We start from the raw sequence: 208,654 nt of genomic DNA, 5'->3' as shown, positions 1-208,654 counted from the left end.
TTCTAAGAATCTAAAGGGAAACAATGGACAAAGCAGCATCTGTTTTTATTTGGTTCTGCCTCAGAACCCCATAAAATTTCATGGTTGATTTCTTGTCAGGATTTATAGATGATTATAGTGTAGTTAACAACACCCCAAAATATTAATAGCTAAACACAAAAGAAGGGTTATTTCTTGCTCGCACTGCAGTCTAATGTAAGTAGGGTGGGAATATCATGGCTCCATGCGGTTACTCAGGACCCCAAGTTCCTTGCATGTGGTGACTACCATCTCCTGTAGCCGTGGAGTCCTCTGCTGGATTCTCTACATTCAGGCAGCTCACAGGAGGAGAGAGAGACAGAGACAGAGAAAGAAAACATTAAGTAGTGTGAAAGAATCAAGGGCTAGAAATGGCAAACAATTCTAACCCAGTTACACTAACCCAAAATGAGTCATGTTGTCAGGCGATCCAACACGGGACGCACCTGCACGCTAGATGCATCTCCCTGGTAAAGGGTTCTTGGCTATGATCAAGAAAGAATTCACAAGCAGACTGAGCAGGCACAAAGAGTAGTTTAATAAAGCGAAAGTGCGCACTCAAGGAGGGAGTGTGGGTGTGCTCCAGAGATGGGCAGCACTGTGGGGTTCAGGCAGGGTGGTTTTATAGCTGGAGTTTAAGCTGGGGTGGGGGTGGGGGTGCTGGGAGGGTGGGACAGTCATTGGATAGGTGGGGTTTTCTTGGAATTGGGAGATTTCCAGGAAATAGGGTGATACCATCTTTTTGTCCTTAGATGGTCTGCCTCAGAACTGTTATGGCAATAAGAGGTATGATTTTTAGTGTGCTGATGAGCATACACTGTATTTTGGGTTGAAGTCAAGGTCAACTTCTTCTCCATGTTGGAAGCAGTTTTTTAGCAGGTCTGTTATCTATATTCTCACTCCCCATATCCCTTGAGAACAGTTTACACAGAATGCTTAGAATATAAACAAGCACCTAACCAATAGTAAACACTGGCCAAAGTCCCAAAGCCCTTCCTGCTCATCTCTGGCTGTCTACCTACTGTAACCATATGGCCCCACCCAAAACTGTAAGGGAGGCTGAGAAACCAGCCCAGCTGTGTGCCCAGAAAGAAAAGAAATTGCCTGTCAAAATGAGGAAAACAGGAAACAGAAACATATGCAGTTTGGCCAGGGTCAGGTAGGGAATATCATGGCAGAAATGAGAACTTAAAAATCAGTGTGCTTTTTTTTTTCCTGGAGGCATTCGGGGTATGCTAGTAACTAACATCTCACCAACTTTCCTAATGGAGGCAGACGGGCTCAGTCTTTTGCCTGGTTTACCTTCCTGGGTTGGTATAGAGTAAGGTGGTCTTTTTTGGGGCATACATAGGGGCTGGGAACTTCATAGATCTCCACATGAAGATGATCTGTGCATTTTTTAAATGGCCGAGAGAACTACCATTTATTGTGTCCTTACAAAAAGATTCATATTAGGGGAATAAACCTCTCAAAGATAGGAGACCATTTCTCAAGTTATAACTCACAATATCACAGTCCTGATACATGAATTATCTTTATCAGCATGATATAGAAACCATAAACCATACATCTGACAACATAAAACATTTTAATTTCTCTTAAGGAAAAAAAATCTTAGAGTCAAAAGACGGGAAAATACATATAATGGAAATTGATGTTTTCTCTAATATGCAAAGCTCTCTTACAAATTAGTAGAGATGACAAACCAATAGAAAATGGGCTAAAGATAATAACAGACAATTCCCAGAAGACCTGTAAAGAGAGGACACACAGAAAATGCTGACTACCACAAATTAAAGAATTTGAATTTAAAGTACCATTGTTCATTCGTCAGACTATCAAAGATTTGAGATTGATTATACCCAGTGTGTATTGTGGTTTATAATAAGAAATGTATATTCGGCCTTCATCCAGTTTCTAGCACTGAGCTTCTAAAACCCTTGGAATGTAATAAGTGGTGAAAAAGATAAAGTTTTCTTTTGTTATGCTAATGAGGTGACTTTTGGCATGCCCCTGGGTTACGTAAGGATGGGGGTGGTATTTCCAGGGCAATGAACCAGGTGATTGGCAGAGTCAGAGATTTCAGTCCCACCCGTCCACCTGCTGGGAGCGGAAGGGGCTTGAGGTTGAACCTCTCACCAGGCTGATGATTTAATCAACTGTGTATGTAATGAATCCTACATGGAAGTCCAGAAGGACAGAGTTCAGAGAACTTGTGGGCTGGCAAGCAAGTAGGATTCAGAGAGACCGCTGCACTTGGCATCTCCGTGCGCACTCTCCGTACCTAATTCTGCGCATCTCTTCCATCTGTTTGTTCCTGATTTACATCCTTTTATGATAAGGTGACAATCTTAACTAGAGAAATGTTTCTCCGAGTTCTGTGAGCCTCTCTAGCATAGCAAATGAATCAGACCCAAGGAAGGGGCTGTGGGAACTTCTGCTTCAAAGCCAGCTGGTCAGAAGCAGAGGTCACAACCTGGACTTGGGATCGGCACCCTAAGTTGGAGGGAGTCAGAAGCCCAGGTGCTAACCTGGGCTCACAGTTGGTGCCAGTGGAGGGCAATGGTCCCGTGGAACTGAGGCCTTAACCTGTTGAAGCTGAGGCTATTTCTGGGTAGCTGGTATCAGAATAAAAGTTGAACTGTAGGACACCCAGCTGGTACCCTGAGTGTTGCTTCGTGGTGTTGGGTCCAGAACTTACTGAGGGGCCCAACAGAACGGAGGTCAGTCCATATCCAAAACAAAATGAGACAAAAACCTCCGTTGGCCCACACCCACGGGAACAAAAACTAATTATAACCCTTCCATTTAGGCTTAGCTCACCTTACCCTATAATAGGACTCGATAGCCTTATAAGGAAATACCTGACCCCCTAGCCTATCCTGAGCTGTTTCCACATTGCTTCTTTTCCTATTCTTTAAAACTGGTTCTTACTTCAAATCCCTTGGGATTGTTGCAAGAGATTGGGTCCTGGGTCTCACTGCAAGAAAGAATTCAAGAATGGATGCAGAAAAGTCATTGAGCATTAAGAGTTTCTTAGGAAAATAAAGTTCAGAAAAAGACAAGAGTATATGCCCCAGGGTTGGGGCGCAACGAACACTAGGGAACCTTTTTTTTTAATATGAAGGGAGATGAATATTCACCAAGAGAGATTAGGTTTCAAAGGGAACAGGTGGGGCATTTTCACAGTACAGGCTTGCTCCACTCGCACATGGGTGAAGGGATTTTTTTACTATATTTGGTCCCCATTGAAACTGTTCAAGGCCCAGGGAGGTTTTTAGTATGCTAATGAAAGAGGACAGTGATTTTTACTATGTTAATGGTTTGGGGGTGAAGTTTCGGTCAATTTCTCCTCCATGTTGGAACCAGCTGGTTTGGGCCAGTCATCTAGATTCTTACCCCAAGCCCGCATCCTCAGGAACAGCTTGCACAGAATGTACAGAAGGTAAGCAAGCGTTCAACTAAAGTCCCCCTCCTTCTCCCTGCTTATGTCTGGCTATCTACCTACTATAACAGGTACAGAATTGTGCGGACTCCCCCAAATCGGGGATTGTTTTTCCTTCAGTAAAGGACATCAAATGTGTTAAATTATTTAAATTTCTGTCATTTGACAATGCTTAGAAAGACTCTTCCCTCCAGAGTGTAAATATATTCACTCATCTCCACCTCCTCCCACCCAAGAAAGGGACGGTGAGTTGACAAGAGCAATTGTCTTGCTAATGGATTTCAGCTCCGGCAAGTTCGCTGTGGATTCAGTGTGTCCAAAGAAATTGACAGCAAAACGTTCTTGGGGTGAAAGGGTTATACCCAACTTTATTTCCAGGTGGCAGGTCAATCACTAGAATCCCATTCACTCAGAGCGAGTCTGTATGCAGCAAGCGAGTCTCTTCTTCTGGACCCCTGTGTCCGCCCAGCCGTCCTCTGCCCTCAGCGCTGCCACCACTCCATCCTCTGATCTGCTCTCCTGCAGCCTTGCAGCCCTGCCACTGTGTCGTGCCCAGAGCACTGGGCAGAGCTCTTTTTATAGAGTCAACAGCCATGTATTGCCCACAGGTGTGCAGTGAGCTAGTCAACCAGGGCCAGATGAGAATCCTGGCCATAGGAACTCTCATTTTATCCACAGCAATCAAGTCTGTTTGCTAATCCTGTATGGTTATAAGGGCTCATTGGGGATGGGGCGCATTTATGGTCTTTCATCTGCGGTAGTGTGTGGCATTCGCCAGCTGCACTGAGCTCCCATAATTAGAGCAGACTGATTGCTGGTTAGAGTTAGCCAGATGCAGGGTTTTGGCAGATGGGGGACATAAAGAGTGAAGGGCAAACAAGCTTCAGATGAGTCTGCGTATGAGCTGGATAAGAAAGAAAATGAGGAAAGGAGAGGGCTGGTGGGTTGGGAAAAGTAGGAATGTCAACCAACTGGAAATCTTGATAAGATCATGAAATAGGTGTGGTGGGTATATTTAAACACTGAAGCTTGAAGAATACAGTATGTTGTAGTTTGAAACAGGATGGATTAAGTATTTTGAAAGCAAAGCTGCTACAACTGACAGCATTGCCGAGGGGGTCTGCCGCTGAGAGTAGAAAAGTAGAAAGATCAAGGAACAAAGAGGTAAGCCCCACTGCTGGTCTTCATTTTCAGAATTTTCTTGGTGTTCTCATGTGTTTCTTCTACTAAATGAACTTTAGAGTAATTTTGTGGGGTTGTTAAAGATCTATCAGAATTTTCAAAATGTCATTAATGAAACTCTAAATGTCAGGTAAAAAAGGTAACCCTCCCTCTACTCTCTAGTTATATGGACCCTCCTGCATCCGTTTTTTTGCAGGAAAACCTGTGCTAAGGACACTGATGGGTTCTTTTCATCTCCATCTTCTTTGATCTGTTTGCAGTGTTCACATGTCAGACCACATTATTCTTGGGACGGTTTGACATCCATGACATGTTATTTCCTGGATCCTGTCTTCTCAGTTTTTTTCTTAGGCTTTTCCTACTCTGTCCACCCCTAAAACACCTTTTTTCTAACATTATTACCTCTCATTCATTCATTCAATAAGTTGAGTGAATCCAATCTGGGAATATAGCAGTGAATAAGACTTACCCCACCTTTGCTTTCCTGGTGCTCAAATGCGACTTTTCTTATATTGTGTAAACATACTTCCCAAGAGATCTCATCCATTTCCAGGGCTTCAACTATCACCTATAATCAAGAGAGCTAGTCATCATATGTTAACAACTGCTATCACCGAAGCCCCAGATAAATCGGAACAGGCACCAGCCAGTCAGACAACCAGTTGGGCTGCATTCTGTTGTACTGGCTGAATATCAGCCAATCCTACAATATGTAAATGTTCCATGATGTCTGGTATTTATGAGAACAGACTGGAACCTCTAGACTGCTCAAATTCTAGCTCTGTTACTCTGCGGCGTGATTAGGGCAGGGTACCTCCCCTGTTCTGCTTCAGTCCCCTCCTCTAATTGGGAGAAGAAAGTACCTGCATCATAAGGTCATTATGAGATGCAAATTAGGCAACACATGCAGAGCATTTAGCATGGTTTAGAATATAGTGAGCTCAGTAAGTGACAGCTATTATGGTTTATTATTCACAACTGTGTCTCTACTCCTGACTTTTTCCCCCTAGGCTCCAAAGTTATAGATGGTTTTCCCTCCAAATATACCACGGCTGCTTGGGAAACCTAGCAGAGGCAGCACTGTAAACAGATAGGGGCAAAGTTTTTTATGTACTTGATTATATGTATTGGGTTGAATGGGGAGAAATAATAAAAACAGTCTCTCTCTCTCTCTCTCCATCTTCCTCTCTCTCTCTGTGTATGTATATATATATATATGTATATACATATATATATAGTGCTCACCATGCACCGGGTACTACTATAAGTGGTTCATTCAAAAACCCTGAGGCACAGAAGATTCAAATGGTTTTACCCAGCTCACAGAGCTACTGAGTTTGAAACCACACTGCCTCACTAAAGAGGAAGTAGTTGTTTGTGACAAAAAGAACATTCCTTACAACTTTCTTTATATGTCAGATCTATGTCCTTCCAGATTTTACAATTCAAAAATATCCCCTGGTGGACACAAGCCATGGACTCTTGTTCTGTGAGTTAATATAACAGTATGTCCTTTCATTATACTTGGAATCAGCAGCCTTAGGGAACCCTTTCTGTGTGCTTGGGCAGCCCAGCTTCGCTGTGTAATTACTAAAGAGCAAATAAACCCCATAAAGTCACAGACAAAACTGGAGACAGAGGACTCACCAAACTGAATCATTTCCTTCATAAGTACCTCCTTGACCCAGAATTCAGAGCAGGTGAACCTATAGGTATCTGTACTTGTGTACAGACTTGGAAGGTGAATTTTGACCTACCCACAAAAAAGTACATAGTTTTTACACAACATAAGAAGGATTCTATGCACGTTTCTAGTGCTACTGATTATCAGTTAGCTTCACGGAGACCCTCTGCTTGCCGAGAACTAGCATCCTCTGCAACTGAAAAAACAAGGCAGTTTCTCAAACTGAGCTTCTTAAATTAGCAGACATAAATTATAACCCTTCATACAAATACACTGGATTATTTAGAATAACTGTTTTACAGCAGGATTGCCAATGTCAAGAGAAGCCTGTGAGCAGACACCACATACTGGGCCAAAGAAAGGTTTTGGCAACTTGAATACATTAAAATTATGGGACAACTGAGCTATCCTGGGTCACAGGATGGAATTCTGAGCTCCTGTTTCCATTGCTGTCTACTGCCTTATTTATTTTGTAGTACACATTTATGAAATCTCCTCTGTATGTGAACTAACACAAAAACATTTCATTAGGAATAAATAGTCATTGAAATCTTAGGGGAAAAAAGTGTGGGAGTTTGTACTCCAAGGAGATGATCACCACAGGTTCCTTCTAATTTTATCATTCTGTGCTTGCCTGATTCTGTGTTTTTAAGACCTAGTTCAACTTCACCAATCTTTTATTTTTTTCCAAACTTTTTTTATTAAGGTATCATTGATACACAATCTTATGAAGGTTTCACATGAGCAACATTGTGGTTACTTCATTCACCCATATTATCAAGTCCAGCCCACATCCCACTGCAGTCATGTCCATCAGTGAGTAAGATGCCACAGAGTCAATACTTGTCTTCTCTGTGCTACACCGTCTTCCCCATGACTCCTGCCACACCATGTGTGCCAATCATAATGCCCTTCTCCCTCCCCAACCCCTCCCCTTTGGTAACCACTAGTCCCTTCTTGGAGTCTATGAGTCTGCTGCTGTTTTGTTCCTTCAGTTTTGCTTCATTATACTCCACAAATGAGGGAAATTATTTGGTGCTTGTCTTTCTCCACCTGGCTCATTTCACTGACTATAATATCCTCTAGCTCCATCCTTGTTGTTGCAAATGGTAGAATTTATTTTCTTCTTATGGCTGAATAATATTCCATTCTGTTTATGTGCCACCTGTTTATCCATTCATCTACTAATGGACACTTAGATTGCTTCCATATCTTGGCTATTGTAAATAGTGCTGCAATAAACATAGGGGTGCATATGTCTTTTTGAATCTGGGATCTTGTTTACTTTGGGTAAATTCCTAGGAGTGGAATTCCTGGGTCAAATGGTATTTCTATTTTTAGTTTTTGAGGAACCTCCATATTGCTTTCCGCAATGGTTGAACTAGCTTACATTCCCACCAGCAGTGTAGGAGGGTTCCCCTTTCTCCTCATCCTCTCCAGCATTTGTTGTTCTTAGACTTTTTGATGCTGGCCATCCTTACTGGTGTGAGGTGATATCTTATTATGGTTTTAATTTGCATTTCCCTGATGATTAGTGATGTGGAGCATCTTTTCATGTGCCTAGTGGCCATCTGAATTTCTTCTTTGGAGAAGTGTCTGTTCATATCCTCTGCCTGTTTTTTAATCAGGTTATTTGCTTTTTGGGTGTTGAGGCATGTGAGTGCTTTATATATTTTGGATGTTAACCCCTTGTCAGATATGTCATTTACAAATATATTCTCCCATACTGTAGGATGCCTATTTGTTCTACTGATGGTGTCCTTTGTTGTATAGAAGCTTTTTAGTTTGATGTAGTCCCAACTTCACCAGCCTTCATGAAGTCCTTTGCTATCATCTGTGGCTCACTGGTTTCACTATTTTGTTATCCTTCTTGGCTTGATTTTGGATTCAGATCTTATCTATGATCAAGGGTACATGAAATCCCCTGGGGATTTAAAATAGAAGGAAAAAGAAACAAAAGTTTCCTGGAGCGTAACAGCTCTAAGCCCCGAGGGGCAGATTTTATTTGATTAGTACTCAGAGGTTGTTATTTGTGCTCTGCAGATGTCATGGTCCAAAGGCTGGAACAGTTGGCTATGCATCAAGCCAGTCGGCCTTTGTGCCAGCCCCTCTGGTGGTGACTTCAGACAAATTCTGTCCTGAGCTGGCTGTCTTGCTACAGCCAGCCCCTCTGGGTCCTGCTGACCGCACCACCCCCTGGCCTCTCAGCCGAGAGATGGGCCAGCTCGGGAGCTGTCACTGGCTCCAGGACACGTCATGGTCTTTTTGGCTCCCTTAAGCCCTGTCCTCAGTGTAAATACTTAAGGTGTGTTTCTCTGTGTTCCTGCCAGGATTCTGACTGTTTTTATGAAATCAACAGAAAAAACGTTCTTGCTTTTAATTTTGTAGGATTGTATAGGCATGGCTTTGTGAACCAGTGTGTGGATGCATGTATTTGTTTGTTCTTATGGCTGACAGAGCCGGGAATAAAGCAGATACCACCCTCCACTTGGACACCTATTGGAGCGGGACCTAGCTACCTTGTATACCCACCTATGGAGAGAACAAGTCTCCAGATTCTGTCTTTGGGTCACAAACCTTTCCTATTGCATCATATATTAGAAGTGGCCAAGGAGTCAGAGGAAGGCCAGGGCTTCCTGGAGCATCTGTGTATGACCTGGGTGAGGGATGAAGGCGCTCTCAGTTTCATCAACTAGATGCACCCATGGTCTCAGGAAAGAGGCATGCATAAGATAGACTCATGAGTGATGGATCAAGGAGACAACTAGGAACTATTTTACGACCTAAAGGCCAGAGGCAGTCCTTCTCTGAGGGGGTGTTTTATGTTCTCTTTTGAGATCATTAGTCAAGGGCATCCACAAGAGGAGACAGAGAGATTTAGGAAAGGTTCTACTCACAGGTCCTAGAAACAGGAGCACAGAATGCCACAGAGGACCACATGGAAGAACACCAGGATGGTCAGGAGGCAGAAGACAGGAGGGAGGAGGTTTGGCCCGGAGCCTTTATTGGGTTTTCCAAAGGGAAAAACAAGGCCGGACAAGGTAAACACGTCAGGATTGGCTTGTTTGAGAAATTTTAGGGGGCTTTAACCCTTAGGGATGACTCCTAGTTGCTTGGTAGCTGGCCCTGGGATGATTAAGGGGGAGGAATATTGCCTCCTCGGTGTGGGGCCAGATAGAGGAGGTCTGGCTCTGGATTGGGTAGTTTGCATACCAAGAGCCGGCTGAGTCCCTGCAATCACTAAGAATTGGCCCCCTTATGAAGGGGCAGCCACTCCTCAGCCAGCAAGGTTTGTTAAGGTGTCAAAGCATCATGATAAATAGAAAAGTTATTTTTAAATATATACAATATGGGGGATGCTACTGTTCATCAACTGCCTATACTTATATGTAACATTAAGTTTATATATGAGCTGAGTTATAGTTGGCTACTTGGTATGTTGTACTTTGATGACATTGAAACATTCATGTACTTTGTTTTTGCAGGAGTTTGGCAAAGGGGAGCTGGGTATTTTAGAGGCATCTGTTTACTTTTAAGTCTCTATAAATAGTCTTTAGACCCATGAACAACTCGTAAGCTCTAGGAGAGCTCACACTCCAGGCTATAAACTAGTCTATCACATTGCCTGATGTTCTTACTCTCCCCACATTTCTCAGGAGTGATAGATTGTTGTAATTCTCAACTTTTGATGGGTATAGTACCTCCCCTCCAGTCACTAAGACCAGACAGATTTGCTCTTGACTAGTGGACTGAGTTATCCCCTGGCCCACTGTGAACCTGCTCCACCACGTAACAGAGAAAGCTGCCTTGCTTTCCGTGGAACCAGCACATATTTATTTACTATTTGTGGCCTCCCAGGTAAGGGAGTTACAGCCTGGTTGCCAACAATCTCTGCAGAATTAAGGATCTGTTGATGAGTTTGACCTGCAGCCCCATGAAGAAGCTCAATCAATCAGAACAAGATATGCATAAGGGGCCTAATATGTTTCAGATAATCTTCTAAGAAAATAATGGACAAAACAAAACAATACAGACCCTATAATTCTCTCTCATACACAAATGTCATGAAAGAACAGTTTCTGATCGTTGCTAGTGATCCCCAATTCTTTGCTGCCCATTCATTCTTCAACCCAGTCTGTCCACCAATCCACTGAAGTCCTTCTTATTTACCCGCATATGGTTAAAACCAATCAGGAATTATTCAGAAAGACACTCCATCTTTCTGAAAACTCCCTACTTCTTTTCCTCCACCTACATCATCCTTTGGTTGTCTTTTTTTCTCCTGGATATCTCTTCTGAGACTCATTCTAGATTCTTCTCTCCCTTCCTGCATTTTCCATGTCTGTGCTCTTCAGTTCTCTATCATTCTCACTGTACACACATTCCTCCTTAGGGATCTCATATGTGTGCAAGGATTCATTTAATTTATATAAGGCTGAATGGCTACCAAATGTATTTTTTTCCAGCCCTCTCTATCCAGAGGGGATAGATAGACCTCTCTATCCAGCCATTTATTTGCTTTTGCAAGTCTCAACATAAGCTCATGGTCTTTACCACCCTGTTCTTTATTTCCTCTTCTTTTTTCTCTCTTGGTGATGGGATTACCATCGAGTCATTCTTCAAACTGGAAACCTAGGAGTTATTTTCAACTACAGCCTCTGCCACATCTAATTATCTGAAGGGAGCTGCTACTCCCTTGTATTCACCAGCCCCTTCCCTTCCCAGGACTCCAGCCCTGCCTTTTATCCAGGCCCCCCTGCAATAAGTAAGAAACTTCCCAGTGTCCTGTTGATAGTCTGAACCTCATCCTCTGTACTGCTGCCAGAATGTGCCTAGATGGCAAATTGGATCAAGTTATTCTCCCTTTAAAAAAATTCTTTCAGATATTCTATAGCCTTTTATTTAAAGATTAAATACCTCCCCTGTCAACTTCACTTAAAAACAATAATAAATAAAAATTAAACTCCTCAACTTAACGCAGGGTTTTTCACAATCAGTCCTGTGGGTAGAAGAGATCAGATTATCTCCAACCAGCCTCTTCTTCCACCATTTAGTTACATATCCTTAAACCTTCTGTGCTACTCTGAACCTCTCCAGAGTCAAACAGGCTGTTTTCTCTGCCACATGTATCTAACCACGTTTCACTACTAACTTTTAATTTAAGCAGGAGGGCTGGGAGGAGGCAGGAGGGGAGTGTGATGTTCTGTTTCTTGATCTTGGTGTCTGTCATGTGTGTATGAACATTCTCAAACTCTCACTTATGAGTCATGCACTTTCCTCTATGTACATAATACTTAAGTTAGAAAATTATGTAAAACTGGAAACAAAGTTAAGTTCAAGGGTATCCCGCTCTAGAAAGCCTTCTTTGAATCTTCAGGCTAACTAAAATGACCTCCTCCATGCATATGTCTGAATATGTCTGTGTACTTCTTTCAGATTGTGTGTAATGATTGGTCTTTCCCTTTTTTAAAGGGAAAGACACTTTCTCATTAACTTGTTAGTGCCAGCACCTATCACAAAGTTCAGCAAAAAAACACTTGGGTATTTTTTGGGTGGGTGCTCAAAAAATACTTGGCACAGAAACAAACGACTCCTCCCTCTCTCTGCTAGAGGGAAATAGGACCAGTTGGCCGGTCAGAGTCACCAGAAAGTGGAGTTCGATTTCACAGTTTTGACGTAGAGTTCTGTTCCTACCAAGACCAACAACTTTTGCCCAAACCTGAAGGGCTGAGCTAAGCCTGGGTAGGGGAGAACCAAGATGTAAATTTCAGCAATAGACACACAGATTCAAATCTTAGAACAACAGAGATTAGAACTAAGGCAATTTAATGAGACTAGAGTTTAGAGCACAGACAGGAAAGAAATAAGCCAAAGGGGTTCCAGGGAGACCATGAGAAGCTGGTGCTCAGGCTTTGAGTTTGGTGGTTAAGTGCTATTAGGTATGGGCACGAGTCACATGGTCTTATGGGACAAGGGATGGGATAGACAGCCAGTTAGGCAAGGACTGGGCCTACCAGGTGGGACCCACGGGTTCAGGTGTGATATATTTCTCTCAAGCACAGCTATCATGAAGGAGCAAAGTTCTGGTCTGCATAGAAACCTGCAGTTTGCATTTTATTCACTCTCCCCTTGGAACCTTCATCCCTAGTCATTCACCATTTCAAATCAAGTCTTTATAAACTGTTCTATGCTTCTCATTTCTAATTCCCACTGATATACAACCTTACTAGTAACATATTTTGAATGAGCAAATGATTCTTTGGGGCAATTAAATTGTCCCTCTTTGAGTAACTTGAAAAAAAATCACCAATTAGCTATAAGAATTAAGAATGAAAAATAGAGAAAATAAGAGCATCTATGCTGCAAGTTAAGGTATCATGGGGCAGATGCTGAGGAAGCCGAGAAAGTCAGTTACTAAGGGGGTGTCAACACAGGAACCCTTAGGGGAAAAAAGGGGACATTAGAGACCAACACAGAGGCCATGTGGTCCCTAAAAAAGAGATGAAAAGGTAGCCTGTCATTGGACCATCTCACTTTTCCTGTCACTTGAATACATGTGGCTACAAAATAACAAGTAAATTGAATCAGTCTCTGTTCTGAAACTAAGTGATTTACACTACAAGTAGACTTCAGAGTCCCAGTTACGTTTAAAGCCCCCTGCGTGAAGCCAGCCTTGGGTTACATCAATGTGACGGGGTGAGGCAAGGTATGCCAAGTGATCACACCAGGACGAGCATGAGGTCGGCTGGCAAAAATGTTAATTCTCTGTGACATGTGTGCTTTTGTTTTTCGTTTTTCATGTGTGGATATGAATATGTATTTTATGCCTCAACTGTGGCTGGGCCCCCAGTTATTTAATCAAACACTGATCTAGGTGTTGCTCTGTAATGTTTGGCAGATATGTCTAAAGTCCACAGTTAGTTGACTGGAAGTATCTAGATAATCTGGGTGGGCCTGATCCAATCAGCTTCAAGTATTTAAGGACAGAACAGTGCAGAGAAATTCCACCTATGGACAGAAGCATCTGCTCCTGCCCCTGAGTTCCTGCCATCCCTTCCTGAGGGCCTGTGCTGCTGATTCCAGACTTGCCTGGCTGGCTCCCACGCTCATGTAAGCCAGTTCTTGGTATGTGTCTTCCACTGGTTCTCTTTCCCTGGTGGATGTTTGACTGATAGGCTCTCTCTCCAGCAGATTGCGTAGCCTTTACAATTGTCTAGTGTTTCATAATTCATTGGTAGTAGGAGGAAAGTTTTTAGACATTCAAAGAAAGACGCTTGCCAACCCCTCTGCTAGATTCATTTTACTGGAATTTTCTCAATTCCTTAAAGTGGCAGAATATCTATACACTAGTAAGTGAACACTGGAGATTATAAAATACGGATTCCTATCAAATCCTAAGTTTTAAATGGTAATTTAAACATTTTTAATTATCAAAAATGTACAAGTTACGCTTTTCTGCAGAAATCTATGGAGTAAATAGTGAAAGTTGCCTTTCCTCTACCTTCTTCCTCTCATCCAATTTTCTCTCTGGAGGTAACCACAGCAAATCGTTTGGGTTTTATCTTTTCAGCCCTTTTGGTAAACATATATGTATATGCATGTATTTTAAAAAGTCTATTTACCTATCTATACACATTAGAGCATAATGAGATCAAGCTATAGAAAATGTTTTAAAATGATTTTTTTTCAGCTAGCAGTATGGCTTGGTTATTTTTCTATGTCTCTCTTTTTATGCAGCTTTATATCATTCTTCTAATTTGCCACACATACTTTCTAATGTACAGCTGTTAAATGATATATTTACCATTCCATTAGTGACTTTCAGTTACTTTAAGCTTCTCCCTACTACAGTGTGGGAATGAATATCCTTGGGTACCTATATGAGAGATATTTCTTCAGACTGGATTCCTAGAAATGGAATTGCTGAGTTAAAGGTCATATGCATTTAAAATACTGTTTTAGTTGTCTCTCCCTCCGAAAGTATACGGAATTGATTATTTCATCATAATGGTATCAATTTTAAAAGTATTTTACCTAATTCATAAAAGTCACAATTGAGCTGTTTATTACATTATCCACAAGGACTTTTTTTTTTTTTGAAACATATTGAAGTATTTCTTTAATATGTCCAAGGTCTGGGTAAACTTCAACCTCATTATAGATTGTTTCTTGCTTTATTCAACCCACAATAATCTATTCCTTCTAGAAATCCAAAGCATTACCGTTAACACGTAATTGTCATTAAGTCATGTGGTGACTGGCAAGCTAGTCAGGCTGCATTGTAGTTATTCAACTTCCCAGCTTGAGGATGACTATGAGAATTGTCAAGACTGGAAAGAATCCTCAGTCAAATCGATCAGTGAGATTCATTGGATCCAGTCAAGTAGTGAAGGAAGTTAGCTGCAACGGGGTAGGGGGTCCAAATTCCATCTGTCCAAGTCAAGTAACTACCATCAGGTTACTAAGAATACTTGGGGATCTCCTGGTGACAAATCAACCCTACAAAAGGGCTCATCATTCCCTTGTTACCCTAACAGAATAAGCCCTGGAACAGCGTATGGAGTTCTCAGATTCCATGCTGGTCTGGAATCTAATCCTCTGGTGGATAAGCAACTACATCATTGTCCTGAAGTAGACCAAACCAATCATATTAATGCCATTGATTTTAGTTCAGGATAATATGCATGCAAATGCAATCTAAAGACTTGACATATTAGATCTTGGCACTTTAACCTGAAAAGTTTAGGAGAATTTGATGAAGGCTATAAACAGTACGGAGATGTTTGGAATATATGAATTTGTTTTGCCATTTTATAGGTTTACTTTGTCAGATTTGTCTGTAGATCTGCCCTCTGGAGCAGAACATTTAAGGTGATTAAAAGCAGCTATCTTACTATAGATAATATAACTTAAAATATCAAAAGCAGTGTAATCACATTTGTAAATAGCACTGTTTTTAAAAGTTTAATCAGTATGTTGAGTTGCTCTAATATTAAAGAACAAGTGAAAGTGGTTGCTCTTATTTAATAGAAAATCAAATTTGTAAATCATATGAGACTGAAGTTTAAAAGCTTAAAAATTAGATACTTAAATTTGTATCTTTAAAAATTGAACATTACTTGAATTCTAAAATAACACTTTCTGTACAAAAAGGCTTCCAATTCCCATTTGGAAACTTACATAGTATTTTTTCCATGTACCTGGATTGTCTTTCTCGCTGGAATGTAAGTTTCTGGAAGAGAGGGACTTGTGCTTTTAAAAAAAATATCTGTTATTTTGATTATAATGCTATGCACCAATCATTGGTCAATAAATAGTAGGAAGAATGAATGCATGATTAACTGATTCAGAATTTATTTCTCATGAAATTTTCTTAAAAACAACCTTATCATTTAATATGGATGAATGTAGTAACCACAATGTTGCTCATGTGAAACCTTCATAAGATTATATATCAACGGTACCTTAATAATAATAATTAAAAAAACAGAAAACAACCTTATCACTACTGCTATGGCATAATTATCAGTAAAATGTAGTAGGAATTAGTGAATACTGTAACTATTGCAATAGACTGGGATGCTGATAGCACCAACTAAGGTGGGTCAATGGCCTCGAGCTAAAGACTGCAAGGAACACCACTGTACTTGAACCAGTGGGTTTTACTTATGCAGTGAGAACATGCATCACAGGGGCCCAAGAGCCACAAGTGTCTCAGGAAGAGGGTGTCTCTTTTACCAAGACACTTCATGGTTGTAAATTCAGTTATAGAATTTGGACTTTGGTGATTTGGAGATGGTCCAGAAAATGGGGATTTACTTTAGACTGGTTGTTGTGAAGGAGTGGGGTCAATTCTATGAATGGGTGTTATGATATTATGAGTTATAAGAAGTACATATTTGGTCAAATATTTCCCAGGTATATTTGGTCTTTTGTCCACAGTCCCAGAAAGTACTCCAGAGCCTTAAAGGTAAACTGGAGTCTTGTCATGTTAATGAAGGCTTTCGGACCCACCCAAGGGCAGAGGTTCGGGAGATGGGGGTGGGGCTGGAAGTTGAATCAGCCAACAACCTACGGCTTAGTCAATCATGACTGTGCAGTGAAGCCCACAAAAGAACCCCTGGGAGGAGCTTATCTCTCTCTCTCTCCCACAGAGAAGCACCCGCCCTTGGGTGGGGTGTTTCTTAGTGCACATCATCATTAACATAACAAGACACCCATTTCATTTTCAGAACTGTGAATGGAGACCACATATAACTGGGAAATACATATTTGGTCATCTGAATGACCAAATATGTATTTCTTACAACTCATTATATTGCAGGTGTCTCTAAGTCCTTAGGGAAGGCTGACTAGAACAAGGACAAATCCATAACTGGTGAAGAGGCAGCAGTCATTCCTTTCAGCCAGTAGAGTGGATGGCTGGTATTTTGTGCGGGCCTCAGACAAATTATGAAGTGGCTTTGCTTTCTCTCTTGATCAGGTCCTAGACTAAAGCTGGTATAATATGAGATTTTATATCCAACAGGAAAATAATATGGCCTGGTTGTGAGTGCCAGGTCAGTTTTGTTTTTTGCTGTTGTCTTCTTTCAGGAGCTAGTAGAGGAGATGCATGAAAGTAAAGGAATTCAAGAGATTTTTAGCACACAAAGTCTATAGGACTGAATTTGTGGGCAGAGGGGGTTGTCAGGAGTGATTTCTAGATTTTGTCTTTCAAACAGAAAAGATGGCAATGATCGATGATGTGCACTAAGAAATACCAGTTTTGTGTTATCTTCTAATTTAACACTTACCAAAATATGTGAAAAGTTAACATTATCATATCTATTTTACAGATTGGAAATTAAGGCTGAGGTTAAATACCTTGCCCACTGTCACATGGAACCAGAACTCAGATTCAGTTTTGCCTCCAAAGTCACATGGACTTTTTAAAAAACTGAGACAAAACTCACATAACATAAAATTCATATTCATAAATTCATTGATAAATTTACACATAAATGAAAATTTTAACCATTTTAAAGTATACAGTGTTTTTTTTTTAGTAGTCACAATGTTTTGCAACCATCACCGCTACTAAATTTCCAGTTTTCATTACCTCAGAAAGAAACTTCATACCCACTAAGTTACTTACATTTCCCTTCTCCCTCTAGCCCCTACAATCATTAATCTTTTTGTATGTATGGATTTACCTAATCTGGACATTTCATATAAATGGAATCATATCTTACATGGTATCTTGTGTCTGGCTTCTTTGATTTAGCACAATATTTTCAAGGTTCATTCATTTGTAGTAGGTATTAATACTTCATTCCTCTTTATGATAGAATAAAATACCACTGCATGGATATATATCCATTAATATTTCATTCCTCTTTATGACAGAATAAAATACCACTGCATGGATATATATCCATTTATCAATTGATGGGGGTTTCCATTTTGGGGCTATTATGAATATCTGCATACATGTTTTTGTTTTAATGTGTTTTTAATTCTCGTGGGTATAGACCTAAGTGTGGAATTGCTAGATGATAGTTATCCTGGGTTGAACTTTTGAGGAACCACCAAATTTTTTCATAGCAGCTGCACAATTTTATATTTCCACCAACCAGTATATGAAAGTTACAACTTCTCCACATCCTTACCAGTAATTGTTAACTATTTTTTTTAGTTTAGAGTCATCCTAGTAGGTATGAGTGATACCTCACTGGGGTTTTGATTTGCTTTCCCTAATGACTAAGGATGTTGAGCATCTTGCCATGCGCTTATTAGCCATTTGTAAACCTTCTTTGGAGAAATGTCTATTCAAGTTTTTTGGCCATTTTTAGATTAGGTTGTCTTTTGTGATGAGTTATAAGAGTTCTTTGTATATTCTGGATATTAGCCTCTTATCAGATATATTATTTGTAAATATTGTCTCCCATTCTGTGAGCTGTCTTTTCATTTTATTACTGTTGTCCTTTAATGCACAAAAGTTTCCAGTTTTGAATTCTAATTTCTTGATTTGTTTTTTCTTTTGTTGCTTGTGCTTTTGGTGTTATATTTAAGAGACTGTTGTCATATCCAAGGTCATGAAGGTTTCCACCTGTTTCCTTCTATGGGTTTTATAGTTTAAGTTCTTACACTTAGTCATTTGATAAAATTTGAGTTCACATTTGCCTATTGTATGTGGTAGAGGCCCAAATTTGTTCTTTTGTATATGTATGTCCAGTCATCCAGCACAATTTGTTGAAAGACTATTCTTCTATTCACTGGTCCCAGCACCCATACTTAACTCATTCACAAACTTATGTACAGTAAGGTTAAAACAGTACAATTGTGCATGGCATTCAACTTGTCCCAAGGGATCTGTTTATCCGCATTGCAAGGGTTGCTAAGTAACAGCTGCGCAGTGATAGGATTATTCTGAATATTCTCACAGTCGAGGACAGTTGTAGGGACAAATAAATGCTCTTCTGCCATGTTGACTCCTTACATCTTGCTGGATAAAAAATACTATTTCCTTGCAATGCTCTGCCATCCTTTCCTCCCAAATATTATTCTCTTCTGTCACACTCTTATACAGTGAACATTTACTGAGAGGGGTGTCACATATATACAAAAGGTAGAAAGTCTTGACCTGTTCCACACTGTTGAGGTTAAAAGACCCTCTGAGAAAATAGATTTTTTTTTTTCTCTTCTCAACATCCAAGCATCTCCCTTCTAAGCCTTTACTAATATAGGACATCTGAGGCTGTGGTTTCTAAATCAAGGACTTTAAAAAGAATGTTTCCAGATTTTAGTCTAGGAGTCAACTCACTTTTTGAGTGTCTAATTCACAGTCCTCATATTCATTTTAAGATCCTGTTCTAAAATAGCCTGAAGGTGACCACACATATTTCGTATCCAGAAGAAATCCTCTTATATACAAACATGAAAACATGCCGCAGACAATTAAAACATACAGCATATGCTTGGATTAATGCTTTGAAGAGATAGTTGGGGGTTACAATCACCCAGATTCTCTCATTAGGTTCTGTCGATCATGGCCGGGTGGAAGTTTGTTCACTTGGAAGGGAACCCCAAAGGAAAAGAGTAGAAAAGTCTATCAGTAATACCACTGATAACTCAGAGTGAATAAAATGATAAAGGATACTGGTTATAAACACATTCGGACCTCAGCATGCTTTTAAGGGTTTACGTCTGCGTTCCCCGCGGCCTAGAAGTCCTATGGATGCTCTCGCTCCCAGGCCCCGCAGTCCTGTCGTTGCCCAGCAGGGGACGCTGTTGCGTTAAAAACTGCACCTATTGCATCATCCCCTCGGTGGGCCCCGTTCCTTCTCCATTTTCAAGACGTTTTTTTTGTAAGTCATACATATGAGTATTTTTCTCTAAACTCTAAGAAAGTGAGAGTTGAAGAAAAACAGAATTCTTGAAGGACTGGCCTTGTACCCACTATCTTCAGAGGTATTTCATTGTATGTGACATTCTTGGAAGTTGGTATCAAAGTCCCAACGTACGAAATGCATCTCGTAAGTCATCAACCTCATACAGGGGCTGCGGGGAAAGAGAAATAAACGGAGTGGATGACTTTGTAACATTTTTGGAAGAAAGTGGGTTGGGAGGGAGTAGGAAGCAGAGGGGAAACAATCCTGAGGGGCAGGTAACAGAAAGAAGACCCCAGTGACCGGGGGAAGGGGGAGAAGTCTGAGCAGAGTGCTCCAAACTGTGAAACAAAGGGAAAGCACTCCAGTAGGAGAGATGTCAACATCTGTGGAGAGAGGAAGAAAATGAAAAGCAGAGAAAGTCTTTTACCAAAAGGATGCGTCGAAGCTGTCTGGACAGACGGATGGAATTTTCATGCAGCCCCTCCCAGGCTTTGAAAGTTCTTTCCCGATTTTCCACAAAAGTATTCCAGCAATAAAAATAATCTTTAAAAAGAGAGGGGGAAGGGGTAGAAGATAATTCATTTCCCAAATCAAGAGGACAGAAAGAAAACTACAGTCCCCTTTCATTCCCATTTTGCCCCAATGCCCGGTGCCCGAGTCATTGCTTCTTTCTCTTCAGTTCTAGCTGGTAACTTGGGCTCCAGTGTCCCCCCTGCGCTTGTCCCCAACTGTTCTCAGCCTGAGCTGCCCTCCCGAATGAGAGCGGCCCCAAGGCGGTGCAGAAAGCCCCCCTGGGCACCTTTGAAGGTCATGATGGCGATCTGGACCCCCGCGCGGTGCAGCCGCCGCAGCCCCTCGGGCTCAGCCTTGTGGTCCTCGCAGAAGTAGAGGCGCGCGGTGAAGATCCTCAGACTGAGGTTGGGGTTCCCTTTCAGAAAATTGGCCACGTGCCGGGCACAGTCATAGCAGGGGCTCCAAGAGGTGAACCAAGTGACGCGGTAGCACCGGCCAGGGTCCAGGTCCCAGTTGGAGATGTAGCGCAGGAAGAGCAATTCCACGTGGCACCCGGACTGCGGAGAGAGCAGAGCACCCTGCTGAGGTTCCCCGACTTCCGCTGCGGAGCTCTTCTTCCTCCCCCAGTGATATTTGTAGGGTGTCTGCAGTTTTGTCCTTAGGCTACAGAAAGGTTAAGCAGTCGCCCCAAAGAGCACAGAGTAGGTGTGAGCCAGGACCCTCTGAACCCTGGGCCCTGCGGGGTGGAGTGGATTTTCTGTGGAATGGAGAGGATGAAAGGGGCTGGGTGTGCACCAGGTAGGAGAACACTAAGAAGAGGTTAAGCTGTGGTTGTGAAGTGACTTCTTGTGCCTTTGAGAAGGCAAAGGGCTTGGAAGTGCTTGTCACATAACATTGTGGAAATACACTGCACCACTAGGTGGAGGTGGGGAAATTTATAGTTGGAAGGACTGGAAGCGGCAAGAGAGATGGTGAGGCCAGCAGGTGGGTGTGGTGGGACAGGTAATAGCGCAGCCAAAAGCAATTAAATAATGTGTCTGCTCATGTATCATCTCTGTGATTGTAAAGATCGCAACATGAGAGACATAGCAAGTCCTTAGAACTGCAGAACAGTCATTAGTCCCAGCATCTGAAGACCTCAGTTTCTTTTTCTGGCATCATTACCCTATGGTCGTGACTCATATGACTTAGACAAGTTACCCAACTCTTGGATCTTCTAATTCCTCCTCAGTAAAAAGGGTTGGTGTTGTGAGGATTGAAGGAGAGAAGTAAAGGGCTGGCAGCAGCAAAGCCTTCCAGAGCTAGAAGGTGTCATCTCACCAAACAGGTAAGAGGTTAGAAAATGAAACAATTGCAGTGAGGTAATTAACACAATACAAATGAAGGCAAAGATAGTTGAATAGTAAAACACTTAAGCAAGGAGCCAGACAATGTCATTCCACCCATGGGTTCGTGGGTGGAATGTCAAATGTGAAGACCAGATGTCATCCCATGTTATGAGAGAAGAAATATTCCTTGGTGGAAGCTTATGTACAGTCATCTCTTTTTTTTTTTTTTTGAGAGGGCATTTCTCATTTATTGATCAAATGGTTGTTAACAACAATAAAATTCTGTATAGGGGACTCAATGCACCAGTTATCTCTTGAGAATGTAATTCTCTGATCTTCTACTGCTGAGAGGTTGATTTAATTAGTCAACTAATTGAGGCTCCCCCCAGTTTTCTAGGCTTCACCATACTGACTGTACCCACTGGTCTATGATTTATGGAGGGAATAGAAAGCATTTGTTAAACAGAATTGGGTCATATTAATTCTTCCCAAATTTTTCTTAATTTTCAAAAATTCTGAAGACATAGTTTGTTTTTCACATTTAAAATTTAGCTTGCATGCACTGCTAATATTCCTCCAAATCAAAAGGCTCTTACCATTTATTTCTTCCTTAGTCTCAAAGGTAATTTGGACACTGGGGAAAGGGGAGGAGAGTTTGAGGGCAGCTGTTCCCGGCATTGAAGCAGAGTGTGGCATTAATATGCCCAGCATGACCTGGGAAGGTGTGGAGTGACATTCTTTAGGACATACCTATTACGGTTTCATGGACATGTGAAAAAGAAATAAAAGACTTGAGGAACCTAGTGAAGACATAAATTCAAAACAGGCTGAATGCAATACCATCATTAAGTGGCTATAAAAGTGCCTGCAGTTTAGCTTTTAACTGCCTGGGAAGCAAATATTAATTGATACCTTGTTTCGAAGGTGACCGAAGTCCAGTGAGAAGGAGGTGGCGCTATCTCTCCGCTTCACTACGTAGCACAGGTAGGTCTCATGGCGACCCTTAGCCCAGCGGACGTTTTTGAAATGGTAAAGAAACTTCCTCTGCTTCATCAGGAGGCTGTGGATGAGAGGAGGGAGAAATGAGTTGGAAGACAGCTCATTGATTGGTCACCCCTGGCTTTCCTTCAGCTTTAAAAAATCTGTAATTAGTTGGACCAAACCAGAGAAGATGCTCTTACTTCCTTTGCTGGATACCTTTGCTGTGGCTTGGAATCCATTATAAATCCCCTTTCATGCTTACATGAAACTGGGTAACTGGGACACAGCAAGAACCCCAAAGCTGTACAGGCTCCTTCCCAGCTGTCATCTGGATGCTGATCACTTGGAATTGCAAACTTGTTCCTCAGCCCCATCATTATGTTTTCTGGTTTCCCCTCTGGACTCGACCTAAGTGTCCAATATGTACTTCTGACTCAACATGGCCCAGTCTTCCTAAACAGCCCTGTCTGCCTGTCCTGCCTCCCCTCTCGTTCCCATTTCAGGAAACCAGGCTAAAAGCTTGGGATTGTCTTTAATTCTTCTCCTTCACTGCTCATATTTAATTAATGATCAAATTTATTGATTCAGACCTCCAAATAGTTCTTGAATTTCTACCTGCTCTATTCTCTGTGCTCCGCTTCAGTCCAGGCCCTCATCTTTCACCTGATCTGTTCTGGTCTCAGCCTTCAGGCCCTCTGACATGACATTTCTCTGGACTGCACCTGCACGATCTCACAGAAACCCAGGTGTGCTCTGTCATTCCCATGCTGGAGAAACTCCTACCAAGTCTCTTCTGTCCACTAGATAAACTCCAAACTCTTGACTGTGGTACTTAGGCTAGCTTTTCCATTTGGACATCTGTATACATTTCAGCCTCATTTCCCACCACTTCAGGCCCCCCAAGCCGCAGAGCCCTGACACTTGTCTCCTTTCCTTCAGCCTTCTCTTCAGCCACCCTGCTGATGATGCACTTCCTCCCACCGAATTCTCCCCTGCCTTTTTCCACAGGGCAAAACTTGCACATCTTTCAAAGCCTAAACACAGTTTCAACTCTTCTTGTGAGACCTTTCTTGCCAGCATGATCCCAAAATTTCTAAGCAAAATCGAACAATTACTGCAGCAAAAGCCCCTCCTGTACTTTCCTATTCGCCAGCATATCCCTAGCAAAGCGCTCATCCTTTGTTGCTGGTTGATTGTTGACATCTTTCTCCCCAATTAGACTTTCTGTGTTATGAGGCAGAAAGTGTTACTTTATGAGTAATATTTTTTAACGTATAAGAGCACTACTTGACTATTGCCAACTTGAATACTACAAAAATGTAGAAAGTTTAAAATTTTTTAATGTTCATTAATGTTAAAAATTAGAATATCAGTGCCTAGTAATTAGACATAGTGTCTAATGACAATTACTGTTAAGATTCTTAGGATTTTCCTTCTAGTCTTTCTATAGGCATATATTGACAAGATTTTGATTATGATCTTTTCATCTGTAATTTTGTGTTCAGCTGCTTTTTATCCCAGTAGTATAATCTAAATATTATGCTATGTTGTTCACATGCAGAAACTGCTCTTTTTTTCCAAACCCCAGCAGTGTCTTGCATGTCATGAATTGGGTTGTGGAAATAGTCTCTTCTAACCCAAGTTTCTTTGCAGTTGTGAACGTTATCACAAGCTATACAGTGTGGTTGATACCAAAGCACTGATAGTGTCCCTGGTCTTGTCTAGAAATGTATTCACCCAATATAGAGATAATGCTGCCACCTAATGATATTGCGCAGAATTGCAAGGAACGTGCTTTTGTCCCTCTTTCAACAGAAATGGATTCAATCCGATTTGTGGAGACAATGCTGCCTCCTAGTGGCATTGAGCAGAAGTGCAAAGAAACTGGAAAAGTAAAGACCTAGTCAAGGATTTGAATATGGTTTTGCTAAGAAGAGAATTGAAACTTCTTCACCTTTTTTTTTTTAACATTTAGGTATAATTTACATACTTCGCTCACTTAAAATTGTACAATTCTATGAATACTGGCAGATGTAAACATCCAAAACTACTACCATTGTCAGGATACAGAACATTCCCAGGGTATACCCTCTCCCAAGGTTTCCTCATCCACATTTTCAATTTTTCCCCTCTCTCCAACCACTGATCTGCCTTCTGTAACTAGAAATTACTATTCACTTTATAGAATTTCATGCAAATCATACATTATCATTTCCTTTGTGTCTGATTTTCACTTAGGATAATGACTTTGAAATTCATTCATGGTGTTGTATGAAAGTAACATTCTGTTGCATGAACACAGCACATTTCATGTATTCATTCACCTGTTGATGGGCATTTGGATTGCTTCCCCTTTGGGGCTATCATGAAAAGCTTCTACGAATGTTTATGTCCCAGCTGTGTGTGGACTTAATGATGCAAATTTATATTTTAATAATTTTATATATGTGATAGGTCCTGAATTTAAGAGTTAAGTATCCAAATGTCAATCTTCTTAGGTAGATAAGTAAGGACAAGAGCTTTTTATAGCTTTCTCACTTCAAATGTCTCACTTCACACACAGGAAGCTTAAACACTTTAAATCCTGAGACAGAGAACTAGATTTATCACTCATATACACACTGTATCAAACAATATAAAAGTTAACAGTCATTATTTTAGAATTTAAAATGGATATTTATTTGGCAGGAATTCAAAATGGGTGCTAATAAAGATTTAGTAATAATTAGCTTTAAGATGATAACTTATGGTAATAATCACCATAGCAACACCACCATTGCTATTATTACTGTTACATAATTAGCATATACTAGTCTTTCGCATGTATAAGTTGAATACTTAACAGGTGCTTAATAAATACTGAAGAAAAAATTCTCTTCGGGACTCATCAGCTTTAACCGGATTAAGCATCATCTCTTACCAATATATTCTTTAATATTTAACCTACCCTCCTGGACTGTATGCATGAGAAAGGGTGCGGAGATGGGGGAAATATAAGAACTATATTAATATATATGAATAAATATATAATATAAAATATATTAACTATATCATGCACCACAGCGGGTATGGCAGGAACCTCTTTCAAGGAGAAAGAAAACGTATTCTGGAAGTATAGAAAAAGAGATGACATAGGGGAAGGAATTCAAACAGACTTTCACCTCCTGCCTTACATGAAAAGCCAGCAGTCCTTTCCTATTTCTGTCAGATGTTAGCAATCATGGGGAAGTGAATTGCCTGATTGTGACCTGTTAACTAACTTGATCCATTACTTCCTTTCAACTCAGTTCCCAGTACCCTGTTCTCGTGGTTTCTCTTCTTAATGAAGGACTTTGCAGAGGCAGTTTTTCAGCCGGCAGGCTGCCTGCCAGCTGCTGTGCCAGCTGTGCTCCCTGACGCAGAACCCTTGCTGTGTCCCCAGCAATGCAAACCAGAGACAAATGGGTTAAAAATAATTGTGACAAAGTCCTCTCCTGCCTTATGCTTTATCACTAAAGTGCTCTGCAGGTATTATTTTCCTTAACAATAATATTTCTCTTCCTCTCCTGTTGAATTTCATCTCTCTTTCTTGTCTTTCTCTGAATTGCAGCTACTGGTTTTACCACTGATTTGCATTTCATTAAACACATATATCCCACTGGACCCTTAACCTGTGACTTAACACTTCAGATTAGTTTTCAAAATCTTATTGTAAGCTGAGCAGACATTTGACATTTTTGCCGTCATAAAAACTTTCTTAAGAACACTTAATATACCACTAAAATCTTAACGTAAATTCTTTGCAAAAGAATTGAGATAAAGCATATGGATTGAGTATGATTGTCTTATATTTGTAGTGATCATAAAAATAGAAATAGGATAAGTTCTAGATTGTCATAAACACATGTGAAGACATTGTGAAAATCTTAAAGAATCACATGTGAGGAGTAAATTAAGCCATGTCTGAAGAAATGAAGAGACTAGATAAATAGTAAAAAATGCCATTAACTGCTTAACAGTTGGATTTGTAACATTGAAAAACTTCCTTGACTGAATTTTTCTCCTTATAGCAGACATAATCATAGTGAATTTTCCACAGTTAATTTTAAATATTAGCATTAAAGAATATAATTTCTTTACTATTAACTAAATTATTTTCAAGAGCATTTATAGTTGAGTATTTACATTATTACAGTTACCACTACTCTTTTTAATACAGTATAGTATTGCTGTTATATTTCATGATTTAAGTCTCTAAACATTTGCTGTGTTAATATTACCAAAAACTAGTTCTCCCTGCAGGACATGTCTCAGGACAAGGTGCATGCAAGTCCTTTTGACTGTGGGAAAGAAAGAAAGAGAAAATTAGGCAGAGATGGTGTAAGATCTGAACAGAAGATGAGACAGGTTCAGTAAAATAAGTATGCATATTGAGCAAGCAGATCTCATGAGTCAGAGAGTGCTAAGAAAGAGAGTGTCACCAATCTCATTACTCAGACTTGTTCTGAAAGAAAAGTGAGTGCAGCCAGCCCTGAGGAGCCAGCTTTACCTGTCCATGGTGGAATCCAGAGTGTCTTTCTTAGCTCCCTGAAAGTCTTAGGTCAAGGAAAGGTGCCTGCCTTGAGCACAGCTGCCTCACTGTCTGGCAATGCATCGGCACCACACATTCAAATTTGAGCTTTTACCCTTTTGGGCTCCTCCCCTCACTGCATCACCACCACCAGGTACCCCAACAGCCTTCCTCCTGTTTGGGTCCAGTGAAGATGGGCGGGGTTGTCATAGGCAGAGTCACATGGGTAAGATGACTGGGGGCCACTCTGCTTAATGTTATAGGTTCCTCTTGGGCTGCATCTCTGGAGGTTCAGTTCATGCTCCACAGGTACCAGAAATCAGGAGGCTGTAGCAGTAGACACTTTGTAAACTGCCATCAGGGTGACAAATAACATCTGTAATTTAAGAAGCAACATCATAATGTTATGTTCATTTAAATAGCATCTTCTGTTCCATGAGCTGAAAGCATCTATTCCTTTATTTAATTACACTATCTCAATCTCAGTGGAGACCAGGACTAACTGCTCTTGCTTTGTGGCTGAGTATGTAAACTCAGTCATATAGACTTAGGACATAGAACTTCTGCCTCTTAAACCACTGATTTTTAGTTGTTTTTTTTTTATCTTCCTGATTGCATTATAAGATTGCTAGAAGACTAGATGATGACTAAGCCAAAGAGTAATTTTTGTGATAGTAATTTGAAGTCAGAAGCAGTGTCATCCCAAACAATAAAATGTTCATTTCATGAGAAAGAATCAGCATAAAAATGACTGCTTTGAACTTGGAAAACAGGTTGAGCTTTTCAAATAGGAGGCTCAAGTTCCTGTCCTCATACAACATGGTCTGTTAAGGACTTTGCTTCTCCCTCCTACCTCAGTCCATATGCATTCTATTTATTCATTCAACAGAAACCTAATACCTATTGCATGGTAGAAACTGTGCTGGGTGCTGGGGGTACAATGGTGAGCAAAGCAGCTAAGGTCCCTGTTCTCTCCCCACCTCAAGGCTTACTGTCAATGATTCCCAAATCTACTGTTCCAGCTTGGAACTCTCCCTTGAATTCAAGGCAAATGTGTCAAACTTCTGCCTCAGCATCTCCACCGGATGTCTGATGGGCATCTCAAAAATGGCTAAAATGGAGCACATGCTTTCTCTCCCAACACATGACCAGCCTTCTTCCATGCCATCTGCCCTGTCAGAACCGATATGGGCAGTCTTCCTTGAGTGCTCTCTTCCTTTTTTAATCCCATGCCCAGTCCCTTAGTAAATCCTGTTAATTCTGCTTACTGACTACAACCAGGAACCAATCACTGGCCAGCACCTCCAGGCCCGGGCCGCCTGGATCACTGCGTCCAGCTTCCCGGCTGGCCCTCCTGCCTCCATCCTTCTTCAGTCAGTCTGCTCCCCACTCTGCTGTCACAGCAACCCTCTCCAAGCATTTTAGGCCGTGTCACTCCTCTGTCAAAGCTCCACGGCTCTTCTTCCTCTCACCAATAGCCAACACCCTTACAAGGCTCACAAGACCCTCTACCACCTGCCCCTGCTTCACCTCTCTGACCTCGTCACCTTCGACCCTTCCCCTTGCCTACGCAAAGAACACTCGCACCTGCCTCTGCCTGGAATGCTTGTTCCTGTGTAATGTTATGGCTTGGATCCTTATTTATTTTGTCTTTTACTCAAGCACTCCCTGGTAGCTGGGGCCTTTCCCAGTAACCATATCTAAAATTTCCACTACATCCACCATTCTGACATTTCCTTTCCCCTTTCCCTAATTTATATGTCTCTTTAATATTATCACTTAAAATACGCTGCTATGTTCCTCACTGAGTGTTAGGTCTATGAGAGGAGGGATTTTTGTCTTCTTCCCCCGGTGATATCCCTTGTACAATGTTGGAGTCCGTAACAGAGTGAACATTGTTGGATGAATCAATAAGACCTTCATGTAACTTAAACTCACATGGGAAAGACATGAATCAAGTAACAGAGCATGTTAACATATAGGTAAGACAGTGATGTTTGCTATGAAAGAAAAGTGCACATCGCATAGAGAGACCTGTCTGGCCTATGCATCAGCCAAAGCATTCCTGTTGGGCGATGGTAATAGACAACCTCTTAGCTCCCTCCTCCATCTAAGATTCCTTGGTTAGGTTATGGAAGAAAGGACGGATTTTCTGCTTCCTCTTAACGTTCCATATCCTGACTCAAACTCTCTAATCACACCCTTTATAAACTGTAGGAGTTTTAACATCCCTACTTTTCTTATCCTTTCTTTCCTCACCCCATCAATTCTAGGACATGAAGGGCAATTTCTGAAGTGGTTTTATTCAAATAACAGCTAATAGTTTTGAGTGCTTATGTGGCTAGGATTGTGTGAAGCACTTTGAATACACAGGAATCATATCTAGGAAAGCTGCCGGTGGGGACCGCGTCTCTGGTGTGCCCTGGGATTTTGCTCACAGTCACTGATTCTCTGGACTGCAAATTCTTTGCCCCACTTAGGTCCCCAGACCAGGAGGGTATGATGCCAGCTCACTCTGCAGGACTCTGGGAGGAAGTGAACTTAGGGGGGCGCAAACCCCACGCCTCTTTACAATGGTGTTTGCACTCTCCTCCAGTACAGCCACACTACATTGTAATGGTACAGAACATTTTACTGAAGTGTTGGGGAAACTAAGGGGAATACTTCCTGTGAGAGAAGTCATATAAATTAATAGGTTAATTATGGCTTTTTTGTAGTTTAAGAAAAAAATTTCCCAAGAATTGAACACTTCACAGGAGCTCTTCTCATAACCACGTCCTGTTCCTACTCCTCCAGTCCAGTCCTGTTTGTTATAGACTTTCTTCTTTTAGCTTCTCTCCATAAGACACTCTACTTTGGGTTGCCGGGTTATTTTTACCCAAGAATCCATGCTTCCTCTTTAGTTATTCAGAGCTCTAAGACTTGAGAAAAGATTCCTCAGGGCACCAGAGAGTCAGTAGAGGGTGGTCACCATTGACGCTGTGAATTCCACAGGACAGATGGGTCAGGGAAGGAGGGAGGCTCCAAGATCTCTGCAGAGGCCTCCATGGGTGTGGACACATGCAATCCCGTCTCTTTAAGTTGTGTGCTTGGATGTGAGCTGGGCCTTCACCATATTTTCATCTAGCTGTCCAGAGAATAACACACACACACACACAAATATACACATATACACACCCTCACACACATCCTTCCAAAAGATAAATATTAATTTGTAGAGATGGTAACCTCTCTACATGCAAAAAATAGAAATTTCCCAGCTGCATCAGCAAGAAGGCCCCTCACTGACACTACAGCTTGTACGTCACATGATTCTGCAAAACTGTATTCGTTCCTTTTGTAGCTTCCCGTTTTCAAATGAGGCCTCTTTATTCCAGCCAGAAATAAATAAGCCGGTCCATTGCTGACCCACATGCTTCTTTGTTTGGTTTTAGTTTCTTTTTTTTCTCTTTTTTGTATTCTAACCATTTTTAAGTGTATGAATTAGTGGCATTAATTACATTCACGATGTTGTGCAACCATCACTATTGTCTGTTTCCAAAACCTTTTCCTCGCCCCTTCCAAAGAAGCCTTGTATCCATTAAGCAATAATTCACCATTTCCCCTCCTCCCAGGCCCTGGTGACCTCTAACGCCTTTCTGTTTGTATGAATTTGCCTTTTCTTGATATTTCATATAAGTGGAAACATTTGTCCTTTTGTGTCTGGCTTGTATCATTTTATATAATGTTTTCGAGATTCATCCATGTTCTGACATACATCATTCATTCCTTTTTATGGTTGGATAATGATCCATTGTACGTATATACCACATTTTATTTATCCATTGCTCTGTGGATTGACATGTGGTTTGCTTCCACCTTTGGTTATTGTGAATGACATTGCAATAAAGATGTGTGTACAAGTATCTGAGTCTCTGTTTTCAAAACTAGAAGTGGAATCATGTGCTTCTTAGTGGCAGACTCCTTTAAACACACACATACATGTATACAGTCTGGTTGAAACTATGAAATTATGGCTTTAAATTATGGCTCAGTAGCTTCTCAGATAAGGGCCCTCCTTTCTGTTCAGCTCTGGCTAAGGAGAGATTCCGTTTTTTTCTATTCACAAATGTATCATCTAACGAGCCCAGACAATAACTGGGAAGTAGAGAAGTTGGGATTGAGATTTGAAATGAAGTCAACCTTACTTCACAGCCCACAAAATAACTGTCATGCTGTTAAAAGCAATCCTGTAGATCTTAATCAGGTTGGCCACGCCAATTTAGAAATATTCATCAGAGCTATAGAGGATTTTTTTTCCCCATATCATTTAGTATTGGGTTTGGCTTCATATGTCAGGCAAACTCAGTAAATTATGTATGTGACATATAAAAAATATAGACAGTTGGCCTAGTAAGTAATTAAATCTAAATCTGATTGAAACATGGACCCTGGAACTCTATTTTGTCAAAAGAGTATGTGTTTGGGAACCCTCTACACTGTTGGTGGGAATGTAAATTGGTGCAGCTACCAATTTACTACTGTGGAAAGCAGTATGGAGGTTCCTCAAAAAGCTAAATATAGAAATATCATGCAATCCAGTAATTCCACTTCTAGGAATTTACCTAAAGAAAACAAAGTCCTTGATTCTAAAAGATACATGCACCCCTGTGTTTATTACCACATTATTTTTAATAGCCAAGATATGGAAGCAACAAAAGTGTCAGTCAATAGATGAATGGATAAAGTAGAGGTGGTACATATTTACAATGGAATATTATTCAGCCATAAAAAAGAAAGAAATCCTGCCATTTGTGACAACATGGATGGACCTAGAGGACAATATGTGAAGTGAAGTAAGCCAGGTGGAGAAAGACAAATACCATATGATTTCACTTATTTGTGGAATATAAATGCAAAGCAAAACAGAATGAACAAAACAGCAGTAGACTCACAGACACTGAGAACTGACTGGTGGATACCATGCGGGAGGGGTTAGGGTGGTCAGTGGTGGAGAGGGTTGGGGGGATAAAGGGGCACAAAAGTTCTCAATCATAATAAAAGTTGTTCATATGGACGGTAGTACAGCATGGAGGATATAGCCAATGATTCTGTAACGCCTTCCTATGTTGACAGATAGTAGCTGCATTTGTCAGGTGAGGATTTAATAATATGGGTAACTGTTGAATCACTGTGTTGTATATTTGAAACTAATGTAAGATTGCATGTCAATGATATTTCAGTTAAAAAAAAGGAGAGAGTATGTGTTCATCACATTTTTAGCCAGAATGTGTTTCTCACCTCTCAGTCCAGTGATGGGACATTAGTCTCAGCCAAGCACCAAAGAAAAATCAAATGCATGCTGGGAAACACATAAGACCAGGTGGTATGAGATTCTAGAAAGGTGGCTATTGAGTCAATTCCTCCAAACTGGTTTCTAAAGAAGAATTATCTGTGCATATTTTATAAGTACTTCATTTTATAAAGTACATTTGATAAGATGCTGGCAAAATCTAATAAATACAACACAAAATACTCAATGAATATTCCTGTAAAATATCATTTTCTGTGTGAAAATCTTCCTTTTTTAGTACATATATTATGTATTATAAAGAAGATTCTCATCAACATATATAAATGTTTTAGATATTTGGTACTTGAAAATGAAGGATATGGAGGGAAAAAAATTTGGTGTCTGTTTTGGTGTTCTCTCCCTGTGGGGGCAATTCAAAAAATGCTTCTATAAGTAATTTATGAACACCATCTTTGAAAACTGAAATTCATTTCTTTAGTTTTTTTATCTAAGGCTTTAAAAATAGACAATACCTAAATGACAATGTAAAATAACTAAATATCAATAAAAGACAAGGCTAAAAATTACAGAGTCATAGCATCTCAAAGTTGAAGGAATCTTAGTGTTCATCTAGCCTATGCTTGCCAGAATGGGATATGCATATGTAGAGATATCCCTAAATCTGGGTGCATAACCATATATCAGGGAGTAGTTAAGATAAACATATCATGCTATCCTAGAACATGAAGATTTTTCAAAGATTAGGGGGAAACAGTATTTTTACTTAAAAAGTTAAAGTAGAATATAATACGCTCATTCACTTTCCTTATGTTTACTATTTTTCTCTGCTATCCTCCCTCACCCTTGTGTAAAACTTCTTGTAAAAGACTTCATGACATGCAAGATTTCAATGACTTAATGCTCCCTTGTATGTAGAGTTAGCCCACATCTGGCAGGCCCACAAGTATGTTTGCAAATATAGCATCATGTAAGTGTTAAAGATGAAATATCAATTCCAGGGAAATTTCGGCCTAACATGGATTGTTGGGAATTACATCCTCAGATGCACAGCATTTCTTATTTTAGTCTTTTATAGGACAGTTTAATGGGGGAAAAACATTTGAGAAAATGATTCTGTAATTCTCTGTAGAAAGCATGAATCCTTGCTAAAGCATACCAAATAGTAGTCTCGACCACCTTTTGTCATCTCAGCAATGGGACATATGTCACTCACTTATGCCATGAATTCAGATAGCTACTGTGTGAACTTGAAAGCATGGTATTTAGAATATGTAGAACATGCTTGATGAAATTTTGCATCCTCTTTCCAGGGAACGGAGACAACCTGAGCGAAGGGAGTAATGTGGTTGTACTTCATACATTTTGGCAACAATGAGCAGCTTAGGTTGGTTTGAGTGATGGCTCATAACAGAACAATGATGATGGATGGCATTGAGATGTTATTATTCATATTTCATAGAAGTTTCTTAAGGAAAACTTTCTAAGTCCAGAGTAAAATAACTTGTAATGGCGATTAAAAAACGTTATTAAAAACCCATGATTTGTCTAACATAAGAAAATAACATTATTTCAAAGAATGCCATGTTCCCTGTTCACTTGTCTTCTTTTAAAGGGAAGTTACATTTCTTATATATTACAATAGAGTTTTTCATTCCTAGGGAGCTAGAGTTAGTGAGATGTAAAAAACAATCTTTGTTGAGTTCCATTCATCTATTTTTAAAAGTTATTTTTCCCTACTAAATATCCTCTCCCCTCATCAGCTTCTCTTGAAAAACCGCAGGACAACCTGGTTAGCTTATTTTTCACAAGAACAACGTGACTTGGAAACAGCGCCTCGGTTGGCTGAGCTGGGTCTTGGACATCTGGGCTTCACCACTGTTAGTCTTTATCATGAGAAGTGCAAAGTGAGGTCTCATTATGGCCAGGCCGCGAGGACAGCATGCCCCCCGGGAACTCTCCAGGGCATGCGTTCCTGCATCTGAGAGCCAAGGTGCTCAGATAATAATTCTCCAGGCTGCTATTTTTGGGCACCAGGTAGATTGTTCAATATGATACTTGTTGTTTTTGAAAGAGCCCAAAAAAGGGTCCGCGTGGGTGAAAGTGTGGTTTTTGGAGTGCTTCAACTTCTGCATTTCCCGATTTTTGTTTTTCTCAGTTTGCTACCAGACATATTACTGAATTTCTCTGGGGATATGAAGAAGTTGAGGGACAGAACTTTCAACATATACAGGAATTACTCACTCATCTGCTGCTGTGCAGCTGCCTCATTGAGGTTGAGAGAACAAATAAACAAGTATTCATCAAAAGCCCAGGGCTGGGCAAAGGGCTAAAGGGTGCTTTTTGTGGGAAGATTAACTAAAGAAGCTTCATCGATCATGCGCATAGTGAGAAATAGTATACAGCAGTGAGAAGGGTTCGGGTTTGTAATCAAGCATATAAAGATTTCAATTCTGTCTCCACATTTCCTAGCAGTCTTTGAGTGTATTGCCTCATATGTTTCAGTTTCCCCATGTGCAAAACCTGAACAAATATTAGTAAAAAAAATCTAACCTTTATTGTGCATGCTCTTACTTTATGTCAGGTTCTGGGCTCAGCATGTTGTATATATTATCTCATTGAAATCCAAGAGGTTGGGACTATTATCCCAATTTCAGAAATGAACACTGAGGCTCAGAGTTTGGAAACAGCTATCTTGCAGGATTGTTAAAGATTAATGTCAACAAGTGACTGAGCATGATACCTAGTACATGGAAGAAACCCCATAAAGAATGATGGTTTTTATAAACTAGTATCACAATAGCTGATATAGTTAGAAGACCAGATATTTCAAAAATAGAAATTGTGATTATCAAGTTATCTAATCTCATGGTTCACAAGTTTTCTGATTAGTAATACAATGTGTGTGAGCAGTTTTGATGTTCTCACACTTCAGTGTGAGTGAGTATATGAAATTGAAGATTATAGTGTTTAATCCCTTCAGATTTTGATTCAGCAAGTCTGTTGTGCATCCCAAGATTCTACCTTTTTGACAAACTCCCATTAATTCCAAAGCAGGTGGTCAGTTTGGAACCTAAATTTGATAAATAGTGGACTAGAAGACTTCAAGAATCTTTCCCAGCTCTAAAATGATGTGTTTGTATGACTTCATATACTTTTGAAAAATTGATGTGTATGTTAATTGCTTAGTTGCTTTTTAACCAGCTGAAATGCCAGGGAAAATTAAAGATGCTCCAAATAACATGGAGATCTGTTTTCTTTTGTGGGTAGCTGCATTCTGAAGACCAAATTCCACATGTGTTTGTGCAGTGATCTAATAAGAGAAATGATATGATTCCCATGAGTGGTAGGGATAATCTCTTTTTAAAAAAAAATTAAAACAGCAAGATACTCTTATATTATATCATGTAAGCAAAGATTTAAAAGACTGTGAGTACCTAGCATTGATGATGTTGTGAAGAAACAGGCATTCTTACAAACTGTTGATGGAAATACAAATAGGTACAACTTAACTAGCAGATAATTTATCATCACATATATACCAATCCCTTAAAATATGCCCTTTGCCCCAGCAACTGTACTCCCGGGAATTTACTCTAGGAAATAATTAGACAAATATACAAATATATATCCAAACATGTTTATAAAGTCTCATTTATAAAAATAAAAAATTACAAACTTCTCTTTAATGGCCAATTTTATTTTTTAAAATGGTTATACTGGAGGTTGTTAGACATCAACCTTGGACCTATTATTTTCACATTAGCTCTTTTCAATGTGGTTATAAGTATGCAAAAAATGTTTAGACTAATTTATTTAAGCATATGCCTACTCTTATACATAATTTTTATAATAATAATATGATAGCACATATGCTTTAAAATTTAATGCATTGCTTTTTTCCTTTACTTTTGAATTTTCTTCCCTCAATCCATTTTCCTCCTTTTTCCACCCATTGCAGTATCCTCTCTATATATCTGAGTTCTAGTATATATCCCAGATATATCCTTGAATTACATCTTGCTGTATTTTTCTCCACACTTATTTTTTTTCTACACTGACACAAATATACACACATGGAGTGTTATTTTATGGCTTTACTATCATGGAATCATAAATACATTCTTGCATCTTGCTTTTTTTTATTAAGGTATCACTGATATACACTCTTATCAAGATTTCACATGAAAAACATTATGGTTATTACACTCAACCATGTTACCAAGTCCACCCCACACCCCACTGAAGTCAGTGTCCATCAGTGTAGTAAGATGCCACAGAATCCCTACTTGTCTTCTCTGAGCTACACTGTTCCCCGAGATCCACACACACCATGTGCACCAATCATAATGCCCCACAATCCTCTTCTCCCTCCCTCCCCACCTGCCCTCCCCAACCCCTCCCCTTTGGTAACCACTAGTCCCTTCTTTGAGTCTGTGAGTCTGCTGCTGTTTTGTTCCTGCAGTTTTTTACTTCGTTGTTATACTCCACAAATGAGGGAAATCATCTGGTACTTGTCTTTCTCTGCCTGGTTTATTTCACCAAGCATAATACTCTCTAGCTCCGTCTATGTTGTTGCAAATGGTAGGATTTGTTTTCTTCTTATGGCGGAATAATATTCCATTGTGTATATGTACCACCTCTTCTTCATCCATTCATCTACTGATGGACTCTTAGGTTGCTTCCATATCTTGGCTATTGTAAACAGTGCTGTGATAAACATAGGAGTGCATATGTCTTTTTGAGTCTGGGATCTTGTTTTCTTTGGATAAATTCCTAGGAGTGGAATTCCTGGGTCAAATGGTATTTCTAATTTTAGTTTTATGAGGAGCCTCCATATTGCTTTCCACATTGGTTGAACTAGTTTACATTCCCACCAGCAGTGTGGTAGGGTTCCTCTTTCTCTGCATCCTTGCCAGCATTTGTTGTTACTTGTCTTTTGGTTGTTGGCCATCCTAAGTGGTGTGAGGTGATATCTCATTGTGGTTTTAAAGTGCATTTCCCTGATGGTTAGCAACGTGGAGCATCTTTTTATAGGCCTGTTGGCCATCTGAATTTCTTCTTTGGAGAATTGTCTCTTCATATCCTCCATGCATTTTTTAATTGGGTTATTTGCTTTTTGGATGTTGAGGTTTGTGAGTTCTTTATGTATTTTGGATGTTAACCCCTTATTGGATATGTCATTTATGAATATATTCTCCTATACTGTAGGATGCCTTTTTGTTCTACTGATGGTGTCCATGGCTGTACAAGAGCTTTTTAGTTTGATGTAATCCCATTTGTAAATTTTTGCTTCTTTTTCCCTTTCCCAAGGAGATGTATTCAGGAAGAAGTTGCTCATGTTTATATTCAAGAGATTTTTGCCTGTGTTTTCTTCTAAGAGTTTTATGGTTTCATGACCTTACATTCAGGTCTTTGATCCATTTTGAGTTTACTTTTGTGTATGGAATTAGACAATGATCCAGTTTCATTCTCTTACATGTAGCTGTCCAGGTTTGCCTACACGTTTTTGAAGAGGCTGTCATTTCCCTATTGTGTATCCATGGCTGCTTTATCATATATGAATTGACCGTATATGCTTGGGTTTATATCTGAGCCCTCTGAGCTCTCTAGTCTGTTCCATTGATCTATGGGTCTGTTCTTGTGCCAGTACCAAAATGTCTTGATTACTTGGCTTTGTAGTAGAGCTTGAAGTCGGGGACCATAATCCCCCCAGCTTTTTTCTTCCTTCTCACAATTGCTTTGGCTCTTTGGGGTCTTTTGTGGCTCTGTCTGAATTTTAGAACTATTTTCTCTAGTTTGTTGAAGAATGCTGTTGGTATTTTGATAGGGATTGCATTGAATCTGTAGATTGCTTTACATAGGATGGCCATTTTGACAATATTAATTATTTCTATCCATTAGCATAGGATGTATTTCCATTTACTGGTGTCTTCTTTAATTTCTCTCATGAGTGTCTTGTAGTTTTCAGGGTATAGGTCTTTCACCTCCTTGTAGGTTTACTCCTAGGTATTTTATTCTTTTTCATGCAATTGCAAATGGAATTGTTTTCCTGATTTCTCTTTCTGCTAGTTCATTGTTAGTGTATAGGAAAGCCACAGATTTCTGTGTATTAACTTTGTATCCTGCAACTTTGCTAAATTCAGCTATAGTTCTAGTAGTTTTAGGGTGGATTCCTTAGGGTTTTTTATGTACAATTTCATGTCATCTGCAAACAAGGACAGTTTAACTTCTTCCTTACCAATCTGGATGCCTTTTATTTCTTTGTGTTGTCTGATTGTCATGGCTAGGACCTACTGGTAGGGATAATCTTCACAAAAAATAACTCAAAGTGGACAAGGGACAGTTGCTAAAGAAAGCATGGCATAATTAGAAACATTTTATCTGTATAATTGGCATTCTTCACACTATTTCTGTCTGAATAGTCCTGAACAGTTATTGGAATCAGCTCACCCTCTGCTCGAGTAAGATCTGGCACCATATTAGCAAATTCTTTCTTTTTGTTGTTTTTATTTAGGGTCTGTACTAATCATTGCCTTTCTCAACCATCAGTGAAACAACTATTTGCTATCAGCCCCTCCAAATTCTTTAGTACACACTTGAACCTGGTGTCTTTCTCTCCCCTGGTCCCTACGTCTTTCCTCCTTCCCCACCCACCCATTCATTGGCTGGAAGTACCAACAAGGAGCCTGTCACTTTGTTACCAGAGGGGGACAGAGAATCAACTACCTTAGCACAATCAGAAAAAAACACCACTAACCATTCAGTACACTCAACACTTCGCTTAATTATTTGGCATGGCCCTGCTTCCCACACATTCTGGTTACTTTAGACCCCATCCACCAGTACCTTAAAGAGGTACAGCATAAGAAGTAATATCAAAGTTCTCCCTATTGAGACAATTATCCTGGATATACTCCATAATTGATAATTATGCCCCTTCAGATAATCTTAAAAATCATGATTATAGCAGACACAAGGCCACATACTGGATAATCTCATGTGTATGAAAAACCCAGAATAGGAAAATCCAGGGAGGCAGAAAGCAGACTGCTGGCTGGTTGGTAGCTGGGGAGAGAGGGATTGGAAATGACTGCTTAATGGACATGATAAAAAAGCTTTGAAAGTAGATTAAGTGTCTGCACTGAATGTTGCTGGATTGTCCACGTTACAGTGGTTCTTGTATGTTATATGCATTTCGCCTCAAGAAAAAACATTACTGGTTAATTCAAAGACTTCAAGGAATTGAACAGCTGGAAGGCTGAGAGTGATAAGTGAGTATTCCCTCCCCATGCAAGCTGTTGGCTATCACTGTGTAAGCAGAGGAGAAAGTTTGTAGGCAAGGCAAGCAAAGGTCGTGTATGCCCTGGGGCAGAGGAGAAGACAGAATAGAAATAGGGATGGGAGGAAAGAACTCAGATATAAATGGGAAGCTCACCTGACCAAAACTTAGGGAGCAGGGGCTAAGGAGCGTGTGGGCAGGACTGTATGAAATTAAAGGCCTCTCTGTCCCTAACAGGAGGAAACACAATAAATTTGTGGTATAAATTAAAGCATTACTTTATCAAAAAGAAAACAAGAAAATATATGCCACTGTAGGAGGCAAGAGTGTCCTTTAAAATAGAAAGAAATGAGTTGAGGAATAAAGAAGAGCCTCTAATCTCCTTGAGGGAAGAGCCCATGCCTTACCCAACTCCGTATGCACAGCACCGTGCCAGGTACAGGGACACAGTCAATGGGGTCTTCTCTCACCTTCTAATTCATTTACTGTTACAAGGGTCCTAAGAGTTCGTTATCCTTGAACTGTCCTTTTACCCTTGAAGAAACTGAAGCCCAGAAAGGTTAAGATCACAGTGGTGGAGTCAGGGTTTGTACACGTGTAGTCTAGCTCCATGCTTTGAAACATTTGCTATATTTCCTAAAGGAATCAAAGAACCATTGATTAAACGACTGAGTAGACAGCAAACACTAATTCTCTATCCTGAGAAGAGGAAAACTGAGCATCTCTGGCATTTCCCATGTACTTCATTCTGGCCAGATTCATAGCTCCCAGTGTCTGGCTGTCCCCACAGAATTTGGAAGGAGCAGAGTTCCTGGGTAGTCCATGCAGTGTGTGAAAGCAGAAGAGATGCCAGCAGTCAGCCCCAGCTTTGAATAAGGGAGCATGTACCACATCCCTCAGCTGGTGGGCAGAAAGCATTCTGCATCCTGTGATAAATGAGAAAACAAGCAGGATGGCACCCTCTAGTTCTAGTCTCCAAAACAAATGAACCTTCAGTTGTTCCTGTCAATCACAGTGAACAGGATGATGTAAACGCATATCATTATACCTAGAACCAGTTTGATTCGGGGTGTAGATGCTCTGTGCATAGAGGCTAAAATATTTCTCAGTTGCTATGTGGCAAAAGAAATTATTTAAGCTAGTTTCTCTTAATAACCAATGAAGAAGCTGTAATTTTTTGAAGTATTTTTTGTTTTCCCCACCTATTGATTTTGATATTAATATTAAACATTTTCCATAAACCTAGTTGTATTAATATTATTTTATTGCCTTTCCCTCCCAAATCTCATCCATTTTCAAGAATGAATGGGTATGTGGAAGTCTTTTGAACAAATGGAAGAAATGTGTGTTTCTGTACAGTTCTCATTACCTTTTATCATAACACCTTGTGTTTGACCATTGAGGCAGAACAACCCATTAGGAAATAGTATATAATGATGCAGTTGCTACCTCAACACCTGTCAATCCATTAGGGATCACTCAGTTATTTTCCATTAAATTATTTCTTTATACTAGCTCAAGGCTCGTCTGTTATCTTTTTTTAGGGGCTTAGGAGAGGAGGTGAATCTCATACAAATTGCTGAGATCATCCTCAGTTGTGTCCTTATGGATTGTTGGGTAAATCTAATGTACCTCATGAAGCTGCATGGTACAGATGTATGACTAGGTAAACACACAGAAGAAAGGAAAAGGAAGAGGGAAGAGAAAAGTACCAGAGAGAGAGAGAAAAAAAAACTGCAGGACCCCCGGGTAAGAAAAAAGTAGAGCTTTAACTAAAAGTGATTGGACAAATTGAAAAAAAAAAAACACCCCAAACCATTATCAGGTATTTTTTTTAAATTGAGGGTTTGAGGTGAAGTGAGGCTCAATTTGTCAACAGGAAGCTATGGGCTTTGCACCTCTATTTATATAAACAACATTTGCTTTTTCCATCTCAGGCTCTGCCCAGAAGTTGTCTGACTGCTGCTTCTGGCTTTGCTTGACTGGTTTTTAGAAAAAAAAAAACTGTGGCCACCTGTTCCTCTCACCACCATAGAAAAGCTCAACTCGTCACTTTCCCTTAGGTTTGGTGCCTGAGAAGGCTACAAGTAAAAGATTTCAATTTTTATTGCACTGTTGTATGTTTCACCAAATCTTTGCCTCCCTGAGTTGACAAAACAGTAGGAACAGCCCTGCCTCTCCTCCACTACACCCCTGATGTCCTTCCAGTCCACCCTGTAAGGTTCCAGGTCCCTCAGGACCTCTTTACCACACTTTGAAAATCCCCTTCAGGCTCCCAGACTTGTGGGGCCTCATCTTCCAGCCTCCTGGTTTGCCCTGAGGTCACCCTGTCCTCACTTTTCCCATGTCTTTATCCATCCTGTCTGGTGTTCTTCTCTTTTCTTTTCTATTTCTTCTCAGATTTCTTTCTTCTGTGTGTTACGGCTGCTTCAGAACAGAAGGGAGGGCAACATTAGAAGTTGCAAGTTGCTTGTACCTTCTGACCAGGTGTAAAGTGTTTGGTTAAACACTCAACTTTGGCCACAAACACCCTGAAGCCGAGGAAGGAGGTGCCTGTGGCTGGCAACATAGATGGCTTGATGTCATCACAAGTAAGGCCCAGAAGTGGGGAGACCAGCTGGGGTTTGCACCATTTGCTGATGACTCAAAAGAATACTCAGAGAAAGTGTGCAGGAAACTATATTTAGAGTATAGTGCACACTTGAATTTTCAGAACTTATTTGATCAAGGAGAAAGACTCTTCTTCAATCAAATATGAAATATGGAAAAAGTGAGGATCTCAGCATGATAAACTTAATTTTGGAAGGGTAAACCTCATGGGTACACAGATGAATCTGCGATCTCTTCAAAGTACCAGAAAGGCATGGATCTCAAAAGCTAGCCAACAATACTTTTGCCAGATCCTTTCATCCTGACATTAATAGAGAGTCATTGTTTTGGTTCAAATAATTCTTTTTTCATCAAAATATAAGTTGCATGCTTAAGAAGGTAGTCATTTGTGTTCACCAAGAAATGGGTAATATTAATACCATGAAGAGTTAAAGGCTTTCAAATCCTTTCATGGGAGGAACAAGGAAAGAAAACTAGAACATCAGGGACCTGAAATGGGATAAGGTGCATGGGGTCCTGCCAACAGAGAGGAGAAGGCAGGGGGAGAGACCTGCGGCAAGAACAAACTGTGACATGGAACCATTCTGAGGGGGAAGTTAGGAGGAAAAATGAGACTGCAGGGATGAGGAAAGGATGGAAAGCAAGTTAGAAATGTTACACATCAAGAACTATGTTACATATAGACATGTAGTAAGTGTTACCTATCAAGCTAGAAATGTTACACATCAAGACATATCAAAATGTTTACATATCAATAACTATTTAAAAAAATGTACAGAGCAGAACAATGGGAAGTAGCAAAACAAGGGAACTGGATCATGCAAAAGAGAAGTGAGCGTAAGGCATGAAACTGCGCCTAGCCACACAGTTGGGCCTGAAGAGGCACAAAAGGAATTCTCTGGTGAACCAAGGAATTTTCTGGAAGAGAGCAAATAAATTTGGGATGTTAGAGAACCAATGATATCATTGTGGAGTGAAAAAGGGTACAAGAAGGGATAACAGAATAGAGAAATTTGAACAATACTGGTACTCTGTTTTCAAAGTGGAATAAAAACATAAATTCAGATCTTTTTTCTAAATAAAGAAGAGAAAAAGCAATAACCGGACCAAAGACCACTCTCCTCTGAGAAGGAAATTGGCAAAAAATTATTTTAAAATGTTTAATTAATCTGCAATATATCCAATAATGGCATTGAGGTACTTTTTGGTGGGAAGGCCACCTCTCGCTCAATTTGCAGTAGGAGGCATCCTTAAGTGAAGATATCCTTAAATGATTTTTGGAAATTCTGTGCCTAGGAGATTTCTCTATGGTGGCTATAATAGCCATTTAAATATGTCTGTCTGTAGATGAGTACATTTACTTCTAGAGACTGGGAAGCAGAGAAAACATGCTTTGGGGCTTTCTCTAGTATTTAATCAGTTGTGCAAATCCCACTAAATCGAATTGCTTCTTAACAGCAAGAGTCTGATCTTCATTTAGGTAGTTTTCTCAGCAATATGAAAGGAGTCTGACCCCCTACCTAGTGGCATTCTGTCATGTGTAATTTGTTCCCTAGTTCCTACTTGAATTCCATTGGCTTTTTTAGAAAGCTACTGAGTTACTCAGATGTAAGGGTCCATAATATATGGTTTGTCGCTTATAATGGGATTATTTTATTACTGAGGATTGCTGTCCTAATACAGGGTATTTTTCCCCCTTATAAAGCAGATGTAGTAGTTGTGAATTAGATTGCATCTAGACTTAAAGAAATATGAATAATGCACTTAAATCTTGAGAATAATAGAATTAAAAGAAACCTTAGCTGTAGCATAAATCTAACTTTCTCATGGGGAAATTAAACCAGGGCCTAATGAGGAACATGACTTATCTGAGGCTACCTGGTCACCGCTAGAGCCAGGATAAGAATGTGAGTGTCTAAATGTTGTGTTTCTTTTACTGTTTCCTCTAAACCATTGGTTAAACTTTATGCCTGCCTATTAAGGTTCAAGTCTGAATGTCCTTTTCAGACCCCAAACCAGGCTACATCAGAATCCATTCACACAGTAATCTCTCTAGATTTTGGTAAATGGTGAGGATGAAAGAAATAGCAACAAGTCAAGGAAACTCAGACCCATGACTTGGTTTCACATTAAGTTGTCTAATTTGTGGCTGTGGGCCACCCCCAATGCTACTATGAATATGTAACTCAACGAGACTGACTTTCCAGCCCTAGTTGCTGATTGGACAACTACATGAGAAGTTGAACAGGGACTCCGAGTCCAAGGTCTATCCCTGGAGTACTTGTCTCTTTAACCTCAGCCTCTGAGCTTAGCAGGAGATTTTTCTGATCTTTATATATTGCTGGTAGGGTCGTATAACTCCTGGTTCTGGAGAATTTTCTAGGAGTGGAAAAAATTACCATGATCCCTCTCATAAAGAAGACCAGCCAGGCAAATATTAAGACAATCCAGCAAAACAGTTAAAAAAAAGAGAGGATTATCATTATGAATGGCAAGTTCATTTAGGAAACTCTTGACAAGAAAAATAAATGAAGCTCTATGGCCATTCAAAATAGACAGTGATATCTTCTTCCACTCTAAGATCTATTTCAGACAAATTCAATGGTTAATTATTATTACCTACAGTTTATTTTCCCTTGAAACCATATATGGAATATTTGTATATAAGCCACTTAGTTATCAGTTATCTACTATGTCTACGATATTGGGAAGGAGCAAAACCATGCAATAATATGGAATTTGTACTTTAAGTACTGAAAGATGAGATAAATGTTATTCTGGGTGAAAAATGAAGGAATGGAGCAAAAACTAGACATTGAAAAGGGATTGGTTTAAGAAACACTACTGTCTATGGGTTAGCTGATGATGGTTGGACAAGGAGTTCCCTCTTCTTAGGGCATTGTTTTCCTTCCACCCACACATTCTTTCTTCTTTTCTCTTTTTTGATGATCACAGACCACTGGGTCTCTGCAAATTCACATTTTCACAGGGAGGAAGTCGGAAGTAGTTGGAGCGACGGAGTCGCCTTGGGGGTAGACCAGCCATCTGACGGCAAAGTTCATCTAGAAGAGGAGCAGAGAATCATAGGATGAGAACACAGGTGGACAAGGACTCGTGTTTTAAGAGAAGATTGCAGTGTGGTGTAGTGAATGGGTAGAGGAGAAGTAGATCTGGGTCAGAATCCTAGTTCTGGTTACTTACCATTTACTAGAAAGTTTCTTAACTTTTCTGAGCCTCACTACCCCTTTCTGTAAAATAAGTATCAAAATACCTGCCTCGGCGAACGTACTGTGACTATTAAAGTGACAGAATGTCTGTGAGAGCCCAGCACAGGTGGGCGGTAGGTTTTAGATTCCTTCACATACCTAGCTCCTGATTATTCTAGTTATGGACTTATTAATTAGCAAAAACATGAGGTCCACTCACCCAATACAGGTGTAAATGTTTACTATAGTGTGCAAATAGCTAACTTGAGTAAGTCCCCTGAGACACTTGAAAGTGCCTAGAGTCCCAAATACTCATCCTCAATCTCAAGGTGTTTCCCTTGCAGGTGGCCTGCACAGCGCTGATGGGGGCCAGCAGCAAGTTTCCTTCTGCGAAGTTCACTACAGCTCTTACTCAGGAGCTCAGCCCGAGGCAGGCCCCTGAGTCAGAAGTGGCTGTGCTGTGGTACCTTCACCAACCACAGTCAGCATCTGGGGCTGGCTGTGGGAAAGGTGAACAGTATCTTTGTTCCCACCTTGCATGGTCTATAACCGCACACTTTGGGCCCTTTAAATTGTTTTTAAAAAGTCTTTTTACCTTCCTCTACCTCTGAAGTTTCTCAATAAGTAAGGTAGATGGTTCCTGGAATTGATGGATGGTTTATAATGTAGCCAGTTCCTAATGTCCAGTTCACTCTTTATGGGCTGTATCCAAACATTACTGTCTCCAAATTAGTGGGTGTTTTTTTTCCCCTTCTTTTTACAGTTATGAACATGGCTGCAGACTAGCAGAGTCTATTATTTATAATGCTAAATTGGTCTTTTCACCCAGAACCCTGGTGAAGGATTTTCAAAGCAGCCAAGGCTTCAGAAAGCTCTACCCATATACAGGAGAGATTGGGGGTTATAATCTAGTTGGAAAGATGGAGGGGTATCTTTCTTAGGGTTACATTTATATATTAAGCATACTGCTTTATTTAGATTGCCTTTTGGGGTGACTTGGTGTAGCAGGGACTGAAGGAAGTGAAGGGGGGAAGCTCCCCTCCAAAGCCAGACTTGGACGCATCAGCATTCTGTCCCTGTTTACCTATTCAGCGTGTAACTGCCTCTCCCACCGAACACCCAGACGTCACCTTACCCTTCATGGCTTCATGTTCTTTGCAGACCAGGCGGGAGCAGATCTCATTGTTGATGACGTACATACGACGTGAACTGCCGCAGGGCCACAGTGCCAGCGCCACGGTTAGGGATTGAGACAGAAAAAGGCATTGAGAGAGCTAGCCCAGGCCTAGGGTTTCTCTTCCCGCCCTGTATTTCTCACCCTCCCCCATCTGTCCTCCCTCTGCCTGGATTTCCTTCAGCATTTCAGACTTCTTCCTCCAGCCCCCTCTCTCAGGAGTGCAGGGCATGGAGTGGCATTAATCACACTTCTCAGTGACACTCCACCTAGTCAACCTTAATATTCCTCCCCACTGTTTTCTACCAGTGGGTCTTTTGCTTTAGCCTTTTTCTATGTGGAAATAAAGGCAACATTCCAGGGTGCCCCTCAGGACTCTCCTCCTCCAGCCCACCCTCACTTGCCCCCTGGTCTCTGGGCTTGTTGGTCAGCCTGTTCTCCTTATGCTTCAACCCAGACTCCAGCTTCTGGCTGCTGGCACCTTCAGAGATAGCTGGGAGTGTTTATGCTAAAACCTTCTGCCCCCTCAAAGACTGAAATTCCATAGTAAGTATTTGTTCAGTAGTTACCAACGCAAAGGTGCTACCAGGAGAGGTGCTTTCTGGGATCTGGGAGGCACTCGGGGATCCCTTACCTGGTGAAGCATGACTGATGAATACATTGCTTGACTGGCCGGTGCACAGAGTAGAGTCTTGTACAAGCAAATTTCTCATCCCGGCATTCTGAAAAGAAGCCCAACACAAACAACTGGGAGAGGCATAGACACAGGGTTAGAGGGATGGAGGAGGGGAGACAGAGTGGGGAAACATGCAAAGTAGGCCCTACAGAGGATCACTGTGAGTTGGGGTATGTCCTTCCTGTTCACCAAAGCAGAGCCACGTAGGAAATTGGTGAAAATCAAATTTAGGTGCTTCTTTACCTGGAGGCAGAAGTGGATAAAATAATGTCTGAGGGCCTGTCTAGGAAAAGGTCCTTTTAGGGTTATCCAGGTGGCAATATGAAATATCAGATTAAAATGAAGATAATCCCATTCTGAAGAATAAGAATTCTTAGGTGGGTCACTGGGTCTCTGTTCCAGTAGTTACACCTCAGAACCAGCAGTGTACATCAGAGAAAGCAATTTTCACCATGACATACTGAGTCCTTGCAGTCACTCCCCCACGTGCCTACTACCCCCTCAAATAAAGCCCTAGTGTGGTTTAGGGGGAGGACTCCTTCGGGACCACGCAGCAGTGGTCCTGTCTTTCCCCTGCGACTTTGAGGATAGGAGCTCATTAAAAAGGGGGAGGCAGGGGAATGAAGGGTATGAAAGGTATTCTCTGAAAAAGAAATGGAAGTAGGCTAGAATGTGCGGCGAGTACCCTGCATGGATCAAGGAGGTAGGGAATCCCCAGGAAGAAGAAAAAGTTTAAGCAGGAGACGTACAAAAGGCAGTCATACCTGTAGTGGTATTTTTATCACTGGGTGAGGCTGGAAGGCAGAAATTTTATTCAGTTATTACTAGTTCTCCATGTTGCCACCTCTGTACCTGTCATGTTGCTTCACTTAGGACCTAAGCGGGGCACCCATGATTCAGAAACAAATGAGAAAACAACTCTTTCTTCTAGCAACTCCTAAAGGAAAACCCATAATGGGCTGTTGGGATCCACAGAATTGAAGAGGTTTAAAAGTTAGATGGGAAATCTGATTTTGCCTTTCTCCTTTTTCTCCTAGAGCGTTGCAAAATTGGTTGCATGATGAGGATTTTTGTGTTATTGATAAAGAACAAATTTAGTCGGGACACAAGAGCCATATGCCCATAAGAGCTTCTTCCTAGAGCTAAGAGAATGAAAGAGTAGAAGCTCTCCTCATAAAAGAAAATCTGTTCTCTGTAAATTAGATACATCATCATGGGGTCTTTGATCCAAGTTATTCAGGAACGAATGGCAAGGGTCATAGCCACAGACAAACCTAACCTAGGGGCCAGTTAAATATAGGCCTAGTTTACAGAATGGGGAACAAGTCAAGGAGCAAGATGAATGTGAGGGGACACAGTAACCATGGGAGTCATCTGTAAGATGTCCTTGGAACAGCTGCTGCTAGATGGGATATGATAGGATGTGTGCCAGGTGATCTCATCTGTCCCATGGTTTCAGCTGCAGGTTTATAAGCTGTGAATTCTCAGGCTTACACTTCTAGCCCAGATCTCCCTCTAGTCTCCTATAAATCCAAGTGCTATATTACAGAGGAGTTTGTAGATCTTTCAAATCCAAAGTATCTCAAACTAACTTACCTTTCTCTTCATCAATTCACTATTCTTCATGAAATGGTACCACTATCTATCCAAAAGTCACCATCTACCCAATAGACAACTGGACCTCACTTCAACATTCCCTCTCCCCTGCACCTCGCATTCAATCCTCACCACCTCTACCTTAGTTCAGGCCACTATCTTTGATTACCACTACTGCATTAGCATCCTCCTTGGTTTTCCAGTTAGCAAATCTGATTAGGGGCTTTCTTTGCATAAACCACTTTCTGCTTGGTTTTCATTTCCATCCGAAAACTTTGCTCATATTATTTTCTTTACTTAAAAGTTAGTCCCCCTTTTATTCACTTGATTCACTTCTACTTGTCTCCAAGAAGCAACGTAGTCCATGTGCCTTCCAAAAAGCCTTTCCTACCCCCCAGCGCTGAATATAGTCAAGGATTCTCTTTGAGTCTTCCATATCTTCTTTTTTTAAAATCTTGATTGTAGCATTTTGTGAAGCTGAATGAAGTTATCTACTCATTTGTCTCTCTTGCCAAGTAGACAAAAGATACATAGTAGAAGGAAACCAATTTTGTCCACTCTTCATATCCCTGGCACCTAGTAGCAGGTTTTCAGTAACTATTTGTTAAAAATAATCCAGTTTCTGTGTCCTCTTCTCACATCTCACCACTTGTTCCTTGTAGTTTTTGCCCTAATCATGAACAAAACTCAGTTTCCCCAATGTGCTAAGCTCTGTTTTGCATCTTTGCACATGCTGTTTCCTCTCACCTGGATGCCCATTCCCTCCTTGGCTGCCTGACATGCTCCGATTCTTCTTTCAAGAGTTAGTTCAACCAAAACTTCTAGAAAGTTCCCCTTCATGTTCCCAAATATTCATTTGTTTATGTATTTGTCTTGCCTTTATTCATCCTGTCTTGGCAACTCTGAGAGAAAGATCAAGTCTTGGTATTCTCTTTATACCCAACACAGTTCCTGCTTGTTAGGGGCTCAAAAATTTCATTACTTTGAATTGAATTGTTGGAAGAATGTGTTACATAAACTGTAGTCCTATGTGGGATCCATCACCAGTTGTACCATCTTCCATAATGGGTTCTGGGGAAAGCCCAGAGAGGCCCCAGTGGCCCTGGGATCCCAGGTCTGAACTCACCCAGGTCATCTGTGGAGGGCGCGATATCAGCCAGAACTGAAAAGGCACAAAACAGCAGGTATGAGGAGGGCTTTGCACTGGCAAGGGGAGGGCAGTGTAGAAACGGGAAAAATGGAGATATCAGGACAAGGCCAGGGCTCTGGCTGGATTTTTATATCATGTCTAGGGGAATAGAGTTAATTGAAGTAATTGTGAATTTTTTTCTAAAGAATATTTGGCCAACTGACACTAAACTAATTGTTGGAAGCCGTCGTCATTCATGCCCTATTTTAGCTATTAATCCACTGTGTTTCCTCTTTTCAGAGGACTAGGAGGCCTCTTTCCTTTTATCCCACTGTCAGTGAATGACACATCCACAGTCCTTTTATGCCTTTCCCAGAGATAAAAATGCAGGATTAATTCAATTATTAACAAGGATCATGCCATTTTATAAAAACTGCAGTAAATCTTACCTGTTTCATCTGTGGAGGGATCATTCACTAGATCTGCAAAGATACAACACGGGGAATGAAAATGTAGGTAGGAAAAGTGGCAAAGAGAAGCTGGATAAAGGCATGATTGTCTAAAAAGAGGCGAATGTGGGGGATTATGTCACAGAAGGAGACAGAAGAGGTAAGACCGAGCTCTCCCTTAGTTCAGTGCCCACCACCCTCTTGTCCAGTCTTCATTTTTCTTTGTAGAGACACCATCCTCAATTCTTTTACCTGCAATGGGAAAACCAGAAATAAAACGGATAACTTACTAGGATCTTCTGTGAATGTTTCTGGAGTCACTTGAGTCACATCGTCTGAATTAAAAAATCAGAAAACACTTTCTGAGCACTGTGTGTCCCTCCTCCCACCAGGCACTCCTGGTAAGTCTAAGCACAGCAGCCAATACATAGCAAATATCCCACAGCTGTTCTCCTTTGCTTCCCAGCCTAAGTCCTTCTCCCTGTAACCCAAACAAATGTCACATTTCCCTCCTTCCATGAAATGCCCATACAGCCTTCACCCAACTGTCCCTTTTTCCTGTGTCAGCTTTCTCTCAGAATTGAATGAACCAGAGGCCCATCAGATGACCCTCCACAGGCAAACCCTTTCTCAGACTTTGAGTAAGCACTGGATTGCAGGAGTAACATTTATTACTGCAATGTCCCAATAGACAATAAAGTAGAGAGCTAATTTGAGTTTACTATATGCCAGGTACTGTTTCAATCCCTATTTTCACAGATGATAAACTGAGCACCAGAAAAATAATTTACCAGAGGTGATTGAGCTTGTTAATAAGTACAGTGGATTGATGACCTCTTTGCAGTACTTATTTGAGATTAAAATAGTCTTTGCCAAAGACATTGTGTCTTTTTTTTATTGAAGTATCATTGACATGCGATCTTATATTGTATATAAATATACAACACAGTGATTCAACAGTTAGCCGTGTTATTAAATCCTCACTCCCACAAGTGAAGCTACTATCTGTCAACATAGGAAGATTTTAAAGATTCATTGACTATATTCTCCATGCTGTACTGCTATCCCTGTGACCAACTTATATTACAATTGAGAAATTTTGTGCCCCTTTATCTCCAGCACCCTCCCCACCCACCCACCTCAACCCCTTCCCTGTGGTATCCACCAGTCACTTTCAGTGTCGATGAGTCTCCTGCAATTTTGTTCATTCTGTTTTGTTTGGTTTTTATATTCCACATGTAAGTGAAATCATGTGATATTTGTCTTTCTCCACCTGGCTTTTTTCACTTAGCATATTATCCTCTAGGTCCATCTGTGTTGTTGCAAATGGCAAAATTTCTTTTTTTATGGCTAAATAGTATTCCATTGAAAGACACTGTGATGTGATATTTATAATTTTGATATAATTGAATATCAGTTTGCTGATGTGTTTATACACAAGAGTGTCCACAAAAGGTGGTGTTGGTGATTTTCTGATGCTCAGTGAGAAAGTGAGGTGTAGGAGGGTGCAGAATGCTAATGTTGGCAAAGAATGCCTTGCAGTTGATCCCTGGAAAGAAAAAGCAGGAGAAGATGGAAAAAGGTCCAGGCCAGAGGCAGAATCTATTGGGATAAACTGAGAAAACTGTATCTGAAGCTTTATATAGCACCATTTCCTAAAACAAATTGTTTTGACTTTAAAAAGCAAAATAACAAAGCAGTGTTAACATATAAGTACTTAGCCAATATCCCATTATAATTATTCTTTACTGGAGATGACTGATAGCCATAACCCATTTTATTCACTAGGGGTCAGTAAATCCCCATAATTTGGCTTTTTTTTTTTTTTTTTTCACTTTCAGTCTGTCAGATTTAAATCTGGTGAGAACAACTTTTTTGGGGGGGAGGACATCTCTCATATTTATTGATCAAATGGTTGTTAACAACAATAAAATTCTGTATAGGGGACTCAATGCACAATCATTAATCAACCCCAAGGCTAATTCTCAACAGTCTCCAATCTTCTAAAGCATAGCAAACAAGTTCTTACATGGTGAACAAGTCCTTACATAGTAAATAAGTTCTTAGATGGTGAACAGTGCAAGGGCAGTCATATCACAGAAACTTTTGGTTTTGATCACTCATCATGAACTATAAACAATCAGGTCAAATATGATTATTCGTTTGATTTTTATACTTGATTTATATGTGAATCCCACATTTCTCCCTTATTATTATTATTATTATTTTTAATAAAATGCTGAAGTGGTAGGTAGATGCAAGATAAAGGTAGAAAACATAGTTTAGTGCTGTAAGAGGGCAAATGTAGATGATCAGGTGTGTGCCTATAGACTAAGTATTAATCCGAGCTAGACAAGGGCAACAAAACATCCACGGATGCAGAAGATTTCTCTCAAAACAGGGGGAGTGAGGTTCTAAGCCTCACCTCTGTTGATCCCCAATTTCTCACCTGATGGCCCCCCTGCGACTGTGCCTATCTTAGGTTGTTCCTCCCTTGAGGAATCTTACCCGTCTCTGCCTAACCAGTCATCTTCCGGAACCATACAGGGAAATGTAAAGTTGGTAAGTGAGAGAGAAGCAATATTGTTTGAAAAGGTTAGCTTTTTACTTCTTTGCAGATTTATGCCCTGTGGCTTCTATGCCCAGCATTTGTCTTGAGGTATCTTTAGCACTTGGAAGAATTATGATACTCAGTAATTTCGATATGAGGCACAAATTCCACTTAAGGGTTGTAATTAGGAAGGAAGGAGAAAAGCTATAGACGTAGCAGATGGAAGAAAACATGGGAAGATTGATTATTTCTTTGACATATCTTCTTGTAGAGTAACATAAGCACGTATAGGTTTTAAACTAATTAAATTGCGTGCACACATTAACATAACAGGAATACAGCTACATAACAAAAGCAGACCTACAATTACCAGCCATATCCAGTGAAACCAAGAAAACCAGTTAGGCACCCTAGGCATTTGTGAAAACTTATCAATGATATGATGGATATTGTCTAACTGAATTTGAATAGTTTAAGAAAAATCAGACAAATTGAAATAACACATTCCTGGGAACTGTTCACATCCCATATGTTCTTTTAACAGTAGATAGTCTATAGTCGCAAGATTTTGGAGCGGTGCAACTTGCACTTCTCCTAATTCTTGGTTGAGTTCCGACAGTATAGATCCAGTCAAATTTGTTGTTTTACTGTATGCACAGGCCAGCTTAGATATCTGAGAACAACTTTTTTATAAAGCATGTCAAGTTACTGATCACTGTAGTTGAGGCAAAGGACAAATAAAACATTTTGAAGAAATTTCCCATTTATTGCTTACCTCATCCTTTCTTAAAAATTCCAGACAGGCTGACAATAGCTTTTTTAACACTCAGTGTGAGCTTTCTTCTTTCCAAAAAAAATTTCGATAAAGGGAATCCAAGTCTGCCCCAGTCCCAGAGGATATTTGAAAACCACTGACCCAAATCACTCCAGAGACATTAAGAGGGGAGTGGAGCTTGGCCAGGGCATAGCCCAGCCTGCCCGGTCCCTTCCTTTGTGCTACATTCCAGTCCAGCCACTCACAGGAACAGAAGTGAGGCCATCCGAGAGCAAAGGGGTGGAGAGAGCACCCTTGCTGTTTCCTCAGGATTTCAGGGCAGAGTATTGCTTTTCTGCATAGTCCTCAGTTTATGAGCTTGTCCATGAGCTCCCACTGCATAAATACTAATCTAGAATTCATAATTATTTCCTGAAAAGAAAAGGAATCTTAAGGAGACATTATCATCATATCTTAGAATATTTCTGCTAGAAAATCATCACAAACTCATAAAGCAGGACTGGACCTTAGTCAGCACAGAGAAATTTATTCAGATTTTTATTTTTTTGCTGGTGCTGAAATCTAAGTTCAGAAACTTAGGAATTCAGATCTCTTTACCAACAACACAGAAAAAAAGTATTATTTTTCTATTTTTATCTTTGTACAGATTGCACTGTGAGAAATTATGCCCCAGTTTACATATATGAAAGCTGTAGCAAATTTATAAGATAACTTTACTCTTGCCGTGATGTATTTGCAATGTATAGTTGACCCTTGATGGGTCAACACAGCTTTGAACTGTGCAGGTTCACTCATATGTGTTTTTTTTTCAATAAATACATTGGAAAATATTTTGGAGTTTGTGACAGTTTGAAAAAAAATTGTCTCCAACTTTACTGTAATACAGTATATAACACCTATAACACACAAAATATGTGTTAATTGACTGTTATGTATTGGTCAGGTTTCTAGTCAGTAGACTATCGGGAGTGAAATTTTTGGGTAATGAAAAATAATATGAGGGTTTTTGACTGCTAAGGTTGGCGCCCCTGCTCCCCCCATGCTGTTTTAGAGTCAACTGTACTCTTTTTTTAATTTTACTTTATCTTAGTTAATTAAAAAATACCAGCTGTGAGTCACTATTTGATTACTGGGTTGCTGTATACTATACTGCTATGCTGTCAAGAGTTGGGAAAAGTAAGAAATGAATTATAACTATGTTGAATGTGTGGAGGCAGTGGCGAGGTTGATCAGTTTCCGTCATCAGGCTAACGGAAGCAGCCTTTTGGAAGACGGAACTTTCGGGTTCTGTCCACCTGTGCTGTAGTCTCACTGTAGTCCTAACATGACTTCCGATCCTGTCTGGGCATCTTAGTTTCTCCACTGTTACTTGGATAGGAAAATGCTCTCTGTTAGGATTAGCGGGCATTTTTTTGAGTGAGAGAGATTTGTAGAGGAGGGTGGAAACAAGAGATGGGCAGAGGGGAGATCTGAGGAAGGAATTTCAGTAGTAAAACAAAACAAAGGCAAATTTTATGAATGGTTAATAAGACTGTGGAAACTAGTGGACTGGATCCTGTTTCCCACACCTTGACAACACTGTTTTACAGATTCTTTAACGCTAACCATTCATCTACATTATCCTGATAAGAACCCCAGTGGAGCCCAAATTCAAGGGCTCACCTACCTCCTCGTTGACTGTAGACTCCTGGGGGTGCCCAATCTGTACGAAAGGAGGGAGAAAAGGGATGTGAGTGACTCCAGCTGTGCACTCCAATGCTTTTATGAAACGAACCAGATAATGATGGGAAAGTGATAGTATTTTATCTGTCTGTGTTGTATTTCCATCTAGTTCGATACAAATTACTCAGACTATTAGTGCTCCACACAAATGTGGAAACACTCAGGAGAGACAAGTTCCCGAGACAAAGCCCTGCCCTGTTCTGCCCTGACCCAGGAGGTCCTCCTTGCCTCATTCCCAGCCAGAAGCAGTGGGGTCCTGCGCACAGAGACACAGCTGCTTGCCTAACGTGCCCTGCCCTGCCAACCCCACAGCCATCCACTAGCCAACCTACTGAACAGGCAAAAAAAATAAAATAAAATAAAATGTGCTCGCAATTATATCTGGCAGAATGAGAGAGAGAGAGAAAAAAAAAAAGAGTCCAAGACTCACTTACTGTGGCCAATTTCCTAGCTGGATTATGTGAAATCTGTGAAGATCACTTTTGTTTTGTGTATAGATTTGGCACACGTTTTCAGTGTGTGCCGACGCTTGTTTGCACGCTGACGCTACTATTTGTTAGGTGGTGAGTGTGTATGTTCCTGCTGTTTTCCTTCACCATGGAAATTTCATCCAGCTTCCCATTAGGTGGTCTCTGTCTGTTCATGCGTGCATTTGTACATCAGCCTCTCTTTCCTTTGGTATTTGTTTACTTGCATATTTATGTGTGTGATCCTCTTGATTAATATTCACTTGTGTGTGTCTTGGTTTCCTGACCTTTGCACAGCTTTGCCCAAGGCTGAGGTTGTCTCTGGTTGAGTCCTGGCCCTTCCTTCTTTGAAATCTGTTCTTCTCGTCTCTCTGACGGCGGTTCTGGAACTCAGCCGCAAGCACAGTCCCTCCCACTCACCCCTCCTCTTCCATCCCACCAGTCAGGTGAACACCTCCACACCTGCGCAGCGGGAGGGGCCGACATTTCAGGGAGAAAAGAATAAAGGTGGAGACTCACCAGAGGGGATGATGAGTGTGATGAGACACAGCAGCAGTTTGGGTCCCGAGCACAGCATATCTAAGGGGGCGGCAGGAGGAGGGGTGTGACGTCCCGCCAGCACTGCGCTTCAGGCCCCGGCGGCCCGGGGCCCCTCGTCTTCCCAGGAGATCTCCTGGTTCCCTGTGTGACTCAAGTCCTTTCTCTCTTTCAGCCAACACTTATTTCTCCTTCAAAATCTTTCTTTGATAACTTACCATTATTCTCACTCTCATGACTTTTTCCTACCAAAGCAGAGATTTAGGCTCTCAGTGGTCCTGTTTGTCCCCACCTGTGGCCTTTTTCACCCCTTGCACTTAATCTTGCTTTTTTATGTCATCTGCTCCTCTAGGTTTCTCCTCTCGTTTGAATTCCATGGATGGTTGGAATGTCCGCTCAATTACGAATCAGTGACATTCTCCATTGCCCACCTCAGCCCATACACACTCATATGTACACACACACGCACACATTCCTTCTGTCTATTTAGGGTTATAGACAATTAAACAACTCACTGTCTCTGTTCCTCTGCTCTTTCCACTGAATCCTTTGGCTGCTGAATGTGTCTCTCTCCTTCTCACGCTGCTCCTACTCTGGCTGGAGAATAAGATGGACAGGACCACTCCCTGGGAAGGACTTCAAGTCTGGCCTACTCTGAAACAATGAGATGAGGGAGAGCGAGGGGGAGAGTGAGCGAGCGAGAGAGAGAGAGAGAGAGAGAGAGAGACAGGCCAGGCTAGTGCAATGAGGCAGGAATTTGTAGTCACTCACGCCCTCATTCCGAAGGTTATGACCACATTGGTGAGCGATACTGCTCTTCCCTGCAAGGGTTGGCCCGAGCTCATACATGCCTTTCTTCCATGAGCCCATTTCCCTCATGCAATCTGGCCCCAGCCCTGGAAGAGTTCTTTTTCACCGAAATAGCTGGGGTGGTTCACCTCACACCTCCCCAGTCTATCCCTATCTCTGGCTGTCTTCCAGGCTTGAATCTTCCCCCCATCCTCTTTTCTCACATCTATTTCAATATTCATCTCTTCAACATCAAGTCCTTTGTATCCCTGTATTTCTCTTTTTGTCTCACACATTCAGACTCCTGTTTTTTTCCCACTGGGAATCATATTTGCTTCTACATCCAAGAAGACAAAGGCACCACACGAGTTTTGTCCAAGAGGAGGGTTAGGGAAAGTTGAGGAATACGGTACCCTCTGAATCCTTAGAAATGTCCGGGGAGTGGGGGAGATGCATCTCTGAGAGGAGAAGCCAGCCTTATTCTGTCTTTTGGCTTTGTTTAAGCTTATGCTAAGAATCTTGGTTTCTGGAATCTTAGAACACCATCAGAAACCCAAAGAAAATTGGAAGCCAAATTAATTCTGCTTGTCCTGTTTTCACATCAGTACTTTTCCTTATATCATGTAATACATAGATAACACACTCTGTCCTCCAAGAGTTTTAAAGACTTTGTAATTGCTGTTATTCATAGAAACCTGAGTGGTTAGACCATTAAAATATGGAGAGAATAAACTTGAATTACAGAAACTAAAATCTGAGGAATGGCTGACCTTATGCACACTTAGTAGTATAAGCATTTCAAGTTTTCTGTTAGCTACTTTAGTCTACACTATGTAGCTCCCTGATGAGCTAAGTTAGAGAAGAGTACAGGTAGACAGGGCAGGTCTTCTTAGAAGTGTGCAGACTAAAAGAAAATGTATGAAAGAGAAGGAAGGAAGAGAGGGAGTGTCGGAGGTAGCTGTTTAGTTGGGAGGAAGGGAGAGCAGTGGACATAATCAGAAATAAGCAATAACACCTCAGATTCCTCCGAGGGAGATAATACATATTCCGTCTCCAAGATGCATGGATTCTGTTCAGTCCCCACAACAAATCTGAGTATAAAACCCAGCTTTTCCTGGTCTGCCTGGCCCAGAACATGCTCTTCTCCCATCTGCTCCACAGTGAGAGTTCAGAGGCTGGGAAACAGATGTGATCCTAGTCTGGGGAGAGTCAGGGAAATAAAAGGCAGGGAGGTGGGGATGCGGGCAAGAAACAGAAAAGCAGATGCAAAGCAGAGCTAAGGCAGGACATAGAATAGAGAGCCTAGAGCCACAGTCATGTTTTCCATGAAGCTCAGACAGATGGGGAGACTGAACTCAGGCCAGTCATTTGGCAGGGAGAGCAATGACCTCAACGTGCTGGCCTAGCTGGAAACTCAGAGCAGGAAAGCCTCCCCAGGCAGTAGGAGGGGGCACTCTCCTGGGGTCGTAGGGGGGAGTCTGAAGTGAGGGCAGTGAAAATGGAACAGAATGTTCAGAGCAAGGCAGAGGGAGAAGGCAGGCGGCGAGCAGCAGCATAGGGGGAAAGGAGAGCTGCCAGAGGAGAGGAAGCTACCATCTATTCTTGTTGAGCCCAACAGACCTTCAAGAAGGCGGTCTGTTTCAGGGCAGTTCGGTTCACTTTTTCTTCATGACGGCTGTGGTGGCCCTTCGTCTGGCGAGGTCCCCAACTGCTTTCAGAGCCCAGGCTTGGATCTCCAGCTTAGGAGAGCCTCAGATTTACTTTGCTCAAGGCGATTTGCTCAGCTTCGGTCCCACTATGCTCTCAAGTTTATCATGGGATTACATCAAGTCAAAATCAGCCCCCGTGGTCAGAAATGAACAACTCTCACCCAGAGACATGAGCCTGTAGTTGCCTGAGGCTCTCGCTGACCCTGGGGAAGAACACCTTGCAGTCTCTGCTCCCATCCACCACAGTCTGCAGCTCCTGTGGACAAAGAACACATCCTCTAACAGCAGGGAGGTCCCCATGGAGCTGACTGGCAGGTGCAGAGGTGAGGCAATGCAGACATCCTCATGCTTGACTTATCTAGGAAAAGTGTAGTTCTCAAAAATGGTCTCCAATCAGTGGGAAATGGGTAAAATGCAAAGAAAGAGAAGGGAGGCAGAGATGCAAGACAGCATGCTGGCTTTACTCATCTGTTTTTTGGCCTGTAAAGAATACACCCATTAGCTAAAGGCCTCTGGGCAAATGTACAGAAACGTTATTACTACACATCCAATCCAACTAAATTAAATCCAGGGCCTAAACACACACACACACACACACACACACACACACACACACACACACACACGCATTCCACAAAAGGAAGTGGGGAGGGTTATATGAGGTAGGGAGAGACGGGTGTGTGTAGAGGAACGAAGCAATAGTTGCAGCCAAACTTTAAAAGATGGACTCAGTGCAGGACTTAGGAGCCAGCAAACATATGTCCTCAGACAACTTGGGCTAGGGAACACTTCCTGCTTCTCAGTAACCCGTCCCTGCTATAACACATGGTTCTTCATGGCCTGTTCCTTCCTTTCTGAGTATTGTTTCCCCAGCTTCAGCAAATAAATGCTTCTACATCAAAACTCAGCTTAGGTGCTGCCTCTTCCCCTCTGCTTCTGAAGAGTTAGTCACCTCCTCTCCTGAACTACCTCTTTGTGTATTTTTATGATTGTGTCATCCACTTTATTGTATTTCTTTTACATATCTGTATTACCTACTAGAGCAGAAGGTCCTTGATCACAGAAGCTAATCCTTACTCATCTCTGGCTGTTGTGATCGTCAGCACATGACAAGTCAGAATTTGGTCCTTTGAACTGAAGTGAGATGAAGACTTGAAAGAGTACCTTCCTATTTCAAGAGAAAAACATTCAAAAACTGAGTTCAAGACCAAGAAATAGAGGATAAAGGTAAAATTTGAAAGTCCGCAAGGAGTAGAGCAGGTGGATCAAGTGGCCAATGTATGGATGAGATATGAGGGGAACAGAATACAGCAAGAGAAAATAGACAGAGGAGTTGGGCAACAGTTAGTTATTCCAGAAACAAAGGCATCTTGTCAGGGAGGTTGAACATTCAGTGCCTATAAAACACAGTAATTTACATCTACAATAATGTGTGCTTCTCTCTCATCATTTCACTTTCTGTAAATTTTCTGACAGCGCCAATGGTCTTGCATAGGTACTCTCACACTTTCTTGACTATGCAAATGTAAAATGGCATAAAATGCTTGATCCAGATTTCAGATTCTGTGAAGGTTCTTGAAACCCACAACAAAGTGATTTTAAGTAACTGATAAAACTGACTGTGGACAAACAAAATAAGACCAGTACTAGAAATTCATCAATGGGCAGGAAATTTCTACCTTCTCATTCTACCCATCAGAAAATGAACGAACAAAAAAAAAGACAGAAACCCTGAAACTTGAAATATGGGGAAAAAAAAATCAGGAAAGCTCAGTGTATCTATTATTAACACATAATAATAGCTGACATAATGATTAAAGTTAGTGTATTCATGTGATTAATATTTATATTTTTATAGATATATGTGCTATGCAGCCTGTAGGGTAACTCCCAATGACCCCCACCTCCTTTCTTTACCCCTTGAGTAATTCTCTGCTCTTGAGTGTGGGCAGGGTTAGAGACTACGAGCAAACAGAGTGCTGTGGAGGCAGTGGGCTGCATCTTCCCAGGTTAGATCACAGAGACCCGGGCTTCTAGGCTGGTGGCATCTCTTCCTCTCTTGCTTGTTTGCTCTGAACAAAGCCAGCTGCCATGCTATGAGCTACTCTATAGAGATGCTCATGTGGCAAGAACGGATCTCTACAGCCAGTTAGCACCCTAAGGCCTGCCAAAAGCCATGTGAAAGGACTTGGAGGTCAATTTTCTCTCCATTGAGCCTTGAAAACTGTAGCCCCAGCCAACACCTTGACTGTAGCTTTGTGAGATACCTTGAGCCAGCGGTATGCAGCTAAGCTGTGTTCCTGAACAACAGAAGCATTGGACAAATACATGTTTGTTATTTTAAGCTGCTAAATAGATAACTAATGTGCCCTGTAACTACATATTCATAGGCACATTCATATAACTATATATTCATTATTTTATCTTATTATATAAAATATAACATTTATGTTTCTAACTACATGTAGTATATAATACTGTTATAATATTTACATAATTATATGAAAGACTAAATTAGCTATTTATACAAAATTATTAGTTTATTATATAAAACTATAGAAATCTTAGTTTAAATATGAAATTATTGAAAATAACTAAATTACTATTTTATGAAACTATATATGTATTCATATAACCATGTATTCACAATTTTATTATGCAAATATAACATTTATAACTAGCATAAAATGTGTTACAATATTTACACAATTATTAAGATGAAGGTCTATAAATTCACTATAATATGTTAGCCATTTATATACACTAGTTAGTAATAATAGTTCATGATCTGGAATATTACCAAAGGCCAGACATTTTGATAAAAGGTATGATTATGCTCCTTTGAACTGAGTACATTCATAAAAAAGCATAGAGAAAAAGGGGAAAGATGAAGACATAAGGAAGAAGGGACAGAAGGGAAGGAAGAGACACAGGGAGTGAGAAAAAAAGGAGGGAGGGAGAGAGACAGGATGGGAGAGAGAGAATTCATGTGGGAACCATAGAATGCATCCTTGAATATTCACAGGAATCAAACCTTTGTATAATTTAGGACTACAACTTACTTGAAAAGTAGAACATATGATGAGGCACCACAGAAAAGAATTAAGCAATTAGAAAATCTAGTTTGTGAGAAAGAACTATAGGAATTTAAGTTATTTTGCCCAGAGAAGAAAACCTAAAGACAGAATTTAATAATTTATATGTGTATACTGTTTTGATGATTTGGGAGGTTTATATTTACCGCTTCTACAAAAATTGGGACGGAATAAAAATGAATTGATTTTGGAGCTTAGTTTAAAGTCTGTCTTCGAGGGACTTCCTGAGTAAGTGATCATGAATAATTAGAATTCAAGTATTTTTTCAGCAAACATGGAGAACTGTCTATACTCCAGCTGTTCTATTATAGGCATTTGGAATGTAGCAGAAATAAAACAGTGTTTTGCCTTTGTATCGCTTACCTTTTCTAAGGAAAGCTATGGAAATTCTTTCTTTTGGAGAGAGACCTCTCCTCTAGTGACTTGACTTTGGTGTATTTCTGGAAACGGAAGGATGGATTGGATGATTATTAAAGGTCGGAACTGAATGTCACCACAGGGGAATCGGAATTGGCTTGTGGCTCGTTGGGGTCACCTGCCCCACTTACAGTCTCTGGCATAAGAGTACAGGAGGCTGTTAGAGTCCTGAGAGGGGGTATGGGCAGGTGAGCAGCGCTAGTTGTTCAGACGCTAAGTCCAGATTGGTTGGTCATAATGGACCTTTGATGTCTTCCCACTGGAAGATCCTTCTCCCAGTTCCTAGAGTAGTGCTTAACAAACCATACCGAAACTTAGTGATGCAGAAGAGCAACAATCTCTTATTTTCCATGATGTGTATGTTTTTCAGGCAGTCATGTTGTATTCCCTGGCGCTGGCTGAAAGATCCAAAATGGCCTCGCTCAAATGGCTTGTTGGCGCTAGCGGGCAGCAGGAATCTCTGATGGGGTTGCTGGCAAAATCTCTCTCCCCTGCGATGCCTACACCTGACTCACTTGGGCTTCTTGGCAGCGTGGCCATGGGTTGAGGGAGGGAGCATTGTAAGAAGCAAAGGAAGACACTGCAGATCTCTTAAGGCTCAGCCTCAGAGTTATCCAGACTCCCTCCCTCCATGTTCTGCTGGTCACAATAAGTCTACAGGGTCCCTTCCAATATAAGGGGAGAAGAAATAGACCCCACCCCTTGATGGGAGGAGTGGCAAAAAAGGTGTTGCCATCTTTAATTTACCACAGTGCCTCTAAAGTTAAACTGAACCTTCCAACAGCAAGATAAGTGCCAAATGGAATATTTCTATCTTGTCCTCTCCCTGAAACCTGACTCACCTAACAAGTCACACAGGATGTCTTTGGTGCTCAGTGTTAAAGATAAATTTAGCCTTTTTTCTGTGTTTTCTGCAGCATTAGGCACTGTTGGCCAGTCCCTACTTTTAGAAGTGTTCTCATCCATTGGCACCTGTCACATCACATCTCTTGTCTTCCTCTTAGCTTCAGTCAGTGTTCTTTTACATTTCTTTTTCTTCTTTTATTTATACTTAAATACTAGTTCTTGCCCCAGCTACCTTTCTTTGTACTACACTCTCTCCTTCATTAATTATAGCCACTCCCATGTCTTTACTTACCATCTATTGGTTTATGCTCCCAGATTTATACGTTAGTCTAATCTACACCCACCTCCTAAGCTCTGCATCTGAACATGCAAGGGCACATCTCTATTTGGATGTCCCATAGGCACCTGAAGTCGGTCAGACTTTAAATATAGACAGTAGAACCATTTAAGCAGAAAAGCAGAAAGCTAAAGAACAGATCCTAGGCTCATCCTCCAGGACTGACCACCAAGAGACTCTGTTACTCCTCCCCCACACCCAGAGGCCACCTTCCAAAATGAGATGTCGCCCTTCATCCTCTGGAACTGCACTGGCTCTGCTACAGCCCACACCAGCAAAACAGAGCCTCACTTACTTATTTTGACTTCAAGTCTTATGCTTGTACACACGGCTGCTGGAACTCTAGCTGCAGGAGAGTTTTACACCCTCTGTAATGCAGAAAGGTGCACAAGAAAGAAGTCTGAAAAAATGTCGAGCAAGCAAAAGCAGAATATTTTAGCATGGCTAAAATTGAGCGATCATTTCCCCATATACTCCACACCCATGCTAAGACTATGGTACCACTGTCTACCCAGTTACCCAACTGAAATATGTGGGAGTCATCCTCGGTTTCCTCAATTTCTCTTTTCCCCACACCTTGTGACTCACAAACACACGCACACACCTACACAACCTTTGTCATCAAAATCCTGTTGCTCTTACCTCCGTAATATCTTTCAACTCCATCCAGTCTCTCCATTATTTCTGTCACCACTTTTGTGCATCCAGTCATAGCTTCAACAGAGTCCTAACTGGGCGCCCAGGTCCAGTGCTTCCCACTCTTATTCAGAATACAAAGCACCAAGAGTAATATTTCTAGCACTGATCTGATTAAGCCACTCTCCACCTTAAAAAGTGTACAGATTCCTCATTATCCTTAGGATAAGGATAGAACTTGTAGACATATATGGCTATTTATCTTTCATCACCAGTGTGCCAAATCACCACACCCTTACACATTTGCACCCTTGCTTCCCAGCCATACTGAATTACTTGCAGTTCTACAAGAGCCCCAAACTCTTATTTCTAAGCTATTGTAGCTGCTCTGTTTCTGTTTGCAAATACCTCCACCATAATCCTCACTTTCCCTTGGTCCTTATGTTCAGCTGGCTAATTTGTACTCATCCTTTATAAGTCATCTTGAGTACTACCGCCTTTGAATTGTTTTCCAGAGTGTCACCACTACAACGAGTGGCTCACTGTGGACAGGTCCTCTGTTCATTGCTGAATGCCCAAAACCAAGCCCAGAGGCTTCCACGTTCTGCGCATTAGGAAATGTGCTAAGGGTGGAGGGAAGAGGCTGTATTTTCTGAAGTTGGACGCAAGAGGGCAACAAATACCTTCTCTAGACTCGTTTTGCAGTTCGTGCCTTTTCCCACATCCCATTTAGTATTCCAATGAATGCAGTTCATGTATTGAGCTATGCCTGAAACGGCGGAAGATTCCTGATGACACAACTATATACTTCATTTATATTCTGGTTGCCTTCTGAATGCTAGGCACTTCATTAAATTCTGGTAGTTTAAAAAGATGAATCAGTCATAGTTCCTACATTCAAGGGATTAAGACTTTGGTGGAGAAAAGAAGTGATTCTGAAATTTTTTCCCTGACATAAGAAGAAACAAGAAAATTTAACCCATTTTCTTCAGTAGCAATGGCTGAATATGGTAGAAAGGTTAGCTCCTGGGTGCAAGTAAGATGGACACACAGACTCCCATAAGTGACCTGTTTGAAAAGCATGATCATTACCAACCCAGCCAATTGTATACCCCAAGTGATTCTAGGGTAGCTGGAGAAGCATGCACCATCTTAATTTAAGACCATTGCTTAAAAAAAAAATTTTTTTTAAGTAGACTTTAGTTTTCAGAGAAGTTTTATATTTACAGTGAAACTGAATAGAAAGTACACAGAAGTCCCATATACACCTTGCCCCACAGACCCACATCATCCTCCACTATCAATATCTGTATCAGGGAGGTAGATTTTTTACAATTAATAAACCTATTTTAATATAAACATCACTATCACTCAAAGCCCAAAGTTTACCTTACGGTTCACTCTTGCTGTTGTATATTCCATGGGTATTGATAAGTGTATATTGATGTGTCTTCTCCATTATAGTATCATACTAGTTTCACTGCCTTAAGAATATTCTATGCTCCATTATAGTATCATACTAGTTTCACTGCCTTAAGAATATTCTATGCTCTGTCTATTCCTTTCTCCCTCCCTTCTGAGACCTGGCAACAACTGACTTTTTTTTTTTAAACCTCAGAATCTGTCATTTTCCAGAATCTGTATGGTTGGAATTATATAGTATGTAGCCTATTCAGATTGGCTTTTTTACTTGGTAATATGCATTCAGGTAAGGTTCCTTATTACGTGATAGCTCATTTTTCTTTAGTGCTGAGCAGTATTCCATTGTCTGGATATAAAACAGTTTCATTATATGTTTACCTATTGAAGGACATCTTTGTTGCTTCCAAGTTTGAGCAATTATGAATAAAGTTGCTGTGAGCATCTGTATGCAGGCTTTTGTGTAGACATATTTTTCCTTTGGGTAAATACCAAGAAGCACAATTGATAGATCATAGGATAAGAGTATGTTTAGCTTTATAAGAAATCACCTGTCTTCTAAAGCAGCTGTAACCATTTCGCATTCCCACCAGCAATGATTGAGTGTTCCTGTTGCTCAACATTCTTGCCATTGTTTCAACACATTTGTATCAGTGTTTTGGGTTTAGCTGTTCTGATAGGTATGTGATACCTCCTCATTTTAAATTCACGTTTCTCTAGCGATGTGATGTGGAGCATTTTTTCATTTGCTTATTCGGTGTCTTGTATCTTTACTGGTAAGGTTTATGTTCAGATCTTTTGCCCATTTTTAAATCAGGTTGTCTGTTTTCTAAATTTTGAGTTGTTTGTGTATTTTGGATAACAATCCTTTATCAGCTGTGTCTTTTGCAATATTGTCTCCCATTCTGTGGCTTGTCTTCTCATTCTCTTAACACTGTTTTTTGCTGAACAGAAGTTTGGAATTTTAATGAAGTCCAGCTTATCAATTATTTCTTTCAAGGATCGTGACTCTGGTGTTGCATCTGAAAAGTCATTGTCATACCCAAGGTCATTGATGTTATCTTCCAGGAGTTTCATAGTTTCATGTTTTAGGTTTATGACACATTTTAAATTAATTTTTGAGAAAGGCATAAGGTCTGTGTCTACATTCATTTTTTTGCATGTGGATGTCTGTTGTTCCAGCACCATTTGTCAAAAAGACTGTCTTTGATCCATTCTATTGCCTCTGCTCCTTTGTCAAAGATCAGTTGACTGTATTTATGTGGGTCTCTCTCTGAGCTCTCTATTGTGTTCCTTTGATCTGTTTGCCTATTCTTTTTGCCAATACCACACTGTCTCGATTACTGTAACTTTTCATTTCATTGAAGTCAGGTAGTGTCACCTCTCTAACTTTTCTCTTCTCCTTCAATGTTGTGTTGGCTATTCTGAGTACTTTGGAATATAAACCATATAAACTTTAGAATCAGTGTGTTGAGATCCATAAAATAACTTGCTGGGTTTTTTTGGGGAGATTGCATTGAATCTATAGATCAAGTTGGCAAGAACAGACCTGTAACAGTATTGAGTCTGTCTAGCCACAAACACAGAATAGTTCTCATTTCTTTTTCATTACTTTTCTCAGGGTTTTGTAATTTTCCTCATATAAATAATAGCACGTATTTTCTCATATTTATACATAAATATTTCATTTTATTGTGTGCTGTGACAAAGTGAGTAATACATATTGGGTCTCTACCATCCATCCCCCATTTCCTGGCACACAGTTCCTAAAACCCTTGGAATCTTGGAATTGGTGTCTTTTTGTATGCTAATGAGATGACTGGTGGTGGGGGCTGCAGGATAGCCTCTGCATGCGTCCTGGTTGCCAAGGGAACCAGTCATGTGATTAGATGGCCGGAACTTTCAGTCCTACCACCACCTCCAGGAATGGTAACTGCTGATGGGAATGATCTAATCAGTAACCCTCATGGAACGAAGCCTCAGTAATAAACCCTGACCAAAAAGATGCCAAGAACTTCTGGGTTGGTAAACACGTTCAAGTACTCATAGGGTGGTATCCCTGACATGGCATGGAAACTGCATACTCCCTCAATACCTTGCTATCTGTATCTCTTCCATTTGGCTGTTCCTGAGTTGTAGCTTTTTTAATAAATAGGAATAATAAGTAAAGCACTTTACTGAATTCCACAAATTATGGAACTCAAGGAGGGGATTGTGAGAACCCCTGATTTATAGCTGGCTGATCAGAAGGATAGCAGGCAGGACTTGCAACTGATATCTGAGATGGGAGCAGTCTTGTGGGACGAAGCCTTTAATGGTGGGATCTGCCACGAATTCCAGATAGAAAGTGTCAGAATTAAATTGAGTTGTAGGATGCCCAGCTGGTGTTTGGGAATTGGTCAGTGAAAAGAGAAGGGAAGGGATGAGAACTCAACAGTCCAAGCAGGTTTATTGCTGAACCTGAGAGGGACCCCTCTGTTCTGGCCAGCAGAACAAAGGAAAAGGGGTCTTTAACAGATCAAGAGGCTTTTTATGGCCAGGGTTTTGGGCGGGCTCTTTGAGGGGAGGGGTCAGGGGAAAGATGGGCTTGTGGCTTGCTGACGTGTCCTCTGGAGAATGCTTGTAGCTTAGGTAAGATGACACCTAGGTCTCTCTGAGATGGTGGATGGACTTATTCAAAAGGTGGTACTCAGGTCCGGATTCCATCAGTCAGTGTAGGGCAAAAAAATCCCTCAGGTTTGGTGTCAAAAGCATTGTGAGTTGAAAGGAAACAGAAGTTATCTTTGAAGGTGCTGATGTAAATTGTATTTTACATTAGTGTAAAAAGATATAGGATGCTGAAAACATATGATGTATAAAACATGCACAATGTTTTTTATTAAGGTATCATTGATATACACTCTTATGAAGGTTTCCATGAAAAACATTGTGGTTAATACATTCACCCATATTATCAAGTCCCCCAGATACTCCATTGAAGTCACTGTTCATCAGTGTAGTAAGATCATGCAGAATGTTTTTAACTTCAAATTCCACTTGTTCATTGCTGCTATATAGGGAAGTGATAGAATTTTGCATAAGTGTATTTTGCAACCTTTCTGAAATCCCTTATAAGTTCCAGGTTTTTTGGGGGTCAGTTCTTTCAGATTTTCTATATAGATGACCATGTCATCTGCAAACAAAGACAGTTTCATTTCTTCTTTCTCAATCTGTACAAGTCTTATCTTATTGCATTAGCTAGACTTCCAGTATGATACTGAAAAGCAGTGGTGAGGACATGCATGCCTTGTTCATAATCATAGCGAGAAAGTTTCTAGTATCTCACTATTAAGAGTGATGTTAGCTTTAAATTTTTTGTAGTTTTTATTAAGATGAGGAAGGTCCCCTATATTCCTAGCTTGCTGAGAGTTTTTTTTATCATGAATCAGTGTTGCATCTTTATTAGTTGCTTTTTCTGAGACTATTGGTATAACCATGTGACTTTTCTTCTTTAACCATGTTGATAGTATGGAATTTCATTCATTAATTTTTGACTGTTGAATCAGCCTTGCATTATCTGGGTCAAATCCCACTTGGACATATGTATGTTTTTTTTTTTTAACTTTTTTTTTTATGGAGGTACATACAATAAAATGCACAAATCTTAGTGTATAGCACTTAGTGTATGGAAACTGCATACTCCCTCAAAACCTTGCTATCTGTACCTCTTCCATTTGGCTGTTCCTGAGTTGTAGCTTTTTAAATAAATAGGAATAATAAGTAAAGCACTTTCCTGAATTCCACAAATTGTGGAACTCAAGGAGGGGTCCATGTGGAGGGGAAATATGCATGGCAGTACATATTTCTTCAGGTAAATTCCCAGAAGTGGAATTACTGGGCCATATATTTCTATTTTTCATTTTTTGAGAAACCTGCATACTGCTTTTCATAGTGGCGTCACTAATTTACAATCCAACTAGCAGTGTATGAGGGTTCCCTTTCTCTACATCCTTATCAACACTTGTTATTTTTTATACACGTTGGATTTGATTTAATATTTTTTGAGGATTTTTGCATACATGCTGTTTATGAGAAATAACTGATGCATAGTTTTATTTTTTTGGAATGTCATTTTCTGGGTAATGTCAATGAATTTTGACATGTGAATATACTCATGTAACCATCACCCAGCTCAGGATATCAAACATTTTCACTAGTTTTTTTCCCCCATCACCTCTTCACTCATCTTCTCACCTGTGTTCTCTATGGTAACTACTAGTCTGTTCCCTGTATTTATGAATCTATATCTTTTTTTCTTTTGTTCTGCTTTTATAATTCCACATATAAATTAAGTCACATGGTATTTACCTTTCTCTGTCTGACATATTTCTCTTAGTATAATACCCTCTAGGTCCATCCATGTTGTTGCAAATGGCAAGATTTCGTTCTTTTTAGTGGCTAAATAATATATATATATTCAGTATGATATATCTGTTGCATATATTCACTGTGTCTTCTTTATCCATTTACCTATTGATGGACATTTGGGTTGGTTCCATATTTTGGCTATTCATTAATGTTGCAGTAAACATGGCAGTACGTATTTCTTCAGGTAAATTCCCAGAAGTGGAATTACTGGGCCATATATTTCTATTTTTCATTTTTTGAGAAACCTGCATACTGCTTTTCATAGTGGCGTCACTAATTTACGATCCAACTAGCAGTGTATGAGGGTTCCCTTTTCTCTACATCCTTATCAACACTTGTTATTTTTTATACATGTTGGATTTGATATGTCAATATTTTTTGAGGATTTTTGCATACATGCTGTTTATGAGAAATAATTGGTGCATAGTTTTATTTTTTTGAAAATGTCATTTTCTGGGTCATGCTGCCCTTAAAGAATGAGTTAGTAAGTATTTCCTCTGTTTCTATCTTCTTAAAGAGCTTGTAGAGAATAGGCATAGTTTCTTCCTTATCTGTTAGGTGGAGTTCACCAGAGAAACCATTGGAGCCTGGTACTTTCTGTTTTGGAAGGTTATTAATTGTTTTTCAGTTTTGAAAATAGGTAAAGGCTTATCCAGATTGTCTTTTTGTTGTATGAGTTTTGGTAGATTACATGTTTCAAAGAATTAATCCATTTCAAATAAGTCATCGTATTTGTGGGCAAGGAGTTCTTCATAGTATTGCTTTATCCTTTTAATTTCCATGGAATCTGTAATGTCCCATCTCTCATTTTTAATACCACTAGTAATTTGTGTCACTTTTTCATGGTTAACTTGATTTAGAGGCTTATAGATTTATTGATCTTTTCAAAGAAACATCTATTGGTTTTGATGATTTCCATATTGATTTCCTGTTTTTAATTTCATTGATTTGGGCTCCAATTCTCATTATTTCTTTTCTTCTGCTTACTTTGGATTTAATTTGCACCCTTCCCTCCTACTTTCCTGTGGTAGAAGCTTAGATTATTGAGTTTAGATGTTTCTTTTCTAGTATACATTCAATGCTATAAATTTTCCTCTAAGCACTGCCTTTGTTGTTTCCCACAAATTTTGATGTTATATTTTTATTTTCATTTCCACTTCATTTTCAAAAAGTTAATGATATGTAGTGTGATGTGCATATATAGATGTATATAAAAATGCAGTGTTTAACATGTTAAAAGATAAACTGAAGCATATTAAATATTCTAAGAGCTTATTTGAGCAAAAATCAGTTTGAATCATGCAGTGCCAAATGGAAATAGTTAGGAACTCTCTACTGGTAGGTTCTTGGGAAGAGACTTTTATGGAGAAAAGGTAGAACCAAGCAAGGGAAGTATTGATTGGTTATAGCTCAAACACTCTTTGGCTGTTTATGGTTGGTTACCTTTAGGTTTCAATTTTATAACCTTGAGACATTTACTGGTTTAGATTTCTATTCTTAACATATGCGCCCATGGCATTAAAGCCCCCTCAGTCTAAAGGCCCCCTTGTTTAATTTAATTCAGCAATTTATCGCTTTTGGTCATCCTCTCATATGTGTGGTTTAGTGCCACTCTCGGGTCCATCGAAGAATTGTTTTTGCTCTTCATCTTGTTTGTTTCTCCAAGTGCCCTGAGACTATCTGATGTACTCTGGTGGCTGTTAATATGCGTTTAAGACCTTTGAGAGAACATGGCATACCAAGGAGACTACAGTAATGACTATTAGGGGGATAATAACAAAAAGGTATATTCATTAGCCAGGGACCACCATGAGCTAGCCCAGTTGTTATCAAATAAATCAGAGAATGTACCTGAAGGGTAACCCACTTGCTCTAGCCAGGTGGTTTGTTTATTAATTTCTTGTCTTTGCTACAGTACCAGTGGTGTTGCTCCATGTACAATAATTTTGCTATGTTACAAACTTCTTGTTAAACCAATGAGTAATCTAAAACAGTTCTATTATCTAAGCAACATTTAGCAAGAAAGTCTAGGGACTCTTGTGCGGTGATGGCCTTCATGGTGGATTCATGGGTAGTTGACAGATTAAGGAGCGTTGTCTTCCCATGTGTTCATTGAGAAGAAGCAAGTGGTAGAAAGGCAAAGGGAATGAAGGTTTCATATTGGAGGTGAAGATCTTGATCTGTGATCTTGAGAGAGCTGCTTCTGAGGAGGAACATTCCTGGTCAATTTTAGTTTTAGATCTCCATCTGGCATGCAGTCCCAAGAGTCTGGATGAACGCTTTTTGATTAAGAGACAACATGGCTCATAGGTTCAAATCTGAAGTCTGGCTGCTGTCTGGGTAGTGAGGAGGACCAGGGAGCTAAAGGGCAGTCTTTGCTATTCATGATTCCAGATTAGGAGAGTGACAAAAAATTGGAAATGTTACCTTGGGGAGTTGTAGCCAGGTATTTGAGAAAACTGCAGTAATTCAGGACCCAGTCTGATTTACAGATATACAACAAAACCTCAAAGACAATTAACAGGGCTAGAATCTGATACCAACAAAACTGTGTTACAGTTTCTTACTAAAACAGTATTTTTTCTTTCTTTATAATCACCTTCATTTCTATCAAAGATAATTTAAGTAAGACTCATTTGTCTGCAACATAAGTCTGGTCTCATTAAATTTGAACTGATTATTCATATCAGTGCAACAAAAGTGATGACTGGCCATGCTGGATCTTTTCATAAGGAATCTTACACTGGACTTTTAAAAGCTTCTTCATGTTAAGAAATGAAGTAAAAAACTCATCATCAGATTTTGCCTAGACTACCTATAGATAGGCTTGGGTTAATTCCTGTCTTCCTGAGGTCCCCAAGATACCTTAGTTTCCTGAGCCTGCCAGGAAGTGATCTTCCTTACTCAACCCTGTAAATAGCATAGTAGGCCAGTTTCTCCAAGGGGCTTTATTGACTTCATAAAATCAACTTAGTTCCTTAAAACTGTCTGCTCATATCTGATTTAATTCATATTCTCAAATATGACATTCTTGTCAAAGCCTTAGTGAATAACCAATTCCTAATTGTGCCCTGTTTTAAGGAGAATAGATTCTTACTGAACCTATGTAAATAACTATATAGTCATGAAAGTAGAAATACTAAATAAGTGTGAATTCTGGAGGGGCTAGGTAGACAGAAAAAGTAAATGTTTCCATTCTGTTTACAAAGGTATACATTAATAAATTGGTCATGTAACTTAAGAGAAAAAGTTCCCTTAAATTTAGAATATAAAACATTAAGGAATCAGCAATATTTCAAAGAAAAAGGTTTTAGAATATTATAATCACCCTCATAAATTCATTCAACCCCATGTTATTAATTCTGATTTTGCCTTAATCCAGTTTTGCATTACTTCAGGAAATTTTTACCCAGTTCAGTGTATGATCTTAAAGTATCAGAAACCTATATTCTAGAGTACTTGCCAAAATCCTTTCCATGAATCTCTCCAAATATGAAGCACTTTTTGAAAAAACATCAGAGTGAAATAATAACAGTCTGTAAATAACAAAAATACTTTTAAAAATGGCCATGGTTAAAGATCTGACGAGGGCTCATTTGATAAGGACAGCTTAAGATAATAACTGGACAACAAGAGTATTGACAAATTTCTGTGGACGTCAATTTCTTGAATATTTGTAATAGTAACCCATACACACAAACTTAGAAGGTTTGCCATCACATATTTGACAATGCTTCTTTTTTTAAAAATTTTTTTATTTTGGTATCATTAATCTACAATTACATGAGGAACATTATGTTTACTAGACTCCCCCATCACCAAGTCCCGCCCACATACCCCATTAGTCCCTGTTCATCAGCGTAGCAAGATGCTGTAAAATGACTACTTGTCTTCTCTGTGTTGCACAGCCCTCCCTGTGCCCCCACCACATTATACATGCTAATCATAATGCCCCCTTTCTTCTTCCCCGCCCTTATCCCTCCCTTCCCACCCATCCTCCCTAGTCCCTTTCCCTTTGGTAACTGTTAATCCACTTTTGGGTTCTGTGAGTCTGCTGCTGTTTTGTTCCTTCAGTTTTTCCTTTGTTCTTATATTCCGCATATGAGTGAAATCAGTTGGTACTTGTCTTTCTCCACCTGGTTTATTTCACTGAGCACAATACCCTCTATCTCCATCCATGTTGTTGCAAATGGTAGGATTTGTTTTCTTCTTCTGGCTGAGTAATATTCCATTTGTGTATATACCACATCTTCTTTATCCATTTATCTACTGATGGACACTTAGGTTGCTTCCATTTCTTGGCTATTGTAAATAGTGCTGTGATAAACATAGGGGTGCATCTGTCTTTTTCAAACTGGGCTGCTGCATTCTTAGGGTAAATTCCTAGAAGTGGAATTCCTGGATCAAATGGTATTTCTATTTTGAGCTTTTTGAGGAACCTCCATACTGCTTTCCACAATGGTTGAACTAATTTACATGCCCACCAGCAGTGTAGGAGGGTTCCCCTTTCTCCACAACCTCGCCAACATTTGCTGTTGTTTGTCTTTTGGATGGTGGTGATCCTTACTGGTGTGAGGTGATACCTCATTGTGGTTTTAATTGGCATGTCTCTGATGACTAGCCATGTGGAGCATCTTTTCATGTGTCTGTTGGCCATCTGAATTTCTTCTTTGGAGAACTGTCTGTTCAGCTTCTCTGCTCATTTTTCAATTGGATTATTTGCTTTTTGTTTGTTGAGGTGCATGAGCTCTTTATATATTTTGGATGTCAACCCTTTATTGGATCTGTCATTTATGAATATATTCTCCCATACTGTAGAATGCCTTTTTGTTCTATTGATGGTGTCCTTTGCTGTACAGAAGCTTTTCAGCTTGATATAGTCCTACTTGTTCATTTTTGCTTTTGTTTCCCTTGTCCAGAGAGATGTGTTCATGAAGAAGTCGCTCATGTTTATGTCCAAGAGATTTTTGCCTATGTTTTTTTCTAAGAGTTTTATGGTTTCATGACTTACATTCAGGTCTTTGATCCATTTCGAATTTACTTTTGTGTATGGGGTTAGACAATGATCCAGTTTCATTTGCTTACACGTAACTTGACAATGCTTCTTATGTAATTTAACATACTATGTAAAATAAACCTAATTAGTTTAACATCTCCTTTAAAACGTGAGAGATCCTTTGAAATTTACTAGGGACCCTCTGGGATATCTCAAAGTTGGTTTGAGGTCCAAAGGTCTCCACTTAGAATTTGATTTGGGGAAGTTATGAAAAGCATCAAAATGTTTGAACACTTGACTAAATAGGATCACAGATCATTATGAAGTAAAAAGTATCTAAACCACAGTGACAAGAGAGAATTTAAATGAAAATACAGAAGGTTAAGTCTTTGTGAACAAAACTTAGCTCTCCTAATACTGAGAACAATCAGTTTTCCCAAGTAATCAAAGTCCTGATAAAAACAACATAAGACAAATAAAAAATTTTTTAAATATACAAAATCTTATGTAAGGAAAATGAGAGCAGACCAAAAGTATAAGACAATGTTGTCCTGTTAAAGAGAAAATCAAATTCTAATTTTGCACTAGTATACTATTTTTTTTTTGAGAGGGCATCTCTCATATTTATTGATCAAATGGTTGTTAACAACAATAAAATTCTGTATAGGGGAGTCAATGCTCAATGCACAATCATTAATCCACTCCCAGCCTAATTCTCATCAGTCTCCAATCTTCTGAAGCTTAACGAACAAGTTCTTACATGGTGAACAAATTCTTACATAGTGGATAAGTTCTTACATGGTGAACAGTACAAGGACAGTCATCACAGAAACTTTCAGTTTTGATCACACATTATGAACTATAAACAATCAGGTCAAATATGAATATTCGTTTAATTTTTATACTTGATTTATATGTGAATCCCACATTTCTCCCTTTATTATTATTATTTTTTTAAATAAAATGCTGAAGTGGTAGGTAGATGCAAGATAAAGGTAGAAAACATAGTTTAGTGTTGTAAGAGAGCAAATGTAGATGATCAGGTGTGTGCCTGTAGACTATGTGTTAATCCAAGCTAGACAAGGGCAATAAAACATCCACGGATACAGAAGATTCCTCTCAAAACAGGGGGCGGAGGTACTAAGTCTCACCTCTGTTGATCCCCAATTTCTCACCTGATGGCCCCCCTGCAACTGTGCCTGTGTTAGGTTGTTCCTCCCTTGAGGAATCTTACCCGTCTCTGGCTAACCAGTCATCTTCTGGGGCCATACAGGGAAATGTAAAGTTGGTAAGTGAGAGAGAAGCAATATTGTTTGAAAAGGTTAGCTTTTTACTTCTTTGCAAATTTATGCCCCGTGGCTTCTATGCCCAGCATTTGTCTTGAGGTATCTTTACCACTTGGAGGAGTTATGATACTCGGTGAATTCGATATGAGGCACGAATTCTATTTAAGGGTTGTAATTAGGAAGGAAGAAGAAAAGCTATAGAGATAGCAGATGGAAGAAAACATGGGAAGATTGATTATTTCTTTGATATATCTTCTTGTAGAGTAACTTAAGCATGTATAGGTTTTAAACTACTAATTAAATTGCACACACACATTAACATAATAGGAATACAGTTACATAACCAAAGCAGATCTATAATTACCAGCCATCTCCAGTGAAGCCAAGAAAACCAGTTAGGCACCCTAGGCATTTGTGAAAATTTGTCTATGATATGATGCATATTGTCCAACTGTACTTGAACAGTCTGAGAGAAATCAGACAAATTAAAACAACCCATTCGTGGGAACTGTTCACATCCCATATGTTCTTTTAACAGTAGATAGTCTGTAGTTGTAAGATTTTGGAGCGCTACAACTTGCACTTCTCCTAATTCTTGATTGAGTTCCAACAGTATAGATCCAGTCAAATTTGTTGTTTTACTGCATGCACAGGCCAGCTTAGATATCTCCTTCTTCATTCCAATGGCAAGTCCAGGAACCGGTGGGATGAATGCAGCTACAACTGCAGCGTCGCCTGGATCTTTGCTGAGGTTTTTTGATGATCATCTTCTGGTATGTCTCTTCCAGAGAGTGCTGAAGTTGGAAGTTCTTCTTCATATCATATCTTAGTTCATTTTCTGGGTAGCCAAATTAGGCTTTGATCCTCTGTATAAACAGAAAGAGACCGTTTGCCCACACTTTGATATGTCCTTTATACCATTGTGTAGAGAAAGGAATATTATCAGAAAAGTGTACATCCATAGCTGATCATCTGACACCCTTTAAGTGATCAAAATTAAGGATATTTAAAGCATGCATTAATCATTGATTTACAGTTAGTTTTATCCTATCAGGGAGTAATCCCCCTTGTCTTTCTTTCCTTTTTTTTTGTTATCCTTAATCTATACTTACATGAAGAATATTATGTTTACTAGGCTCTCCCCTATACCAGGTCTCCCCTATAAACCCCTTTACAGTCACTGTCCATCAGCATAGCAAAATGTTGTAGAATCACTACTTGTCTTCTCTGTCTTGTATAGCTCTCCCCTATCTCCCACACCCCCATGCATGCTAATCTTAATGCCCCTCTTCTTCTTCCTGCCCCCTTATCCCTCCCTACCCACCCATCCTCCCCAGTCCCTTTCCCTTTGGTACCTGTTAGTCCATTCTTGGGTTCTGTGATTCCTCTGCTGTTTTGTTCCTTCAGTTTTTCCTTTGTTCTTATGCTCCACAGATGAGTGAAATCATTTAGTATTTCTCTTTCTCTGCTTGGCTTATTTCACTGAGCATAATACCCTCCAGGTCCATCCATGTTGCTGCAAATGGTAGGATTTGCCATCTTCTTATGGCTGAGTATTATTCCATTGTGTATATGTACCACATCTTCTTTATCCATTCATCTACCGATGGACATTTAGGTTGCTTCCAATTCTTGGCTATTGTAAATAGTGTGCGATAAACATAGGGGTGCATCTGTCTTTCTCAAACTTGATTGCTGCGTTCTTAGGGTAAATTCCTAGGAGTGGAATTCCTGAGTCAAATGGTAGGTCTGTTTTGAGCATATTGATGAACCTCCATACTGCTTTCCACAATGGTTGAACTAATTTACATTCCCACCAGCAGTGTAGGAGGGTTCCCCTTTCTCCACAGCCTCGCCAACATTTGTTGTTGTTTGTCTTTGGACGGCAGACATCCTTACTGCTGTGAGGTGATACCTCATTGTAGTTTTAATTTGCATTTCTCTGATAATTAGCGATGTGGAGCATCTTTTCATGTGTCTGTTGGCCATCTGTATTTCTTTTTTGGAGAACTGTCTGTTCAGTTCCTCTGCCCATTTTTTTTTTTTTTTTTTTTTTTTACTTTGCAAATCCCTTTATTGATTTATTTTTTTTTTTTGAGAGGGCATCTCTCCTATTTATTGATCAAATGGTTGTTAACAACAATAAAATTCAGTATAGGGGGGTCAATGCTCAATGTACAATCATTAATCCATCTCAATTCTAATTCTCGTCAGTCTCCAATCTTCTGAAGTATAACGAACAAGTTCTTACATGGTGAACGAATTCTTACATAGTGAATAAATTCTTACATGGTGAACAGTACAAGGGCATTCATCACAGAAACTTTCGGTTTTGATCACGCATTATGACCTATAAACAATCAGGTCAAATATGAATATTCATTTGATTTTTGTACTTGATTTATATGTTGATCCCACATTTCTCCCTTTATTATTATTATTATTTTTATTTTTAATAAAATGCTGAAGTGGTAGGTAGATGCAAGATAAAGGTAGAAAACATAGTTTAGTGCTGTAAGAGGGCAAATGTAGATGATCAGATGATCAGGTGTGTGCCTATGGACTAAGTATTAATCCAGGCTAGACAAGGGCAGCAAAACATCCACGGATGCAGAAGATTTCTCTCAAAGCAGGGGGGGTGAGGTTCTGAGCCTCACCTCTGTTGATCCCCAAATTCTCACCTGATGGCCCCCCTGTGACTGTGCCTGTCTTAGGTTGTTCCTCCCTTGAGGAATCTTACCCGTCTCTGGCTAACCAGTCCTCTTCCGGGGCCATACAGGGAAATGTAAAGTTGGTAAGTGAGAGAGAAGCAATATTGTTTGCAAAGGTTAGCTTTTTACTTCTTTGCAGATTTATGCCCTGTGGCTTCTATTCCCAGCACTTGTCTCCAGGTATCTTTACCACCTGGAGGAATTATGATACTCGGTAAATTCGATATGAGGCACGAATTCTATTTAAGGGTTGTAATTAGGAAGAAAGAAGAAAAGCTACAGATGTAGCATATGGAAGGAAACATGGGAGGATTGATTATTTCTTTGACATATCTTCTTGTAGAGTACCTTAAGTATGTATAGGTTTTAAACTACTAACTAATTTGCACACACATATTAACATAATAGGAATACGGTGACATAAACAAAGCAAATCTATAATTACCATCCATCTCCAGTGAAGCCAAGAAAACCATTTAGGCACCCTAGGCATTTGTGAAAATTTGTCTATGATATGATGGATATTGTCCAACTGTACTTGAACCGTCTGAGAGAAATCAGACAAATTAAAGCAGCCCATTTCTGGGATCTGTTCACATTCCATATGTTCTTTTAACCGTTGATAGTCTATAGTCATAAGATTTTGGAGTGCTACACCTTGCACCCCTCCCAACTCCTGGTTGAGTTCCAACAGTACAGATCCGGTCAAATTCGTTGTCTCACTGTATGCACATGCCAGCCTAGACATCTCCCTCCTCATTCCTATGGCAAGTCCAGGAGACGGTGCGCTGGATGCAGCCACAACCGCAGCATCGTCCGGATCCCTGTGGAGGCTTTTTGATGATCATCCCCCGGCACAAGTCCTCCAGAGAGTGCTGATGCCGGAAGCTCCTCCTCATATCGTATCTTAGTTCATTTTCTGGGTATCCAAGCTAGGCCTTGATCTTCTGCATAGAAACAAACAGACCCTTTGCCCACACTTTGTCATGCCCTCTATACCACTGTGCAGAACTCATTGGAGGTCAGCACACAGTAAGTGCTTTTTTTTTTTTTTTATTAAGAGAAAGGAATATTATCAGAAAAGAGTGTCTCCATAGCTGATCATCTGACACCCTTTAAGTGATCAACATTAAGGATATTTAAAGCATGCGTTGATCTTTGATTTACCAATAGTTTTATCCTATCCAGGAGTAATCCCTCTTTTTCTTTCTTTTTCTTTCTTTCTTTCTTTCTTTCTTTCTTTCTTTCTTTCTTTCTTTCTTTCTTTCTTTCTTTCTTTCTTTCCTTCCTTCCTTCCTTCCTTCCTTCCTTCCTTCCTTCCTTCCTTCCTTCCTTTCTTTCTTTCTTTCTTTCTTTCTTTCTTTCTTTCTTTCTTTCTTTCTTTCTTTCTTTCTTTTTAATTTTTAATCTATACCTACATGAAGAATACTATGTTTACTATGCTCTCCCCTATATCAGGTCCCCCCTAACAACCACATTACGATTACTGTCCATCAGCTTAGCAAAATGTTGTAGAGTCACTGCTTGTCCTCTCTGTGTTGTGCAGCCCACCCTCCCCTTTCTCCCTCCCCCCATGCATGCTAATTTTAATACCCCCCTTCTTCTTCTCCCCCCCTTATCCCTCCCTGCCCACCCATCCTCCCCAGTTCCTTTCCCTTTGGTACCTGTTAGTCCATTTTTGGGTTCTGTAATTCTGCTGCTGTTTTGTTCCTTCAGTTTTTCCTTTGTTCCTATACTCCTCAGATGAGTGAAATCATTTGGTATTTCTCTTTCTCCGCTTGGCTTATTTCACTGGGCATAATACTCTCCAGCTCCATCCATGTTGCTGCAAATGGTTGGATTTTTCCACTTCTTATGGCTGAGTAGTATTCCATTGTGTATATGTACCACATCTTCTTTATCCATTCATCTACCGATGGACATTTAGGTTGCTTCCAATTCTTGGCTATTGTAAATAGTGCTGCGATAAACATAGGGGTGCATCTGTCTTTCTCAAACTTGATTGCTGCATACTTAGGGTAAATTCCTAGGAGTGGAATTCCTGGGTCAAATGGTAGGTCTGTTTTGAGCATTTTGATGAACCTCCATACTGTTTTCCACAATGGTTGAACTAATTTACATTCCCACCAGCAGTGTAGGAGGGTTCCCCTTTCTCCACAGCCTCGCCAACATTTGTTGTTGTTTGTCTTTTGGATGGCAGCTATCCTTACTGGTGTGAGGTGATACCTCATTGTAGTTTTAATTTGCATTTCTCTGATAATTAGTGATGTGGAGCATCTTTTCATGTGTCTCTTGGCCATCTGTATTTCTTTTTTACAGAACTGTCTGTTCAGTTCCTCTGCCCATTTTTTAATTGGATTATTTGTTTTTTGTTTGTTGAGGCGTGTGAGCTCTTTATATATTCTGGACGTCAAGCCTTTATCGGATGTGTCATTTTCAAATATATTCTCCCATACTGTAGGGTTCCTTTTTGTTCTATTGATGGTGTCTTTCACTGTACAGAAGCTTTTCAGCTTAATGTAGTCCCACTTGCTCATTTTTGCTGTTGTTTTCCTTGCCCGGGGAGATATGTTCAAGAAGAGGTCACTCATGTTTATGTCTAAGAGATTTTTGCCTATGTTTTTTTCCAAGAGTTTAATGGTTTCATGACTTACATTCAGGTCTTTGATCCGTTTTGAATTTACTTTTGTGTATGGGGTTAGACAGTGGTCCAGTTTCATTCTCTTACATGTAGCTGTCCAGTTTTGCCAGCACCATCTGTTGAAGAGACTGTCATTTCCCCATTGTATGTCCATGGCTCCTTTATCAAATATTATTTGACCATATATGTTTGGGTTAATGTCTGGAGTCTCTAGTCTGTTCCACTGGTCTGTGGCTCTGTTCTTGTGCCAGTACCAAATTGTCTTTATTACTATGGCTTTGTAGTAGAGCTTGAAGTTGGGGAGTGAGATCCCCCTACTTTACTCTTCTTTTTCAGGATTGCTTTGGCTATTCGGGGTCTTTGGTGTTTCCATATGAATTTTTGAATTATTTGTTCCATTTCATTGAAGAATGTTGCTGGTAATTTGATAGGGATTGCATCAAATCTGTATATTGCTTTGGGCAGGATGGCCATTTTGACGATATTGATTCTTCCTAGCCACCAGCATGGGATGAGTTTCCATTTGTTAGTGTCCCCTTTAATTTCTCTCAAGAGTGACTTGTAGTTTTCAGACTATAGGTCATTCACTTCTTTGGTTAGATTTATTCCTAGGTATTTTATTCTTTTTGATGCAATTGTGAATGGAATTGTTTTCCTGATTTCTCTTTCTATTGGTTCATTGTTAGTGTATAGGAAAGCTACAGATTTCTGTGTGTTAATTTTGTATCCTGCAACTTTGCTGTATTCTGATATCAGTTCTAGTAGTTTTGGGGTGGAGTCGTTAGGGTTTTTTATGTACAATATCATGTCATCTGCAAATAGTGACTGTTTAACTTCTTCTTTACCAATCTGGATTCCTTGTATTTCTTTGTTTCGTCTGATTGCCATGGCTAGGACCTCCAGTACTATGTTAAATAGCAGTGGGGAGAGTGGGCATCCCTGTCTAGTTCCCGATCTCAGAGGAAAAGCTTTCAGCTTCTCACTGTTCAGTATAATGTTGGCTGTGGGTTTATGATATATGGCCTTTATTATGTTGAGGAACTTTCCCTCTATTCCCATTTTGCTGAGAGTTTTTATCATAAATGGATGTTGAATTTTGTCAAATGCTTTTTCAGCATCTATGGAGATGATCATGTGGATTTTGTCTTTCTTTCTGTTGATGTAGTGGATGATATTGGTGGATTTTCTAATGTTGTACCATCCTTGCATCCCTGAGATGAATCCCAGTTGGTCATGCTGTATGATCCTTTTCATATACTTTTGAATTCGGTTTGCTAATATTTTATTAAGTATTTTTGCATCTACATTCATCAGGGATATTGGTCTGTAATTTTCTTTTTTGGTGGGGTCTTTGCCTGGTTTTGGTATTAGGTTGATATTGGCTTCATAGAATGAGTTTGGGAGTATTCCTTCCTCTTCTATTTTTCTGAAAACTTTAAGGAGAATAGGTATTTTGTCTTCTCTGTGTGTCTGATAAAATTCCGAGGTAAATCCGTCCAGCCCGGGTGCTTTGTTCTTGGGTAGTTTTTTGATTACTGTTTCAATTTCTTTGCTCATAATTGGTTTGTTTAACTTTTGTGTTTCTTCTTTGGTCAGTCTTGGAACGCTGTATTTTTCTAGGAAGTTGTCCATTTCTTCTAGGTTTTCCAGCTTGTTGGTATATAGGTTTTCATAGTAGTCTTTAATAATTCTTTGTATTTCTGTGGAGTCTGTCGTGATATTTCCATTCTCTTTTCTGATTCTGTGTTTCTGACTTGTGTTGATTCTCTTTTTCTCTTAATAAGTTTGGCTAGAGTCTTATCTATTTTGTTTATTTTCTCAAATAACCAGCTCTTGGTTTCATTGATTTTTGCTATTGTTTTACTCTTCTCAATTTTGTTTATTTCTTCTCTGATCTTTATTATGTCCCTCCTTCTGCTGACTTTAGGCCTCATTCGTTCTTCTTTTTCCAATTTCGATAATTGTGATGTTAGACTTATTCATTTGGGATTGTTCTTCCTTCTTCAAGTGTGCCTGGATCGCTATATACTTTCCACTTAGGACTGCTTTCGCTGCGTCCCGCAGAAGTTGGGGCTTTGTGTTGTTATTTGTTTCTATATATTCCTTGATCTCTATTTTAATTTGTTCGTTGTTCCATTGATTATTTATGAGCATGTTGTTAAGCCTCCATGTGTTTGTGTGCCTTTTTGTTTTCTTTGTAGAATTTATTTCTACTTTTATACCTTTGTGGTCTGAAAAATTGGTTGGTAGAATTTCAGTATTTTGGAATTTACTGAGGCTCTTTTTGTGGGCTAGTATGTGGTCTATTCTGGAAAATGTTCCATGTGCACTTGAGAAGAATGTATATTCTGCTGCTTTTGGATGTAGAGTTCTATAGATGTCTGTTAGGTCCATCTGCTCTACTGTGTTGTTCAGTGCTTCCATGTCCTTACTTATTTTCTGCCCGGTGGATCTATCTTTGGGGTGAGTGGTGTGTTGAAGTCTCCTAAAATGAATGCATTGCAGTCTATTTCCCCCCCTTTAGTTCTGTTAGTATTTGTTTCACATATGCTGGTGCTCCTGTGTTGGGTGCATATATATTTAGAATGGTTATATCCTCTTGTTGGATTGAGCCCTTTATCATTATGTAGTATCCTTCTTTATCTCTTGTTACTTTCTTTGTTTTGAAGTCTATTTTTTCTGATATTAGTACTGCAACCCCTGCTTTCTTCTCACTGTTGTTTGCCTGAAATATGTTTTTCCGTCCCTTGACTTTTAGTCTGTACATGTCTTTGGGTTTGAGGTGAGTTTCTTGTAAGCAGCATATAGATGGGTCTTGCTTTTTTATCCATTCTATTACTCTGTGTCTTTTGATTGGTGCATTCAGTCCATTTACATTTAGGGTGACTATTGAAAGATATGTACTTATTGCCATTGCAGGCTTTAAATTCGTGGTTACCAAAGGTTCAAGGTTAGCCTCTTTAGTATCTTACTGCCTAACTTAGCTCACTTATTGAGCTGTTATATACAGTGTCTGGAGATTCTTTTCTTCTCTCCCTTCTTATTCCTCCTCCTCCATTCTTCATATGTTGTGTGTTTTGTTCTGTGCTCTTTTTAAGAGTGCTCCCATCCAGAGCAGTCCCTGTAAGATGCCCTGTAGAGGGGGTTTGTGGGAAGCAAATTCCCTCAGCTTTTGCTTGTCTGGGAATTGTTTAATCCTGCCATCATATTTAAATAATAGTCGTGCTGGATACAGTATCCTTGGTTCAAGGCCCTTCTGTTTCATTGCATTAAGTATATCATGCCATTCTCCTCTCGCCTGTAGGGTTTCTGTCGAGAAGTCTGATGTTAGCCTGATGGGTTTTCCTTTATAGGTGACCTTTTTCTCTCTAGCTGTTTTTAAAACTCTTTCCTTGTCCTTGATTTTTGCCATTTTAATTATTATGTGTCTTGGTGTTGTCCTCATTGGATCCTTTCTGTTGGGGGTTCTGTGTATTTCCGTGGTCTGTTCGATTATTTCCTCCCCCAGTTTGGGAAGTTTTCAGCAGTTATTTCTTCCAAGATACTTTCCATCCCTTTTCCTCTCTCTTCTTCTTCTGGTACCCCTATAATTCGGATATTGTTCCTTTTGGATTGGTCACATATTTCTCTTAATATTGTTTCATTCCTGGAGATCCTTTTATCTCTCTCTATGTCAGCTTCTATTCATTCCTGTTCTCTGGTTTCAGTTCCATCAATGGCCTCTTGCATCTTATCCATTCTGCTTATAAATCTTTCCAGAGTTTGTTTCATTTCTGTGATCTCCTTTCTGGCATCTGTTATCTCCCGCCGGACTTCATCCCATTTCTCTTGTGTATTTCTCTGCATCTCTCAGCATGTTTATGATTTTTATTTTGAATTCTTTGTCAGGAAGACTGGTCAGGTCTTTCTCATTCTCTGGTGTCTCTGTGATTTTGGTTTGCCTGTAATTTTGTCTTTTCATGGTGATAGGAATAGTTTGCAGAGCTGGGACTAGTGACGGCTGGAAGAACTTCCCTTCTTGTTGGTTTGTGGCCTTCTTCTCCTGGGAGAATAGTAACCTCTAGTGGCTTGTGCTGGGTAGCTGCATGCAGACAGGGCTTCTGTTTCCTGCCTGGCTTCTATGGAGTTTATCTCCACTGTTGCTGCGGATGTTGCCTGGCTCGGGCTGCTGCTCCAAAGTGGTGGAGTTGCGTTGGAGGGGGAGCGGCCAGGAGGCTATTTATCTCTGTAAGGGGCCTCTGTGCTCCCTGCAGCCCAGGGGATTAGAGTGCCCAGACATCCCAGGATTCCCTACCTCTGGACTAAGTGTCCCGCCTTGCCCCTTTAAAACTTCCAAAAAGCACCCGCCAAAACAAAACAACGATCACAAAAAAAAAAAAAAAATGCCGCTCGTTTTTCTTTATTCTCTGGCGCCATCCTTGGGCACCCGCTCACTGGACTTGCTGCCCTGTTTCCCTAGTATTGGGCTCCCTATCCCTTTAAGACTTCCAAAAAGTGCTCACCAAAACAAAACAACAAAAAAGAAAAAGAGAAAAAGGTGGCCGGTCGCGTTTCTTTTGTTCTCTGGCGCTGGTCTCTGATACCCACTTGCCGGTCTTGCTGCCCTGTTTCCCTAGTATTGGGGTCCCTGTGCCTTTAAGACTACCAAAAAGCACTCACCACAACAAAACAACAACAACAACAAAAAATAAAGATGGCCGCTCACTTTTCTTTTGTTCTCCAGCGCCAGCCTCCAGTACCCGCTCACTGTTCTTGGTCCTCTGTTTCCCTAGTATCCAGGACCCCGCGCGTGCACTGTGTCTGCACTCTGGTCTGGATGGCTGGGGCTGGGTGTTCAGCAGTCTTGGGCTCCTTCTCCCTCCGGCTCTGACTCCTCTCCTCCTGCCAGGAGCTGGAGGGAGGGGCGCTTGGGACCCGCCCAGCTGGGGCTTGTATCTTACCCCCTTTGCGAGGCGCTGGGTTCTCGCAGGTGTGGATGTGGTCTGGATGTTGTCCTGTGTCCTCTGGTCTCTATTTTAGGAAGAGTTGTCTTTGTTATATTTTCATAGATATATGTGGTTTTGGGAGGAGATTTCCACTGCTCTACTCAAGCTGCCATCCTGGCTTCACCCCACTAGTATACTTTTGATACTAACACTCTTTCTTTAAAAATTTAAGTAAATTTATCCCAGCCTTAGCCTGCTTAATCACACTCAAATTCCTTTTCCCAGGTTGCTTTTCCAGAAACCTTCTACAACATTTTTAAATCCATTCATTTTGTCCTTTATTTCCTTTTCTTATTCTGTAAAAAACCAGTCATTCAACTTTAAGTCAAAATAAGTCATTTCTTCTTAATAAAAACATGTCCTTCATACTTTTCTTTATCCAAAAAACCCCCACATTTTACTTTCTGTAACTACTTTTCATACATGTTTATATTCTTTCAGCCTTATTATTTCTCCTAGTTTTAAATACATATATTGATTATACTTCTAACCCTAAGAAACCTTCATTTTTTTCTTTTTTAAATTGAATTATCATTGATATACAATATTATATTGGTTTCAAATATATAACACAGTGGTTCAACAGTTACCCATATTATTAAATCCTCATCCCTTTTAGCACAGTTAACTATCTATCAACATAGAAAGATGTTTCAGTATCATTGATTATATTCTCCATGCTGTAAGACCATCCCCATGACCAATATATGTTGTGATTATGAATTATTGTGCCCTTTTATCCCCCTCACACTCCCCACTACTAGTCCCAAATCCTCCCGCTTGGTAACCACTAGTCACTTCTCAGTGTTTATGAGACTACTACTGTTTTGTTCCTTCTGTTTTGCCCGCCCCTGGCCTTGAGGAGAGGGAGGTTGGCAGCTTTAGGGTCTTGATCTGTTTGTGGTTATCATATATATGTTGCCTGGGATAGGCAACACTGTCCAGGAATGAAGAGATGGACTGGGGACAGGATATGCCAGACCAGAAACCCCACTTATCCCCTCTTTTTATGCATGTTCCATTTCAGGCATGATGTGTTTCAAAAGGTCCAGCTGGCAGCAGAACAATGGGATTCCACTGGAGTTTGGGTAGTTCCCTCTCACCCAGGGGTGCAAATTAACTCACCATCCTGGAGGTTTGTTTCCCCACTGCAAATTCTAGTAGGTAACTCCTTTCCTAGGTGTGATGTTGCTTGGTGCTTGCAGCAGCACTGCACAGTGATTCATGGAACGAACAGGAGCAATGACTGTTTCCCGAGACTTCCATAAGCTTCTGGTGTTGGATGTCTTGGCAGGAGTCACCAAGTTGGATGTATGGGTCAACAGGCCCTAATGGTTGATCACCAAATATTTTAAAACCTGGGACAGTACTTTAGTCCACCTGGTCAAGGTGGTTTTACTTGTTAGTAATTTAATCTGCTGCTTTTATATTCCATTTTTCATCAACCAGAGTTCCCAACTAGTGAGGGAATGACAAATTGATGATATTGGCCTCCTCCCTCTGATTGAGTGTTCTAAACATGCCCTGATTTGTGTGGACACTGTGTCTGGCCTAAGCCAAGCTTTCCCTTTAAAATGTTTGAATGATCAACTCCTTTTGCAATTGCCTTGGGTGTTGTTTAGAATAGACAGTATGTGCTGTTACTGCATTAACCAAATCACTGTATTTCAAGGGCAATCTGGCATCCCTGGCAGTATTCCCATCCCACTCCAGTATTGTGGTGGTCATTCTTTCTATGCATCCAACCTGCTGTATCTACTAAAGGGTCAGTTGCTAGGGCTGGTACCTGAGCTGGGGCATCAGCTTGTTGATTGCCAGGGTGTGTCAATGCCTTATGAGCTGTGATGTGGAAGAAAGTAAGGATTATCTCACACTCATGTGGAGGAGCCCAAATGTCCTTCCACACATCCTGACCCTGCAAGGCCCACTCATGAATCCGCTACCCCTTGGCTTGCTATTTTCTACTCCGTAGTGTCAATCCAAGAAGAGGAGCCCAACAATCAGTGGAAAGGATGAGTGGTGAATGGCCAGGGCTCATGAGTGATCACCAGACAAGCCACTCTGAGGTCAGCTTGTGGGCGGTTCTGATTCATTCCTTTCTGAGAGGCTCCACCTGGTGGATCGCTGTGTACATGCTAGGAACTGTTGCTCTGTGGGGGTGGCAGACATGTCTTCTCCATGACCTCTCTAACACCAAGCTGGACCCATCTGGCTCTGGCCTGGAAAAAGAAATGCTCAGTTAAAGTCTGACAGCTCCTAATAGAAGAGCTGGGGAGTTACGGTCCAAGAGGGACTCACCTGCGACCTCCAGATACAGCAAGTAAGCAGTGAACTCAGCAGGCTTGCTGGGTACCCACGTGAGGTGAACGGTGCTGCCGGGGTTTGTTGAGGGTCTTCTTTGATTCTTCTTCTAACACCAGACCTGTCAAAAGATAAACTGAAGCATATTAAAATGTTAAAGTGTTTATTTGAATAAAAATTGATTTGAATCAGGCAGCACCAGACAGAAGTGGTAGGAGCACTCTACCAATGGGTGCTCAGGTGGAGACTTTATAGAGAAAAGGCAAAAGAAAGGAAATCGGTGATTGGCTATAGCTTAAAGCTTATGGGGCTATTTCTGATTAGTTGTTATTAGCTTTCAATTTCATAACCTTGACACATTTACAAGGTTAGATTTTGGTTTGCTTTACAGAGGCCACCATGGCATGAGAGCCACTTCAGTCTAATTGCACCCTTGTTTAATAAATTTAACACATTTTATGCAGATTTAGGAGGCTCCACGAAAGAAATGTGGGGAAATCAATAGTTAATCAAACTTTAGAGCATCAAAAGTATCTAATGTATATCAAACTGAAATTCTCAAACTCCTTCTTTAGGGATTTCAGTTTGGTATGTCTGTGGTGAGCATAACAATCTACACTTTGCAACCACTTCCAAGTGGTATTACTAATTGTAGGGTTTCTTACTTGATACCAGGATATCTCAAACTTGGGCGTGTATCAGAATCCTCTGAGGATATGACTGCCAGATAAAATACAGGATAGTTAGATAAATCTGAATTTCTTTCTTTCTTTTTTTATTAAGGTATTATTGATATACACTTGTATGAAGGTTTCACATGTAAAAACAATGTGGTTACTACATTTACCCTTGCTATCGTATCCCCCCATACCCCATTACAGTCACTGCCCATCAGTGTAGTAAGATGCTACAGGGTCACTATTTGCCTTCTCGGTGCTACACTGTCTTCTCCATGATCCCCCTCACATCATGCGTGCCAATCATAATACCCCTGAATCCCCTTCTCCCTCCCTCCCACCCACCCTTCGGTAACTGCTAGTCCCTTCTTGGAGTCTGTGAGTCTGTTGTTGTTTTGTTCCTTCAGTTTTGCTTCATTGTTACACTCCACAAGTGAGAGAAATCATTTGGTGCTCTTCTTTCTCTGTCTGGCTTATTTCACTAAGCATAATATCCTCCAACTCAGTCCATGTTGTTGCAAATTGTAGGATTTGTTTTTTTCTTATGGCTTGTGTATATGTACTATATCTTCTTTATCCATTCATCTACTGATGGACACTTAGGTTGCTTCCATATCTTGGCTATTGTAAACAGTGCTGCAATAAATATAGGGGTACATATGTCTTTTTAAATCTGAGAACTTGTTTTCTTTGGATAAATTCCTAGGAGTGGAAATCCTGGGTAAAATGGTACTTCTATTTTTAGTTTTTTGAGTAACCTCCATACTGCTTTCCACAATGGTTGAACTAATTTACATTCCCACCAGCAGTGTAGGAGGGTTCCCCTTTCTCCCAGCATTTGTTGTTATTAGTCTTTTTGATACTGGCCATCCTAACTGGTATGAGGTGATATCTCATTGTGGTTTTTATTTGCATTTCCCTGATGATTAGTGATATGGAGCATATTTTCATGTGTCTGTTGGCCATCTGAATTTCTTCTTTGGAGAATTGTCTGTACATATCCTCCGCCCATTTTTTAATTGGGTTATTTGCTTTTTGGGTGTTGTGGTGTGTGAGTTCTTTATATATTTTGGATGTCAATCCCTTCTCAGATGTGTCATTTACAAATATATTCTCCCATATTGTAGGATGCCTTTTTGTTCTGTTGATGGTGTCCTTTGCTGTACAGCAGGTTTTTAGTTTGATTTAATCTCATGTGTTCATTTTTGCTTTTGTTTCCCTTGCTTGAGGAGATGCATTCAGAAAGAAGTTGCTCATATTTATATTCAGGAGATTTTTGCCTATGTTAATCTTCTAAGAGTTTTATAGTTTCATGACTTACATTCAGGTCTTTGATCCATTTCAAGTTTACTTTTGTGTATGGGGGTGGACAATAATCCAGTTTCATTCTCTTGCATGTAGCTGTCCAGTTTTGCCAACACCAGTTTTTGAAGAGGCTGTCATTCCCCCATTGTATGTCCATGGTTCCTTTACTATATATTAATTGACCATATATGGTTGGGTTTACATCTGGGCTCTCTAGTCTGTTCCGTTAGTCTATGGGTCTGTTCTTGTGCCAGTACCAAATTGTCTTGATTACTGTGGCTTTGTCATAGAGCTTGAAGTCAGGGAGCATAATTCCACCAGCTTTATTCTTCCTTTTCAGGATTGCTTTTGGCTATTTGGGGTCTTTTGTGGTTCCACATAAATTTTAGAATTATTTGCTCTAGTTTGTTGAAGAATGCTGTTGGTATTTTGATAGGGATTGCATTGCATGTGTAGATTGCTTTAGGCAGGATGGCCATTTTGACAATATTAATTCTTCCTATCCATGAACATGGGATGTGTTTCCATTTATTGGTATCTTCTTTAATTTCTCTCAAGAGCGTCTTGTAGTTTTTGGTGTATAGGTCCTTCACTTCCTTGGTTAGGTTTATTCCTAGGAATTTTATTCTTTTTGATGCAATTTTGAATGGAATTGTTTTCCTGATTTCTCTTTCTGCTAGTTCATCATTAGTGTATAGGAATGCAACAGATTTATGTGTATTAACTTTGTATCCTGCAACTTTGCTGAATTCAGGTATTAGATCTAGTAGTTTTGGAGTGGATTCTTTAGGGTTTTTTTTATGTATAATATCATGTCATCTGCAAACAGGGACAATTTAACTTCTTCCTTGCCAATCTGGATGCTTTTTATTTCTTTGTGTTGTCTGATTGTCATGGCGAGGACCTCCAGAACTATGTTGAATAAAAGTGGAGAGAGTGGGAATCCTTGTCTTGTTCCTGATCTTAAAGTAAAGGCTTTCAGCTTCTTGCTGTTAAGTATGATGTTGCCTGTGGGTTTATTATGTGAGGTACTTGCCCTCTATACCCATTGTGTTGATAGTTTTTATCATGAATGGATGCTGAATCTTGTCAAATGCTTCTTCGGCATCTATGAAGATGATCCTATAGTTTTTGTCCTTTTTGTTGATGCGGTGGATGATGTTGATGGATTTTCTAATATTGTGCCATCCTTGCATTCCTAGAATAAATCCTACTTGATCATGGTGTATGATTTTTTAAATATATTCTTGAATTCAGTTTGCTAATATTTTGTTGAGTATTTTTGCATCTATGTTCATCAGGGATATTGGTCTGCAATTTTCTTTTTTTGTGGTGTCTTTGCCTGGTTTTGGTATTAGAGTGATTTCTGGCTTCATAGAATGAGTTTGGAAGTATTCCCTCCTCTTATACTTTTTGGAAAACTTTAAGGAGGATGGGTATTAGGCCTTCATTAAATGTTTGATAAAATTCAGCTGTGAAGCCATCTGGTCCAGGAGTTTTGTTCTAAGGTAGTTTTTTGATAGCCAATTCAATTTATTTGCTGGTAGTTAGTGTGTTCAGATTTTCTGTTTCTTTTTGGGTCAGCCTTGGAAGGTTGTGTTTTTCTGGAAAGTTGTCCATTTCTTCTGGCTTATCCAATTTGTTAGCATATAATTTTTCATAGTATCCTCTAATAATTATTTGTATTTTTGTGTTGTCCATAATGATTTTTCCTTTCTCCTTTATATTTCTGCTTACGTGTGTAGACTCTCTTTTTTTCTTAAATAGCCTGGCTAGGGGTTTATCTATTTTGTTTATTTTCTCAAAGAACCAGCTTCTGCTTTCATTGACTCTCTCTATTGTTTTATTCTTCTTGATTTTATTTATTTCTGCTCTAATCCTTATTATGTCCCTCCTTCTACTGACTACGGGCCTCATTTGTTTTTTTTTTCTAGTTTCATTAATTGTTGAGTTTAGACTGTTCATATGGGATTGTTCTTCTTTCCTGATGTAGGCGTGTATTTCAATATATTTCCCTCTTAGCACAGCTTTCACTGTGTCCCACAGATTTTGTGGTGTTGAATTATTGTTGTCATTTTTCTCCATATATTGCTTGATCTCTGTTTTTATTTGGTCATTGATTCATTGGTTATTTAGGAGCATGTTGTTAAGCTTTCATGTGTTTGTGGGCTTTTTCATTTCCTTTGCACAATTTATTTCTAGTTTCATACCTTTGTGGTCTGAGAAACTGATTGGTACAATTTCAATCTTTTTAAAATACTTAGACTCTTTTTGTGACCTAGTATATGATCTAATCTTGAAAATCTTCCATGTGCACTTGAGAAGAATGTGTATCCTGCTGCTTTTGGGTGGAGAGTTTGGTAGATGTCTATCAGGTCCATCTGTTCTAGTGTGTTGTTCAATGCTTCTGTCTCCTTACTTATTTTCTGTCCAGTTGATCTGTCTTTGGAGGGAGTAGAGTGTTGAAGTCTTCTAGAATGAATGCATTGCATTCTGTTTCGCCTTTTAATTCTGTTAGTATTTGTTTCACATATGTAGGTGCTCCTGTGTTGGATGCATCGATATTTATAATGGTTATATCCTCTTGTTGGATTGAGCCCTTTATCATTATGTAATGTCTGTCTTTGTCTCTTGTGACTTTCTTTGTTTTAAAGTCTATTTTGTGTGATACAAGTACTGCAACTCCTGCTTTTTCTCCCTATTAGTTGCATGAAATATCTTTTTCCATCCTTTCACTTTTAGTCTGTGTACATCTTTGGGTTTGAAGTCAGTCTCTAGGCAGCATATAGATGGGTCTTGCTTTTTTATCCATCCAGTGATTCTGTGTCTTTTGATTGGTGCATTCAGACCATTTACATTAAGGGTGATCATTGATAGGTATGTACTTATTGCCATTTCAGGCTTTAGAATTGTGGTTACTGAAGGTTCAAGGGTAACTTCTTTACTATCTAAGAGTCTAACTTAACTCACTTAGTGTGCTATTACAAACACAATCTAAAGGTTCTTTTTCTTTTTCCCTCCTTTTCTTCCTCCTTCATTCTTTATATATTAGGTATCATATTCTGTACTCTTTGTCTATCTCTTTTTATTACCTCTGGTGACAGATTTTTAACCTTAGGAATGCTTCCATCTATAGTAGTGCCTCCAAAATACACTGTAGAGATGGTTTGTGGGAGGTAAATTCTCTCAGCTTTTGCTTATCTGGAAATTACTTAATCCCTCCTTCAAATTTAAGGGATAATCTTGCTGGGTAACATTTTCCTGGTTCAAAGCCCTTCTGTTTCATTGCATTAAATATTATCATGCCACTCCCTTCTCTCCTGTATGGTTTCTGCTGAGAAGTCTGATGATAGCCTGATGGGTTTTCCTTTGTATGTGATCATATTTCTCTCTCTGGCTGCTTTTAATAGTCTGTCCTTATCCTTTATCTTTGCCATTTTAATTAGTATATGTCTTGGTATTGTCCTCCTTGGGTCCCTTGTGTTGGGAGATGTGTGCACCTCCATAGCCTGAGAGACTATCTCCTTCCCCAGATTGGGGAAGTTTTTAGCAATTATTTCCTCAAAGACACTTTCTATCCCTTTTTCTCTCTCTTCTTCTGGTACCCCTATAATATGAATATTGTTCCATTTGGATTGGTCACACAGTTCTCTCAATATTCTTTCATTCCTAGAGATCCTTTTTTCTCTTTGTGCCTCAGCTTCTTTGTATTCTTCTTCTATAATTTCTATTTTATTTATCATCTCCTCACTGTAGCTAATCTCCTTTTAGTACCCTCCATTGTGTTCCTCAGTGATTGGATCTCCATCCTAAATTCATTCCTGAGTTCTTGAATATTTTTCTGTACCTCCAGTAGCATGTTTATTATTTTTATTTGGAAATCTCTTTCAGGAAGATTTATTAATTCAATCTTGCTGAATTCTTTTTCTGGTGTTCAGATTTTGCTTTGAACCAGGTTCCTTTGACATTTCATATTTGTATGTGGCACACTCCACTGCCCAGAAGCTCTATTCTCTGGAGCTGCTCAGCCCCTGGAGTGATGTTGGGGGTTACAGGGGAGTGGTGCTGGTTCCTGAGGGTAGGAAAGAGCTCTTTCCTGCTTCCCAGCTGCTATGCCTGTCTGCACTGCCAGAACCAGTGGGCTGAACACACAGGTATAAGCCTCTCTGCTTTGTGTTTCTAGCTGCCGTAGGCAGGGCTTCCCTCTGGCTGGCCTGATGCCAGGGCAGGGGCTGCCAGTTTGTGAGTCAGGTTCGGGCTAGCTGGCAGGAATGTACAGTAGGCTGCATATCATGGTGTGGGGCTTTGGAGCTGTGTAGCCAGCCAGGAGGATGGATTTCCTGAAGATCTTTTAAGTTCCCAACCTGCTGGGCAGAGTGCACCTGGACAATTTTGTCTACCTGTCCTTTCTCCTGAGCAGTAAGTTCTTTGCAGTCTTTACCCCTTTAGCAGCCCTCTTGCTTTTAGGAAGTCTCTTAGACTGCCCTTCCAGATCAGCTGGATATAAATCCCTGTTTTCCACAAGGAGCTGGAATCTCAGTCTCTCCAGATATTCCATCTGTCTTAGCTTTCCACCCAACTAATCACCAGAGCATCATGCAATGTAAGTTTGTGCTCCCAGAGCAGATCTCCAGAGCTAGGTATTCAGCAGTTCGTGGCCTCCACTCCCTCCGCACTCTGTTTCTCTTCCTCCCACTGGTGAGCTGGGGTAGAAGAAGGGCTTGGGTCCCACTGGATCAATCCTTTGGTATGTTACTGGTCCGTGAAGTCTGCTCTTTTCTCCAGATGTAAGCAGTCTGGCACAGCCTTCTTTCCTGTTGCTCTTTCAGGATTATTTGTATTAGTTATATGTTTGTATTATATGTGGTTTTAGGAGGAGGTTTCTATCTCACCTCTCATGCTGCCATCTTTAATCCTAAATTTGAATTTCAAATAAACAACAAATACATTTTTAGTACATCTCAAATAATTTGATATTTGGGACAAGTCACCTGAAGTTTTCACTGAAAATCAAATGTACTTTCTTTACATGCATCACTAAATTCTTTCACATTCGTAGTTTAAACCTCTCTTGTGGCAGATAAATGTGATGGTCATCTACTTTGTCTTTTTAGGAAATTTCAAAGTATATATAATCTCATCAGGACATTATTCTCTTTATTGCTAGTTCTATTAACCTTTTCCAAGAATCCTGTGTCCTAGATCTAGAGTTACCACAGTAACTTATTGGGTAACAAAAAGCTTGAGAAACTGTTATAACTAATCTGTCATGATTTTTTTTGTTTCTTGAGGTATAGTTGGCATACACTATTATATTGGTTTCAGGTATAAAACAGTGATTCAACAATTATAAACATTACAAAATGCTTACCATAAGCGTAGTCAACAATTGTTACAATTAAATGCCATATTTTATCATTGTTCTTTGTTTCCCTTTTTATTTTTACACCTTCTCCTCCATTTTCTCCCTTTTACTCTGTTCTCTCTTTCCTTCTGAGGTCTGTGTCTGTGCTTTTGTCCAAGTTGTCTTCATTGAAATTCCTACCAGGGCTTTCTCTCTTTCCCTTCCTTCCCTTCTTTCTGTTATCTTTCTCCTCTTTTTAACTTCCTCCCTGCCTTCACCCCAAGCCTTTCATGTTAAAATTAAAATCTGTAGAAATAAGTTAGGGCACTGGGGAGCAGCTTGCGGTACTGTGTTCCAGAAGGGGATTCTGTTCTGACAGCCCTTTTGCTGGAGCAAGTTCCCAGTCAGGGGGAAAGAGCTTTGAGAAACAATTGCTTCGCCTGAGGATCTGTTGGGAGGGTGATGGATGGCACTGCAGTTACGACTTGGAGAACTGCAGGAAAAGGAGGGGAGTCATTGCTAGGCAGCGTGAGGGAGGAGGTGGCTGGGAGAATGAGCCAGTCAGGAAGAGCTTTTGAAAGGGGTGGGGGAATGCACTGCCTGTGTCTGCTGCCTGCAGGACCTTTCTGCAGATACTGTGTCTTTGTGAGTTGACTTCAGAGGCCATGTGCACACAGAATGTATGCCAATGTATGTGTTGTTTATTTCAGATCATGGGTCTGTGTGAACTGCTGACTCCAAGAACCGGGAATGTATTGTTGAAAGGATTCTGCAGTCAGAGTGCTTGTTTGTGGTTCTGTGGTATGTGTAACTGACTTTTTGCCAAATGCACTGTTCTGATTCCAGCTCTAAGAGTTTAGTGGAAGTCTGGCTGACTAAGCCAAAACACAACGAACTGAGAAGGAAATATGGGGCAACATGAGATGGAAATAAGAAGCTGTTGCAACAAGAGAAAAGAAAGAGGAGATTTGGAGAAAGGGGAATGAGAAAACAGAAGATAAAAAATAGAAATCCCTTCCTTAGAAAAGGAAGAAATTTGAGAGAAGGGAAAGAGAAGCAACATTCTTTCACATGTAGGAACTATATACTCCTAGTTCTTCTGGTATCTTCGTGATGTTTCCTAGTTTTTCTCCCTTATTTATTTCTGGACATAGTTTATCTTGACATGTATATTACAGGTATATTTTGGTGACATCTACAGCAGGGAATATTTAAGAACTTAATAATTATCCAGAAAGGAGCATTAACAGTTCTTGGATGAGAAAAAAAAGAGGGTTTTTTAATTTTTTGCTTATTGTTAGTCAAGAAAGCTATTGGACATAGTGGAAAGACATTCAGTTTTGATCAGAGGTTAATTGAACAGGATTCATTATTTTTTTGGTGATTAAAATAATATGTGAAGTGCGTGGTGTATTTCAAAAACAGGGGTGTTGAAATATACTCCATCTCCACGTTCCAAAGATGTTATTGTTATTACTATGATTATTAACAAAATTTAACAGGGACTACTAATACCTGGAATGAAATATTTAACTCAGTCATGAGAACTTCTAGATCTAGACAAATAAACACAGAAGCAGCATAACTTTGAACTTGGATATGGGCTGGGGAGGGAAGTCTTAGCTGGGAGCATCCCAGTTTTGCTTTGTTGCTAAAACACTACCTACATATTTTTGATGATTTTCACATTGCAACCATTTTGATGTTTTTCTCAGCTCTTTGCTCATGCCACGTTTTATCCAAAGAAATTAGAAATTATTGTATTCCCAATACCATTTGTTAATATGCCTTTTGTTTCATTCAGCTATTTTTACTTCTTTCTTTCTTTTTTTAATATCTGACTTTCTCCTTTGTTATTTCTTCCTCTTCATTATGTTTCCCAAGATTTGGTTAAAATTCTCTTTTACTTCTTTCCACTCCACTCTCTCCTTTATCGAATAATTATTTTTCAGGCTTGTTCTTTCTCCTCATTCCTTTCTCTGGTGTCTTTGTCTCCAGCAGAGGGGGTCTACTGGTGATGGGAGATAGGGAATGTGGCCTGGGAGAATGCAGGCCGGGAGGTGGGGGAGGAAGTGGTGCTTCAGCTGTTTCTGCAATCAGCCTATAAAAGGCTGACTGAAGCCCGCCTCTGCAAATTCCTCCTCTCCTGCTCCCACAGTTCTCATCCTTAACGGGTCTCTCCACTTCCCAACCGTAAATTCTACCTCCGTTGCTCCCCACCCCATTTCTTTGGTGATGTCACTTTCTGCCCGCTGTGACTGCCAGGGACACTGACCTACTTTTGCCCTCTCTATTAGGGGCTATATCTTGATTTCTCTGCTAAACCCTGAATTTCTGCTAAATCCTCTTTGCCCCAATGTATCAGTGGGTCCCTTTTTAAACCTCAAAACAGTTCACAATCTTCCACAAGATAGTAGTTTTATTTTTAGTATCTGAAGTTTGAGAAAAAGCATAATTATAAAAAGCTTCTGTGACTTTAGCATATTTGTTGATGACTAAAATGGATTTGTACTTAGTCAAAACTGAATCTATATATATTTGGGGAATCACACATTACTAACAATATTTTGTTGAATATAGGTTTATGTATTTTTATAGGTACACATTTAAGCTTCATTAATGTATTCTCAGATCCTTTGTGATAAATTCTAATATATATGTACCATTATTTTCCAAATGTTTGTGTATGAGATGTTAGAGACATATGCCAAAACAGCAGGTACTGATATCTAAATAAAACCTTACATACAGTCATCCCTCCTTATCTGCAGGGCATATGTTTCAAGACCCCAGATGCCAGAAATACCAGATAGTGAACCCTAATATAGCTTTTCCCTATACGTTCAGATAAAGTTAACTTATAAATTAGGCACAGTAAGAAATTGACAACAATAACTAGTAATAAAGTAGAACAATTAAGAAAAATACTTTAATAAGGTTAGGTGAATGTGGTCTCCCTCTCAAAATATTTTACAATTCTGCATTTGCCCTTCTTGTGATGATGTGAAATGATATAATGCCTACCTGATGAGATGAAGTGAGGTGAATGACACAGGCTTCATCACTTAGCCTTAGGCTATTAATCTTCTGACCATGTATCAACAGGAGGATCATCTGCTTCCAGGCAGCAGCTGACTAGTTGACTGTGGGTAACTAAGACAGTGGATAAGGGAGGGCTACTGTACTAAGAAGTGGACAGAAACTTCCAAGAAAACCAGTTTTATAGTTTTTGGAGGGGTTATAAGAAGTGGTTAGGAGTATGTACTTTGATGCTTGGATTCAAATCAGTTTTGTCACTTGCTGGCCATGTGAGTTTGGAAAAGTTACTCAACCTCTCTGTGCCTCAGTTTGCTCAGTAAAAAGTAGATAGATAAGCAAACCCAGAAGGGTTATTAGGAGGATTAAACTGTTTAATATATGCAAAAGCTCTGAGAACATTCCATGTTCTAGACAGGTATATTATGAGACTGGGGACAGATACATAACTATGTTTCAAATACTTCTGTGATCATTTGCTTATGCCTGAAGTCTTCATTCACCATTTATTTACTAAGCAAAACAATATTATAGCTCCTATATTACAAATCTTCTACTTTTCTGCACCAGTTGTCCAGAAAAGCTCTGGGAAACAACAAGGATTGCATGCAACCTGTGTATCAGAGATTTGCCTAGTAATTCTGTTGTGTCACCCAACATTGATTTTTTTCCCTCATTTTTTTCTTTCTCTCTCTTTACTGTCTCCTCTGACTTTCTACCATGCTGTTAAGACAAAACCCAAACTGAAAGGCACTGAGAGAGAAAAATCAGGAGAGTTGATGTGGCGATTCAAGTAGTTGATGGAAGAAAGGTTAAATAGGAAAAGCAAGAAAAGTTTTTCAAAATCTAGTTGCATGACCAATATGGGTTTGAAAACCAACAGAGCAAAAATCATTTAAGAACAAAATGAAGAAATAGGGCAGATAAGAATTTGGACAGAATAGATATAAATTGCTCTGTTTCTTTGTACCAAGGATAAATACATGAGCTTAGATGAACGAACAGAGCTCTCTAGACAAACCTTTTCAACATGCAGAAGGCAGCAAAGGGGACCAGGACCATTACGGTGTGTCACGTCTTAGGATGCTTCCAGAATTTGTTCATTCAATCTGTAAATGTTTTGTTAATCATTCAGGTGCTGCTGCTGTCATAGATATGCAAAAGGTCCACATAACCCTTGTGTGGTTTGAATATAACCATTTCTGCAGTTAGAATGTCTACCAATTCATTCCTGTTTCCCCATATCAAATGGGAGGTTCTTCTACATGTGCTCATTCCATTCTCTTTTTTTCATTCTTCCCAGATTGATATACATTTAAGATATTCCAATGGACAGGGAATCAGGAGACTAGGAAATGGCTACCAATGATTTTATCTCATTGCCTCAATTTTCTCTTCTGTTAGAGGGGACTAACAATAACTATTCAACCTTACAAGGTTGTAAGGCTAAAATACTGAGTTCATAAATGTTGAGCTTTTTACAAATGGTTGCCTCTTTAAGACACTATTCTCAAACTTTCATGTGTCTAAGAATCACCTGGTATGTTTATTTAAAATCTAGACTTGTGGCTGCTTCATAAGCTGTTAAGCTTTGAGTTTGACTCAGAAAAATGCAGATACACAGGCTGATTCAGGTCAGGGGTGAGGGCCAAGGGATCTGCAATTTAAACAAGCATTCTAGGTTATTCCTGTGTAATGGAGGAAAAGAAATACTGCTAATAACCAGATACAATTAAAGAAGCAGGGGGAAGCCCACGTCACTCCTCTTTCTAAGCCTTTTTTCGCTTTACACCCTCCTTCCCTGATTCAGTCCATGTGTGGTTTTTTTCCTCCCTTTCCACATGCCATCCTCCTTTGTGTCTGGCATTGGCATTTTCTTACATAGTTAGAGCGGCAGGCACTCAGTTTAACGTGCAGAAATGGAATGGAGGAAAAGGAGGAGGGAGGGGAGGGATGTGGGTGGAGAAAGGTTAGATCAGTGTTCAGCTATTCTAACTGTGGACTGTTGTTGTCGGGCTGGTTCTAGCCGGCTGGCTCAGGGAGAGGAAGCCGTGGGGACAGCTAGATCCACTACAGCTGACATTGCTGTTCCTTATTTGCTAGTATAGGTTCTGACCTGACACCCACTACCTTTTCTCCAGCCACGTGAATTTTACAGTAATCACATTAGATTCCCCCAAAGAACACTGTTTTAAGTACTGATAACAATCCTGGATTCATTGTTATTTACAATTCTCCACTTTACTACTTTGAGGCCTTTAGTTTTCACCAAATCCCAGCTTGTTTCCTTGTCTTTAAACCCAGAAGGAAAAGATTTGCACCAGATGGTGTGTATGGAGTATTTAAAGACTTTTGCTTGACGCAATAATAGGTGAGTTAGCTTTTCTGGCTGCAGTAGATACACAACAGTACAACACAAGTGGAATCAGAGGCATGGGGTTGGTTGGACCTGGGCAGCTTTGTTAGGGGAGATTATTTTCAATCCACCCTCACTTTTTCCCCCTAGTATCTTCATATCGTTTGCCAAGAACTTTTAAAAATACTTCTGGCTGCAAATCCAGCTTTCATATTCTAACTAGTTAATCTGACTGATAATTAACTGAAATATCAAGATAAAGTAGTTAATTCTAACATCTCTGTCTAAATCACGGTTTTTGGCTTGTCTGCACATTAGAATTCCCTGGAGATCTTTAAAAAATTTTGTTTCCTGGACCCAAAACTCAGACATTCTGATTTAATCCGTTTTTAAAACCTTTCCATTGATTTCTAACGTGTCTAGAAAGAAGCAAAAATCTGGAAGTATTTTTGGTTTAGGCAATGGATGCATTTCAGTTTTGTCTCAAAGATATTATAGTAGCAGGGATAGCCTCACACTCATAGAGACACAGTATGTATGTATAACTATTTGGACTCCTACTGCACATATCTAAACATTGCATAGCTTTGATACTTTACTGTTTTCGTATCAGTTAGTCTTGTATAATAATATACCAGTATTTACTGAGCACTTACTGTACAGGGGTTTATGTTTGAGTCACTTCATTAATCCTTATAACCTAATGAAGTAATTAATCTTCATTTTGTTGATAAAACTGGGGCTTATAGAGGTTAAGCAATAATCACATGCTGCTAGTAAATAAAGCCAGATTTCAAATCAGATTTATCTGATGCCAGAGATGCTAGGTTACTTATGTCTTCTCCAGGGATTCAACTGACTCCTACTGAAGAATATTAATTTACTGGTTAAAAATGAGTTTTATATGATTAAACCAAGACAAGCACTTAAAATACTTTTGAATACATACTGTTACCCAAAGGAGGTGTTGTGAGTCCAAACATGTCTAAACATACCAACCATGGAAGCACAGACTGTGATTAAATCTAAGAAACTGAGCCTTTTTGTACCTTGCTTTCCCATTATGCAAATGCCAAAAATAATTTCTGCTCTCATTGCTTCATATAAAAATATGAAGTAATGATTTTGACCATTAATTTCCTAAGTATTGTCTTATATGATGACAGCCTGTTTAAAATAAGCCATATCATTGGCTTAAAAAAAAACACATAGTTTTGTTTTTGTTTTCTGGCAGTGCTGCTTAAATGAAAAGCAAAGCTGTTGTAAACATTATGAATTTCTTGTGAGTCTCTACATGTCTAACTATATCAACCAGGAAAGCACAGGCTATGATTAAATCTAAGAAATTGAACCTTTTTGTACCTTGCTTTCCCATTATGGAAACGCTGAAAATAATTTCTGCTCTCATTGCTTCGTACAAAAATATGAACTAATGACTTCAACCATTAATTTCCTAAGTATTATATGATGACAGTCTATTTAAAATAAGCCTTATCACTGGCTTTAAAAACACACAAAGTTTTTTCTTTTTGTTTTCTGGCTGTGTTGCTTAAAAGAAAAGCAAAGATGTTGTAAACCTGAATTTCTTAGGATGTGTCTAGCATATAGTGACAGTACATTGAATGAAAGCTTTTTTTTAAAAAGAGACAAGTGGCGGGTGAGTTAGACAAATACTCCCTATCCGCAGTTTTACCAAAACAACCTGCTTTTTCTGGGTGATGCATGGTTGCTATGAGTTGGATTCCTTAACAGTGGGATTAAAGGATAAACTAGGTATTACTGATCCTCTGCAGAGTAGGTCATGCACACTTTCCCTCTGTCAATTTCACTCTATCTTTTGTCACATTCTCATTGTGTTAATATCTCTGTGATCAAGCTCCTCTGATCACAAGATGGGTCTCTTTTGTCTCTACGGTAAATATACTCTATGTTCCAGGAGACTGAATATCAGACTGGAAGTAAATAGCAACATTTTAGTTCTGTAGACTTTTCCTCCTTTCTTCTGAAAGTGTATCACACATCACACTCGTTCCAGTAAATGTGTTGTGAAAATAGTTCACTATCGTAGGTTACGCTCAGTGGCATAACATGTAACAGGAGTAATGCTTACCATAGAACTTGGTTTGTGTTGGTCATTAAGTCTTGTATACTTAACTCATTTACTCCTTATCACAACTCAATGACATAGGTGCCTTTTATAGTTCTTATAAAATATTTTTATAGTTAACATTTATAGTTGAGCAGACGAAGATGTACAGACGTTAAATTATTTCAGAAGATCAAATAGGTGAGTGGAACTAGAAATCCAATTCAGTCCAGAAATTAATCACTCTAGATTATGCTATGTCTCTTAAAGGACTCTGGGCAAAACAAACAAACAAAAAAAAAACAGACCTAAAAGGTTGGGAAAGGAGTCCTGAAAATAACTTGTTGCCTGAGGCGACTGAGGAGGGCATGTGACCTGCAAGAAGGCAAACTGGTTCAGACATTGTTTTTTCCATTTGGGATCTTGCGGTGGTAGTAAATGCGTCAAGTTACTTGGAAATAAATCTTCCGTGTCCAGTAGCACAGTCGTTTGTTGCCTTTGGTTTTATTTTTCATTATCTAGAAACACTGTTAACAGAGTAGCAACGTAGTTGAACATATTCATACACTTAGCCTCCTTTGGACTCTTAATTTTCCTATAGAGCTTGGAAATTTACAAAATGGTCTTAAATATATTACCTCATTCTCAGAGCAGCCTTGGAATATAACTTATCTTTTCATAACAAAGCCTCGGAGGAAGTTAAGTGATTTGTCCAAGGTTTAGGCCGGTTTCTAAGGCAGGGCTGGCTGTAGCACACAACCCTGCCTAGATTTTTTAACCTGCTGAAAGCCCCGGGAATATATGATATAGTTTAACAATTTGCCTCACAATATATGGAGGCATTGTCTATAGTCCGTATACGGAGGACAGGTCTTGGTGATCTTTGTTCCCAAATCTTTGAGACCCTGAGGGGAGAGCCCAGGCTTCGAGTGGCGTCTGGGCAGAGGCCGTCGGGAAGGCGGCGTGGCCGGCCGGCCGGCTGGGTGGAGGCCCCGAGGCGCGGACACGCCAACGGCACGCTGCGCCCCGGGGGCTCGCGCCGGGGTTCAAAGCGTGGATGAACGGGCCGGAGGAGGGAATGGGGGGCGCGGCAGGGTGTGCAACGGAAGGAATAAACCGCGAGGTTTCGAGCTGGAAACATACCTCACCCCCCTCCCCAACCCCCACCCATTTCCCTTTCTCAGTGAGGACGGTTTGGGGGCGGATGGGGAAAGCGCGTCCTTGAAGCTCTCTCGCGCTCCCGTACTCCTCCCAGCGTGCGCGCTCTGCTGCCTCTCCTCAGCCCGAGAGGCCGGCGACGGCTGCGAGCGCGGAGGGTGAGCCCGGAGGGCGGGTCCCGCCGCAGGTGGTAGACCCGCCAGGCCGGGCCCCGCTTCCGAGCCCTCCCCGGCTCCGCCGCGATGGGGGGCGGGGCCGGGGCGCGCGAGGGTCTTCCGCGCGCGCGCCGCACGCTCGCGCTCGGTCTAGGGTAGCGCGGGGCGGTCTCGGCCGGCGGCGCGCGCGCTGGGTGTGAGCGGGGATGCGCGCGCGCGCACGGCAGCCGAGCGAGGGAGCTAGAAGCGGCCGAGTGGGTGTGTGGGAGTGTGTGCGTGGGAGTGGGGAGAGGAAGAGCCGGGCCGACCGCGAGGCTCAGAAAGGGGGCGAGTGTGCCCGGGCGCCCGGCCTGGCGGCGGGAGCCGCGGCGGCGGCAGCGGCGGCCGCAGAGAAAGGAGGCGGCTCCTGGCATCCCGACGCCCTCCCCTCCTCCTCAGACTTCCAGCCGCCCGGCGGCCCGCGTTCCCCTCAGAGGCCCTGGCCCAGCTCAGCTGGCTGCGAGGCGAAGGAGAAGCCGCCCGAGCCAGGTGAGCGGTTCGATCGCTGTCCCCACCGCCGGAGGGGCGTGAGGCAGAGGCGCGCCCTTCCCCGACCCCCTTTCACGGGCCCGGACGCGACTGAGCGCACCCGGGCTGGGCGAGGAGGCCGGTGGTCGCTGCGGGGCCGGGGGCGCGCGAGTGTGCGGGGCGGGAGTCGCCCTGGCGGGTGCGTGAGCCGGAAGAACCGCTGCGAACGGCGACCTCAGCTGCGGAGTAGGGGCGCCCCGGTTGGGGGGGCGGTGTGGTGACCCTGGGAGTGCTCGTTGGAGTAGAGCGTGCGTTGTGCTAACCTGTCCTGGAAAGTGGTGGTTCGTGCCGCCTCCGCTTCCATCAGACGAATCCCTGTGGTGTGACGGAGGGAAGAGGATGTGGTGCAGTTCCTATGTTGTTAATTCCACGTTTTCCTCGCTAAGTGTGAATTGTAGAGTGTGACAGTCATTCCTCTCTTTCCTTTGACAGCCCTCTGAATAAGAATGGGGTGAGAAGATAATCGTTTGTCTTGTTTAATTTTAATTTTTTAAAAGCATTTGACCGTGATGCAAATCTTACCTTCCACTCACCCCCACCTTTAAAAAAACCCAACATAAGGGACAATAATCTCAGGTTTACCCTAGTAATGAATCCTTATCTCTGATAGATTTGTAATTCCAGTATTTTATCCCATTTGTATTTATGCATAGAGATAGGGTGGTAATTCTATTCTGTGAGTGGGCTGTTATACTGTGTTGAATGTAACTTCCATATAAAATCTTTGAACGTGCTGTTATTTCCCCATTAATTACATAAATTGTTCCTACATCTTTGTGGAGTTGGGTTAAATTCTAAATCTGTATGGAAATCATGTAGGCAGCCTAATAGGAAAGATTTTCCATTTTTGTGGGCTTGATGTATTGTATTTATGGACGTTCTTAGTTATTAACTAACCATTCAAATTTAATGTTAGGTAAATCATTTCACAACATTGTGTAGTTTAAATGTCATCTTTTTCTGTGTGTGTGTGTGTTTTGTTTTTTAAATTCTTAAACAGTTCATTGTCAGATACTTTAAAGCTATTCATTGGGAATAATTGCACTGTCTGAAAGTCTGAAAGTGCAGGCATGGAGATAGAACATTTATTTTCTAACTTTTAGAATAAATACCTCTAATTTTTAAACATAACGGTTAAATTTCTTTTCCAGTGGTTACTGGGTGCTGTTTTAGTGTGTCAAAGGGGAGGCCTATTTTGTATTGAGGTAATCTTTTGTTCATTCCTTTTTATCTTGGTTAGTGCTGTTAATTTAATTCTTTTATGTCATAGATGCAGTTGTTAGTTTGGCAATGTGGCTAATGATGCTTCTCTCTCTGTCTCCCTTTTTTTCTCTCAGACTTGTCTTCTCTTACCCGCACCAGGTGCTGGAGTCTGCTTGTTGGGAAGGGGGGCAGTCTATAATTCTGAGAACAGAGAGCCCAGAAGGGGAACAGCAATAGTCACATACAGTTCTCCAAAGAGCCACTTTTCCGTTCCCACCTTTCCCCTTCCCCCCTGCAGGGGGATTGAGATGTATATTTAACCTTTAGACTTTTGGCTACCAGCTAAAATTCTTCTTAGTTTCTTGTGGATTGCTTTTGAATTTTTTCTCATGTTTCATTAGGGTTCCTCTTGAATATGATAGCATTTGGGGGTTGAGGGGAAAGTGATAAGAAATTACCCTTTTCATTCAGTCCCCTTTTCCTCTCCAGAGGGAAATTACCAGCAACATCTTAAAAATCCTCTACCCATTCCCAGCTATATTGTGAAGAAACACAAGTGAACGTTTGTTTTCCTGTGGACCAGTGAACATCAGCCAAGCTTCAAGCATTGGTTTGTTGGGGCCCAGAAAGAAACGTATCTTAAATCTCCCAATTCTTCCTTTCTCCAGGTTGTATCCACCTGGGATTTGCTACTGGGGTAAGTTACTAGATTGTTTTCTCGAAACTTCTCCCCTTTCTGTGAGCTGGGAGACTGAACACCATAAACCCTGGAAAGGCTTAGGGGAAGGGCACAGAGCAGACAGTTTGGGAAGTAGCTTTTCTCTTCCTCTGGGGAGCAGGTGAGAGACCTAAACTGAGTTAATATGGATGGAGAAAGTGCTTCTATACCCACAAACGACAAATAAAGAGGGAGAGAAAACCAAGCTAAGGAGAGGGTGAGTTTTACTGTAGGTTTGCTGACATCTGTTTTTGGGTATACTTTAGTGATGTGGATTTGTAGACAGATTGTGGCAGGTTAGTTTAATGAAGTGTTCTTTGCAAGTGGGATTAAGTTGTAAGCATATGAGAAAGAGCCTTTAGAAATATAATAGTAATTTTAAAATCTGAGGGTGTAGATTGGGATAGGAATAATGAGAAAAGTGTTATTTTTAAATGTTAGCTTTACTGGCATGTGCAGTTGTTTCAGCAGAGGTTGAGTAGGGGAGATTAGGTACAGATGTTGGAAAAATTCTCTCTCATTACTTGGGAATTTTGCTGCTTGTCATATTAAGAATTGTTAAGAAATAATGTAGTACTTCCAAAAATATCTGTAGATACTGTATTTTAGATTCATGTGCCATATGTATCTGTGAACATGTTAGGTTTGTAAAAAAAGACTGACTTTCTGGCTTCATAGTAACTAATGCCGTAGTGTTATTTTCAGTGTTTTCTTTTCCAATGTTTTCTTTTTCCTTTCAAAATTGGCTTGGAGGACAAAAGCCACAGAGCCAGCCAGCTCTTCTCCCTTGGAGCCTGGTCTGCATGGAACCCATCTGCTTACATCTTTTTTCCTCCTCTTAACAAAATTGTTTTTTTTTTTTTTTACTCCTAACTTTAATTGTTAATGGAAGTAGTTATTTTAGGATCAGTTGTATAATGATGATAGACAGTAGCATTAGGTTTGGATTGTTTATTTTTTATGAGAAGTTGAAAAAATAAACTATGAATTTTTGACAGCTATTTTTAGATCTTACAGGGTGCTCATTTGCCTGGTATTTAATACTGAAAATAGCTATGGTTTTTGATACTCCCTTATGATTCAGTATAGCAAATTCCTATCAAATAACTCTTAACTCTTAGATTTTTTTTCTATCATATGTGAATGTCCACTGGAGATAACAGCAGGGAATAAAACCAGTTGGGATTCTGTTTTTATGAAGTTCATAGTCTGACTAATTTTGTTGATATCTTTACTTTCCATCTGTTAGTCAGTGCTCTCTTCAGTGACTGGAGGAGTCTACTAGGTTCTTATAAAATGTGAACCAGTTTGTGAGTTGAATTAACAAAACAAACTTGTGCAAATGATGATATACCTAAATAATTTTTTACTACCTTTCTTTCAAAAATGGCAGGACATTGCCAAGTTATGATAAAAAAATTTTATCCAAGCCTATCTCTTAAACGTTGTTATGCTATTCAGTTCCTTACATTCCATTTCTTTTCTCTCTTTCTTTTTTTCTATGCAAGTCTGCCCAAATTGCAGCCTTGGAATTCTTCCATGATGCTTTGGAATTCTCAGTTGTTAGCTTATTCCTTTGACCTGTGATTTAGTTAGCCATATTTATAAAGCCTTCGTCTTGAGTTTATTAATAGCTTCCTAACTCCTTTTTTTCAAACCAATGTCCTGAAAGAAAACTTGGAAAGAAGGCCCAACATTTAACATGTTAACTTTGAGCTATACTGTGATTGCATCTCAGGAACATTTTTCAAGTTTTGTACCATGTTTCAGAGATATTTTGGTAACATTCCTCTATTAAGTGAAATCACTAGAAATTTTATTTGGATTCCAGAGAAAACCTTTTTTTTTAGAAAAGTTTAATAGGTTTTATATACCAAAGACTAATTTTGGAATTTTAGTAACTAATGTACAAGTAATTGAAGTAAAGGTAAAGGTTTTCTTTCACCTTTTGTTTGACAGTGTAAAAATTTGCATGTTAATTTGCTCATCACATTTTTTTTCCATCTCCACTTTTCTTCTTATTGTGGTAAAATACAACATAAAATTTACCATCTTAACATTTTTAAGTACACAGGTTAGTGGCATTTAAGTAGCATATTGTTCTGTAGCCCCCACTACACCCACTTCTAGAACTCTTCCACTTGGAAAATTGAAACCCATACCCATAAAAATAACTCCCCATTCCCCTAACCCCAACCCTTGGCAACAACCGTTCAACTTTCTGTTTGCTGTAGATACTGGAGCGTAATGTTCCCAAGGTTCATCCATGTTGTAGCATGTATCAGGATTTAATTCCTTTTTAAGGCATTATATGTATATACAACATTTTGCTTATTTATCCATCGATGGGCACTTGGGTTTGCTTCCACCTTTTAGCTATTGTGAGTAATGTTGCTATGAACATGTATGTACTGTGAGACTCTGCTTTCACTTCTTTTGGGTATATACCTAAAAGTGGATTTGTTAGATCATAATGATAATTCTGTTTTTAATTTTTTGAGGATCTGTTGTTCATAGTTCCACTATACTATTGTCCATAGCAGCTGCACCATTTTACCTTCCCACCAGCAGTTTGCAAGACTTCCAGTTGCTTTAGATTGTCCCCAACATTTATTAGTTTTTTTCATAGTAACCATCCAAATGTATGCAATGTAGTTTCATAGTTTTGATTTTCATTTTCCTAATGATGAATGATGTTCAGCATCTTTTCTTACTCATGACATTTTAACATCAGATCATTTTTAGCTCTATGAGGACTGGAACTTAGTTTATTTTGTTTACCATGGTATCTATAGGTAGAATGCACAGTAGGCACACAAATATTAATTGAATATAATGCTTAAGTGAATGTTTAGCCTGTGTATTTTGTAGTTCTCTTAGATTCTTAGGTTACCTGAGATTAAGACTGATTTTTGACACTGAAAAGTCCCCTTTTTGTCGGGGGAGAGGAATATAGAAATACTCTTCCAGGGATGTTGTGAAAGTAAATGTAAAAGTGAAATGATCAAATGTAAAAAAAATCTCTTTTATAAACAGTGCCACTATTTGCTGATATATACAAACATTGATGTCAAGGGAATAATTTCCTCTAACTTTGATCAAGTTATGATAAAGCATATTTGTTAAGGTAAGGGTCAGTGGTCTGTAATAAAGAATTCCCAAATATCATTGACATAATGAGATAGAAGTTTCTCTTTCTCATGCTGAAGAGGTAGTAGGCAGTCCAAGGGCACCGCACTACACAGTTGTCAGGGATTCAAGTTCTAACACGTAGCTGTGCTTTTTTCCTAGGACTGATGCCTGTCCACACAGTCTTGGTGGTTAGAGCTGTGGCCATGACATCCACATTGCAGGTAGCAGCGTGGAGGAAGGGCCAACGGACGCCTCTTAAGTATGCCTCCTGGAGGCTGCTGTGTGCTACTTTCACTCAGCTCTCATTGGCCAGAAGTTAGCCATGTGACCACATTTAGTTGCAAGCAAGTGTAGGAAATATAGTCTTTAGGTTATATGGCATTGTGCTCAGCTATACATCATTACTAAGAGGTAAGTAGAAAATGGATATTGGGAGGCAAGTGGCAGTCTCTAAAGTGTGTGGAATTTGAAGTCACTCTGGGCTCTACCACTTTCTAATTGTGTGACTTTAGACAAGTTAGTGAAACTCTCTGCCAGAATAGCTTCACATGTCAAATGAAGACAATAATTTATCAAAGTGATAGTTGTGAGGATTAAATTAGAAGATACAAATACTGCCTAACTCAGGATTTGGTACATACAATCACTCAGAATCTGAATTTATTTTCTTTATCCAACCCTTTGTATCTTTAGGTAGAACAGAAAAGAGTGCAAAGAAATCAGAAAACCTGAATCCTGCTCCTGGCTCTCCTATTGTGATATCTTGGGCAGGCCATTTCTTAAAACGGGATAATATTTGTCTGTGTTCCTCACATAATTATATGCATATTAAATGAGAAACTGTATGTGGAAAGTGTTGTAAACTGTAAATGTAGGATGTTTTAACCTCACCTGTATGCGTTGTTTTGCCTTTGTCATGCATTTGTTTATTTGCATGAAGAAGGGGAATTTATAGGTACTTGTCTATATATTGCAAAGTGTTGCCTATCCTTACTCTCATTGCTTTTTCTCTATGTAAACATTCATCTTTTACCATTAGTTTTCTCAGTCTTTTGATAAAGGAATGGTATTGAGTTTGGATAGGAGAATGGTTATTATCCCCTCATTTTTCACCCATAATCATCTATGTAGCTTTTTTTTTAAGGCATCATAGGTGAAAGAACTCTAAGGGGAGAGCATGAGTGAATGTGTTGTGTAAACTTTGGGAGATTAGATGTTTGCTCCGTTTTTGAGGTATTCTTTCATATATAAGGAGGGACCATAGACACACTGCCTTACATTTTTCTTTTGTCACTGCTGAAGTCGCATTGACTAATGTCTAGCCTCCTGCTCCTCCTTTCATAGTGTTCCAGTTTACTTTAAAGGTAAAGTGGTACAGAAATGGCATTTTATAAACTCAGAAAACCTAAGTGATATTATTTTTATAAGTCATTGATAAAACCGATAATTTAAGTGGCATCTTAGCTGAAGGATGTGATTGTATAGGATGAAACCAAGTTTCAAAGGGTCATTCTTTTGTAATGATTTATTGAAGAGCATTATTAATGGGTAATGGGGTAACTGGATTTTAACATTATTATTTGGTAGTTTCTGAGGCTCTTTTGAGATTTCCATCTATTATTCATTCACTATCTGTGCCTTCAATAAGAGCTACAAAAGTCACCTGCCTCCCTTCCAAAACAGTAGTTCTTTCTCCCTTCTTAATGCTTTTGTCCCTCTATCACTTATTCCCACTCTTTCTCATTTCTAACAGTGATTTAGACCTACCTCTGGTGTATACTTTTGAATAGAGTAAGGGAAAGGAAAGATGGTAAAATCTCATACAAATCCCAAATTTTGTTTTATATTGGGGGGTGCGGTTTTAAAAGAATTGGAGGCTTTAGGACTCATTGAGAGAAAAAGCCTTGATAAATAGCTCCTTGGTTAAAACTTGAAGCATCACAAAGTTGACCTTAAAAGGTATAATTTTATTACTAAGTCATTTAATAGGCACATAATATGATTTGGAGGACAGCTGTTTGTATTTACAATCAGAAAATGTCTTTTAATCTAGGCTGTGCTATTTAGTATTAGTAAAAAATACATATTTTAGGTAAGTCTCTTAATTCTCTTGATCTCAGTTTCTTAATCTGTGAAATGGTTACTGTAAAACCTGAGGTTTAATTGAAATGGTATATATGAGCATGCTCAATAAATTAGCCCAATGTCCAGAATTTGATAAGGCATCTGTATCATTCAGCATCCTCATATACTGTGCTATTATGGGATATAATGTCTTAGAAATGCTAGGTTTCGAGGATAGACAAGAAGATATAAACTCCTCTGTACAATAAGATTAAGAAGAATTTTTGTGGGGAAAAGGCCCATGAACTTTTAAATCTTGAGTAATAAAGGGGGAGAAGTGTTCACAGACCTCGAATAGATTTCAGGTCCCTAGTTTGGGAAGCACTGATGTAAGCTAGTGTTATTCTTTGAACATACTTTTGAATTACGATTTATCTCTAAAAAAGAGAAATTGTAATGAATCGAATCATTTAAGTATGACCATCTACATGAAAAGATAGGTTTTTAAGAATTCATCTTATTGTACTGGCAGACCCTAGTTAAAAAAACCAGACACCTGAATTGCAATGTAGTCTGATAATCACTAGAATATATATATAATAAAATAATGACTCATGGATTTAGGATGATTTTTAGGAGTCAGGAGTTAATAGGTGTGTTAACATCTGAGCCTAAAGTTTAGTAAGTAGTTAGGTCTAGGATACATATTCCAAGCCAAAGGAGGATGAGACAATATTATGTGTTCAGAAAATTGGAAAATGAAAGAGAATGGAGGGTAGAAGATTAATTTGGAGGCTTCTTTAGTATTCTCAGGTGTTACATGGTAAATGTACGGGAGATGAAGAGTATAATTCAAGTGATATTTAGGAGATGGAATTACTGTGGTATGCATGTTCGTTTAAGCAGAAGGAAGGATGGAAGTAAAAAATGATACCCAGGTTTCTGATTTAAGTTCCTTAATTAGGATGAATATATCAGTCTGGGTTCTCCAGAGAAATAGTACCAATAGGAAATTACATATATATACATAGTATCTTTGTCTGTCTGTCTCTCTCTATATAGTTCCTTCTTTTCTGGGAAACCTGTTTTTGCTCTTTAGGCCTTCAAGTGATTGATTGGGCCAAGCCTACCAACATTATAGAGCGTGGTCTCCTTCAGCAACTGATAGTAGATGTTAATCACATCTACAGAATAGCTTCACAGCAACAGACAGTTGACCAAACCATTGGGCACCATTGCCCAGCGAAGCTGACACATAAAATTTAGCTATCACAGTGGGAAATCCAGCTGTCAGAGCGGGTATGTGAATAAAAGTGAAAATTCATTTTTATTTTACTTGCTCAACTGAGGCAGCAGTGGATAGCATTTGGTTAGGGATGCCTGGTAGGCAGGTTGAAATGGGACCTGAAATTCAGTTGAAAACTCCTGGTTGGAAAGAGGTATTTATTTAGTAGGTCAGTGATATATTCAGGTTTCAGTGATAGTAGTTGAATCTTGGCTAAGGATGATATTTCTAAAGAAAGGAGAGAAGTGTTTAAGAATGAAGCCTTGGGATTTGTACAGAAGGAGAGCTGTCAGGAGAAAAGTCACAGAAAAGGAGACTGCGAAGGAGTGCCTGCAACTCAGGATCACACATGCGTTAGTTTTCTCTGTGAACTCAATCCAGTGCCTCTATTTCACATCCAAGAAAGAACGACATCATTGAAAGCACAACTCGCAAATGCCAGATGGAAACATTAGTATGTATTTTTTTCTTCTCTTGCTTTTATTCTTTTTCAGTCCTTTGCGTTTATATGCTATGTCTCATCTGGAATAAAGAATTTTCCAAATAGTAAGAGTTGCCTTAATATCCTCAGATGGTAGATTGTGATTTTGTTTTATCATTACCAGGATAATTACCATTGGGAAGGGGCCTCAGGAGAAAAATGAACAAAGCACTTTATGATTCCCATTTAATTAGGCTTGCCTAGTCTATTCTCACTTGAAAGTGATTTTTTAAAGTTGTGCCTATCTAGAAGTTTGCATGGGAAAACTGTCTCTAATATCAAAGTAAACTTCTTTGTTGAGTTTCTCTTTACTTGAAAAAAAGCTACTTTAGCAGTTTCTCAGTAGCATTTTTTTTGGTATCATATTTATATATTGTTTTCCTTGACACAATGAAATAAATGATGGAAATTGGTTGATCTGAGTTTACATTCTAAGAGGAGTAATACTTTACTCCTATGGTATGTGGATATTTGTAGATGCTGTATTTATCATACATTACCAGAGAATAAATTGTTTTCTTACAGATAGCTTATTGAGTAAACAAACCTACTTCTTTAAATGTTGGGGGAGAAAAGGAACCATTCTATTTTAAAAGACTTCTGTCTTTTAAAATAGTTAATATAATTTGAGTGGTTTTTTTTTTTTCCAATCAGAAATCTTACTGGTGTGCTTTTGGTTTCTTGGACTGCAGATTTGCTGTTTTGAATTCTTAGCAGCTTTTTTGTTTTTTCCTTTTTCCTTGATGTTACCAGATGGGAAAAACAGAAAAGTAGATGTTTTAAAATAAAGAGAAAGAGGCAGCCAGCAGAGGAGATGTCAGCCTGTTGGTCTCCACCTGGCCCACAGCCTCCACAGGATAGGGGGATGTGGAGCCTCTGCCTTTAGGATTGGAGAGTCTTCATGTGACTGTTCCCTGGGTATCATTGGATGTGAATCCCAATGGAGCAGCCTGAAAAAGGCAAGCAGCCACTGATGCAGTAGCACTAGGCACCGAGGACAGCCAGCCATTTGTCTTCCTGTCAAAACGAGTGTACCATTGGTTGGAGGAGAGGTTGTGCTCTTTAATTCCCTTGCAATAAACTGGTGTCTGGAGATCACTGTAAAACTGTAGTGGTTAAAAAAATCTGGACAGGTGTCTCTTGATGATACCAACACCCATGGAATAGTAGTTAACAAGCTTAAGCTGACTTGCCCTTTACCACCTGAGGATGTCATCTACTTGGTGTACAGGAAGAATGAGTTGGAACACTTATGTGGCATACCTCTGAATCTTTACAAGAGAAGCTGATAAAATGTATTCCAGGTGACCAAAGATACCTCAGTGCAGGGGGAGGTCACAAGGCTTCCCTGATCCTGCCATGTTCCTGCCACTAGACAGTCTGTGAGGAACCACAGCCAAATGGTATTGATGCTCAACTTCAGCACAGCCTCTGCCTCTTATAGAGTCTTCTGCAGGCAAAAGCATTCCTCCAGTGCCAGATCAGGGCATGCATCATGAAAAGATGTGGTCCATCTTGGCAAATGATGAGATCTCTGGCTTTGCTTCAACTCTTCCAGAGAGGGAACCTAATTTTCTTTGTTAGAATCTCAGGATTAAGAAGATTTGGAGCTCATTAAAAAGAAAATGAAAGGAGATTGGGGAGCCTAATTTAACATGCAATTGTAGGTTGCATACTTGTGTACAAACACCCAAACTTTATGCAAGGATATCAGAGCTGTGGCCTTGAGGTCAAGATAAGATGGAGAGGTTCACATCCATCATCTGGCAGGAGTTGCTGCAGTACTGTGAGATTGCAGCCCTGGAGTGTGTTACTTTCTGACTATAGAATCATTGAAAATACCATGTTGTGTTAATGTTGCAGCTGGGCATTTTTCTGAGAGCTAACACAGCAGAATGTTCCTGTGTTCCAGTTACTAGTGGCTATAACATCCCATCCTGATTTCTGTTGAGGTCCCAACTGCTGTACTTATGCAGTACAGTTTCATGCAATAAAATTCACTGATGTTGGTGAACAGATGATATTCAAGAACTAAGTGTTCAGTGGAGGCTCTGAGATGGCCTCAGAATACTGGAGGTCAATGATAGGGTGTTTCAAAACCTACCGATATAAACATTGTAAGGACATTTTTATAGTTTCCCCTCAAGGGAAACGGGATCTCTACATTAGGTACTCTGCTGTGGCTTCTTTTTGTGGAGCTCTTTTTCTGAGTGAGACCCTTTCCAATGGCTGGAAGCCCCTATAAGGTCACATTTCATCTTCCTAGTGTGTAAGTTGAATTATTACCATATGTAGTTTAGGGCTCGAATGGGCGAGTTCTTGATCACATCTGTGGAACGGGCACAGGAAGCTCTGGGCATCAGGCATCTCCTTTGCTGGTTATTAAGGTCTTGTCCTGGTGCATCACCACAGTTGAGAGCTCCTCCCTCCCATGCTTTTCCATGGCCACAAGCCCCTCTCTTGTACCGGTCTCCAATGTTAATTTATTCTTTCCCTGCTTTCCAGTGACTGATGCCTTTGAGGCTGTGGGTTGTAGGGCAGCTGAGTGAGTGGCAGGTAGGCAGGCATGGCAGGCTAAGGTTCGGGAGCTGTGTGTATGTGTGTGTGTGTGCATGCATACGTGCACATGCATGCGTGTGGTCATGCTGGCAGTGCCTTCATCCCACAATGTTCTGGTCTTATTGTATCTGTGGAGCAAGCCCTTCTTTCTAGCTGAGACCCAGGACTGTGTGTGAATGAGTGGTGCACAAGGACCACTTCAGCTGCTGGGGTGCTGGAAGTCATCCATCTGAGTGTGCATTGCTTCCTCTAGTCCTTGTCCTTGTCTTTTTCTTCTGTGTTAGGTTTGCATGTCATCTGGAATAATATTAGAAATTTTTGTAAAAAAATATTTTCTTTTGTTGAAGTCACCTGTTACATTTATTATTAAAACTTGTAATTTTTTGCCTCTTAGGAAAATTATATTTAACTGTTGTCTTGCTCATGATACAAACTCTGAGAAGCAGCAGATTCTTGTTTGTGGAAGAAGGTCCTTTTCTGCATTCTAGTAAATAAGCTGTGTCTGTTTTAAAAAATTGTATTTAAAGAAAGAATAAAAACATGAGTAAAAGCATGCTGTCCTGTGACTGAAATAAACCAAGTTTTGTGAATGTACTTCAGCATGTGCTTTGGTTATTTAAAGTTTTATTCCACATTTGCAAGTTGTTTTGATTAAAGTTTCTGTATAAATGACTGAGTATTGATGGTCATCTAGTAATATGGGGTATCTCATTTTTAAAAACATCTGTAAATACTTTAATTAAATATACGTGTATAACAAAAAGGAAGGAAATTGAATAAAATACAGATACATGAATATACATAATTGGATTTTGTAGTGATGGGAGAGAATGGGGCTATATTATTGATGAATACAATCTAATCTACTTCATATCAAGAAGGGGTTTGAATTTTGGGAGAGGGGTTGAGTTAGCCAAAAGTAATGATCAGATGAAACTATATTTCTAGACAATATGTAATGCAGGGACTGGTACTGGAAGTTTCTGCTAATAAAGCTGCTATAATTATAAAATTGCAGTGCTAGATTCCCCAGAAGAAAATGGAGCAATCTTATCTCAGAGGTTATTAGTTCCTGTATTTCTAGTGATATAAAAATTTTTAATTTGAATGAAAGGGAAGATGTCATACATTTTTTTCCTGTTCATATAGTTAGTATATAATCACAGCGTTTATTTGTGTGAAAGCTAGAAACTGAGTACTGATTTCTTGATTTACCTTGTATGTGTATTTTTTCTTCCATCTAGAAAGAGTTTACATTAAGGAGAAAATAATCCAGGAAAAGGAAGAACAAGCAGATCGAGATGTGTAGCTCTGTGGCTGCCAAGTTGTGGTTTTTGACAGATCGTCGAATCAGGGAAGACTATCCCCAAAAAGAGATCTTACGAGCATTAAAGGCCAAATGTTGTGAGGAGGAACTGGACTTCAGGGCTGTAGTGATGGATGAGGTGGTGCTGACAATTGAGCAAGGAAACCTGGGTAAGTCTAAGTAATTTTTTTGGATTTTTACTTACGGTGAATCTGCATGTTTTAGGAATAATTAGGACAAAAGAATCATTAATAGTCTTATCGTATTAAGTATCATCTAACCTTAAAATCTAGTATATTTTATGAAGAATTAGAAACACCAGTATGTATACAACTCCTTATTGTATTATTTAGGAAATAGGAAGGAAATTAAAGATAATTAAAGGCAGTTTTTAATTTATTTTTATTATTATTATTATTATTATTATTATTATTATTATTGCTGTCTTTTAGTTTTAAAATACATTGTTCTAAGTGAATTTGTGCCACACCAAGGCGGGAGAGGGGGGACTTCCTTTTAGTAAATTAATCAAAATCCATCTATGATTTTTACTTTCTTTTTTCTTTATAGAATGCTTTCTACATATAATATAAAATACTAGCAGGTATTTTTATGAATAAAAGTATCTTAATGATTTGACTTAATTGGTGATAAGAATTTCTAGTATTTCTAACATTTCATATTTTAGAATTACAAGGGGTAAGATATCTTGAAAACATGGAAATGCTTTGGAACTGACTTTCAGGGTTCTTTACATCTGTGTTTTGGAAAGTTATGATTTGTTATTAAATTGGTCATTTCTGTTAGGAAGCCTTGTATGGTGGCATAGAAGTGAAATTTTTGACTAGTTTTCAAAAAATAATTCATAGTTTAGTGATGTGCCATAGTTTAAATATGTGTCTAGAATCAGATAAGGATATAATACAGACTCTTAGAGTGCATTCTAGATCACTTACTTGCTTTGTGACTGGCATCGTAATAAGGCTTATGTTTTAATTTCCACATCAATAAAATGGAGACAGATAGCTGTTTTAATTAATAATAGAGAGAGTACAAATATGCTGTTGTAGGGTAACTTCATTTGTAGGCTAGATAATAGATCCAAAATCTTATCTGGTTGATAATGTGATACTAAATTTAAGTAAGCAGAATCTCTTAGCAAACAACCACTGTTTATTCTCTGTACTCTTAACATTTATTATTTCATTTCTCAGTAGCAATTATTGTTGCTTTAGAAATATTTCTGGGTTCTTTGACTTAAGTAGTTACTACCTTTATAAGAAAGATGCACACTATTTTATTTTCAGCCTAGTTCTTTTTAATACATGTACTTAGGTCCAACACTTAGTTATTCAGATTGGAAAGATCTGGCCTGTTTCATTCTTTCATTAAATATATATTGAATGCTTACTGTGTGTCAGTTAATTAGTATGGTGCAGAAGGAGACATATTCCCTATATTCTGAAGGATAGCGTTAACATTAGTCAAGTGATCCCACAAATAAATGTGAAATTATTATAACTTTAAGTTATGAATGAAAGGAATGGATGTCACTTTTCACCCTCTTTCACCTTGACAGATACTCCTGATCAAATCGGGGTAAATATTTTCTTTAAAATCCAGTATCTGTTACATGCTCTTACAACTTAAAACTTTTTCACCCTAAAAGTGTATACACACAACTATTGTCAAAATTGGAGTCAGAAACTCAGACACTTTATTCTGTTAGGAGCCATGCTCTTGAAGTCTGTGAGAAGAGACACAAAGGCCAGTGTAGCATATAACTCAACTAAACACCACTTCCACAGGCTTCTGGTATACCTTTTTGTGTTTTTTTAAAGGTTGAAAAATGGAAGGCTGCATTTCCAAAAAAGAGTCCTCTACAGGCAGGATTCCTTATGTGACCTATCTTCTGCCAAATGGACATATTACTACAAGATTTGGGAGGTAGAAAAGGGCATCTCTATTTAAAAAATGTTTCACAGGTTGACAAAGATATAGGGTTGAACACCATTGCTCTTGATTTTTTTCTTAGTTGCAAACTGGACATTTTTACTTTGTTCTCAACTGTCATTTCCATGCCAGTTGTCAAAATTGAACTCGCTTTTAGCCTCTAAACTCACTGCTATTTAAATAGCAGACCATCTTGTAAGGGAGATGCTACAAAAAACTATCTTCTCTCAGCTTTTCTGTCTTGTGACATCACCTTTTGTATTTGACCTGGTGTTACCTTTGATATATTTTTTTCTTTTATCCTTAAGAACCATTTCTGCCTCAAAATTTTGTTGCTTTTTCTTCTAAGCCACAACTAGTCTATTTTCATCTTCTCACTGTCCTGAGTCATGCTGTTAACGGCCTCAAGTTCTAATGACTGTAATAGCCCTCTAGCTCTTTCTTTTTCGTGACAGTATTTCCTTTTCAACTCTCTCATTTGCCAATTTTATCATCTTAACATCTTTCTGAAAACCTTCAGAAACTGTTTCCCTGTAGCATTAAATCTAATTTTCTTTATTTTCAAGAGTTTTCATTGATGTCTCTCAGATATTCAGGAATATCTAGGGGTGTATGTGTGGTTTTCTTTAAGCGTTTTGTGTTATTTAAATAGCAGACCATCTTGTAAGGGTTACCAGGATAATATTTTACAGACAAGAGAACAGCCTTATTTGGCAGAGTGGATAAATTTGAACAGAGTCCCTCTTCTAACCTATTGTTGGCTCTCTTTGCTATAATTGCTGTTGTTTCTTGATAAGATAGATCACTTGCCCAACGTTGTGTCTCATTAGGCCTTACTCTTTGCCTTGGATCAGTATGTCACTGTGGAAAATAAATATCACTTAAGCTCATTGCTGTTTCTTACTCTTTGCTCATATACTTATTTCATTCCATCTGAAAGTCTTCCCTGGTCTTAGCAGAAGTGAAGTTTTACCTTTCTCCTGGTGTGTCAAAGCACTTGATGCTTATGTGACACAACTAAATAATAGTTATTTTTTTGTCTTAAAATTTATTTTCAGTTCTCATGTTAGAGACTATTATATTCCATGTTGTATCTCTTTAGCAGAATGACCTGGCACATAAATGTCCTATTCATACATTAATTTAGTAAGTATACATTGAATATCCATTGTTTATAGCATAAATGTTTCCCACTCCAAGGAGATAACCACTTCTTACCCAGTAGGTAGCTGTAATCAAAAAGATAGAAAACATGTTTGCAAGAATATAGAGAAATTAGAATCTTCATACATTGCTAATGGAAATGTATGATGGTGCAGTCCCTTTGAAAAAACACTTTGGCAGTTCCTCTAATGGTTAAATACAGAGTTACCAGGATCCATCCCATTCCTAGATACGTATGTTTAGAAGACTTTAAAATGGATTGGTGTTAATTGTTCTTTAAATGTTTGGTAGAACTAACCAGTGAAAACATCTGTTACTGGATTTTTCTTTGTTGGGAGATTTTGGATTACTGAGTCAGTCTTATCAATATTTAAATGTGTGTTCAGATCTTTAATTTCTTACGATTCAGTCTTACAAGGTATTATGTTTGTAGAAATCCATCTGTCTTAGGTTTCCAGTTTGTTGAAATGTAATTGTTCATAGTAGTCTCTTACAAGTGCTTTTGATTCTATGGTGTTAGTGGCAACATCTCTCATTTCTGATTTTTGTTATTTGAGTCATTTTTTAGTCTGTCTAAAGGTTTTTATAATTTGTTGATCTTTCCAGAAATCAAACTTACTTTTGGGGATTTCTTGTTTTCTCTTTTGGCTTTTTGTATTCTGATCTTTATTATTTTTTTCCTTCTGTTAACTTTGGGTTTAGTTTGTTCTTTATTGATTTCAGATCTTTTTAAATACACAGTTTTATAGCTATACACTTCTCAACACTGCTGTTTCTACCTCCCATAAGTTTTGCTATATTGTGTTTTTGATTTTTTTCTGAAGGCATTTTCCAATTTCCCTTGTTACTTTTGTCTTATTTGTTGTTTGTGTTATTTAATTTCCAGATATTTACAAATTTTGCATTTTTGCTTTTATTCTTAATTTCTAGTTCCATTCCTTCGAAACTAGAAAAGATACTTGGTATGATATCAGTGGTCTTAAATTTAAGATTTGTTTTTGTCCTAATGTGATCTGTCTTGGAGAAAATTACATTTGTGTTTGAAGAATATGGATTGTGCTGTTGTTAGATGGAGTGTTTTTTATATGTTAAGTCCAGTTGGTGTATACTATTATTCAATTATTTTGTTTCCTTATTGGTTTTCTGTCTTGGCTCCATCCATTATTGAAACTAGGGTATTGAAATCTCCTATTACTATCTTAATGTCTGTTTCTCCTTTTGTTCTGTCACTGTTTGTTTCTTATATTTAGGTGCCTGAATATATTAGGTGCCTGAATATTTTTAATTATTATAGCTTCTTGGTAAATTAGCCCTTTCATCAGTTTTTGTTCTAAAGCCATATTTGTCTCATAGACGTGGCTACCTCTACTCTCTTTTGGTAATCATTTGCATGAGTATCTTTTTCTAATCTTTCACTTTCAGCATTTGTGTGTCCTTATATCTAAAGTGAATCTCTTGTTGACAGCATATAGTATATAGTTGTTTTTTTAATTCATTCTGCCCCTTATGTCTTATGATAGTGGGAGTTTATTTTGTTTACTTTTAATGTAATCATAGATAGAGCAAGACTTACTTTCCTCCATTTTGTTGTTTTCTGTATGTCTTGTACCTGTTCTGTCCCTCTTTTTCTCTTTTGTGTTTTGTCCATTTGTTGTGCTGACATGCTTCAATTCCTTTTTCATTTACTTTCGTGTATCTTCTTTAGTTTCTTTGTTGTTACAGGGATTACATATTGCATTATATTGTTTAATAATCTATTTTAGGTGACAAATTCATATACAGACCTGCCCTTTTAGTCCCCCACCCTTACTTTGTTATTGATGTCAAATTACACCTTCTGCTTTGTATACATTAACATAGGTTTTTTTATAGACATATTTTTTATGAATTTAACTTTTAATTCTATGCTAGAAATAACACAGACTTATGCACTACCATTAGAATATTCCAGGACTCTGTATATATTTATATAAATTTACCTTTTCCCAAGAGCTTTTTATTTATGTATGATTTTGTGTTGTTGTCTAACATTCTTTCAACTTAGATTCTCTGTAACTTTTCTTGAAAGCCAGACTATTAGTGAAGCTGTTCTTCCTCAGCTTTTCTTTATCTGGGAAAACTATTTCCCCTTCATTTTTGAAGGAAGTTTTGCTGGATATATAGCTTTTGTTTGCAGTTTTTTTCTATCAACACTTTGAATATATCATCCCACTCTCTTATAGCCTGTATGGTTTTGGCTGAAGAATCCTTTGGTTATCTTACGGGAGATCCCTTGTTAATGATAAGTTGCTTTTCTCTTGCTGATTTCTAGATTTCTGTTTGTCTTTGACTTTTGTTGACTTTTGAGTTTGATTATAATGTGTCTTGGTGGGCATCTCTGGGTTCATCCTACTTGGAATATTTGGAGTTTTTTGAATCTGGATGTCTGTTTCTTTTCCCAGATTTGGGAAATTTTCAGCCATTTTTTTTGTCAAAAAACCCAAAAAAAACCCTCTGCCTCTGTCTCTCTCTTCTCCTTCTGGGACTTGCATAATGATTGTATTGGTCTGCTGATAGTGTTTTATATGTCCCTCAGGCTTTCTTCCCTTTTTTTCATTCTTCTACTCTTTTAACTCAGTAATTTCAAATGACCTGTTTTTTAGTTCACTGATTCTTTTGCTTAAACAGCTCTGCTGGGTGAACCACTGTAGTGTATTTTCAATTCAGTTCTGTGTTCTTTATCTCCAAAATTTGTTGTTTTCCTTTTATTTAATAATTTCTCTGTTTTTATTGGATATTCTTATTTTTTGATTGGTTGTTTTCCTGATTTTGTTTAGTTTGTCTATGTTCTTTTAGAGTCGCTCATTGAGCTTCTTTGGCATAGCTGTTTTGAATTCATTGTGAGATAATTCATAGATCTTTGTTTTTTTTTACTTTTTTAATCAAACTATCTTTGTATACAGTCTTAAGAAGATTTAATTTAAGCAACATCGTGTTCACTGCATTCATCCATATTGAGTCCTCCCTATCACCACCACCACCACCACCACCACAGTTACTGTCCATCAGTGTAGTAAGATGCCACAGAGTCACTACTTGTCTTCTCTGTGTTACACTATCTTCCCTGTGACCTCCCCTACACCATGTGTGCCAGTCATAATGCTTCAATCCCCTTCTCCCTCTCTCCCGACCCACCCTCCCCAGTGCATTCCCTTTGGTAATCACTAGTCCCTTCTTGGAGTCTGTGAGTCTGCTGCTGTTTTATTTCTTCAGTTTTGCTTTATAGTTATAAAATGGGTGTAGCCACAACTGAATGAAATCATGTGGTACTTGTCTTTCTCTGCCTGGCTTATTTCACTGAGCATAATACCCTCCAGCTCTATCCATGTTTTTGCAAATGGTAGGATTTGTTTTCTTCTTATGGCTAAATAATATTCTATTCTGTATATGTACCACCTCTTCTTTAGCCATTCATCTACTGATGGACTCTTAGGTTTTCCTGTCTTGACTGTTGTAAATAGTGCTGTGATAACATAGGGGTACATATGTCTTTTTAAGTCTGGGATCTTGTTTTTTTCTTTGGGTAAAGATCTTTTTTCCTTTAAGGTCATTTCTGGAGATTTATTTTGGTCCTTTGATTGGACCATATTTCCATGTTTCTCTTTATGATTGTTATTGTTTGTTGGTATTTGGGCATTTGAAAACCAGCCACTGCTCTCAGTCTTTATTGGTTGGGGTTGTACAGAAGATCCTCACCAGTCAGCCCCAGGAGAGATTCTGGGAGCCTCCATTTGTGTTTTTCTCTGGAGGTTGTGTCTGTAGTTTCCCAGTCAGAGAGGTTTGCTGGTTTCTCTTTGCCCTCTGGTGTCTGCCTGTGGTACTGTGGGTTTTCCAGTGCTGCAACAAGCCACCAATCTTTTACTTGTTCTTAGTGGCCCCAAACATACAAAGAATGCAGGAACATCTGCAGTTTTCTGTCAGGTATGACAGAAACAACTCTCTAGAGCAATCCTCTGAAAATCCAGAAAGTTGGACATACATTCCACTCTTTTTTTCTCCTGAGGGAAAATCTGCAAGTGCATACTCTGAGTTGTGCTGCCTTCTAGGCAGAACTACTGTGGTTAAAATGCAACAGTACCCCCCACGCCCTTTTTTTTTTTAACCTGTTTTCGGCTTTGCACTTGCCTGGGGGTACTGCAACTTCTTGACTGCCTTTTGGACTTCTAATAAAGGGTGTATGGACGATAAGTTGTTAAACCAGTGTTCCTGCGAGGGAACAAGTTCTGGGGCTTGCTGTTCTGCCATCTTGCTTATTTCACTTCCTTTTTTGTCTTTCCCTACCTTGAGACTTTTGAAACGTACCGGTTAGATAATTTGTGTAATAACCCACATTTTGCATGTTTTTTGTGATTAGGTTGAAGTTACCTGTTTTTTGCAGGGGTCAGTGGCCCATAGGCCAAATCAGACCTGCTACCCATTTTATAAATTGATATTAGAAACAACTTTGCCCTTTGTATTTGGGTTGTCTGTTATTGCTTTTGTGCTACAACAGCAGTGTTGAGTAATTACAGCTGAGTCCATATGGCTGTTTGATCATATGTGTGATTTATTTCTAGGCTCTGTCTTGTGCTCCATCGTTCTGTCTGTCTTTATGCCAGTAACACATTATTTGGATTTCTGTAGCTTTGTAGTAAGTTTTGAAATCAAGAAGTATGTCTTCCAGTTCTGTACTTACTTATCAATATTATCTGTGTATTCAGGGTCCCTTGAGATTTTATATGAATTTTAGGATGGGTTTTTCTGTTTCTGCAAAAAATCGCTGAGATTTTGATAGGGATTGCATTGAATCTATAGATCACTTTGGGTAGTACTGACATTTTAATAAGTCTTCCAGTCCATAAAAAAGAGGTATATTTCTATTTATTTATTCTTCATTATTTTCTTTCAGCACTGTTTTGTAGTTTTTTTTTTCATTTCTTTTACTTTTTTTTTGGTATCATTAATATACACTTAAATGAACAACATTGTGGTTACTAGATTCCCCCCATTATCAAGTCCCCACCACATACCCCATTACAGTCACTGTCCATCAGTGTAGTAAGATGCTATAGAATCACTACTTGTCTTCTCTGTGCTATACTGCCTTCCCTGTGGCCTCCTCCTCTCCCCTCCTTTGTGTGTGCTAATCATAATGCTGCCTTTTCCCCTTCTCCCTCCCTCCCCATCCATCCTCTCCAGTCCCTTTCCCTTTGGTAACTGTTAGTCCATTCTTGGGTTCTGTGAGTCTGCTGCTCTTTTGTTCCTGCAGTTTTTGCTTTGTTGTTATTCTCCACAAATAAGTGAAATCATTTGAAACTTGTCTTTTTCTGCCTGGCTTATTTCACTGAGCATAATACCCTCTAGCTCCATCCATGTTGTTGCAAATGGTAGGATTTGTTTTCTACTTATGGCTGAATAATATTCCATTGTGTATATGTACCACATCTTTATCCATTCATCTACTGATGCACACTTAGGTTGCTTCCATTTCTTGGCTATTGTAAATAGTGCTGTGATAAACATAGGGGTGCATGTATCTTTTTCAAACCAGACTGCTGCATTCTTAGGGTAAATTCCTAGGAGTGGAATTCCTGGGTCAAATGTTACTTCTATTTTGAGTTTTTTGGGGAACTTCCATACTGCTTTCCACAAAGGCTGAACTAATTTACATTCCCACCAGCAGTGTAGTAGGGTTCCCCTTTTCCACATCCTCACCAACATTTGTTGTTCTTTGTCTTCTGGATGTTGGCCATCCTAACTGGTGTGAAGTGATACCTCATTGTGGTTTTAATGTGCATTTCCCTGATGACTAGCAATGTGGAGCATCTTTTCATGTGTCTGTTGGCCATCTGAATTTCTTCTTTGAAGAAGTGTCTGTTCAGTTCCTCTGTGAATTTTTTAATTTGGTTATTTGCTTTTTGTTTGTTGAGATGCGTGAGCTCTTTGTATGTTTTGGATGTCAACTCTTTATCAGATATGTCATTTATGAATATATTCTCCCATATGATAGGATGTCTTTTTGTTCTACTGATGATGTCCTTTGCTGTACAGAAGCTTTTCAGCTTGATAGAGTCCCACTTGTTCATTTTTGCTTTTGTTTCCCTTGCCCGTGGCGATATGTTCATGAAGAAGTTGCTCATGTTTATATTCAAGAGAGTTTTGCCTGTATTTTCTTGTAAGAGTTTTATGGTTTCATGATTTACATTCAGGTCTTTGATCCATTTTGAGTTCACTTTTGTGTATGGAGTTAGACAATAATCCAGTTTCATTCTCTTACATGTAGCTGTCCAGTTTTGCCAACACCAGCTGTTGAAGAGGCTGTCATTTCCCCATTGTATATCCATGGCTCCTTTATCATATATTAATTGACCATATATGCTTGGGTTAATATCTGGACTCTGTTCTGTTCCACTGGTCTGTGGGTCTGTTCTTGTGCCAGTACCAAATTGTCTTGATTACTGTGGCTTTGTAGTAGAGCTTGAAGTTGGGAAGCGAGATCCCCTCTGTTTTTATTCTTCCTTCTCAGGATTGCTTTGGCTATTCATGGTCTTTTGTGGCTCCATATGAATTTTAGAACTATTTGTTCCAGTTCGTTGAAGAATGCTGTTGATATTTTGATAGGGATTGCATTGAATCTGTAGATTGCTTTAGGCAGGATGGCTATTTTAACAATATTAATTCTTCCTAGCCAAGAGCATAGGATGAATTTCCATTTATTAGTATCCTCTTTAATTTTCTTAGGAGTGTCTTGTAGTTTTCAGGGTATAGGTCTTTCACTTCCTTGGTTAAGTTTTTTCCTATATATTTTATTCTTTTTGATGCAATTTTGAGTGGAATTGTTTTCCTGATTTCTCTTTCTGCTAGTTCATCGTTAGTGCATAGGAATGCAACAGATTTCTGTGTATTAATTTTGTATCCTGCAATTTTGCTGAATTCAGATATTAGTTCTAGTAGTTTTGGAGTGAATTCTTTAGAGTTGTTTTGTGGTTTTTATTGTGCCAGTCTTTGATCTCTTTGGCTAAGTAAATTCTTAAGTATTTTGTTCTTTTGTTGCTATTGTAAATGAAATTGTTTTTGTTACTTCCTTTTAGGTTTTTCATCACTTGAGTAAGTGTAAAAACTTAAACCTTTTATTTCTATGAAGTGTATAGAAATGCAACTAATTTTTATGTGTTGACTTGGTTTTCTACTTTGTTGAACTAAGTAGTTCTAACTACTTAGTCTTTAGGGTTTTCTCCAATTAAGATAAATTAATCTTCAAGGAGAGATAATTTTTCCTCTTCCTCTCCAAATTGGGTACCTTATATTTCTTTTTCTTACATGGTTGCTCTGGCTCTAACATCCAGTACTTTGTTAAGTAGAAGTGGTAAAAGCAGGCATCCTTGCCTTGTTCCTGATTTAGAGGGGAAGATTTCAGTCTTTCATCCTTGAGTATATTTGTTGGCTTTTCATATAAGGCTTTTATTACATATAGATAATTTTCTTCTATTTCTATTTTGCTTTTATCATGAAATATCATGTTTTCCCTTGTGATTTCTTTGATCTATTAGTTATTTAAAAGTGTATTATTTAATTTCCACAATTTTGTGAGTTTTCTAGTTTTAGTTATGCTGTTGGTTTCTAACTTCATCTATTTTCATCAAAGAAAATGCTTGGATATTTATCTTTAAAAATCTTTTGAGACTTTGTGACTTAGCGTATAGCCTATTTTGAAAAATGTCCTGTGTGTACTTGAGAAGAAGGTGTGTGCTGTTGTGATTAGAGTGTTCTGCATATGTTAGATGTAATTGGTACATTGTGTTAAGTCCTCTGTGTCTCGTTGTTCTAATGATTATTGTAATTGAGGTTTAGAAGTCTCCATCTATTATCTTATAACTCTATTTCTCCTTCCAATTCTGTTAGTTTTTGCTTCATATATTTTGATAGTTATTAGGTACGTTTATAATGATTGTATTTTCTTACTGTATTGAACATTTTCTTAATATATAATGTACTTCTTTGTCATAACTTTTTTTATTTAATGTCTGTTTTGTCTGCTATCCCTGCTCTCTTTGGTTCCTATTTGCATGGAATGTCTTTTTTCATCCTTTAACTTCCAACCTATTTGTGTCTTTGGATCTCAGGTCAGTCTCTTATTGGCAGCATATAGTGTGGTCATGTGTTTTCATCCATTCTGCCTATCTCTGTTTTTTAATTCAAGATTTTAATCCATTTACATTTATCACTGATAAGGAGTGACTTTTGTCATTGTGCCATTTGTTTTCTATGTACCCTAGAGCTTTTTGTCATGTTCCCTCATTTCCTGCATTAGTGTCTTCTTTTAGCTGATTTTTTTGTAGTGAAATATTTAAACTCTTATTTCTTTTTTTGTATATTCTACAGCTGTTTTCCTGTGTTTACCATGGGAATTGCATTTAACATCCAAATGCTATAATATTCTAGTTTAAATTTATACTAGCCTAATCTCAATAACATACAAAAACTCTCTTGAAAGCTTTGTCCCCCCCCACCTTTCATTTGTTGATGTCACATAATTACATCTTTCTACATTTTGTGCCTCAAAACATAAACCAATTATCCTTTTAAATGCATTAGTCTCCTAAGTCATATAGAAAGCAAGAATTAGAGTTACAAATGAGTTACAGTAATACTAGCCATTCCTTAATGGTTACTTTTTATTTACATTGGTTTATAAAATCATGGAGTAAAAGAAAAGCAGTTACAAACTATTGTTACAGTACTAGCTCTTTTAATTGCCCATATATTTACCTTTATTAATGTCTTTTTTCTCCATACAGCTATAATGTGTATAATGTCCTTTCTTGTCACCTTGCACAACTCTCTTGAGCATTTCTTGCAGGACTGGTCTATTGGTCATGAACTTCCTTGGCTTTTGTTTTTTTCTAGGAATACCTTAATTTCTCCCTTAGTTTTGAAGGACAGTTTTGCTGGTTATAGGATTCTTGATTAACAGTTTTTTCTTTTAATATTATTGGCCCTCCCATCTACTGGTTTCCAAAGTTTCTGAAGAGAAATTTGCTGATACTTTTATTGAGGATCCCCAATGTATAATTTATTTCTTGCTTCTTTCAGTATGCTCTCTTTGTCTTATTTCTTCAGTTATTCTCTCTGCCTCTTTCTATCCCCTCACTGTCCTATCTTCCCTTCTCTATTCCCCTTCTGGGGCTCCCACAGTACATATGTCTTTGCAAGTTCACTGATTCTTCTTTCTGCTCAGGTCTGCCTTTGAAACCCTGTAGTGAATTTTCCATTTCTATCACTGCTCTTTTTAGCTCCAGAGTTATTTCTTGGTCTCTTTTCATGTCTTCTGTCCCTTGATAGTTCCATTTTGTTCATACATCATTTTCTTGACTTTCTCTGCATCTTCAGTTCTTTGAGCATTTTTAACACAGTTGTTTTAAAATCTTTGTCTAGTTTTGTTGCTTTTGTCTTTGTTTGGAATAATCTCTTGATTTGTTTAGTCCTCTGGCCTGTTTCCTCTTACGCTTTGTGAATTTTTATTGAATACTGCATATTTGATTCTAACACTGTGGTAACTCTGGAAATCAGATTTTCCTCCTTCCCCAGGGTTTGCTTTTTTTTGTTATTGTTACTGGTTTTGTTTCGATGTAATCTATTTCTGTGCTGAGGATCAGCCTGAGATATAGAAGTTAATGTCTTTGTAGGTCTCTTCAGAACCCTTCCCTAAGCATGTGCAGTCACTTTCTAATTTTCCCCATATATTCAGCTTTTTTAAAATATCCTAGTCTTTAATGTCTGGTTCTTGAGGGGGAGAGAGAGAGAGAGAGAATAGAGAGAAAATAGAGAGAGAGAGAGAATAGTCAGAGAGAATATTCAAATAAATAAGTACCCTGTAAGTCACTTCAGCTGGAAGGGGAGGGGCTTGTAATAATTGAAGTATACAAGACTTCCAGCTTTTCTTGTGCCTTTGTGGTCACAAGCTGCAACCAGCCATTGGAGCAAAGATCCCTGAGATTTGAAGTCTTCTTAGCCCACCCTGGGTCCTGCAAGGTGTCAGCTGCTCCAGGAACAGATATACCGCATGGCTGAGAGGGAGAAGGATAACTGTTACTGTGCTAAGAGCTGAAATTGACCAGAATGTTACTGTCCTATTCTTTTCCTGGAAGTTGCAATCCTTCAATAGACTCGAGTTCCAAAATTTTTATCAGACAGATCTGCTAGTACAATTGTCTCCCAATGCTCCCTACTCTGCCATCTTCCCAGAATCCTCTCTGTATTTGTTTTTGATGGGGTATCTTTTTATTTTGCTATTCTGTATTATTATATTCTGTGAACAAATCTCTTACTGGATATATGTGTTGTAAGCATCTCCTCTCAAATGTGGCTTGCTTTTTTCACTGTGTTGATGGAGTCCTTTTGTGAGCGGAGTTTTCTAATTTCAATTAAGTACAGTTAATGGTTTTTCTTTTTTGGTTAATGCTTTTTGTGTCCTAGTTAAAAAATATTTATGTGCCCAAGAGTACCTTCTTTTGAGATACACACTGAAATATGTACTTGATGAAATATAACAATGTTAAGTGAAATTATTAAGTTGGGGAAAAGGGCGTATAGTTAGGGTGCCATTTCTAAGAGGAGGGTGATAGTATCATGAATATAACTTTTGCTGATTTAAAAAGTAGATAATGGAAAGATAAATCTTTAGGGAGAAGGAGACTGAGTTAAAGAGAACTGTGATGAGTTAGACTTCTAACTGTACCTTGTTTTGTAGACTCAAAATAATCTGTTTGTGGAAAATAGGGGTATAGAAGAAAACATCAGCTGTCTATTCATAATTGTTGAAAGTGGGTGATGGTACATTGGATTCATTATCACTACATTTCTGTTTAGAAGTTTCCTTAATAGAAATTTTAAAATAAATGGAGTTTTAACTGATGAAAATTTGTTATCTCCAATATCAGTTCCTGACTTAAGCTAAAGCTTTCTCCTTTGCTTTAGTAAATTCATCTGAAAATACACATTGCTTTGAAAAGTTCACAGAAGGTCATTAGCAAAGAGAAACATTACACTTGATTTATAGTAGGCTTGTCTCATTGTTTATTGTTATTCTATGCCTGTGTAATACATATTTATGTGAATCGAGTACTTTATGAAGTAGAATTTTATATCATATATGCATCAGCTCACTAATGGGACCCTGTGATTTTACAGTGTACCCACGAAGACCTTTGTTGTCTGTCATTAGGGAGATATGCCAGCAACTCGTATTTGTACTTTCCAAAACTTATGTCATACCTGAAATAGTTGTAGTCTCCTTTTCACGTGTTTTTATGTCCTCGCAAAGCTATTCAGTCTGCAAATTAGTCTTTTTTTCTTTTTAAAAATGGTCTTGTAAGAAGTTAAATTGTTTTTAAATATACTGCATTACTTTTGGTGCATTGCTTTTAATTTCAAGTAGATTTGCAAATTACCTACTTTTATTATAGGTGTATACTGTGTTGCTTCCCCTCCAAGCTTAATGTGATAGTGCTCATGAAGTTGATTCACTTAATTTGAAGCCAATTATTATTACTGAGAGCTCAATGGTCCTACTCCATTGGGTAATTCTGGCTCTTTGGCATTTTATTTTCATTGTTGCATTAATAGGTATATGTATCCCCAAATAACACTTAGTTATTTCACATAATTAAAGTATTTAAATTTATTCTGTATATTTTTCTTAAGTATTACTCTGGTTAACTAAGTTTCCTCTTAAGTAATTATGAAGGCAAGAAAAAGAAACAGTTTGAGAGCACCTACTGTATAAAAAGCATAGCACTGGGCACATATATCTTTTCTTTTTCAAGACATTAATAGTTTTATATTTTTCTTGATTATGCAGATGACATAAGCAGTACCAAAATACAAAAATTAAAGCAAATATCATCTGAAATTTTACCATCCATAGATTTGTCAGTGTTAAACATGCACACATGCACACAGAAGTGAATTGGTAACATACATGCTGTTCTTTAAATTTTTTCCACTTGTCAGTGAGTGTCCTCTGTGTGCCAAGATACTGTACAAGGCACTAGATGTATAGAGTTTAGCAAAATAGACATAGTCCAAACTGGTTCAGTTGTCTTCTTTAGGCTAAGTGAGAGACATGGACATTACATACAAGTCAATGAAATAAAACAGTTACACTCAAGTGGTGTAAAAGAAAAGTACAGTATGATATGAGGGACTATCATATCATACAGTATGGATTGGGAGGTCAGTAAAGGCCTCATTAAGATAGTGACACTTAAACCTGAAAGATGTGTAGGTGTTTTCCAAGTGTAGAATTAGAGAAAGAGTATATGCGTCACCATTAGGTCGGATTCTTTTGCCATAAATTTCTAGAGAGGAACCAGTGTTCATTTCCACATTGTCCTCCAGAGGAGTTGTATTAATTAATGTACTCTTTCCCAGTATCCTTTCCAGTGTTATTGTTTTTATGTTAATTAGACAAAGAATGGTCCAGGTTGAGTTTTTCTCTGCTTAATCTTTTGAGAACTTGAACTGTGATTCCCAGTCGAGCTGAACAGTGGGTTTTATAGGTGGGCATTTCCTTCAGTCAGGGTTTTTTCTGCCCTCCTTCTGTTACCAAAGTACTAGGGAGCTTTGATTGTATTTCATCTGCATGCTAAATCCATCTGCATTTCATTACTTATTCTTCAGTGAGATACTCGAATGAAATTTTCTCTATTCTACTAGCACCAAATGACTATATCTGTCTTATCAGAGTGATAGCCTATCTCTTTCCAAAGTAGTTCAGAGAAGTGAAGGAATTGGGTTAGTTGTACCTCTAATCTTCAAACTCTTTCAGATATAGGGGTCAGATTGCTCTTGGAAATGGCTGTAGTTGTTAATATGTGATGTTGAGTATTATAAACTAGTTACTAAGTATTATAAATTAGTTATATAGTAATAAAAGTTACTATGATAAATTACTGACAGTTGACAGTGAGGTAAATCAGGAAATGTGATATTCTTGCTAAGCAGGTCCTTGTTTATAAGTGCCATATCAAAATAATTTCCTTGGTTATGATGTGGAATGAGATAGTGATGAGATGCTAAAAGACATCGACTATCCCTAGCTCCTGCCCCCAAATGCTATTATTAAAGGTAACCAAAATTATCCCACCAAATGTTACTAAATTGTGAGGACTAAATATAAAGTTGCTAGTTCAGTTTTTGGCCTGTGGTACATTCTTCTTGTTGACTGGCCTTTTAAAAAAGTGCTAACAGCACATGGATTTTCTTCTGAGAATTTTCTCTTCCATACTGTACATCCTTTGTGGGGTTGTTAGGCAGGGTACCCTTCTCCTTTATAGTCAAGGTAGGTCATAGGTTGGAAGTCTCTGTATTTATGTCTGTCTTTCTTTCCTTTGAAATTGACTAAGGACAGAAGGAGAAAGTTTGGAATTTAATCATTTTTGTATGGCACCTTGATGAGACTGTAAGGTTGTTTCCTAGATTCCCAGGATTGCCCCGGGCTTTTTTTTTCTGAGCCTGGTTTTCTCTACATGCTTTTTAGTTCTGTTAACAATCTTATATATATCCATTATTTTTTTCCTGCACACATTAACTAGAGATATATTAGCTGGTTACAAATCAAACAACCTTAACTAAATACAGAAAGTAATTCCAGAGAGCAGATTGCAGACAACAGACCTACAGAGAATTGGTTATTTGGCATATATAGGGCAGAAATCAATTAGGACTACTATCCTTATTCCACAGTGGGAATCAAATAACTCATGGTACATAGTTGTGAAACTGGTAATTAAATAGTTTCCTTTATTGATTTGGAATTGGTCTTGTTGAGGATACTTCTTAGGGGGTAGTTTGTTAGGTGTTGCTGTGTAAAACATTTTTTAAAAGAGTATGAAGAATTTGGAAGCAGTAGGCTAGAATGGATTTCTGATCACACTGGTAACTTCAAGCAAAGGAATGAATGAGGAACTCAAATCTCTAAATTCTTCCTTCAAAGCAAATAATGGAATTCAGGGGCTTTCCAGTATTTACGGGTATAGGTCTATCCTAACCATTGGAGTATATTCCTGCTTAAAGGAATGTTTCAGCTATCATATTGTTTAGGAAATTGGTACAGTTAGGGATTTGGAGGGGATTCCTGTGACATAATGAAAAGAGCTTGAGCTTTAGAACTAGTTAGATCTGCTTGTCCTGGCTGATTTTAGTCACTAAACTAAACCTTTTGCAGTTGGCCAGACTGTCTTGTTTAATTAACTTACTGCTACACTGTATCTGTTGGTAAATTCTCTCTCTGACAAGTAGGTATAAAAATTAAAAGACCTACTTTATAATGTTGTGCTTAGGATTACTCATGATATGTAGAAAATGCCCTGGCATGGTAGCTGGCACATAGTAAATACTCAGTAAATGATACTGTTAATAACTGGTGAGAGAACATGATATTCTTCTACTATTTATGTACAGTCTTTTGACAGTTGTGAAATTGGATGATCTGATTGTCCAGAACTATTTTCTGATAGGTACCCAAAGGACAAGTCACCAAGAAGAACTTAGAGTAGTGAATGTAGTTACTAAGTTGAGATAGGGAAAGAGTGCTAGTCTCACGTCTTTGAATTTGAATTTTAAATTTACATATTTTTTGCAAACATTTACAGCAATATTCAAAGCTTTTTATAAATATTAACTCATTTAATCCTGGTAATAATCCTATAAGGTTGATGTTAGTATTGTCACTATTTTACAAGTAAGAAAATGGAATCCTTAATTGGTGTGCCCAAGGTCATAAAGCTATTATAAGTAATGGTAGAGCCAAGATTTAGAATCAAGCAATCTGTCAGAGCTTGGAATGCGTTCTTATTTCTTCCCTTTGTATTTCTTTTCACTTTTCATGACTAACTGCACAGGATAGGGCCTCTGGGACAATGTTCTTTGAAATAGTTATAGTGGACTTGCTAGTCTCATTCTTGATCTCAGGGAAAGCTTTCGAACACTGAACATTAAGCATGATGTTGGCTGTAGGGTTTTTAAGATACCCTTTGTCAGATTAAGGAAATTTCCTTCCACTCAAATATGCTAGAGGTGTTTTTTTGAAATCCTGAATGCTTGTTGAATTTTATCACATTCTGTTCATACATATATGCAATGGTCGTATGTCCTTTTACTATTTTGCAGATTACCTGACTTGTTTTTACAAGTTAAACCATCTTAAAATTTTTGGAATAAACCTAACTTCCTTATATGATCATTCTTATTACTATATTGCTATTAATTTATTAATGTCTTGTTGAAGATTTTTGCCTTATGATCATGATTAAGATTGGCTTGTGACTTTCTTAACATGTCATTGTCAGTTTCTGTTAAGTTGTGGGAGTGGTTTTTGTTGTTATTGTTTGTTTTCTGGGAGAATTGTGTAACTGGTTTTCTTTCTTAAATGAACAATGGAATTCACCTTTGAAAGCCTGTTGTGCTCAGGCTTTTCTTTGTGGAAAGGTTTTAATTAATTGTTAATTTTCTTTAGTGATTATCCAGAGCATATATTTCTTCCCATGGCAATTTTGGTAAGTCGTATTCTTCTAGAAAAATTTCACCTAAGTTTTTAATATGTTGTTGTTCATAAAATCCTTTCTTTATCTTTTTAATGTCTGCAGGATATATAGAGAAATTCCCTTTTCATTCTTGACTTTATTTGTGCCCTTTTTTTTTAAATCCCTGTATCAGCCTTACCAGGGATTTAGCAAATTTACTGGTTTTCTAGGGACCAATTTTTGGTCTTTTCTATTGATGTTTGCTTTCAATTTCATTAATTTCTACTCCTTTAAATTTTCTTCTTTCTGTTTACTTTGAGTTTTAGATATAAGTGTGAATTGATTGACCTTCAGTGTTTTGAGTTATTTGTGGGGTTTGAGTTTGAGTTACGTATAGGTTTTCTGCAGCATCTATAGGGACAATTCTGTTTTAGTTTCAGACTCATATGGATTTAAACCTCTGCTCAGCTTCTTAAAAACTGTGGAACAGGTTCAAATTTCAATAAATAATAATAGAGCATCTAGTATGTGCTATAGAGTCCTGAGGGATGTAGCTGTGAACGAGATAGTCTGATTCCCACTTACATGAAACTTACTTTGTAGTTACTATTGCTCTCAGTTTCCCACCTGCAAAGATTTATTATAGGTGACAGTGATGATTAAGAGCTTATTGTGTATCAGGCACCCAGGCACTGCTTCACTAATGTTCAGCAAATTAATCCTTATCAAAACTCGATAAAGGAACTAGTCTTGCTATTCCCATTTTAGAGATGAGGAACCTGAGGAACAAAGAGGTTAAGTGACTTTCTTGATGTTATATAGCAGATAAGTGTGCAGAGCTGGGACTGGAATCTGATGCCGTCATATGCCAGAGAGGATCCTGCAGTAGATGTGCTCACTTTCTCTTTTTGCTTTTGTTAACTCCTCCTCATTATCCTTTGCTGTTTGTGGTCTCAATGAAACATTTGAGGAAAAAACCTTAATCTCCTAGTTTAGCCTTACAGTTTTCTTTGGAATGTTCTTTATTTAAAGAGTTTGGTAGTTTCTCCCCCTTTGTTGTCATTAATTATTCCATAGCTTTTGATTTGTATTTATACTTAAAATGATATAGTTATACAAATATTTATATATTTTAATTTATATTTATAGCTGTATTCAGAAAGATTTAGCCGTCATGTAGGCTGCTGTTGAATTCCAAAAGTTGGATAGAACAGATTGATAAATTATTTGTTTTTAACCTGAAGTCACCGTTACTAAGTTTACCCTTTTTCAAAGTGGATGGACTTTTCAAAGAAGTTTGCCTACATTACAAAGATGATTTGCTTCCTCTCCCCTCTTCTACTGTAGTCTCTCTCTTGAAGACTGCAGTAAATTTTTATGGCTGGTTTCATTAACGGTGGCTTAAATTATGCATTTCCCCTGTATAATTTCAATCCATACTGAAAGAATATTATAGAATAGTTCTCTTTGATGTCCATACTATTATAGAATAGTTCAACTTTGATATCTTTATGTTATCACCAAAATCTTTATATCTACATCTAAACTCAGCATCTTCTGCCCTAAACTAGCTTCCCTTTTCAACTTTCCCATTCTCCATAATTTAGTCTGAAAAGTTTTAACCCCAAGCTAGTCACTTAAGTTTTTCTCATTTAGAAAATTGAGCTTTAGATTTACAGGTCACTGCAAACGCCTGAACATAGAGAATGGGCAGGATTGCAGATGTCTGCTGCTGTTAAAATGCAGTGAGTGATGGAGGAGGATGCCTGAAGCCACTGGCTGAGCCTCACATTTACTGATGACCACATACCTACCTGTAGCTGCCCCTGAAAAATAATGACTTCTCTTTCACCTTTAAAATTTTGTGTAATTGTCTTTCAGTGGTGGATTCTTAAATGGAATCCTGCTGGTGAAGGAATGTGGGCGATGCTTCTAAGCCCTGCCAGACAGGGAGGGATTAAAAGATGGGGATGGTGTAAAGCATCAACAGGCAAAATCCAGCACATGCCCTCATTTCCCTTAATCAGAATACATATAAACTCTTTTGCTCAGAATTTGTGGATCCAGCAAATTCCACTTTGGAGTATTTACCTGAAGAAAATGAAATCACCATCTTGAGGATATATCTGCACTGCCATGTTTATCACAGCATTATTTACAATAGCTAAAACATGGAAGCAACCTATGTGTCCACTGATGGATGAATAGATAAAGGAAATATGTGTAAATACATATATATGACGTACATAACATATATATATGTATATTTTAAGTATATAAAATGATTCAATCATAAAAGGAAGGAAACCCTGCCATTTGTGACAACATGGATGGACCTTGAGGCCATTATGCTAAGTGAGATAAGTCAGACAGAAAAGGACAAATACTGTATGATGTCACTCATATGTAGAACCAAAAAATAAATAAATGAACTCATAGCTACAGAAAACAGTTTGATTGTTGCCAGAGGTGGGGAGTGTGGGAGAGATGGGTGAAGGTGGTTGAAAGGCACCAACTTTCAATTATAAGTCCTGGGGATGTAGTGTCCAGCATGGTAACTATACTGAACAATACTTTCAAATGTACAATACACTCGTATTGTACATTTGAAAGTTGCTGAGAGAGTAGATCTTAAGATTTCTCATCATAAGAAAAAAAATACCTGTTTCAAGTGATGGGTGTTAACTATACTAATTGTAATTTTTTAATATATTCATATAATAAATCATTGTGTTGGCCACCTAAAACTAATATGTACAATGTCACATGTCAGTTATACCACAATAAAAATGTGTGCTTTTGCATATTTGACACCTTTAGCGACCAACATTATATGTTTATATCAATACAACTTGGCAGGTGAAGCACACATTGTTTTTACTGCTCATTTTGCCTTGTGACTTCTGCTACTCCCTTACATCTGAAGTGTCCTCTTTTTAAAAACACGTTCATGTCATAACTTAACTGTTATCTCTACTTAACTGGTCTCTCCTGTATCAGAACTTCTACCATATTTTAAAAGTAAATGTTGTAAAAATTAATAAATAGAGTGTCTCTCCCACTAGATTAAAAGTTTATATGCCTTATTTACCAATCGATTCCAACTTTTTAGAAGAGACTGTCACATAGTAATTGCTTAATATTCATTACATGGATGAATGAATATCTGTAAGTAAAGGATTGATCATATGGTCTATCTATAAAAAGTACTTCCTTTCAGCCCACTAAAAAAGGGAAAGAAGTATAAAGCTATATCCACTCATGTAGGAAGCTTCTTTGGTATAATTGTAAGTGATGAGAGAAAGTGACATGAAATAATACAAATATAAATACCTCATTTTTTCTAAAAATTATCTGCATATTTTTCTGTACTTAGATAATAGCTGGGAAAGTACCTACTATTAACACTAGGTAGAGAGCTAGGCTGTTGAGTGGCAGGTGAATATGTTACATATTTTTGTTTTTGAATATGTTAAACAAGTATGCATATACTACTTTGTGTGTGTGTGTGTGTGTGTGTGTGTGTTTATTTTGGTATCATTAATATACAATTACATGAGCAATATTGTGGTTACTAGATTCCCCCCATTATCAAGTCCCCACCACATACCCCATTACAGTCACTGTCCATCAGTGTAGTAAGATGCTATAGAATCACTATTTGTCTTCTCTGTGCTATGCTGCCTTCTCTGTGCCCCCTGCTACATTATGTGTGCTAATCATAATGCCCCTTATTCTGTTTCTCCCTCCCTTATCACCCCCTCCTTCCCCAAGTCCCTTTCCCTTTGGCAACTGTTAGTCCATTCTTGGGTTCTGTGAGTCTGCTGCTGTTTTGTTCCTTCAGTTTTTGCTTTGTTCTTATGCTCCACAGATGAGTGAAATCATTTGGTACTTGTCTTTCTCTGCCTGGTTTATTTCACTGATCATAATACCCTCTAGCTCCATCCATGTTGTTGCAAATGGTAGGATTTGTTTTCTTCTTATGGCTGAATAATACTCCATTGTGTATATGTATCATGCATATACTACTTTTTAATGAAAATAGGTTTCAAAGAGCAACTCCATAGATTCCTTATTGCTTTATTATGTGGGACCTCTTTAAACAGAAAGGTAGTATTAGATAAAATGCAAGAGACTTTTCTTTAAAAATTTTTTTTCATCAAAAAAAAAAATGAAAGAATTACCTGGAGCAAAATGTTAAAGTTGCCTGTTGTGCCTTCCTGCCTTGCCACCCACTCACTCAGAAAAAAGCCACATACATTGTTTATCCGCTCATACATTTTCTGTGCATACTAAACACAAAACTTATTCTTAGATTTACTTTTTTTCTTTTTCTGGACATTTTTTCTATCTTTGAACATAGAGATAGACATACGGCGTTTCTGTCTAACAGTAATGTAGTATTTCATTGTGTAGATATGTACCATAATTTATTTAAACAGTGCATAAATTTTTCTGATTACATTTTCTTTTTTCTTACAAAGGAATATAATTTAAGGAAGCATTTTCTCTGTCTCAATGAAATCTTAACAAAATAGTACATATAGTTTAGTGACCCATGCTTTGGTACATTTCTGCTTTTTTTGTTTTAATTCCCTTTTAATGGTTTTTTCTTTGTTCTCATATATTTCAGGTCTGCGGATCAGTGGAGAGCTAATTACTGCCTATCCTCAGGTGGTGGTAGTGAGAGTGCCAACCCCTTGGGTGCAAAGTGATAGCGACATCACTGTGTTGCGCCATCTAGAGAAGATGGGATGCCGGTTAATGAACCGGCCCCAGGCCATCCTTAACTGTGTTAATAAGTTCTGGACATTTCAAGAGTTGGCTGGTCATGGTGTTCCTTTGCCAGATACTTTCTCTTATGGTGAGTTTGCTAATAAGTTTTAGAGCACTGACAGTTTTGAAAGCCATACTAAGTTAATAGGGTTATGTGATATAAGGGAATTTGTGAATATGAGAAAACTTACAGAAATAACTTTCAGTTTTAACAAAATGGGCAGGAGAATTATGTATCATATCTTAAGATTTAGCTCTGTGATATGGATAGAATGGACTTAGAAAAATTATTTTCCTGTAAAGGGCCAAATGGTAAATAGTTTGGGCTTTCCAGGCTGTAAGTTTTTTTCTTCTGACTGTCAGTAATGCTTCTGTAGTGTGAAAGCCACTATAGACAATGATTAACCAAATGAGCATGGTTGTGTTCTATAAAACTTTATTACAAAAAAGGGAAATGTGCCAAATCTGTCTCACAAGCCTGAGTTTACCAACTCATAGGTTAGGTGAAAAATAATAAGAACTTGGTGTCTCTGTTTAATGATCTTCATTACTATTTTCATGATAATTCTTCATAAATATTTTCTTAATTTTTAAGAAACTGACTCTATACTGCATTTGCCTTAAATTAGTGCCTCTAAAACTGTGGTGAAGGGTCCTTTTTTTTAAGACCTGTCTGCTGCTGGTCAATACTCTTATAAAGTACAATAAAAATACCACAACATTGCCAAATTGCTATAAAACCTTCTAGTGCTTACTTTTTATATTTATCTGGACAGATATCAAAAGAAGTCACAGATAGGCACAGTTTAGTGGACTACACTTTGAGTAGCACTGTTATAAACAATATTATGTTAATACATTTCCTGCCTTCCTAGTTGTTTTAGTTTAGAGAAGATGAGACTTACTATAAATCAGTATAATTTTTCATATGGATATTTCTCCAAATAAATGTCCAGTAGAGTATTTGGAGTGTTATGAGGCTTTAAAAAGACACCCCTGTCATCTTATCTTTTAATATTTTAGAGAAGGGAACTCCTCAAGCCTGTATGGCAAGTGTGCATACAGTGGTCATTTTTAGCAATTGCATAGGAGAGAGAATATGAATAGTTTGAGAATTCTGTCTTCCTGATGCTTTTGGGATGTTACAGCTTATATCATGAGTCTACAATTCTGATTTTAAGAGAATGGAAAGAGAAAAGGGGTAACCACATTAACAAATACTACCTGTGCTCTAATTTTGAAGGTTTGAAATGTGGGGACTGAATCATTGTAATTACTCTAGGCTGTAAATTTACAATATTGAAGTCATTTGATGAAATTCTTCCTGTTTTAATTTTTCTGTGTTATCATGCTGATTTTTTTACAACTGCAATCCGGTTTCACTCTTGTCTTGCTACTATGTCATTTGTTCCTGGGCAATAAAAAAGTAAGAAGCAAGACTTAAACCATGGGTACTGAGTAGCTCAGTGTAGAAAGGACTCTGATTAAATAATGGAGATAAGAAAAATTAATTTGTATGTTTGATTGGTGGGGGGGAGTGTGTGTGCGCGTGCATATACACACAAATGCAGCATCTTTTCAACCTTGGATGTGTCTTCTCACTGACTTACTGTTTATCCAAATAAAATTGAAGATACTAAAGTAGATTTGGGGGTTTCTAATGTTATTTGTGTGAAAGAGGAATAGGGATAAAAATATGAAAAATGGTAGAGAATTAAGGAACAATTTGATTTGAAAGATAATTTCTCTTAAGTTGGGTATTAGAACATGTATAGTTTAAGAAAACTTTCATCCATTTTAAAAGGTGTGGTTTTAAACTGATATTTATACTTTCAACTTTTATTAATTACTTACTCCAAAAAACCCAAAATTTAGCCATCAGCCTGCTGTTATTGACATTAGTATAGATAAGATTATCAAGCACCTCTGTTGCTGTTCTTGTTTCTTTTTTTCTCAACCCAGGTGGTCATGAAAATTTCGCTAAAATGATTGATGAAGCAGAAGTACTGGAGTTCCCAATGGTAGTGAAGAATACACGAGGCCATAGAGGTGTGTATGAGTCGTTGCTATGGCACAATATTGTGAAATACTATTGAGAATTCATAAGGGTGATTATACAAAATAGAGTTTTTAAAATCAGATCAAAGCAATTACTGATTGCTTTGTATTTGCTCATAGCTATTGACCAGATGGTTGTCTTGTCACTTGAAATTTATAGCTTTTGAAGTGGGGTTTCTGAAGAATAATTAGAGGAATGTTGTTAGGTACATGATATCAAATTTATAGGCTACTGGAAGATGGCGGCGTGAGTAGTTCAGAGGAAATCTCCTCCCCAAAACATATATATTTATGAAAATACAATAAATACAAACTATTCCTAAAAGAGACGCCTGTGGATGCAGTACAACAGCCAGGATACATCTACATCTGCGAGAACTCAGCATCACACGAAGGGGGTAAGATGCAAGCCACGGCCAGGCGGGACCCGAATGCTCCCCCACCCCAAAACCCAGCGGGAAGAAAGGAGTCAGAACGGGAAGGGAGTGAAAGCCCAGGACTGGTAAACGTCCAGCTCTAGAAATCTGCACCCGGAACGCAGACACAAGGTGCACGGGGTGCTGGATGTTAGAGAAATGGAAAAGCAAAACCTGTGGGCAGGTCCCCGCAACCGGCACCCCTGAGACAAAAGAAAAGCGAGTGCTTTCTGCAAGTCTTAAAAAGACAGGGACCCCATAGCTGGACGAAGTTGTCGCGGCACATATAGCCAGCAGCTGGGAATCTTGGGGAAACTTAGGCACCCTAAACACCGGGGAGGCAGTGCAACTCTGAAGCCCCTCATGGCATTAAGCAACCTGCAGGTTGTTCCTCCAACTGGCGTGGACCCTGACACACAGGCCCAGTAGCAGGAGAGTGGGAGCACACGCCGGGGGCAGAAGCGCTAGAAGGAACCGAGAGCAGATCCGTGCACCGCAGGGCTAGCCTGCAGCGGCGCGACTGAACAACCCGACGCAGGTCGTGCGTGCTGGCGGCAGTGAAGCCAGAGCCTGGTAGAAGCCTGCACGGAAAAGCCCCACGCGCACCGGCAGTGGAGCTAGAGGGACCAAGCGCTCTCCCAGCAGCCGACTGGAATCCCAGCCCAACGCACAGCCGCCCGGGCCAGACCCAAAGGCTGCTGCTGCCACACAGCTGCCTGGCAGGGTCGCCGCTAGCACGGAGGAGCGCACCTGGCGTGCCTGCCACTCCCCACAGGGCTCCATGCTGCTCTGACAGACACCCCGCCCACAGCAGCTTAGGGGACTAACCCAGTGGCTGCTCCAGGAGTGCAGGTAGCCGTCACAGGCAGCGGAGAAGGGCAAGGCATCCAGCAAGCAGGAAAGGACTTTCTTCTCCCAGCTGACACACCCGCAACCTGACTACAGCCACTGCAATCACCATGAAAAGGCAAAAAAATCTGGTCCAGACCAAGTTAGTTACACCTGAAAAAGGATCTGCAGAGGCAGACCTAAACAGTCTCCCTGAAAAAGAATTCAAAATAGAAATCATAAACTTGCTGACAAAGCTGCAGAGAAATATGCAAGAGCTAAGGGATAAAGTCTGGAGGGAGATTACAGATATCTGGAGGGAGATTACAGAAGTGAAACAAACTCTGGAAGGATTTATAAGCAGAATGGATAAGATGCAAGAGGCCATTGATGGAATAGAAACCAGAGAACAGGAACGCATAGAAGCTGATGCAGAGAGAGATAAAAGGATCTCCAGGAATGAAACAATATTAAGAGAACTGTGTGACCAATTCAAAAGGAACAATATCTGCATTATAGGGGTACCAGAGGAAAAAGAGAGAGAAAAAGGGATAGAAAGTGTCTTTGAAGAAATAATTGCTGAGAACTTCCCCAAACTGGGGGAGGAAATAGTTGCTCAGACTATGGAGGCACACAGAACTCCTGAGAGACAGGATCCAAAGAGGTCAACAACAAGACACATAATAATTAAAATGGCAAAGATCAAGGACAGGGACAGAGTATTAAAGACAGCCAGAGAGAGTAAAAAGGTCACCTACAAAGGAAAACCCATCAGGCTATTATCAGACTTCTCAACAGAAACCTTACAGGCCAGAAGAGAATGGCATGATATATTTAATGCAATGAAACAGAAGGGCCTTGAACCAAGGATACTGTATCCAGCACGATTATCATTTAAATATGAAGGAGGGATTAAACAATTCCCAGAGAATCAAAAGTTGAGGGAATTTGACTCCCACAAACCACCTCTACAGGGTATTTTAGAGGAACTGCTCTAGATGGGAACACTCCTAAAAAGAGCACAGAACAAAACACCCAACATATGAAGAATGGAGGAGGACGAAAAAGAAGGGAAAGAAATAATCATCAGACTGTGTTTATAACAGCTCAATAAGCGAGTGAGGTCAGACAGTAAGGTAGTAAAAAAGCTAACCTTGAACCTTTGGTAACCACAAATCTAAAGCCTGCAATGGCAGTAAGTACATATCTTTCAATAATCACCCTAAATGTAAATGGACTGAATGCACCAATCAAAAGAAACAGAGTAATAGAATGGATAAAAAAGCAAGACCCATCTTTATGCTGTTTACAAGAGACTCACCTCAAACCCAAAGACATGCACAGATTAAAAGTCGAGGGTTGGAGAAAGATATTTCATGCAAACAACAGAGAGAAAAAAGCAGGTGTTGCAATACTAGTATCAGACAAAATAGATCTCAAAATAAAGAAAGTAACAAGAGATGAAGAAGGATATTACATAATGATAAAGGGCTCAGTCCAATAAGAGGATATAACTATTATAAACATATATGCACCCAATACAGGAGCACCAATATATGTGAAACAAATACTAATAGAATTAAAGGAGGAAATAGAATGCAATGCATTCAGTTTGGGAGACTTTAACACACCACTCACTGCAAAGGACAGATCCACCAGACAGAAAATAAGTAAGGACACAGAGGCACTGAACAACATGCTAGAACAGATGGACATAATAGACATCTATAGAACTCCACATCCAAAAGCAACAGGATACGCATTCTTCTCAAGTGCACATGGAACATTCTCCAGAATAGACCACATACTAGGCCACAAAAAGAACCTCAGTAAATTCCAAAAGACTGAAGTCCTACCAACCAACTTTTCAGACCACAAAAGTATAAAACTAAAAATAAATTGTACAAAGAAAGCAAAAAGGCTCACAAACACATGGAGGCTTAACAACATGCTCCTAAGTAATCAATGGATCAATGACCAAATTAAAATAAGAGATCCAGCAATATATGGAAACAAATGACAACAGTAACACAAAGCCCCAACTTCTGTGGGATGCAGCAAAAGCAGTCTTAAGAGGAAAGTATATAGCAATCCAGGCATATTTAAAGAAGGAAGAACAATCCCAAATGAATAGTCTAATGTCACAATTATTGAAATTGGAAAAAGAACAAATGAGGCCTAAGATCAGCAGATGGAGGGACATAATAAAGATCAGAGAAAAAATAAAATCAAGAAGAATAAAACAGTGGAAAAAATCAATGAAACCAAGAGCTGGTTCTTCAAGAAAATAAACAAAATAGATAAGCCTCTAGCCAGCCTTATTAAGAGAAAAAGAGAGTCAACACACATCAAAAGAATTAGAAACGAGAAAGGAAAAATAGCGATGGACTCCACAGAAATACAAAGAATTATAAGAGAGTACTATAAAAACCTATATGCTAACAAGCTGGAAAACCTAGGAGAAATGGACAACTTCTTAGAAAAATACAACCTTCCAAAACTGACCCAGAAAGAAACAGGAAATCTAAACAGACCAATTACCAGCAACAAAATTGAATCAGTAATCAAAGAACTACACAAGAACAAAACCCCCGGGCCAGATGGATTTACCTCGGAATTTTATCAAACATGCAGAGAAGACATAACACCCATTCTCCTAAAGTTTTCCAAAAAACAGAAGAGGAGAGAATACTCCCAAACTCATTCTATGAAGCCAACATCACCCTAATACCAAAACCAGGCAAAGACCCCACCAAGAAAGAAAACTACAGACCAATATCCCTGATGAACGTAGATGCAAAAATACTCAACAAAATATTAGCAAACCGAATTCAAAAATACATCAAGAGGATCATACACCATGACCAAGTGGGATTCATCCCAGGGATGCAAGGATGATACAACATTCGAAAATCCATCAACATCATCCACCACATCAACAAAAAGAAGGACAAAAACCACCTGATCATCTCCATAGATGCTGAAAAAGCATTCAACAAAATTCAACATCCATTCATGATAAAATCTCTCAACAAAATGGGCATAGAGGGCAAGTACTTCAACATAATAAAGGCCATATATGATAAACCCACAGCTAACAAAAACATCATACTGAACAGCGGGAGGCTGAAAGCTTTTCCTCTGAGATTGGGAACAAGACAGGGATGCCCACTCTCCCCACTGTTATGCAACGTGGTACTGGAGGTCCTAGCCACAGCAATCAGACAAAACAAAGAAATACAAGGAATCCAGACTGGTAAAGAAGAGGTCAAACTGTCAGTATTTGCAGATGACATGACATTGTACATAAAAACCCTAAAGACTCCACTGCAAAACTACTAGAACTAATATCGGAATTCAGCAAAGTTGCAGGATACAAAATTAACACAGAAATCTGTAGCTTTCCTATACACTAACAATGAACTATAGAAAGAGAAATCAGGAAAACAATTCCATTCACAATAGCATCAAAAAGAATAAAATACCTAGGAATAAACCTAACCAAGAAAGTGAAAGACCTATACCCTGAAAACTACAAGACACTCTTAAGAGAAATTAAAGAGGTCACTAACAAATGGAAACTCATCCCATGCTCTTGGCTAGTAAGAATTAATATCGTCAAAATGGCCATCCTGCCCAAAGCAATATACAGATTTGATGCAATCCCTATCAAATTACCAACAGCATTCTTCAATGAACTGGAACAAACAGTTCAAAAATTCATATGGAACCATCAAAGACCCCAAATAGCCAATGCAATCCTGAGAAGGAAGAATAAAGTGGGGGGAATCTCACTCCCCAACTTCAAGCTCTACTACAAAGCCACAGTAATCAAGACAATTTGGTACTGGCACAAGAACAGAGCCACAGACCAGTGGAACAGAATAGAGACTCCAGACATTAACCCAAACATATATGGTCAATTAATATTTGATAAAGGAGCCATGGACATACAATGGGGAATGACAGTCTCTTCAACAGATGTTGCTGGCAAAACTGGACAGCTACATGTAAGAGAATGAAACTGGATCACTGTCTAACCCCATACATAAAAGTAAACTCCAAATGGATCAAAGACCTGAATGTAAGTCATGAAACCATAAAACTCTTAGAAAAAACATTGGCAAAAATCTCATGGACATAAACATGAGTGACTTCTTCATGAACATATCTCCCTGGGCAAGGGAAACAAAGGCAAAAATGAACAAGTGGGACTATATCAAGCTAAAAAGCTTCTGTACAGCAAAGGACACCATCAATAGAACAAAAAGGTATCCTACACTATGGGAGAACGTATTCATAAATGACAGATCTGATAAAGGATTGACATCCAAATATATAAAGAGCTCACATGCCTCAACAAACAAAAGCAAATTATCCAATTAAAAATGGGCAGAGGAGCTGAACAGACAGTTCTCTAAAGAAGAAATCCAGATGGCCAACAGACACATGAAAAGATGCTCCACATCGCTAATCATCAGAGAAATGCAAATTAAAACCACAATGAGATATCACCTCACACCAGTAAGGATCACCATCATTGAAAAGACAAACAACAAATGTTGGCGGTGGAGAAAGGGGAACCCTCCTACACTGCTGGTCGGAATGTAAACTAGTTCAACCGTTGTGGAAAGCAATATGGAGGTTCCTCAAAATAGACATACCATTTGACCCAGGAATTCCACTTCTAGGAATTTACCCTAAGAATGCAGCACTCCAGTTTGAAAAAGACAGAATCACCCCTATGATTATCACTGCACTGTTTACAATAGCCAAGATATGGAAGCAACTTAAATGTCCATCAGTAGATGAATGGATAAAGAAGATGTGGTACATATACGCAGTGGAATATTAAGCAGCCATAAGAAGAAAACAGATCCTACCATTCGCAACAACATGGATGGAGCTAGAGGGTATTATGCTCAGTAAATTAAGCCAAGCGGAGAAGGACAAGTACCAAATGATTTCACTCATATGTAGAGTGTAAGAACAAAGGAAAACTGAAGGAACAAAACAGTAGCAGAATCACAGAACCGAAGAATGGATTAATAGTTATCAAAGGGAAAGGGACTGGGGACAATGGGTGGGAAGCAGGGATAAGGGTAGGGAAAAAGAAAGAGGGCATTACAATTAGCATGTATAGTGCGTGAGGGCACGGGGAGGGCTGCGCCACACAGAGAAGACAAGTAGTGATTTTACAGCATCTTACTACACAGATGGATAGTGACTGTGAAGGGGTATGTGGAGGGGGGGGGATTTGGTGAAGGGGGGAATCTAGTAAACATAATGTTCTTTCTGTAATTGTAGATTAATGATACCAAAATTAAAAAAAACATTAAAAAATTTATAGGCTATTATGAGTTGTTCAGTTTTGCTAGAAGGTATTTCTGTTCATTTACTGATAATCCTAGAGATTTTAAGATGCGTACTTAATTTAAACTGAGTCTGAAGTTAATATCTTTATCTTCCTCTTCGACAATGCAAGAATCTTACAGTAGCTCAAGTTGAACCCTTCCCAGTTTTTACAGTCAATACATAATGCAAAACCAGAAAGCTCTAGAAGACAGTGTTTAAAATTATCTTAATGACTTCAGATTAAGGAAGGATGTCTTAAGGCAAAAGATGATTTATAAATCCAAGTACTTGACAGGGACAGCTGGACAAGGGTTCAGCTGGGACTGTTGGTTGCATTGTTTTTGGCTTCTCCAGTAAGGCAGTCAGAAGTCTCGGCTTCTACAGTGGACACTCCAATGAGCAAGGAAGCTGCATGATATTTTATGACCTAGCTTCAGAAGTCATAAGGAATGGCTTCTGCTGTATTCTGCTTGAAGCATCACAAGCAGGGATGGGATATAGATCCCCCCTTCTCTTAATGGAAAGGACATCAAATGATTTAAAACCATGTATTAAAAACAGCCACTTCTGTTGGCACAAAAATTAAAGAGAGCAATGGAACAGAGTAGAGAATTAAAAAGTAAAGCTAAGACCAGGATTAAAGATGGTGGCATGAGAGGTGAGACAGAGACCTCCTCCTAAAACCACATATAATACAAAAATATAATGAATACAACTAATCCTGAAAGAGCAACAGAAAGGAAGGCTGCACCAGACTGCATACACCTGGAGAAAAAACAGACCTCACAGAACAGGGTAACGTACCAAAGCTGTGACCTGGTGGGACCCAAGCCCTTCCCCACCCCAGCACACCAGCAGGAGGAAGAGAAAAGGAGTGGGAAGGGAGTGGAGACCTGGAACTCCTGAACACCTACCCTGAAGATCTGCTCTGGTAGCACAAACCTACATTGCATGATGCTCTGGTGATTAGTGCGGTTGGAAAGCTAAGACAGAATACCTGGAGAGACTGAGATTCCAGCTGCTTGTGGAAAACAGGGATCCATATCCGGCTGTTCTGCGTGGGCAGTCAGAGACTTCTTAAAAGCAAGAGGGCTGCTAAAGTGGCAAGATTTGCACAGAGCTTACTGCTCAGGAGGAAGGACAGGTAGACAAAATTGTCTGGGTGCATGCTGCCCAACAGGTTGGGAACTTTCACGATCTTCAGGCGCTCCATCCCCCTGGCTGACAACGCAGGTCCAAGGCCTCCTACCATGATATGCAGCCCGCTGCGCCTTCCTCCTGGCCAGCCTGCACCTGGCTTGCAAACTGGCAAACCCTGCCCTGGCATAAGGCCAGCCAGACGGAAGCCCTGCATACAGCAGCCACACAAAGCATAGAGACTTACACCTGTGTGTTCATTCGGGCCACTGGTTTTGGCAGTGGAGACAGGCATAGCAGTCAGGAAGCAGGAAACAGCTCTTTACTCCCCCCAGACACCAGCACCACTCACCTGTGAACCCTGACATCGCTCCAGGGTCTGAGGAGCTCCAGAGAATAGAGCTTCCAGACACTAGAGGGTGCCACCTACAAATATGAAACATCAAAGGAACCTAGTTCAAAGCAAAATGTCACCAACACCAGAAAAAGGATTGAGTGAGATGGGACTAATCAATCTTCCTGAAAGAGATTTCAGAATAAAAATCATAAACATGAAAGGAGATATGGTACATATACACAGTGAAATATTATTCAGCCATAAGAAAGCAAATCCTACCATTTGCAACAACATGGATGGTGCTAGAGGGTTTTATGCTCAGTGAAATAAGCCAGGCAGAGAAAGACAAGTACCAAGTGATTTCACTCATCTGTGGAGCATAAGAACAAAGCAAAAACTGAAGGAACAAAACAGCAGCAGACTCACAGAACCCAAGAATGGACTAACAGTTGCCAAAGGAAAAGGGACAGGGGAGGGTGGGTGGGGAGGGAGGAAGAAGGAGAATAAGGGGCATTACGATTAACACACATAATGTAGGTGGGGCACAGGGAAGGCACTGTAGCATAGAGAAGACAAGTAGTGATTCTATAGCATCTTATTATGTTGATGGACAGTGACTGTAATGGGGTATGTGGTGGGGACTTGGTAATGGGGGGAATCTAGTAACCACAATACTGCTCATGTGATTGTATATTAATAATACCAAAAAAAATCATAAGCATGCTCCTGGAGGGTCAGAAAAATATTCAAGAACCCAGGAACGAATTTAGGATGGAGATCCAATTGTTGAGGAACACAATGGAGGATTTTAAAAGCAGATTAGATATGGTGGAGGATGATAAATGAAATACAAATTAGAGAAGGGGAATACAAAGAAGCTGAGGTACAGAGAGAAAAAAGGATCTCTAGGAATGAAAGAATACTAAGAGAATGGTGTGACCAATCTGAATGGAACAACATTCGTATTATAGGGGTATCAAGAAGAAGAGAGAGAAAAAGGGATAGAAATTGTCTTTGAAGAAATAATTGCTGAAAACTTCCTGAATCTGGGGAAGGAAATAGTCTCTCAGACCATCGAAACCCATAAATCTCCCAACACAAGGGACCCAAGGAGGACAACACCAAGATGTACAATAATTAATATGTCAAAGATCAGAGAAAAGGACAGAGTATTAAAGGCCGCCAGAGAGAGGAAAAAAGATCACCTACAAAGGAAAACCCATCAGGCTATCATCAGACTTCTAAGCAGAAACCTTGCAGGCCAGAAAGAAGTGGCAAGATATATTTAATGCAGTGAAGCAGAAGGGCCTCGAACCAAGAATACTCTCCCCTCTGGCAAGATCATCATTTAAATTTGAAGGAGGGATTAAACCATTTCCAGATAAGCAAAAGCTGAGAGAATTTACGTTCCACAAACCATCTCTACAGTGTATTTTGGAGGGACTGCTATAGATGGAAGTGTTCCTGAGGTTAAATAGCTGTCAACATAGGTAATAAAGCCACAGTAAAGAAAGTAGAATAGTTAAATTACTAAGCAAATGCAAAATTAAATAAAATACCCTCAAAGTCAGTCAAGGGAAAGACAAAAGTGTACAGAATATGATACCTAATATATAAAGAATGGAGGAGGAAAAAGGAGGAGAAAAAAAAAGAACCTGTAGATTGTGTTTATAATAGCATGCTAAGTGAGTTAAATCAGACTTTTAGATAGTAAGGAATTTACCCTGGAACTTTTGGTAACCACAAATCTAAGGCCTGCAATGGCACTAAATACATACCTATCGATAATCACCCTAAATGTAAAATGTCTGAATGCACCAATCAAAAGACATAGAGTCACTGAATGGATGAAAACACAAGACCAAACTATATGCTGCTTATAAGAGACTCACTTCAAACCCAAAGACATACACAGACTAAAAGTGAAGGGATGGAAAAAAGTATTTCATGCAACCAATAGGGAGAAAAAAGCAGGAGTTGCAGTATTTGTATCAGACAAAATAGACTTTAAAACAAAGAAAGTCACAAGAGACAAGGAAGTACATTATGTAATGATAAAGGGGTAAATCCAATAAGAGGACATAACCATTATAAATATCTATGTACCCAATACAGGAGCACCAACATACATGAAACAAATACTAACAGAATTAAAGGGGAATGCAATGCATTCATCTAGGAGACTTCAGCACACCACTCACTCCAAAGGATAGAGCAACCAGAAAGAAAATAAGTAAGGAGAGGCACTGAACAACACATTAGAACAGATGGACCTAACAGACATTTACAGAACACTTATCCAAAAGCAACAGGATGTACATTCTTCTCAAGTGCACATGAAACATTTTCAAGAATAGATCATATACTAGGCCACAAAAATAGCCTCAGTAAATTCAAGGAGATTGAAATTGTACCAACCAGCTTCTCAGACCAAAAAGGTATGAAACTAGAAATAAATTATGCAAAGAAAATGAAAAATCCCACAAACACATGAAGGCTTAACAAGATGCTCCTAAATAATCAATGGATCAATGACCAAATAAAAATAGAGATCAAACAATATATGGAGACAAATGACAACAATAATTCAATGCAGCAAAATCTGTGGGACACAGTGAAGGCCGTGTTAAGAGGGATGTATGTTGCAATACAGGCCTACATCAGGAAAGAACAATCCCATATGAACAGTCTAATCTCAAAATTAAGGAAACCAGAAAAACAAGAACAAATGAGGCCCAAAGTCAGTAGAAGGAGGGACACAATAAAGATTAGAGCAGAAATAAATAAAATCAAGAAGAATAAAATAATAGAAAGAATCAATGAAAGCAGGAGCTGGTTCTTAGAGAAAATAAACATAGATGAACCCCTAGCTAGATGTATCAAGAAAAAAAGAGAGTCTGCACATATAAATGGAATAAAAAATGAGAAAGGAAATATCACTATGGACACCACAGAAATACAAAGAATCATGAGAGAATACTATGAAAAATTATATGATAACAAACTGGATAACCTAGAAGAAATGGACAACCTTCTAGAAAAATACAACCTTTCAAGTCTGACCCAGAAAGAAACAGAGAAAATCTGAACACACCAATTACCAGCAATGAAATTGAATTGGTAATCAAAAAACTACGTAAGAACAAAACTCCTGGACCAAATGGCTTCACAGCTCAATTTTACCAAACATTTAGTGAAGACCTAATAACATTTTCCTTGATGTTTTTCAAAAAGTAGAAGAGGAGGGAATGCTTCCAAACTCATTCTGAGGCCAGCATCACCCTAATACCAAAACTAGGCAAAGACTTCACAAAAAAAGAAAATTACAGACCAATATCCCTGATGAACATAGATGCAAAAATACTCAACAAAATATTAGCAAACCAAATTCAAACATACATCAAAAAGATAATACATACATCATGATCAAGTAGGATTTCTTCTAGGAATGCAAAGATGCTACAATATTAGAAAATCCATCAATATCATCCACCATATCAACAAAAAGAATGACAAAAATCACGTGATCATCTCCATAGATGCCAAAAAAGCATTCAACAAAATTCATCCATTCATGATAAAAACTCTCAACAAAATGGATAGAGAGGGCAAGTACCTCAACATAATAAAAGGCCATATATGACAAACCCACAGCCAACATCATACGTAACAGGGCGAAGCTGAAAGCCTTTCCTTTAAGATAGGGAACAAGACAAGGGTGCCCACTCTCTCCACTTTTATTCAACATAGTTCTGGAGGTCCTCGCCACAGCAATCGTACAACACAAAGAAATAGTAGGCATCCAGATTGGTAAGGAAAAAGTTAAACTGTCACTGTTTGTGGATGACATGATATTATACATAAAAAACCCTGAAGACTCCACTTCAAAACTACTAGATCTAATATCTGAATTCAGCAAAGTTGCAGGATACAAAATTAATACACAAATCTGTTGCATTCCTATACACTAACAAGGAACTAGCAGAAAGAGAAATCAGGAAAATAATTCCATTCAAAATTGCATCAAAAAGATGCATTAGGAATAAACTTAATGAAGGAAGTGAAAGACCTATACTCTGAGAACTACAAGACACTCATGAGGGAAATTAAAGAAGATACCAATAAATGGAAACACATCCCATGCTCATGGATAGGAAAAATTAATATTGTCAAAATGGCCATGCTGCCTAAAGCAATCTACAGATTCAGTGCAATCCCTATCAAAATACCAACTGCATTCTTCAATGAACTAGAGCAAATAGTTCTAAAATTCATGTGGAAGCACATAAGACCCCAAATAGCCAAAGCAATCCTAAGAAGGAGGAATAAAGCAGGGGGGATTATGCTCCCCGACTTCAAGCTCTACTACAAAGCCACAGTAATCAAGATAATTTGGTAATGGCACAAGAAGAGACCCATAGACCAATGGAACAGACTAGAGAGCCCAGATATAAACCCAAGCATATATGGTCAATTAATATGCGATAAAGGATCCATGGACATACAGTGGGGAAATAAATGACAGCCTCTTTAACAACTTGTGTTGGCAAAACTGGACAGCTACATGCAAGAGAATGAAACTGGATTATTGTCTATCCCCATACACAAGAGTAAACTTGAAAGGGTTCAAAGACCTTAATATAAGTCATGAAACCATAAAACTCCTAATTAGAAGAAAACATAGGCAAAAATCTCCTGAATATAAACATGAGAACAACTTTTTCCTGAACACATCTCCTTGAGGAAGGGAAACAAAAGCAATAATGAACACATGAGACTACATCAAACTAAAGAGCTTCTGTACAGCAACAGACACATTCAACAGAAGAAAAAAGCATCCTACAGTATGGGAGAATATATTTTTAAATGACATATTTGATAAGGGGTTAATGCCCAAAATATATAAAAACTCACACGCCTCAACACCCAAAAAGCAAATAACCCAATTAAAAATAGGTGGAGGATGTGAACAGACAATTCTCCAAAGAAGAAATTCAGATGACCAACAGACACATGAAAAGATGCTCCACATCACTATTTATCAGGGAATTGCAAATAAAAACCACAATGAGATATCACCTCACACCAGTTAGGATGGCCAGTGTCGAAAAGACTAAGAACAACAAATGCTGGTGAGGATGTGGAGAAAGGGGAACCCTCCTACACTGCTGGTAGGAATGTAAGCCAGTTCAACCATTGTGGAAAGCAATATGAAGTTTCCTCAAAAAACTAAAAATAGAAATACCATTTGACCTGGGAATCCCACTCCTAGGAATTTACCCAAAGAATATAATTTCTCAGATTCAAAGAGACATATGCACCCCTATGTTTATTGCAGCACTATTTAGAGTAGCCAAGATATGGAAGTAATCTAAAGTCTGGTAGAGGAATGGATAACGAAGATGTGTTACATATACACAGTAGAATATTATTCAGTCATATAAAGGGGAAAAGAAATTCTCCCATATGCAAAAAAAAAGGAGGGGGCTAGAGGGTATTATGCTCAATGAAATAAGCCAGGTGGAGAAAGACAAATACCATATGATTTCACTTATTTGTGTAGTATAAAAACATAGTGAATCAAGAAGGAACAAAATAGCAGTAGACTCATCGACACTGAGAAGGGACTTGTGGTTACCAATGAGGAGGGGTTGGGCAGGCTTGGGGTGGGGAAGGTGGAGGGGGTAAAGGGGTACTATAATTCACAATCACAATATAAATTGGTCACTGGGACAGTAGTACAGCATGGAAATATAGTCAATGATTCTGTGATATCTTTCTATGTCTATAGATAGTAACTGCACTAGATGGGGTGAGGATTTAATAATATGGGTAACTGTTGAACTACTGTGCTGTATATATTTTAAACCATCATAGTATTGAATAACAATGATTATTTTGAAAAATGTTTGGGTATTGAAGGAATAGTAGAAGAATATTAGGAACTTTATACACATTTTTGCATTGTCTCACTGTTACCATAACTATTACTTTGCTTTAAAAGTAATTGGCTCTGAAAGAGCAGATAGGGACACAAGAAGATGCAGGTAATAGATATTAGCTGCCCACAGTTTGATGACTTAATATATTTTTCATTCTTCTTCAATCACAGGTAAAGCTGTTTTCTTAGCTCGAGATAAGCACCATTTGGCTGATCTAAGTCATCTTATCCGCCATGAAGCCCCATACCTGTTCCAGAAGTATGTTAAAGAGTCTCATGGACGGGATGTACGTGTCATTGTTGTGGGAGGCCGTGTGGTTGGCACCATGTTACGCTGTTCAACAGATGGGAGGATGCAAAGCAACTGCTCACTAGGTAAAAACAATGCAAGTGTCTCTATAGTGTGTAAAATAATATTATGGCATCCAGTGAATATTCTTGAAAAATATCTTCTTTCACATGTAAATATTAATAGACTTATCATGAATAGAGTAAATATACTCTTGAGCTGTTTTTCTAGTAAAGAAATTGGATTACTCTGAATCATAAATTTGCTTTCAGGCATGCTCAATTAGGAACCCTGTTCACACTTCTGTGAAATGTCTGATGGGAGTTAAAGATTTTATCTTTGGTGATATACTTATCTTGTTTATAATTGAAGTTCATTTAAGCTGTGTCATAACCCATATTAGTCCAAATAAGATGAATGATTTTGATTTATTTAAATTTTTATTTTCTAAGATCTTATTTTTGAAATGCCTTAGAGCTCAGTCTGGGTGTTTTCTTCTCTGTTTATTTTGTTTTCTTAGTAATCTTATCTAGCTCCTGTCTTTAAATGCCATCTATGTGTTGTTATTTTCAAATTTTTCTCCAGTTTAGGCTTGTATAAATAATGGCCTACTCAAATAGCTCCATTTTTAATCTTAATGTATTCAAAGCTGAACTCCTGGCTAACTCCCCTCACACCCACACTTTTCTCCTCACCGTTTAACGGCAACTGTATCTTTCCAGTTGAGACTGAAATTCTTTAGACATCCTTAATCCCCTCTTTAGTCTTATACCCCATATCCAATTTGTCAGGAACTCCTTGAAATCTCTACTTTATCCATGTAATGGCCTTTCCCACTTTTGTTTTTATTTATGTTTGCTTCTTCTAGGGTCACTGTTGGTAATTTATTATTGCTTAGATACATTCATTTGTTTTAGGTTTCATTTTTTTTTTTTCTGGCCAGTTTCATGAGGTGATTGCTTATGCTTCTTTGAATCTCCTTGGTGATTCTTTGATATGATCCCTTAATTTTATCAAAGTAGCATTGGGTTTTTTGGGCCTGTTTTTTTTTTTTCTATTCTATTTATTCTACTTTTTGTCTTTATTAAATCTCAATCTCTTTTTTTTTGTGGGGGAGTTCTCTCTGAAGATAAAGGTTTTGGTATGAAGTGCTTTTTCTCTTTACGGATAGTTCTCATTTTACTTTAATTCAGGGGATCAATTTTATAATTTCTATATAGTATTCCTTTGGTTACTTAATTTCTAATTCTGGGGGTTATCAGAGAATGTGGCCTGTAAAGGTCTTTAAAAAGTTTATCAAGGTTTTCTTTGTAGGCAAAAACATGGTTGCTTACTTGATAAAAGAAAAACTGTATATATTGGTGCAATAATATACTCTAGTCAAGGGATTTAAGGCTATGAAGTGAAGTTTGTTTTGCCTTTGCCCCTTATCTCTTTCCCCACTCCCCTAAATTTTCAAAATATCGTTTCATTTTGTTTAAAGTATGTTTGTCATAAACATCATAAAGCTAAGTTTTGTTGTTCTTTCCAATCTGACAAGTTTGCATCTTTTAATGGGAAATTTCAGTTCAACTTTAGTGTAACTACTGATACAGTTCATTTTATTCCTTCTGTCTTACTTTGTTTTTATTATTTAATTTAAATTGTCCCTTCCTCTTTTTTCTAATTGTTGCTGGTTTGAAAGGTACAATTAATTCCATTTTCACCTCTGTCTCCAAACTTGGTTAATCTGGAAGCTCAGCCATTCCATGGATAGGTACCTTCTCTTTCCCTGTGCTCATAATCAGACTCCTGTGTTCTATTATTATTTGAGAAGATAACTATTTTCCCTGATGCCTTTTCTTTCCTCCTCCCTTCTGCTATCATAATAAGATGAAGTCTTTGGAGCACCTTCACTTTCCCCCTATCGTCCACGTTTCATCACTCCTCCAGTGAGATCAGAACAGTTTCACTTCCCTTCCTACTCCTCCTACCTGACTTATTCATTCACTGAACAGATATTTTTGAGCACCTCCTAAGTGTCAAGTACTGTTATAGCAGTATTTTGTACATAGTAGTAAAAAAAAAAAAAAACACAGGCAAAAATGACTACTTCTGTGGGCTTTACATTCCAGCATTCTACTGAAATTATTTAATAGTTGTAGTCCATGTCTATATTAGAACTTTGCTTCTTGATGTGTCTTCTCTTTAAAAATTCTTTATATAGTCTCTACATTATCCATTCCCAGCAGATTTACTTTATTCATTTAAAGTGAATTATACTTAAATTGCAAGAATCCTTACTCACACTGTTTATTCCCCACCTTTGTTTTCCCCTACTTTGGGGTCTGCAGTCATTTGCTATTATATTAATATCTTTCCTTGATTATTTTCCTTGGATGGGGTATGTGAGTGTTAGATCTTCTGATATGTCTTCTCTGAAAGGAGAATAGTATCTTGGTTGAGTTAGGTTTCTTAGATTATAAGAGCTTCAAATCTACTGCCTTATATAGATAGGTTACTTGTTGCAAATGAATTTGATTTTTTTTTTATGATTTGTTCTTTGTAAGTTTTTTCCTTTTCTTTTCTTCCTTTTATTCCTGGAGCTCCAAAATTTTATCAGGATATTTTTAGATACGGGTCTTTTCTCAGTCAGTCCAACCTGGATTTTAGTAAGGTGTTTGTATCAGGAGACTCAGTTCTTCTAGTTTCTAGAAAATTTCTTCTTTATTGCCTCTCCTACATGTTTTTGTTTCTTTCCTTCTGGAGAAGTTTCTTCTAATTCAGTCCTTCAAATTTCTTGTCTTTTGTGATTTCACCTCAGACTTTTTGTATGTGCTTCAAAATATTTCTTAACACTTGATTTTCCAAGTTACAAGTTAGATACCCAAAACTGACTATATTCTCCTTCAGAGCTTCTACTCAAGTTTTTAGTTGGATAATTACATTTTTGTTTTAGCTTCAGAAAGTTTTTGTGCTAAACCCGCATCTCCTTAAAGTACACTTCTTTCATTCAAGTCATAGATGGCTTGTTATTTTATTATTGTTACATCAGGGCTCTGCTCTAGTTATTTGGAGTATTGCAGATGGCTTCAGTCCTACAGACGCCGAGGAGCAGTCATTTAATTCATGTGTCAGTCCCCTACTGAGGTACTTAAAAGAAGCCTTCCTGTTTCCTGGACTCCTCTACTCTTCCAGCCTCTGTGTAGGGAGGATTCCACTCACCTGTGCATTTAGATTTTGGCCTCTTTGGGTCAAAGACATCAGGCATATTCACATTATGCTGATGTCAGCTCTCCTTCTGTGGATACACAGTGCACTTGGAGCCAAGCTCTTCTCAGAATTCTTTAGCTTTCTGGCCATTATCTCAGAGTTTCCTGAAGCTTATCTCCAAATGAGAAAATATAGTTCTCATTCCTTTCTCCCAGATACCAGCAAAACTCAAAGATTTCACCTACATTGAGCCAGTAACCTTGAGGCCCAGATCTTTTGGCTTAGGAGTGGCAGACGAGTGGGGACCATAGAGGAAGAGAACCGTGGTCAGCTCCCTGTGTTCCTTTGTTCCCTCCTATCTTCTTTCCTCAAAAACCGATAACACTTTGTCATATGTAAAATAAAGTGGTTTAATTATATTTATGCCAAAGTTCCTTTGACTTGGCCCATGTTAATTCAAGTAATTTTTACATTGTTAGAAAAAATGGCACATTGATAAAATAGTAAGTCATCAATTCTTTGAGAGCCCTTGGAAGGGGATTCCTTAGTGAAGGAAACTTACACTTCAAAGTTTTACATAATAGTACCTTTATTTTTGCTACTGATTTAAGAAGAGAGAGTTAGCCTTGGAGGCCAGCTTTAGTTTTACTCCAAAATTTATCATTTTGGTAACTTCTTGTTTCTCTTCTGCCAGGTGGTGTGGGGATGATGTGCTCATTGAGTGAACAAGGGAAGCAGCTAGCGATCCAGGTGTCCAATATCCTGGGGATGGATGTGTGTGGCATTGACCTGTTGATGAAAGATGACGGCTCCTTCTGTGTCTGCGAGGCCAATGCAAATGTAGGTTTCATCGCCTTTGATAAGGCTTGTAATCTAGATGTAGCTGGTATCATAGCGGACTATGCCACCTCCCTTCTGCCCTCTGGCCGGCTCACCCGGCGTATGTCCCTGCTCTCCGTGGTGTCCACGGCCAGTGAGACTAGTGAGCCGGAGCTGGGTCCCCCAGCCAGCACTGCTGTTGACAACATGAGCGCAAGTTCCAGCTCTGTTGACAGCGACCCTGAAAGCACCGAGCGAGAGCTGCTCACCAAGCTCCCAGGGGGCCTGTTCAACATGAACCAGCTGCTAGCCAATGAAATCAAACTCCTGGTGGACTGACTCCACCAGTAAATAATTAAGTAACAAAACCCTTGTAAAACTCACTTTCTTCTTCCTTTTATTCTTTTTAACCAACTTGCAATGCTGTTCATGGAAGGTGCTTAGGAAGATGAAAGAAAATTGAGTAGATTAGGAGAGAAGAAGGGAGAGATAGTAACATCTTAATAGCAGAGGTATCACCTGACTCATTTACAGATCCTACTGACAGGCAGAAGTGGTGAGATACAGAAAAATGTCAGGCTCTTGTAGTTATCCCTTTAAATTATTAACAAATATGTGTGTTCCCAGGACATGAAGAACATATAATTTTTTTATGGCTCCTTGCTTTTGTTTTTGTGTAGTTGGTACAGATTTCAGAGTAGAAAAACTAACGTTGTGTTGCAAAGATTTGTAATGGGTGAGGGAAACATCTACCTAAATTGGAGGAATTTTTAAAATACGAATCTGAAAATTCTGCCTTAATCATATTAACTAGGAGCTTTATGTTCATAGTTGGTGAAATCTTGAGTTGTTCGTAATTGGGATTTATAATTTTCGTTTCTTGTTTTCTCCCCTAATTTGGGTGAGAAGGCAATGTAATTATAGCCCAATAAATTTTTTAGTGACAAAATTGGCATGATTTCACGATAAAAAGGAAATGAACAGTATTGCAATGTTTGGTGCACAAAAACATTTAATCCAATGTAGATAAAATTACAGTAGTTTAAAATATGTGCATTGACTTGTATTTGTTAGTGTTTTAGTCTTTTTTTGAAAGATACATGCTCTGTTAATGTTGCTTTTTTTTAAAAAAATACATGCTAGTCTAACATTCCCTGATCTATGCCTGCATCTTTAACAATGGCCAAAGTGAAGAAAATGCTATCTTTTTTGTTAGCAAGACACTGACTTGCAACATGTCCATTTTAAAGCCTTTTCTTTTTTCTTTTTTTCTTTTGGTGGTTGGGCATTTAAGTATAAGGACGAGGAAAAATATTTTTGGGTGTCAAATCAAAGGCCTATAAGATCTTAAGTATAAAGCTGAAGTGATTTCTAATACCAGCATTATATATTGCATTTTTCATATATTAGGAGGGAGTATATATGTGTGTATGTGTGTGTGTGTGTGTGTGCACGCATGCATGTGTATGTGTTTTTGCTTTTTGTTTATACCAACCAATCAAAAAGAATAGATTCTAGAAAGTGAAGCATGATGAGAATAGTTTTTTCTTTAAAAAACAAATGAGGAGTTTTCATAACTATACTCCACTGGGATACAGGTACATAAGGATATATGTATCCTAAAGACATAAGGATTTAGATGCTTCTTAGCCTTTTTGTGTATATGTATGTTGTTTTATTTTTTCTTTGGTTCTAGACTGTTCTGTGTATGATTTATTCAAAGCTACATGCTTTTCTATGCTTCTGGCTGTGCATTTTCTCCAATTACATGTAGATTTTGGGGTGGGGTGGACTGGACATTTTTGTTTGGGGACTTGTGTAGCAGTATTGAGTCTCTTATAGCCCTCCTCTGAAGCCTTCAATACTCTCCACTCTTTATATTCCTTTAATTCCTGAATTTATAAAAGCCCCAAAAGTGCATATATGATGAGCCTTTAGAACATGGGTAAAACTATCCCTGTGATGGGTTTGGAAGGTGTGTTACGAAATGGAGATGTTCCAGAGCTCAACGTGATTTTTTTAAACAGCAAGTTCCATCTCCCTACAATCCTCTGAAGCTTTTACCCAAGTCGTTTCTTGCCTCTCCAGTGCTTTTTTCCTTCAGATGGACCTAAAACGTAATTTCTCGGACATTACTAGAGAGACTTCAAGGCAATAATAAAAGAGCAGTATTAACCAGCTCTAACAGAGGTTTGATCATGCTTACTTGTACAGTTTTTTCCCCTGCTTTAAAAAAGGAATGTAATAAAATTTGTTTTTTTCCATAGAATTAAATAATATTAAAATTGAGTGAAAGGTTGATTGTTGACAAATAGAATAGTACCTCTGATCTGTGCAGTGTCTCATTTCACCTCAGAAAAAGATATATAAGAGGAGTTTCTCATTTGTTTTAGGATATTCTAATCTCAGAATTTGACTTGCACAGGGTTATTGTGGGACCTACACACATGCATAAGTACCTCTGACTCAGTAACAAAAAGCCTCACACGGTACTTCATTCACTGAATGAACATACTTTGGAGAGTGTACACTATTCGGGATAGAGAAATAAATGAGGAAGGAAGAACTGCTTAATTAAATCATTCATTTGTTTGTATAGAGACCATTTGGTTGCCACATAGATTATGATACATGTACTTTGAATAGTTAGATCTCACATGCATATATAGGTTAAGGAATTTAAAAAAAGCAAATAGAACACCCTCTGTATTTGATGAAAAACTCAAGGCCTGTGTTGGGTGGGATAAGACAGCAGAAAAAAGTTTAGGTAGCCTTTTCAAAAATTTTGCAAAATTAACCAACTTTATTATCAGAAATACCTGAGATTATTTCACCTTTAGTTTTATGCAGTATTTACCTATCTTTTGTACATTCACACTGTATTAAAGGATAGCCTTACCAAACTTTTTCTGGATCATACACTCACATGTTAGAATGAAAAGGGCAAGAATGGTCATCTTAGACTCTAAAAACAAGAGTATCTTCAATTCCATCAAAAATTAAGGTAAAGAAAATGAAGAAATCATTCTGGAAGAACCCAAATGAAACAGTGCAGATATTTAAATGAAAGTTAAATATATTTTCGTATTGTTTATCTTAACGTATAATCTTCATTGCTATTATGAGAGGTAAAAATGTGTTTATCAAATTTGTATAATCATTATCATGCCAAAATCTGAATTATTGTAAAATGATGTTTTGTTAAAATTGTAAATTTGAATTGTATTTTAAAAGTACTTCTTTTGATACTGTTTTTGTTACCTGTAATGAAAACTGGACTGCGCACACACACACACACACACACACACACACACACACACACACACACATACACATACACACACACACAAACAACAAAAAGCACACGTCCATGTACACACACAGAAATATCAATTATTCCATTTAAAATTTTTAATAGTTTTTTTTCCCTTTTTGGTGCCTATACTTGATTGGTCATTTCTGCTGGCTTTTACTCCACTGAACTTTGAAATATTTCTGTATATGCTATCAATAAGAAAATACCCTGGAACATTAGAAAAATCCACCAAGAGACTTCATTTCATCAAGCACTTTATCAGACTTTGTCAAGGTTTGGAAGGCATTAAAAGAAGTAATTGACTTTCAAAATCATCTCTTCTTTTTCTCAAGAAGAAAACAATGGAAAAACAAATTCTCTTCATTCAGTGAATACCCAGTTTGGGGTCTGGGGAGCTTAGAGACATTGTGAAATCAAATCTTGTGTTACATTTTTCTCCTGGCTCACTCTTTTTGAGAAGGTTTATGGGCTATATGGCTGGTGAGACACGATCCCCTCCTAAGAAAATGTAGGTGCTCAGACAGGTAACCTCTGCTGCTACTGTTTTTATTTGTTTGTTTGTTTGTTTAATTTCATTTAAAATTTGTTTGTTGTACTAGGATATTTTTTAATGTAATATATTGTAGGATTTATAACCGGGTTCACTGCTTTCTTTCTTTTTTTCTTAAAAACAAAACAAAATGAAAGTTTCATTTAAGATACATGTAGGCACCTTTGGAGCTTGGATTTTGGAATGTTTCAGTAGTGGACAGAAATCTGCTGTTGGAATCTTCTGGTCTTCCAGGTTTAATTTGAAATGTTTTTAGTTTTGTTTTGGATTTTTGTGTGGTATTTTATTTCCTTTATACCAATGCCCTTTGCCATGCTGTTTTGGGGTGGCTGCCTAACTCTAGTGAAAATTCTTTCTATATTAATGAAAGTTTGATGTTTTAAATTCCTTAATGTTTTACATTTTTTAATTGTTTTTAAAGAAATATTCTAACTGCTTGTACTGTTACTGTTCTTTGCCAGCCTTTTCAGGAGCCAAAAAAACAAAAACAAACAAACAAAAAAATACCCAGAGAAAAAACTTTCCTTCTTCCCCCCTCCTGATGATGAGTGAGAAGTATTGAGAACTTTCGGGGTCAGTGCCCTTCTAAACTCCCCTTCCCCCAATAATGCAGCTGTATAATGAATGGTAAATGCAGCGGTTTGGATTCAGGCACAGCCCCAGCCTGCCTGCAGGTAATTTGACTCTTTCTCCTTTCTTTCCATCACAAGGCTAACTTTCTTTTTTTCTTTTTTAATTGCCTTTCTTTATGTGTTTTAAGGCAATCATGGGTTTGTAATAACTTTCATTTAAAAAAATAATGCATAAATATATCTAGCAAGTAATTTGATTAAAGAAGAGCTTTTGGGGGTAAAGTTTGGATTGGTTGGAATGAGCTCAGGACTTTTTTTGGGGATTTACTTCAGCCATTTAGATAAACTCCATTCCTTGCGTATATGTCTATAATTAAGTATATAAGAGTGTGACTTTTTGGCCTTGTTTTTGTTTTGGGTTTGCTTGTTTCTTCCATTGTGCTACTCTGGCTTAAGCTTTTTCAGAGGTTGGTGTTCCGAATACACAGTGAGCTCACAGTATAAAGACATCAATTAGGAGTTGACAGGTATGGAAAACTAGAGTTTTGACAAGGTAAAATTAGGTTCTAGGTGGTATGTGGTGAAAACTCATCTATAGCATTCAGTTGACTTTAGAGCTTCTCATTCTGTGACATCATTATAAAAGTGAAAGGGAATGATGAGACAAAGATTACAGAACACATTTCAATTATTTTAGGAGCAGCATGTGATTTTAGAACCCATCACTTCTAGTATTTCTGAGACACTAATTGTAACAAAGAGGTAGATGTGAGCATTTTGTGATTATCACAAAATAATGGTTTAAACATTCAGAAATAACAGGTTTGAACAGATTGGGGGGCATTTCTGAAGCACAAGATCATTAACCAGATGAACCAAGGCTATAGCACAAAGTGTCAGGAGTAAGAATACAAGTTGTCCACTTTAATAACCTTCCTGTTAGTTAATACACTCTTTCCTTCCTGTCTGCCCAATCCTCTTTCCTGATCCTCCTAATGTTTTAGCTCTAATGTGAGTTTTTATTGTGGGAGATAATCCTCTTTCTTAAAGGTAGAGTTTTAGTGACAGTAGTCGGGACCTTTTCAAGATATACTTCTGAATATTTTTATTCTGTGGCTTTAGGTGTCCTATCTAAAGAGTTGGTAAATCCAATAAACTGCTAGTTAGTGAATAGGAAATCCTGGCTTGTAATGCTTTTTCCACAGCTGAGGCATAAAATAAATCATTACCTGTCTGTGCTTCAGTTCACTCCTGTATGATAAGGGCAGTTACTCCCCTGAGCATCTTCAGACAAAAATATTTGTCTGTTGAACTAAAATTTACTAACAAAGAAATCTCAGCTGCACTCATTTAGGAATTTATGATGTATACTGAAAATAAGCTTGTAGAGGAGAACCTGGTTCTCTTGCTGATAAGAATAGCCAGCATTAGAATGTGTGGACTCTAATTGCATGGGACATGGAGAATGTAACAACCTCCATTCTACTGCCCCATAAGGATCACTGACTTGTTAAGAATGATCTTGCTTTCAGATTTCAAATACTCAAACTTATTAGATGGGCCTTATATAGCATATATACCTGGCTGCTTTTGTGGGGTTTGGGAACATGAGGGGTGGGGTGAATTGTTGTTGTTTTAGGTTTCAGTCAGACAGACATCCCTGTGCCCCAGTTCCCAGAAGCACAGCAGGCCTCTAGGAGCATCCGTGGGAACGGCGCAGTCCTGACATCACCAACTCTCCTGCTCAGGCTCATCCCATATACAGAGGTCAAAGGGTGGGGTTTGAGATGGGGGAAGGAATGAGAAGGTAGAAACAATGTCACTGCAGTGCCACTGTTGACTAGCCTTTTGGTGCTTATGTCAGTGTTTTATTTTTTAAGTTGGCAAAACTGTACATATTTTTATTTGGGGGTAAAGGTAGTGGGAGGGTGGAACAAAAATAAGCCATTACTATTAATAGTTCAATATTTAGTAGCTAGTACAGAATAAATTTGAAACCTAGACCCCAGTGACAAAGAGAATGGGAATAGAAATGAATCTCAGGATTTCAACAAATAGAAAACATTTATGTGGTGTTAATTTCCAGTTCTACAACTGCTATTATATTTATCACTCTGTTTCCCTTTTTCACCTAATTCTATGTATGTATACAATTTGAGGAAATGTGTGTTTGTGGTCATTCCTTGTAAAAGGAATTAATGCATTGATTACTCTTTTGCAAAAAATATACCCAATGCTTATATGGGCATACAAATGCTACCCTATTTTAAATGTAGGTGGCGTATGTGTTCGTGTTTTAATGTATTCAGAGCCCTTGGGCATTAAGCAGTCCAGAACATTGAAAACTCAAGCAGGTAAAGCACCTAACACCCTTAGTTTCTAGAATTATGTTAAGAAACTCCATTAATGCTACATCTTCCACAATTCTTTTGGTAGTCTCCGAACTTAAATCTGCAGGAGCTGTAGACTACCTCCTTAAAACTTTTAGTTACTCATTATTTATTCATAAGATTGTAGGGGATAGGTGAAGAAGAAAAGTATAATAGAAAATAAATGGCTCCTTGAGATGGCAACTGCTGAGTGTCTAAATCTTTCCACTTTTTTTTAAAAAATATTCTCAGCATGAATATTGACAAACATTGATTTTTCTGTGACTGGGATTTTTGTTGTTTTGATTTTTAGTGGGGAGGTTTTCGGGAAACAGTTGAGGAAGTGAAAATAGAGAATATTAAAGGAATTTTTCTCTTTAATCTGAATAGTAAAGTAAGCAAGAGCTTTTTCTATATACCCTTCTGCTGCAGCAGAGAAATAAACTGGTAGGTGGCAGTACAAGAAGGATTTCTTCAGATTGATGGCTACCGACAAAATCTGCACAGGGGAAGAGAGAGAGAGCGTTGACACCAAGTGAAGCAAAAGGGGCAAAAACTGGCAACAGGACTAAGATTCCTGGATTATGACTTTAAATGGTAAGTTATTTTCAACCATGAATGTGTTTTCAGTCTGATACTACTTTTATTTAAAGTCACGGTGGTGCATAATCAGAAATGCCTTACAGGTGCTTACCTTAGAATGACTTTGTCCTAATAGGGTGTTGTCAGTCTTTGGGGAAAAAAAAGAACTAGCAATATGTAAAATTAGGGATTTCTCCCTAGAATATTGATACATGTGAGCCTCTTTTTCCCCAGCTTTGTTAAGGTATGCTTGACAAATAAAATTATAAAGATTTAAAGTGTACATGTGATGATTTGATACACAGATACACTGTGAAAGTTAACATCGAATTACTAACAGAGCCAAAATGCAAACCTTAGTGATGGCAGAAGTTACATTCAAAGTAAACCTGATTTTTTAAAAATCTGCAAGGTAAATATGTGTTGTTAACTATTTCATAAGAATAAAAACCTGTCCCCTTTTTAGTGGGGGCGCTGGGTGGATAAACAACAAAAGTATGAAATGTGAAAAACTTAGGGGGTGAAAGTGATTTTTTTTTCCTTCAACTGGCTCTCTTTTATACAGTCCCATTTTCTTGTTACTGTTTGCCCACTTTTTCAGATTGATGGCTACTGACAGAATCTGCCCAGGGGTAGAGATAGAGCATGACATACCAAGTGAAGCAAAGGGGGCAAAAGGGGGGGTGGGGGCGGCGGCAGTGTTCCACTGTATTTGCTTCTCTCCCTTGCCTATTGGTTTCTGTTTTCTCCTCTTTGTGCTTCTGCCTTCCTATCTCTGTACCTCTCCCTCAGCTCAGTCTCTCCATATGCTTCTGTCTCTCATTCAGCTGCTCTGAATTTTACTTTTCCAGCACTGCCATTTTTCTTCTCTTCCTGCCTTTATTTCTGTGCATATGTATCTCTCCCTTGTAATTTGCATTCTCTGCATCTGTATATGCTGGTGTAAACAGCTTTATTTCATTTGGATCAACAGCTTTCAGATGTGTGAATCAGCGTACCAACATTATGATTCTCTACATTTCAGAATTAGATGAGGCTGAATAGTAGAACTTAAATGATACTTTGAAGTCCCTAGAGTTAAAGAATGTAAATTTTAATCCTTAAATTTACAATAATATGCAGACCTGATTACTTACTCAGCTACTTGTTCATTTTAAGTATAGTATTTTTATTGTTCCTGGCAACAGTTTAAGATCACTTGGACAGAGAAAAGTTAGGTGATGTGGTTCTCAACCTCCTCTAGACTTAGCTTAAGTTTGACTGATTTTTTAAGCTTCTTATGAATTCAGAAAATGAAAGCAAGCCAGTCTTTCATAGATAGTTACTAGAGAAAATCAGTGTTTTTCATGGAGGTATAATTGGTATGAAACATTGTATGAATTCCAGGGGTACAACATAATGATTTTGATACTTGTATACATTGCAAAATGATCAGCACAAAGTCTAGTTAAGATCCATCAATATACATAGTTACAATTTTGTTTTTCTTGTGATGAGGGCTTTTAATATTTATTCTCTTAGCAACTTTCAAGTATTAAGAACAATATTGTGACTTACTTTACAATGGGGGGAGAATACATTTTCAGTCTTTCAGATGAAAGTTTAAAGTAACTGATTTAAGCTTTATTCAAGAATATACATGTGAACATTTTAGAAATATTTTTATTAGCTTTCTTAAAGTAGTACACAAATAATTGTCTTCAAGTTTTATAGATGGTGAAAACAGGATATCTAGAGGGGAAATTATTATGTAAAGAAAATGAGTCCTGACTCCTTTAATAGCTGTGGTAACAGATTGAGCTAGCAGCCTACAAAGGCCTGCCATAGAACTTAGAATTTTGAAGCTAGAACACTTAGAGGTCATATACTATAATCTTGACTTTGCTGGTAGGAAAACTGAAGTTCAGATAAGTTAGTAACTTGCCCAGGATTACAGAGCCAAGACTAGGATCTAAGTCTCCCAACTGCCAGTATAGTGCTCTTTGCATTATATACCATGCATCCTTCAAAATCTGCTATGGTCACTGAACAACGTGCTCTGCAGTGAGGGCAGTGATGTCACAAAGAAAACTGTCACTCTTTGTGTTTATGGTTATCTAATATAAGGTGGAGAGTCTATTCAAATAAAGAATGGTAAGACAAGCTCTGGGTGGCCATTTAGGTAGCTGGCATGTAGAATTAAAGAGTACATGACTTACAGGGTTTGATAGTGAAAAAGTGTCTGTTGTTAAGACAAGATGAAAAGAGGCCATCAGGTTCTTTGCAATTTCTGGTCTAGGGAGAACAGGAATGGATTCTGTAGATCTAGAATACCATTAATTCTCTCTACCCTACCTTCCATTGCTATTCTGTTTATTGAATCTGTCTATAACAAGGTAAAACTTCATATTGTTCTGCAATTTCTTTTTTTTTCCTGCAGATTTTTAGGCTAGCTTGAATGGGATGATGGTGTACAATTGGATAGTAGGATGATAGTAACATGAAGCTAGAATGACCTATATTATTGTCTAAATATATGTGGAATTTTGTATCTTAAAAACTATTTTTATCCTAATTCTGAATAACATTGTGTGTTACTAGTATGAAGCATAAGAATGCATGGCCCCAGTTAATATGGTTAGAATTTCTAAAATTTTTGAAACAGTTTTGTCTTAATTACAAATTTTAGTTAGTATATACAGATATCAGTGCTGTCAGTGCTTTAAAACTGAACGATGACCAACTTGAATCTTAATTTGAACCAAAATTTATTGCTCATTGTATAATGTACTGAAAATGTAGCCTAGAACAATAGAGTTTTAGCATGTATGTTAAATTTTGTTCAGGAATTTTGGCACAAGTCATTTTATGACTTATATGATGTACAAGAAATGTTCTTGTTTTAATTTTTTCCTCTTGATACAATTTTCTGACTTAAATAAAACCAGTTCTTCCCTTGTTAAAGAGCACTGTTACTGACATCTTTATATGATTGTGGTCTTTTAATTAATATGAACTTCAGTGTCTAAAATTGGGTTGATGTTTGTAAAATATAGATCATCTCTATAATGCAGTTTGAACTGATCACTAGGAAAATATGCTTACCTGTATGTCTAACTGAAATAAATCACAAAAATCAGAAATAAAGAAAAAAGTGTTGGCTGTTGTGTTGGCAAAATCTTGACGAAGTAGACTGTTATGGACCTAAGAAGTGAACTATCGATTCTTCACACAAATGAGAGAATAAATTCCAGGGAGTTAGAAATGTTTCTCCTGAAAAAGAGTCAAATAAATTTGGGAGGTAAATTTGCTCTCATAAGTCAGTCATAGGTTAAGCTTTTAATTTTTAATGGTAAGAACATTAAGTGTCTTCCAAATAAGAATCAGTATACTTTAACATACCTTTTTCAGCTGAGATCACCAAGGTAAAGAGTGGTAATTACAAGAAAGTGGTTGGGGTTTTTTTTTTTTTTTTTTTTTTGCTGATCTAGATAATTTGTAGTATTTTACTGTCACATTAGTTAATTTTTATCTTTTTTTTTCTTTTTCTCATCCTAATTATAAAGATTGTTTAAATCTGTAATTTAAGTGAGCTGTATGTGTTTTTCCCCCCCTAGGTTCTTTTGAAGTAACCAGTGATCCTTTTTGCTTATTACCTCATTCACAGAATGGCTGAAGATAGATTTGACTCTTTTTTCAAATGGAGGATAGAAATGCACAGAACAAGGAAAACAGTAGCTCTAACCTGTTTGATTCAGTGTGTTTTCTAAAATAAAAACACCAGAACTGGAAATGAAATCGCATGGAGTGTGATTTGTTCTTTTGGCAGCTCTTTCTACCCACTCCATGTCAGATGAATCACTTCAGTACATGTATCTAGACTTGAAGTCTAGCTCCACACATGTCATTCTCTGTATTTTCTTTGCTTTCCTTTATTTTTTGCAAGATGAAACTCCTTTGGTTCTTGACAGACTGATCTCTTTATAATAAATTCTGAAATGATTAACTCCTCCTTTTGGCACATAGACAGGCACTAAAACATGTATTACACTGATTTTCCTCTACCCCTTTCATCACACTTGATCTGTCCATGCTGAGTAAGTGTTGCTATGTTTTTGTCTCTGAAGAAATGCAGCCTTTTTTAAGTTTCACTCTGAGAAGGCTCTGGTGCACACCCCACAGCATCGTTCACTAGTTACTGTGACTAGAGACCATGTCTGACCTAGTATTTGAACTTTATGGGAGCTGATACATATATGTGTGTGCAGAGGCTGCCCTACAGAAGATGACCAACTTGAACTTTAATCATATTTATTGCTCATTATATAATTTATTGAAAATGTTGCCTAGAACAATAGAGTAAGAGCATTTAAGTTTAGTTTTGCTCAGGAATTTTGTTTCAGTAATTTTGTTTTATTTTGTGTGACAATGTATAAAAAATGTTCTTCCTCAATTTTTTCTGTTGATTTTGACAAAGAATTGACTTGTAGTCAGATATTAATATAAACTCTAATTCTGTTACCAGTTACATCACCTTCAAATAAGTCACCCTTTTCAAGCCATAGGAGAGTATTTATAAAAAATGGCAATAATTGTGTTACTTCACTATATTAATGTTTAAATATTAGCTGTGTTACAGTATGTATAAAGTGCTTATTAGCACAGTTTGAATAATAAAGTCCTCTAATTCTATAAATTTTGGTTATTGATACCTAATTCAAGAGCCACTAAATCTTTTCATCTCAGAATTGGGGTCTGTACGTTTTTCTTTCTTGATTTCCTTTCAAGTTTTCTAATTTCATCTCCTTTCACAAGATCTTGTGGTCAGAACATTGTGTGTATGAGAAAGAGAGAGAGAGAGAGAGAGAGAGTGTGTGTGTGTGTGTGTGTGTGTGTGTGTGTGTGTGTGTGTGTATTCTCCTAATCTGGACTGATTATTTGTCATCTCCACATTTTATTGGCTAAATGGAGAGATTTGATACAAGAAAAAAACTTCTATCTCATTTTTTTCTTCAGATTTTTTTTCCTGTTGGCTCATAAGAAAAATATTCTTTCTTGCTCTGAAGCCAGGAGAATTAAACAAGTAATGAATATGCGTACCATTTACTGTAAGGAATAATTTAAGATATGACTTATTTTCCCAAAAATGATATGAGGTGACTTAACAGAGATGGACTGAAACAAATGGAGAAAATTGGGATGAAGTCAAAATAGAGAAAAAAAAACAAGGCAGAACAAGGGTTAAAATCATGCAAATGTGTTCTGTCAGATCCTGTACCTTTACTTAGAGGCAGAACAAAACTGTCAAGGAGCAGAAATAAGGTTAAGATTCATAGTAACCTTAAAAAGACTGAGGCACATTTATTGCACAGTAGAAGAGCTATTTCCTTATTCTTAGACATCCCACAATACAGATTAATATCATGATGGTAAATTACAGTCCAATAAAAACAGTCCAGTAAGAAATCGTCTTGATTGTCTAAGCTGATGCAATGATAAAGTGACCTAGAACCACATATATCATAATAAACTTGGACTACTTGTTTAGAATATAAATTCTAGGACTCTGGACCTGAATTTTTGGCTTGCCAGGGATCTGAGCTTTGATAGACTACTCAAATGACTTAACTCATACTGATGTTTGAGAGCCATGGTCCTAAATTTTGTCATCATTGGTGCCTTTAAGAAATGCTGCTCTGGAACAGGGATTGGCAAGCCTATTCTCTGCTCTCTGAAAGGACAAACAATAAATATATAAGGCTTTGCCACCTAACCTATGGTCTCTATTGCTTTTTGTTTTAATATATTTTTTTAAATGTAAAAGCTAGTATTAGCTCATAGGTTGTACAAAACAGACTATTTTTGTTGTAGAGGAGTTGGGTGGATTGAATGTACCTTAGGCAGGGATCCATAAATTACACTTTTCTAAATTGAGGCTTTGTTAGCAGTAGAGATTGAGGTCATTTGCTGTGGTAGGAAAATGGATATAGTGAAATTCTGTATAGTGAACCAAGAATGCTTTGGTAGGCAAGGAAGATGGAAGAGATGGTAATTCTCATGAAAGTTAGCCTAACTAAAAATATCTGAACAGAAATATGGTACTTGAATGACCAAAAAGTGCTAAGGCACTGAATCCTTCCAAGTTCTTAAGACTTGAAAGCTCAATAAATGATGACGGCAATACTATAAAAGGATGATCTTGGTGGATGATCTGTTTTAGTTTCTAGTACTCAGCTACTGATTATAGAAAATTCCTTTAAAGGTCAGGACTTTATCGAGGCCATACAGTACTCAGCTATTGATAGTCCGTGACACCTGAAACTAATGGTACAAATTTGAGAGCATGGTTTAGGCCATTGAAATCTGTTTTCCTTAAAGTATAAAGTCAGAAGTAGATGGTTTTGGATAATCTTCCCTGTTTTTGTAGATCATTGTAATTTTAAAAGTTTATTGTTAAAATACCCATGCTAGTGTCACTTTGCGCTAGCGTCCATCACTTTACACTGGTTATAATTTTTTCTTGTGGTAAGAACTTTTAGGATCTACTTTCTTAGCAACTTTCAAGTATACAGTAGAGTGTTGTTAACTGTAGTCACTATGCTTTACATTACATCCCAGAAATTACTTGTAACTGGAGCTTTTGAACATCATCTGTTCCTAACCCTTTTGCCTCTGCCAACCACAGTCTGATCTCTGTTCTGTGAATTTTTTTCCCACATGTAAATAAGTGAGATATACAGTGTTTGTCTTTTTCTAACTTAATTCACTTACTATAATACCCACAAAGTCCATCCATATTGAAAAGGCAAGATTTCCTTTTTAATGGCTAAATAATACTCCATTGTATCTATATACCTCATTTTCTTGATCCATTGACTGGTTGATGGATACTTAGGTTGTTTCTGTATCTTGGCATAAGTGATGTTGCAGTGAGCATTACAGATATGCAGTGAGCATATTACAGATAACCTCTCTGAGAAAGTGATTTCATATCCTTCAGATACATCTCAGAAGTGGAATTGCTGGTAGTTCTGTTTTTGATCTTTTGAGAAAACTATACTGTTTTTCATAGTGGCTACACCATTTTACATTCCCACCAGCAGTATACAGATTTCCCTTTTCTCCAGATCCTTGTCTTTTCTGATGATAGCTATGCAATAGGTGTGAAGCAGTAATCTCATTGGGGGTATTTGCAAATATATCTCCCATTATGTAAGTTGCCTTTTCATTTTGTTGGTTTCCTTCACTAGGCAAAAACTTTTTTAGTTTGATGTAATTTATTTTTGCTTTCGTTAAATCCAAAACAAATAACTGCTGAGACTGATGTCAAGGAACATATACCCTCTGTTGTCTGGGAGTTTTATGGTTCCAACTTTTACATTCAAGCAAGTCTTTAATCCAATTTGAGTTGATTTTTATGTGATTTAAAGTAGGGGTTCAGTTTCAGCCTTTTTCATATAGCTGTCCAGTTTTCCCTACACCATTTATTGAGACTGTCTTTTTCCCAATGTATATTATTACCTTCTTATCATAAATTAATTTACCATATATGCTTGGGTTTATTTCTAGGCTCTCTATTCTGTTAATTGAGCTGGGTATCTGTTTTAACACCAATGCCATACTGTTTTGATTACTATAGCTTTGCAGTATAGTTTGAAGCCAGGAAGTGTGATGCCTCTAGCTTTTTTCTTCATATCAGGTTTTCTTGAAGAGATAGGAGTGGCAGGCCTCCATGGCAATCATATTCCACTCCTTATGCTGCACAGATCTCTGCATATGTTTGGGGGAGTAGCTCTTCCACAGTTCCATGAGCCTCTGACTTAATGGCTACATTGCATCTTTTCCCACTACTGATACCTGCAGTACTGTAGATCTGCTGGGGTACATGGCCCAAGTTGCAGGATCTTGCATTGCATCCTGAATCTTCTGCAGAGCCCTGTCTTTCTCCAGGCCCTACTCAAACTAGCAGCCTTTCATGTCACCCAGTATATGGACTGGAATGGTGTTCCTGAGTGGACTGTTGCTGCCTGTAGAATTTAGAGAGATCCACAGGTATTGTGCTCACTTCCTTGTAGCAGGTGGTACAAATGTCACAAGTTATTTCTTACTCTGTAGGGTATGTTCCACCATGCCTCTCTAACACTTGGTCTCCTAGAGACTTTACCGGAATGGCAGATCCCCAAATCTATGTGGAGTTAACCCCATCGTCTGAATCATATCTCAGCAAAGCTCTAGTATGCAACTAGCATTTGCTCATTTTGTTCAGTTAGCGTGATGTCATTGGTGTAATGTATTTTGTGATGTGCTGTGGTATATCCAGATGACTGATTGTCCTAGATGCAAGGTTTAATAGATTTCAGGAGCAAAACTAAAAATTGTCCATTCTATGAATGTAGACTATTTCTAACCCACTTTCCTGATGAAGGTAGGAAAAAAAAATCACAAATCAATGGTTGTGTATTAAGGACCTGAGACCTAGTACTTCTGCTGTGTGTACTCTTTGGCTGGGAGTATATCAGGGTGAGAGTGGCCTTGGTGTGAATACTGAGGTGGATCCAAAGCTGCAGGGAAACAAACTACCCTTGGCAAACAAACGGTTCTCAAGAAGTGAATAAACTGGAAAGTAAAATCCAATGATATCCTCCCATCCCTCCTGACCTTACTTTGTAGAGGAAATCACTGTTAATATTTTCTTGTGTATCCTTCCGAAAGTTCTAAATTCATTTATAAGCATTCTTTTTTTCTTAGCCTAGTGGGATCATGATATAAAGAGTGTTCTATAACTTCACAATATATCTTTTAGCTATCTTGCTGTACAAGTAGGTGTATGACTACCTCAATTTTTGAAATTTTTAAATAGCTACATAAAATCCTATTGTTTGCTTTTTCCATAATTTATTTCCTTGGCTTAGGTAAAATATTCCAGTATTCTTACTTCCCTCTTCATTTAAATTGTTTCTGTGACATGCAATCATGTCACAGAATTTTAATACAAAAAGACTGAAAACAAAATTTACTTGATTTTCTTGGGATAACTAGTTGAAAATTAATGCAAATTAGACATTGCTAGAGAGGTAACTCTTTGGGGGAAGAATATATATATACTAATGGTAAAAAACAATAGCACCTTGGGAAACTATGGAGAAATTTACAGAGAGACGTGAAGCAACAAAGCCGACTCCTCGGCCTTGAAATAGACTGCCATGTGGAGAGGAGGGTAGAGGGCCATAATGTGAGGAACATTAAGTGACTTCTAATACTTAAAACCTTCAGTCCTTCAATCACAAGGAAATGAATTCTTCCAACTAGTGAACTTGGAAGCGGAACATGAGCCTCAGATGAGATTGCAATCTGTTGAGCAGACCTGTGCCCTGACACTGACCCCTGACAGCTCTAAGATATTGAATGTGTGTCGTTTCAAACCACGTACAGCAATAGAAACCTAATACAAATATCCTTTTTAGTGAAAATACATTTATATCAAATGTATTTATTAAATGTATTTAGTATATTTAATGCTTAAATATATTTCATATGTAATTACCAAATATACTTGATATTTTTATATTCATACATATATAAATACATTTTATAATAAAAATATTCACAGCATATGGACTGGCAAAGTTGAGCTGCCTTGTCTGGAACTGGGATAACATACTGGACATGGCTTATAGATTCACAGGCATAGGGGTCTAGTATACTGAATGATTTAGTGCTGTAGCATTGTGTGATGGGGTTGAAAGAGAGGATTCAAAGTGTTGGTTCAGCCACTAACTGAGTAACCCTAGAAAAACCACTCAGTTTTGGGGTGCTTTAATTCCCTCACTAAGAAAAGGAAGGAATTAGACTGGGATGATTCTGATGTCCCTTCCAGCTCAAATCTATATTAAATGTCAGTTATATATAGGATGTAGTTAAACCTGGAAGGAACGAAAAGCTGTCCAAAGTGGTGACATACAAATATTTAGGAATTAAAATGTATTTGTGTTCACAGTTAAAGGTCAGGTCAGAAAAGAGTAACAACAGATAAATTTATGAGGAAGAAAAGGGTTGAGGAGAGGGAAGAGGAATGAGAAAGAATCCACAGGAGCAGAGTCTGAAAACCAAAGAAGAGTTTCTAAATGTGGTTGGGATGTGAATTATGAGAAACTGAACTTGGCAATTTGTGGCCAAAGGATCACAGGTCATAAATGCCCTGTATCTTTCATAATTCTCTGGCTAAATGAGAACACCAAGATAACTACTTTCCTAAAGGCAAGAGCATATTTTCATAGCTTCTACATGCTGCTCTTCTGCAGACAGAAGCCTCAGCCCACAAATTGCTGCCAGGTTCAAACTGAGATGGCCCAATACATGGGATTCCATCCCATAAATGCCAGGAGAACTGGTATTGGCAGTTACCACAGAGTAAAAGGATGGATGAACTGCCAGGTGTTCTTCCTAGTAAGATACATATTTGAGGATGAGACCTGACATTCTGAAAGAGGATTGAGTCAATGACATGTTTTTCTTAAAGAGAGCTATAAACCTCTATTTCAAAGGTAAAACTGATTGAATGTACACTTCAGGAATTAGAAGGCTCTCTGGTATTCATTTATGCTTTATCCTGCATTTACCTATACTGTATAACTAATCTCTTCAGGATATTTAAGTAGTTTCTTTTTAGTTCCCCAATTGTTACAGGTGGATAGACACAAATACAGAAAATAAGAATTGCTGCACTTGAAAAAAAATGATGGTATTGAAACACTTCTGGAGATGGTTGGTAGTGATGATTGCACAATAATGTGAATTTAGTTAATACCACTGTACACTTAAAAACGGTTAAAAGTCTAATTTTTATGTGTTTTCCCAATTTCTTAAAGTTTGCATCACAGTTCTACCACTAGTTTATATCTATGGTGTCCCTTTCACCACATCATCATGATTAAACATCTTGACAAGTTGATTTTTAGAAAATTATGGATTATATAGCAAGTCTTCAATGAATTTTAGTAGGAATAATATTTTCCAAATACACATCCAAACTCTTCCCGAAGTTCTGCTATAAGACATGTTTGCCCTTTGAAATAATCTTTTGAGGCTTTTCAAGCTGGGCTTAATACCAGGTCTTGCTTCCCAGTTTGAGTCATTTTATTTCATCTCACCCCAATCTCTAAATTAAATTTTGGTTTTTAGTAAAACAGTTGCTTGTCCAGTAATAAGAGTTGGCATCAAATGACCTCTGTTATTGGCAAGACTGATATTATATGCCATTTTTGGAAATTGGATTTGTTTTGTCTCATGGCTGAGTGCCTGATTTTTTAACCTTCCTAATGCCCTATGATTGAGCTCAGACTGTCATTCAACAACTATTTAAAGGGTCTATTACATACTTTGCACTATTTTAGATGCTCAAGTTAAAACAAAAAGACTTGCCATTTACTTTTAGTACAGGGGAAACAGGTAGTAAACCACAAATGTGATTAAGCTGGAAATAAGCCTAATGTTTGAGGAACATCAATGAGACTAGTATGGATGGAGCAGAGAGAGCAATCATAGGTTAGGTAATGAAAGGCCAGGTTAAACAGGATCTTGGGATACCTGTAGAGACACTGTTTTATTCTGGGAGAAATTGAGAGGCATTGGATAGTTTTGAGCAGAAAAGTAATATGATCTTACATTTTTAAAAGGATAATTTAAGATACATTGTTGGTAAGAGACTCTGGTCAGGCACAGGTAGAAACAGGGAGACTGCTGCAATAATACAGACAAGAGAACTTCTACTTCTGGCCAACAAACCAAATAAATACATTTCTGGAATAATAAACTAAATTTACCCTGCCATCTAAAACAACTGCAGGACATAAAACATGCTTTTCAAATACTGGACATCAGTTAGCACAAAGCAATGTTCCCTTAGAAATGGAAAACAACTAAGGTGAGCCCTGTGATTGCCTCAGCTTACTACCTGCAGAGTTTCTGGGTCACATTACAGAAAAAGGAGGCTAGTTACAAGTCTTGCTGAGTTGAAGAAATTATGTTGAAAATTAGATTGCCAGCACAGCCAGAATTCCCAGAGTGGAGTGCCAGATAGGAAAGAGCTGCACACAGAATACAACGGTCTTTAGAGCTCGCTTTCTCCCTGAGTTTTTGGATGAGTATTGACCAGCACATACATGTGGAGAAACTACCCAAGGACATGCAAAGAACCACCTGAATCCTGAAATCATTAATGGGAACAGTTCCTGGGGCTCACAAAAGCCTGGAATAGTTTGTATTTCCACCAGCCAGAATACAAAAACCAAGTGCGTCATGAGACAAAAGGTAAAGAACTCAGAAGCATACTGCCTCAACAGTAGGGGAAAAAAATTACCCAAGTTTAAAGGCTGCTGTCATACCTACAAAACTTAAAAACAGGCCCCAGTCACAGGGCAAGCAATAGATTAACCAAAAATCTTAGAAAAGGCTGAGGAATGAAATAATCATATGGGCTTTGAGGACTCCCAACACATTCCTGGGATCTGGGAGGCCATGTGCATGAACTGTGCACATGCCTTAGGGAAGACCTGAGGAATCTCTAAGCTGCCAACTTCCTGAGACTATATACAAGCAGGAAATGAAAAAAGTTAAGATAGAGTGGTAAACTGACAGCTAAATGTTGAATATGCCCCAACATACACACAGAGCCCCTCAGCAAAGACGGGCATTTATTGGTTTCAGAAGGAAATCTCCAGTTATTTACTGAACACTGAGCTGAGTAGGGACGTCAGTGGGTATACAGAAAAAGAATACAGTTCAGAAGAGTTGCTGAACAAATACAGCAACACCCTGGGAAGGGAGAGGTTCTGATTTCCAGAGTTGCTAAGTTACATTATTTGAAATGCCCCATTTCCAACAAAAAGTTAGGACAGATGCAAAGAAAGTATGACCCATAAGAAAAAAGTATTTGATAGAAACTGTAGTGGATGAAGAGCAGATATAGATTTACTAGACAAAGACTTAAAATCAGCTATTTAAAATGTCCGAAGAACTAAGAGAAAGCAATATCCAGTCAACAAAAGTAGTTTGAGAACAATGAATGTCTCATCAGACTGAATATCAGTAAGCAGGTAACAGTTATTAAAAGGATCCAATTAGAAGTTGTGGAGTTAGAAAATATATCTGAAATGAAAAAGCACTAAAGGAGCTTTGAGCAGGTAGAAAGGATTAGCAAACTTGAAGATATATCAATTGATATTATGCAGCATAAAGATGGAGCCGATATGAGTGAAGGTACCTATATAAAAGCAAAATTTTGTAAACTACTGAAAATAAATTTGCATTAATCCAAGTTAGATTGCTGTCAATTAAAGTGTTAATGATAATCCACAGAGCAACCTCTAGGAAAAATTTAAAAATATATAGTAAGGAAACAACAGTAAATTAAGATGGTACAATAGAAATATCTATTTAACAGAAAAGAATGCAGTAATGTACAAATAGAGGAATAAAAAGACAGTATACAAATGACAATGGCAGGCATAAATCCTACCTTATCCTTTATTACATTAAATGTAAATATATTAAATTCTCAAATGGCAGAGATTGGCATATGGCTATATAAAAAAAAATATCCAATGATACGTTGTCATTTTAGATTCAAAGTAAAAGTAGACTCAGAGCAAAATGCTGGAAAAGGATATGCCATGAAATAATAACCAAAAGAGAACTAGAGTTATTATACTAATATTAAGTTTAAAGAAAAATATTCTTACTGGAAAGGACATGATGACAAAAAAGGTCAATCGATCAGGAAGAAATAACAGTTATAAACATATGCATCTAATGAGAGAGACCCAAAGAGCAAGCAAAAAATGGACAAAGTTGGAAGAAATAGAAAATTCAGCAATAATAGTTGCAGATTTTAATACCCCACTTTCAGTAATGGATAGAACAACTAGGCAGAAGATCTTTAAAGAAATACAAGGCCTGAACAACACTCTAAACCAGTTACACCTAACAAATATTATCAAATAACATCAACACTCAACACCAGCAAAGTACATATTCTTCTCTAGAGCATACAAAACATTTTCCATAATAGAACATATGCTAGGCCATAAAAAAGCCTCAATAAGTTTAAAGGGGTTGAAATCATACCATTTATATTCTCTAATTACAACAGAGGAAAAAGAATCAGAAACAAAATTAGAAATTAGGGAAATTCAGTTATGTGGAAAGTAAACAACATACTAAGTAACTAATAGGTTAAAATAGAAATCACAAGGAAACTGGAAAATAATTTGGAGGAATGAAAATGAAGACACAATATACCAAAACTTAGGGGATGAAATGAAAGCAATGGTCAGAGGTAAATTTATGCTGTATCTACTTATATTAAAAAAGAAGAATGAACTCAAATCAATCAACTAAACTTCAGTTTTAAGAACTAAAAAGAGAAGAGAAAACTAAACCCAAAACAAACAGGAGGGAAATAATATTAGAATTGAAATTAATGAAATACAGAATAGAAAAACAATCAAAAATATTTTTTTAAAAAGGCAATGTTGGTTCTTTAAGATGACCAACAAAACTGACAGATGATCAGATAGACTGACCAAAAAAATAAAATTACTGAAATCATGAATCAAATAGGGGACATTATTATTAACTGTACAGTGATAAAAAAGATTATAAGGAAATACTAAGAAAAGTTATATGTCAACAAATTAGATAACCTAGAATAGAAAAATCCCTAGAAAAACAAACTACCAAAACAAACAAGGTAATAGAGAAAATCTGAGTAGATATGTAAAAGGTAAAGCCATTGAGTTGGTAATAAAAAAAGAATTTGTCACAAAAGCCCAGCCCAGGTGGCTTCACTGATGAATCCTACCAAATGTTTAAAGAATTAACACCAATTCACCACAAATTCTTCCAAAAAATAGAAGACTAGGGGGCACTACTTAACTTAGTCTATGAAGCCGATGTTACCTTGATACCAAAAATGGACAGACATCACAAAGAAAACTACAGACCAATATCCCTTATGAATATAGATGCAAAAACCCTCAACAAATTCTAGCAAACTAAATGCAGCATTACATATAAAAGATTATACATGATTATTAAGTGAAATCTATCCCAGGAATATCAAGTTGGTTTACTATCCAAAAACCAGTGTAATAATGGAACATGCTGTATCAATAAAGAGCAAAACCACAGCAGAAAAAGCATTTGACAAAATCCAACACCCTTCCATGATAAAACACTCAGTAAAAGGAATAGAAGAAAACTCCCATGACCAGATGAGAAACATCTAGCAAGGCTGGTTCAACATTCAAAAATCAATATAATCCATCACATCAACAGGCTAAAGAGGAAAAAGAATATGATCATGTCAATAGATGGCAAAAGTTTTTTTGACAAAATCCAACAACCGTTCTTGATTAAAACAGAACAAAGAAAAAAAAATGCTCTCAATGAACTAGGACTGGAGGGGGACTTCCTTGACTTGACAAAGTACACCTACAAAAAAACTTGCAGCTATCATCATATTTAATAGCGAGAAACTATATGCTTTCCTCCTGAGACCAGGAACAGGACAAAGATGTCCCCTCTCACCTTTCATGTAGCAATAGTTTCTTTTTATTGAGTAGTATTCCATATGTGCTGTCAAGTATTCCCTCCTATTTTCTGGTAAAGTTTGTGTAAAATTGCTGTCTTCCCTAAATATTTGTAGAATTTACCAGGGAATCTTTGTGAGCCTAGAGTTTTCTTTGTGGGAAGGATTTTAACTATATATTTGATTTGTTTAATATATTAAGACTAGTTATCTGTTTCTTCTTGAGAGAGCTTTGTAGTTTCAAAAAATTTCTCCATTTAGCTAAGTTGTACATTTTTGTCAGAAAATTGTTTATAATAATCTCATTATTCTTTTAAAGTCACTAGGATGTTTAGTATTTTTTACTTGCCTCATGAGTTAATGTGGCCCAATCTAAAATCTCCCCAGTTTGCAGGGAAGCAAGCACACCTAACCAAAATCTATTCATAGAAAGTTTTCTCTGAGACATAGACATTTAAAAATTCTTAGTTATCTCTTCAGCCACTTTTTCAGTGAGTGAGTAAATTTGAAAGACTGACATGGGGGTATATGAAGGGGATGTATTAAAGGTTGAATTAAAACAGCACAATGAAAATAATCAGAATAAATCATTTAGGTCATCTTCCTGCCATTAAGTTCATGTTTGAATAACCTGGGCAAATGACACTTCAGCTAAATTTGTAAAACATTTTTCACAAAAAATCCATACTTCCTTTTCATATCCTAGCTCAAAGATACTAATCTGTCTGAGAGGATGATTCCTAATGTCTGTATCCATGTAACTGACTATTTCTGCTCTTACTTTTTCAAATATTTGTTTTTTCCATTTCAAATGCCTTTCTTCTCTTGGTTGGGTCCCTTATACTCTGATTCCACCTACTGGGTGGAGACTGAAATAACAATGGATTTCACCATCAATCCATTTCCTTTCACTCCTGAGAATATACAAGTTGTTTTTTCTTTGGATTAAAGTATAGTTGATAAACATTCTTATATTGGTTTCAAGTATACAACACAGTAGTTCAACAGTTACCCATACTGTTAAATCCTCACCTGACTAGTGCAGTTACTATCTGTCATCATAGAAAGATGTTATTACAGAATCATTGGTTGTATTCTCCACATGACCATCTCCATGACCAATTTACATATTATGATTGAAAATTTTTGTGCCCTTCATGCCCCTCACACTCCCCACCCACCCACTCCAACCCCTCCCACCCCTCCCCCATGGTAACCATCAGCCACTTCTCAGTGTCTATGAGTTTACAGCTATTTTGTTTGTTTTGTTTATATTCTACAAGTAAGTACAATCACATGTCTTCATCTGGCTATTTCACTTAGCATAATACCCTCTCTCTCTCCATCCATGTCGCTGCAAATGGCAGGATTTCTTTTTTTAATGCCTGGATAATATTCCATTGTGTATATGTACTGCCTCTTGTTTATTCATTCATCAATCAATGGATTCTTTGCTTGCATATCTTAGCTATTGTAAATAATGTGACAGTAAACATAGGGGTACATATATCTTTTCGAATCAGGGGTTTTGTTTTCTTTAGGTAAATTCCTAGAAGAGGAATTACTGGGTCAAATGGTATTTCTATCTTTAGTTTTTTGAGGACATTTTACACTGCTTTCCATAGTGGCTGCACAAATTTACATTCCCATCAGTAACAGGAGGGTTCCCATTTCTCCACATCCTCACCAATTTTTTAAATTTCTTGTACACTTTTTATTTCTTGTCTTTTGGATAGTGGTCATTCTGACTGGTGTGAGGTGATATCTCATTGTGGTTTTGATTTGCATTTCCCTGATGATTGTGGAGCATCTTTTCATGTGCCTGTTGGCCATTTGTATTTCTTCTTTGTAAGATGTCTGTTCAGATCCTGCACCCATTAAAAAGATTAAAAAGGTCTTTTTTTTTTTTTTTGGCTGAGTCATATGAATTCTTTATATATTTTGGATGTTAACCCTTGTTGGATAAATTGTTTATGAATATATTCTCCCATACTGTAGTTTGCTTTTTTCTTCTGTTGATGGTGTCTTTTGCCATACAGAAGCTTTTGATGTAGTCCCATTTGCACAGTTTTGATTTTGTTTCCCTTGTATAAGATGGGTCAAGAAAAAATTTTCTCATACCTATGTTCAAGATCTTTGTCTATGTTTTCTTCTAAGAATTTTATGGTTTCATGGCTTACATTGAGGTCTTTGATCCATATTGAGCTTACTTTTGTGTATGGAGTTAAACAGTAATTCCCTTTCATTCTCTTGCATGTAGCTGTCCAGTTTTTCCAAATTCACTTATTGAAGAGGATTTCTTTTCCCCATTGTATATCCATGGCTCCTTTTTCCTGTATTTGTTGACAATATATGCATGGGTTTATATCTGTGCTACATTGATCTATGGGTCTGTACTTGTGCCAGTATCATACTGTTTTGTTACTGTAGTTTAGTAGTATAGCTTGATGTCAGGGAGCATAATACACCCAGCTTTGTTCTTTCTCAGGTTTTGCTACGGCTATTCAGGGTTTTTTGTAGTTTCAGTGAATTTTAGGATGTTTTTTTAGTTCATTGAAAAATGCTGTTGGTATTTTGATACGGATTGCATTGAAGCTGTAAATTGCTTTGGGCAGAATGGTCGTTTTGACAATGTTAATTCTTTCTATCCATGAACATGGGGATAGATTTCCATTTATTTGTGTCTTCTTTAATTTCTTCATGAGTGTCTTGTAGTTATCCAAGTACAGGTCTTTCACCTCCTTGGTTAGGTTTATTCCTAGGTATTTTATTCTTTTTGATGCAGTTATGATTGGAATTGTTTTCCTGATTTCTCTTTCTGCTAGTTCATTGTTAGTGTATAGGAACATAACAGATTTCTGTGTATTAATTTTGTATCCTGCAACTTTGCTGAATTCAGTTATTAGTTTTAGTAGTTTTTTGGTAGATTCTTTAGGGTTTTTTACATACAATAGCATGCCATCAGCAAAGAGTGACAGTTTAACTTCTTTCTTACCAATCTGGATGAATTTTATCTCTTTGTCTTGTCTTATTTTTGTTGGTAGGACCTCCAGTACTATCTTGAATAAGAGTGGTGAAAGTGGACAGACATCCTTATCTTGTTCCTGAGCTTAAGAGGAAAGGCTTTCAGTTTTTCACCATTGAATATGATGTTAGCTGAGGGTTTGTTGTACATGGCCTTTATTATGTTGAGGTACGTACCCTCTATACCCATTTTGTTGAAAGTTTTTATCATGAATGGATATTGAATTTTGCCAAGTGGTTTTTCAGCTTTTTGAGATGATCATATGTTTTTTGTTCTTTTTGAGGCTGTGGTGCATGATGTTAACTGATTTTTGAATACTGTACCATCCTTGCATCCCTTTAATGAATCCCAGTTGGTCCTGATGTATAATGCTTTTGATGCATTTTTAAATTCAATTTGCTAATCTTTTGTTGAGAATTTTTAAATCTATGTTTATCAAAGATATTGGTCTATAATTTTCATGTAGTGTCTTTGTCTGATGGTATTAGAGTGATGCTGGCCTCATAGAATGAGTTTGGAAGTATTCCCACCTCTTCCAATTTTTCAAATACTTTAGGAAAGGTGGGTATTAGCTCTTTTTTAAATGTTTGGCAGAATTCAGCTGTGAAACCATCTGGTACTAGAATTCTGTTTGGTGGATGGTTTTTATTGTCAATTCAATTTCATTGCTGGTGATGGGTGTGTTCAGATTTTCTTTTTTTTCTGGGTCAGTCTTAGAAGGTTTTATTTTTCTAGGAATTTGTCCATTCCTTCTAAGTTGTACAATTAATTGCATGTATTTTTTCATAGTATTCTCTAATAATTTTTTTTATATATCTGTAGTATCTGTTGTGAGTATGCCTTCTTTGTTTCTGCTTTGTTTATTTGTGTACAGTCCCTTTGTTTCTTGGAAAGTTTGGCTAGGGGTCTATTTTTTTTTTCCTCAAAGAATGAGCCCTTGATTTCATTAACTTTTTTTATTGTTCTATTCTTCTCTATATTTATTTCTGCTCTGATCTTTTTTATGTCCCTCCTTCTACTAACTTTGGGTTTCATTTGTTCTTCTTTTTCTACTTTGTTTAGTTGTGAGTTTAGACTGTGTTTTTGAAATTGTTCTTGTTTCTTGAGGTAAGCCTGTATTGTTGTGTACTGTCCTCTTAGAACAGCCTTTCCAGAATCTCACAAATATTGTGCTGTTGGATATTTGTTTTCATTTGTCTCCATGTATAGCTTGATTCCTGTTTTAATTTTTTCATTGACCCATTGATTATTTAGAAGCATTTTGTGTAACCTCCATGTGTTTGTAGGCTTTTTTTTCTTTGTGTAATTTATTTCTAGTTTCATACTATTGTGGTCTGAGAAGCTGCTTGACACAATTTCAATCCTTTTGAATTTATTAAGGCTCTTTTTGTGGCCTAATATGTGATCTATTCTGGAGAACATTCCATGTACATTTGAGAAGAATGTGTATCCTTCCGCTTTTGGATGGAATGTTCTGTAGATATCTATTAAGTCTGTCTGATCTAATGTATTGTCCAGTACCTGTTTGCTTACTTATTTTCTATCTGGTTGATCTGTCTATTGATGTGACTGGTGTGTTGAAGTCTCCTAAGATGAATGTGTTGCAGTCTATTTTCCCTTTTAATTCTGTTAGTATTTGTTATACAAATGTAGTTGCTGCTGTGTTGATTGCACAGATATTTATAATGGTTATATCCTCTTGTTGGAATGACCATTTAGTTTTTGTTTTTGTTTTTATTAAGGCATCATTGATATACAATCTTTTGAATATTTCACATGAAAAACATTGTGATTACTACATTTACCCATATTATCAAGTACACCCACACCCCATTGAAGTCACTATCAATGTAGTAAGATGCCACAGAGTCACTACTTGTCTTCTCTGTGCTACACTGTCTTCACTGTGAACCCCCCTAACACCATGTGTACTACTCATAATACCCCTCAATCCCCTTCTCCCTCCCTCCATCCCCATCCATTCTCCCCCTACCCCTTCCCTTTGGTAACAGCTAGTCCCTTCTTGGAGTCTGTGAGTCTGCTGCTGTTTTGTTCCTGCAGTTTTGCTTTGTTGTTACACTCCACAAATAAGTGAAATCATTTGGTACTTGTCTTTTTCCCCTGCTTATTTCACTGAGTATAATACCCTCTAGTTCCATCTATGTTGTTGCAAATGGAAGTATTTGTTTTCTTCTTATGGCTGAATTATATTCCATTGTGTATATGTACCACCTCTTCTTTATTCATTCATCTACTGATGGACACTTAGGTTGCTTCCATATCTTGGCTATTGTAAACAGTGCTGCAATAAATATAGGGGTGCATATGTCTTTTTAAATCTGAGAACTTGTTTTCTTTGGGTAAATTCCTAGGAGTGGAAATCCTGGGTAAAATGGTACTTCTATTTTTAGTTTTTTGAGGAACCTCCATACTGCTTTCCACAATGGTTGAACTAATTTACATTCCCACCAACAGTGTAGTAGGGTTTCCCTTTCCCCGCATCCTTGCCAGCATTTGTTGTTTCTTGTCTTTTGAATGTTGGCCATCCTTACTGGTGTGAGGTGATATCTCATTGTGGTTTTAATTTGCATTTCCCTGATAATTAGTGATGTGGAGCATCAGGTCATGTGCCTGTTGGCACAGAATGAATCTGAATTTATTATTGGAGGTGTCTGTTCATATCCTCCACCCATTTTTTTTTTTTGAGAGGGCATCTCTCATATTTATTGATCAAATGGTTGTTAACAATAATAAAATTCTGTATAGGAGACTCAATGCACAATCATTAATCAACCCCAACGCTAATTCTCAACAGTCTCCAATCTTCTGAAGCATAACGAACAAGTTCTTACATAGTGAATAAGTTCTTACATGGTGAACAATGCAAGGGCAGTCATATCACAGATCAAAATCACTTTCGGTTTTGATCATGCATCATGAACTGTAAACATCAAGTCAGATACTATTATTCATTTGATTTTTATACTTGATTTATATGTGAATCCCTCATTTCTCCCTTATTATTATTATTATTTTTAATAAAATGCTGAAGTGGTAGTTAGATGCAAGATAAAGGTAGAAAACATAATTTAGTGCTGTAAGAGGGTAAATGTAGATGATCAGGTCTGTGCCTATAGACAAAGTATTAATCCAAGCTACACAAGGGCAACAAAACTTCCACGGATGCAGAAGATTTCTCTCAAAGCAGGGGGGGTGAGGTTCTAAGCCTCACTTCTGTTGACCCCCAATTTCTCACCTGATGGCCCCCCTGTGACTGTGCCTGTCTTAGGTTGTTCTTCCCTTGAGGAATCTTACCCGTCTCTGGCTAACCAGTTGTCTTCCCTCCGCCCATTTTTAAATCAGATTTTTGCTTTTTGGGTGTTGAGGCATGTGAGTTCTTTATATATTTTGGATGTTAAGCCCTTGTTGTATATGTCATTTACAAATATATTCTCCCATACTGTAGGATGCCATTTTTTTCTACTGATGGCGTCCTTTGCTGTACAGAAGCTTTTAGGCTTGATGTAGTCCCATTTATTCATTTTTGCTTTTGTTTCTCTTGCCCAAGGAGATGTGTTCAGGAAAAAGTTGCTCATGTTTATATTAAATAGATTTTTCCTTTGTTTTCTTCTCAAAGTTTTATGGTTTCATGACTTACATTCAGGTCTTTGATCCATTTTGAGTTTACTTTTGTGTATGGAGTTAGACAATAATCCACTTTCATTCTCTTGCATGTATCTGTCCAGTTTTGCACACAAGTTGTTGAAGAGGCTCATTTCCCCACTGTATATCCATGGCTCCTTTATCTTATATTAATTAACCATATATGCTTGGGTTTATATCTGGGCTCTCTATTCTGTTACATTGATCTATGGGTCTGTTCTTGTGCCAGTACCAAATTGTCTTGATTACTGTGGCTTTGTAGTAGAGCTTGAAGTCAGGGAGCATAATCACCCCAGCTTTATTCTTTTTTCTCACTATTTCTTTGGCTATTCATGGTCTTTTGTGGTTCCATATGAATTTTACAACTTTTTGTTCTAGTTAATTGAAGAATGCTGTTGTTATTTTGGTAGGGATTGCATTGAATCTGTAAATTGCTTTAGGCAGGATGGCCATTTTGACAATATTAATTCTTCTTATCCATGAGCATGGGATGTATTTCCATTTATTGGTATATTCTTTAATTTCTCTCATGAGTGTCTTGTAGTTTTCAGGATGTAGGTCTTTCACTTCCATAGTTAGGTTTATTATTCTTTTTGATGCAATTGTGAATGGAATTGTTTACCTGATTTCTCTTTCTGCTAGTTCATTGTTAGTGTATAGGAATGCAATAGATTTCTGTGTATTAATTTTGTATCCTGAAACTTTGCTGAATTCAAGTATTAGATCTAGTAGTTTTGGAGTGGATTCTTTTGGGGTTTTTTTGTAGAATGTCATGTCATATGCATATAATGACAGTTTAACTTCTTCCTTACCAATCTGGATGCCTTTTATCTCTCTGTATTTTCTGATTGCTGTGGCTAGGACCTCCAGAATTATGTTGAATAAAAGTGGGGAGAGTGGGCATGCCTGTCTTGTTCATGCTCTTTATAGGAAAAATTTCAGCTTCTCGCTGTTAAGTATGATGTTGGCTGTGGGTTTGTAATATATGGCCTTCATATTTTGAGATAATTGCCCTCTATACCCATTTTGTTGAGAGTTTTTATCATGAATGGATGTTGAATTTTGTTGAATGTTTCAGCATCTATGGAGATGATCACATGATTTTTGTTCTTCTTTTTGTTGATGTGGTGGATGATGTTGATGGATATTCTAATATTGTACCATCCTTGCATCCCTGGAATAAACCCTACTTGATCATGATGGATGATCTTTTTGATGTATTTTTGAATTTGGTTTGCTAATATTTTGTTGAGTATTTTTGCAACTATGTTCATCAGGGATATTGGTCTGTAATTTTCTTTTTTTGTGGTGTCTTTGCCTGGTTTTGGTATTAGAGTGATGCTGGCCTCATAGAATGAGTTTGAAAGTATTCTCTCTTCTACTTTTTGGAAAACTTTAAGGAGGATGTGTATTAGGTCTTCACTAAATGTTTGCTAAATTTCAGTGGTGAAGCCATCTGGTCCAGGAGGTTTTGTTCTTATGTAGCTTTTTGATTACCAGTTCAATTTTGTTGCTTGTAATTGGTGTGTTCAGATTTTCTCTTTCTTCCTGTGTCAGCCTTGTAAGGTTGTATTTTTCTAGAAAGTTGTCCAGTTCTTCTAGGTTATCCAGTTAGTATTCTCTAACAATTCTTTGTATTTCTGTGATTTTCCCTTTCTCATTTCTGATTCTGTTTATGTGTGTAGACTCTTTTTTTCTTGATAAGTCTGGCTAGGGGTTTATCTATTTTGTTTATTTTCTCAAAGAACCAGCTCCTGCTTTCATTGTTTCTTTCTGTTGTGTTGTTCTTATTGATTTTATTTATTTCTGCTCTGATCTTTATCATGTCCCTCCTTCTACTAACTTAGGGCCTCATTTGTTCTTGTTTTTCTAGTTTCATTAACTGTGAGTTTAGAGAACTGCTCTTGGAATTTTGATACAATCCTATGGTGCCTAGTTACTGGACAAATTTCTGAAGAACAGTTTATACTGCTAACTTCAGTTACTGGAGAAATAGAGTAAGTTCAAGATAAGTTCCTTGCAAATATCTAATTGATGTTTGACAACAGATCATTGCTAAATTTATAACTAGGCCTGTTTTTTTTTTAGTGGTTGCCCTTGGGGTTACCATTAATATGTTTATTGCTAACAATATAGTTTGAATTAATACCAATTTTAATTTCAAGAGTGTACAAAACTTTTTCTTCATTGTAGCCCTGCCATCTGCCATGCTGTTATTGTCAGAAATCATATCTTTATACACATTTGTCCAACAACTTAGACTTCAAATTATTGCATTATTTGGTTGTCTTTTAAATCAGATAGGAAAAGAGGCGTTACAAAGAGTACATTTATACTCTATTTTATATTTATCTATCTAGTTACCTTTACTTGTTCTCTTCATTTTTTTTCATGAGGAATCAAGTTTCTGTCAAGGGTCATTTTCATTTCACTCTGAAAGACTCCTTATAGTATTTCTTGTAAGGTAGGTCTGCTATTAGGGAAATCTTTCAGATTTGTTTATTTGAGAATGTCTTAATTTGTTCATTTTGGAAGGATAATTTTGCTGGATGTAGAATTCCTGCATGACATTTGTTTAAATATATCATTACCCTGCCTTTTGATCTCCATTGTTTCTGAGTAATCAGCTGTTAATATTGGAGATTTCATATTCATGATGAGTTGTTTTTTCTTGCTGCTTTCAAGATTTTTCTTTGTTTTTGTCTTTGTCTTTGATAGTTTAATTGCAATATGTCTAGGTGTGGATCTCTCTGAATTTATCCAACTTGGACTTCCTTGAGCTTCTTGGGAGTGTAGATAAATGTTTTTCATCAAATTCTGGGCATTTGGGGCCATTATTTCTTAAAATATTTTTTCCTGTCCCTTTCCATTACTTCTGCAACTCCCATTAATATGTTAGTATGCTTGATGGTGTCTCACAGGTCTCTGAGGTTGTTTATTTTTCATTCTTTTTTCTTTCTGTTTCTCAGACTGAATAATCTCAACTGACCTATTTTGCTCACTGATTCTGTTTACTCGCTGCTCAAACCTGGCTTTTGAGCCTGTCTAGTGAACTTTTCATTTCCATTATTTTACTTTACAACTCCAGAATTTCTGTTTGGATACATTTTAAAATTTCTATCTTTATTGATAGTCTCTATTAGTAAGACATTGTTCTCATACTTTCTTTAGTTCTTTAGACATGGTTTTCTTGAGCTCTTTGAACATATTTACATACTTGATTTAAAGACTTTGTCTAGTACATACAACATCTGGTCTTCTTCATGGACTATTTCTATCGATTTGTTTATTTTTCCCCTTGATAGGGTAATACTTTCTTTTTTCATAATTTTTTGTTGGAAATTGAACATATTCAAATAAAATAGTGTTGCATCTCTAGAAATCAGATTATTCTGCTTCCCCAGGGTTTACTGTTATTGCTGTTTTTATTCTTGTTTGTTTTCAGTGACTTTTGAACTAATTCCATAGACTTTTCCAATGTCACTATTTCAATGAGGATTTCTCATTCCTCAGCTTTTCCTTTCAGCTTTTTGGTTAGACTATTGTTTGTGTCTTCACCTCAGGTAGCTGTGATGATAAACATTCAAGAATAGCTCTTTTCCCTGATATGTTTAGCACTGGGCATGTTTGTTTGACTGAATAAAGCAGTCTCTCTAGTGGTCTCCTAGGGAACCACTAGCAGTGAGGTCAAATGACATTTCTTTGGGAATAAGATCCCTTTGGCTAACCTTCACCACCATTATTAGGAATGTTATTTTTCAAGGCTCCTGTGGAACTGGAGAGTTCAGGATGGGGCTAAGGTAACTTGAAATGCCACAAAGCTCACAGCTCTTACCAGGATTCAGCTGTTTTTCTTAACTAATGTTCCCTGGATTGTTGCAAACCTTTGGTTGATATCCAGAATTCTAAAGCTGATTCTGACCACTTTTGCCAGGCCTTTTTGTTGTTGTTGATATTAAGGAGGCACAAATTTTAGAGGTTCTTACTGCATAATTTTTGCTGGAATCACCCCAGTTAGACTTTTTTTTTTCTTTTTCTTTTTTGGTGTCATTAATATACAATTACATGAGCAACATTATGGTTACTAGAATCCCCCCTTCACCAAGTCCCCCCAACATACCCCATTACTCACTGTCCATCAGCATAATAAGATGCTATAGAATCTTACTACTTGTCTTCTCTGTGTTGCACTGCCCTCCCTGTGACCCCAAAACTACACCATGTGTGCTAATCATAAAGCCCCTTATTCCCCCTTATCCCTCACCTCTCAACCATTCTCCCCAGCCACTTTCCCTTTCATAACTGTTAGTCCATTTGTGGGTTCTGTGAGTCTGCTGCTGATTTGTTCCTTCAGTTTTTTTCTTTGATCTTATACACCACAGATGAGTGAAATCATTTGATACTTGTCTTTCTCTGCCTGACTTATTTCACAACATAATACCCTCTAGCTCCATCCATGTTGTTGCAAATGGTAGGATTTGTTTTCTTCTTATGGCTGAATAATATTCCATTGTCTATATATACCACCTCTTCCTTATGCATTCTTCTACTGATGGATACTTAGGTTGCTTCCATTTCTTGGCTATTGTAAATAGTGCTGCAATAAACATAGGGGTGCATATGTCTTTTTCAAACTGAGCTGCAGCATTCTTAGGGTAAATTCCTAGGAGTGGAATTTCTGGGTCAAATGGTATATCTATTTTGAGTTTTATGAGGAACCTCCATACTGCTTTCCACAATGGTTGAACTAATTTACATTCCCACCAGCAGTGTAGGAGGGTTCCCCTTTCTCCACATCTTCACCAACATTTGTTATTTGTCTTTTGGATGATGGCGATCCTTACTGGTGTGAGGTGATATCTCATTGTGGTTTTAATTTGCATTTCTCTGATGACAAGTGATGTGGAGCATCTTTTCATGTGTCTGTTGGCCATCTGGATTTCTTCTTCTGGATGTCTGTTCAGCTCCTCTGCCCATTTTTTAATTGGATTGTTCAATTTTTGTTTGTTGAGGTGCATGAGCTCTTTATATATTTTGGATATCAACCCTTTATCGGATCTGTCATTTATGAATATATTCTCCCATACTGTAGGATGTATTTTTGTTCCATTGATTGTGTCCTTTGCTGTACAGAAGCTTTTCGGCTTGATATAGTCCCATTTGTTCATTTTTGCTTTTGTTTCCCTTGCCCAGGGAGATATGTTCATGAAGAAATTGCTAATGTTTATGTCCAAGAGATTTTTGCCTATGTTTTTTTCCAAGAGTTTAGTGGTTTCATGACTTACATTCAGGTCTTTGATTCATTTCCAATTTACTTTTGTGTATCGGCTTAGACAGTGACCCAGTTTCATTCTCTTACATGTAGCTGTCCAGTTTTGCCAACACAGGCTGTTGAAGAGGCTGTCATTTCACCATTGTATATCGATGGCTCCTTTATTGTATATCAATTGACCATATATGCTTGGGTTAATATCTGGATTGTCTATTCTGTTCCACTGGTCTGTGGCTCTGTTCTTGTGCCAGTACCAAATTGTATTGATTACTCTGGCTTTATAGTAAAGTCTGAAGTTGGGAAGCGAGATCCCTCCTGCTTTATTCTTCCTTCTCAGGATTGCTTTGGCTATTCATGGTCTTTTGTGGTTCCATATGAATTTTAGAACTCTTTGTTCCAGTTCGTTGAAGAATGCTGTTGGAACTTTCATAGGGATTGCATTGAATCTGTATATTGCTTTAGGCAGGATGGCCATTTTGACTACATTAATTCTTCCTAGCCAAGAGCATAGGATGAGTTTCCATTTGTTAGTGTCCTCTTTTATTTCTCTTAAGAGTGTCTTGTAGTTTTCAGGTCTTTCACTTCCTTGGTTAGGTTTATTCCTAGATATTTTATTCTTTTTGATGCAATTGTGAATGGAATTGTTTGCATGATTCCTCTTTCTGCTAATTCATCATTAGTATATAGGAATGCAACCGATTTCTGTGTATTAATTTTGTATCTTGCAACTTTGCTGAATTCAGACATTAGTTCTCGTAGTTTTGCAATGGATTCTTTTGGGTTTTTTATGTACAATATCATGTCATCTGCCAATAGTGACAGTTTGACATATTCCTTAACAATCTGGATGCCTTTTATTTCTTTGTTTTGTCTGATTGCTGAGGCTAGGACCTCCAGTACTATGTTGAATAAAAGTAGGGAGAGTGGGCATCCCTGTCTTTCAGCTTCTTGCTGTTAACTATAATGTTTTCTATGGGTTTGTAATATATGGCCTTTATTATGTTCATACATGCCCTCTATACCCATTTTGTTGAGAGTTTTTTATCATGAATCAATGTTGAATTTTGTCGAATGCTTTTTCAGCATCTATGGAGATGATCATGTGGTTTTTGTTCTTCTTTTTATTGATGTGGTGAATGATGTTGATGGATTTTCAAATGTTGTACCATCCTTGCATCCCTGAGATGAATCCCACTTGATCATGGTGCACGACCCTCTTGATGTACTTTTGAATTCAGTTTTCTAATATTTTGTTGAGTATTTTTGCATCTATGTTCATCAGGGATATTGGTCTGTAATTTTCTTTTTTCGTAGGGTCTTTGCCTGCTTTTGGTGTTAGAGTGATGCTGGCTTCATAGAAAGAGTTTGAAAGATTCCCTCCTCTTCTGTTTTTTGGAAAACTTTGAGGAGAATGGGTATATTATGTCTTCTCTATATGTCTGATAAAATTCAGCGGTGAATCCATATGGCCCGGGAATTTTGATTTTGGGTAGTTTTTTGATTACCACTTCAATTTCATTGCTGGTAATTGGTCTGTTTAGATTTTCTGTTTCTTCTCCTTGGTCAGTCTTGGAAGGTTGTGTTTTCCTAGGAAGTTGTCCATTTCTTCTAGGTTTTCCAGCTTGTTAGCAGACAGATTCTCATAGTATTCTCTAATAATTCTTTATATTTCTGTGGGGTCCATTGTGATTTTTCCTTTCCCATTTCTGATTCTGTTGATGTGTCAGATTCTCTTTTTCTCTTAATAAGTCTGGCTAGGGGCTTATCTATTTTGTTTATTTTCTCAAAGAACCAGCTCTTGGTTTCATTGATTTTTTTCTATTGTTTTATTCTTCTCAATTTTATTTATTTCTTCTCTGATCTTTATTATGTCCCTCCTTCTGCTGACTTTGGGCCTCATTTGCTCTTCTTTTTCCAGTTTCAATAATTGTGACTTTAGACTATTCATTTGGGATTGTTCTTCCTTCTTTAAATATGCCTGGATCGCTATATACTTTCCTCTTAAGACTGCTTTTGCTGCATCCCACAGAAGTTGGGGCTTTGTGTTGTTGTTGTCATTTGTTTCCATATATTGCTGGATCTCCATTTTGATTTGTTCGTTGATCCATTGATTATTTAGAAGCATGTTGTTAAGCCTCCATGTGTTTGTGAGCCTTTTTGTTTTCTTTGTACAATTTATTTCCAGTTTTATACCTTTGTGATCTGAGAAGTTGGTTAATAAAATTTCAATCTTTTTGAATTTACTGAGGCTCTTTTTGTGGCCTAGTATGTGGTCTATTCTGGAAAATGTTCAATGTGCCCTTGAAGAATGTGTATCCTGCTGCTTTGGGGTGTAGAGTTCCGTAGAGTGTCTGTTAGGTTCATCTGTTCTAGAGTGTTGTTCAGTGCTTCTGTGTCCTTACCTGGTGGATCTGTCCTTTGGAGTAAGTGGTGTGTTTAAGTCTCCTAAAATGAATGCATTGCATTCTATTTCCTCCTTTAATTCTGTTAGTATTTGTTTCACATATGCTGGTGCTCCTGTGTTGGGTGCATATATATTTATAATGGTTATATCCTCTTGTTGGACTGAGCCATTTATCATTATGTAATATCCTTCTTTATCTCTTGTTACTTTCTTTATTTTGAAGTCTATTTTGTCTCATACAAGTACTACAACACCTGCTTTTTTCTGCCTATTGTTTGCATGAAATATCTTTTTCCATCCCTTGACTTTTAGTCATGTATGTCTTTGGGTTTGAGGTGAGTGTCTTGTAAGCAGCATATAGATGGGTCTTGCTTTTTTATACATTCTATTACTCTGTGTCTTTTGATTGGTGCATTCAGTCCGTTTACATTTAGGGTGATTATTGAAAGATATGTACTTATTGCCATAGCAGGCATTGGATTTGTGGTTACCAAAGGTTCAAGGGTAGCTTCTTTAATATCTGAGCATTTAACTCACTTATTATGCTCTTTTTTTTTTTGAGAGGGCATCTCTCATATTTAGTGATCAAATGGTTGTTAAAAACAATAAAATTCTGTATAGGGGACTCAATGCTCAATTCACAATCATTAATCCACCCCAAGCCTAATTCTTGTCAGTCTCCAATCTTCTGAAGCATAATGAACAAGTTCTTACATGGTGAACAAATTCTTACATAGTGAATAAGTTCTTACATGGTGAACAGTACAAGGGCAGTCATCACAGAAACTTTCGGTTTTGATCATGCATTATGAACTATAAACAATCAGGTCAAATATGACTGTTTGAATTTTATACTTCATTTATGTGTGGATCCCACATTTCTCCCTTTATTATTATTATTATTTTTATTTTTAATAAAATGATGAAGTGGTAGGTAGATGCAAGATAAAGGTAGAAAACATAGTTTAGTGTTGTAGGAGGGCAAATGTAGATGATCAGGTGTGTGCCTATAGACTATGTGTTAATCCAAGCTAGACAAGGGCATTAAAACATCCACGTATGCAGAAGATTTCTCTCAAAACAGGGGGGATGAGGTTCTAAGCCTCACCACTGTTGATCCCCAATTTCTAACCTGGTGGCACCCCTGCAACTGTGCCTGTCTTAGGTTGTTCCTCCCTTGAGGAATCTTACCCATCTCTGGCTAACCAGTCATCTTCTGGGGCCATATAGGGAGATGTAAAGTTGGTAAGTGAGAGAGAAGCCATATTGTTTGAAAAGGTTAGCTTTTTACTTTGCAGATTTATGCCCTGTGGCTTCTATGCCCAGCATTTGTCTTGAGGAATCTTTACCACTTGGAGGAATTATGATACTCGGTAAATTCAATATGAGGCACAAATCCTATTTAAGGGTTGTAATTAGGAAGGAAGAAGAAAAACTATAGAGGTAGCAGACAGAAGAAAACATGGGAGGATGATTTCTTTGACATATCTTCTTGTAGAGTAACTTAAGCATATATAGGTTTTAAACTACTAATTAAATTGCACTCACACATTAACATAATAAGAATACAGTTACATAACCAAAGCAGATCTATAATTACCAGCCATCTCCAGGGAAGCCAAGAAAACCAGTTAGGCATCCTAGGCATTTGTGAAAATTTGTCTATGATATGATGGATATTGTCCAACTGTACTTGAACAGTCAGAGAGAAACCAGACAAATTAAAACAACCCATTCCTGGGAACTCTTCACATCCCATATGTTCTTTTAACAGTAGATAGTCTGTAGTTATAAGATTTTGGAGCGCTACAACTTGCACTTCTCCTAATTCTTGGCTGAGTTCCAACAGTATAGATCCAGTCAAATTTGTTGTTTTAATGAAAGCACAGGCCAGCTTAGATATCTCCTTCTTCATTCCAATGGCAAGTCCAGGAACCGGTGGGATGGATGCAGCTACAACTGCAGCATCGCCTGGATCTTTGTTGAGGTTTTTTGATGATCATCTTCTGGTATGAGTCTTCCAGAGAGTGCTGATGTTGGAAGCTCTTCTTCATATTGTATCTTAGTTCATTTTCTGGGTAGCCAAATTGGGCTTTGATCCTCTGTATAAACACAAAACAGACCCTTTGTCCACACTTTGATATGCCCTTTATACCATTGTGTAGAACTCATGGGAGGTCACCACACAAGAACTGCTTTTTTTTTTTTAAGAGAAAGGAATATTATCAGAAAAGTGTACCACATAGCCGATCATCTGACACCCTTTAAGTGATCAAAATTAAGGATGTCGAAAGCAGGAATTAATTGTTGATTTACAGTTAGTTTTATCCTATCAGGGAGTAATCCCCCTTGTCTTTCTTTTTTTTATCTTTAATCTACACTTACATGAAGAATATTATGTTTACTAGGCTCACCCCTATACCAGGTCCCCCCTAAAAACCAGTTTACAGTCACTGTCCATCAGCATAACAATATGTTGTAGAATCACTACTTGTCTTCTCTGTATTGTACAGCCCTCCCCTTTCTCCCTCCCCCCCATGCATGCTAATGTTAATACTCCCTTTCTTCTTCCCCCCCCTTATCCCTCCCTACCCACCCATCCTCCCTAGTCCCTTTCCCTTTGGTACTTGTTAGTCCATTTTTGGGTTCTGTAATTCCCCCGCTGTTTTGTTCCTTCAGTTTTTCCTTTGTTCTTATACTCCACAGATGAGTGAAATCATTTGGTATTTTTCTTTCTCCGTTTGGCTTATTTCACTGAGCATAATACCCTCCAGGTCCATCCATGTTGCTGCAAATGGTAGGATTTGCCCTCTTCTTATGGCTGAGTAGTATTTCATTGTGTATATGTACCACATCTTCTTTATCCATTCATCTACCGATGGACATTTAGGTTGCTTCTAATTCTTGGCTATTGTAAATAGTACTGCAATAAACATAGGGGTGCATCTGTCTTTTTCAAACTTGATTGCTGCATTCTTAGGGTAAATTCCTAGGAGTGGAATTCCTGGGTCAAATGGTAGGTCTGTTTTGAGCATATTGATGAACCTCCATACTGCTTTCCACAATGGTTGAACTAATTTACATTCCCACCAGCAGTGTAGGGTTCCCCTTTCTCCACAGCCTCTCCAACATTTGTTGTTGTTTCTCTTTTGGATGGCAGCCATCCTTACTGCTGTGAGGTGATATCTCATTGTAGTTTTAACTTGCATTTCTCTGATAATTAGCGATGTGGAGCATCTTTTCATGTGTCTGTTGGCCATCTGTATTTCTTTTTTGGAGAACTGTCTGTTCAGTTCCTCTGCCCATTTTTTAATTGGGTTATTTGTTTTTTGTTTGTTGAGGCGTGTGAGCTCTTTATATATTCTGGACGTCAAGCCTTTATCAGATCTGTCATTTTCAAATATATTCTCCCATACTGTAGGGTTCCTTTTTGTTCTATTGATGGTGTCTTTCGCTGTACAGAAGCTTTTCAGCTTAATGTAGTCCCACTTGCTCATTTTTGCTGTTGTTTTCCTTGCCCGGGGAGATATGTTCAAGAAGAGATCACTCATGTTTATGTCTAAGAGGTTTTTGCCTATGTTTTTTTCCAAGAGTTTAATGGTTTCATGCCTTACATTCAGGTCTTTGATCCATTTTGAGTTTACCTTTGTATATGGGGTTAGACAATGGTCCAGTTTCATTCTCCTACATGTAGCTGTCCAGTTTTGCCAGCACCATCTGCTGAAGAGACTGTCATTTTGCCATTGTATGTCCATGGCTCCTTTATCAAATATTAATTGACCATATATGTTTGGGTTAATTTCTGGGGTCTCTAATCTGTTCCACTGGTCTGTGGCTCTGTTCTTGTGCCAGTACCAAATTGTCTTGATTACTATGGCTTTGTAGTAGAGCTTGAAGTTGGGGAGTGAGATCCCCCCTACTTTATTCTTCTTTTTCAGGATTGCTTTGGCTATTCGGGGTCTTTGGTGTTTCCATATGAATTTTTGAATTATTTGTTCCAGTTCATTGAAGAATGTTGCTGGTAATTTGATAGGGATTGCAAATACAGATAGGGATCAAATCTTTATATTGCTTTGGGCAGGATGGCCATTTTGATGATATTAATTCTTCCTACCCATGAGCATGGGATGAGTTTCCATTTGTTAGTGTCCCCTTTAATTTCTCTTAAGAGTGACTTGTAGTTTTCAGGGTATAGGTCTTTCACTTCTTTTATTAGGTTTATTCCTAGGTATTTTATTCTTTTTGATGCAATTGTGAATGGAATTGTTTTCCTGATTTCTCTTTCTATTGGTTCATTGTTAGTGTATAGGAAAGCTACAGATTTCTGTGTGTTAATTTTGTATCCTGCAACTTTGCTGTATTCTGATATCAGTTCTAGTAGTTTTGGAGTGGAGTCTTTAGGGTTTTTTATGTACAATATCATATCATCTGCAAATAGTGACAGTTTAACTTCTTCTTTACCAATCTGGATTCCTTGTATTTCTTTGTTTTGTCTGATTGCCGTGGCTAGGACCTCCAGTACTATGTTAAATAGCAGTGGGGAGAGTGGGCATCCCTGTCTAGTTCCCGATCTCAGAGGAAAAACTTTCAGCCTCTCACTGTTCAGTATAATGTTGGCTGTGGGTTTATCATATATGGCCTTTATTATGTTGAGGTACTTGCCCTCTATACGCATTTTGCTGAGAGTTTTTATCATGAATGGATGTTGAATTTTGTCAAATGCTTTTTCAGCATCTATGAAGATGATCATGTGGTTTTTGTCTTTCTTTTTGTTGATGTGGTGGGTGATGTTGATGGATTTTTGAATGTTGTACCATCCTTGCATCCCTGGGATGAATCCCACTTGGTCATGGTGTATGATCCTTTTGATATGCTGTTGAATTCTGTTTGCTAATATTTTATTGAGTATTTTTGCATCTACATTCATCAGGGATATTGGTCTGTAATTTTCTTTTTTGGTGGGGTCTTTGCCTGGTTTTGGTATTAGGGTGATGTTGGCTTCATAGAATGAGTTTGGGAGTATTCCCTCCTCTTCTGTTTTTTGGAACAGTTTAAAGAGAATGGGTATTATGTCTTCTCTATGTGTCTGATAAAATTCCGAGGTAAATCCGTCCGGCCCCGGGATTTTGTTCTTGGGTAGTTTTTTGATTACTGTTTCAATTTCTTTGCTCGTAATTGGTTTGTCTAACTTTTGTATTTCTTCCTTGGTCAGTCTTGGGAGGTTGTATTTTTCTAGGAAGTTGTCCATTTCTTCTAGGTTTTCCAGCTTGTTGGCATATAGGTTTTCATAGTAGTCTTTAATAATTCTTTGTATTTCTGTGGGGTCTGTCGTGATTTTTCCATTCTCATTTCTGATTATGTTGATTTGTGTTGATTCTCCTTTTCTCTTAATAAGTTTGGCTAGAGGCTTATCTATTTGTTTATTTTCTCAGAGAACCAGCTCTTGGTTTCATTGATTTTTGCTATTTTATTCTTCTCAATTTTGTTTATTTCTTCTCTGATCTTTATTATGTCCCTCCTTCTGCTGACTTTAGGCCTCATTTGTTCTTCTTTTTCCAGTTTCGATAATTGTGATGTTAGACTATTCATTTCGGATTGTTCTTCCTTCTTCAAGTGTGCCTGGATCACTAGATACTTTCCTGTTAAGACTGCTTTCGCTGCGTCCCACAGAAGTTTTGTGTTGTTGTTGTCATTTTGTTTCTATATATTCCTTGATCTCTATTTTGATTTGTTCGTTGATCCATTGATTATTTAGAAGCATTTTGTTAAGCCTCCATGTGTTTGTGAGCCTTTTTGTTTTCTTTGTAGAATTTATTTCTAGTCTTATACTTTTGTGGTCTAAAGAATTGGTTGGTAGAATTTCAATATTTTGGAATTTACTGAGGCTCCTTTTGTGGCCTAGTATGTGGTCTATTCTGGAGAATGTTCCATGTGCACTTGAGAAGAATGTATATCCTGTTGCTTTTGGATGTAGAGTTCTATAGATGTCTATTAGGTCCATCTGTTCTAGTGTGTTGTTCAGTGCCTCTGTGTCCTTACTTATTTTCTGCCCAGTGGATTTATCCTTTCGGGTGAGTGGTGTGTTGAAGTCTCCTAAAATGAATGCATTGCAGTCTATTTCCCTCTTTAGTTCTGTTAGTATTTGTTTCACATATGCTGGTGCTCCTGTGTTGGGTGCATATATATTTAGAATGGTTATATCCTCTTGTTGGACTCAGCCCTTTATCATTATGTAGTGTCCTTCTTTATCTCTTGTTACTTTCTTTGTTTTGAAGTCTATTTTGTCTCATATTAGTACTGCAAGCCCTGCTTTCTTCTTGCTGTTGTTTGCCTGAAATATGTTTTTCCATCCCTTTACTTTTAGTCTGTGCATGTCTTTGGGTTTGAGGTGAGTTTATTGTAAGCAGCATATAGATGGGTCTTGCTTTTTTATACATTCTATTACTCTGTGTCTTTTGATTGGTGCATTCAGTCCATTTATATTTAGGGTGACTATTGAGAGATATGTACTTATTGCCATTGCAGGCTTTAAGTTAGTGGCTACCAAAGGTTCAAGGTTAGCCTCTTTAGTATCTTACTGCCTAACTTAGCTCGCTTATTGAGCTGTTATATACACTGTCTGGAGATTCTTTTCTTCTCTCCCTTCTTATTCCTCCTCCTCCATTCTTCATATGTTGTGTGTTTTGTTCTGTGCTCTTTTTAGGAGTGCTCCCATCTAGAGCAGTCCCTGTAAGATGCCCTGTAGAGGTGGTTTGTGGGATGCAAATTCCCTTAGCTTTTGCTTGTCTGGGAATTGTTTAATCCCGCCATCATATTTAAATGGTAATTGTGCTGGATAATGTATCTTTGGTTCAAGGCCCTTCTGTTTCATTGTTTTAAATATATCATGCCATTCTCCTCTGGCTTGTAGGGTTTCTGTTGAGAAGTCTAAGGATAGCCTGATGGGTTTTCCTTTATAGGTGACCTTTTTCTCTCTAGCTGCCTTTAAAACTCTTTTCTTGTCCTTGATCCTTGCCATTTTAATTATTATGTGTCTTGGTGTTGTCCTCCTTGGATCCCTTCTGTTGGGGGTTCTGTGTATTTCCATGGTCTGTTTGCTTATTTCCTCCCCCAATTTGGGGAAGTTTTCAGCAATTATTTCTTCAAAGACACTTTCTATCCCTTTTCCTCTCTCTTCTTCTTCTGGTACCCCTATAATACGGATATTGTTCCTTTTGGATTGGTCACATAGTTCTCTTAGTATTGTTTCATTCCTGGAGATCCTTTTATCTCTCTCTATGTCAGCTTCTATACGTTCCTGTTCTCTGGTTTCTATTCCTTAAATGGCCTCTTGCATCTTATCCATTCTGCCTATAAATCCTTCCAGGGTTTGTTTCACTTCTGTGATCTCCTTCCTGGTGTCTGTGATCTCCCTCTGGACTTCATCCCATTGCTCTTGCATTTTTTTCTGCATCTGTCAGCATGATCATGATTTTTATTTTGAATTCTTTTTCAGGAAGACTTGTTAGGTCTGTCTCCTTCTCAGGTGTTGACTCTGTGATCTTTGCCTGTAGTTTTGCCTTTTCATGGTGATAGAGATAGTTTGCAGAGCTGGTACGAGTGACGGCTGGAAGAGCTTTCCTTCTTGTTGGTTTGTTGTCTTCCTGTCCTGGGAGAATAGCGACCTCTAGTGACTTGTGCTGGGCAGCTGTGCACAGACAGGGCTTCTGCTTCCTGCCTGGCTGCTATGGAGTTTCTCTCTGCTGTAGCTGTGGGTGTGGCCTGGCCGCTGCTCCACAATGGTGGAACCCCATTGGAGGGGGAGCAGTCGGGAGGCTATTTATCTCTGTAAGAGGCCTCTGTACTCCCTGCTGCCCAGGGGGTTAGAGTGCCCAGAGATCCCCAGATTCCCTGCCTCTAGACTAAGTGTCCTGCCCTGCCCCTTTAAGACTTCCAAAAAGCACTCTCCAAACCAAAACAACAGCAACAACAACAACAACAAAATTAAATAACTAATTAAAAAAAAAAAAAAAGCAAAATGCACGATTTTCTTTGTCCTCAGGCACCAGTCTCAGGCACCCGCTCACCGTTCTTGCTGCCCTGTTTCCCTAGTATTGGGGTCCCTGTCCCTTTAAGACTTCCAAAAAGCACTCGCCAAAAAAAAAAAAAAAAGAGGAGAAAAAATATGGCCGCTCCCGTTTCTTTGTTCTCCGGCATCAGCCTCAGGCACCTACTCACCGGTCCTGCCACCCTGTTTCCCTAGTATCCAGTACCCTGCGCATGCACTGTGTCTGCGCTCTGGTCCGGATGGCTGAGGCTGTTTGTTCAGCAGTCCTGGGCTCCCTCTCCCTCCCTGCTGACTCCTCTCCTCCCACCAGGAGCTTGGGGGAGGGGTGCTCGGTCCCGCCAGGCTGGGGCTTGTATCTTACCCCCTTCATGAGGTGCTGGGTTCTCCCAGGTGTGGATGTGGTTTGGATGTTGTCCTGTGTCCTCTGGTCTCTATTTTAGGAAGAGTTGTCTTTGTTATATTTTCACAGATAAATATGGTTTTGGGAGGAGATTTCTGCTGCTCTACTCACGCTGCCATCTTGGCAAGGGTTTCTTCTATTATGCTCTTTTAAACACAGTTTGATGATTCTTTATTTCTCTCCCTTCTTATTCTTCCTTCTCCACTGTTTATATGTTAGGTGTTTTATTCTGTACTCTTTAATGTTTCCCTTGACTGCTTTTGTGGATAGCTGATTTTATTTTTTGCCTTTAGTTAGTATTTGGTTGGTGTGCTTTCTTTGCTGTGATTTTATTTTCTCTGGTGAGAGGAGTACTTCCATCTAGGGAAACCCTTTAAAATATATTGTAGAGAAGGTTTGTGGGAGGCAAATTCCCTCAACTTTTGCTTATCTGGAAATTGTTTAATCCCTACTTCAAATTTAAATAATCTTGGTGGATACAGTAGTCTTGGTTCAAGGCCCTTCTGTTTCATTGCATTAAATATATCATGGCATTCTC

At 38.3% G+C, this 208,654-nt stretch overlaps 3 protein-coding genes and 1 long non-coding RNA gene across 9 annotated transcripts; 2 read left to right on the top strand and 2 right to left on the bottom strand.

The window, feature by feature from the left end:
• The first annotated feature begins 4,501 nt into the window (after positions 1–4,501).
• RIMKLB (ribosomal modification protein rimK like family member B) lies at positions 4,502–166,303 on the top strand. Of its 5 annotated transcripts, none has more exons than XM_037008737.2 (7): positions 4,502–4,627; positions 22,465–22,524; positions 118,480–118,711; positions 141,834–142,064; positions 143,939–144,025; positions 158,220–158,423; positions 162,224–166,303. In XM_037008737.2, the coding sequence occupies exons 3-7, from the start codon at positions 118,537–118,539 to the stop codon at positions 162,685–162,687; spliced, it is 1,161 nt and encodes a 386-aa protein (XP_036864632.1). In that variant the 5' UTR covers positions 4,502–4,627; positions 22,465–22,524; positions 118,480–118,536; the 3' UTR covers positions 162,688–166,303. The 5 variants fall into 5 exon arrangements, with proteins under 5 accessions (XP_036864632.1, XP_073079988.1, XP_036864630.1 ...); XM_037008735.2 differs by lacking the exons at positions 4,502–4,627; positions 22,465–22,524 and adding exons at positions 105,203–105,754; positions 107,665–107,693; XM_073223887.1 differs by lacking the exon at positions 22,465–22,524 and having other exon boundaries at positions 4,608–4,627.
• AICDA (activation induced cytidine deaminase) lies at positions 15,757–27,459 on the bottom strand. Its single transcript, XM_073223888.1, has 5 exons — positions 27,050–27,459; positions 22,453–22,600; positions 20,499–20,769; positions 20,127–20,242; positions 15,757–19,868 (listed from the first exon to the last, which is right to left on the bottom strand). The coding sequence occupies exons 1-5, from the start codon at positions 27,055–27,057 to the stop codon at positions 19,815–19,817; spliced, it is 597 nt and encodes a 198-aa protein (XP_073079989.1). The 5' UTR covers positions 27,058–27,459; the 3' UTR covers positions 15,757–19,814.
• MFAP5 (microfibril associated protein 5) lies at positions 43,399–57,233 on the bottom strand. Of its 2 annotated transcripts, XM_017659946.3 has the most exons (10): positions 57,050–57,227; positions 56,517–56,576; positions 55,475–55,510; positions 50,773–50,817; positions 50,483–50,515; positions 50,031–50,066; positions 48,073–48,102; positions 47,267–47,354; positions 46,594–46,667; positions 43,399–45,314 (listed from the first exon to the last, which is right to left on the bottom strand). In XM_017659946.3, exons 2-10 carry the CDS (start codon positions 56,572–56,574, stop codon positions 45,202–45,204), a joined length of 513 nt encoding a protein of 170 aa, XP_017515435.1. In that variant the 5' UTR covers positions 56,575–56,576; positions 57,050–57,227; the 3' UTR covers positions 43,399–45,201. The 2 variants fall into 2 exon arrangements, with proteins under 2 accessions (XP_017515435.1, XP_036864633.1); XM_037008738.2 differs by lacking the exon at positions 50,031–50,066 and having other exon boundaries at positions 57,050–57,233.
• A 591-nt stretch (positions 166,304–166,894) lies between the features above and the next one.
• LOC140846628 (uncharacterized) lies at positions 166,895–174,416 on the top strand. Its single transcript, XR_012125952.1, has 3 exons — positions 166,895–169,140; positions 169,588–169,752; positions 173,334–174,416. It is a non-coding gene; the product is annotated as an uncharacterized lncRNA (long non-coding RNA).
• The last annotated feature ends 34,238 nt before the right edge of the window (positions 174,417–208,654 follow it).

Source organism: Manis javanica, chromosome 15 (assembly GCF_040802235.1).
Source record: "Manis javanica isolate MJ-LG chromosome 15, MJ_LKY, whole genome shotgun sequence".
NCBI lineage: Eukaryota > Metazoa > Chordata > Mammalia > Pholidota > Manidae > Manis > Manis javanica.
Note: the sequence above shows the minus strand (reverse complement) of the source record. Positions and strands in the feature narration are given on the sequence as shown.

Coding starts and splice junctions, on each gene's coding strand:
- AICDA (XM_073223888.1), bottom strand. Junction 20,770..22,452: donor TCGGTCACCTTCGAAACAAG/GTATCAATTAAT, acceptor CTCTCTCCGCAG/TCCGGGTGCCACGTGGAATT. Junction 20,243..20,498: donor CGCCATCATGACCTTCAAAG/GTGCCCAGGGGG, acceptor CTCTTTTTAAAG/ATTATTTTTATTGCTGGAAT.
- MFAP5 (XM_017659946.3), bottom strand. CDS start 56,574: ATGCTGTGCTCGGGACCCAAACTGCTGCTGTGTCTCATCACACTCATC. Junction 55,511..56,516: donor CACACTCATCATCCCCTCTG/GTGAGTCTCCAC, acceptor CCTTTCGTACAG/ATTGGGCACCCCCAGGAGTC. Junction 47,355..48,072: donor TGATAAAAATACCACTACAG/GTATGACTGCCT, acceptor GCTTCTTTTCAG/AATGCCGGGATGAGAAATTT.
- RIMKLB (XM_037008737.2), top strand. CDS start 118,537: ATGTGTAGCTCTGTGGCTGCCAAGTTGTGGTTTTTGACAGATCGTCGA. Junction 142,065..143,938: donor GCCAGATACTTTCTCTTATG/GTGAGTTTGCTA, acceptor TTCTCAACCCAG/GTGGTCATGAAAATTTCGCT. Junction 158,424..162,223: donor GCAAAGCAACTGCTCACTAG/GTAAAAACAATG, acceptor CTCTTCTGCCAG/GTGGTGTGGGGATGATGTGC.